At 40.3% G+C, this 288,358-nt stretch overlaps 6 protein-coding genes and 1 long non-coding RNA gene across 21 annotated transcripts; 4 read left to right on the forward strand and 3 right to left on the reverse strand.

The window, feature by feature from the left end:
- Nucleotides 1-9,336: 9,336 nt before the first annotated feature.
- Nucleotides 9,337-21,743, reverse strand: ENC1 (ectodermal-neural cortex 1). 2 transcript variants are annotated; one of them, XM_028512120.2, is made up of 3 exons: nucleotides 21,309-21,743; nucleotides 15,888-17,691; nucleotides 9,337-11,890 (listed from the first exon to the last, which is right to left on the reverse strand). In XM_028512120.2, the coding sequence occupies exon 2, from the start codon at nucleotides 17,676-17,678 to the stop codon at nucleotides 15,909-15,911; it is 1,770 nt and encodes a 589-aa protein (XP_028367921.1). In that variant the 5' UTR covers nucleotides 17,679-17,691; nucleotides 21,309-21,743; the 3' UTR covers nucleotides 9,337-11,890; nucleotides 15,888-15,908. The 2 variants fall into 2 exon arrangements, with proteins under 2 accessions (XP_028367921.1, XP_028367915.1); XM_028512114.2 differs by having other exon boundaries at nucleotides 15,877-17,691.
- Nucleotides 21,744-23,487: 1,744 nt separating this feature from the next.
- Nucleotides 23,488-27,753, forward strand: LOC118499465. Its single transcript, XR_004901949.1, has 2 exons — nucleotides 23,488-24,570; nucleotides 27,409-27,753. It is a non-coding gene; the product is annotated as an uncharacterized LOC118499465 (long non-coding RNA).
- Nucleotides 27,754-68,167: 40,414 nt separating this feature from the next.
- On the forward strand, nucleotides 68,168-91,840 carry HEXB (hexosaminidase subunit beta). The gene is made up of 14 exons (XM_028504125.2): nucleotides 68,168-68,484; nucleotides 72,287-72,432; nucleotides 75,539-75,604; nucleotides 80,329-80,375; nucleotides 80,634-80,744; nucleotides 83,686-83,787; nucleotides 85,153-85,282; nucleotides 86,672-86,849; nucleotides 87,401-87,487; nucleotides 88,942-89,014; nucleotides 89,810-89,984; nucleotides 90,955-91,045; nucleotides 91,206-91,310; nucleotides 91,672-91,840. The coding sequence occupies exons 1-14, from the start codon at nucleotides 68,261-68,263 to the stop codon at nucleotides 91,718-91,720; spliced, it is 1,584 nt and encodes a 527-aa protein (XP_028359926.1). The 5' UTR covers nucleotides 68,168-68,260; the 3' UTR covers nucleotides 91,721-91,840.
- On the reverse strand, nucleotides 91,621-146,782 carry GFM2 (GTP dependent ribosome recycling factor mitochondrial 2). 8 transcript variants are annotated; one of them, XM_028503945.2, is made up of 21 exons: nucleotides 146,558-146,782; nucleotides 143,385-143,471; nucleotides 141,603-141,687; nucleotides 139,875-139,932; nucleotides 139,305-139,402; nucleotides 128,682-128,807; nucleotides 127,915-128,003; nucleotides 121,540-121,628; nucleotides 119,983-120,043; nucleotides 119,577-119,756; nucleotides 115,364-115,444; nucleotides 113,070-113,218; nucleotides 111,501-111,641; nucleotides 111,319-111,418; nucleotides 109,009-109,198; nucleotides 105,639-105,715; nucleotides 103,033-103,171; nucleotides 98,916-99,095; nucleotides 96,804-96,919; nucleotides 92,936-93,118; nucleotides 91,621-92,320 (listed from the first exon to the last, which is right to left on the reverse strand). In XM_028503945.2, the coding sequence occupies exons 2-21, from the start codon at nucleotides 143,445-143,447 to the stop codon at nucleotides 92,192-92,194; spliced, it is 2,334 nt and encodes a 777-aa protein (XP_028359746.1). In that variant the 5' UTR covers nucleotides 143,448-143,471; nucleotides 146,558-146,782; the 3' UTR covers nucleotides 91,621-92,191. The 8 variants fall into 8 exon arrangements, with proteins under 8 accessions (XP_028359746.1, XP_035876304.1, XP_035876305.1 ...); XM_036020411.1 differs by having other exon boundaries at nucleotides 143,421-143,471; nucleotides 146,558-146,745; XM_036020412.1 differs by lacking the exon at nucleotides 143,385-143,471 and having other exon boundaries at nucleotides 146,558-146,745.
- A 32-nt stretch (nucleotides 146,783-146,814) lies between these two features.
- On the forward strand, nucleotides 146,815-156,120 carry NSA2 (NSA2 ribosome biogenesis factor). The gene is made up of 6 exons (XM_028504239.2): nucleotides 146,815-147,002; nucleotides 148,382-148,569; nucleotides 148,656-148,806; nucleotides 152,335-152,514; nucleotides 154,209-154,401; nucleotides 155,042-156,120. The coding sequence occupies exons 1-6, from the start codon at nucleotides 147,000-147,002 to the stop codon at nucleotides 155,107-155,109; spliced, it is 783 nt and encodes a 260-aa protein (XP_028360040.1). The 5' UTR covers nucleotides 146,815-146,999; the 3' UTR covers nucleotides 155,110-156,120.
- A 22-nt stretch (nucleotides 156,121-156,142) lies between these two features.
- FAM169A (family with sequence similarity 169 member A) lies at nucleotides 156,143-213,590 on the reverse strand. 5 transcript variants are annotated; one of them, XM_036020421.1, is made up of 13 exons: nucleotides 213,572-213,590; nucleotides 192,946-193,080; nucleotides 191,784-191,883; nucleotides 191,389-191,474; nucleotides 189,186-189,357; nucleotides 178,379-178,558; nucleotides 171,709-171,837; nucleotides 171,101-171,213; nucleotides 168,336-168,375; nucleotides 167,677-167,827; nucleotides 164,924-165,080; nucleotides 161,034-161,237; nucleotides 156,143-160,170 (listed from the first exon to the last, which is right to left on the reverse strand). In XM_036020421.1, exons 2-13 carry the CDS (start codon nucleotides 193,075-193,077, stop codon nucleotides 159,622-159,624), a joined length of 2,013 nt encoding a protein of 670 aa, XP_035876314.1. In that variant the 5' UTR covers nucleotides 193,078-193,080; nucleotides 213,572-213,590; the 3' UTR covers nucleotides 156,143-159,621. The 5 variants fall into 5 exon arrangements, with proteins under 5 accessions (XP_035876314.1, XP_035876312.1, XP_028367670.1 ...); XM_036020419.1 differs by lacking the exon at nucleotides 213,572-213,590 and adding an exon at nucleotides 212,948-213,086; XM_028511869.2 differs by lacking the exon at nucleotides 213,572-213,590 and adding an exon at nucleotides 212,554-212,770 and having other exon boundaries at nucleotides 192,946-193,078.
- LOC118499466 (formin-like protein 14) lies at nucleotides 212,942-215,060 on the forward strand. Of its 3 annotated transcripts, XR_004901950.1 has the most exons (3): nucleotides 212,942-213,411; nucleotides 213,803-214,633; nucleotides 214,761-215,060. XR_004901950.1 is itself a non-coding variant. In XM_036020424.1 (2 exons), the coding sequence occupies exons 1-2, from the start codon at nucleotides 212,998-213,000 to the stop codon at nucleotides 213,821-213,823; spliced, it is 435 nt and encodes a 144-aa protein (XP_035876317.1). In that variant the 5' UTR covers nucleotides 212,942-212,997; the 3' UTR covers nucleotides 213,824-215,060. The 3 variants fall into 3 exon arrangements, 1 of the variants encoding a protein (XP_035876317.1); XM_036020424.1 differs by having other exon boundaries at nucleotides 213,803-215,060; XR_004901951.1 differs by having other exon boundaries at nucleotides 213,126-213,576; nucleotides 213,803-215,060.
- The last annotated feature ends 73,298 nt before the right edge of the window (nucleotides 215,061-288,358 follow it).

The following is a 288,358-nucleotide window of genomic DNA, read 5'->3' on the forward strand; positions in this document are numbered from 1 at the left end:
GAGAAAGACACAGCTGGCAGGTCAGGACGTGAATACACGGACGGTGATCAGTGCCGGCTCCCTGCTGCTCCCAGAGCAGGCAGTTGCTCGCAGATACCTTGAATCAACACACTTTCCCTGAGTAACATTAGAGCAGATTGAAAAAAAAACTGGAGAAAAGTAACTGTGGAACTCAGGCACTAGGTATTTATTTCATAGCAATGCTCAAAGGTCTCCTTTGGAAAATCCTGAATAGGGGTAATAGCCGTGCTTGTTAAAACGATCAGAAATGGTGGGCCGTGGCGCTGTTATAGAACCTCGTTGTTCTAAAATGCACGTTAAATGGCTCCCAAATCCTTTTATTCAAAACCCCCAGATAAAAGGAGTCATTCCTTCTTAAAGAAACCAACACTACTTTCTCCTCAGAGGATAAGCTATTAGTGCTGGTAAAACATTAGCAAACAGCCCATTCGAGCTCCAAAGAAAAATAATGGTTTGGTTTTGTTAGCGTGGAGAAGTGCCATTACCTTTAAGGCCCTGTTACGGAAAGCTGCAGGATGAGTGCTATTGCTATTAACCAGAGCGTTCTAATTGCGTATTAGCTCATTTATGAGGCAGAGTGAGGAAGAGTTTTCGCCCAGGTGACTTGTAACAAAATGAAATAAGCAGATGTTATGTATCCTGAAATTACCACCAGGTTTTCATGAGTTGTTAGATGCTGAGATGCTCTGAAAATTCTGCCGAAAATTGCAGCTTGGTTGTGAACAGAGCAATCGTATCCCTGTGCTCTGGCAGACGGTTGCCAAATACAAAGAAGTTTTCAAAAACATTTAGTCATCTCCCCGAATATAGAAATGAAAGTGAAGAAAGTAGCCATCTGAAAAGGAGATGCTAAAAGCTGGGCCACTGGGATGATCTCATCCATCCTAAAAGCCCTTCGGTCACCTACACCGCAGTGGCCTTGCCCACATGAGATCACAGTGCCACAGCGTGAGGTGACAGGCAGGGCGTAATTACTATCTTGGTCTTCAGCTGCGACCCTCCTGCGTTAGTTTGGATTCTCCATGAACATACGTCAACAGGGGACTAGACCAGCAAGAGATGCACAAGGAGAAAGGCCTCTGCAGAGGAGTGGTTGGACCAGAGAAGGCCGGGAGAGCATTTGGGCCACAGTGCCGGTCTGAACCTTGTGCAGGAAGGGAGGATAGAAAATACTTTTCTAAACACTGACATCTCCCACTGGTAGTGGGGGCTCCTGTGTCGGGCATGAATCGCTCCATCTACTCATCTCTCTCGCCTTCCTGCCTTGCAGGTCCTACCCAGTGCCGTACATTCCAGACACCAAGGCTGTACCCGTCACAGACTCTCTCGTGCCTTTCCAGGCCCGCCGTGAACAAGGGTGACTGTGCGCAAGCCCAACCTGGAGAGGAGAGACATGGGCCCACCTTCTCCTTTCTCTGTCTCCGATTCCCCGCTTTCTGCTCCCCACTGAGGACTGATGCCTGGTGCCTGCTTTCCAGGTGCAATGGCAGAAGCCTCATGCCGGTTCCTTTCCTCTCTTGTTCCAAGAAAGCACCTCTAAGCCTTCTCAGAGATGCAGAGGAGGATCACTCCTGCCCTTGTTCTCGGAGAGGAAAGGTCCTTCTAATGACAGCTTACCCCCAGCCTGAGCTCCTTCCTGAATGTTCCATGTAGGAGCATAAGCAGAGTCAGTTCAGAGACCTCAGGGCTCCTTGGTCCTCTGCTCCTGGGCGTGGGTTTTGGAGGGCATTCGAAGGTTATACAGGTAGTCACTGCCCTAGACCCATCCTCCTAACAGCCTCCTCTCCAGTTCACTGGAAATACAGGGCAGCCAGCCACTTCTACCCCCACCCCCACTGTGCCTCTGCACCTGCACTTCTCCACCCTGGGGGACCCCGAAGCTGAAAGGTGCCTCACAAAAAGTTTGAGGAGCACAGACCACCAAGACCAACGTGCTGCCATCTGAGAGAAACGCTCTGCTCCCCACCAGCCATCTTTAGTTGGTTTTGGGAGAATGTTTTGAAAGACCCATTGTTCTTCCCAAATGGTGTGGTTTATCTCTTTCAATGTTACTACTTTCCATCTGGATTATTATTCCTTCTCTAATTTTTTTTATTTTTCTAGCAAATAAACCAATGAATGGAGAAATGAGTTTCTAGTCACATATGGACATTGATACACCCACACCGCCATTTATGAAGTAAGTTTTCTGCTCAGAGAAATACCTGAAAAGGAAAATAAAAATGCATTCAATTTCAAATGCTCACTATTGTGGAGGAAAACAAATTGCAGAAACTAAACTCTCCGAATCAGCACTCACGCCACAAGTGCAGATGTTCATGTGTGGGTATTTGCCGAGGTCCAGGCTGTCATTAAGCTAGGAGTGATTTGCTTCTGACAAAGGTGAAGTTGGTAGCTTGGAATGAGGGAAACACACCCTCCTAGCAGCGATGGTTTAATTGGTGGTTGGGTTCCCCAATTGACCATCACAACGCCATTTCCTGGGCTCACAACAGCGCTGGCCTGATTCCAGGTCCTAAGACAACGAATGCAGGTGTGGGAGGAAGAGCCTCTTCTCCTTACATAACACGGAGTCTACCCATGGTGACATTTTAAATAGATGTATACACATATGCTTCCTTAAAGAATTTATCTGGCCCTGACTGGTGTGGCTCAGTGGGCTGGGCATCGTCCTGCAAACTGAAAGGTCGCTGGTTTGATTCCCCAGGAGAGCACATGCCTGGGTTGCAGGCCAGGTCCCTGGTTGGGGGTGTGCAAGAGGCAACAGATTGATGTTTCTCTCCATCTCTTTCTCCCTCTGTTCCCCTCTTTCCAAACCTAAATAAATAAAATCTTTTTTAAAAAAGGATGTATTTGATACCCCCAAAAGACTTGTTTTTAATGTAATTGAGGGGGACATTTAATAGACAGTTTTATTTTTTTATTATTTTTAAAGGTTTTATTTATTTATTTTTAGAAGAGAGGGAAGGGAGGGAGAAAGAGAGGGAGAGAAACATCAATGTGTGGTTGCCTCTCACGTGCCCCCTACCAGGGACCTGGCCCACAATCCAGGCATGTGCCCCAACTGGGAACTGAACTGGCAACCCTTTGGTTCACAGACCAGCACTCAATCCACTGAGCCACACCAACCAGGGCTTAATAGACAGTTTTAAAGAGTAGTTTTAGGTCACAGCAAGAACAAGAACAAAGTGCAGAATTCCCATGTCCCTGCCCACACCCCCCACACCCTCCCATCTGCCTACACCCTGCACCACATCAGTGTGTTGGCCACACAGTCTGTGTCTGCTAGGATCCTGCCTGACACATCGGCATCACCTGAAGGCCCTACCTACCATGCACTGGAGCTCGCTGTCAGTGGTGTAGACTCTATGGGTCTGAAAGTGTGTGACATGCACCCTCTGCTGTCATTTCATACAGAGTTTCATGGTCCTAAACACCTTCTGTTCCTTATGTATTCATCCCTCCCTCCTCCCTAATCATAATATTTTGAAGTAAAATTTTGCCTTTCTCATTCTTCTCCCACCTGCTACTACCACACCCACAGGCTCCGCAACCCCTGGTGCTTCCCTGGGTGTGTCTTAGTGTCTGAGTCTCACTCAACAAGCACCCCCAGGGTTCTCTGACGAAGCTTTTCAGCACTCCCAACCCCACCCAGCCTCCAGCGTGGCCTTACAGCCATTCCTACACATATGAATGATTAACAGCCCCCTATATGGGGCTTAGGTATTTCAATTTTGAAAAAACAGTGCTGGCTGAACCCCCTGCATCTCTTGCACAGGTGCGTTCTCAAGAGCCCCAGAAAGGGATGTGAAGTGGGCCACCCAACACACCAGACATGTCTCCCTGAGGGCATCTTCAGCTAGTCTCCCTTCCCTTCTGATTATACAAATTTCAAAATTCCAAGATTTGGCGCACCTGGACTTCTGGTCAAGATGGCAGCATAGGTAAACACAACTTGCCTCCTCACACAACTACATCAAGATTACAACTAAACCACAGAACAACCATCACTCAGAACTGTCAGAAATCGAGTTGAATGGAAGTCTGACAACTAGAGAACTAAAGAAACCACATCCATCCAGACTGGTAGGAGGAGTGGAATATGGAACGGGCTGGTCCCCATCCCCTTGTGGTGGATAAAAATTCGGGAGAGATATCTTGGGAGTGCGAGTCCCAGCCCTACACCAGACACCCCAGACCAGGGTACCAGTACCAGGACAATAAGTCTCCACAACTCAGCCGGTAAAAACCAGCAGGGATTGAGCTGGTAAAAGAAACTTCTGGAGTCCCAAGCAGTTCCTCTTACAGCTGTTAACATTGTCTTTTCCACATGAATGGCTGGTCTTGGCTCATGCTTCACAACTTCCTAAATCCTTTCAAACAAGAAACAGCTGGCCTCAGTGGGCTCACTGAGTGGGCACCCAGTGCCCACACCTCTTGCTAAGTGGCCCCAGGCCCAACACTAGCAGCAGCCAGCCTAGGTTCACAGCTTGGCCTCGCCTGGGAATCTCCAAGCCCAGCACAAGTAGCAGCCATCTCAGACTAGGGTTCCCCTAGGTGGGCTCACTTCTCAGCCCCTTTGTCTTCTTTAGCAGGGAGAGGAAAGCTGCTCTTCTGGAAATAGATGGGGGGGTGTGGGGGATGGGTGAAGAGGTGGGAGGATCGAGAAGTACAAAGAGGTAGTTACAGAATAGGCAGGGCAATGTAAAGTATGGTACAGGAAATGGAGCAGCCAAAGAACTTACACGCAGGACCCATGGACATGAACAATGGTGGGGGAATTGCCTGAGGGAGTCGAGGGTGCTGGGTGGAGAGGGGCAAAGGGAGAAAAACTGGGACAGCTGTAATAGCATAACCAATAAAATACAATAATTTTAAAAATCCCAAGATTCACTCTCTCATAATGGCTCTCCTGCCGTTATGGAGCAGCGTCTTGGCCAGAATGTCTGTGGGCGGCTGAGTGGGGCGGGGGTCCTTGCCACTGTGTGTCTGTCAGAACCTCAGAGAGAGATGCCGTAGTCCCACTTTGCAGGTGCCCAGTGTGTGTCTACCGTGAGGCTGATTTCATCTCCACTGTGGTTACAGTTAGCATATCTTGTGCGGGGTGGGGCGGGGGGGCGCGGAATCTTCTCAGCCTTTCTAGGATTTCCAATACACACTTCCAGCACCATCTAAAAAGTGGGTGTAAAACAACTTTTCATAACAAAAGAAATCATCTGATAACACAAGAGAAGGATTAGTGAGAGACTTCACTGCAATTCCAACTGCCTTTCGTGGACACAGCCTCCCATCTTTGTGCGGATAGAGATTATGGTTGCCAAGGAAACAGGACCGGAGAGTGAAAGGCAGAAACTTTGTCTCGTCTGGTCTCCCCCAGACCCACAAAGCAAGACAGCCATAAGCAGAGCTGGATGAGATTATAGTAGATTTATAATTTACTTAGTCAAATTGCTTTTAATTCATAGTCAGGCCCCAATGTAGATGTTTTTTCCTCTGAAAGTTAGATCTTGCCCGTAGTCGTCCAATGCCTGACAAATAACAGAGCTTTAGCGTTCATTGTCTGTGATTAAACTCAGTGCAGGACAGATGGCTTGTCTGAGTACGTGTCAGACAGGCGAGGCACTTAAGATTTGCGACAGGCCAGAGCAGGAATTAGCTGCTCGGTTTTCGAATTTATTCGTACACTCATGTGCGCTGTGAACACGGCTGTGAAACTTAGTCAAGTGTTCTCGCGTTATTCAAAATGTTCCCAAACACAGCGACTGCTCTCCTTTTTGGCAAACCAGACGCCCTAATCTCAACCCCATTAACTCAAAATCCATTTTCCTCATACTATACTTACTGGGCACATTTCATTTACTCTGACATTCGAGATGAAAACAGTGTCCTTCTGAAAACCCAGCTCACCCAGAGCCCACAGTGTTGGTCTCCATTTAATTTTTAGGGAACTTTTTAGGGGAAATAATTACTTTATTCAACAAACATTTGTCTGTGGAACTAAACAAGACCAGACAAATGAGAACATGCAAAGGCCATTTGTTCGGAGGGAGCTATAGCCAGGGAGTCAGCCACCGCTGCTTGCATTTGGCTGAGGGATGGGAACGTTTTCTAGTGGAGAAGGGGGACGCCCGGATTGGAGGCTGGTGGCAGGGGAAGCGGGCTCCTACGTGATAGCTGGGGTGAATATCTGGCTTTCTCTGGTTGGCCCTCCGCTGGAAGCAGGTACAAACGTTAGGGGGGTATCAGTTATTAACCAAGTCCTGGCCGTTTTGTGCCAGCTGTCACCGGGAGCCTTGTTCCACTTGCGGGGCCAAGTGCGAGCGAGAGTGAGTGGTCTGACTTCCTGCCAGTCTGACAGACTTGCAGGTTGCAGGATGGCTTCCGGGGCTAGTTTCTGTAGGTAACAGGTTGTTTTCCTCGGCTGGTTTCCACACGTTGTGGATCAGATTTCTATTTTTATTATGGTCTGGCCATCGTCCGTTTGCATACTGAGTCTCTTAGTCAATAGCCATTACACGTACAAAAAAGCACACAAAGCCTAAGTGTACAGTTCAGTGGGTGACTCTGTGTGACAGCCACTCAGGGGCCCCCATTTGTTTTTAAATGCTGCACCATCTTTTCGTCAGAAGCCTGTGGCCAAGAAACGTTTTGAGTTACTACAGATTCTCTCCATGTGCTTCTTTAGTCCTCATGTCCAGGGGTGGGACTCACAGCTACAGGCCTCCTCGGACCTTCGCACGAAGCTGAGTCTGCCCAGACACTGGGGACAGTCGGGCAGGGCTTCCCACAGTCAGCTTCCGCCCCGGGAATCACCTTCCTCCACAAACCTGGACCAGGAGGAGCAAGTCAGGGCTCGCGGGCCTGGAAGTCCAGGTCCACCACCACTTTGGGCAATAATAATCTCTGAAAACCTGTTTCTTCATCTACAAAATGGGGCGGCAACCGTGACTGCTCCCCTACAGCCACTGTGAAGGAGAAGTGAAGCGATGGGCTCACAAACCCGAGCACAGACAGGCGGTCAGGTCTGCGTTTACCAGGTGTATTTCTCCCACTGGTGTTTAAAAATGACAGCTGAAAAGGACTGAAAACCTACCATGTGCCAGCACTGAGCTCGGCGCTTCCTCTTACATTTACGTTAAATCTTTCTATTAGAGAATATTGATCATCCTTGTTTCACAGATAAAGGAGCAGAGGCTCTGAGATGCTAAGAGACCTCTCTGTACTTGCCTGGATTTGTTGTGAGAATTGAACGAGATGGTGCGAAGCACATCCTGGGTGTGGTCCTGAGCGCTCAGGCTCCGGGGCTGCTGTTAAAAACGACCCCTTGCTCACCCACCGTGACAGACCCCGCGCAGCCGCTGCCCGTCCAACATCCGTTCTCCCTTTCGTGCTTACAGAACCAGTTTTGAGTGACGTGGCACCGCGCTCCACTTCCCTGCCTCCCTCGTTTCTCTGGGAGTTCATGTGACTTTGTCCTGGCCTTTGAGAGATAAGTCTCCAAAGTGGGCCTTTCCCTTTAGTCTGCCCACTGCTGCGCTGCATGGAAAGCGCAAGCGCCCCATAAAGTACGAGACCAAGGGCCCCCGTCCAGGATGGAAAAGCGGAAAGAAGAGCCCAGATCACCGGTGGCCTCGGAGGAGTCCCGTCTCAGCCCTGGACAGCCAGCCTGCCTGCCCACGGCTCCACCACCACGGGGGAGCCCCCAAGGCCAGTCTTCTATTCCGTGCAGCCACACGAAAGCCATCCAAACTGATGCGGCCCCCGAGTGGGTGCTGTCTTCTTTCCTTCAGCCTGTCTGCATGCTTCAGCTGAGACAGCAAAGAAAAAGAACTCCAGAAAGTGAAGTTGGTTCCTGATTGCCTCCACATGAATCACTCCCAGCCCTTCTGAGAGGTGACACCAAGGCTTTTCCCCAGCATTTAAGTGTCAGGTTCCCAGTCACACTCTCCCTTCTTCCCTGTCATGTGGTGTCATACACGGTGTCACCAGCAGGCTCTCCATGGGTCATAGCACCGTGCGCATGGGATCTGAGGACACTTGTTCCCCAGGCTTGGCTCTAGGCCAGCGTCGCCCAGCACGGACTGAGCGATCCTTCCGTAAAACCTGAGGCATCTGCTCTGGCATCTTGGTCAAAGTCCAAAGGCTGTAACTGCACTCTGCCTACTTGCGGGCTCTCTGAGTTCTAATTAGGTGGCATTTATTTTCTATCCAAAAGATTATGCCCAACATTACTCTGCACATTAAAACGGCAAGGGGTCTAACCCAAGATGACAAAGGGGCATCTCACTGGGACAGGAGGAGTCACAAGGTGGGGACAAGAGGCTTCATCGGGCTGCAGCCTGAGCCAGCTGGGCTGTTGGTGTTCAACCAGGAAGCAGTGAAGTGTTCACCAGAGGGGTTCAGCTTGTGGTTTCCTGTGCTGCCCCAGGGAAACGGGACGCCCAGGATTCCACTGACTCTAAAGGATTTCTAAGGCAGTGTCAGACGAAGAGGATTGAACTCTAGTCCCTTCTCATAGCTTCTGTCAAAACATAACCCACAAGGAAGACAAAAACTAGATTCCTGCTAACATAAAGTATGCTGTCTTTTTTTTTCTTAACTAAAGCTCATGTACTTTATTTGTAGGAAAAACATTCAGGCCCTCATGTTGAACAGATTGTTTTTTCTATTTAACTTATTGAAGTAACATTGGTCACCAGGGCCACGTAGTTTGCAGGTGTACATTTCCGTGACACGTAATCTGTATGTCACACTGTGTGCCCACCACCCAAACTCAAACCATCTTCTGTCATCATATGCTTGGCCCCTTCTACTCTCTACCACCCCCATCCCAAAATGCTGTCTTTTTTTTTTTTAAAGATTTTATTTATTTATTTATTTTTTAGAGAGGGAAGGGAGGGAGATAGAGAGAGAGAAACATCAATGTGAGGTTGCTGGGGGTTATGGCCTGCAACCCAGGAATGTACCCTGGCTGGGAATCGAACCTGGGACACTTTGGTTCCCAGCCCATGCTCAATCCACTGAGCTACGCCAGCCAGGCCAAAATGCTGTCTTAATATTGCATGGTACATTACTTTTTATATGCTAAACCATGGATAACCCATATTTTGCCTTGCTTAAAGAACTATCCTACAAGATAAAATTTAAAAATTACTTAATGTGCAAAACTGCTTCACTAAAAGTATGTAACTCAATAGTGAAATAAAGGACACTCAGAAAATACTTGAAATAATCCTCCTTTTGATTAAACTAGAAAAAGCACACATTTTCAATGGCTAAAATTATGTGTATTTAACTAAAGATTCACACACACAATGAAGAGAAAATCTCTAATAATTTATTTGACCTTCAGTTTCACATTGTGAAAAAAAAAGTAACAGTTTTACAAACCTCAAAAATGTAGTAGTAGGAAACAAGTACATAAGAACATGAACACTTTACTTCTTCAACTTACACGGAGTTCTGTACGTGAACCACATACTCAATAGCCAAGAGAAGGGTGCTATTCAGCCCCAGGCGCCCTCACGCAGACAGGTGTCAAGCCCGGAGAAAAGGGGGCTGCACAATTACGGCAGAAGTGGAAGGCTGCCCTTTGTTGTTTGTTTCCACAGCAACCCATCCACAGAAAAAGAAGAACCTTCTCCGTCTTACCCCGAGGTTTTTGTATGCGCTGTGCTGTGAATTGTATTCGCTTCAAAGTGTGGGACGTTTCACAGGGTGAGAATGGTCAAGCAGTGAGCCCAAATGCCCACATCAATTCAAAGAGCAGGAGTCCAGAAAGTTCCCTGCAGGCTGGGGGCCCACCCCGACCATGGCTCCCTTGGGCTCACACACAGTAAATAATAGAGGATTCAAGGACAGACCACGACTCTGAAACAGCTGTAGAAAATTCATCCCGCTTTCAGAAGCCATGCAGTGACACACACAGCTCAGCCTATTTGCATCATAAACTACGGAGCTGTAACTGCTACAATATCACGACACCAGGCCACGCCGCCATTGTGCACTTAGACATTTGCATTGCTTAGAACACATCTAGGAGTGAAAGGCTGACTGCTGGAAAGTACTGTGGTTCTTTTATTCCAATGGCACATTTATTTTGGTCCAGCTCTAGCCCACTTATTCATGGGACAGACAGACATGCACAGTCTCTAGTTCTCAGGTGGGAAGAAATGTTATGGGTTTATCTGTCAATGCAAACACACAATGTAAAAGGCGGGTTATCAGTCTCACACCTAATTTTCTAAGCGCAGTAACGAGAGCAACGTCAAGGAAAGCAGTGTGAGAGCAGAGACTCTGGCCTTCCCCAGACGTCTCTGAGGAAGCTCTGATGCGAGTCTAGTAATGAACACCTATCACAGCACATGTTGAGTACACAAGCCCGCAGACTAGCAAAGAATGTATTCACAACCAGTTCCCAACGATCCCCCAACAGCGGCCACTGCTTACGATTCTTTGGTGTGTTGTGGCCCTATGTGTCACTTTTGTGCACCCAAGAGTTCTTATGGAGACTTACCTCCAGGTGAGCACTGAGGTGGACACTGTTGCGATGTTAATGTTGTCATGGGGAACTTGCCACACTTGCTGAGCTGTACAGCAAGGGGATCAACAGGTCCAGGTCAAGCAAATCGGGTGAGTGAATGAACTCATGTCTGTGGTAATTCACTTTTCCCCCTGTTAACTGTGGTTATGGCCAAGCATTCTCACAGGGTAAATAAATAAATAAATAAACAACAAACTTTGGGCTCTGTCTTTACCTGTGCCCTATATACAGAACTATTCCATAGAATCTTCCAGGATTTCAGGATATTACACAAAGAAAAAAACTGCAACACAATTTGGTCCTTTCCACATTTCAGTAGCCGAGACCGAAGGAGGTGAATCAGACGTGAAAGGGCAGAAGGAAGCCCACCCCCACCCCTCGCAGCCCCATGAGCCATCAGCATGACTGCAGCCCCAGAAACCCCATTAAGTTGGTGAGTCTAACAAACGTGCTTTCTCCCCCTCTAGAGTATAATGTGAGTTTCTGTTTTGTAACCCTCCCCTGTCCTCACATTTACAAAACCCCTCCCCTTCCCAACCCACCCTCCAGTTATATTCCACACTGAAACTCCAAAGTTTTCAATTTGTGCAGCAAAGCACATCACAACAGCCACGAAATTGTGCAAAACATACAACCATTCACGCACGTCCATACACGTGAAGACAACTGTGAGCATTGTTTCAGCATGCAGGCATCAAATAATAAATAGCTAAATCTATCACAGATTTCTTAACAGCCAAGGAAAAGTTGGAAGTCACTTATAAATAGAAAAGATCATCTAGCAAACAGCTACCAACAATGTCCCCATTGTCCGGAAGCCTTCCTGGGGGCACAACCCCTCGGAGATTAGCGGAGTCCACTGTCCTCGCTCTGCAGCCAGCACGGCCAGCTTCCCTCCTGGCCCCACCGCCGGGATCTCAGTCTCCAGCAGCAGCTGGTGCGGAGGCTTCAGCTTGCTCCTCAGAGAGAGGTGACAACCATTTCAAATTTTACACATAAATGGTGGAGCCCATGGAAATCAAACGCTGAATGTGCTACAGCAAGGGAAAAGGCGCGGCTTCTCTCTCCCTTTGAGGGGCTGATTAACGCTGACATTAATCCACAATTACAAGACAAGGACTAGATCACGGGTTCATTCATTCATATTTAAACCATGTGCTACTTGCACTGAAAATCCCACCCCTCCCCCACCCCGTCCTTCATGTCCAGTCGGAGCATTTACAAGGTGCGGCCGATGGCACAACCGGAGTCTTGCAACAACTCTTTTTCTCTTCTTCTTTCTCATCATGAAATCTGGCCTCTCCAAGATAGAAATCGCTTCTTGAGCTAAAACAGAGGGACAACATTTTTGTTAATAGTCTCAAAATCTTTAAAAATGATAAAAATAAAACTCAGGACAGAGCGGTCAATATTGCTTCTGAAGATCTCAATCACACCTTCAGGAGGAAGTGTGCGGACCTGGGAAGGGCACGCCCACACACACTCACACGCACTCTCAGATGGCCGAGGCCAAATCCATGGGCTCCAAAGTGGGGTCACATCTCCTTTTCCAAACATCACGTTCTAACTCAAACCTGTGTGGCTAGGTGCTGTGGTCAGTTGCCATCTTCAGCTCCCAACATGCAAAATCCCTCTCCGGGGTGAAACAGAGCCACTTGAGGCAATCACCAGAGAGGGTCAAGAAAGGTTCCTGTGTAAACCTACCTGGGCCCAGGGACCATAAAGGATTCCAGCTTCAACTTATTCACCATATAGATGGCAGACATATTACTCCTCTTACTTAAATGCATCTCTGCTATTCACTACGTCTCGCTTCCCTCCCTAAGACAACGTTCCAGGCCTCAACAGCCCAAGGCTGGAGTTTATTCACCAAGTTCACCAGTCCACACTGGGGGGACAGCAGCTATGGAATGCAGTGTTATTACCTGTAGGACCTACCAACCTCAAGTGTGAATATAAATGCAGGTGCCGTAACCACGAAGCCTGCACTTTTCACGGGAGCTGGCATTTCCTCGCACTACCCACCCTTCCCGTCCGTTTAGGTCTAATCTGACATAGGGGAATTCTGCAGGGGGCCTGTCTTTCAAATGTTGGCCCTCAAGGAGCATATATCCAGCCCAGGTAGGAACCTGCATCCCCATTGCTGCAACTCTGCAAAAAGAACTCAGGAGGGGCCACTCATTATCTGTACTGAATTCTTCTCGCTTGTGTGTGTTTAGAAGTCTGATTCATTTCATTAGTTGCTTCTCTTGGCCTTTCCTAACAGGGATTCCAGCTTTCACGGCATTCCTTAGGCTACGGTGTCATCCCTGTACCCCACCTCCTTGTAACCTACATACCAACATCAGGCCAAAAGAATGTATCTTGTAATAATAAAAAATTTCAGAATGTTGCACACTGGGGAAAAAAAAAACACCAAAAGAAAATAAAAACTCCAAAAAGGAAAGAAACAAAGCAAATCCCAATCTGAGTTCAGTCAGGCTGGGGCCACACAGCTCTGTGAAAATGAAGACTAATCAAAAGTCATTTCCTTTTGGCCCCTCCCACCTGTTGACAAGCAGCAGGAGTCCTGTTAAAATCTCCTTGATGGATGAGCTTGCAGACCAGGGCAAAATTTTTGTTAACACTGTATTCATTCCTTGAGCCCCTCCATTTGGAGAGCAAAGAGGGGAGCAAAGAGATGTCCTAGAAGTTTTTGCAGGTTAGGACTGAGAGCTACACACGGCCTCTTTCCCGCCCCTCCCTCTGGCTTAAGTGTTTTACCACTATCTGTGTGCAGTAAACTTAGGGGATTTAAATCAACATCCTCCCTGTGGGAACTGCAGGAGTGGCTTTGATCAGGCCCACACTGCCTTTTAAGAAGGAGACCCTGGCCCTGTGCAATTTCATTGTTCTGTGCTTGACTCTGGCAGGTAGCACCAAGGGTGGAGAGGATGTTAATTCACACAGAACCTAACACCAATACATTAGCTCCGTTTCCACAGGACCGCACGTGTGTGAGGAGGTTCACATATTTGGGGTAGGACAAATTCAAGTGTTTGCCAATGTACTTTGGGCTGAGAAAGGAGGCACCAAAAATGAAGCATAGAGACAGCAAGAAGATAGTCCAAGAAACAGTCCAAGAAACATTCTCCCACCACACACCAAGCTAACTCCACTGCAAGCTACGGTCTAAAATGAGGAGAGGACACCTAAGGTGATTTAACAGAAAACATATGCCAGGCACTGGGCTAGGTCTTTCGCCTCGTTCTTTGATCCTCCCTCCTTTATCCATTTACCTGAGTCTAATGGGACAGACCTCAGGGAGACCATAATGCAGACCACTCATCTGGCAGGGGAACAGTGTCTAGACAGGGCCAGACTGCAGCCTAGAATCAGAACTGCAATGAACACACAGGGGTTCTCTCTCTGCCTCAACTTCCTTACCTTGTTCCAAGGATGCCCACCACCCTACCAGTGACCATTTGGAAGCACCGCCACCACAGGCAACTTTTATGGCTTTCCTATGCAAATAGAGTCAGTTCTGGAGGAACATCCAACCTAGTGTGCTGTTAATTGATGCTTTACCCTAGGAGGTTCTTTAAACCAGGTTTAGAGGTGAGTCATGCATTCATATCACAAATGAAATAACCACTTTCAGAGCATTTGTTTATTCAGGATTACTGAGTTGCCAGCAAGGCTGCAAAAACCAGTTTGGTGTGGCACGCTGTGAGCCAGTCGCTCCCCAGAGCAGGCTTCCGACTGCTCCCGCGCCTTTGGAGGAGTTTCATTCCGAGGAAACATTATAGTACTAAGAACTCTACTACCTAGAATAGGCTGGAGGAGATAACTGCAGAAATGAAATACACAGAAAGATTAAGTGTGAAAGTGAGGCCAATTTTCATGGTTGTTTTTTCTAAATGAGCTCTGAGAAATGAGGAAAGAAAAGAGAAACAAGTCAAAATCCCACTTTGCTTTGCTTGCGGTAACCCCTAATTTCTTCTGCTTTCCCTGTTGGAAGTTCCCTTCAAAGGTGTGAAACCTACTAGGAATTATACAGCCAAGACTTTCCAAATGAGGAGTTAGTTTTCATTGCAGTTCCTCCAAAGCGGAGTTTCGAGTTTATTATTAGCAATGTAATAAGCCCACGAGCCACGGAAACACAGCAGCACTCCCTGTGTGCCCTGGGCTGCGTTTAGCCATGCGCCCAAGTGAGCGGGGGGCAATCCCCGAAGGCTTCCCCGCAGCAAAGCGGCCATCAGCTTTGTGAACACTGAACTGCGTGGGCCTATTAATTATTTGAGCCAAGAGTATTATACACTCTTAAGTACACAAGACAGCCATTATGCACTCAGATATATGACACAGAAACAGAACTTTTGTTAGCCCTGACAATAGGGTCGGCCTGTCTGATTAACTCTGAAAAGCTGCTGTAAGCGCCGCTGACGTGGCTCAGTGTGTCCACACATCAGACAAACTTACACAACACAGGTGCAACCTTTTATAAGGACAGACCTAAATTTCCTTCTGAAGCTAAGAAATTTGAGAAAAAAAATAAGGTAATAAATAATTTTGGAGAGAATAAACTAGAAATAAATGTGAACATTCAATTTTTTAAAACCATGCTTCATTCCAGAAAGGGCTTGCGGAGGCTAAATTTGACTATCAACAACTATCTCCTGCAGTGACACCCACATGAAGTTCAAGTTTATTAAGTGGCAGTTCAGTATGATGCTCAAGTGCTTATGCTCTGGAGCCAGGCTGGCTGGGTGGCTTTCTTGACCAATTCTTAAGCCTACTAGCTCTGTGACCTTGGGCAACTTAACCTCTGTTTCCATCCATAAAATGCTCTAGTAATAATATCTCACACGGCTGCTGTGAGATATTATTACCTGAAACCACCCATGCAAACACACAGCCCAACTCCAGACACACAGTGAGGGCTCCCTAAATACTAGTTGGCATTATTAACATAGGCCAAGGGTTCTCAACCTGGTATACAGTAGAATCACTGGAAAACTTTCTCAAAATGCCAATTCCTGGGCCCCACCCAGGGGGAATGAAACCAAGTCTCTGGGCTGGGCAGTTATTGCAAAGCTTTTGGAGATTTGAGGCTCAGGTAAAGGCTGAGAACCACTGGCTCATGTACGTCATAGTTGGGGACAGGGTACAGTTGTGATCAGCACAAAAGTTCCAGGGTGCAAGTTCTTTCATCCTTGTAGTTTGTGTAGTATTTCTATAGGATAAGCTGTACGGGCCATGCCTCGCTCCACCCACAAATTTACACAGCTGGCTTAATTACACACACGCTTACAGCTAAACTGACTCCTTACCTCGTCCTCACCTTCTGTGGGATGCACTGCATTTAAGATGGCAGATGCTTCCAGGTGCTGACGAACGCAGTGGGTATCAGCGAGTACGGGACCGTGGTTATGCTGTTCCACGCATCCAGCGTCGGGTCGTAGCAGTCCAGAGTTTTGCACCGCTGAATGCCAAAGTAGCCTCCCACCACGTAGAGTTTGTTTCCGGAGGCCACAGCGTGACAGCTCATGCGCTTGGCTGTCACGTCTCCCACCTTGGTCCACTGGTAAGTCTCACTGTTGAACTTATAAGCGGAGCAGGCGGAGAACTCGGTGTCTCCCCCCATAATAAAAATCTGGTTACCCAGCACCGCGGCTGCCGTGTAACGCCAGGGCTGGGGACAGGTGGCCGGTACTGTCCACCTGTTTTCACATTGATCGTAACACTGAACCTTGGGGAGCTTGTCATGACTGACGCTGGTACCTCCGAAAGCAAACAGCTTAAGTTTGGCACTCACCACGGCGGCATTGCTCACGCCTTCTCGGAGTGGGGCCACCATTGTCCATTTGTTGGTTGTGGGGTCGTAATGTTCCACTTGCTTTAGAGAGACTGACGGGGAGGCTGGGAGGCAGCCGGTTGCGGCCGTGTGCCCCCCGACCACATACAGGCAGTGCTTCAGTTCAGCTGAGCCATGGCCAAACCTGGCCACCAGCATGGGGGCGGCTTTGGACCATTCCTCATGCAGGGTATCATAAACCCAGACATCTTTGGAGACTCCGTTTTCAGAGCCCCGGCCCCCGGTGATGTACACTTTGCAGCCAATGGCGCACGCACTGAACTCTTTTCTCGGACTGGGGATGTCGGCCTTGGGAATGATTTCTTTGGCCTTCTGGTCTACCAGATACAGTTTGTCACACATGAAAGTCTGCCCTCCCAAAAGGAAGAGGGCGTGGCCTGTTTTCCGAGGGCGGGCACAGAGACTGGTTACCACACCATCGTTCTGCAGGATTTTCAGCTTGCACCTGATGGCCTCTTCCACAATCTCCTTGCTCTTCCTCTGCTTGGTGATGAGTTCCTCCATGGCCACATTCTCCATGAGATAGATGGCTGGCAGGAGAGCCAGCCTCACCGTCTGCAACAGCTCTGGGAGGTAGCAGTAGCGCTTCTTCAGGTCATAGCTGATCCAGTTAATTGCAGACTCGTACACGAGCCTTTCATCTTCTGTCTCCAGCTCTTCGCTGGACAAGAGCTGCACTACCATGTCCTGGGGCAGCTGGAGGAAATCTTCATTCTTCCTGATGGTTTGGAAATTGCTGAGACACATCCTCCAGGAGAGTTCGTACAGCTTGGTGCACTGGTGTGCATCGGACAGCAGCAGCATGCCCAGGCAGTTGGTGGGGTGCAGGTTCTTCTCCAGGAATTCTGCACAGGCATCCCGGATGTCTTGAAACTCCAGCATGTCGCCGGCTTCCAGGAGCGATTCTGCGTTTTCTTCATTGATGATGACCCGGGAGGAGTACGCATAGTCAAGCAGCAGCTCCAAGACTTCGGGGTGGATGGAGTTGTCGAAGTTGACTTCGCTGTCCTGGCTCTCTTTCAGGCCGCCGCTGAACATGGCCTCAAAGTAGCGGCTGCAGGCAGCCAGCACTGCCCGGTGACAAGGGAAGGTCCTGTTTCCGGCATGGAGAAGGACGTCAGTGAAGAGGCGCTGCTGGCGTAGAAGGTTCAGGTGAGTGAGGACACTGTCAGCATAGGAAGACTTGTGGAATAGGTAGATGTTAATGGAGCCACTGCTGGCTCTGGACTTGCGGTTCTCGTGCACACTGACTGACATTTTGTTTCCACTCCTGAAACAAAAACAAAACACAAAACACAAAAACAAAAACAAAAACCATTGAGCAGGGTGCTACTGATGTGTGAGACAGCAGAACAAAGCAGCAATCCTTTAGGACAGAGAAAACAGAACATTTTTCTGTCGGCTCTGCTGCCTACTGTTCTGAATAATGGACGGCCGTTCCTGTACAAAGTCAGAGACAACTACCTACCTATAAGGAGAGGCATTCGTGGTCACACTGTTTGAGCTATTTGAACTATATACACTGTTAAAAAAAAAGAAGTCGCTGCTTGAAAAAGCAGGTTCGTCTTGGAAAACCTGACTGCCAACTTTCAGGATATTGAAGTCCTGGAGAATGTGTGTCAGCACAAGCCAGGAGGAGCGAGGCATCCCTCTCCCAGCTCCCTGTGCTTGTCCAGCTGATTCGCTGCGGGCCGCTGAGAATGCCAGGCCTCCAGCTCTCATAACGCCAGGACAGGCACCAGCTTTAATGCCCTATGCAACATAAAGCCGTGTGTAAAACAAATACCTACTAATTAATTCCATTAAGAATTCCTTTGGTAAGATCTGGCCTCCCCACAATATACAACAAATGGGAAATGTTAACATTAAAATCACAGGCTTAGGCAACTTCTCCAATGACAGGACCCTTATTTAAATGGTACAGCTCGTTTTTAACCAGACAGCCCTACCACGACAGAGTGCTAGAAGAGGCCCAACAGCAACATGACTCCGTGGACCCGCAGGTCCAGGTGGAAACACGGAGCAGATCCCGACCACCATCGCCACCCAGCTTTCCTGCTGGACGGATTCCACAGCGAGGACCTGGCCACACAAAAGGGAGACTATCTGGAGTGGCACGCTCACGACTGCTGTTTTTCTGCTCTTCCTACTTTTACCAATTCTTGGAAAAACAGGTGCAAGAACAAAGAATCTACCCGCCCCTCTCTTCTGATTAGATGCTACATCACAAGGACCATTCTTGTGTCCCTGCTAATGCTGGTCTGCACAGAGGGAGTTCAAGGTGCAAACGTTACTGTATCTAAATCAAAAAATATACACACGTGTGTGTGTGTGTGTGTGTGTGTGTTTTGCCAGTCATCATTAATTGAGGGCCATCCTAGAATCCATTTGCTGACCAAAGTGGTTTTTTCCTCAGTATATAAATTGACATTGAATCTAATGCTATCTTTGGCTTTCCTCAGTAAGTAAATTGTAGCCTAAAGACATAGGAAATCCCTACCATATATCTTCAAAAATTGAAAAACATGCAAAAAAAAAGAGAAAAAAATACCTCTCTTTTACTTCAAAGGAATAAAGGCTTCAAGCACCTGCCTGTCAGAGGATTCCTAAGCTGTTTATCCCAGAGAAAACTGGGTGGTTACAGTATCCATTCCGAACTCAGAACAGTCGTCCTTGTAGCACAGCTGAAACAGATGGCCTGCTTGTTTCCTTCCACCATTCAGATATTTATTTTTAATTTATATCTCAGGAATGGTTGATAAATGCAAATGAGTAACTTACCACAGGTTCACAGGCTAGATACTAGATGGCACTTCCCGAACCAGCTGTGGCATAGAAAACAAAAGCAGGCACCTAACTTGCTTTTACCACACAGGCTACATCCCACTAGGTGATGCAACTTGTTTTCCTTTAGTTTGGAATGTAGCTTTTCCTTATGAGTAAACACCAGTTAGTGGAAGAAAACAAGCAACAAAGTCACAGGCTCTGGTGTTACAAAGACTTTACAAACATCCATTAGTCTCTTAGCTATAACAAATGGTGAGGAGCCAAGCCTCACCCCCACCTCAAGCTAAGCCTCTACAAGTCTAGTCCTTTCCTTTTTTCTTTTTTTTTTTTTTTGTAACGGGTGCTCAATGCTATGAAGAACAACAGGTATGATCTTATGTGAATACACTAGGTTTCCAATGTGTTAAAACCTATATTAGCATCACTGATACTTTAGTTGTCCTTTGAATTAGTAGATTTTATCTGAAGCACTTGGAGGAAGATTTTACTCGGAACCTCAAAAGATAGTTAAAATACTTACAAAAATTCCAAATAAGTAGCTACACCTTTTTTTTAAAGCTGATGTTTCCAAAACAACCTCAAAAGCCGCCTCTTTTCAGGCTAAAAGCAAAGGCAGCTCTTGCTTTAGAATGAGGGACGCGCACAAGGTGCACACACAGCACTGTAAGCACACTGAGCAGGAATCCCAGGATCCCAGAACACAGTTTCCCTGAGCACTAGATACCGGGTGGTGTCAAATGCCACTTTCAACCAGACCTATACTTACGAAAACTTGAAGACCTTAGGTTCTAGGACCCGCATCTCTGTGCATCCTGCACTGATGTGCCTGCATTTTCCAGGTTGGCCCACAAAGCCAACAGGAAGAACCTAGCCTGCCCTCTTGGATGACATCCAGATGGAGAAGCATGTCACAGTCAAAAGTCAACATTCTTGCAGCAATATTTGATGAAAATAAAAGATGTACTGGACGACCCATGGGAAAAGTTGCTTTCTGGTTTAGAATTATGCAAACATCAAACTATCAGCAGAAATCATTTCTATAGTCACTAAGCACACCTTCAACATAAAATGAATCATCCTTCTGGCATTTTTAAGCCCCCAGAGGAGTATCTGCATGCCAAGTAAGTGTCCAAAAAATGCACACATATACTTAACCTGCATCTACAAAGAAGATGAGAAAAGGGCTGCTATTACCCTGAACATCAAAAGGGCTTCTACTCACAGTAACTTCAGTTCCCTTAAAGCTCCCTTACCCAGGCTCTCTCCCTCCAACTCTGTGTGTCCCAGTCACATCTCTTTAGGTTTTTCACCTGATCTCCACGAAATCAAAGGAGAAGCTATGCAGATTTTCTGGGGCATTTTGCGTTATTGGTAACAATGGAACAACACTATAAAGATCTTGTTAACAAGAAAGGCAATTCACCATGCAGTCCCCTAAAACACTTGCAACGCTCTGTAACATGCTGGCCGAGCCTTTCAGGGTGACACCAAATTACAAATCGAAAAAATTCAATGGCTCATTTGCACCCCGCCCAGCAATTTTTGTCCTTCAAAACTAATAATGTTACACGAAAGGCCAAATACTGTACTTGCATGAGAAGAAACTAATTTTTCAGGAAAAAAAAAATCCGGTTTTCATTCATTTCCTACAGACGTTCCGCAAGGGCGAACGCGCCCTCACGAGGGATGTCCGCGCGTGTTCGCTGTGCCTAGTAGGGCGCAACGAAGGCCAACCCCCCACCCCTGCGTCGGCCCTCCCTGGAGACTGCTAAGTATGAGGCAGCGGGAAATCCAGCCCCCAGGGAAGCAGTCCTTTCTGCGGAAGGAGCAGAGTCATCGCACCCGGGACCTGTTCCTCGATCCCCCAGCAGCTCGCCGAGAGGAGGCCCCTCCCGCGATGCCCGGCTCCTAGCTTTCCGTGGAGGGCAGCGAACACTGAGGTCCCCGCCTCAACAACTGTTCCCCACCTCCGCCTAAATCGGACCTCCGGAGCCCGGGGCACAGGCATACTCTCTGGCGAACACACCCCTGCAGGCCAAGCGTGCCCTGAAACCTGCGGCGCCCGCCCGCAACAGGTCCGGGACAGTGGGGGAAACTTACAGTAGTGGCGACTGGCCTCAGTGCACAGCTAGCTGAGTTCTTGCCTGGGTTACCCCGCGGGGAGGCGACGGCGGATGTCTCAGTCCTTGCAACCGGTAGCGACTGCCGGGGCGAAAAGGGTGCTCATGAGGCGCAGGCCGTGCAAAGGACCGTGCCCGGGGCGCTGGCTCGGCCGGCTACAGCTGGCGGTTCGCCTCAGCCTCACGAGCCCCACACGGCAGACTCCGTCCGCGACCGGACCGGCGGAGAGTCTCCCGGAGCGAGTCTCGGGAGGCGATAGCGAGCCTGCGGCTACAGGCGCCGCGGAAGGAGGCGGGCTGTGTGTACACTCGGGGGAGGGAGCTAGAAAGCACTCTGCCCGCCGGCGGCCGCCTGGCGTCTGGACTGGGTCTCCGCACCGCCACCGCCGCGCCGCCTCTCTGGCTGCCGGAGCAGTCTGCGCCCGGCCGCGGTGCGCCGGGCTATAAGTGGGGCGGTGCGTCGGGGAGGGGAGGAGGGGAGGAGAAAGGGTGCTTACGCCGAGAGTGACACCAGGAGAGGGAGGGAGGAAGAGAAGGAGAGAGCTGGAGAATGAGCGTTTGTTGGGGGAGTTAACAGAAAGAGGAAGCAGGGGAGGGGGCTGTGGAGACAAAGCGGACGCGCTATCTCTGCCATTAGCGAGCAGCTGCAACCCTTGGGGACTGAGAGTGAAACAAGTTTTCCCAGGTCGGAGTGTCTGAGCCGCTCTGACCCAGCCAGTTTAATGGATAGCCCCGGAGTCGAGGGACTTTAGGCAGGGGAGTGCAGCCCTGAGCTGTGCACCCCGCACTGCTTGAACCCACGTGCCCTGAGCGCGCACAGCCCTCGGGCTGGGTGGGACACCTGGAGGGGAGGACAGAGCCGAGAGAAGGGGCCCAAGTTTGGACACTCCGGGGACACTGCAGGTTGGGCAAAGCCGGGCCGTAGACCTTCAGGTTGGCAGGAAGGACACACAGACACACAGACCCAAGCCCCAGGCGTTTTCCGATGCCCAGCCTCCCTTGCCCTGGTGGGTGCGGCGGCCACCGCCGGACTCTGCACCACGCCGCGGGGAGCCCCGGGCGGGCGCTGTCCGCCGGGCGCGCCCACGTGCTTCGCAGCCAATCGCTGAGGCTGCTTGATTCAAAGCGAACTGCTCTCAAAGGAGCCGCTACGCCGCCCCTTCTTGCCAGCGATCAAGCCTTAATCACCCTCTCAGAAGGGACCCTTCCTGTCTTTTATCGCCCAGTTGTGCTAGTTTGGAGTTCAGCAAAGAAACGGCCCGGCACGCACAGGTCTGCAGCGCAGCGTGCCAACAGGAAAAAAGGCGATTCGAAAAATAAGCAGGCGTGTCGATCGCTATTTACGAAACCCGTTCTCGAGCTTTGTACTTGTCTTTCCACTGGGAGCAAAAACATCTGTTGTTTTTGTTTTGTTTGTTTGTTTTGTTAGGATTTGGAATTAAATCCATGAATGAACTGTAGAGAGTACGGTCTAGCCCACTAGTTTTACAAGTCAGGCAACTGAGGCCCGGGCGACTGAATTGCCCAACTCGAGATAACACGGCCAGGTAGCCGCGGCCCCGCCCTGCGGCTCTGGGATCCCCGCGCCCTGTCTCCCAGCTTTCTTTCAAAGACGAGTCGCAGAAACGATTTGTACAGGCCGCGGAGGCGCCGCCTGGCGCTCCCAGAGTCCGGAGACCGCTGAAACCAAAGCTGCCGGTTCTTGATTGCAATCCCGCTTTTCTTCACCCGCGGCTTCTCCGCGCTGAGAAATCTCGCTCCTCGCAAACAAAGAAAGATAGTGCCCTCTGAAGTCCTTTGTTAGCATTAAGTCGTCAGCCTCACCACGAGCCTTTACCAATCTGTTTCGTATTTTAAATTCCTATGTAGAGTCTCAGCTTGAGACGGCTTCGGCTTCGCAAAGCCAGAGGCGGCTGGATCAGTTCGCCGTAAGAATCATGGGTGGCGGCTGTGGAGCGCTGGGAGCAGACCCTGCTCCTGACGGACCGTGGGCAGAATCTGGGGAGACCAAAGGGACGCGCTGCGGGCACCAGAGATAGGTGCTGAAAAAATGGGAGGTGGGCGTGTGCTGCTGTCGCACGTGTCTTTTAAAAGTGCGCCTCTGCGGTCTGTCACAAGGTTTGGGGGAGACTGAAGGGGGGGGGTGGCTTCTGGCCGCCCAGTAAAAGTGCTTTGCCTCTCTGTCTAGGTGGTAGGTCAAAAGCAAGCAGGCGGGGTTTGAAGGCCAAAAGTTAATGTCTTCCTTTGGGAGGAAATATTCTGTTTAATTTAAGAGATTAACACGTTCTCTCAGAAAGCAGTGTTTCCTTCTACTACTGTCACTTAATCAAATTTACCCAGAACTCCACCTAGATGAGCCTGCCCAGCATAAAACCTGAACCCAGCTCAGTTGGCCGGGTGTGGGTTTTGTCAGAGGAGGCCACTGAGCTAGTCCGTGCTGCATCTTCACCACCTGGAAACTGCAGTGCCCTCAACCCAGGGGCAGCAATGTCTACGCCTCTTCGAAAACAGCTATGCCGAGAGGGAGGGATGCACCGAGGCCGTTTTCCTGTGTCTGCTCTATCTACTGGCTGCTCCCTTTCCGTGCTTCCAGAGAGGAGAAGGGAAGAATGTCGTAGCCTGGAAAATCTTGAAATGTATTCAGTGGCCATACACATTTGCTTCATCTGCCTCCGGGAGATAATCGACATGAGGCAGGGAAAAGAAATGAGCTGTATCGATAGGTTACAAAACTGAAAAACATTTTCCTGCTGAAAGACACGGGAACTAAACTTGCTTTCGGGGGAAACTGTGCTGCCAGTGACCTCCCCCAACCCGTGCACCAGTCCCTTCGAACCCAGGAGTGGGAAGTTCTCAGCCTGTGTGCAGGTTCTAATGTTTATTTCACAGCTGAAAGTGATGTGCAATTTAGCATCATTTAGCAATGTGCATTTATGATCACAGCAACACAAACTGTGTTACTTCTCCAACATTTCGAGGCTGGTTCTAAAGGTAATTCTTGTCGCTTCACTCAAAGGAAGAAAAAACTGAGCAAGTCTTCTATCTGTGCAGGAAAAACCCTCTGGACAGGCCTGTGGTCAAACTGGACGGCCGTCGACATAGCAAGTATCTGAGTCACCGGCAACTCAGGAAACGCTGCAGACGTCCGTGTTCGGTGGCCACCACCTCACGCAAGATGTCAGGCCGGTCCTGCGTGCTCCTGGGAGCTGGTCTTCGGCTCTGCTTTGTGACACCAAACCAAGGTCTCATTTTTAATGCTATTAAGGAGCTGTGCCCATGGCTTTGGCCTTGTTATCTCCCTTAACAACGTTACTTTGTTAGGCTGCAAAATAAGCAGCATGGGGTTAAATGTATTAGCTGGCTTCAAACCTAATTTATCTTCATTCCTTCCTAATTTACACTCGGGCTGAATTAATGAGAATGATTTAATTAACACGGTGCGACCACGGTACCAGGACAGACAGTGGGCTAAGCAGCTGCCATCCTGCCTCCCCAGGTCCCCTGAAGCCCCACTCGAATTTCAGACATGCCCCCCGCCAGTCTTCCAGAAGGGTCCTCTTTGTTCTTCGATCCATGTCCTGGGTCTGCGCGAAGAAGATGCACGGCCTCCCCTCCTTGTGTTATTTGTGAGATGAGCTTCAAGGCTGTGGCCTTGGAGTCAGTGCAGCAGAGGGGCCAGCGGCCACCAGAGATCCGTGTTCTCCCTCCCTGGTGGTCAGATTCCCGCTGGGAAGTGACACCCGGCCAGAGGTGACGACCCCCTGGCTGCACTTGCGTCCTGGGGGCAACAGCCGTGGAAGGAAAGGGAGAAAAGCAGGACGGGCAGAGGGAGGCACTAGGCTGGAACCAGTCTCATCCAAGCGGGGTGCACTGCAGATCGTCCCCAGGGAAGGCGAGGCCAGGTTTCTGGGTGGCATTCCCTGGTTCCGAACGCAGACTGCCCAGGACAGGGAAGAGGCCTTGGTCAAGGCGACAGGCTTCCAGGGGCAGTTCTAAAGAAGGCGGGCAGCTGTCGTCTCCTGCCAGGACCCCAAAGCTGGGGGAAGAAGCCCTTCATTCCACAGGAACACAGAACTGGGGGGCTCAGTGAGGCACCCACTTCAACACCCCACCCCCACCCCAGCTGGGAAACTGAGACCCCAGCTCCTATCGGCATCCCCCTTTCAAAAAGAGGGACGTGTATATACACATACATTTAAAGACAAGGATAAGGAAAAAGGTAATCGATACAAAAAGCTCCCAGCGTTGGATATGTTACTTATTTTTGTTTCCAAGATGAACAAGAGCTTAACTGATAGTCAGTTTTCTAAATTTTAGTTTGCCACCTTCTGCATTTATGCCTTTTCAACTGAACTTGTATTAAATATCTGTTATGATAAACTTTGAGAGTATTTTTTAAAAAAAGATTTTATTTATTTTTAGAGAGAGGGGAAGGGAAGGAGAAATGGAGGTAGAAAAACATCAATGTGTGGTTGCCTCTAATGTGCCCCCAGATGGGAACCTGGCCTGCAACCCAGGCATGTGCCCTGACTGGGAATCAAACCAGTGACCCTTTGGTTCACAGGCCCCTGCTCAATCCACTGAGCTATACCAGCCCAGGTGAGAGCATTCTTAAAATTGTATCCAAATTGGCTTGGTCAGATTTAAATTTTTCAATTACTTCCTACATTCATTATATGTATGTTATTAATTAAATTGATGATATGACCTAAATTTTAATTTTTCACTGCTGAAATAGTATACAGTGGACTTTTCCATTATGACTTTTAATAGCATGTGTAGTGTGAAAGTGTATTTGTGTCCTTCCATTGCTAAGCTCCTCCATTCAGGGCTGTTAGAACTGGTAAATCCATTCTTCCTGTGAGACTCTGACACCTCATACAGCCCCAAGCCACAGTGCAAGGGGCGGACAGTTCCTTGGCTGCCTGCGGAACTGCAGAGGGACACGCTGTGTCACTTTTCCTTGGTGACTACTTACCCTATCAAGTCTGGCCATCAGTAAATCAAACAGTCTAGGCTGCTCACGTCACTTCCCACTTCCGCCTCAGAGTCCCTGGAGGCAAGGACCTTCCCAGACTGCTGAAAGTTACAGATTGCAGAGTCAGGACTTTAAAGCGGCACTGACCACGTTTTCTCTGATTACAGAAGCGATGCATGGTGCAGATCTGGGGTACACAAAAATGTAAAAGAAAAAATTAACCATAAGCCCACCACTTGGAGAAAAGGACATTAGCATTTAAATTCTAGTCTTTCTGTGGCTACACAGTATTTTTATTTTTGGCATATAAGTGCTTAAGGGCAGAGTCTCTAGAACCAAGCCAGAATTCCTGCTTTCACCTTTACTAGCAGGGTGTTTGGGAGCAGGTATTGCAATATCTTGGTGCCTTAGTTTCCTGGTTTTTAATAGGAGACCATGGCAGTACAAGGCTCAGAGGGCCGCCTGGCGTGTTATGTGAACTAGTGTAAGTACAGCACACAGAGGAGTGCCTGGCTCATGGGAAGTTCTGTATAATGTTTGCTTTTGTGATTCCTTAGTAAGCTCTTTAAGGAGAATGGTCCTATAAACCCCCATAACTATTTCCTAGTAACTCTCCTAAATAAAAGTGACTTGAATCCTTTTCAAAAATCCTATTCCCAGGCCTGAGGGGTGTGGCTCAGTGGGTTGGATGTCATCCCACAAACTGCGAGGTTGCTGGTTCGATTCCCCGTCAGGGCACATGCCTGGGTTGTAGGCCCAGTCCCTGGTTGGGGGTGTGTGAGAGGCAACTGATTGATATTTTGCTTACACATTCACATCTATGTTTCTCTCCCTCTTTTCTCCTTCCCTTCCCCTCACTCTAAAAATAAAAATTAAAATAATTTAAAAAATGAAACAATAATTAAAAAGTTCCCATTCCCATACCTGCCCAGGAGCACTTCCTGCCTTGAGTGACTTTACACTCTTGGAGTGTGCACTCGAGACTCCATTCCTCCTGCACACCCAGGAACCCGAGAGCTCGTGCAGTCGCAGCTCAGATCCACGGGATTTGCCTTTGTCTCCCTCCATCTCTCATTGACACTGTCTTCACGTGTTGTCTTAGGGCCTTCGGTCTTCAGCTGATGGTGGAGAAAGGACTCTACTCTCCAATGAAGAAGTTGCACTTGAGACAGAAGGCCGCCGGCCCAGACAGAGCACACATGGAACTCAGGCCCGACCGGCCCTGCCCTGCTGTCTTGTGGGGCGCACTTGGTGGGAGCTCACGTCTCTCAGGGTCACACCAGGCCTCGTGGGGTTTGGCCTTCTGCAGCCCAGGGGCATCTTAAAGCATCCCTCCCCTATTTTCCATACTCTTTTGAGTGCCTGGAGGCTCCTGGATCTAAACTCTTAATTTGTTCTAAGTAATTACATTAGAGAATTGACCGTTGTTCAGAGCAGTGAAAATGAAGGTTTTGTTTGGCCTGTATGCTTTGCTTCCAGGGCGTGATGCCAAGTCCTGGAGCACGTCTGGGCATGAAGAAGGGACCAGAAGAAGGGACCTTTGTGGTCCAGGAGCTTGTACCTTTCAATGAATATTAAAAGGATTTTATGGCACTCTGCAAGCACAGACTTTACTCGCTGCATGCACTTCAGCTCTGACGGGGGTCTGCAAGCTGCAAATTAATGTTACCAGAAGGAAGGAAGAGTGAAAAAGGAGAGAGGGATGCTGATGTGTGTGTGTTTTTTTCAAGTTTCCAGGACCGTGCCTCCTCATCGTGGTGAAAATGCAGCGTGAGCAGGGATAACTCCCATACAAAGCATTCACCAATTTCCCTTACTTTTCATGAGTAACTCTAGAAAATACTCACTGTAAGATCCCAAATAAAGTCAGAAGACTCGCTATTCCTTTATCTGAGGATATGTGGGGAGCTTAAGAGGAAAGAGTAACATTTAAAAAATTATGTTTATTTAAATAGGCATAAATCAGTTTTTATATCCATAAGTGTCTGATAAGTTGTGGTTTAGATTCACTATGCCGATCACTTGATCATTTATGCAGCAAATGGTTCTTTATCAGTGTCGTATTAATACTCGGTGCTGGGTTATTCCCCAGCTCCACTGGGGTTTTTCCAGCCTTTCATGGAGACTTTACAATGTGCAGGCTTGGCTCGCCATCAGCATACATGTATTTGCATTTTGAATGTGTCTCCTTCCAACTCTGAAACCATGGAAAGAAGTCATATATAAGGAAACTTGAGAGGAATGAGGAGAAAAAGAACATAAACACAGGCAGAAAAAAAAGCTCCATGTCTGTCACCCTTACCAGACTGTTGGTCTAGGAGACAGCCAGGAGAAGGCAGGCCGCTGGCAGTGTGAAACGGGCTTCGTCAATTGCGGCTTTTCACCCAAGGACCACAAATGTAGCCATTGTTGCCTTATTAAAAACCGGCCTGCTGAAAGGCCAAGTGGCTAACAACACACTGGCCAAGAAGGGGAAAGGCAAACCCCACAGGCAGAAGTAGGGGGCGAGCATCGACATTGGGCCCTCCCTCCTCTTCGCAAACACTTCAGTTGTGCGGCCCTGCGAGGGCACATCCCAGGGTTCTCCAACACTCCTGATGCCCGAAACCCACGGGAGCACCCAGTTACACTCTAGTTTTTCAGACAGTGGTTTTCCGGGCAGATCCTTGATCAATTTCATCAGGATGTATTTTTCTGTGTCTCACTTATTTCAAAATTTCATGCACTACTTTGCGTAACTTAAAAAATATAAAACATTTGTCATCTCAATATCGTTTGTATATGTCCTGCTACAGACAAAAGGTTTTCTTGTTAGTTTCGTTCTGTTTTTTTTTTTTTCCTTGCTGGTCACTAAAGAATGGAACTGCCATCCTCAACAAAGCCAGAAATGGGACACAGGAGCACAGGACAGAGATGCAAGGGTTACACCCACCACAGTGCAGAATGTGGGTGGAGCAACAGTGCCCTCCTGTGGCTACAACAAGAACCAGTTACTGAAGAATCGGACAAAAAGCAAGATGATTTAAGTCCTAGAGATCTACCGTACAGCCTAGCCCCAGTTAACAGTACTATAGTGTGTGCTTAAAAATTTGCCATGACAGCGCTGGCTGGTGTGGCTCAGTGGATTGAGTGCTGGCCTGCGAACCAAAAAGTCACCAGTCAGGGCACATGCCTGGGTTGTGGGCCAGGTCCCCACTTGGGGATGTGCGAGAGGCAACAGATCAATGTATCTCTTGCACATAGTAGATGTTTCTCTCCCTTTCTTTCTCCCTCTTTTTCCCCCTCTCTAAAAATAAATAAAATCTTCTTAAAAATTTGCCATGACAGTAGATCACATGCTGTGTTCATATCACAATAATAATAATAATAATAAATAAAGATGGTAGGAAAAAACTTAGAGGTGATGGATATGTCCATGGCATAGATTGTGCTGATGGCCTCACAGAGACACACTTACCCCAAACTCATAAACTGCATGCATGGAATCTTTACAGTTCCTTGTATGTCAATCATACCTCAATAAAGCAGTTTCTTTAAGTAAAGGGTAAAAAATAAATCCAACATATTAAAAAAGTGAACATGGCATGTAAACCCCTGTAAAGTCTTTAGAGCAGTTATAGACCCCTAAAGGTTGTGTCTCAAATGAGCAATGTCAAGTGTAAAATGTCACATTGTTCCCAGACTGCAACAATGTGATTCGATTCCTGTGTTCCACAGACCAGCCAGCAGAGGGCCCAGCGGGACCACCTGCCTGCACGGCACAGATGGGGCGATCCCGACCGGCCAGTTTAGTCAGTACCTCTGCCTGTTCCGCATACAGTGCTCACATACGTTGTCCTCAAGGGCTGCGGGACAGACGCCCATTTGTCCACCAGGATGGTCCAAGAGCAAAGAAAAACGACTGGAGCCCCTAACATTATTTAGTCTTATCACGTGCTGAGCTCCCCATTTGCCCGTTTCATTTAACCCCCATGGCGACCCTGAAAGACCAAAGGCGTCCTCGCGGGAAGGCAGAACCAAAGTGGTGTTCACCTCACTAGAGTTGGGTGCTAACCACTGACACACACGGCCTCCTCTCTCTCCCTGACTGGGGGGGCCCTGTCTCTCCATCCCCTGGAACACCAGCAGGGGGCACCTGGCACACGTGCAGCGAATTTGCAAGAGGAGGAGGAGAAATGAACTGCCTGGTTTGCTTTGCTTCGTGTGGAGAGGTCTGAGAAAAGTGTGACAAATGAGAAGCCAAGGTTAACTGACTAAAATCAAAATGTTCTTTTAAAATCCATTTTTACTCCTTAACCATAGTTGATTAAAGAAATGTTTTACCAGGTCATTCATTCTGGCACATTATACCCACTAGAGGTTGTTACATCAATTCATAAGCAAAATAATATCTTAATCAAATTGCTCTTTTAAAATTCATCAAGACATAGTTTCTTCACTATGTAATGAAGCACTGTTTCCCCAGCTATGATTAAATTCCAAATACTGAGAGCCGCGCCTCTGCCTACGAAAACGCCTGCAGTCCAAGTGTCTGGGGGGCTCTCTGCGTCCTCCGGGAAGGATTTGGAGAGAAAATACAATGGAAAGTCAAGGATGCATTTAACTTTTGACTATTCAGCAACTGTGACATTGTAGTTTAAAACCCAAGACATGAAGACTACGCTAAAGTTTGAAATCTTTGTACCAGTTGTCCCTCAGTATGCGCAGGGGGTTGGTTCCAGGACCCACTGTGCACACCAGATGGAGGCTCAAGTCCCTTCTATACAACGGCACAGTATTTGCATAGAACCTACACACACCTTCCCAATACTTTAAGTCGTCTCTTACAATGTATCTGCTACATAAACAGTTGTTATACTGTATTGTTTAGGGAATAATGACAAGGAAAAAAGTCTGTGCATGTTCCATTGTTCAGATGTTCATGCACATCGTAGGCCTAACCATAGAGTACATGTTAGCATCAATGTAACATTTCTGATCCACAGTTGGTTGAATGTGCAGATTCAATCAGGGGCTATGGAGGGCAGGCCGTACTGTACGATGGTTTCCAGGTGGGAAAGATGTTGTCAGTGAGTAGGCAGGGCACCTCCTTGAGCATGTTACAGTGTCTTCACCAAAACGGTAAAACCTCAGTCGTCTAGAAGCCATCTTACTAGAATGATGAATAGAACATTTTTCCTGCCCTGAACTGGAGGGAAGATGCTAAAGATAAGGAGCAGGGCACCACTGTCTTTCTTCCTGTCCTCTGTGCTATCTGTGCATTCACTCATGTGCATTAACTACTTTGATTAGTGGTAGAGATTTTAAAAAGTCAACAACAAAAATAATTTTTAAAAAACCCACCACCCACTTAGTATCTATCTCACATGGGTCCGAAGTGCCAGCACAGAGTGGCTCAGCTGAGTACTCTGCTCAGGCCCCGAAAGACCAAAGTCAGCATTTAGCTAGCCCCTCTCTTGTCTAGAGGCTCTGAGGAAGATTCCACAGCCCACCTCATTTCAGGTTGTTGACAGAAGGCAGTTCCTTGAGGTTGTACAACTGTGGTCCCATTTCTTAGACACATGACCCCCTTTGTCTTCAAGCCAACAATGGTGCATCCAATCCTACTCAAGCTTAGAGTGTCCAACTTCCCTTCTGTTGCATCTACCTGATTCCTTCTCCTTCTCCTTCCTTTCTGCTTTTAAGAGCTGGTGCAATGATAGGGAACCAGCTGGACAATACAGGGTAATCTCCCTATGAAAGCCAGCAGATCAACAACCTGGATTATATGTGCAATGTCCACTTTTGCCACATCATATAATATGACCATGGGCATGACATCATAGGGCAGAGAACACGGGGGACACAATTCTGTCTACCACACAAGCTCCCTCCTTACTTATGGAGATAAAATCAACAGTCCTTGGAAATGGGCTGAAGGGACAGTAACGATATTCTTCTACTTTGAAGACAGATGCAAGTGGAGAGAAGTTGTAACCCAGTATCAGGTGACCAGCAATTGTCATTTGTCAGCTAGTGTCATCCTCTGTTTTGTGGGTCTGGTACATAGTTGTGAATTATGAGAACTGGGTCAGAGAAAGAGTGGCCTGAGCTCTAGTCCCAGCTCTGTGGGTTGTCAAAAACAAAACAGGCCGAAAATGGAGTCACTTATGCTAAGTCTCAAATCACCAAACCAACACTTAACTGAATCACAGTTTTGGCTCTTCTAGAGATGGAATCTTAAGCCAGTCCATTAGGAATCGCCTCATCAACACTCGTTAGGACATCTGCCTGACAGGCCCCTGCCGTGTCCCAGAAGAAAGTAAGCTTGCCACCACCAATCCGCTTTTCGCCTTTTGTAATTTCCTTACCCCCCTGCTGCCCCCTCTGTCTTTGACAGTCTTTCATTTTTGTGAAGCTCCTAAGAGCTCTGTGTTATTTGCTGGATTGGATGCTGACCCATTTCAATTCATTTTCACTGAAATAAACTCTTAAAATGTTTACTATGTCTCAGTTTACCTTTTAGCAGGGTCCTTGAGCAGGTCAGTCCACCTCTCGAAGCCTTGGATCCCAAGTTTGTAAAAGGGAGAAACTGAACAAAATACAATATAGAACCAGCATAGAAATGGCTTCATGGACTTCCAGCCAAGATGGAGGCGTAGGTAGACACACTGTGCCTCCTCACACAACCAAAAGAAGGAGAACAATAATTTAGAAACAAAAACAACCAGTACCAACAGAAAATTGAACTGTATGGAAGTCCAACAACCAAGGAGTTAAAGTAGACACATTCATCCAGACCTGTAGAAGGAGAGGAGTCCAGCGGCGGGATGGAGAGGGGTCGCAGCAAAGCTGTGGCTGGCGGACCGGGCGGTCCCACATTCGCACACAGATAAACTGGGAGGGACACCTGGGGAGCGAGACAGACCACGCAACCCAGGGCTCCGGCACGGGAGAAATACGGCCTCTAAACACCAATTGAAAACACCTGTGGGGGTTGAGGATCAACTCCAAGACTCACAGGAGAGTTCGCTGGAGAGATCCAAAGGGTTCTAGAACGTACACAAGCCCACCCACATGGGAATCAGCACCAGAAGGGCCAAGTTTGCTTGTGGGAAGCGGGGGAAGTGACTGAAATTCGGCAGAGAGCGGAGCAAGCAGCACTGCTCCCTCTCAGACCCCTCCCCCACAGACAGTGTCACAACACAGAGTGGGTTGCCCCACCCTGGTGAACACCTAAGACTCCGCCCCTCACTACATAACAGGCACACCAAGCCAAAAAAAAAATGGCTCAGACAAAAGAACAGATGAAAGCTTCAGAGCAAATATAACTAAGCGAGGAAGAGACAGCCAACCTATCAGATGCACAGTTCAAAACACTGGTAATCAGGATGCTCACAGAATTGGTTGAATTTGGTCGCAAATTAGATGAAAAAATGAAGGCTATGCTAAGTGAAATAAAGGAAAATGTACAGGGAACCAATAGTGATGGGAAGGAAACTGGTACTCAAATCAATGGAGTGGACCAGAAGGAAGAAAGAAACATCGAATCAGAAAAGAATGAAGAAACAAGAATTCAAAAACAATGAAGAGAAGCTTGGGAACCTCCAGGACATCTTTAAATGTTCCAACATCCGAATTATAGGGGTGCCAGAAGGGGAAGAGGAAGAGCAACAAGTGGAAAACTTATTTGAACAAATAATAAAGGGGAACTTCCCCAATCTGGCAAAGGAACTAGACTTCCAGGAGTTTAGGAAGCTCAGAGAGTCCCAAAGAAGTTGGACCCAAGGAGGAACACACCAAGGCACATCATAATTACATTAGCCAAAATGAAAGATAAGGAGAGAATCTTAAAAGCAGCAAGACAAAAGGAAACACTTACCTACAAAGGAGTTCCCATCAGACTGTCAACTGATTTCTCAAAAGAGACCTTACAGGCAAGAAGGGGCTGGAAAGACATATTCTGAGTCATGAAAGGCAAGGACCTACATCCAAGATTGCTCTATCCACCAAAGCTTTCATTTAGAATGGAAGGGCAGATCAAGTGCTTCTCAGATAAGGTCAAGTTAAAGGAGTTCATCATCACCAAGCCCTTATTATATGAAATGTTAAAGGGACATATCTAAGAAAAAGAAGATAAAAAACATGTACAGTAAAATGACAGCAAACTCACCATTATTAACAACCACACTAAAACAAACACAAACTAAGCAAACAACTAGAACAGGAAGAGAACCACAGAAATGGAGATCACATGGAGGGTTAGCAACAGGGGAGTGGGAGGGGGAGAGAGGGGGAAAAGGTACAGGAATAAGTAGCATAGATGGTAGGTAGAAAATAGACAGGGGAGAGTAAGAATAGTATGGGAAATGTAGAAGCTAAAGAACTTACATGTATGACCCATGGACATGAACTAAAGGGGGGTAATGTGGGTGGGAAGGGGTGTACGGGGTGGAGGGGAGTGAAGGGAGGGAAATGGGACAACTGTAATAGCATAATCAATAAAATATATTTTAAAAAATTATAAAAAGATATAGCTTCATCTCTTAAAACGATCTAATGTTTGGACCATTTAGAATGATTTTTTCATAAAGTGATACGAGATCCTTAAGCACCACAACAATATGACCATTCACAGAGAACTGTGATTGTTAAGAGTGTTTTATGCTTTGTGATCCCCTAATATCTTGGGCAAGCCAGACGTAACTAGTGGGCCCTGTTTTCCCGATGAGGAACTGAGTCAGAGAGAACGGGAACCTTGCTCAGGGCCACACTGTCGCTAAGTGGTGGTGATGCGGCCTGACCACAGGTCCCATCAGCCTCCAGCAGAGTGTGAAGCTACCTTTGTTTTTTTCCCACTGTATGTCCGGTCCCCAGCCCAGCACGCAGAAGTCATGCAAAAAAGTATTTGTAGAGGGACTACATAAATGGTTTAACCAAGGAATGAACCACTCTTGCAACTATCTCACAAAGACATGTCCCAAGAATGCTCACTACTCTGTACTTGCTAAGACAACAAAGTCTACCAAAGCGTTTTGAATAGATTTTCAACTTGAGTGAAACCCAGATGACTTGCTTTACATTCTCTGGAAAACCCCATCTCCAGAATATTTTGCTTAATCAGAATTTCACTGGATGCCTCATGAAGTAGAACCACGTTCAGAGCCTTGAATTAGAAGACAGTTCCTCGAACCTCCAAACAAGGACCGTCATCAGCACATGATGAATGAAGTTTGCACATGGCTTGGGTCTCCCTGGAAGCGTGGACCATTCCAGTTGTGAGCACACCAGCATGTCTGTGCTTTTCCTCTCAGGAGAAGTGTTAAATTACCCAAAGACCAAGTCACCCAAAGGCGACAATTTATTTCTGCTCCTCGGTGATTAACAGGTCTAAAAATAGTCAGATTTAGGTCATGGGAAAGCAGAGAGTGTCCCCACAGTGGGAAAGTTACCGTCCGAAGTGGGCTGTGAATTCTAAGGGTCAGCACAGCCCTCCTGGCCTGCGTCGGGTAGGTGAGTCTATTCCCCAGCTCTGTGTAAAACTACCCTCATAGCAGAATAACTAGGACTTTTCTAAAAAAGGCTAAGCTTACCTTTTTTTACTTGATCCAATACCTATGTCTGGAAGGAGGAGTCTACCTGGAAATTAAATTAAAGCCCACTTTTATGTCCATAGTTACTACATGTACATGGGTCATCCATAAATAGTAATTAATGCCCGTGTATAGTCACACCAGGAGTGTGTCGAAGCCTCCCAGTCCTGCTGTGAGGCGGATACTGCCACGGCCTCGTCTGTGAGTGAGGAACAGGGGCACCCGTCGCCCCAGTGCCCACGGTCAGTAAGTTACAAACTGCACGCCCAGGCTTCTTGTTCAGAGCCGGTGTTCCTCCTCACTTGCAGGCCTGCTGACCGGGAAGTCCACGGTGCAGCACGCAAGCAGCTCCTGAACGCGGAAGAGCTGTTGCCTTCAGGTGTGTTCTCAGCCAAAGGACAGTGAAACTACAGCAGCTCTCAAGTTGGGAGAGATGCTGCAAAATGTTTTATGTGGAAGGAAGGTTCTTATACTTGGTGGTAATTAAGAAGCTTTGGACACAAACTTAGAAATGCAAGAAATGCAATTTTATTTTTCTAGAATAGAACTCAATTTTTATGAGAAGCCCCTAATCCACCGGTTGGTGGAAAGTTTGCACCCTTTAGCAGGGGTGCCCAACCTTTTGGTGTCTCTGCGCCACACTGGAAGGAGAAGAGTTGTCGCAGGCCACACATTAAATACATTGTGACATGTAATCACACACACAAAAATCTCATAATGAATATGATTGGGTTTTTTAAAGATTTTATTTATTTAGCCCTCACTGGTGTGGCTCAGCAGATTGAGTGCCAGCTTGCGAACCAAGGGTCACCAGTTTGATTGCCAGTCAGGGCACATGCCTGGGTTGTGGGCCAGGTCCCTAGTAGAGGGCGTGCGAGAGGCCACTGATTGACGCGTCTCTCACACATTGGATGTTTCTCTCCCTCTCTTTCTCCCTCCCTTCCTCTTTCTCTAAAAATACAGAAATGAAATCTGTATTAAAAAAATAAGAGATTCCAGTAATTTGATCAAGTTTACTGAACTCTGATATGTACATTTTGTCTCTTCTGGCCAAATGAATCTTCTACTGACACTTGTGCACAGCTAAGTTAATGTTCTATGAAAGTTTTCTTTTCTTTCTTCTACAAAACAAGCCTTTTAGTTGTTTTTACTACACAAAAAGCTTAATTTTTTAATTTTCGCCTTCTGACTGCGCTTTTACCTTCAATACTTTCACAACAGTTTTCTGCTCCGCAATAAGGGAAGCATGTGTGGCCCTGTCACGGACACACTTAGCTCACACGGACCCACCAGCACCCCTGCTGGCAGGTTTCTTTAGTGTAGACAACCTCATTAGACCGTAGGGTGTCACAGCACAAACTCCACAAAGCCAGCCTGGGCACACGCCATGTGCAGATTCTGGCGCTTTCTCACCCTTCTCCGCGTGGAGGTGGACAGATCTATCACCAGGAGTTCAGGACAGCCTCGTTCTGTTAGAGGCCGTGTGGTTGGACAGCCTCTGATGGTCTGTCAAACTCGACCACCATGAATGCCTGAGGACTCCATCCCCTGGAAGTTTTTGTTTTAATTATTCCTTAAATTTATTCCACATACATTGAGTACGTTAGTATTCAAACTGGTAATTTAAAGAAAAGTGATCAGTTAAAATGACTGTCATTTGCATTCTTTTTACATGCACAGTGTCATTTAATTCTCAAAATTCTGTGTAGAAATTGTCTAAAAATTACCTCCATTTACAGAGAAGACTGCTGGAGCTTAGAAGGATCAGGTGGCTTACCTGAGACAACATGGCTGTAGACGGGAAACCTGAGACTCCAGCTGAGGTTACCTGGTGGATGATGACAATGCATAAATATTCTATAGGAAAACAGAGGGCTTTTTTGTAACTGTTCAAAGAGAAAAAATATTTAGAGTTGACTAGAAAAAGCTATTAAATAGCTGGTTCATTGATCACTTCACGGACACTGCCAATAGAATTGAAACCTGCGTCCTGGCTGGTGTGGCCCAGTGGATTGAGCTCCAGCCTGCAAACCAAACGGTCAAGGGTTTGATTCTCAGTCAGGGCACATGCTTGGGTTGCGGGCCACGTCAGGTCCCCAGTAGGGGGAGTGGGAGGCAACCACACATTGATGTTTCTCCTCCTCTCTCCCCTCTCTTCCCCTCTTGGTCTAAAATAAATAAATAAAATCTTTTCCAAAAAAATAAATGAAACCTGAATAAAGCTGGGCCCCAAGGGGGCTGGTCTGGACAGAGTATTGTATCCCAGAGAATCGTGAATCCGCCTCCAAAAAAGCCTGGCAGCTCAACATAGGAAGTCTCTTAGAGAAGCAGCAAAGGGGGAGCCACGCTGCATGACACACGGAGGAACACCATCACGTCTTTTTTTCCCAGGGTTCCCTTAGCTCAGCAGCTACTCCCCCTAATATTGCTCTTCCCCGAAAGATTTCCCTCAGTACCCCTCTCTCAATCCCCACCTGCCCCTTTCCCGGCCACCCCACCTCTAGGGCTTCTAGAGGTCACATCCTTCCACATCCTCCCTCGCACGAGCCAGTTTAGCCACCTAGCTCCCTCCGAGACTCTCCCACAGTTACCCCCAGTCAGGACAACGATGGGACCACGAGGCAGCACAGAACTCCAGCTGAGGATGTGGGGAGGGGCTGCATGAACTTTTGTTGTCCTTGTCACATAAACTTAACAGTTTACATCCCCCAGTGGCTTCTTCTCCTTTCCACATCTGGCCTCACCTCCACTCCAGCCACACTGGCTGCCTCGTTCATCACCAACCGCTCTCCAACCTCAGGTCCTGTGCACTTACACTCCTTCTGCCTAGAATACTTTCCCACAGATGCCCACACAACCAGGTCCCTCCTTTTGTTCAGATCTCAGGGTTAGTGAGGTGGCCATCTCTGAGCTCCTAGTCTAAGGTAACAGCTTCTCTCTCCATCCCTCTCCTGCTCTGTTTTCTTCAGCACACATATTGTTACAGAACAGCAACTGAGGTGGGGGGGTAGCCCATATACTACTATTACTGAAAGGACACCCCACTAGGTTTAATTATCTGCTGCCATAGGAAAGACTTCTCTCAATGCCAGAGATTTTTGAAAAGGAATGGAAATATTTATTTAAAGCTATGCAGACTTAAAGTAGTGACCTAGTGTCTTCATTAAAATATCAAAGCCCTTTTGGATACCCACAGAGGCCCACAGTGCTTCCTTCTCCCCCTGCCCTAATTCGGGGCACTGTATCTCAGGAAAAGAAGTAGACGTCCATGATTCAGGCCACCGGCTCCATCAGCTGAGGTGCCGTCCAGGCAGGATCTCTAATTGGTCCAAAGCCATGTGGCACCTCCTCATGGCCTTTCGGCAAGAGTCCTTTCACCCTTCTTCCAGGCAAAGTCTCTCCTGCTTCCCAGGCCAAGTGGCCAAAGGGAGCACCCCAAAGCCTCTTGGCCCTCTTCTACCAAAGCTGCAGGGGTCCCCACTCCGGCCCAAACCGCATGGTTCTCAGCAAAGCTGCGGGGAGGGGGGAGTCACCACTCTGCTAGAGCCGAGTGGCGGTTCTCTGCTAAAGCTGCATGGTGATTCTCTCCACCCAAGCCACAGGGTCCCCACTCTGCCAGAAATGTGTGGCTCTCTCCTCAATGGCTACGGAGTCTGGGTTTAAATCCCCACACCAATCCTCCTCTGCAGCCCCATTTCCAACTCCTCCCACAATCAGCTACACTTGCCAGCACTCCTGTATCCTTCCAGCTTTACTGGGCTGTCACAGTGAGTCTGAGCAGGCATGGCCCCATGGCCTTGTAACCTGGGAGACCTTCCCCCAGTTACATCTTGGGGGAAGTCCCTTTCCATCCCCCTGGCTCAGAGCATGGCTACAACTATTTAACATATCTATGCAGCCAGTTAAAGGTTATAGATATATTAAATGACCATGCCAGAGGTTAGCTACAAAGCTGTTGCTGTACAAAACAGCTCTCAATGGGCCTGCTCCATGTGTCCCTTCCCCCAGCTCACACCTGTGGGGGGAAGGCGTGAGGACATCCTATATATCTTTCTAATATTTCCTGGACACCTTGAGTTCTGGACCCCATTCCAAATCCCTATTGGGGCTCCCCTCTTGACTGCACCCTGTTACAGTATCGCCACCTCACACTGGTTTTGATTATTTACTAGGTTATATCTCCCATTGGGAAGCAAATTGCATGAGGAGAGGGAAGAGAGGGACTTTGTTTTGCTCTCTGCTGAATTCTCAGCACCTAGAATGTTGCATGGTATATGGTAAATATTCGATTAATATTTGTTACATAGATGGGTAACAATTATTCATCAAAATCAAAGTAGAGGGCTAATAAATCTTTCAAGTAATGAAGAATGTATTTTACTTGTGAAATGACACTAATTATTTGTGTAGTCACATGTTTTCTTTAAAGAGAGGAAAACAGAGGGAGAAAGAGAGGAAGAGAAACATCAAAGTGAGAGAGAAACATCAATTGACTGCCTTCTATACACACCTAGACAAGGGATTGAACTCTCACCAGGAATCGAACCTGTAACCTTTTAGTTTACAGGATGACACCCGACCCACTGAGCCACATCTGCCAGGGCAGTCACATGTTTTCTAACAAATCTCAGTGCCAATAAGCTCCTGTGGCTGCTCTTGTTACTGACTACACCTGACGTGCTGTGCGGTGTCTTCCACCCCACCCCCGCCTATGTCTCTCTGTCTGTTGCATGTAAATCCAGGTTTTCCTGTCCAGTCTCCTGTTCACGCTGCCTGGTCTCTGAATCCCCTAGAGCTTTTCTCCCCAAAATCTCCCATTCAGATATTTACAGATTCTGTCCACTTGCTTGCTGGGAGGTCATTCCAGAAATGTCCACTGTCTACAAGCCCCAAGGGCACAGGTGTCCGGAGACACTGCAGGCTCAGGGCGCTGGCCTTGCCAGCAGCCCTGACGCCCGTGAGCTGCAGGCAGGGGCAGCACTGGGATTTTGGCATACGTGCCTCCCAGTATTGTTGGGGCATTTCTAGTGTGCCAGAAAACAGGCCCAAAGCCACTGTGTTTCCATGCCAGCACCCACACACAAACTGCTGCTGCCAGGGTGTCCCCGATGCCCCTCTCATTTCATGTTGTTCTCCTGGAGGTGGCACCACCAACCCGATGACAAGCAAGAAGCAAAGCATCCTGTGAGGCAGAGAATCTGGCCTCACCCAAAGAGAGGTCCAGCCCTTGCCCTTGCTTATAGGAGGTAACCTGTGTCATTTGGATAGAAGCGTCCTTATTTAAGGGCAGACTGGATACCGCAGATCTTAGGGTAAAGCTAGCCACAGCCCAGTTTCAGGGTGGGAGCCCACTGTGCCCTGAAGACCAACCATGTGGCCTAGGTCGGGGGCTTTGACTGGAGGCTGGGATCAACTGGTGGGAAATCAATCAATCAATCAGCCATGCCTACTCCATAGGGCCCCCATAAAACCTCCAGACACCGAGGCTCAGGTGAGCTTCACTGGTTGCATTCCATGGGTTTGTTACACGTCCTCATCAGGGTGGCAATGCGTCCCAGGGAAGACAGAAGCTTTGGTTTTGGAAGCCTCCCAGGCTCTGCTCTCTGCGTCTCTTCCTTCAGCTGATTCTAACCTGTGTCTTTGTCCTTCATCTACCATAACTACGAGTATGTCATAGCTCCCAGCGGGTTCTGTCCGTCCTTCCTTCTAGGGAATTATCAGAACTAAAAGTGGTTTGGGGAGCCCCTCCCACACACTTGCTGTTGGTGTCAGGAGTGAGGAAGGTCTCGGGGCCCGTGCCATCCAGTCTGGCTGTCTGGCTAACTCCAGGTGCGCCCACATAATGCCATGTGCGCCCACATAATGCTGGGCACGTCCACATCCCAGAAAACGGGGGCTTCTCCTCCCAGGTGTTTCAAGTCAATGCAACATGCATTCTTCTTTTCCACTGGACTCTAACTTTTAAAAAAATACTTATTTTTTTATTCTTTTAATTTTTAATTATAATGAACATATATTAATTTCAGGCGTACAACACGGTAATTTTCCCTTTATATACCTTATGAAGTAATCACCCTGATGAGTCTAGTAGCCCTCTGACACGGCACACGGTTATCACAACACAATTGACCGTACCCCCATGCTGTATTTACTGTTTTTATTGTTGTAACCCTAATCCTGTCGCCTTTTCTTGCACATGTCCCCCAACCGTACAACTGTTCATTTGTTCTCTGAATCTTGTTTCTTTGTTGTTTGTTCCTTTATTTTGTTTTTCAGATTCCACATACAAGTGAAATCATGCGGCATGTGTCTTTTTCTGTTTGACTTATTTCACTTAGCATAATACCTTCTGGGTCATTTGTTGCTGCAAATGCCAAGACGTTGCCCTTTTTTAGGCCAGGTAACATTCCACTGCGCATGTGCACCACAGCTTCTTCACCTGCTCGTCTGTCAGTGGACACCCGGGCTGCGTCCATGTCCGGGCTGCTGTAGATAATGTAGTAATGAACATGGGGGTGCACGTGTCTTTTCAAATCAGCATTTTGTATTTCTTCAAGTAAATACCCAGAAGGGGAATTGGTAGATCATATGGTAGCTCTATTTTTAATTTTTTGAAGAACCTCCGTACTGTTTTCCACTGTGGCTGCACCAGGTTGCAATCCCACAAACAGTGTATGTGGGCTCCCTTTTCTCCACAGCCTCGCCAACACTTGCTTTTTTGTTGATTTGCTGATGATGGCCTTTCGGACAGGGGTAAAGTGATACCTCATTGTGGTTTTAATTTGTATTTCTCTGATGATTGGTGTCATTAAGCTTCTTTTTATATGTCTGTTGGCCATCTGTGCGTCCTTTTTGGCGAAAATGTCCATTCCAGTCCTCTGCCCATTTTTAATCACTTTTTAGTGGTAAGTTGTATGTTAATATTTCTTTATATCATATATAAAAGCTTTCATGGAAGAAAGGCACTTTTAGAACAGGAGGAAAACATGTCTTTGGTACTTATGTAATACTCGTGCAAATCCCAAGATACTTTAAGATATTGAATGTCAAAATGATTTTCCAACACAGTCTTGATTTTTTTCAGTGTAATTAAGCCACCTGCCTAAGACCTCACAAAGTTCATATCAAAACTTGGAAGAGAACATGCAATGCCCACTTTCTGAGCCAACCCAACCAACCGTAGCCAGGGCCAGGGGCACATTAATCCCGGAACACACGGGAAAGCACTTGATCCCCAGAAGGGAGCAGGCGGAGAGGCTGGGCCAGGAGGGGGCAGAGGAACTTGCCTGCCTCGGGAAAGTCACAGAGATGATAAAGGGGGGCCCAGGCAATTCTGAACTCAAAGGCATCACAAGGTGAAATACGAGGTCTTAGCTAGCAGGAGCTGAGAAAGCACAGAAGGGAAGGCAGGGATGAGGAAAGACACAGAGGCGCTTAGCACACCGAACACAGGAAAGTGGGGTCAGGGATTCTGGAGAGGAGGTGTGAGCCCCCAGAGGAAAACCAAGGGCTGTGCTAAATTCTTTCTCTCTAATCTTTTCAATCGGCCAACACTTAACACTAGAGGCCTTTAGCCAAAAAAAAACCAGTATTGCCCTATTGTCATCTAAGCATGAAGTTCTTCCTCAACCCAGGAAATTGCATTTTAATGAGAAATAATGAAATCTAAACCTAAGAGCCTGATAAATATCTAGAATTTAGTATCATACCTCTGAAGTCAAAGAAGGCTCTGATCTTAGAAATAATGTCTTTTTCGCCCTCAAGTAAAGGGGGCCAGGCAGAATGACCAGTAATTTTCTGTGCAAATTGGTGGAATGGAGAAGGAGGTGAGGAGCCCAAAGGCAGGGAGGAGGTGCCACAACGAGCCAGAAGCAAAGGGAGAGGAGAGACTCTGACCTTGGACAAGGAAACCAGGGTCATTTGGGAAGGAAGCAAGAGGGAAGGGCACTTGGGTACAGAGGCCTCTACCCAGCAGGGCCCCCCACACCTTATGCCCAACAGCCACTGAGGCCCGGACTTTACTCCAAACAGTGTGCACAGCCCCAGGGCATGAACGGTGATCAGCCTAAGGTGATTGTGGCGACCCTGCTCCTTCTACCAAACCGTCACTTCCCAGGCCCCCTCTTGGCTAGGGTAGCTGTGTGACTCAGCTGGCACCAATGAAATGTGGAAGGAAGCCTGCTGAGAGATTTCTGGGAAACATTTTGCTCTTCTGTTAAAAGAGACCAAGATGGCTGATGCCATGCCTTTCCCTCTCCTACCTGCCTCCAATGCAGACCTTGACACTGAGCTGTAGCAGCCAACTTGTAGCTATGAGGAACAGATCCGAGAGTCGCCCAGACACCAGCTCTGATGTCATTAAGCCACTGAACTGAGCGAACAGCTGCCACCTCCAGGCTCCTTGGTCGGTGAGAAAAATTAGAACTTGTCTGCTTAAGTTATGTAAGTTGTGTCTGCTCTTCCGAGCAGCCAGTGAATGCAGCCTTAATACAAAAGTGGTTTTCCAAGAAAATGTCTTTCAATCTTGGACTATTGCTCTCATACCCGGTAAAACTATATTTTAGATTATCACTGAAAAACATCTCACAAAAAGCCTTTTTAATTGTCTTAGAGCTCATGGATTCCATCAGAGAGGTGTCCGATCCTCCAGGCTCCGGGAACTCCAGTATGGGAACAAAACAATGCCAGAGACGCGAACACAGCACGGGGAGGAAAGGCAAGACAGTGACCGGAAGAAAAGGGTCACTTCAAGAATGCAAGGCCGTGGGAAACCGAAAGGCAGCTGGGCACACCCAGCGTCCCTCTGGCAGAGGGGAAGCAGTGGTGAGAAACCCGCTTCCGCTCGGCCTCCACACTTCAAGCCAGGCAGCGGCAGACGGAGCCACGGGCAGTCACCGGCAGCCACACTTATTGGTGTTGCAGTAACTGGTTCCCCTTCTGGTTCTCAACATGACAAGCCCAGAGCTTTAGTAGAGGCCAATTGCACTTGTAATAAGCACTCACTAGATTCCCACACGTTCTAGAAGCTGAAATTGAAGTCCAGTCCTTGACCCCAAAAGTTCTCCTCTGAAAGGGAAGGCAAACGGGGGGAAATCAATGGGGACTGCGGAGAGGTGGAAGAGTACAACCAGAAAAGGAGCAGATGCTACACAACGCAGCTGAGGACCCAGGTCTTCCTCTGCCTTGAGAAGTCTCTTCTCTTTGAGTTCTGAACAACATATGGATATCAATATGATATATTTTGAAACTGACTTCTGGTTAAAGGAAACTCAACACATAGAAATTCAAACCTACAAAACAAATTGAAAGATCATTCTCATTATAGACAGCAAGTTCATTTTACGTACTGCAGGTTTCTTCATAAAATGAGCTTTCTCCGTACCTTTACTCCAAGCCTTGATACCGGTGGCGCTCTTGAGCAGCACGTCTGTGTGCAGCCGTGACGCCTGGCGCGCGGGGCGGTGCCTCCCACCCTACACAATGCGTCCGCGCGCGTTTGCCCCGTGAGAGCTCTACTTAGTCCTCATGACGGCCCCCTGACCACTAGAGGAGCAGGTGTTTCTTTCATAATCATGTATTTTTGTTCAAAGAAGAAATACTCTTTTTAAAAAGTTTTCCTTTAACTAAGTATAAAATTTATATATATTTATTGCAGAAAACTGGAAAATATAGAAAAGCAGAAATAAAGGGAAAAAAACCTCTATACCCCCCCAAAACACCATGATCTTAAGCTTTAAAAAAAATAATTTTAATTGAAATATAATTGACATATAGCATTATTTTAGTCTCAGGTGTACAACATAATGATACTTGTATATACTACAAAATTATCATCACAATAAGTCTAGTTAATGTCCATCACTACACATAGCTACAATTTTTTTCTTGTGCCGAAAACTTTAAGATCTATTCTCTTAGCAACTTTCAAATATACAGTGCAGTTTATTAACTATAGTCACCGTGCTGCACGTTGCATCCCTGTACACTTTTTTTTTAGTCTTTGTGCTGTGTGGGCTATTTTTACATAGGTATGATAATACTCATTAGACCATTTTATTTCCTGTTTTTTTTCACTTAACATGTATTATCTTCTCAGGAGGTCGTTACTCTTGCTAAATGTCATTTTTTATGATTGCACACTACATTTTATTTCATTACTTCTGATCATGAAATACTTCACTCATTTTATTTTGCATTACTCTGTCACTGTCATTTAAGCAAAAATCTAATTATGTCATTATTAAATCTACCAAGTGAATCACCCTCCCTAGCATTGAGATATCTCTCTTGTCAATCACTCTACATTGAACATCTTTATGTATGTCTTTTTGTGTATTAAAGGTGAATTTTTTTAGGCTAAATTACTAGAGATGAAGCTACTGGTCCCAAAGGAATGAATGTTTTAAGGTGCTTAATTGTAAAATTGCTTCCCAAAAGGATTGTACCAATCTGCACTCCCAAAGTGTCCACCAGCACTGAGTGGACATTTTTAAAAATATTTTTTTATTTATCAGTAAAAAATTGTATCTCACTATTATATAAACTTACATATTTTTGATTACCACTGAGACTGGTACATCTTTCCAGAAATGTATTAACCAGTTGTAGTTCATCTTTTGTGCAAGAGTTGGTCCCATGCCAGAAAGAAACCTGATTTTACTACCAACAGGGAAAAACTAGCAAAAGTGAAACCATTTCCCCAAGGCTACAGTTATTGAAATGGCGAAGTGAGAACTCTGACTTAGGCTTTTTGAGACCCTCTTAAGTACAATAATTTCCCCTATCTACCACTAGTAGTCTTTATTTTAACTCCTCAGTTTGCAATATTTAATACAATAAGTACTTTATTTAATTTAAAGATTTTATTTATTTACTTCTAAAGACACGGGGAGGGAGAAAGAGGCAGGAAGAAACATCGATGTGAGAGAGAAATATTGATTGGTTTCCTCTTGTACGCACCCTGACGGAGGACTGAACCTACAACCCAGGCATGTGTCTGATGGGGAATCAAATGGGCGACCTTTCTCTTTGTGGAATGACACCCAACCCACTGAGCCACAACGGGCAGGGCACAACATAGTACTTCTTAGGGCACACACTTCAAGCTCATAAGCTCCTCCGCCAGTTTACAGTTGAGTAAACTGAGGCCCACAGATTCACATGGGCATCTGCTGCAGACCTAGACTCAACTATCCATCTAGCAAGATGAACTGTTTCTAATTGTGTGCTGACTTCTCCTAGGCTCGTGCTTTAATGCTTACACCACAGAAATACATATTGTGTTGAAATACAATGGGCAAACCAGAAGCAAAAGTGAGAACTCATTGCCAAACAGAGCTGTTGGGAGTGCAGAGTTTCGGAGTCAGGCAGAGCTGTGCTTTGCAATCAATGAAAAGAGATAAATTCTATTTCAGGCTGGAGAGATTGACTGTGGAAAAACAAGTATCAGTGGATTATCCATGAGTATGACCTAGACAGAGAAGTAACACAACCTTTGCTTTTAATTTTTAAAAGTTGGATTATTTTAAAACGGAATATTGAATTAATGGCACCTACTCAATCCATTAGCCATTTGGTAAAAAATAAGTGTGATTCCCCACAGCAAGCAACATGCCAGAATCAGTTCTGGATAGACTTGTGTTAAATATAAAAATGACCCCATTAAAGAACTAGAAAAACACAAATATAAGAGAAACCAATTCTAGAATCTGATTTCAAGTTGGGAAATTTTACAAGCCAAAGAAGACCCCATAGACAAAAAATTGAGAGAAAAAGAGGTTAAAACTTTTAAACAAAGGGTGCAGTGCAGTGGGGGTGGGGGGGGCGTAGAAAACTTGGCAGAACAACTGAAATTTTCCAGCTCATCACCCAAGTTAAAATAAACATCAGACGAGGGAAGCAGTGGCCACGTGGGCAGCAGGCGGAGGAGCACAGGTTCGCTGAGGTACTGTCACTAATGAGAGAACCTGGCGTGCGCGGAGGCCGGGACACACGTTGGGCGCGGACCACCGGCAGCGCTACGCCCTGTCTGAAGAATGCTGGGGACTGAATGTATTAAGGTCTTAAAAATGAAAGCTCATGTGCTTTGATCTAGCCATTCAACTTCCAACAAAGGATCAGGGCCTACAAGATGATTTTTACATAAGATATTTATCATATTTTCACTAGTAAACATTTCTGAAAGTTTAAATGTCCTCCAGTAAACTAGTTCAGTAAAAATGGCCTACCCAACATAACACATTTTAAAAGAATAGTCATAAAAGGGAAAATGTTTGTGATATTTGAAGTGACCAAACAGTAGATACAGCAGGATTGTAATTTTTATAAAATGAAAAGTACATATCTAAACAGGAGTGATAACTGAATATAGTTACAGATGTTTTTAGGGTTTTTAAAAATTTTTCTGTGCTTTCAAACTTTTTAAAAATAAGTGTGTGTGTGTTTGGTGTGGTGTTCAGAGAAATGTGTAGAACAGTGAGGGGCCCAGGACACCGTATTCTAGATATGTTCATCCTCCCCCGCCCCGACACACACACACACACACACACACACACACGTTAAAAGCATCCTGTGGGAACCCCACAAAGCACCATCAAATGGAGACTGCACAGGTGGGTTACCAGCTAAGCTTTCTTAATGAGAAATTGGGAAGAAGTGCACAGCAAGTTCGATGAAATCATTTCTTCATAAAGCCATAAATATTACAGAAGGCAGATAAGCACATAAATGACTACGAGATCAGAGACTGTAAAGCAAACCCACTAGGAAAGAAGGGAAAATTTATAGACTGAATTCCTTTTCCTAAGCCAGTTCCCTGTGAGTGTCCAGTGTAATGGCCGTTTAAATTATATCTGCAATTTTCCGAGCGGCTCACTTGCTTTTCAAGTTTGTAAACCAACACATCAAAAATTCCCAATCGATGGGACAGCATTCTCCAGGGAGCCATGAAAATATACCTTGCATTTTAAATGCAATAAAAACTATGACAAAACATGCCTCTGTTCTTCATAACAGAGCAGTACCACATCTGGCCATAAAAAGAAACAAACAAAAAAAAGCACTATACAGAGTTGTAAGGATGCCAGATACTTATTGCAGAGGGCTGTTTTATCCATTTAGCCCAATTTTCCAGATGTTTTATTACTTGGAGACAGGAGAATTGTTGAAACTGGTGACTGAAGCCCATTTATTTCAAGGGGCCTGTCTGCAAGCTGTAGGAAGCATTGGAGGGACAAGTAATTTATGACGGGCCGTGAGGCCATTCCTGAAGAGGGCTGTCTTCTCACCGGGTCACAAATAATCCCAACAAAGCACAAAATACCCAATTTTAGTAACACCCAGCTTCATTTACAAAAATTGCCTCTTAGGCAAGCACTCAGCTTTCCTTTCACATGCAAATGATATGCTCCTGATTGGGGCAATTTCCATAATAGCAAGTCAAGTTGGCAGTGAGGAAGAGGGCCCGGGCTGGCTGTGATTGGAGGTCAGTTCTCATCGTGTACCTGAGGCAAAACTCTCACTTGGGCCAGCTGGAAGTCTAACATGGTCAGGTTCAGCAAGAGCAGGTGTCGCCTCCCCCACCCCTTCCCCCGCAAGTCCCCTCTTCTCTAACACACATGCACACACAATCAGCCTACAGAGCACTACTAGCCTGGGGCACTAGGGTAGCTGGCCCTGACTGCCTCAGCCATTGCAGCTAATTGGAGGGCACCTCCCTGTGGTCCCGTCTCCCCTCCTCTCAATCAAAGTAGGGATTGGGAGGAGGGGGAGTGGGATTTTTAGCTTCCCTTCTCTGAGATCAGCCTCTCTGTCTTTGCTTCACCCTCATAGGTAGGAAAAAGCTCTCAGGGCATCATGGAGATGTTGCCCCTCAGGCTGAAAGGGCCACGTGGCAAACTGACCTAAGCCACATGTGTCCAGACGCCAGTGTTGTGTAAGCAATGTGTTGTCATCGTTGTTATTCTTGTAAGTGATGGTAGCTCAGACAGTGGGGTCTGTATGCCCCCTCCCTGACAACCTTGCTACCACGTGGTTCATTACAATAAAAGGGAGTCTGAGACCAAATTCTTCTAAATGTGCCAGTGTTTATTAAGTAGCAGATATAAAAATGATCAGACAGTTCATTCTTGTGAGTTGGGGAAAGGTCACATCTCTTTACGCATTCCAGGTAGCGCTTTGCTTGAGAGCCTCACTCCAAGGAGGAACAATATTTTCACAGCAGGGTTAGCCACCTTTTTAGCTCAGTCAGGAAACAGAGGTCTTAGGGACAAGGAAGAACACAGGTCAAGTGAAGGTGTGAGATCAAGTGCTACTCCAAAGCCTTGGGCTGGGCCTCTGGGACTCACGCTTGTTTGGGTGAGGGCAGCAGGGCCCGTAAGGTCTTTCTAGTCGGCCACAGATTTCAATTCTGCGTTTCAGCGGTGGGAAATCATTCCGGTCAGTCCTCATGCTAGTTAACCACCCCTCCGTTGTTAGATTTCAAAAACAGGATTGAAATCTAAATACTTCCTCATGGGGGAGGGACACCATGGCTTCGGAGTGTATCTCCTTGATGAGCATGCTTCAGATGCTCACAAGTCACCCCCGAAGTGTATAGTAGGGGTTCTGCAAACACCAACTGCCCCCACACACAACATGCCATTTATTGTCACAGGTGACATGACGCCCACCCCACGGGGGCGGACTGGAAAGGGCACAGGCCCTCCCAGGACAGACAGCCTGCCCTGCTGCTCCAGAGGGATGGCTCTTTGGCTCTTGGGTATTCAGCCAGCCTGGCTCTTTGATGTTTAGCTGTAAGATGCCTTGCTGTTCTGAGGCTGGACCTGGCCCCAGCAGGGTTACCTGTGGCCACAGGGAACAACGACCTGGAGGTGGTGTGTGTGGGGCGGGGGAGGGGCAGGGACACCAAGTGCTGCAGTGAGGTGCCTCGCCCCACAGCTGCCTGTGTTCTGTTTTCCTCTGCACTCTGTCCTTTGATTTTGAATTCTGCTTTTTTCTTCTCAGTCCTTATTCTGTTTTCCTAAAACTTCTCATTCATCTTTCTTGCAAACTGGAGAGGAGTGGAAGAGGGGGGAGTAGCTCCTCTAGATCCAGGCCTAGAGCAGAAGCCGCCTTCTTCTTCGCAGGGTAAGAGACCGTCAGAGAGGCAGCCTGCCCTGGCGGCGCAAGGACGGAATGAGTAGTGAGGCAACTGGCGCTGGATCCCAGCTCTCAGACTCCTTGCAGGGCTCTTCTGAGCCCCCCTCTTCTCATCTGTAAAATAAGACCAACTCTGTGTACCTTGCAAGGTGGTCATAGTGGTTTTAGATACTGTGTGTAAAGCATCTGGTATATAGCAGGGCTGTTAAAGTGATAGCCTCTCTTAGCCCCCAGAAGCTTCCTGCTGTGAGCAATCACCTACAGAGACGCACGGGTAACTACAGTGTAGTTCATTCAGTGTCCCCATTGGTTTTAGTCCTAGGCAATTTAACCTACAGAGGATCATACCTCATTCCTTTTTATTCGTACACATTAGCGTGCAGCAAATGAGGTTGAACTTTTGTCCATATGTTTGTTAACCAACTGCATTTCCTTATTTGGACACATGCTCTGGCAGTTTTTCTATAAAATGTTTATTGGCCTGTGAGTGCTTTAGATAATAAATATATTGTGCCATTACTAGCTGTATTTGCCACAATATGTTCTTAAAGTTTAAAGAGTACATTTTAATTTGAGTTACTCTTTTGATGTGCAGAAGTGTGATAGATTTTTTTAAAACTACTGATTTTTTTGAAAGATCACCCATATCTAAGCTGAGATTTAATAAGGATTCACTCTCGATTTCTTCTTGGTTTTTTGAACCCCAGAATACCCCATCAATAAACCTGGAATTCATTTTGGAAGGGCAGAGATAGATATCTAAATTGATTTTTCCTCTAAGGAGCTCATCGATTGTTCCTGTGCCATTTATTGACTATCCTTCTCTGCCACTCTAACCCGGGGCGCCTCCCCCAGCATACATTAAAGTTTCATATCTAATCTACTAGGGTTTGTGTCAGGGGCATCAATTCTATGTCATCGACCAGTTTGCCTCCTCCCGGCCCGACACCACACTGCCTGCAGAATGTTGATAAGCAGAGCTGGGGGGTGGGGGCCCCAGGAGGCTGGCAGAGCAGAGAGGGAAGGGCTTGCAGGACAGGCAGTGTGGTCTGATTATAATCAGGGCAGACGGGAAGTTCAGAGCCTCATAAGAAGATGAAAACTAACTATCCCCCGTAGGGAGCCTGTGGAAATGAGTAGGGGACCTACCACTGTGGAGACGATTATTGCTGTCCTCATGGGCTAGGGCAATACACAGAAACAATGATGACAAAATACCAACCAGCTGTAATAAGGGATAACGGTACCATGAGAACATCACCAACCAAGTGCTCAGGGGCCAGGAGAAATAATAAGTGTCCCTCATTCATCCGACCCCGATGGGACTTCACCTCTGCTGACCCCCTGCTGGACTGGCAATACCCCAAATGCCCATCAAATGGTAAATGGATAACAAATTGTGGTAGGTCCGTACAATGGAGCACCAGTGAGCAATAAAAGGAATGAACTCTCAATACATGCTACAGCATGCAGGAATCTCAAAATAATTATGCTAAGTAAAGAAACAAGACCAAAGAAGAGAACATATGATTTCATTTCTATAAAATTCTAGAAAGTGCAAACTAGCCTATGGTGATAGAAAGAAGGTCAGCAGTTGTCTGGACAGGAGATAGGCAGGAGACAGGGAGGCCAGGGGCAGGAGGAAGGAGCCAGAAGAAACATCTCCGGATAATGGGAATGTCCATTGTCTTGCTTGTAGTGATGGTTCCACTGTTACATACCTAAAACTTAACCAAACTGTGCACTTTAAATATATGTAGTTTGTGGTGTGTCAATCATACTCAACAAAGTTGTATTTTAAAAAATCGCCCTTGTCTTACACTTGATGATTCTTATGTAATAGACCTGGGCAGCATGTAGGCACTGGTCTATTAAATAGGACCCCAGGTGGGCCTGATGTGCAATGAGGTTGAGAACCCCTGGACTGGTCATATCCAAGATGCTTCTTGGTTCTCAGATTCCGGCTGCAACTGGAGGATTCCTTGATGGATATTAGGAAAGCAGTTTCTTGCTCATGTGGAGTCCGGCACCTTGGTAAGACCAGGAGATGGCCACTGCTCTGCTGTTGGCTACTCCTGCCTCTCTCGTCACACGGGGACTTGGGGATGGTGAAGGTGGCATGGGTTGTTCCCACAGAGGTCCCTGTCTGATCTCCTCCCAATGCATGTGATGTTTGTTCTCAGGGCACACCCCCGCCCCAACCTGCTCTGGCCTCGAGACATCATGAACAACTAAAAGGGTCACCACGTCTCCCCTCATCTCCCTGCCTGCGATACACCTGCAGGCTATTTATGCTACTGTCCCCCTGCTCAGGTGACGCAGCTCTCCAGAACAGCCCACAGCTCCCTCACCTAATCGCCTCATCTTCAGCAAAAGGGAGGAGTGCTTGTTAGCACCCTCTCGAAGGCCTTCGCTGAGCTTTCTGGTCCTTCCCACACGACACCACACCACACAGCTCTTCATGCCGACACCACCCGGAACCCTTCCTGCAAGTGCCAACTGCCTGTGGGGCCCCGTGAGGAGTGAACCTCATTCCATGCCCCAGAGTCAACCTTAAGTTTTGTGGATGATTCTTGTGGGGCCTCCTAACCTCTGAAGCAACGGGCCAGACTGAATGCCTCTGGCAGGCAACCAAACCCAGTGCCAATCTCTCACCCCCAGGAACTTTGCGGTCCCCAAGAAGATAAAGTCCCCCATCTCTCTCTCTAGACCTCGTCACTCAGGAGTGCAGGGCAGGCTGACCTGCAGGCCCCTCCCGGTAAACCCTGGCCTGTGCAGCTGGTGCCATTTCTTTTCACCTGCGACACGTCCTCTCACACTCCCTGGGTCACTTATATAAGATCAAATTAAGTCCCTTTCCCATTATATTTGTCAGTCCCCTCCCATTTTAGACTGTTCCATAATTACAATATCTCACATTCCATGACCAGTGGTGGAGGGTGGGCGGAGGACAAGAGGAGGGGTAGGAGACAGGAAGTCATCAACATGACCTTTGCCCCCCATCTAGAGATTAGGGTTTTATTTATTTTTTTTTTATTTCAATCATTGTTCAAGTACAGTTTTCTCCCCCCTACTCCCGTTCCAGCCCCTCCACCCAACCCTCCCCCCTTCCCCCCATTACCCCCCACCTCTAGTTTTTGTCCATGTGTCCTCCAAATTTGTTCCTGTAATCCCTACCCATTCCCCCCTGAAATTCCCTCTTCTCTCCCCTCTGGCCACTGTCAGACTATCCCCTATTTCAGTGTCTTTGGTTATATTTTGCTAGTTTTTTGTTTTGTTTTGTTTTGTTGTTTAGATTCCTGTTAAAGGTGATACCATGTGGTATTTGTCTTTCACTGCCTGGCTTGTTTCACTTAGCATAATGCTTTCCAGCTCCATCCATGCTGTTGCAAAGGGTATGAGCTCCTTCTTTCTTTCTGCTGCATAGAATTCCATTGTGTAAATGTACCATAGTTTTTTGATCCATTCATTTACTGATGGGCATCTAGGTTGCTTCCAGCACCTAGCTATTGTAAATTGTGCTGCTATGAACATCGGGGTGCAAAGGTTCTTTTGTATTGGTGTTTTAGTGTTCGTAGGATAGAGTCCCAGCAATGGAATTGCTGGGTCAAAAGGCAGATCCATTTTTAGTTTTCTGAAGAAGTTCCAAACTGCTTTCCATAATGGTTGTACCAGTCTGCAGTCCCACCAACACTGCACTAGGGACCCCCTTTCTCCACATCCTCTCCAACACTTGTTGTTTGTTGCTTTGTTTATGATGGCCATTCTGACTGGTGTGAAGTGGTATCTCATTGTGGTTTTAATCTGCATCTCTCTGATGGCTAGCAATGTTGAGCATCGCTTCATGTGTCTTTGGATTTTCTGTATGTCCTCCTTGGAGAAGTATCTGTTCAAGTCCTTTGCCCATTTTTTAATTGGGTTACTTGTCTTCTTAGAGTGGAGTCGTGTAAGTTCTTTATATATTTTGGAGATTAAACCATTGTCTGAGGTATCATTAGCAAATATGTTTTCCCATACAGTTGGTTCTCTTTTTATTTTGATACTGTTTTCCTTAGCTGTGCAAAAGCTTTTAATTTTGATGAGGTCCCATTTGTTTATTCTTTCCTTTATGTCCCTTGCTCTAGGAGACAAGTCAGTAAAAAAGTTTCTGCGTGAAATATCTGAGATTTTCCTACCTACGTTCTCTTCTAGGACTTTAATGGTGTCACGCTTTATATTTAAGTCTTTTATCCACCTTGAATCTATTTTTGTATAAGGTGTAAGTTGGTGCTCGAGTTTCATTTTTTTGCACGTAGCTGTCCAGTTCTCCCAACACCATTTGTTGAAGAGGCTATTTTTATTCCATTTTATGTTGCTGCTTCCTTTGTCAAATATTAATTGACCGTAGAGGCTTGGGTTTATTTCTGGGCTCTCTGTTCTGTTCCATTGGTCTATGTGCCTGTTTTTATGCCAGTACCAGGCTGTTTTGATTACAGTGGCCTTGTAGTATAGTTTAGTGTCAGGTATTGTGATTCCTCCTACTTTACTCTTTTTTCTCAAAATTGCAGCAGCTATTCGGGGTTGTTTATGGTTCCATATAAATTGTTGAAGTGTTTGTTCTATGTCTGTGAAATATGCCATTGGTACTTTAATAGGTATTGCATTGAATGTGTAAATTGCTTTTGGTAGTATGGACATTTTAATGATATTAATTCTTCCAATCCATGAACACGGTATATGTTTCCATTTGTTTGTGTCTTCCTTGATTTCTCTCCTCAGTGTTATGTAGTTTTCTGAATACAGGTCTTTTACCTCTTTGGTTAGGTTTATTCCTAGGTATTTTATTTTCCTTTTTGCTATTTCAAATGGGATTTTTTTCTTGATTTCTGCTTCTGCTGTTTCATTGTTGGTGTACAGAAATGCCTTTGATTTCTGGATATTGACTTTGTATCCTGCTGTTTTACCAAATTCATTTATTAGGTCAAGCAGTTTTTTGGTGGAGTCTATAGGATTTTCTATGTACACTATCATGTCATCTGCAAACAGTGACAGTTTTGTTTCCTCCTTTCCGATTTGGATTCCTTTTGTTTCTTTTTCTTGTCTGATTGCTGTGGCTAGAACTTCCAGTACTATATTGAATAGAAGTGGTGAAAGTGGACATCCTTGTCTTGTTTCTGTTCTTAGTGGAAAAGATTTTAATTTTTGCCCATTGAGTATAATGTTGGCTGTAGGTTTCTCATATATGGCCTTTATTATGTTGAGGAATGCTCCCTCTATTCCCACTTTACTGAGTGTTTTTATCATAAATGGGTGCTGTACCTTATCAAATGCTTTTTCTGCATCTATTGATATGATCATGTGGTTTTTGTCTTTGCTTTTGTTTATGTGATGTATTACATTTACTGATTTGCGTATATTGTACCATCCTTGCATACCTGGAACGAATCCAACTTGGTCATGGTGTATGATCTTCTTAATGTACTGTTGGATGCGGTTTGCCAGTATCTTGTTGAGGATTTTAGCGTCAATGTTCATCAGTGATATTGGCCTGTAGTTTTCTTTCTTTGTTGTGTCTTTATCTGGTTTTGGAATTAAGATGATGTTGGCCTCATAAAAAGAGTTTGGTAGTCTTCCATCTTTTTGGATTTTTTGAAATAGTCTGTGAAGGATAGGTGTTAGTTCTTCCTTAAATGCTTTGTAGAATTCTCCTGTGAAACCATCTGGTCCAGGGCTTTTGTGTGTTGGGAGTTTTTGGATTACTGCTTCAATTTCTTTTGCTGTTATTGGTTTGTTCAGGCTTTCTGCTTCCATTTTATTGAGTTTTGGAAGGTTATATTTTTCTAGAAATTTGTCCATTTCATCTAGGTTTTCAAATTTCTTGGCATACAGCTCTTTGTAGTAATTTGTTACAATCCTTTGTATTTCTGTGGTATCTGTTGTAATCTCTCCTCTTTCATTTCTGATTGTGTTTATTTGGGTTTTCTCTCTTTTTTTCTTGATGAGTCTGCTTAAAGGCTTGTCGATTTTGTTTATCTTTTCAAAGAACCAACTCTTGGATTCATTGATCTTTAGAATTGTGCTTTTAGTCTCTATGTCATTTAATTCTGCTCTGATCTTGGTTATTTCCTTCCTTCTGCTTGCTCTGGGCTGTCTTTGTTGTTGTTCCTCGAGTTCTTGTAGACGTAGGGTTAGGTTGTTTGTTTGAAATGTTTCTAACTTTTTTAGGTGGGCCTGTATCGCTATGATCTTCCCTCTCAGGACTGCCTTGGCTGTGTCCCATAAGTTTTGGGTTGTTGTGAGTTCGTTTTCATTTGTTTCCAAAAACCGTTTGATTTCTTCCCTAATATCATTCTTGACCCATTCATTGTTTAATAGCATGCTGTTTAATCTCCATGAATTTGAGTGTTTTGGGTTTTTTTCCTTGGGGTTGGTTTCTAGTTTCAGTCCCTTGTGATCCGAGAAATTGCTTGGTATGATTTCAATTTTTTTGAAATTGTTGAGGCTTGTTTTGTGTCCTGTCATGTGGTCAATCTTTGAAAATGTTCCATGTACATTTGAAAAAAATGTGTATTTAGCTTCTTTGGGATGGAGGGTTCTGTAAATATCAGTAAAGCCCAGTTCGTCTAGGGTATTGTTCAATGCCACAATATCTTTGTTGATGTTTTGTTTGGAAGATCTGCCCATTTTTGATAGAGGGGTGTTAAAATCCCTCACAATAATTGTGTTGCTGTCCATATCTTTCTTGAAGTCCTCTAAGATTTTCTTTATGTATTTAGGTGCTCCTATGTTGGGTGCATATATATTTACTATGTTTATGTCTTGTTGGTGAATTCTTCCCTTGAGTATTATGAAATGACCTTCTGGGTCTCTCTTTATGGATCTTCTTTGGAAGTCTATTTTGTCAGATATGAGTATTGCTACCCCGGCTTTTTTCTGCTGTCCATTTGCTTGGAAAATCTGTTTCCAGCCCTTCACTTTCAACCTGTGCAGATCTTTTATCCTGAGGTGGGTCTCTTGTAGACAGCATATGTGTGGGTCATGTTTTCTTATCCAATCAGCTATTCTATGTCTTTTGATTGGAGCATTTAGTCCATTTACGTTTAAGGTTATTATTGATAGGTACTTATTCATTGCCTTTTATGTACGTGTGATCCTCTCTCACTCTCTCTTTTCCTTTCTTTCCTTAAAGCAGTCCCTTCAGCATCTCTTGCAGAGCTGGTTTAGTGGAGGTGTGTTCTTTTAGACTTCTTTTGTCTGAGAAGCTTCTTATTTGGCCTTCTATCTTAATTGAGAGCCTTGCTGGGTAAAGTAGTCGTGGTTGCAGGCCTCTGGTTCTCATTACTTGGATTATTTCTTGCCATTCTCTTCTGGCTTGGAGTGTTTCCATTGAGAAGTCAGCTGTTAGCCTTATTGGGGCCCCCTTGTATGTTACTTCCTTCTTCTCCCTTGCTGCCTTTAAGATTCTCTCTTTGTCTTGAAATTTTGCCATTTTAATTATGATGTGTCTTGAGGTGGGCCTCCTTGGGTTCCTCTTGATTGGGACTCTCTGTGTTTCCTGTATTTGTGTGACTTTTTGTTTCATCAAATTAGGGAAGTTTTCCATCATTACTTGTTCAACTAGGTTTTCTATCCCTTGTTCTTCTTCTTCTCCTTCTGGTATCCCTATTATACGGATATTATTACGTTTCATATTGTCTTGCATTTCTCTTAATCCCTCTTCATTCTTTCTGAGCCTCTTTTCCCTTTCTTGCTCTTTCTGGGTGTTTTCTTCTATTTTGTCCTCTAGCTCGCTGATCTTATCTTCTGCTTCATCGATCCTGCTTTTCATCCCTTCTACTGTGTTCTTCATTTCAGAGATTGTATTCTTCATTTCCTCTTGGCCCTTGTTGAGAGTTTCTATTTCCTTTTTTATGCTGATGTAGTTTTCATTGAGTTCATTGTAGCTTCCCTGTAGTTTCTCGTAGCTCATTGTGAGCTCATTGAGCTTCCTGACAATCACTGCTTTGAATTCAATATCTGACAGTTGAATTGCCTCTGTTTCATTTAGCATTCTTTTTGAGGCTTCCTCCTTTCCTTTCATTTGGGGAGTATTTCTTTGTCTTCCCATTGTTTGTGAGACTCTTCTTGTTCACCTCAGCTTCTTATATTGATCTGTTCTGGCTCCCTCGGTTTATGATGTGAACTTCTTTAGTAGAGTAGCAGTGAGTTTCAGTGGTGCTGTTTCCTTGACCCCCCAAGCTCGCTGGTCGTGGGCTGTTGTTTAAGTTGGCTTTGTGTTTGCCTTTGGGTTTTGATTGTTGTTGAGTCTTTCTTTGGTGGTTCCTTCCCGCCAGCTGGTTAAATGTGGGTCACTCTGTCCACCACCTTCTGTATTTTGTTGTGCTGGTGAGGGCAGGTTGTGTTGAGGCTGGTTCTTCTGTGTGTACAAGGTTTAAAGAAATCTTGTTCAGTTGTTTGTATTGGGTACTTTCTCTACTGTTTAGTTGTATTTCCAGATAAGCCCTGGATTGAGGTTTGTGTGGTTACTACTCCCTCCTTCACCTTCTTCTGCTGTTATCTGTTAGTGGTTCCTTAGTTGTTGGGTTTCCTCTTCCAGTGGGTATCCTGGTGTTCACCTCCTCCACCTATTCTTTTTTGTCATCAGATGGAGGGGAAGGCAAAATGGTTTAAGACAGCAACCGAGAATTCTATGCTATTTACAGTAGTAGCAAGTAGGGGAGATATAGGAGATCCTTTCACTATGTATAGTGTTAACCGTGGTCTTCCACCCAGCTAGCTGATTTTTAGAAAGGATGAAAAGAAGATAATACTCTTGTTGGGGGAGGAAGGATTGTGAGTTGGATCTATAAAGCAGAGAGGTTGTGGGCGGTCAGATTCTGGGGTAAGGTGAGAGTAAAGGATAGTAAATAAGTGTAGTGTGTGAGAGAATAGAGTTAACCACTACAGTAATAGAGTTCAGGAAACTTTGAAATGGGCTAAGATCTGGGGCGGGGGGGGGGTGTTGTGAAGTAATACAATTGCATGGAACAGCAGTTATTTACGATAATATTATGGCAACATTCATATGGCAGAGTCTATGAAATCTAGGTAATAAGGATATGGAGTACAGAACATTGAGTAGTATGCTGATGGGACACAGGTGAGTTAATGGACAGTAGATTAGTAATACGGTATAGAAAGAGATATCAGGGGAAAGCTGTCAGGTCATACAATAAAACCAGCCTAGCAAAGCAGGCTATACAAAAATAAGAGGGATATAAAAATATTGTTAAAAAAAAAAAAGATGTAGGAACACTGGAAAAATAATAATAATACAAATATGCAATAACTTGCAGGTTCTCTGTAATAGCAGAGTGACATTTATCTCACTGTCCCAGCTGTTGTGATGCCCCTTCTTTGGGTTCAACTTTGGTCTTTTCACCGATCCAGGACTTTGTCTCACTTGTAGGTATTTAGGAAAAAATTTTAAAAAGAAAAAAATAGAAAAGGCAGACGAAGGCAGGAAGAAGAGATAAAATTGGAGGACAGGAAGGAGGAAGGAATAAAACAAGAAATCAGGTAAGAGAGGAAAAAGAAATCAAAAGAGAATAAAAACGATAAAACTTAAAAAATTAAAATTTGTTAAAAAAAATAGAATCAAATTTAAAAGTCTCTTGATTTCAAAGTGGCCAAACTGGTTTTTCTGCTCTTGCTGGCTGAGGCAGGCTGAAGGATGACTTGTTTGGCTTTTCTTCCTAGGCCCGTGGGGTTCGCACTGGCTCCGCGGCCTGTCCGCCTCCCGGCGCGACCTGCGCTCCCGTGAGCGGGCGTGGCCCGTCTGCTGCTCGCACAGCCAAAAGGCCGCGCGCTGGTGCCCCCGCGGGCGGGCGTGGCCTGGCCACAGCCTGCGCGCTCACAGCTGGGGAGCAGACAGGCCAGAGCCACTGATCACTTCAGGAGAATTCCCCAAACAGTGTCTGTGTCCATTCACTCCTTCCTCTTTGGAAATTCCTCCCGATCGAGCCCGCCACGCTCCACAGTGGCCCAGCTTCTCTCACCACCAAAGCTCCAGCCAGAACGGTGACCCTGGGAGTCCAGGTCCGCAGCGCGACTCGGCTCTGGCGTTCACCGCCTCCAAAGCTGCTCGCCACCGGTGTGCCCGCCAGCACCTGGACTCCTCCCAGAGCCGCCCAGACCTTGCTCAGCTGGGGAGGGAGCAGCCGACCTGGCTCTCTCCCACTAACCCTACGGCAAACCCAGCCGCGGCCCCCGGGCCTGGGGCTGCAGCCCCGGGACCACACGCCTGTCCCGGGAGCCTGCCTTCATGCAGCACTCCTCCTAGGATCTGTTCCCTGTTCTTTCAGTTCTGCCACAATCCTTGGTCCTCCGTTCTCAAAAATGCTGAAATATGTTGGTTGCTTGCCTTTCTACTCCAAAGATCGGTCAGGACTCTCTCCCCTGAGCAGAGGAAAGCCAAATCTGCTCCTTCCTACTCCGACGCCATCTTAGATCCCCCGAGATTAGGGTTTTAGAAGTCTTAGAACACAGGTGGCAAACCCAAGGCCCGCAGGCCGAATTCGGCCCTCTGCCTTGTTTTATCCAGCCCAGCACCATGTTTCTACTAGGGGTTGGCACCGAACTCCTTGCCCCTAGTTAAGGAGTAGTTACATGTATACAGTCCTAAAGTTACATTCGGCCCTTTGAAGGCAACTGTGAGGCTGATGTGGCCCCCCGTATAAATGAGTTTGACGCCCTGTCTTAGAAATTTAGCTTCTTGTGATCTTTACATTTTGTGGCATCACAGCAGCCTTTGGTCACCAAAAGATTTCCAGATGGATTTGGAATTTTCTTTAGCACTTGGTCTGCACTAACAGATTAAATGAATAGCCAATTTATATAAATATTTTTCATCAGTAGAAACAGGTGAAACAGGGACAGGTGGAGAGTTGAAGGAGAGAGAGGTGCCCCCCGATAGCACTGTTTACAAGGTAAGGGAGTCCGAGAGTTGTTTCTATGGCTAATCTTAGCAAAGGACAAACACTTGCCAAGTTGCCAGAGCAGACTGACTTAACTCCAAACCCTCTCTGGAAAAGGACAGTGTAGTGCTCCTGTGCCAACTGGAGCTCACTCTCAGTTTTCATGAATGCAGGGGCAGAATTCATAAAAATGTCAGGATTGCTTCTGGATATGTCGTGAGAGGACAGAAATGTAGTCAGAGGGAGGAGCCACATCCAGCGTCCGGTGCTCCCTCCCTGCCACAGACTGCTCACGCTTCAGGAGTTAGGCTGCTTTGCCCACCTGTCTGCCGGGACCCTAGGCTGTCCGCTCATCTGAATTGACTGCATCTGATTTGACTGCAGCTCTGTCTCTGAGGACGCTCAGTTCACTCGCTCAGCTCCAGCCATTTCAACCTCCTACCTAGTGTGTTGCCCCCTAGTAACGGAGGCGGAAAGGTACATTTCCCAGAATCCCTTGCTGCTGGGATTCCAAGGTTTTTTGGTTTCTTAAATAGAGGTGGTTACTTAACACTTGAATTCAGAAGTGAGTTAAGTGCTGACAGAGACAGGGTACGAGGTATCCCTTTTACTGGTGCGGACCGGCGCTGAATTGGTGTGACTCCAGAGTCAGCAGCTATAGTGCAGGCTTCTCTGGTCAGCATACAGCTTCCTGGTCACGAAAGGGGCACTTGCTCCAGGAATTTCACCCAGGAGTCAAGTTCTTCGGCCCTTACCCTGCAGTTAATTCATTTCTGCCAAAAACAGCTGGAGTAGATTTTATTCCCTGTAACTAACACTTGAATGACTGATCGACTATCTATCTATAAGCCTGAGCTATAAATAAGATAAATTTCCTACTCGGTCCCCTCTCACAGATACTGTCTAAATAAGTGTGTTAAAGAAAAACTTATCCTGACACTTGCTAAAATGAATCGGTCTGGGACAGTTATCCATCAGGTGTCAGCAGTCTGGATGATGGATGCCAGGTGGTCCAGAGCACTAGCACCAGGGGGTCTGGTTGTGGCTAGGGGTCTGGGTAATGCGTGTCAGGTGGATGTTAGGTGGTTTGGATACATGAGTCTTTCATGGGGTTAATCAGAGGGCTATCTGGAGATCTGGTGTTTGTCCAGATGCATATCCAGGCAATGACACAGGACTGGGAAGTTCAGAAAGTTTACGTCCCCAGGCTAGTTGGAGCAAGAACAGAGTCTTTCCCCAAGCCCCAACCTTTGTAATGTTGCCTAAAGTGACTCCGTTTCACATGTTCCCTGACTCCACTCTGTCCCCACAGCCTTCCCTTAACTACACACAAAAGTGAACATCAGCTGCAGCAAAGCGTGCAACTCAGAAACAAAACTATACGAGGACTAGGTAAAAAGGAGAGTTTTTACTATATTTCAATCCTAATCAAGATAATCCTAAAGCCATAAGAGGAAGATGGACAAATTAGGTCTCAAAAGAAGTTAAAACCACTGTGAGACAAAATACCATGTAAATAAAGATAAAATAAAGTCAATGGCCTAAGAAAAAATATTCACAATATACAGGACAGGTTACTGCCTATAATTTAAAAATCACCCATACAAATCATGAGAGAAAGAAAACAAGCCAAAAGATATAAAGAGGCTCTCACCAGAAGATATAAAATGGTCATTTTATTTGACCTCAGAAGTAATTAAGTACAAGTTAAAAGACCCTACCAAATTGAGAAAGATTAGTAATTAATATTGAGATGAGTTATGAGGAGTGGACACTCATACAGGTGTACCCACTTTGGAGGGAAGTTTGGCGCTATCTATCAAAACTTGAACTGCACGCCTCCTTTAAGTGTTTGTCAACTGCTACACAGCAACAGATATAAATGCCAATTTTGATACCCGGCAGTGGGGTGCTGCTGTGCCAAACCCCTGTAAAGTGTCCGTGACTGTGGCATCAGGCAGTAGGCAGAGGCTGCGACGACTCTGAAGGCAGGGTTAGTGAAAGCATCGAGTACCTCGAAAGCTGCAGAAGCACAGACTCGAGGAAGCTCGGTTAAAGGACAGTGAGGACAATTTCGCTGGAAACCAGGAGACACGACATCCCTGTCATGTCCCGGCAGAAATATTAGCCACACAACGGCCAGCAGTGACGCAGACGGTAGAAGCTGGGCCCACCCAATAAATGGGCAGTCTAACTAGGATTTCCAGTGAGGATGTCGGGGTGCCTTCCAGCTTCATCTTTCTGCTCTATTAAAATGTGAAAGGAGCAAGATCAGCAAAAGGAAAGGCTGTTAAACATAAAGGAGCCATGGCTTGATTGTTTTTAAAAATTCCCAGACTCTCTAGGCAGCGAATGACACTGAAATGAAGACTTGGCTTTCGGGCAGAGATCAAGCCCAGGCATTCTCAGGAAAACATCATCTAAACATGAAACCAAGGTTGAGTGTAAAATCCCGTAAGGCCCTAGGAAGATCTACTGCGGTGCCTCAGAGTATCTGGCAGTGAGACAGGTCTACTCAGTATTTTAAGGGTGTTCCTGACAGACCCTTTCACTTAAACTGAAGGGTTTCTAAGGGCGTCCTCCCTTAACAGAAGCCCAAGATACCCTGAAGAGACTGGTGAGTGTGGTTTTTGTCTAGTGGCATGAACCTCAGTGAGATGCACATGGGGTCAACAGTTTTATCAGAATTATATTAGCAGAAACACTGCTAGTTTGAACTGAAAGGGACAGGAATAGCACCAAATTTAAAAAGGTCTTTGCACCCCCAAATCCTACAAGTAGAAAGCAGACTGAAAAATCTACTCATCTGCAAACACATATTACTTTTCATAAAAAAAAGAAAGATGAATCAGAAAGTAGGACCAAAAGCCCAGACAGCCATCAAGATTATTTTCAGGCTTTGTAACCTAATCAAGGAACTTCCATCACTTGCCTGGCTACATTCTGCACTTGCTACAGACCCTTTCACACCCCTTTTGAATGTAATGGTTATCCTATGTCCCACATCATATGAGGACCATATATCCAAGGAGCCTCATGCATATCAAGAGCTAATTCAGATGCCAACATTCTGGATCTCAAGCCAATGTTCTAAAGATATGAGACTTTGGGGTTCTTGAGAGGAAGGGAATGTATTCTGCACATGGGAGTAATAAAAATAATTTGAGGTCAGAGAGTGGACTCTTCCCTTCACAAGGTGAAGCTTAATTTTCCTCCCCTTGAATGTGGCTGTATTTAGTAACTTTTTAATGGATAAAAGGCAGAGTGTCACTAACAAGATTAAGTGAAAAAGACATTCTGGCCTCTTCCTCTTTGTGTGGGCTCGACCCTGTCTCTCAGGGAAGCCAGCTGCCATGTTGTGAGTCTCCACAAGTAGCTGCGTAGAGAGGCCCATGTGGCAAGTAACGGAGGGATTCAGCCAACAGCCAGCAAAACACTCAGGTCTCTTGCCAACAGGGCTAGAAGTTACCTTAGAATCAGATCCTCCAGCATTAGCCAAGCTTCCAAAAAAATCCTTCAGATGACTGACACTGTAACCAAGCAAACTGGGGCTCGGCCACGTGGCACCTTGATACATGCCCCAACAATTAGTGTTGAAGGAAATGGGTTTTTACTTACAGGGTTCCGACCTCAGGAGGCTGACAGCACTCCTGCTCAGAGCCCTCCTCTCCCACAAGACCTGGCACTTCCCCTGCTCCCCAAAAGACTACAAGCCAAAACCATGCCCAGAAGTTCCCCGTGTCCTTATCTGTCCTTAAGCCAGCTGCACAAACAGATCTCCATCCTCTCTGGAATGTGCCCTTGTGGGTTTCAGAGTCACCATCCTCTCACAGCCGCTCTCTCCTTCAGGATCTGGGGTGTGTTGTTCTCAGCCTCCGTGCAATGGTTCAGGGAAACATGTGCCATGTTGCACTGTGTCACAGTGGAGTCCAGGGAGGCACACGTCCCAAGAGAATGGCTTCCCTGTACGTCCTTCAGAGAAGCAGGAGTCTGCAGCCCAGTGTTCCCAGTCACAGTTCAGCTCTAAGCATCTCCCAGGAATCCGTGCTCAGTTAGGCAGGTCGCCACACCACTCCATCAGCTCTTTCCTTACACCCTTTCCTCCTGCAGAGATTCTCCCTCCTCTCTTTCAGACCTCAGGGTGGAATCCCCTTCTCTTTCAGTTCGCCCTTATTTTAAATGCTTGGTGGCCCAGAACTTCCTATGTGACCTCATATCTGGCCCTTTGTATGATGTGCTACTTTTGCCAGTTCCCCAGTATCTTTTACCTTCTTTTGGCTGCCATCTTTAGTCAGGGCAAGAGCTCTCCGTGACTCAGGGGCATCTGCTTCCCCTGGCTCTGTCACAGGTCACTAGACACTCTTAAAGTCACATACACTGTTGCCTGGCACAGCAGCACAGCTATTAACTTGCCATTGTTATGGAGGTATCTTAAACAACATATCATCCACTCCTCCCTCCCTCCCAATTAAGGTTTGTGGGGAATATGCTCTGCTATTTTCTGGGACCCCCACACTGTACCCCATTATACAACCTCTTGAGAGACTGAGTCAGAATTACCCAGCTAAAACTCCTGAGTCCCTGATCCACAGAAACTGTGAGGTTGATTATCTTGTAATTTATTATTTGTTGTTGTTTTAAGTTCCTAAGTTTTGGAGTAATCTTTTCCATGGCAGTAGGTAACTAACACACAAGGTGAAGTCGTCATTTAACGTGGCAATTTCAACAACATGAACTGGAGATTGAATCTTGGAAACACTGTGCTGTGTTAGCCTTCAGTTAATAGTAAAAAACTGGCAGTAAAGGATTCTGCAAATAAAATGTGTATTAATTCCATGAAGAGGGAAGAATAGTGGGACACTGAGGCTTGCTTTGCTAGAACTTGAAGCATGCTCCATGAAGCTTCTCTGAAGTCTTTTCTTGCAGATTTTCATCAACATTTTCGGAATAACAACTGTAGTAGATCTGTGGTTTTGGCCTAACCCCTTTCTCTTTCTTGGGAAACAGAATGCCTCTTCTTTTGGGAAAGTTGGGATCTCTGGTTCACATTGGTCATCTGACTTCTCTAGCTCCGCCCTAAGGGTAGGTGTGAAACCCAGTCTGTGCGTGGGCGTCCTTGACTAGGACCAGCATACCCAGGGCATCATAATGAAGAAAGAGCCTGTCTGAGAATGAAGTCAATACAAAACCAAAACCAAAATCAACCAACCAACCAGACAAACAAACAAAAAACCCTGAGTTGAAAGATAGAGATATACATGGAGAGGAGAGGAACCGAAAGGGAGGGAGGGAGGGGAAGGGGGGAAGAGGAAAGAGGGGGAGAGAACTTTTGAATCCCTGCTCCATTGGATTCAATGACATTGTTTCTGCTTGCTTGTAATCTGCTACTTATCTCCAAGTGTTATATACAGAAAGGCCTACCACAAATAAATATTTAAGTTACTCTTGGGAATTCATTATAAATGGAACTTTTTTCTGGAGTGGGGATGGGAGCACACAGGCTCAGATACACAGGGCTGAGTCACTCTGCAAAACTACCGAATTTTGAACTATTTAGCCATTTTTCTAACTGTGCTTTATTAAATTGCCTTTAAACCACACTTATCATTATAATAATTGCCTAATTAATGAGTTGAACAAAATCGTTGGCAGGTTTTCATTCTATTTTGTAATGGCATCATGTTCTTAACTTTTTTGAAAATCATACTGATAATATTAACCCCTCATTACAAATGTATTCCTTTTTTCGTATCATTTGCCTATTAATTTGATCCACACTATACTTTCAAAGTTCTAAAAAGTCCTCTACCCGTCGCCCCCACCCTCTGCCTGCCCCCAAGATCTTGCTCACGGAATATCTTCTGCATAATTTTACAATCTCCCACCTGTTCAAAACTCTGCCCTGGGGAGTTCTATTAATTAAAGCTGAACTGCCATTATAGCAAAGCCTACATTTACAGACAAATAAAAGAAATCAACACCTCGGCGATCTGGCGTTTGCGGGGGTTGGGAGTGGGTAAACGGGGTGTTTGTGGCTTGAGTTCTGCAGTTTCCCTGAGGCAGTGCGAACAGGGGCTAGGACCTGAACTTTGATTGCTCCGGGTTTGAGCTGGGTGGAAAGGGGGAGGTGGCGGTAGCCGGAGGCCCGCAGGCTCCGGAGTCCCACCCGCCTGGGGGCGGAGTCCGGGCGGGGCTCACGGTCAGCTGACTCGGTGACTCAGATCCTGTGTTTCCTCCTCTGGGGCTGAGCAGGGCAGTCAAATACAGCCCGGCACCCAGTGGGCCCGGGGTTGAGAGCACCTTAAGGGCCATGGAGCTGCGCGGGCTGCTGGCAGCGCTGGCGTTGCTGGCGCTGCAGTCCGAGCAGGTCCCCAACGCCTTCGCCGCGCAGGGTCCGGCTCTGTGGCCCATGCCACTCTCGGTGCAGATGACCTCGCGCCTGCTGTACCTCTCCCCAGAAAACTTCCACATCGCCCACCATCCCTCTTCCAAGGCCGGCCCTTCCTGCGCCCTCCTTCAGGAAGCGTTCAGGCGGTGAGTGGTCCTGCCCGGCGACTGAGTGGGAAGGGGCCCTGGGACCCCCAGGACCCCCGGGCGCACCGCCCAGGGACTCTGCAGGCGCAGATGCGAGGGGGAGGAGGGCACCTCTTAGCACCTGCACAGCCACCCAGCCACGCCAGCGCATTATCCCCCATTTGACAGACGAGGAGACAGTGTCTGAGCCGGTTAGTGACTTGACTAAAGTCAAAGGTCTAGAAGATGGCTGAGCTGGCTCGAAATACCGAACTGACACCCAAGCACTTCCCCTTCCCCTCCTGCATCCTCAGGGACATCCTGGGCGCCCAGGAACCCTGGTTTGCATCTGGGATACACAGTGGGAATAGGTTGCTCAGAATCCTTGGCCACCTTCGCCTGGGAAGGGAGTCTAGGGTGGATGGAAGCGGGGAAGGGAGGGAAAGGCAGCTTCTTATTTGGAGCTCTAGGAAGAAGAGTGCTTAATGCTTGGGGACCAGGAATTCTCCAAAGTTGGCTGTCATTTGTAGGCCCTCTCACCAGCCACCCCCAAGTCTGGTAACGATTTAGATGGCAGAAGGTCCACAGGTTGGAGCACACTACATAAAACTCCCCTTCCCTTCCAAAATCTCCGCCCCATATGAAATGTTGGATGTTTTCATCTAATCACTTTAATATGGTCAGTGCAACGCAGTATCTGATTTTTTGTCTTCCCACACCAGCTACATGCTGGCTCTCCCAACTTCTCCTTAGTTGTTTAGCAGCCCGCAGGCAGGGGGAATTGTAGAAAGGGGAAGCAGCCCACAGCCTGGCTTTGCTAGCCGCACACCACGCAGATCGCACTTGGGGAGACAGTTCAGCACGCCACACGCTGTTCCCTCACGGTGAGACATGTGTAGGTGGGCCAGGCCTGAAGGTGAGTTAGTGCCCTGAAGGACTGTAACTTGGTCCTGTTTGTACTGCAACCCCCGCCCCCTACCCCACCCCCAGTTCTATTTCTGTTCCCAGTGGGCATTATAGCTTAATCGTACCTGCAGGACACCAAACAGCTGGTGAAACATGCAAAATGAGCTTAATACCCGCTGGCCCCAGACAGGCCTGGGGCTAAGGCCCTGGCTGAAGAAGTCCGACCAGAGATGCTGATAGCAGAGATGGCTCATTCTCCTCTTCAGTTTTGTACAACTAAGTGGATATTGTTACCTTCATTTTAGACACATACCCTAATGAGCCTTTGGTATTGAACCTAGTAATAGGTCAAAATGGCTAGAGTCCAGGTGAAGAAGTACAAACAAGGCGGTTGGTTGCCTTGGGATACTGAGAAGGAAAAAGTACCTGAAGGTCATCTAAAGCAGCGGTCCCCAACCTTTTTGACACCAGGGACCAGTTTCATGAAAACCAAATTTTCTGCATACCTGGGGTGGGATGGTTTTGGGATGACTGAGTGCACAGATTCTCCTATGAGAATCTAATGCCACTGCTGATCTGACAGGAGGCAGAGCTCAGGCAGTACTGTGAGTAATGGAGAGCAGCTATAAATACAGATGAAGCTTCGCTAGCTAGCCCACCGCTCACCTCCTGCTGTGTGGTCTGGTTCCTAAGAGGCCACGGACGGGTAACGGGTTGGGGACCCTTGATCTAAAGGAAGATCACAGGTGGACAGTCTTCTAAAAACAAACACTTGCCCTGGCTGGGTGGCTAAGTTGGTAGGAGCATCACCCCATACACCAAAAGGTTTCTGGTTGGATCCCGGGTCAGGGCACATGCCTAAGTTGTGGGTTCTATCCCTAGTCGGGTCACATAAAGCAGATCAATGTTTCTCTCTCCCCTCATGGCACCATAAAAGCCATATCCTTGAGTGAGGATTAAAACAAAACAAAACAAAAAAACACTTATCCTTCCCTTATATTTGCTTTGGGACTTAGTTTTTCAGATTGGATTTTCCCTCTTGCCATACCACCAGTAAAACAAGAACTTGGTAATATGCTGAAGTGCTATGAGTATGGCAAGAAAACATGGACGACAAGTTAATGGTTAGACAACCAGGACTTGAATCAGCTGTGAGACAGTTTAAAAACAAGGCTTGGCATTCCAAAGCAGCGCAGGTAATCTGGAGTTTGCTGAACTAATTTGTGCCCTGGGTGTGAAGCAACTATTAATTATAGACTGCACTGTTAGGAAGCAGGTCGTAAAAACAGCCCTTGTGGCTAAGACTTGAAAGCATTCAGGGGAGCGTTCTAGGAAGTCAGGAGGGGCAGAATCTATTTCAAAGTAAAAGCGTGAGGGGGTTGGAAAGATTTAGAGATGATGGAGCTGGTCCAAAGCTTCAGGCAGTCAGGAACACACACACTTGGGGCTTGGGACACAGATCGTTCAGGATCTCGTGCGTGGCTCCTCTCGCTGAGGAGCCCCACTTCTGTCACAAACTCTGCTTTGCAACAGTGTGCATTTTGCAGGCAGAGAGGTGTTTGGTATGAGGCTGCTCCCTCAGCTTCTAGAACAAGGTCCATCCCATGCTAGTCCTTTGTTTAATGAACAAGTAGCTTCACTCTTTCCGTTCCTGAAAGGCTGAATTAACCCAGGTATAGGCACACCTCAGACATACTGTGGGTTCAGTTCCAGCTATAGAAATAAAGCAAGACTTTCAATACAGTGAGTTCTCATCCTCATGCTGGTGAAAGGTCTTGCCTTCCATTTGTAAAAAACACAACATCTGTGAAGCACAATGAAACGGGGTGTGCCTATACCTGGGCCAGGACTGCCTCAGAACCCTCTGGGTTTGCTTTGGGGCTTTAATACCCAGGGCCAAGATTTTCTTTACCTGGGATAAGCCAGGAACTAAGGTGGTAAAAGACACATAAGATTAACCATCTTAATCATTTTTAAGTATAGATCCAGTTCCACGATCTCAGTTTCCTTTTGAATCTGTGGAGGGTTTTGTGTGAAAAGGGCCCTCAGCACCTTCCTCCAGCCCGCCCCCACTGGTTGCCTCCCCTGCACTTCCACACTCATCCATCGGAATGTGCCTGTCTCTCCTCACTCCTCTGGAAAAACACAAGACGTTCTTACACGTGGGTAGCGTACACAACCTCTGGCTAATCCACATCTATAAAATATTATTTAAACAATTGTTTTCATGGCCCTAGTGAGAAATCTGGTCTGGCCACATTACTTGGAGGTTTATGTATTAGCTAGGATGCTTTTGTTGCAAGAATACAGGAATCGTGGCTCAATCTGCCTTAACAATAAGAAAATCTATTAGCTCACATAACAGGAAGTCCCAAAGCAGGGAGGATTTCAGGACTGGTTGACTAAGTGGCCCCACGGCATGAGTAAGAAATCAGTATTCCTTCCATCTCTGCTCAGCCATCTTTGGTGTGGGTGCAGCTGGCCCAGGTGTCACAGCAGAGAGAGTTTTCTCCTTGTGGCTCATTCTGGAGACTTCCTCCTACATTCCCACCCCCACCCCATCACTGGTCAGAATCAGCCTCTACACTCAAGAGTGATCGGGTTACCTTCCTTGGTTTGATTGGTGGTTCTTATTGGGGACTTCATGTGAGTCACCTGGGAGCGTGGGGGTAACTTTAAAAACTCCCATGCCTGGATCCTACTCTCCAAGATTCTGGTTCTGAAGGTCCAAACATCAGTAGTTTCAAAAAGCTCCCTAGGTGATTCTAACGTGCAGTTCGGGGTGAGAGCCTCTAGTTGGACTGATAATTTGGGGTAGCATGGATTTGAGGGGTCAACCACAATGTCTACTACCACATATGTATTTAAAACTTGGCCGCAGTGGTTTAAAATTTGTTTGAATTTATTTCTCACACAGATATTATGACTATATCTTTGGTCACCACAAGTGGCAACATCGCCCTGCCAAATCTCATGTTAAAACAGACTTACAACAACTTCTCGTCTTGGTGGTCCTTGACTCAGAGTGCAACATGTTCCCCAATATCTCTTCAGATGAGTCCTGTGAGTACCTACGTGATGTGCACGTATCGTATCAAAAGCTGTTGCAGACTGAAGTGCCCAAAGCAGTCTCCGTGCCATAAACTATTGTGAGTTCTTGGCTAGTGAGTTTTTAATTCCTGTTTTTTCAATTACCATTAAAGTCTGATGGTAAAAGTACAGTAAGTGGAGAGGAAGAAATAAATTACTCACAATTCCAGCACTCAGTTAACCCTGGCTATTTCAGATTTTTAAAAAGAGCAGTAAGTTTAAATATTTTACATATATATAAATATAAGCATGATAATAACATGAAAATGGAGTTAATTCTATATGCATGGTTTTGTATTTTGCTTTTTTAAAGTAATAATATTGTACATTATAAACATGTATCTCACTAAACACTTTTGCCTGGGTGTGCCATAACTAACTTGGCTAACCTCTTATTTTTGGACATCTAGGTAATTTCTTAGCTTTTATTTTGATGACATATCTGTGCTTATATGTGTGATCTCTACTTATAATCTAATCTCACACAAGGTAATGCAAAACTTGAGGTGGGGCAGCTATTTCACTTGCTCAATAATATAATCAAGATTTAGCTACATGATTTTTTTGTTGCCTCGAACATTTTCTAAGGTTCTCCCCTAGTTTGCTGGAAGGAATGAACAAGTGGGCAGGCCTTTTCCATGGGGTGCACTGGCCCAGAACAGTGACGAACTGAACCAGGGGATGAAAGAGGAGCACTGTGAGGACACGGGCGATACGGAGTAGCACAGTGAGCTGACTGGTGGGCCGGGCGTAACAACAGGGAGGACGATGTGCATGAGAACAGAGTGCGACCTTCGTCCTTACACAGCCCCGCAGACAGTGAAGGGCATCTCCTCATCCTTTTGGCATAGATGAGATTTCTCAGTAGTACAGCTCTTTGAAAAAATAACTTCATTTTCCTTCAGTGCTACACCTGGAAGAGAAGCAGGATACTTTGCCAACACTAGCCGTGTGACTTCATGGCAGTCGGCACTCAGACGCCGTATGGTTAGGTTTCATGATCTGAATGAAGATAAAATGGCCATTCAGTGGTCAAGGAATCTTTGCTGACTGTTGGCAATGCAGTGACATACTATACATTCCAGAAAATAGAGAGTTATAGTTTATCTTTGATTCAGCTTTGCTAACACTTTTTATTCTGAAAAGAAGTTTCTTAAGACAAGTTGTGAAATTTTCTCACAGAAGGATAAACTAGCTTTAAGTTTCAAACAAGATGATGATGATGATGATGATGATAAAAGTAACACGAACAAATGGAAATGACAATATATCAACGGTTGTTCCTGAGTGTGAGGAAATGTCAAGGGAAGCAACAAGTGCTACAACATTATCTCCTGATAAAAACTGTAAAAATTGCATGCCGTCAGAACCAGAAGTGCTCTAGTTTCTACTGTAGAGAAATAATGGTGTATAGAAAGGATGTTCAATGAAATACGTATGTTTATATATCAACAGGGACACAGTGTAAAACAACAGCTGTATTTCCCTGTTATACATATGCGTATGAAAGTGCCTAGGAAAGGCCTGATAAATGTTTTTTCTGAAGACAGGAAAGGGAGTTGGGTGGGCATCTATCTCAAAGGAGATCTGTAATATTTCATAGTTTTTAAAGGAGAATATATTGATGTTATTTGTATGTACACCCTTTAAAACAAAGTATGGTGCAGAAGTACAGAAAGCAATAGCTGAAAAGTCAAAGACGCCACTCCCATTTCAAGTCGGGGAGGTAATCACTGTTAACACTAATAATTTGGTTTTGAAGTAAAAATTGAAATCCCCTAGCTTGTGTGTTCATTTATTTAGAAAACAAAATCTCCTTCCAGCTGCTTTTATTTGTGTTTTTTTTTGCGTTGAGTTGAATCAAAGTCCTTTTTGGTATCAGCCAGTCCTCAGTTTGCTGGAAAATAACTGACATCACGCACATGCGACACGTTAATGTTTTTAGTTGACTATGCTGTTACGTGGCAAAAATATGATTCTCAGCAGTGACTAACGGGCCTGGGGGCTCCAGGCAGCGAAGATGTGACACAGATGGAGAGGCATCACGATCAGATTGCAGTCATCAGAGCAGCGCTGTTCTCAGCCCGGACTCCTGCTAACTCATCACTCCATCTTCTGATGGAAAGGCTTCTTGTCAGAAGACTGTCAGCCGAGAGGGTCACATGATTACTGGCTGTTGATAGAACTCTTTCCCAACCTGCAGCCAACTATCCTGTGACTGTCTGGGTGGTGGTGGAGGTGGAGGGCGGTGGTGCGGCCCAGATACAGGATTAAATCATTAACCTGCAGCCCTTGAGTGTCTGTAGCGTAGCACAGTGTGCATCAGTCTCCCTTGCGTTTTCAGTCTCTGTGCTGAATGGTGCTTTACTTGGTCTGTGGTCAACTCCACCCCAAATGTAAAAGACTAAAATGACTATTGGGACCACTTTAGGCAGAGTATGATTCAAGGACTGAAAGATTTAGCACCCCCTTTGCCTGGTAGCCAACTGCAGCCCCTAGATGAGTGTGAATTTTTTATTGAGTGGAACAAAGTTGAATTAAGCTAAAGTGAGTTAAGAAGTGAGCCTTAAGGAAGATTGAGGGTGGTATTTGGGAAAGGTAGGTGTAGGGAAAGTGGAGAAGCACGGAAGGAGAAGGGAAAGAACAGAGGTAACTCCCCGGCCACAAGGACTGGAAGAGTAGAGTGATCCCAGAGCCTTCACAAAGGAAACCTCAGCTTCACTATGACCCTACTCTCCTGAGGGGCAGCTGGAGACAATAACTCTCCCGGGGTGGGGAAGGAATCTCGGAGACAAAGCCCAAGTTCCTGACGTGAACAGCTCAGCTGGCCAGAGGGTGGTGCAGACACGTACAGCAGAGGAGACGGGCAGGTGAAGGGTGTGGAGCAGGCAAGGGGGAAGAGTTCAGTTTTGGCACCTGGAGTAAAAGGAACCTCCGGGACAGCTAAGTGATGTGTGGGAGGCAGTTGGGGAAAACAGATCTGGAGCTCAGAAAAGAACGGTCCAAAAAATACCTACTGCATGTTTGGGAAATTATTGTGTGTCATTGAGGGATTAACAAACTTTTTTTTCTGATACAGATACTTTACTTGTGAAGGGACCAATGGCTTTCCTCAAGGCCAATAGAGTCTGGGGAGTATTACGAGGTAAGATGTATATAGTTCTATTGTTATTTTTTAGTAAGGAGATATTTTCAGTTGCTGCTCTGGGAAATCAAGCACAGCAAAGCTTTGCTTCCATAAACACTTTACAGGATGGTTTACTGGGCATTTCCAAAATGATTTCCGTTTGACCTTTTAGAAATGTTTGAGGGCTATTACATTCAGCGCTATAATCAAACTGATGCTCTTGGAACTATAATGTTCCCGTTATAAATGGCCCCGAGCCACTTTGTTTAGGGGATTTTGTTTCTCTGTCACTTCTTGCTGCCTTCAGTACCAAGCACTGTCCCCCCCATTTTATTTATTTATTTATTTATTTATTTATGGTTGTTTATTAAAATAAAAAGTTCTCCCAACTTATTACTGAACCAACCTACCAGTTCTCTGACGCCTCCTCCTGGAATTGTACCTGGTCTTATCACCAGTTCCCATCGGAACGCACTGAGGAACAGGGTGATTCTGCCCTTCCCTCTCGGTGGGAAAACTCGGTTAAGGAAGAGTGAACAGTCACACCATGACGGAGAAGGGAGAGACGCCTTGCCCCATTTTAAATTCCCACGGAGTTGGAAACATGACCGAGTGTAAAGGAACAATGGGAGAGGGTAAAGAGTGGCTGGAACACTCTGTGAGCAGTGGGCAGGAAGAAGCCTTAATTGCTTTTCCTGTGAATTTTGCAGTCTGTACTTCAGAGTGTGGGCTTAGGGTCATTAACTTTTGCTGTACAAAAGCTTCTTGTACCTCTTTTAATAAGTAAAATATTGTACTGACTTCCAGATAGTAAGGTTTTAAAAAAGGATAATTTTCTTTAATGGGAGCTAGCCAACCAAAATTATGGCACTGCAGTTAAAAACGAAGGCGGCTTTGGGTTTGACTCAGGTTGAGCATTCTCTCAAATACAGTCACCGTCACGTTGCATAGTCATAACAACAATGGCATAATTATAATCCCATTTCAAAATAGAATGTGAACATATCAACGGGTATTTACTACAAACCTACCTGCAATCACGACCATCTAGATCATTTATATATAATGTGATGTGGTTTTAAGCTTTTATTAGTCTGACCGGCCTGTTTCGAGTGGGGTCCGTTAGGGAAAAGGGAGCTTTACTGATGTTTGTACTGATCCACATCAAAGGAAAGGACTTTTGAGAACATACAGTGACTAGATTCTAGCCCAAGTCCTAATCTTCTGTTTGCCATTAGACCTTCAAAATAACATGCTTTAAATGGCCATTGAGTGTATCGCCACTTAACCAGAAAATTCCAAAGATTTTCTTCCCTGTATGAGTCTATATTTGAAAAGGAAGGCATAACAAAAATGACTGAATTTCTTTTTCTTCCCATTTCCTGTCTAATTTTTTGGAGGTGTAATTTGACATTTAACATTATATTAATTTTAGGTGTAAAACATAATTTATCTGTCTGACTTCACTTTGTATAATGCCCCAAAGGTCTGTCCATGTTGCAAATGCCAAGATTTTCTTTATTTTATGGCTGAATAATATTCCTGTGTGTGTCACGTTTTATCCATTTATCCATGGATGGAGAAGTTGTTTGTATATCTGGGCTGTTATAAATGATGCTGCTATGAACATGGGGGTGGGGAGGATATACGTTTTTGAATAAGTGTTTTCATTTTCTTCAGATAAATACCCAGACATAGAATTGCTGGATCATATGGTAGCTCTGTTTTTAATTTTTTGAGAAACATCCATCCAGTTTTCCATAGTGGCTGCACCAAGTTATATTCCCACCAAGACTGCACAAGGGTTCCCTTTACTCCACATCCTTGCCAACACTAGCTTTTTTCTTTTTGGCAATAGCCATTCTAACAGTTATGAGGTGCTGTCTCACTATGGTTTTGGTTCATATTTCCCTAGTGATTAATGCTGAGTACCTTTTAATGTACCTGTTGCCCATATGTATGTCCCTTTTAAAAAAAAAGTCTATTCAGATCATCTGCCTGTTTTTTAATCACACTTCTGTTTTGCCATTGAGTTGTGTTCATAATAGACTTTGCATATTAACCCCTTATCAGAGATATGATTTGTAAATATTTTCTTCCATTTGGTAAGTCGCCTTTTCATTTTGTTGATGGTTTATGTGGAAAGGAAGAAAAGTTCTACTCCTAGTTTCTTTCAGCTCGTGTAAAATTAAATAACCATGAGACAGATTAACAAGAGAAAATAACCAAACTTAATCACATGTGTATTCATGGGAAGCCAGCACACGTGAGAGTCAGAGCCCGCATGCACGAGAGGTTCGGAGATGGGTAAAAGAGGTGCATGGGGCATTCTGAGCTACAGTGTCTTGGGGCTTCAGAGGGGAGGAAGGTCGTTGCAGAGGTAAGAATAGCTGTTCAGTAATTATGTTTCCCTGACATACAGATAGGTCAAAACACGTTAGTTTTTGGTAAAAAATTCTTATGGGCAAGGCCCCTAATTTAAATTCTTTAATAGAGAGGTTAAAATTTCTCGTGAGCCTGCAGGTCTTTATTGTCTTCAGCTCAAAATGATTCACATGCCAAAGTGGCACATTTTTGGGGAGGTCTGCTGTGAAGTTTTATAAATTGGATTTAGTTCCATTTGTTTATTTTTGCTTTCATTGCCTTCGCTTTTAGTTTCAATCCGAAAACATCATTGTCAAGGCCCATGGCAAGGAGCGTACTCCCGTTTTTTCTAGGAGTTTCATGGTTGCAGGTCTTCCATTCAGGGCTTCAGTCCACTTTGAATTAACTTTATGTGTGGTATTAGATAGTGGTCCGGTGTCATTGTTTTGCATGTGACTGTCCAGTTTTCCCAGCACCACTTACTGAAGAGACTGTCCCTTTTCCCATCGTGTATTCTTAGCTCTGTTGTAAATTAACTGACCATACATGTGTGCATGTATTTCTGGGCTCTCTATTCTGTTCTGTTGATCTGTGCCTCTGTTTTTATGCTAATGCCATACTGTCTTGATGACTATAGCTTTGTAATACAGTATAAAATTAGAGAGTGTGATGCCTTGTTTGTCTTTCTCAAGATTGCTTTGGCTATTTGAGGTGTTTTGTGGTTACATACAAATTTTAGGATTCTTTGTTCTATTTCTGTGAAAAATGCCATTGGAACTTTGATAAGGGATTGCATTGAATATGTAGATGGCTTTGGGAAGATTTAACATTTTAACGATATTAATTCTTCCAATCCATGAGCGTGGAATAACCTTCCATTTATTTGTGTTTTCTTCAGTTTCTTTCATCAACATCATTTTCAGTGTAGAGGTCTTTTAGTTCCTTGGTTAAGCTTATTGTTTGGTTATTTTATTCTTCTTGATGGGACTGTTTTCTTAATTTCTCTGATAATTGGTCGTTTATGTATAGAAATTAAATTTTTATACATTGATTTTATATCCCCTAATTTTACTGAATTTGTCACAGATGGCCATTATTATGTTGAGGTATGTTTACTCCATACCCACTTTGTTCAGAGTTTTTGTCATAAATGGATGTTGAATTTTTTCAACTGCTCTTTGGGCATCTACTGAGGCGATCATGCACCTTGTTACTGGATGTGTCACATGGAGTGATTTGCGGATGTTGAACCATCTGCGTACTTGTGGAATAACTTCCACTTGATCATGCTGTGTAGCCCTTTTAATGTCTTATTGAATTTGGTTTGCTAATCTTTGAGAATTTGGTTGAGGATTTTTGCACCTGTGTTCATCAGGGACATTGGGCTGTAATGTTCTTTTCCCGTGTCCTCGTCTGATTTTGGTATCAGGGTAATGCTGGCCTTGTAAAATGGGTTTGGAAGTGTTTCGTCCTCTCATATTTTGTGGGGTATTTGAGAATGATTAGCATTAATTCTTCTTTAAATGTTTGGTAGAATTCATCAATGAAGCCTTCTAGTCCTGGACTTTTATTTGTTGAGAGGTTTTTTATTATTGATACAAACTCCTCCCTAGTAATCAGTTTGTTCAGATTGTCCATTTCTTCATCATTTTAGTCCTGGTAGGTTGTATGTTTCTAAGAATTTATCCATTTCTTTTAGTTGTCAAATTTGTTGGCATATAATTGTTCATAGTAGTCTCTCATGGTATCAGTTTTAACAGCTCCCCTCTCATTTCTAACTTTGAACTATTCTTAGGTTAAACTTTTCCCTGGCTATATAGTTGTTAGCCAGAATGATAAATTTTAGTAAACTCAGGGCCAGTTAGAGGAACTGTCCTGTAACATATTGTACTAAAGGAATAATTGCTTGAGTAAAAAAATGTTCAGGAGATAGTTTTTGTGGCTATGAGTAAAATATTACAAGTGGGGCCTCTGTTTGTAGTTTCATGGTGGCTCTTTGAGCCTTTCTGCCTTCTTTAAGTTTAGGTACCTCCTAAAGTTTCTGTAATATTTTATCATAAAAAAGTCTTACTCATAATGTTATAAATGTATATAAACTGGTATTTTGTTTTCTTAAATAACTATTCTTTTTTATGTTTATGATTCAAACAAAACACAGACCATGGGAACAATGAAGTAAAGCCTTTTTATTAGTAGCAACAGGGATTTTTTCAGAACTGAGCTTTAGTTTTAAAAAATATGTTAGAGGGTAAGGGTGTAACACTATGTTTAATTTTATTTGCCTTACATGGTTATGGTTCTGTTTGGATAGTATAACTTTTATTGTTTCAGTTTATTTCATGAAGTATGCAATAAATTGTATGTTTTACTTTCCCTAGGTCTAGAGACCTTCAGCCAGTTAATTTATAAAGATCCTTATGGGGCTGTAAGTATGATTATCACACGTTACTAACATTTTTGGATAGACATATTTGTTACAAGAAAAATGCAAGCTTTTTAGCTATTTATTGCTTCCTGAAGGTTTCTTCTCCCCAAATATTTATCTTAGATGGTAAATGTAAATTTCACCTTTTTTTGTTCTAAATTAATCTTTTTTAATCCAATACTTGCATAGGCAGATATAGTCGTTATTAAGCTTAAGAGAAACTTTTAAAAATAAATCAAAATTTATTTTGTCTTACAGTTCACCATCAATGAATCTACCATTAATGATTCTCCAAGGTTTCCTCATAGAGGAATTTTAATTGATACAGCCAGACACTATCTGCCAGTTAATAGTATTCTTAAAACTCTGGTAGGTAATTATTTTATTTTAATCCATTGTATATTTTGAAGATGTGTCCTATTATGTTGTTGCTTTACATTGGTTACTTATGCTATTATACAGGTTGGAATGGGGGATTCATTTTTCATGTACTAAGCATAAGCACTGGGCTGTCTTCCCTCTCTCCTTTGTGAAGTGTATTTCCTCAGCTAGAAGTAGAGACTCCCCTAGGGAATCACCCTGTTGTTTTCATGGGGGAAGGGGAGAAGGGGGACTCAACAAGTTTAGCCAGGATTAAGAGAAAGACTGTTTTAATACTTCCTATTGGCCCTCTTTGTATACTTCCATTTGTCAAATCATGGGTCTAGACTTTTGGTTAGAAATATGTGGTCACTCTACCTCTAGCTAGCGTCCTTTAGTTTTGTGACCTTCACTTACTTTCTTTATAGTGGCATTGAGTCTGGGGGCTGCTTTATACCTAGGGAAATGTTTCAAAGAAATTTGGAACCTCAGGTATCCAACTAAGAGCTAGGTATCCCATAATTCACCAAAGATGAACCTAAGTTTTTATGTCCCATTATCTCATTTGACTTAAAACATGGAAATATTAACAAATGTGACTTTTAAAAAAACTTAAATGGGATTATACTTTTGTTACTTTTAAAATAGACTGTTACAGACATTTTTCTATGACAGTATATAAGTTCTACATCATCTTTTTAAACAGCTGAATATTCTTTTTTATGTACTGTGATATGTATTTAACCAGTCTCCTGCTGATGGACATCGAGATTCATGTATCATTATCACAAACAACACTTCAGAGTAAACACTTTTATATTTGCACACTTGTCAGGGTTATTTCCTGAGGACAAATTCTTAGAAGAGAATCTCTGGGCTTAAAGCTGGGCACTTCTAATCTTTTGGTGCGGACCGTCAGACAGCCTTCTAGTGAGGCCGCACCATTGCACGCCGGGCCAACAGTGCCGCACGCCTTTGCCATATTCTTTGCTAACCTGGTGATAAAGTAGTTCGTTGTTTTAATTTGTATTGCTTTCATTTTTAGTGAATATAAGTCTCTTTCACTTATTAGCTATTTGTATTTTTTGCACTGCAAACTGAAAGTTTATTTTTGATGTCCACTTTGTCCTCTAGAACATTAATTGTTGATTTAAGAGCTCTTTACTGTTATATTTGTTTATAGATGTGTCAGTAATACTTTTATATTTGCTTATATTTATATGATGTTCTTATCTATCACATATTGTTGTGAAGTTTTCTAAATTTGATTTTTAAACCATGTTTACAATATAGTGTCTTTTGCCTGTAGAAGTTTTAATTTTTTATAAAGTTAAAAAGCTTTAATTTTATAAATTGATTATCTTTCAGTCTTGTCTGTTATTGTTTTTGACCTTGGGAGATATGTTAAGAAAGGCCTCTAAAACAAGGGTATAAATACAAAAATAGCCTCTCAGAATTTTCTTTTAATATTATATTTCTCTTATTAAATTCTTGATTCAGTTAGAATTTAGTGTATTGTAGGTGATTATTTTAATATTATTTTTTTCCCAAAGGTTAGCCTGTAGCAATCATTTTTGAGCAATCTACAATTTCCCCACTGCTTTCAATATCATGACTAGCAAATATACTAAATTCCTTAAATACACAAATCAGCTTCTGGACTCTCAATCTGTCCTATTTACCAGTTTATCTTCTTGGGCCACTACAGATTATTTTAATTCCTATAACTTTAGAAGATTTTTTCTCTTTGTATTTTTGAAGTAATTCAAACTTACAGAAATTGTAAGGAAAGTGCAAAGGATTCCCAAGTACTGTTTACCTAGACAACTCAATTTAGAAATTTTGTCATATTTGCCTTATTCTTCTTATTTAAACATATTTTTCTTAAACCATATGCAAGTTCCAAATAACATGCCCCAATACCATTAATATTTCCTTTTGGATTTCCTAAAAAAACAGCACTTATCTCAGTAACTACAGTACAAAGGTTGACATACTACAACCCAAGGACAAAACCCAGCTTGTCACCTACTTTTGCAAATGGCGTTTTACTGGAATACAGCCATGCCCACCTGTTTACATACTGTCTTGCTTTACAACTGCAAGATCAGTTGTGATAACCCTATGGCTCCAACATTAAAAATATTTATCTGTCCCTTTGCCATCTCCTGGTAAAAAGCCACGAGGAATATGCTTCTCTGATAATGCAGATCCTGCCATTATCCTCCACATACTTATTTCTTTGTACAGTTGCCCCATATGTAAGCCATTTCTGAAACGCATCAGCCAATCCCTTTGGCCCTGATGAAGGAAAAGGGAGGCTTTAAATTCTGATTATCTTGTAGGGCAAATATTCCCCTTTATTATTTTTTCTTTTTTGAATAATCTATTTGTATTTTATATAAACATTGTATTGTTAATTCTTCCAGAGTAAACATGTCTATTTCCCAAAAACTTCTGAGAATTTTGATTGGAATTGTACTGCATTTCTTTTATGTGTACCATATTTCTTAAATTGTACTGTATTTCTTTTATTTGTAAGGAAGGGTTAGCAATCAAATCTCAGAGCTGTGGGAATTATAAGCCGTGGTAGTTATACGAATGCCTTATTTTTCCTCTGCTCCATTTCCAAACATAGTAGTAGCAGCCAAGAACTACTTTCCATTTTTGGTTGACCCCTAAGTACTCACTGGGACTTTATAAGCTTGCTCCTTCCCTGTTGAGCAAAGTTATAGCTTACTGTTTAAAATGAATTCAAATTCTGTAGAGAATTTTTGAAAGGTGATATGCCATGTAAACTATATAAGGTATAGAATAAAACTTCTTCCACATCCTTCACTGAAAAATTTAAAAGGAAGCACACACATTGGAAACAATCCCGAGTGGAGATACATAAATTGGATTGTGTGTTATCTGTGGTATATAATTTTTTAACATGTTTTTTTTGCAGGATGCCATGGCTTTTAATAAGTTTAATGTTCTCCACTGGCACATAGTTGATGACCAGTCTTTCCCTTATCAGAGCATCACTTTCCCAGAGTTAAGCAATAAAGTGAGTAATTCATGTGTGTCTACTAAAATTTTTGGTAGTTTCACTAGAAGTTTGTAGCTTCAATGTTGTTTCTTATGGATAGAAGTGTAAAAGTTAGATACTTATGGTTTTAAATGTTTGGGTTTTTTTTTTAATAGGCTGTGGCTTGGCATTTTAGATCCATAAAACTGTTATGTTTTTACAATTGTTGTTATAAATGTAAACAATATGTAGGGGCTATAGACATAAAATTTTAAAACCTTAAGAATGTAGGAGAGCTGACACATTCATGATTCAAATAAGGTTAATTATATTTCTCAAGTAGTCCAACTGTGTATTTGCTTTAAACAATTATTTTGAACTCTCTAAATTACTATTTCTTTTCCTCTTTGAAAAACTACATGAAGTAGGGAATTTTAGAAATGAGAGCTTCTTAGAAAACAATGGTGGTCTCAGAAGTGTTCAAATTGTTGTGTTATGGACCAGGGGAGTTGAAAGTGAGCTTCAGTGTCGTCACTTGAATCCCCCGGTGATAGAAGATGGTAACTGAGCAGCTGTGTGCTTCGTCCACAGTTGCAATTAGAAAGGAGTAGAGCCAGGACTCAAAATTTTACTCTCTGGCCATACTTCCAAAGCTTTCTGCAGTGTTATAAAGTAGCATAGGCTGAAATGCTAGTAGCACTGCTGTTTTCATTTGCTTTTGATTTACTTTTTATTATGGAAAATTTTAAACATATACAGAAGTAGAATAATTTAATGTATTTCCATGTCCTCATCACCTGGCTTTAATAGTCAGTACAGGGTCAATCTTATATCATCTATTCTTCTTCCCACCTTTATTTTGAAGCAAATTCAAGATGTCATATATCATTTGTGAAAAGGCCTATTTAAAAAACAAAACAAAACATTACTACAGCTAAAAAAATTAATAAACAACCCAGATGGCCAGTCGTTATTTACATTTCTCCAAGGCCTTTTTCTTTAAAAATAAATACAAAAACTTTTTTTTTTGCATTGGGGTGCAAGTAAGGTCCATACTTGTGGTCAGTTCGTATGTCTACTAATTCTCTTTTGACTTTTAGGTGCCCACCTGTGCACATCTCTTTTTTTTTCTTATAATTTGTTCTTTTTTGATGAAGTTAAGTCATTTGTCATTTAGATAGATAGTTCTATCAGTAAATGTGGAATTAAAGTGTGCTGAGAGCTTATGAATAAGATCTGGCAAACAATTTAAATGAGTTATCCAACATCACACAGAACTACTTAATACATTGTGATCCTGGAAAAGTCAGCTATGAAATATCAAACTGCAGACAGAACTGTTAACAGTTTTCAGGACCAAATCCATTTCAAACATTTTAATTTTAATCAATGGGGCTTTTACAGGGAAGCTATTCTTTTTCTCATGTTTATACACCAAATGAAGTCCGTATGGTGATTGAATATGCCCGATTACGGGGGATTCGAGTCATACCAGAATTTGATACCCCTGGACACACACAGTCTTGGGGGAAAGGTAAGTGTTTTATGAGTTCCCAAAAGGGAAAAATGGAAGTTCTGCACCTCTTACTTTATGACTTGGCGTTTGCTCATTTTATTCTTAGTTGTGATTTACACAAAAGGTAGCACTATTGACAGACATAATTCAATACCTGTTATGTGTCTGTTGTGAACAAGTCACTGTGTCTGGGCGCTGCCTAAAGTGTAAAAACAAGGGACAATGGAAACAAAAAATGACTACGACAAGTACAACACAGTAAGCGAATTCAAGAAATGGTTTCATGAGGTAACATTCAAAACGCTTTCCAGAAGTCCAAGAATAGAGTCATGTTTCCAGCAGAGGGAACGACACGGGAAAGGCATTCAGCCGGAGTTCAGTGCAGCAGGGTAGGAGGGGTTTTCACTGCAGGGAGGCTGCGAACTGGCTCTGGAGCCAGACTGCCTGGGTCCAGACTGCCTGGGTTTGAGTCCTGCTTCTGCCATTTATAAACTGAGTGACCTTGGGCAAGTTATAGAATACCTCATCCTCAGTTTCCGCATCTCTAGAATGGGTTGTATTAGCAGTAGCTATAATATATATACATATATATTTTTTTTTTGAGGATTAAATAATGAATGTAGAGCACACAGCACATCATCTAACATAATTGTTCAGTAAATATTATTACGGTAGACATGGAGAATAATGGGAAATAAGTCTGGAAAGTACAATGTAGAGGGCCTTGAGGGAGGAATGTGGGCTCATCAGGACACGGAAACCAGTGAACAGTACAGAGCTGAAGAGCCACACGAGGGAGCCACACGAGGGAAAACCTACAGTGGCACGATGGAAGGAAAAAGAAACTGAAATCCTAGATCAGGCTGGTGATGGCAGAAGTGTGAAATAATGTAGAGAACTGAGAGACATGTTGGAATATAACATCAAGTCACAGAACTTGGTAACGGACTCCAGGAGGAAAGGAAAGAGCTATGGACTACACAAAACCCAGGGGACGCTACAGAAGGAGCTCAGGGAACAGAAAATGTGTTTTGTTAGATTGTGTTTGAAGTGCACATAAAATATCTAATTGTGTTCATCAGGGAATCTGAAATATGGATTGAAGTTCAAGAAAAAAGGGTTGGGGCAAGCTGAAGATTTGGGAGTCATTAATATTCAAGATAATATTTGAAGTGAATAAAATCTCAGAGTAGCTGATGGAAAGGGAAACAGGTACAGGGGTAGGGTTCAGGAGACAATTTTCCCTCATCTTATTTGGAAGAAATAACCATAGCAACATGCTTATCTTTCTTTGTATAAAATCTCTCGTCGCTTCAACAAAATAAAACAGTATAATTATGTGCTAAGACATGTCTTTGTGGTTAAAATGCTTTTTAAGAAAAGCATTTTCCTTGTGTTTTCCTCCAGGTCAGAAGGATCTCCTAACTCCGTGCTACAGTCAATATCAGCCTGGGGCTTTTGGACCTATAAACCCTATTTTGAATACAACTTACAGCTTCCTGTCTAAATTTTTCAAAGAAATTAGTTTGGTATTTCCAGACTCGTTCATTCACTTGGGAGGAGATGAAGTGGAATTTGCCTGTTGGTATGACAGTTGTTTAAAACCTGCATTTTCCTAACTACTGCATGTGAAGTAGGTGTAAAGGTCTTCACGTAAAGAGGGAAGATGTGGGGCAATACCTCTACTTGCACGGCTTTACCCTGACAACGTAGCTCCTGAGGTGGTGGGTGTGGGGTGGTGTAAGAAAGTAAAAAAGCTTTTAGGAAGGTGAATCAAGATGCAGAAGAAAATGGAGATTTAAAAAAAAGACAATATTGAATGAGAACAGCTTTAGTGAAAGAAGGCAGTGAGTAAGTGGGGGAGGTTTCTCAAGGAAAATTCTCTTTGCAAATAATCTTAGGTGGAGAAGGGAGGCAGGAGGTAGGGAAAGCCATTTTTGCAAAAAATCAGCTTCTGGAAAAAATTATTTGTAATGGAACACAAAGATAACTCATAACTAAGTTTTTAAGCTTATTTTAACTGCTGCAACTTTGAAAGTTTTAAGCACAAATGATGGTAAGGAGGTATGCTGCTTTAAATAGGTTAGGCATATGAAACTTTTAATGAAATACTAATCATTGTTCAATGTTTTTAAGGGAGTCCAATCCAAGTATCCAGGATTTCATGAAGCAGACGGGCTTTGGCAAAGATTTTAGAAAACTAGAATCTTTCTATATTCAAAAGTAAGTTACTTGAAAGCCTACTTGTGTTTTTATTTCATCAATGCCTTTTGTAATAGTTTTAGCTATTAACTAGTACTATTTTATTTTTTCATTTTCTCTGCCCCCTTGCTAACGCTTCGATGTTGTATACTTTGTATAAAAAAATCATATAACAAGCCCTGGCTGGTGTAGCTCAGTGGATTGTGGATAGAGCACGGGCTGCAAACCAAAGTGTCACAGGTTCAGTGTCAGGGTACGTGCCTGGGTTGCAGGCCATGACCCCCAGCAACCACACATTGATGTTTCTCTCTCTCTTTCTCCCTCCCTTCCCTCTCTAAAAATAAATAAATAAAATCTTTAAAAAAAAGAAAAAAATCATATAACAGATAGCAATATCCACTGCTTTCTTCAAATCAGTAATATGGTAACTCTAAGCCTTTTGCAATGAGTAATTGTTAAAATACAGGACAGCAGTCACATGCTCTAAGAACTCAGCCAAAAGCCTGGCTACCCTTGGAAGTCTTCCTCACCATCTGCCCCTGTAATCATTCCCTTGTGTCAACTCCAGGTACTTTGTAAAAATATTTTATACCTATGCCACCCAGTATGGTAGCCATAGCCACATGCAGCTGTTTGCATTTAAATTAAAGGGAATTAAAAATTCAGTTCCTCAGTCACATCAGCCACATTTCAAGTGTTCAGTAGCTGGAGAACATTAGTTAGAGGCTCCCATACTGGAAAGTACAGGTATAAAACATTTGCATCCCTGCGTAAAGTTCCACTGAGCAGTGCTGCTGTATACTAAGGACCAGTAAACTTTTATCTGTAAAGGCCAGATAGTGAACATTTAAGGCTTTGTGGACCACATCTGGTTATACATTTTTATTTTTTAAACAATAGTTTACAAAACATGAAAATCATTCTCAGCTCACGAACCATACAGAAAACAGGCTTCAGGCTGTTGTTTGCCCACCCCTGCCCTGGGCAAGCCCAGACTCCAGCCTTTTCTTATTTAGCTTGTCATGTGGCACATTCTAATTTTTTTTATGCTGCAGAGTACCTGGCATTGTCTAAACATCGGGACATACTTGTGGACCAACAGTCAGCAACTGTTGAATGTTATTTAGGTGGCATTATAAAATAGATTATAGTTTCTTTTATTCTAAGATACCCATGAAATTACTAGAGATTGCTGTTTCTACACTGCCCTGTGACTTACATGTCCTCCTATGCTGGGGGCATGCTTAAAGACTCATTCATTCAGCAAATGACTATTAAACCCTTCTGCTGTGGCAGCGTCTGAGCCACGTCCTGGAAAGAAGGAGCCGCATGGTTTCCCACCCACATTTAGCTGGTTCTGTGATAAAGCTGTGCTGTACTGAAACGTACTTATGAATACTGCAGTCCATGGTAGAAAATATGCAGATTATTAACCTTGTGATCCGAAATAACTTAAATTTTTTTATCAATGGTAGGCTTTTGGATATTATTTCAACCATAAAGAAAGGAGCCATCGTCTGGCAAGAGGTTTTTGATGACAATGTGAAGGTGAGAAATATGAAGACTGCATTTGATTCTGATAATCTAAGAGGCTTGATATTCTAACATCCTGGATGTAACAAACCCTTAGGAAGCACTCCCTAATGCTGGGGAAATTAACTTCCTTTTCCTTTTAAACTTTCATTAGGCAATAGCTGTGGACTGAGCCCAGTGTGAATGGTGCTTGTTTCTTTTCTCCCATTTACCTTACTCTTTAATGCCTCCTTCTCATCACTCCCCCCCATCTCATTAATCACAAATTGAAGTACTTTGAAGTAAGTTCCTTTTTTTTTTTTCAAAAAAGGGAGAAATAAACAGATAAGAACAAATGAGTCTTTACTGCTAGTAAGGTAGTTTTAAGTAAAATTATCAACATATACTTTTTTACTTTAAATGGCATCTCTCTAACATAGAATTCTTTATTTTCCTTTGGGGCACCTGAGAATTTGCAAGTCCAGCTATTAGTATTCCCTTTCCAGAAGGGCTGGTGACATCCTCACAGTTTCAGAGTACGTACACCAACAGTGTGGTAGAGATGGGACTAAAGCCTTGGTTCATTACACCTACATGGTGTCATAAACACACAAATGTTAAATATCCAGCCTGAAGGTTGATGCAACTTCTAATTTTAAGTTGCTTATAAGGAATAGCATTTGGCACTAACTCTGAGGGGAAAGGGGAAAGGAGATGATGCATGTGGTTTTTGAAGGAGTGATTTTTCTAGTTATAAATCTTGGACTTTAAATTTCACGTACTGTATTTGGTAGACCTAACAATATATATTGCAATTTTTAATTTTAATAGCTTCAGCAAGGCACTATCATTCAAGTATGGAAACAGAGCCAGTATACTAATGAACTAAAGGTAGTCACAGAAGCTGGCTTCCCTGTGCTCCTTTCTGCTCCGTGGTACTTAGACTATATCAGTTATGGACAAGATTGGATAAAATACTATAAAGTGGAACCTCTTGATTTTGGAGGTAAGTGAAGCAACCAGCATTATCCTGATTTTCTTCCCTACCCTCCCACAAGGAAATCCTTACCTAGATATTACCTACTAACCAGCCTCCCTTTTATGTTTAATCCTTGATTTTATTTGTGTTTACTTAAAAAGAAGGGCCTCAGTATCATTTGAAACTTTGTGAAAGAAACCAAATCCTTACCTAAATAAAAGAACTTGAAAAGTAGATCCCCTTAGATTTTATCTCCATTTTTACAGGTGAGTCTGGTTACTCTCTGCATCTTAAAGATGTTTGACTGTGTTAACCTTGCATCTCCTCTTCTGAACTGCCTCTCCAATGTAAGACACCTCAGCAGGGCTGCAGTCTAGTTCAGTGCATTTCCAGCTGTGAAGTCTTAAGGTTCTGGGGAGCAGGCACAGAGGGAGCTTCAGGCTCCCAGACCCTCTTTGTTAAGATCAGTTCTACTCTGTCCTGTTTTGTATACTAGACTTAATATAAAATTTTGAGAAAAAGGATTTTGCTGTTTAAAAAAATTTCAAGACTATAGGTCTGTTAGGAATTGACCTGACTTTCTCTGGAAAGTTTTTTCTGAGGATCAAAGTCATAATTACTATAAAACAAAATATTAGATACTTAGTCTCTTTTTTTACTACCAAGAGATAGATATTAAAGGCAGGAGTGGTAGTCCCTAGTATTCCAGCTTCTATTCCCTGGCACACTATTCACAGGGGGGAAAAAGTTTCTGGTGACCGAATCAGTTTGTAAACCAGTGTCTTCACACCGGCACCTGCTGAAAAGCACCGTGTGCACCACAGGGCTGGGGTGAGAATACAACGCCCCTGCCGAGAACATCTGCCAGGGCCCCGCTGACTGTGGGAGGAAAGTGTCACCTTGGGACGGCGACAGAAGGAGAGACCAGTGCTGTCTCTGTATATAAGCCCTAAGTCACAATCACTTAACTTACACCGATGCACTGATTTTAATGTAGGTTCTCAGCAGCAGAAACAACTTGTCCTTGGTGGAGAAGCTTGTCTATGGGGAGAATTTGTGGATGCAACTAACCTCACTCCGAGACTATGGTATGGAATTTCAGTGATGACATTTGAATTAAGGTGCCTTAATTTTCCTTTTCTATCCAAGTTGGAAAGCATTAGGAATTTCCCCAAATGTATAATTCAGATACTTCTTTAAGAAAACATGAATTAAAACTGTGTTGCGAAACATGTGGTTTAAATTTAGGCCTCGGGCAAGTGCTGTTGGTGAGAGACTCTGGAGTCAGAAAGAGGTCAGAAACGTAGATGACGCCTACAACAGACTAACAGCTCACCGCTGCAGAATGGTCAGGTAAGACTCTTTTTCAAGCTAGGATACTACTGAGTCCAGGGTGATTTTTAGCCTTAGTGTTAGCTAGCTTCTTGGGTATTTCTGCTATAAATACAAATGTATGTCACCTAAGAAGTAGTGATTTAATTAGAAAAAAATTGGGAATACCTATAAAGAGAAAGTATATTTGAACTTACAACCGTTTTATAGCTATACTAAATTTAGGTGTGACTTGGACCTCCATCTTGATTTACTTTGACAATCTTTTTTCAGTAATTAGTGCTATAGTTGGTGATTCTGACTTAAGCTACTAAGTTCTTTAGGATGGAGATGAGTTGGGGCAATCTAAAGCAATCTTTCATTTGTCCTTTGTCCTCTACAGACGTGGAATAGCTGCAGAGCCTCTCTTTACTGGGTATTGCGACATCTGAGCTGAAACTAGAAGGGGAACCAGCCCACAGCAACATGCCACCATCGACTTGGTTTTGAAATCATGTAAATTAAGATTTGGTATATTGTTTTTGAATAAAATATATTTGTATTGCTTGAAATTCTATCTTCTACATTATATATAGAAGACTGGCAACTTTCTGTGAGAAAATCTTAAAAAAGTAACAACAAAATATATCATTCAATATATTCCAAAGGGCCGCGTGTTTACTGACATTAACGACCTCGTATATACACGTGTAGTTCGGGTATATTTCAACATCAGAGCACACTTCTCATGACATAAAGTAGAATGGGCAGCCACAGTGCCACTGTCAGCTTTAAGTTACCTCTTTCAGTTCTTTGAATGTAGTCAAACAGTAATTTGTCCAATAAATAAAGCAATAAAATTGTCCTTACTGATAACGAATAGGTAGGTGCTCCTCCATTTCTGTCCAAGGACCTAGAAGCACTTAGGTCAATCCACTTCTACGGCTGAGCAGTGTACTTTGGTCTTGAGGGTTCATGGCTTGATAATTAGACAGTTCTAGGGCAAAAGTAGCTGAGCCCGATGTTAGCGTCCGAAGCACAGTTGAATAACCCTAATCAAAATAATTTAAATCAGTTATCTCATCCAGTTGAAGCCTCAAGTTTCTCTTCCTGCTGCTTATCCTTGGACCATTACCAGGAAGTGATTATGTAACTTAACCATATCACTTCTTCAAATGGGTCACTCAATTATGTTTCTCAGGAAAAGTCTGGTGTAGAAATATTGTGAGGACAGAAGACAGTAGTGTGGGAACGCTTCAGATGTGTTCCCTGGTCCCAGCAGCTGGTAAGAGGACTCTCCCAACACCTAGGTGCCTCTTCTAGAGCAGAGGCTGGTGGAGAGAATGACACTTGCCTGAAAACTGGCCATTACAGAAACAGGGTAAAGGCTTGAAAGAGAAACAATGGTGGGCTGGTGCCACACTTTGGTACAGCACACTCTGCTGCTATGGAGGACTGAAAAGGTCCCCAAGCTGCTGAGATGCCCTGGGTTCCCCTACAATTAAATCCAGAGTCCTCGCAGTTCCCAGAGGCTGAAACCTAACATGCATCTGCCAGAAGCCCTGATGCTTCTTTCAGGTGTCACTGATTGTTTATGCTTAGCGTAAATATCCCCCATACTAATAGAAAAAAAAAGAATATGTACTTTTCAATCACAAAGTACCTACCATAATTTCTGCTAAGGGAACAAATCCAATAACAACTCTGTTGTCCTGACGAGTCTGGATTTCCTGAATGTTCCCTCGTCTTTGTGCCAGATCTGCCAGGACGGGGCTCAGGTAATCTCTAGTCACTGTAACCTCGAGATTCATCAAGGGTTCTAAGACTTGATTATCAGCTTTCTTCAGAGCCTAAGAAAAATCAAAGAACGTTATTTCCTCTTCCCTAAATTGGAAATCAAATTTCTGTTAAAAAACTCATTAAAAATGAATACTTCCCATACCCTGGGAAAAAGAAATATACCTACTTTAACTCTATAAAGATAACATTTTATAAGAAGTGAAAAATGTCAATATTTACTTGTACGTGGGTGACAGTACGTCCGAGTTCTCGTGTGGGGTGGGCAAGGGGGTGCTAAGGGAGCCGCATCACACAGAGTACCTGGACGTATGTGGTCAGAGGTGCAGCGAAAGAAAACAAGCCTTCAATCAAAGACTCACTCTTCACACTTAAACGTCCTGTTTTGTTCCTGATGCCTATAGTTACAATCCATGACACGTGTCAGGGCAATCAAAGAGGGAAACAAATGGGATAGCTTAAAATAAAGAGAGAAAATTAACACAATAGTGTGGTAGAAACACGTCATTTATAATACGGGGTTGGCTAAGGTAGGTTTACAGTTGTGAATACGTGAAACACAGTGTGTTCTTGTATTATTATTAATTTCCATACAACTATAAACCAACTTTTGCCCATTCCTGTAGATTATCTGTTCAGAATTTTAGATTTCAAAGACCAAGAAGAGCAAGCACATAAAGAAAAGAATATGGAAACTGAAAAAATCAAAAACAGTGTAGGGCAAGTAGGAAGTACACAAAAACTGGGGAAGTAGAGTAACATAAAGAAGACTTATTGGGGCCACCAGGCAGACACCATCTTTAACAGGATCGTTTTGCCAAACAACCTGGTAAGTGGGCTTTGGATGGAGTCTGCAAATACCATTAAGTACTGGTGAGTTTGATTTAAAAAGCCACCCTACTTCTCCAACCTGCCAGACTTCAAAAAGTAACAGAACAATGACCTATAAATGCTGAGCCTCTGTTTGGTCATCGGGTGGGATGTAATAAATTTAGGGTTAGCAATGGGAGCCACGTAAACAAGAGAGTTTGGCTCTGGAATGTGCCCTCACCTTTATCTGGGTTTGGCTGATCATCCTTCTTTCTGCTCCCACCGCACCACTCACTTCTCACTATCTCTAAGGCCTTCGATGGGGCCATTCGGGTCACCTATGCTGTCAAAGATCGCTTCTGGGTCTCTAACCCTTCTGTCCCCGATACCTCAATGCCTCCTTTCTGCCTTCCCTATTTACTCTCACGGTCATGAAAAATGGACAGTTTAGTAAAACTAAGAGTATATTCTGTTTATCACAGAAATTTTAAGACAGTACCACATAGTAAAACAATCTTTCAGTTCTTCATAGCTAATTAAGCCTTTAAAGTCGTTACCAGCTGAAATGACAGCTATAGAAAAGGTATCTAATAGTCTTTGAATGAAAAATGTTACTAACAATGACAGTCAACACCAAACACCTAACCTTTATACACTCTGTATTTTGTCAGTTCTTACTGACAGTTTTGTGCCACTTCGCATGTCTTTTAGAACAAAATAATGGAGTAGGGAAAGGTAAAAATTAAGAGGAAAAAATGCTACAACTAAGGGAAGCATGGAGTTCTGTGTAACTTTAATAGGATATGCTGTGCTCATGGATTTGTCCTCAGTCCTCTTTTCTCCTCACAATCTTTTCCTTGGTGACACTGCCTCACGGCAGAACTTCAAATGTCTTTGCATAGCTTCCTCAAAAGCTTTAAACTTCACCAGCTCCCAGTCTCCGAGTGTTCTGGCCTTGTACTACACTGACCTACTTTAGGACAGTGTCTCAATAGCCTACCTACAGCAACACAAACTAAGCTCATCGTTCCCTTTTCCAACCCTCTTGTCTATTCTTTCCTATTTCTACTGATGGCATCACCAGTCTTCATTCACCTGGATGTGCATCTTTGACTGCCTCTTCCCCAAGCCCACATTTTGCTGTGTATTATAATGTGCCCTTTTTGGCCCATTATAATTTTTGAGGGAAAAATAAGGATGAACATTATACATGGGTAGCATTAATTCTCTATCTATATAAATGCTTTTAATTTTTATTTATGCTTATGTATTAAAAGTGTAACTCTAGAAAGTAATATCTGTATGCAAAATAATACCCCAGATATGATCAACAGTTTTGCATCTAAATATAAATAAACATTAAATTAAAAAATTAAAAGATTTTTTTCCTGAAAGTTTGGGCCAAAAACATGGGTCCACATTACACATGGCAAAATAATGGTAACCTGCAAGACTTGCATTCCCGTTGCACTCCCATGTCTGTGCCTGTGGTCCTAGTTCAGACCTGGCTCAGTCCACTCCTGGTCCTAAACTAGCGCTTCTCTACTCCAGTCCCTCCTGGATGCTAATGATTATACTGCCCTCTTCAAAACCTATTCATCACTGTTCTCAAAACAAACCTCAAACTCCTATACTTTTAAAAGGTTTCTCTACAGTTTAACTTTATTTTACTTTTCTAACATTATTTTTCACTACTTTCCTGCCTTCATCTGATAGCTACAGCTAAAGGGACTCTTTAATTTCTCCATCTGGAATACTCCCCATGGAGCCTAAATTCACCAAATCATCACAGCTCAAATATTAATTTCTTTCCAATAATCCTACCCAAATTGTACTTCTCAGCTTTTATGGTTTATTCTATGTAATATTTTGGCTACTGGTTATATTTAATTCCCTTTTAAATCTAAAGCTCCTAATGGTCAAGAAAAACATGGATCTTATATGTCCATTTCAGGGCACTGTAAGCACAGCATGGATGGCTCAATAAATACATGAAGCATCACTAACTTCTCATAAGCAGGGGAAGGAGCTTCCCCACTAGCTAAAGCTTAACAAGGGTTGGAGTACTTCCATTAGGAGTATTTCATTTGAAGTAATGAATTAAAACTAAAGATTAAGTGTAAGGCCCTATGAAGTTAATTGTTTTCTAGTATGATTTTAATAGAAAGGCTAAACAACTCCCAAATACTTACAATTTTATTTTCAGAAGGCATATTAGATTTTGAAGGCTTGGCCAATATATTGGGGCTTGGGGTTAATTTAGAAACTTACTCATCTTTCAGGTTTCCACTACTTCAACATTAAAGCCAATTTCAGGAGAACTTTAAAAATTACTGGAAGGTAAATGTTTTTTAACGATTTAATCATGACTATAGGTGATATTTCTAACTATATGCTTAGGCAAACAATATCAATAATTTTATTTTTATAAGTATAGTTTTTAATCAAAAAACTTTTAAAAAATGTATGAACTTCAACATATGAGGTCTGTCCAGAAGGTATTGGCCATGTAACATGAAAAATGGAGACATTTATTGAAGAAGAGACAAGATACAAGAACATTGTACACAGGACAATGACGCCTCAGTCCCCTTCAAAGTAGGCACCTTGGAGCCGATCTCACAGTGCGGTGGCTTTGTGTCTGGGATGGGGAAAGCAAAGTTGCCATTTAAGGAAATCTGCCTATATGCCAAATTCAGAGGGTATCTCATAGCTAGCTATGTTAAACAGTAAGTTCTTAGATCATCTCGCAAATAAAACCCTGGTGATTAAAGAAATTGAAGATTCTCCATGGTAAAAAAAACTCTCACCGACTGCAAGGCTCAGGACACAAAGACACAAGGTCGGCACTATGGCTGTCTGCGGGTCAGTGAGCACCACTGCCAGGAGAGTCACCTTAAAGCAAAAAGCACCAGGGTGGGTATATACCTTTTGTATACATCGTGAGACACAGGCAGAAATCATAGTTGAGGAGGTACCAGGATGAATTATCAGTGAATGTAAAGTAATTGCCACATCTTGAACTGGAGATCCAAGCAATGGTCCTAGGCAAGGAAGAACATTTGTGTTAGGACTCAAGATGCAGTGAGGAGTAGCTGAGAAATGTAAAGAAAGAGGGAGAGGATTTCATTCCCAGTCCGGCATGTGAGGAACTTGGAAGTCATCACTCAGTCCTAACAAGTAAAGGAAAAACAAACTGACAAAACAACTCTTCTTGGTTCTGTAAGAGAGGGGAAAACACAGGGCAAACCACCACCCCCAAGAATGGAGAGCAGGCCAACACAGGGAGTCAAAGCTTCCTGGAGCAGAGACTCACTGGCAGAGTATGTCCCAGGAACCAGCACTGAGGTAGGAAAACCTGAACTGTAATTGATAAATTGCTGGAGGCTCAGTGTGGACAAGTTTGAGAGTTAAAAACTCCGGGGGTACCTGGTCTTTTGAAGGGGTGGGCAAAGGCAGGGGACATAGTTTTATGAGATTTACCTCTAGCAGCTCAAACAGATTCTTACAGTAAATATCAGAGAAAAGGCTCCTTGTGCTTCTGGTGGAAGAAGGGGAAAAGAAACCATTCTGAAATAGAATTGACCCTTGAACAACATGGGGACTTAAAAGAACTGACCCCTAAGCAGATGAAAATCTGCGTATAAATAACTCTTGACACCTCCAAAACTTAAGAGTCGACTCTTCTCTTTTTTTGTATCCACTGGTTTCACATCTGTGGATTCAACCAACTTCAAATAAAAAACAGTACTTCAGAGCACTCTGGTTTTATTATTATTATTACTGATTTTTAGAGAGAGAAAAAAAACATCGATTTACTGTGCCACTTACTGATGCATTACTTAGCTGCCTCTAGTATGTGCCCTGTCCAGGGATCAAACCTGCAACCTTAGTGTATCAGGATGATGCTCTAACCAATTGACGAGGGCCAGAGCACTCTGTCCTTAACAAGGCCTGCCCTCAGGGGAACCTAGTTAACCAGAACCTAACCTGCAAGGGGATCATCGGCAGAGCCTGACGCAGGAAGTACCCTATTCCAGTTCACTCTGGCCATTGTGTCCCACCTAAGGAGGATGGAAACAAAACAAAACTAAGAAACACTTGTGCAGTTCACAGTCCAGAGGCACAGGCTTACTAAAAGATGGAGACCTAATCCCAGGGCTACAGGATGCTTCCCATCTCCCACACCAAACCACCACATTACCAAATACCTGTTTATAGTAGTTCTCTTTACCCAGCACCTCATGTCCAGCTATCAAGAAAAAATTACAAGGCATACTAAAAGGCAAAATACACAATTTGAATAGACAGAACAAGCATCAGAATCAGACATAGCAAGGACGTTGGAATGATCAGACCAGGAACACAGAACATCTATAATTAACATGCTAAGGGCTCTAACCAATCAAGTAGACAAGATGCAAGAATGAATGGGCATTAAAAGCAGAGGGATGGAAGTCCTGAGAAAGAAGCAAACAGAGCTCTGGCTGGGTGGCTCAGTTGGTTGGAGTACTGTTCTGTACAACAAAAGTTTGCAGGTTCAATTCCTAGTCAGGGCGCATGCCTAGGTTTCCGGTTCAATCTCCAGACCAGCCTCGTACAGGACACATCTTGATCAATGTTTCTCTCTCAATCAATGTCTCTCTCTATTTCTCCCTTCCATGTCCTTGGATGAGAATATAAAAAAAAAACAACAAAAACCCAAACAGAAATGCTGGAGTACAAAAACACTGTAACAGAAATAAGAATACTTCTGATGGGCTTATAAGTAGACTGGACTGGGCTGAGGAAGGACTCTCAGTTATATAATTAGCAGAAAACTCCAAAACCAAAAAGCAAAGTGAACAGAAGACTGAAAAAATAGAGCAGAATATCCAAGAACTATGGAATACTTACAAAAGGTGTAACACACACATAATAGGAAGAGAAAAGGAGAAAATTCTACCAAAGTTAGGAAAAAGACTGAAATAATGCGTAGTATTGGGAGTGACTGAATGGTTGAGTGTGATACTCATGCTTACTCTCACCTGCGTACCTTACCTTGGAGGCATGCACTGTGAATTCCATTCTCAATGGCCTCACGGGAGCCCTTCAAAATGTCTTCACTAACACTTTCAGCATACTCAATAACTGGCGTAACAGATGATGTTTCCATTGGTTTTACTTCCAGTTCCACAGTCACAAGATGCCGTTTGTCTCCTAAAGTTCTATCTAAGGTATCTGTAAACGAATTGAATGTAGTACCTCAGAGATCTGTTCTGAAAAGGTGTCAAGGTGCCACTACTTGGAAAACTGCAATTAACAGGTTCAAGCTCTCATGAAATACAAAGTGGGAGAAAATGTCTACAAGGACACTAAGTACAGTATAAAAATGTCAAAGTACTTCTACCAAGAAAGTATCTGCTTCCATACTCATCAATGTTAAAAACCTGCTCTGAATCACCTATTAATATTGCTTTCGTTAAGTTGCTTTGAGTCAGCCCTGACCAGTGTGGCTCAGTTGGTTGGGTATCATCCCACAAAGTGAAAGGCTGCTGGTTTGATTTCAGGTCAGGGCCTGGATCCAACCCAGGCCTGGGTTGTGGGTTCAGTCCCTGTTTGGAGTACATAAAATAGGCAATTGATTGATGTTTTTCTCCCCCTCTTGTTCATTCCCTTTCCCCCCTCTCTAAAAATTAAATAATATCTTTTAAAAACAAGATGCTTTGAGGCAGATGATCATACAAATTTTGATAAGCAGATTACACTCAAGCTTTTTGAAACATCTATGTAAAATTCTTTTAATAACAAAAGTTGTATTTAAAAGTAAAACATTTAGAGTGAAAAATGTCATATAATGAAAATTAAAAGGACATTAACCCTGCTATCCTAAAAACTTAAATTTCATATATTTTTCTAGTAATATTACATGCATTTAAGTTTATGCTTTCCCAAAAAACTAGTGAAATGTCTTTTTGTAAAACTGAAAACAGTGTCTCTCATTAACTGACAACCAATACCTGGAATTAACTTTTTCTGTATGGTATGAAGTAGGAATCTAATCAATCTGCAGTATTTTACTCAAACGAACTATGCCGTATTTATGTGAATGACCATGTAATGCAATGATTCACGGCCCAAATTCAAAACTAAGAATTAATAACAGTCTACAACTCTTCTTTTGTAAGTGCAACCCTATCCTAGTTAGTAAGGCAATTCTCCTACATTTTCTTCCAAAATTTTAAGATTTGTCTATCATAAAGTTTATGGCTTTTTTTGCATATATTAGCAATTACTTTCATTTTTAAAAAAATACATATTTATTTTGATGGATTGATTTGAGAGAGAGAAAGAGGAACATCAATTTGTTGTTGCACTTATTGAAGCACTCATTGACTGCTTCTTATATGTGCCCTGACCAGGAATCAAACCCACAACCTTGGTGTATCAGGATGATGTTCTAACCAAATGAGCTATCCGGCCAGGGCTAGCACTTATTTTCCTTATAATTTGTGCTCCAAGGGGAATTTTGCTACTCTTCTTTCATGTTTAGGTTTTTAAGCTCATTTGGAATTAACTTTTGTGTATGGTATGAAGTAGGAATCTAATTAAATCTTTTTCCATATGGATAATTATTCCACAGCATTATCAAATAGTCAGTCTATCCTTTCCCACTGAGCTGCAATATCACTCTGACATAAACCAAATTTCCACATTATGTATGAGTCTGTTTCTAGGCTTTCTGATTTGTTGCACTGGTTTATTTGTCTATTTATAGGGTGATTAGTATCATAAAGACTATGGCTTCACAATAAGTATTAATATCTCGTACACTTCTTTGGGTGGAATTGGTAGCTTTATGATATTTAGGTTTCTCATCTATGAATAGCACAATTTTCCATCTCAGGTCATTTTTAATGTCTGTAGTTTTCTGTATGCACACAATGTCAATCTGCCCATCAGTATCACTAGTGATTCGATCATCTAGTCAAGGGGTGATCTGATTGCTAAAGCATCTAGGTACTATGTTTTTTACCTTGTAACTAATAAGCAATCAGTGGGCAGATACTTTAAAACCGTGCAATGTGGCCAATCAATATTAAGTATTCACAACAGTTGCAAAATGACTATTTTCCTGCCTTCTCAACAACTAACAGCACTTGGCATTCCACTGTAAAAAAGAACCCTCTCTTCTTCCTCATGTATTTGTTTATTATCATTAGAGACTCATGAATTCCTGCTTTTTCTCAATGGTTTATAATTACTGTGTTTATGTAATTATTCTGGTGTTCAAATTGACCAGATTTGGCCAGGGGAGCCTCTTCAAGTTAATTCCTATGTCCTTATGACATGCCCTCATCATTTTTTTTGTTGTTGAACATTTCTTCTTAAAAACATAATGTTCCATTGCCTGCATATTTTTGACAGTCTTTTGTTTCTTACCAATACCTTCTATTCTCCTTTATTTCTTTTTTTTTTAAGATTTTATTTACTTATTTTTAGAGAAGGAAGAGAGGGAGGGGGAGAGAGGGGGAGAGAGAGAGAGAGGGAGAGAGAGAGAGAGAGGGAGGCAGAGAGAGAGAGAGAAACATCAATGTGCGGTTGCTGGGGGTTATGGCCTGCAACCCAGCAATGTACCCTGGCTGGGAATCGAACCTGGGACACTTTGGTTCCCAGCCCGCACTCAATCCACTGAACTATGCCAGCCAGGGCTATCTTTATTTCTTTTTTTAAAATTATTTTATTATGGTTCAATTACAGTTGTCTGCATTTTCCCCCCACCACTCCCCCTACCCCAGCCAAACCTCCCTCCCTCCCTTGCTTCCACCCTCCCCCTTGGTTTTTTCCATGTGTCCTTTATGGTTAGTCCTGAAAACCCTTCTCCACTTCCCCCCATTATCCCCTCCCACCTCCCCTCTGGTTACTATCAGATTGTTCTTAATTTCAATGTCTCTGGTTATATTTTGCTTGCCTTTTTCTTTTGTTGACTAGGCTCCTGTTAAAGGTGAGATCATATGGTATTTGTCCCTCACTGCCTGGCTTATTTCACTTAGCATAATGCTCTCCAGTTCCATCCATGCTGTCGAAAAGGGTAGGAGTTCCTTCTTTCTTTCTGCTGTGCGCGTAGTATTTCATTGTGTAATTCCTAGTTAGGACTTTCCTAGTTAATTATTTCCTAGTTTAGAAGTGACCACAGATCCCCCCAGAACAGCTAGTGGCATTGGTGCAGACTTATTTTACAAGATTCCTGCCCCAGCTTCCTTTTTGACCCCTGGAAATTTCCATTATTACTAACCAGCTGAGACATCAATTTTAAAGATGTCACTTAACATGTTCCCAGTATTTTTACTTTTTATGGATATAAAGCTCAGAAACAGAAATCCTCATGTCATTTGCTCCTATACTCTATTTGTTTAGTTTTTCAAGTTTTAGTGAAAAGTAACCACCTGCCCTTTTTGGAAATCACTGAGTGGCTTAAGAGCACCTGGTTACATTTAAAATCTTTTCTCTACCTGTCTGTTTTCTCCTTGGGAATACCAGTAATAATGTCATGTTCCTTTGCTAACGGGAATTGAGTTAAAATAATGAATCATGAATTCTTATATTTTGTGACAGAAATATAAAAACTGCACTTCATTAGCATAGGATTACCATATTTATTAAACAGTGGAAATTACTTTCCACTCACTATTTATAGAGCAAAAATAACACATCAACTTCATTTCTCTGTTTCCTTTTTTAAAAGCTATCTATATGTCTCAGTTCAGGGTTTTTTGTGTGTGGGTACCTTTAGGTTTATGAAAAAGAAAGTTACATATATATAGTAGTCCTTTTTCTTTTGAATGCATCTGATTCAACTTCAAATTTATATACTCATTCGGGTAGTAAGGATGGGGATGAGCCCTCTGCTTCAATGGCTCATTCTAGTCCATGACTACCAAAAAGCACATATGCTTGGTGAGTGGCTCGTCCAGTAAGTGCAATGAGTGGCAATGGAATAGGGCTGTGTTTAAAATTTGAAAATCCTAAAAAACAAGAAAACACACATATAAAACCTATCCCCATTAATGGAAAACACTAGTGGCTGTGAATCCTGCTTACAACTAAATTAAGAGATTCAGAAAAGAGATCCTGGAGAGAAAGAGAGAAAAAAAACAGTGAAAGTTTTTATTTCTACCTGTGGCACGAACTGGATTTAGGATAGTCTCTCGGTATGCCACCTGAAGAGGCCCCAGGTAGGTTTCCAGGCCGTATTCCCTCTTGATGCGGTCATGAATAATCTCAATATGTAACTCCCCCATTCCACACAGGACAGTCTGGTTAACAAAATGAAAGAAAATAAAACAAAGATCAATGAAAATTTATGTTTATCACAAAATACTATATAAAGGTATATCAGTCTAGGTTATTTTTCATTAATTACAAGCTGAGTTTCTTTTATAATTTCTTTTGGCTCCTATATCAAAATAGTTTTTAACTTTTCTGATTGGAGTAATCAATTAAAAGTGGATTACTAGGTCATTCTCTTCTATATTATTATTCCAAATAGTTGACTTATCAGCTGAGCAAGTGGCATCTAGCAAGGACTACACTTCCCAACCACATAGCTAAGTTCTGGCCAATGAAACATGAGTGTAGCTGATAATAGCAACTTCTGCGCTGTGCCTTTAAGGAAAAGTAAAATTCCTTCTCTGAAGGAAGAAGTAGGCAACTGTCTTGAAACAGGCAGATAAGGGCAACATCTTATGAATGGGAGAAATAACCTTTCTCCCAAACATTCCCAACCACATGGGTATTTCCCAGCTGTCCTGGGCACCTCACAGCTTTGCAGGCAATTCAGACTTCCAGACTCATGACAGAGAAACTGACTTTTATTTTCTAAGAACCACTGTTATTTTGGGACCTTGTTAGAAAAGCCAAATTTGTATTAAAACCAGTCAAAACATGCATTATTTTTTAGCAACAATGGCTATTCCTAAATAAGGTCTTTGTATATGAGAAACAATATAGTGCAAAAATCCATAGTTGCTCCATTTATTCATACGCCATCTGTGTGGTGAAGAATTTACCTGAAGAGAGATCTGGCTGTTGCCCTCAGCTACTGAGAAATTATATCTAGGCCAGGATACTGCAAGATAGAAGTGTCTACGCTTGTCTGGGGGCTCTATCCCCAAGCTGGTCAAACAATGTGATTTATGATACAGGCTTTGGAATAGCTACCTCAGCTCCAACCTGGAGAGTGAAGGTATCAGTGCAAGCCTGTAGGAGATATTAAAGGCTACAGATCAACGACACAGGCAGCATGTGCTTAAGCCCCAATAAAAACTGGGCACCAAAGGCTCAGGTGGGGCTCCGTGGTTGGCCACACTCTTTGCCAGGGGAGTGACACATCCCTGAGGATGAAGAAAGCTCCCAATTTAGAACTGTCCCAGACTTTGCCCTATGAGTATCTTCCTATGTTTGGTTCTAATTTCTATCCTTTGCTGTAATAAAAATATAATTATAAGGAACAACAATACAACACTTTGGTGTTTGGTTGTTATAATTTAATGTAAAGTTAAAGAAGTGAATTATTTGGAAAAAAAGCAAGTTGTGGAATAATATAATTAGAATGACTTGTTATATATCTGTGTGTGTATATATATATATATTTGGAAAAAATATACTGTACCTTATAACATAGCACAGAAGAACAAATGTTTAAAAAAGTGTGAAAAGCTATAATCATATAGTTTTCGCAGTGGTTACCTGTATAGAATGGGATTGAGAGACAGGGAAACTTGAATTCTTTAAATCTGTATACTTGTGTGTTATTTCTTATTTTTAAAAAAATATGTATGGGTGTTTTTTAAATAAAAAGCTTTCTGTTTTAAATGCTATTGTAGCATTCAAGATAAATTAAATTACTGCTCACTTACCTGGTATTTGGGAAAATAAAGTACCCCCTATTTTTCAGATTAACTAAATCAGTTCATCCTCTTTAAGACAAATTTATAATTATTTTAAGGAACTCTTTATAAAATCTTATGTAAAAAATTCACCCTATTTAATTATTTTCATTAAATACACCATCAAAAGTGATACTTTAATACAATCAATGAACTGATATGTATACTCTACCTCTTTATAAAAGATGTTAGAAGTTCCACAAAGTATATCTGAAAAGCCGAGCAATGGATTAATGAACTAACCTTATCAGTCACACATTTAAACTGTTCTTAGTTATATAAACTGTTCTTAGTTATACAAACCAGGCCTTCCAGACCTGCCTTCCTAAAATGAAGATAAAGAATGAACATCTGTCTCCTCTTGTGCTGTAACAGACAGCCCAGTTCTGTACCGGCTCTAGAACTCTATTTCCTCCCACATCGGCAGGTTGTGACCTACCGCTTCTCACCCACCTTATGTGTGCCATTAGCATTAACAGCACCTTTGCACCTTCCCTTTTGTGTGCCGCTCCTATAAGCCTTGGCATAAGAGGCTCAGGGCTTTGTCTTGGGATTGAACCATGGTCTAAATGTTGCAGAGCAGTTTATATAAGTCAGGTGTAATTATTTTAAAGAATTAGGGAGAACTTGTCTGTTTAGCTTGACAGTCAACATAACATAATAATTAGAAGTTTGTATTATGAGAACCAAAAAAGACAGTTTCTTTTTCAGGGCCATAGACTAAATTAATATTTCAGATCTAGTCACTTACACTCATGCACACAGACACACACACACACACACACACACACTAAATTATTGGCAGATTTCTGGAGTTGAGTAACAATATGCTTACCTGTCCAGAGTCAGGATCAAGCTTCACTTTCAAACTGGGATCTTCACGCTGAAGGCACTTCAATGCATGATCCAAATCTGGGGGATAAACAAAAACAGTTATCTTTACATTTCATTTTTTTAAATAATGTACCATACATTCTAGTGAACAGATGGTACATTATTATGTACCTGGGGAAAACAGATGAGCAAGCAAACAAATTTTGAAAAAGAAAATTTCAAACAGCCATAAATGTTTTGTAGAGAATAAAATAAGGTGAAAATGTAGGATAGAAGGTTACTTGAGACTGGGTGATCTGGGAAGGCTTCTCCACAATGATTTGGGTAAAGACATTTTTAAAATGACCCTGTAAGCAAAATGCTGAAGAAAAAGAATTCCACACAGAGGAAATGGGTGTGCAACGAATAAGCTGCTATTGGAAGAACAATGAGAACGCCAGCACAGCTTGACACTGGTGGGCAGAAGGGTAGCATCAGGTAAGAAGGCAGATGTGGTGCAGGTCTTGCAGGCCATGTGAGGAGTTTGCATTTGCAATGGGAAGCCACCACAGGGTTTCAGTGGGGCAGCAACATCACCTGACTATGCTCTGCAAAGGTCAATCTAAGAGCTGACAGAAAAGCAAAATGCCTTCAGAAACACAGACAATAATGGGAAACTGGTAAAAGGAAGCTAAAGTACATCATGAATAAAGAGGTAGTGATGTAGTCACTCTGTGACAAATAATCACAACCAAAGAGGAAATAAGAACGTATTATTTTCATTAAATATACCATCAAAAGTGATACTTTAATACAATCAATTAGCTGATATGTATACCCTACCTCTTTATAAAAGATGTTAGGAGTTCCACAAAGTGTAGCTGAAATAAAGAACTGAGCAATGGATGAATGAACCAACCTTATCAGTCACTCATTTAAGCTGTTCTTACGTATATAAACCAGGCCTTCTAGACCGCCACGCAGGTGGTGGCCACTAGCCATCGGTAGGTATTACCAATCTAAACTGACATGCGCTGTGAGTGTGAAATACACACCAGCTTTCCAAGACTTATGAAAAAAAAGAGTAAAATATCTCAATTTTTATATTGATTATTCAACTAATATTTTGATTTACTGGGTTAAAGAAAACATTGCTAAAGTTAATTTTGCCAATTTTTTTACGGTGGCTGTAAGAAAATTTTAAGTTACGTAAGCGGATCATGTTACATTTCCACGGAACAATGCTGTTCTAGACTCAATATCCCAAAGTTGGGTCCGAGGACCAGCTATATCGTTAGAATCTTAGGTTCTAGGCTGAATCGGCTTGCATTTAATGAGAACCCCAAGAGATGTATACACACATCCAAGGTTGAGAGGCATTATTTTAGGTAATAATTTATTTTTAAGCACCTACAGATAAAGAAAGTAACAATGCTTATGACACTTTGCGGCTTTTAGAACGACAAGGTAGTAATGTTATTATAAAAGATATGAATTAATTCAAAACTATTTATAAGGAATACATCCCTCAGGAGTTTATTGGGGTGAAAACACTGAGCACTGTAACACGGGTTGTCAGGTCCTATAACAGGACCAAAGGGTAAATACAGTGGAAGCGCAGAGAAAAGTGTGTGTAGATCTGCTTGTAAGAAGTCTGAGTAAGGGCGGCTCTGGGAAGTCCTCTGCTCTCTGGAGCCTGGGACCTCTGAGCTAATGCCCATTTAATTAGACTTTCTTTGGACACATAAAGTAGGTTTTCTGCTAAAGCAGTTATGGATTGAGGCCTTGGATTTTAAAACTGGCTGGTGCAATTTAACTACAATCCTGCAATTTGAATACAAGTGGACACACTACATTTCACATATGAAATGACTTTCAAATATATTCAAAAGAACTCATAGGTTATTTTGTTTGGGGAGCTCCTGTCCTTAAGTGTGTGGTCACACTTGATAAAACTAGTTTGGTCAACCTTGATGTAACTGGGAGCCACACTCATGTCACCTGATCCCCAGAGTCAAGCCTTCTTTAGCCAGACTCAGGGCATTTTAAGGTAACGAGGACACTGCTCCTTCACCTGTATGAATTTAAATCACAAATAAATAAATAAATGCCATTCCTTTACCAACTGCACAAGAAGACACCCAGTTTCCTTCAGTACTTGGGGGCTTATACCTGTACTTGGATTTCTTTCAGGTAAACTTTAGCTGGAGAGGTGAGGAACTGGAACTGCTACTTGGGTAGGAATCCTTTCTTTCCCACTAGGTACTCAAAAAGACATGGGAGGCCATAAAGGTTGCCTTTGCTTTTCCATAATCTGTGGGTCTAACTCATTTTCCAGTGGAAAATGGCTTCTAAAGCCACTGGTAGAACTAGAAAGCTTGTCCTTTAACAGTCTAATAGAGGAATTCAGCGAGGGCTTCAAAAACAGGTGATGCTTCAGCTGAGACCTAAAGAAAGAGTGAATATTTTCCAAGCGGACAATTCAGGGGTGCCATCATAATGCAAGAGAGAACACAGGAAAAAAACCAGCAGTGTGGAAAAAAACATGGCATCTTCAGGACATCAGAACTACTTTATTACGGCACTCTGAGGTGTGAGCAGTTAGTCTGTTTTATTTTTGTTTGGGTGAAAGAAGAGAGTTCAGAACAAAGGAGGAAGTTTCAAGAAGTGAGGCCAGTCAAGAAAGCTGGTGTCAAAGATGCCTAGTAGCCCCCTAGTCTATTTCGCTGCTGTCTAACTACAAGACTGCACTTACCAGACTCCTTTGCAACTGGTGGCCATATAGATTCTAAGTGATGGCCAATGACATGTAAGAAATCTTAAAAGCCATTGCTCCCTTCTGCTGCCAGGAGCCCCCATGTGATGCCCAAGGCCTCAGCAGCAGTCATGCGATGACTAAGGATAGGAGCTGTCCACTCAGACAGGCAAGACGAAAGACTGGAGCGTGGTGCCTGCTGAGACTGTGGGGCCACCCTCTAGTCCCTGCGCTGCCAACTCAAGGTATATTTTACAACAGAGAGAAATAAACTTTTATCATTAAAGCAACTGCTACTTGAGGATTTTCTGCTATACCTAATCAAGTTTAATTGAAAATGACATAGCTGGAACAATGAGCTGTATATGCCTTACTAAAGAGTTTGGGTTTGTGCTTGAATAAAACTAAGGAAGAATGTGATATGAGAAAAAATGGTATAACAAAAGAAAAAAATAATAGGAGTTTGTAAAAATCAAAACATCTTAAATAAAAAGCTAGACTACATAAGAAATATTTACCAATAAATTCTGGTAAGATTAAACTCAATCACATATGAAATCTTTTGAGGGTATAATGTAACTATTTCATCTGAATTATCAGAGCACTAATTAACTGATCCACCAAGACTATTCCATACCTGGCTGCTTAGCCACCGAAGGAGGTTCTATGGTACAGAAGAACACAGGTTCTGGAATCTCCACCCCAGCCAGTAAGAGTCTCTCTGCCTCACTGTTTTGTTCATGCTTCTTTTCCCCTTCCCTTCCGGCTCGACGAGCTGCAGCCAATGCGCTGGACTTGGATGAGACGATGGTGTCTCCAGTGGCTGTCTGCAAGCAAAGAAGATGCCTCAGGATGAAATGGGCTGTTGGTAAGCACTCAGCTTCCACCAAGAACCACAGAATGAGAAAAAATTCAATGTAGCACTTTCTTTTCATCAGTACTTAAAAGAGAGACAATTTGTAAAGCTCATTATAACATTGCACAAGTAAATCTAATTTAATGTGTGTAAGAATTCTAACCAAAATACTATTGTAATAAGTCTAATAATAAAACACACACACAGTACATATCCAAAATTCATTTGGCAAAACAAATGTACCTTCCCAAATTTTCAATCATGCAAAGATAAGTTAGATAGAAATCTAATAGGGTTTTATCACCTGTAAAAATTTATTACTATTTTACAAAAAAGCCTCTATTAACTAAAATATGCAATTAATCAGAATACCCTTGACCATGCAAAACTATAATTTAAATTAAATTTAATTTATTTTTAAAAAGATTCTATTTATTTACTTTTAGAGAGAAGGGAAGGGAGGGAGAAAGAGATGGAGGGAAACATTAATTTGTGAGAGATACAATAACTGGTTGCCTCTCACACATCCCCAACTGGGGACCTGGCCTGAAACTCAACCATGTGCTCTGACTGGGAATTGAACTGGCAACCTTTCAGTTTGCAAGCCAGCACTCAACCCACTGACCCACACCAGCCAGGGCTATAATTTTAATTTGAAACATATATGTTATGAAGCTCTGTGCCAGTTTCCATCTCTGTAAAGATATTCCTACTGAAGCACGAGCCCAGACAGATTTCTGTAACTCCTTCAAACACATAAAAGGAACTCCTGCCTCCAGGTAGACAGAGGACACCGCAATGCTAGAAGTCCAATTTCTGGACCATGGGAATTTTCTGTAAAGGATTTTAAATCCTGCAATTTCATAAAGAGTTAAAAATGTTAAAAGTTCATTTTTTATTGTATTTTTTTCCATTACCATTTATCTCCCTGTACCCTCTTCTACCTCCAACCCCCATCCCCCACGATCACCACACTGTTGTCCATTTCCATGAGTTCTTCTTCTTTTTTACTCTATCCCTCCACCTCCCAAGAACCCTCCCACTCTCTGCCCAGAGCTGTCAGTCTGCTCTCTCTCTGTCAATGACTCTGTCTCTATTCTGCTTGTTAGTTCGGGCTGTTCATTAGATTCCACATATGAGTGAACTCATATGGTATTTGTCTTTCTCTGACTGGCTTATTTACTTAGCATAATGTTCTCCAGGTCCATCCATGTTGCTGCAAAGGGTAAAATTTTCTTTTTATATTACAATAAACTATTAAAACAAAAATAAGTTAAAAGTAACAGTGTTTACCCTAATGTCAAATGTACCAAAGTTTAATGAGAAACTGTACTTGACCTAAGATGCCTTAAGATGCTAAGAGCTTAGTCCACCAAAAATGTACACATATGGCGTCAAGTATTTTCCTCCTACAGTCACGAAGCACCTAGCGCACTGGCCTGAGGACTGAGAACAGAGACCAAGAGAGACAGAAAGGCACGCCCTCATGGAGCCTTCACTGCAAAACCTCTTCAGTTAGTACCTGATTGGTCATAAGGCTGGATGAAATTGTGTGCAAGGATCGGAACAGGAAAATAAATCCAATGGGAGTAACAACGTTTTATGTCATCTTAAAACATGTATGTATCCATGAATAGTATATTATCTTACTTGACTTTGATTAAATACAATCCATACTGTTAATAGCCTTCTGTGCTTTTTTCAAAAAAGATTTTATTTACTTATTTTTTAGAGAGAGAGGAAGGGAGGGAGAAAGAAAGAGGAGAGAAACATCAATGTGTGAGAGAAGCATCAATCGGTTGCCTCTCGCACACCCCAACCGGGGACCTGGCCCACAACCCAGGCATATGCCCTGACCAGGAGTCCAACTGGGAACGTCTGGTTTGCAACCTGGCGCTCAATCCACTGAGCCATAATGTACTTTCCTTTCTTTCTGTGAGATTCAACCACACTGATGAATATGCTACAATATTCATTATTCCATTATTGATGGACATTTGGATTATCTACAGGTTTTTGCTATTATAAAATACCAACTTTTAATTAAATACATAAGCTGTTATTACCTAGAGAAACCATTTGGTCACTCACATGTTTAAGCCCAACAGTCAAAGCAATGTTGCCAGCAGTCAGTGAAGGGATTTCTACATGTTGGTCAGCAAATGGCAAAAGTAGACGACTTATTCTCTCCCTGTAAAACTATGATATATATCAGTAAAAGTATTTTTAAGAAGCAAGCACAATTTTAGAAAATAACCGAAGGTTCCACTTACGTGCAGTTTCCATTAATATTATGGATGGCCGACTGGGGTTTTATCATGCCTGAGTAAATGCGCATAAAAACCAGTGGTCCCCGCTGCTTGTCATGGAGAACTTTGAATGCCAGTGCACATAAGTCATCCTTGTACCACTGCCTATAAAAATAAGGAGACATTCCAGAAAAGCCTTTAAAATACACTTCCTATATATTTATATAGATCAGATGATAATCACTTCACAAACTTAATCTTGAAGTCCTCCAAAGAGTCTTCATATCTTCTGGTTTAGCTACCCAGACTGATTAAATAATGCCAGTGCCTCTCTCTCTACATTGGAATAAATTATTTTATGGCAATCTTACCATTAAGTCCTCAAAACTAAAAACAATGGGGCCTCTTCCAAATATTACTTCTACGTGCAAGTAATTCCAGAGCCAAGAGTTCCCTCCTCAAAAAAATATACCTAGGAACATCACACCACTTTCTCAAAAAAACCTGTACAGGGTAAATAAACAGGTACTTTCCAATTATTGCCTTTACACTCTCCTCTCACTTTTTCTCCAGTTACATAAGTATATAAATTTATATTACAAATCTGAACTTGTTTACATGCCAACATTCTTACAGAACGATGTCCTTAAATTGGTGTTCATCAATAGGTTACAGAAACTCTGAAACCCTCTGAAACTGCCAAATTTTGTGCACAAGTGTTTTTCTTAGGAAAAGCTCCATATTTTCACTAGTTTCAAAGGAGTCCATAATTTGAAATAGGTTAGACATTTCTATTTTATAACATCTCCAATATTATTCCTCCAGTTTTTAACTTTATTTAATACTTATAAAGCTTACAATATTCTAGGCACTGTTCCATGTTCTTTATAAGTATTAATTCATTGCTTCTTGCAACAATCCTATGAAATAGGTCCTATTCTCTATATTTCATAGATAAGAGGTTAAACACCTTGGAAGAGCTGGGTTTTAAATCCAGGTAGTACACAGTCCATGCTTATAATCACTTTACTGTATGCCTCTGCAGCTGAGAGATAGGAAAAGTGAGTAATGTCCTCATTAAAAGGACTGAAGTACAGTATTGGCTGCAACTTTGGACAATACTTACTCAGATTTTAGAGGATTTATTAGTAAGTACAAAGTTGTTAGTGACAATAGGAGTGAAACAATGACCTTTCTTTACAACCACAAAATATTTTGAGCTTTTGAAAAATCTTGAAATCTAGAATAGATATAAATATATCTATAGAATATTTATCAAATGTCCCTAGTATACTACTTTTTAAATAAAATGAAAAACAAAAAAAGCAAGATGGCAGGTCAACATACTTTTTACACATCAGGTAAATCCACGTTCTTAGCTCCATGTGTAAAGGTAGCAGGTTACAAGAGGTAACGAGTGTCCCTTTCAAGTAAAAACTAGTATGGCACTGTATTATAGTATGTACAATGATATTTCTCACCAATCTTATTTAAAAATGGTGATTCAACTACTCATTGCAGGATAAAAAGATCTATTTGCCTACTTGTTTTTTCAAAGCTATAAGATTTTAATCTATGGACTTGCATACTCACAGAAATTCATAGTTGCGCTCTTCAGGTGAAGGCAAATACATAGTAACAGCATCTAACAAGGGCTGGACCCCTTTGTTTTTCAGGGCACTCCCACAAAGCACAGGCACTGCCATCCGCGCCAGGGTTACTCTGTGGATTGCAGTCTGTAGCTACAAAGCAGAGGTAGAGATAAGCATTTTCTGTGCCATAAGGCGGTCACATATACAGTGTATTGGTCTCCAACCAAAATGGCTCAGAATTAGATGTCTTTCCTAACCAACCATGTAAAACAGCACTCCTCACACACTTCCATCATTCTTTATGGCCTTATTCTTTGTTTTTCTTTATAACATTAATCACTAACTGGTACATTAAATACACATTTATTAGTTTATTGTCTGCCTCCTCTTCCATTAAAATGTAAAATTTACATAGGAGCATTATAGTAAAGTCTGATAAAACACTGCTAAGTCCCCAGAAACCAGAAAAGTGGTTAAAATAAAGTAGGTATTTGAAAATATTTCTTGAAAAAGAATTAATATACTTATTGTTTCACCTTGTTAATCTAACAGAGAAACTGGTAAGAAATTAAAGATGGGAATTACAATTTTTTTCAAATGAATTTGATCCATATTAAATAAAATCTAAAAGAAAATGAGACATCAAAGTAGAACATTTTTTTTGAAAGACCTCAAAAAACAAGAAAAGCTCGTGTGTACTTGCCAGCTCCTGATAAGAGAAATGGTGGGTCATTTCTACTTTAGAGTATAAGCTCTTTGAAAATGGAAAGCATGCTATGTGACTGCTGGGCATAGTGAACATCACACTTCAGCATTCAAATACTAAACAATAAACAATGTCAAAATTATGGCATTTCATTCAAAAGAAAAATATTTTTTCCCACCTCAAATAACTTTAAATGGCTTAAAATTAATCTACAATTAGACCTCATGTTTTTCTTTGATTTCTTTTAGGAAAAATAACTAGGTAAAATTTGTTGGGCTCATCTTGGACCTTATTGGGTTGGCCAAAATGTTCACTTGGTTTTTTCCAAAAGATGGCTCTAGTAGCACTTGCTTGTTGTTAACTTCATTTGAAACAATTTTGTTAGATTGTATTGTGACAGCTTTCATATCAGTATGTGCATTTAAAAAACTTATTGAAATTGGTAAATTTTTTATGTAGCCATTTTAATACTGAAGATTGAAGAAAACACATTTTCAACATATTATACTTTATTATTTTCTGAAAGGTAGAAACACAACTGAAACACAAAAGAAAGGTTTGTGCAGTGTATGGAAAAGGCCTGATTGAACGTGTCAAAAGTGGTTTGTAAAGTTTCACGCTGGAAATTTCTTGCTGGACGATGTTCCACGGTCAGGTAGACAAGTTGAGTTGATAGCAATCAAATCAAGACATTAATTGAGAGCAATCAGTGTTTTATCACACGGGAGATAGCCAACATACTCAAAATATCCAAATCTACAAAGTTATTGGTGAAATTGAAAAATGTGTCTTCTATTTTATGGAAAAAACTAAATGTACTTTTTGACCAATCCAGTATTATATACATTATCACTTAAAAACTTTCTTTGGTAACTCTTACGTTTCACAAAGGAAAATAAAGAGTAAGTTTGCCAAATTCATGGGGAAAGGTCCCTGGCAGGAAAAAAACAAAACAAAACAAAACAAAACAGGAATGCCTTGAAGAAATCTGTCATGATTCAATTATCATCAGTATTCTACTTGCCTAGCCTATGGTTTAACATTTTTCAAAAGAAAACACACACACACACACACACACACCACACACACACACACAGACCTGCAATGAGTTCCCACTAAAAATTGAAACAGATTCAGAAAAAAAAAGTTCTGATTAAAATGATCATTGTAGTAGTCTGAAAAGCCAGTAAATTTTAAATCCAAATTTCTACCTATGGGTTCCCTAAAATACTCAGAAAAATGATCACAATGAAGAGAATAGGCTGAGAATGAACACTTAACTTCTCTCGACTTAATACAAGTAAAAAAGACTCAATTTCTAATTTTGTTAAGTATATCCAAAAATAGTAAATCACTGCCATTATTAAGTACCCGTATATTAGTAGTGGCTTTATTATCCTTACATTCTCCTAATTTTTATTTAAGGCAACATTTTGTGTTAGTAGTAACTTTACCTTAATATTTTACTAATGTTTGTTTAAGTCAACAGTTTCCAATGCTATGCAAAGTTGAAGGGGGGAAATAAAAACAGAGAAAGCAAAGTAAATCCAATTAGTAAAACTTGGTTACAGTAAATGAATAAAATTTACCTTTTCAGCTGGTACCAAATCAAAATTTTCACTAAATTCTCCTAAAACCAAGTCAGCAAATTCATCATCCAAATCTGCAACCTATAAAGAAAGGTTTTTAGTTCTATGACTGGCATTTGTTGTCCAACAATTAGCTTAAGTCTAAATACCATAAACATATTTTCCAAGTATTTCAAGACAGCTACAAGAATGTAACTTATCCAGGCCGAGGACCACTTCCTATCTTCTAAAGAGAGGGGTTTTTCCTTTTCAAAGAAAATAAAGTGCTATCTATTCAGTGCTCAAAAGACATAAAAGAAAATGCACAATCTACAGCCAGTGATAACTTATACAATGGATTGCTGGTTTGGGATAAATTTGGGGGTCTTAGTTCATCAGAAAGTTCTACCTGGTGCTCCTCTAATATTCTGAATGTTCACAAGATATCTATCCTAAGACCATCAAACTAAAACAACTAATCCTGCACTGAGGAAATACCTTTAAGCTTGGGGGGTGGGGCATAGACATAATTTCAATAATAAAAATGCAATTATCTAATTTACATTCTTTTCATAATTGTTTGCCATTATGAAGTAGAAGAATTTAGCTGACAATACAATAAATAAATGTTTCAAAAGTTTATAATAGTACACTGGAACAAAACTTGCAAACTTGGTGAGAAAAACACACTTTTCACAGCTAACTATAGTAAAAATGTACCAAACCATCCTGAAAAGCAGCCTATGTAATGCTTAAGCACAGCTTCTGCAGTCAAACTGCCTGGAAATGACTCCACTACTTAAAAAATTATGTGAAAACTTTGGCCAAGGTATGTCACCACCTCTCTTCCTTGGCTACTCATGGAGATAACACTAGTACCTCTTCACGGGGCTACTGTGAGGATTATATAACCAATTCTAATTATGCTGCAAAAAATACAGTAATTATAGAAAAAATATTATTTATTATTTTCACTGTTCGCCTGAAGGACACAGGACATTGGTTCCTATCCATGCTAATCCTATTCTTTAATTTTTAAGAAATGTGTAATTGTGATATAGTACAACATAACATAAAATTTACTATCTTAATCATTTCTAAGTGAACAGTTCAGTAAAGTATATTGACAGTGATGTAAAACTAATCTCCAGAACTTTTTCACCTCAAAAAAGCAAAATTACAGACCCATAAAATAGCTCTTTTTCATTCTCCCCTTGCCCAGAGGCTGGCAACTATCATTCTATTTCCTGTCTCTATAAACCAGACTTGTATAGAGATATCTCACATAAGTGGAATCATGCAGTATTTGTCTTTTTGTGATTGGCTTATTTTAATTAGCAATTTAATGTCCCCAAGCTTCATTTTATTTGTCCATTCACCTGTTGATAAACACCTTCCCCCTCTTCCCTATTATAAATAATGCTGCTGTAAAGCAGGATGTGCAAATACCTCTTTGATCTGCTTTCAATTCATTTGGATATATACCCAGAAGTGGAATTGCTAGATCATATGTTAAATCTATTTTCAATTTTATAAGGGATACCATACAGTTTTTCACAGTGGCTGCACCATTTTCATTCTCACAAACAATGCAAAAGGGTTACAACTTCTCCACATCCTTACAATACTTATTTTACTTTTTTAATAGTAGCCATCCTAACAGGTGTGATGCGGTGTTACTAATTCTATACATACATATGCATTCCTTGTAATTAGAACTTTATTATTTACTGATAATATATAATGAAAATAAAATTTGAGCCTTTCATGTCCTAGAACAATATGAGACATATACTCAAGTTTACACTGGCTCCTCAACTACATCATAAAATCCTTCTTAGGTTTATTCTGATAGCCCCTTTGTTAAGATAAACAAAACCTCAAAAGAGAACCAATATATACCCAATTATTGATTAATAAGTGTGAATTTCACTTTTATTCTTTCCATGTTCCCCCCCACCCAATTTGAGCAGCCATAATGGCAAACTAAGAGCTGTAGCTCTTAACTGAGACAGATCTGGGTTCCCATTCCAGCTCTGCTATTTATTAGCTATGGGAGAACTTACTCAAGCACTGGAGGCCTCTGTTCCCTCACTTGTAAAATGGGGATAATAGAGGCTGTTGTGAGTATTAAATACTATATGTAAAGCATTTAAGATAGATTATAAGTCTTCAATAACTATTATCCAATAATAAAAATAACAATGATAGTTATGTTAATCATAGTTGATAATTGCTATATATTACAACGGAAAATAATTACTTCAATAATAACTTCATACAAAAGATGAATGAAAAAGTTAATTATGAGATCTATTTTGATCAGTTTAATTTAGAAGTAAGAGAATCAAAGAGTTGAGCCCTGGCAAGTGTGGCTCAGCTGGCTGGAGCATCATCTCATACAGGGAAAGGTCATGGGCTCAATTCCTGGTCAGGGCACATGCCTAGGTTGAGGGTTCGGTCCCTGGTTGGGGGTGTGTGTGAGAGGTGACCAATTGATATTTCTCTCTCACATCAATGTTTCTCTCTCTCTCAAATCAATAAAAATAATTAGTAAAGTAAAAAAAAAAGAAAATCAAAGAGTTCAGACTCAAATGTTCTTTTCTACCATAAAATTCCAGGAGTTTATTTAAGGTATGTTTTACTTATTGTTCTATATATTAACAATATCCTATAAATATTATATATATTGGGTTGGCCAAAAGTCCATTTAATTTTTTCCATAAAATAAAACATATTTTTCAATTTCACCAATAACTTTATTGATTTGGATTTTTTTAGTATGTCAGTTATCGCCTGCATGATAGAATGTTGACTGTTCTTAGTTAATGTCTCAGTTTGATCACTATCAACTTCAACTGGTCTCCCCAACCACGGAACATCATCCAGCAAGAAATCTCCAGCATGGAACTTCACAAACCACTTTTGACACACTCAGTCAGTCACAGCACCTTCTCCATACACTACACAAATCTTTTTTTTGCATCAGTTGTGCTTTTCTTACCTTTCTTGAAATAATAAAGCATAACATGCCAAAAATGTTTCATATTTTCTTCCATATTCAATATGAAAATGGCTACACAAAAATTCACTAATTTTGATAGGATTTTTAAAAAATGCATGCTGATTATGACAGCTGACACAATACAATCTAACAGAATTGTTTCAAATGAAGTTAAAGACAACTAAGCACTACTAGAGCCATCTTATGGGAAAAAAAATTTTTTTGGCCAATCCAATATTAACACTATTACTATTTTCTATTAAAATTTTGAAGGTAGGCCTGGCTGGTGTGGCTCAGTGGACTGAGTGCCAGCCTGCGAATCAAAGGGTCACTAGTTCGATTCCCAGTCAGGGCATGTGCCTGGGTTGCAGGTCAGGTCTCCAGTAGGTGGCACTTGGAAGGCAATCACACACTGATGTTTCTCTCCCTCTCTTTCTCCCCTCTTTCCCCTCTAAAAATAAATAAATAAAATATTTTTAAAATTTTTGAAGGTGGATGAGGTCTAAAATTATATATTAAACTATAAAATCAATGGTTTTAAAATTTTCTAAATAATCTGATATCCAGGCAAGTAAAAGATGGGCATACCCTTTAACCTAGCAATTTCACTCCTAGGTTTAACTCTAAACAAATTTTTGCTTATGTGCACAAGGAGACACATACAAAGATGTTCACAGCCACACTGTTTGTAATAGCAAAAAAAGCAATAACAACCTCAGAGTTCATCCACAGGAAAAGAGATAATAAATTGTGGTACAATCATATATTGCCACACTATAAGACTAAAAATGAGTGAAGTATAACCACATGTAACAACATGGACAAATCTCCAACATAATGTTAAACAATGTAATAAAATATGAAAAAGTATCATTCCATTTACATAAAGTTCAAAACCATAAAAATCTTAGTTTTTTAATAATACACACATTTGTAATAAACTATAAAGGAAAGCAAATGTAAGATAAACTATAATCAATAAACTATAATCATACAGTGGTTGGGGAGTAGATAATTAGTGGAAGGGAGAGAGATGAACAGGAGGTGACACATGGAAATTCAAGAGTATTGCTAATACTCTTAAGTCGCTGGTACATACATACATAGGAGCTCACTTTAATATTCTTATACTTTCCATGTTCTATATATAATTTTATATTAAATTTCACAAAAAACTTTTTTAAGTTTCTAAATACTTATGCAATTTTAAACTGAAAGTATTTATTTTACTTGTTCAATTAAGGCATTCCTTGCTTCAGTTGTCTCCTTCAGCAATTCAGGATCACTCATTTCCAAGAGGGGTTTTCTCTCAAAGTCTTTTCCATCATCTGAATTGGAATTCCAAAGGAGCTTTTCTTTCCTTACTACATCCACCACTCCTTTGAAATTTTTGGCTTCACCAATTGGTAACTATAAATTGAAGTAAAAGTAACATCATTAAATGATCACTCAATTAGAACAGCACAGCACTGGTGATGAATCTTATCTTTCCACCAAATGTCCATTATTATTCCCATAACCTTACCTATTTTTATATTAGGTAAATATAAAAGGACCTGAGATAGCTTTGGAAGTGTATGTCACAATAAATAAACTCATGAGGAAACTGAGGAGCTGTTGTTATTAATCTACCAACCTGTAAAAGCAAAGGCTTTGCCTTCAACTTCTCTCTGATGCTTTCAACTGCATAGTTAAAACTGTAGAAAGCAAAATAATTACACTGTAGTTAAAAATGTTAAGATTTTAAAAACAGGTTTAAGAATGCTCTTTAAAATTATAACCCTTTTCATAGTTCCTAATATTCATCACTTCACAGTTTTCCATAGGACATCTTGAATAAAATTTTAATGCCAATTTCAGGTAACAGTAATTGACTACAAACCAGAATCTGTCACACAGGTTATGTAGGGTATTATCATTGTTAGCCACACTTTAACTAAGTTTGAGGTTAAGGTTACCTGAATTGATCAAGTTCACAGATAATAAATTAGAGTTAGGATTCAAATGCAAGATTTGTGATACAAGCCAAGGATTCTTCTAGTAACTGTACTTGCTATTGTACAGGGCTACCAGCTTTCTTCCAAGAGCCAGTCTAATTTTTCTATACTTTTATCTTAAGTACTCTTATATCATCTGCTAGACTGTTCACTTCTGTGCTAACACTGGGGTTGGCTGCCTATGGCACACATGTCATCTTTGGCACATGGGCTTCCTCTGGTCCCAGTGTCTTCGAGAACCAGCCTGGCATCTAGTCACTTCCCTCCCCATCATCACAGGTGCTGTAAGTCAGTAAAAGTAGTATTTTCATCTACCTCAAGGAACTCCAACAGAAAAGGATCAGAACTTGAGCCTCAACCACTTTGAAGGTTGTTGTTTTTATTAATCAAAACAAAAGCCCTTTAAACCAACAACCTTAGAATTACTGTCAAGACTTACCTAAAGACAAAGCGTACTGTGTGGTTTGAGGGAAGATATAGTTTGTTTGTTTCTGCCATTCTCACACCACAGACCAGCATTTCTCCCCATCACATTTCCCTAGAATCCTTTATATTCTAGCATCTCCCTTTCATATTTTCTCCAAATCCTTCATATATTCTTGATATTCTGAATTCTGTTCTCAGAATAATGTGTCATTTTTGGTTACATCTGAGAATTACCACAACACTTCAGCATTAACTCTTTTGCCCTACATGCAGGCCTTACAACATTTATCAACATTCTCCTCTCCCACTTCCCTTCTGTGGAGAGCATATTACCCAATAGCTAAAGAAAATCAGAGGACGAGAAAGAATATGGTTCTCTGACGCAACTACAGGAAACAATTCTCTACCCTCTACACTGACAGGGGGCACCGTAACCTCTAGCAACACATACACGGACTACAGCATACAGCTCTAAACAGAACCAATGGAAATCAGCAAGACACTACACTGCCATGGTCCTAGAAAACGGAACATAGTCTCTCTATATTAGAATTAGGATGGTTCATCATCTGTCCGCTCTCTATTAATCTCACCTTATTACTCAACCTATGAATTAGATGCTTTTTTAAAAAGTAGAACTAAACAGAGATTTCATGCATTATTTATACTCTACAGGGAATAACAATTTCTAAATTTAAGTTATACTCCATTGAAAGTTCAAATTGTATTCTTACTTTGATAAGCCAAAGAAACACACTTTAGATAAATACCTTGCTCCAGTTTTGTCCATCTTGTTTAAAAAACAGATTCGAGGTATCTGGTGTTTATCAGCTTGCCTCCATACAGTGAGAGTTTGTGCCTAAAGCAAAGAGCAAATATTGGACAAAAATAACTGTTACGACACATGGAACAGAGAGATCTAAGGCTCTATTATAACATGGAATTGGGCCTTATTCTAGCACAGAATTAGTGGCACTGCATTTACACTTCCAGAGTTGTTCTTTTGCTATCAGGTTAACACCTCTAAGAATGTAACAAAGTGTGATGAAACGTATGCCTCAAACTCAGAATAATACCTTGAGTGAACCAGGTGGCCACACAAAAAGAATTAACACCCAGGAAGTAATGAGAGTCATGGAAAGAGGACTTAACCGAGAATCAGATTTCCTTTTTGTTTGGCTTCACCTTATCTAGGTATTACCACACAACACTGAGCTTACGTGTTCTGATCTGTGAAATACGGACTTTTGTCTGAATTCTGACAGTTGTGATTTTAAAAGAATGAGGTATACTATAAAAATGCTACTGTGATAAAAATTATGTATTTTTACTGTGACTGTTTGAATGTTCATGTAAACTGAAGAAGACTTAAGGGGGAAAAACAAACCAATACCTGTATTTATAAGCTGCAATTCTCATATGCTTTTCTCTTTGACTTAATTCTACTTTGTGTACACATTAGATATTAGTTGGAGTCTATTACATACCTGTGCCTAGTGCAGTGCAATAGCCTTGGAACAGAGCATAAAAAGCCTCATGTGCTATCATTAATTAAAAGTAAAGCCAATTTATAATTTGATAGTTTTATTAGGTAAAATTTATACATGTACATAAATAATAAACAATAAAATATACAGCTCTTAAGTGTACAGATCACTGAGTTTTGAAAAATGAATACACTTGTATACTTACTGTCCCAATCAAGATATAGAACATACAACCTAAGAAATTTTCCTTATGTCCCATTCCCCCATAAGCAACCTATTCTGAATCATATCTTCCCCATTACCATTTATCCTCTTTATCCCCCTCCCCCTTGTAATCACCACACCGTTGTCCATGTCCATGAGTCCTTTTTCCTTTTTGCTCAATCCCTCCACCTCCTCATACTGTCATCTGCTCTCCATCTATGAGTCTGTCTCTATTTTCCTTGTTAGTTCAGTTTGTTCACTAGATTCCACATATGAGTAAAATCATATGGTGTTTGTCTTTCTCTGACTGGCTTCTTTCACTTAACATAATGTTCTCTAGGTCCACCCATGCTGTCACAGCAGGTAAAATTTTCTTCTTTTCTACAGCTGAGTAGTATTTCATTGTGTAAATGTCCCACAGTCATTTTATCCTCTCCTCCACTGATGGGCTCTTGGGCTGCCTCCATATCTTAGCAATTGTAAAAAACGCTGCAATGAACACAGGGGTGCTTATGTTCTAATGAGTGCTTTGGGTTTCTTCAGATACACTCCCAGAAGTAGGATCCCTGGGTCATAAAGCAGTTCCATTTTTAATTTTTTGATCTATCTCTATACTGCTTTCCATAATGGCTACAGCAGTCTGCATCCCCCTCAACAGTACAAAAGGGTTCCTTCCTTTCTCCACATCCTCGCCAGCACTTGTTTGTTGATTTATTGGTGACAGCCATTTGGACGGGTGTGAGACGGTATCTTATTGTGATTTTAATTTGCATTTCTCTTATGATTAGTGATGTTGAGCATCTTTTCATATGCCTTTTGGTCATCTGTATGTCCTCTTTGGAGAAGTGTCTAATCAGGTCTTTTGCCCATTTTTTAATTTTTGTTTTGGTGTTGAGTTTTATAAGTAGTTTATAAATTTTAGATATTAACCCCTTATCAGATATAGCAGTGAATATGTTCTTCCATTCTGTGGGGTTGTCTTTTTATCTCACTGATGATTTCTTTTGCTGTTCAAAAACTTTTTAGTATGATGTAGTCCCATTTATTTTTTTTCTTTTGTTTCCCTTGCCTGGGGAGATACATCCAATAAAAAATGTCAAAGATTTTGCTGCCTATGTTTTCTTCTAGGGTTTTTATGGTTTGGGGTGTAATATTTAAGTCTTTAGTCTATTTTGAATTTATTCTTGTGTGTGATATAAAAAGGTGGTCTAGTAACACTTTTCTGCAAATATCTGTCCATTCTTCCCAACACCATTTAATGAATAAACTATCTCTAGACCATTGTATGTGCTTGCTTCCTCTGTCAAATATTAATTGACTATGAAAGCGTGGGTTTATTTCTGGGCTCTCTATTCTATTCCATTGATGTATATGTCTGTTTTTATGCCAATACCATGCTCTTTTGATTACTGTGGCCTTACAGTATGGTTTGATATTATATAGTGTGATTCCTCCAACTCTGTTCTTCTTTTTCAGGGTCGCCACTGCTATACAGGGCCTTCTGTGGTTCCATAAAATTTTTTAAATATTTGTTCTACTTCTGTGAAACATGTCACTGGAATATCGATAGGAACTGTGTTGAATCTACACATTGCTTTGGGTAGCATGGACAATTTAATGATGTTAGTTCTTCCTATCCATGAACACAGTATGTACTTCCACCATTTGTATCCTCTTCCATTTCTTTTTCAGCATCTTACATTTTTTCTGAGTATAGGTCTTTTACACTCTTGATCAGATTTATTCCTAGGTATTTTACTCTTTTTTGAAGCAATTGTGAATGTTTTGTTAAATTCCCTGATAGTTTATTATTGGCATATAAAAATGCAACTGATTTCTGGATATTAATCTTGTGTCCTACTTTGCTGAATGCATTTATCAGTTCTAGTAGTTTCTTGGTGGAATCTTCAGGGTTCTCTATGTAATGTATCTGTCACCATAGATTTATTCTGACTATTCTTGAATCTCATATAAATGACATGGTCTTTCACTCAACATGTTTGTGACAATTATTCATGTTGTTTGGTATTTTGGCTCATTCATTTTTATTGCTAAATTCCTTTGTATAAAAGTACTGGTTCATTTTTTTCTATCCACCTGTGGAGGCACATGGGCTGTTTCAAGTTTGTTATTCTGAATTTAGCTGCCATAAGCATTCTTAACATGTCTTAGTGGACGTATGTTTTCATTCCCTTGGATGAAGGCACAGGAGTAAAACTACTGGGTTATAAAACAGGTGTATATTTAAGTATATTACAAATGGCCAAATGGTCTTCCAAAGCGACTGTAATATTTTATTGTCCCATCAACAATATATGAGTTCCATTTGCTCCACATCCTCAACCCACAGTGGCCATAATTCTTATTTAGCCATTCTTGTGGGTGTTAAACAGTCTCTTTTTGTAATTTTAATTTGTATTTCCCTTTTGACCAATGAGACTAAGTATCTTTTCATGTGCCTACTGGCCATTAACATATCTTCTTTACTGAAGTTATCCATTCAAGTCATTTGTTCATTTTTTAATTGTGTTGTTCATTTCTATTATTGATTGGTAGTTCTTCATATATTCTACAAATCCTTGGTCATACACATGCATTGTGAGAATTTTAGCACATACTTCCTAAGATAATGATATTCACCCACATAATCAAGTGTTACTGCACTCAGGAAATTCAGCATTTGTATACTTGTTTTTCCTCTAGAAGCTATACAGATTTAGCTTAATACTATGATCCACTCCTAACTAAATTCTGATTATGGTGATGAGGTTTTGGTGGTAGGAGGGAATATATTATAAGTTTCCCCTAAACAAATTTTAAAAAATTAAAAGAATAAAAACTCCCACCATTCCATCAGCTAGCTAAAAGCCTGTTTCACAAACAAAAGCCTCCTATATCACAAATTTAACTTCCTATTCCAGCATATTTGAAACTTAAATAATGCAATCTGTCTGAATGATTAAGTATCAAATTTATATAAGGAAGTTATAATGACAGAAAGGATGAACCCACTAGGAAATGAAGCGACTCAGAAAGAAATAGAAACAACAGTGTACAATCAGCTTTGGACCTCTGTGTTAGGCTTTGTGTCAAGCAAATGTCACTGTCTGTCAGAGGTCCTTAGGCAGGGTATTCAGGAACTGCTTATTTAACTCCCACCCAACTTTCCATGTTGAAAAATTTCAAATCTAGGGAACAGGTGAAAGAAGAGTACAATAAATGTATGTGCCCCCTTCATCCAGATTCACCAAATAACATTTTGCCACACCTGCTTTTTCTCTTTTTCTACAAACATATGCATATGCACACATTATATGTGCATGGTGATTATGAAAATGTGCCACCTAGATCTACTACGAGAGCATAATTAACCAATGGCCCTACTTGCTGCCCTTCTAGGTCTACCACTATGTTCTCTCAAGGCCCAGATTCTTGTGGGCTGTTCCTAGTTCATGAGTGAGCTCAGCAGAAGTACAAATGTAGGCCTATTCCTGTGAGATAAGGGACTCCTCTAACCAGTGCCTTTGGCTTGAGGACTCCCCACCAGTTTAGTCAAACCCTTTTTGGAACTGTGCTGCAGTCTGACACTCTTCCTACACAATCCTCCTTCCTTCCCCTTCCCTTTGTAAGTGTCAAACATGCCCTGTGATCTGAAAGCTCTCTCTCACTTTCCTCATTTCTCCCTTATTCTTTATAGGGATTCCCCCCCAATGAATCTCCTATACATGTAATCTCATATTGTCATCTGCTGCTCAAAAGTACCCAAAGTAATACCGTGTGTGTGGCGGGGGGGGAGCTGAACCATGAGAGCAAGGTATAGATATCATGACATTTCATTTCTCATACTTCAGTATATATTTCCTAAGATACAGGCATTCTCTAACATAACCAATTACAATGATCACATTTGGAAGAATTTGACACAGTACATATAGTCTATATTCAAATTTCTATAATTTTCCCAATGATGTCCTCTGTAACTTTCTGTTGGATCCAGGATCAAGCTAAAGATCATATATTACACCTAGTTTTCTTGTCTCTCTAGAATCCTTTAATCTAGAACAGTTCCCCTAGCCCTAGCTGGTGTGGCTCAGTTGGTTGGAGCATTGTCCCATAGACCAAAGGGGAGTGGGTTCAATTCCCAGCCAGGGCACATACCCAGGATGCAGGTTCAATACCCAGTTGCGGCATGTATGAAAAGGCAACTGATCAATGTTTCTCTCCCACATCAATGTCTTTTTCTCTGTCTCTATCTCTGTCTTTCTCTCTCTCTTTCCCCCTCCCTCCTTTCCTCCCTCCCTCTTCTCCTCCCTCTCCCCACTCTCTCTGAAAGCAACAAAAAAATGTCCTCAGGTGAAAATAAAAAAAAAATTTTTAAATGAACAATTTCCTAATTTTTAACTTTACCCTTAATCACTCAGTTTTCAGAAATTAAAAAAGTTTTTCAATTTCTGAAAAATCCTGGTCATTTGTTTTGCAGTCTTTCAATTTAGATTTGATTATTTTTTCATGATTAGATTTGTACCAAGCATTTTTGCCAGGAATACAAAATAGGTTAGGTTGTGTCCTCCGGAATCTTATCAGGAGGCCCATGGCATCAATTTGTCCCATATTGGGGGATGTTAATTTTGACCACTTCATTAAGATATTACTTTCAGTAATTTTAAGATTAGAAGAACTAACATGAATTCTTTTATATACAACCACTCTTGAGATAAGACAAATGAGGTAATAGCTAAAGACAGCATAACCGACCCCAGCAGCAATAATTTATTATAAATCCATTTTCATGATTTATTCAAGAGGCCTTATATTAACTGTTGGGAAGCAGTTTTTTATGGGCCTCTCACATTTCTGCCTGTTTTGTTAGGAGAGGCACTCACTGTTTTTGTTCTGGACTGTACTTTCAAGGATGTTTGTAGTGACCATCTTGGGTAGACAGAAACAGTGTCTCTCTCCCGAGCAAAGAGCAGGCATTTTCTAAGCATGGCATTTCCACTGTGTGTGCGGCTGTCACCTGATTCCCTTCAGGTCGCCCTTTGGGACCTACGGCAGGGGAACCAGCACAAGAAAATGCTGATACACTGGCTGTCACTATTTCTGTGACTAACAAAGTCTTTTATCTCTGACTCAGGAGTCTTGTTTCTTCTTCCAGAATCCACAAAACTATAGCATGCTAACTTGTTAGCATGAAAATAAGGTAGAATCTCAGGCCCTTCACAGTTCAATACTTTCATATTTTGTAAAGAAAAGCAAACATACTTTCCGTTAACAATGAAATATCTGAGATCATATAAAGAAACCATCTCAATATTAAATTCCAACTTCCCTTAATCATAATTTGATTTATATCAGCTTACCAAAAAAGTTATAGTAAACTAAATCTGATACATTCTACTTTTTTAAAAAATCATGCTGCTCTATCTTTATTTTTCTTTGGCATTTTTTTTTTACCTCTACACCAGCAGAGGCATCAAATACAGCCACCGCACCATCTAACACTCTTAGGCAGCGCTCAACCTCCAAAGTAAAGTCCACATGACCTAAGAAAAAGATAAAAAATATAACATTTAAAACCTTAAAATAAAATTTAAGAAAGTGTGACTCAGCAATCCCACTTTTGGGATATATATTAAAGAACTGAAAGGAGAGTATCAAAAAGGTATGTGCACAGTTGTGTTCATAGCAGCACTGCTCACAATGGCCAAGAGGTGGCAGCAACCCTCATATCTACTGCTGGCTGAATGGTATATATACAAAATGTGTTAAATATGTACAACGAAACACTAGGCAGCCTTAAAAACGAAGGATATACTGTCACCTTCTACAGCATGAATGAACTTCAAAGGATTTTATGCTAAGTGACATAAGGCAGTCACAAAACAATAAATATTGTATGACGCTACGTATGTGAGGTATCTAAAGTAGTCAATTCCACAGATAGAGAATGTAGAATGGAGGTTACTGGGAGTGGTAGGAGGGAACAAAAAGAATAGTTGTTTAATGGGAACTAGAGTTTCAGTTCTACAAAATGAAAAAGTTCTGGAGATCTATTTCACAACAATGTCAATATAATTAACACTGCTGAACTGTACACTTAAAAATGGTAAAAATAGTAAATGTTATAATATTGTGTTTTCTACCACAATTAAAAAAAACACAAACACAAACAAAAGCCTCAAATGATGCAGCATCTCTACACTACTGGAACATCGCCATACCTGGTGTGTCAATGAGGTTGACTCTGTACCCCTTCCAGTCAAACGTAACCGCAGCTGACTGAATAGTAATGCCTCTTTCTCGCTCTTGAGCCATGAAATCTGTCACTGTGTCTCCGTCATCAACATCTAACCAGGAAAAAAATGAAATACTTACGTTTAATTGCAAGTGTATTTTCTAGGTATTTGATGTCTATCTGATAATTTAATTGGCTTTAAACACATTAGTTGTAAAATATTTGGTTTACTATTTAGAGGCCTTAATCCTTCTCTAAATAAACCCTTGTTCTAGAAAAATCTTTTTCAGCAAGATTAGTAATTTTCCCATGAAAAATAATTTTTCTATAACAACTAAGATTAAAATCTGTTTAAGTATTTTAATTTTACTGAACCATATACTTCTTTCATTTTTTTCCTAGTTGAGCTTTCATTATCCCTTCTTTGTCTGATGTTCCTTACACCTGATTTCTTGGTCAAAGGCAGAGCAGCGCAATGAAAGAGCACAGAGGGGGCTAGATTCAAACCCCAACTTTACTGCTTACTACTCTGTGATCTTGAACAAGTTCTTTAACCTAGTTTGTAAAAGCAAGCTAATAAAGCCAAACTTGCTGGGCTGTTCTAAGAATGAAACAACGCCATATATAAAGTACCTAGCTCAGAAAATGTTAGCTATACGGAAAAATGTAGAGAAAACATTCCTCTCAAGTTATCCTTTACAAACTCTTCTCATTAAATTTAAAAAAAGGGGAGGGGGACTTAGTTGTACAAATGCAAGTAAAGTCTTAGTAGAACTTCTATAGCATAAAGTCACCAATAAAGTTCATCCTGATGACCAAAATGGTCACTGAAGTTAATCTGCAATAAAATTCTTTTTTAAAATCAATTTATTTTTTCAATTAGTTTACATTCCATATTATCTCTGTATTAATTTCCACATACAAGCATATGCTATGTACAGCACAGTGGCTAGACAATCATATATTTTACAAAGTGTTCCCTCCAATATTTCCATTACCATCTGACACCATACACAGTTATTAGAGTATTATCAACTATATTCCCTATGCTGTACTTCACATGCTGGTGACTATTTCATAACCACCAGTTTGTACTTCTTAATCCCTTCACCTTTTCCACCCAGTCCCCTCACCTACCTTCCCCTAAAATTCTTAACTTATGCATGTTATTCTAATTAAATTTATACAGTAAAAGAAATGAAAAAGAGGACTTCCAGTCAAGATGGCAGAGTAGATAAATGCTGTGCTTGCCTCCTTCCATAACATCAAAATTACAACTAAATTATAGAACCACCATCATTGAGAACCACCTGAAGACTAGCTGAACAGAAGTCTTATTCCTAAGGACATAAAGAAACCATGCTGAGACTGGCGGGTTGAGGGGTGAGACACAGAATGGGCAGGTCCCACACCCACGGTGGCCCCCCTGAGAAGCCAGGGGTCCCAGCCCCACATCAGGCTCCCAGAGCTCCAGGGCCAATAATAGGAGTGCCCATAACATATGGCTGTGAAGCCAGCAGGGATTGTGTCCAAGTAAGATGGAAGATGGCTGGAGAGCTAGGCATCCTCTTGAGGGGCCCACTTGAGGACTCACTTGCTCACAAACTCACTTGCTCTGGGCTCCAACACAGGGGCAGCAACTTTAAAAGCACAAGGACACATGGGGAAGAACTAAATTGACTAGCTTTAGGGTGAGGGCTGAAAGAACAGGGGTTGGGAGAGCTCTCTCTGGAGATGGAAGTGCTTGTACCCTGTTCCTTTGTTGAGCCCACCCCCAACCAGCAGATACAGCACAGGCAGAAACCAAATCTGCTCTCTATTAACCTGGCTAATACCTCTTGCCCTGCCCTAGAGATTGCCTGAGACTCCACCGCACCCAACTTGTACACCCAAACAAATCTCTTCCAGCAGCTTTTTAAAACAAGTGGGCTGCCTTGGCCCAAGCTGCAGACTTTCTCAAAATCTCTCAAAGTTCCAAAACTCCGGAGCAAGAAGCACTGGCCTTGGTGTGCTCTGAACCTCTAGCTAAGTGACTCCAACACTAGTACAAACAGTGACTGTCTCAACCTGCATTGTGACCTACATCAGGTGACCCCATACTTGGCATAAACAGTGACCAGTCTTGCTTTAGAACACAGCTTCAACTAAGTGGCCACAAGCCCAGCACAAGTGCCAGCTGGCCTGAGCTCACATCATGGTGTCCATGAAAGGGTCCCATGCTGAGACCTGTGGCAGACAGCCTAGGTTCACAGCACAGCCTCTCCAAAATGCCTCTAAGCCCAGCGCAAATGGCAACCAACCACCGACTACTTTGCAGCTCCTACCAGATGACCCACGCTGGGCACAAGCTGCAGCTGATCTTGTCCAGCATCCGAGACCCTTCCAAGAGCTTCAAGAACCAACACATCTGCTGGCCAGCTTCAAACCACACTGGAGCACCACCCAACCTGCTCCACAAAAGACACACAAGAAAGGTGAACTTGTCTGGCACCAGAGCCCCACTAAAGTGACCCCCCACTCCATGGGGTCAACATCAGCACAACAGCTCATCTGCTGTAGTCATGGCCACCCTTCACAGGCAGTCAGCCTGAGGGTCAGTCCCACCCACTGATGTGCCAACAGCAATCAAGGTTCAACTGCCACATGAGGGCACACACAACCTGTACAAGGGATACCCTGGAAGTACCTGGCTCAGGTAACCAGGGAGACTGCACCACTGGGGCACATAGGACACCTACTCTGTAAGCCACTCTGCCAAGACTGGGATACAGCCATAGCAGATCTCCCTACGTGGAAACAAAAACGTGAGGTCAGCCAAAATGAACAGAAACATGTCCCAAATGAAAGAACAGAACAAAACTCCAAAAAAATAAAATAAAATAAAATGCAGACAAGCAATCTATCAGATGCAGAGTTCAAAACACTGATAATAAGGATGCTCATTGAACTTAGGGGAAGAAGAGATGAACTCAGGAAGAACTTCAACAAAGAGGTAGAAAACATTTTTTAAAAAATCCAATCAGAAATGAAGAATATGATAACTGAAATAAAGAATACATTAGAGGGAATCAACAGCAGATTAGATGAAGACAAGGTAACAGAAAATACCTGACTTGGAACAGCAAAAAGAAAAAGGGTCTAAATAAATAAGGGTAGCGTAAGGGACCTCTGGGCCAACATCAAGTGTACCAACATTTGCATTACAGGAGTTCCATAAGAAGAGAGTGAGCACGGCATTGAGAACCTATTTGAGGAAATAATGATGGAAAACTTCCCTAACCTGATGCAAGAAATAGACATAGCTCCAGGGAGTGCAGAGAGTACACTCCCAAAGATGCCCACACCAAGACACATCATAATTAAAATGCCAAAGCTTAAAGACAAAGAGGGGATCTGAAAAGCACTAAGAGAAAAGCAGCAGTTAGTTCCCTATAAGGAAGCACCCATATCACTGTCAACTGATTTCTCAACAGAAACTTTGCAGGCCAGAAGGAACTGACATGAAATATTCAAAATGATGAAAAACAAGGACCTACAAGCAAGATTACTCTACCCAGCAAGGCTGTCATTTAGATTGAAGAACAGATAAACAGCTCCCCCTACAAGTAAAAGCTAAAGTAGTTCACCACCACTAAACAAGTATTATAGGAAACATTAACAGAACTTCTAAAAGAAGAAAGGAAAAAAAAAACTATCAGGAGAGTGAAGTCAGCAACGTGGCAGCATGAGAGAGGACCTCTAGGTCTCTCCCCTTTAAGATACAGCTATAACTCAACAAAGGATTCCTTTTTCAATACACAAACATGTCTGAGAGATCACGCATTGACACCTCTGAAGGTGGGCTCACTGGTTACCAGAGTGAACATGGAAGATGGGATGCAGAAAAAGGACAGAAATGGAAGCTGCACGCACAGACTAGTGCTTGCTGCCGCCCCAGCAAACGCTATAGCAGTGAAGGGTGGGGGTGCGGCCCCAACTGAGCAGACCGGACCAGAGAGGCAGAGGCAACATTGACCTGGGTGGTTGGTACACACCGAGGATGAGCCCAGGGCCGGGAGCAGGGAAGCTGTGTGAAAGGTGATGACATTCCACCAACCTCCATCACAAGGATCAGACAAAGAAACCCATCACACCCAACCTCTTGTGGCACACCGAGCTGAAAAATCCTTGCTTGACAGATCACAAGAGGCCAGAAAAAACTTTCCAGCATAACTGGTCTGTACTCATTGCTGCTAAAAGCACTGGAAAGATAAGAGCTGCAGATTCAGGAACCTGCCTCCCCCCGCCCCCCTCCCCACTGTGGTAGCACAGCTGGTAGCCTTTGGCTGCAGGAAGGCTATATCGAGTACACACAGGCCGATCACCTGCCACTTCCCAACGTGCGGATGGTGTCCTGAGATAGAAGCAACTGATATGTAAAGGGAATCCCCACCTGCTCAGGGAATATGGGGAGTTTTCCATGGCCCAGGCAATACTACCTGACCAAGATCCCAGAAGGCCCAAAGTGCAGATGAGAGAAAATAAGAACTTGTGCTTCAGCACCACCTACTGGAAAATAAAAGAAAGCCCTCTCCTACAAATCTGCTAAACAGTGAAGAGTCAAATTAAAAAAAAGAAGAAGAAGAAGAAGAAGATTTCCTTCTTACAAATGCCCAGGCAGAGAAATAATCAACAAGCCCAATATATAACCAAGGTAACAAGGGAGTTCAGAAAGGAAATGAGAAATCTCCAGAAAATAAACTTAAAGACATGGAAAACTGATTTAAATGACAGAATGTAAGACTGCAGTTCTGAGGAAACGCAACAATACTAGAATTTAGAAAAATAATTCAACAAACTCAGAAATTAAATCCATAAACAAAAGGACTACTTCACTAAAGAGACTGAAATTATAAAAAAGAAGCAAATAAATTCTGGAGCTGAAGAACTCAATAAATGAGATGAAGAATGAACTAGCAAGCTTAGGAGATAAAACAGACCACTTAGAGGAAATTAGTAATATAGAAGACAGAAATCTAGAAATGACTCAGGTGGAAAAAGAAACTTGAGAGTAAAAAAAAAGAAAACTCATGACTATGAGAACCACCTGACTCCATTAGAAAGAGGGATATCAAAATAATGGGTATACCAGAATGAAAAGAGTCACAGAAGGAAACAATCTATTCAAACAAATAATCAATAAGAGCTTTCCAAATCTATGGAAAGCACTGGATCTTTGAATCCAAGATACTAACAGAACACCTAATTATCACAACCTAAAAAGTACACTATACTAAAACTGTCAAAAAATTAATGCCAAAGAAAAAATTCTTAAGGCAGCCAGAGAAAAGAGGACAATAACCTATAAAGGAAATCCCAATAATCATCAGATTTTTCAGCAGAAACCTACATATTATGAGAAAATGGAATCAAACATTCAAATTATAAGAAAGAGAAATCACCAGCCAAGAATAATATAATATATCAGGCAAAGTTATCCTTTAGACATGAAGGAGAAATAAAGATTTTTCCAGACATACATAAGTTAAGGGAATTTACCACGAGACCTGCACTGTAGGAAATACTGAAGGTTGTTATATCTGAAACAAAAAGACAAAAGGACACAAAACTATGAGTAACATGACTGACTGACAGACAGAAGCAGGAAATTGCAGCCCTTGTTCAGCATAGAATATTAAACACTTAAATATTACATAATGACTTAAGGAGGTAAACACATTTAAAAAAGAAGATAATAGCTACTGCAATGTGGCAATGAACTCAGAACATAAGACAACAATAACAAAAGGGGAGGGGATAAAGGACTGACCTTGCACAGGCAAATGGAGATGAAATGCAATTAGAAGAAAAAGAACTGCCCCGGCCAGTGTGGCTGAGTTGGAGTGTCATCCTATAACCAAAATGTTGTGGGTTTGACCTCCAGCCCGGGAACAAACGACCCCTAGCCCAGGTGTGTATGAGAGGCAACCAACCAATGTTTCTCTCTTTCTTTCTCTCAAAAAGCAATAAAAATATGTCCTCGGTTGAGAATAAAAAAAAAATTTTAAGAAGGGTTACTGTATATATGAAACTTTATTTTGTATAAACCTAATGCTAACCACACAAAAAATCTAGAACTAGTATCTACAAAAATCTAGTATCAACAAGAAAAGAAATAGTAAGTGTTGGAGACGATGTAATGAAAAAGAAACCCTCACACACTGCTGGTGGGAAGATAAGCTAGTACAGCCACTGTACAAAACAGTATGGAGGTTCCTCAAAAAATTAAAAAAACAGCTACCATATGATCCAGGAATCCCCCTTCTGGGTACACAGACAAAAAAATCTGGAAACATTTATCTGTAAACATATATGCACCCTATGTTCTTTGCAGCATTGTTCATGGTGAGCAAGACATGGAAACAACCTAGTGTCCTTCAATGGAAAACTGGATGAAGAGAAGTAACACATATATACAATGGAATACTTCTTGGCCATAAGAAAAGATGAACTTTGGGACAACATGGGTAAAACTCGAGAGTTTCATATGAAGCAGAATAAGTGAGACAGAAAAGTACAAGAACCATGATTTCACTCATATATGGGATATAAAACAGGAAGCAAAAAAAAAACCTCAAAGACACAGGCAACAGTATGGTGGTTAGCAGAGGGGAAGGAGGTGGGGGAGGTGAAAGAGGGTAATGAAGGTCAAAAATGGTGATGAAAAAAGACTACACTTGAGGTGGTAAGCACATAATGCAATATACAGATGATGTATTATAGAATTGTACACTTGAACTCGTAATCTTATTAACTAATGTCATCCTAATAAATTTAATAAAAAGAGACTAGACTACTTTCTTACACCATATACAAAATATACTTAATATGGATTATAGACCTAAATGTTAGACCCAAAACCATAAAACTAGAAGAAAACACAGGCAATAAACTCTTCGACATCACTCTTTGTAATATTTTTTTGGATTTCTCCTCCAGCAAAGGAAACAAAAGAAAAAATAAACAAATGGGACAATATCAAACTAAAAAGTTTTCGCATAGAGAAGAAAACCATCAACAACAAAACAAGACAGTTTATTGAATGGGAGAAGATATTCAAAATGATACATCCAATAAGGAGTTAATATCCAAAATACATAGAAGACTCATACAATTTAATATGAAATAAAAACACACATTCTGATTAAAATAATAGGCAGAGGAATGAAATAGACATTTCTCCAAAGAGGACATGTAGATGGCCAATAGACATAAAAAATGCTCAACATTACCAATCACCAGGGAAATACAAATTAAAACCACAGTGAGATATCTCACACCTGTCAGAATGGCTAGCACCAATAAATCAACAAACAACAAGTGCTGGTGAGGATGTGGAGAAAGGGGAACCCTTTTGCACTGTTGGTGGGAATGCAAACTGGTGCAGCCACTGTGGAAAGCAGTATGGAGATACCTCAAAAAATTAAAAATGGAATTGTCTTATGACCTGCGATTCCACTTCCAGGAATTTATCCCAAGAAACTGGAAACATTGCTTCGAAAGAATATAAGCACCCCTGTGTTCACTGCAGTGTTCTTTACAATCGCCAAGATTTGGAAGCAGCCCAAGTGTCCATCAGCAGATGAGTGGATAAAATGACTGTGGGACATTTACACAACGGAATACTACACAGCTGTAGAAAAGAAGAAAATTTTACCCTTTGCGACAGCCTGGGTGGACCTGGAGAACATTATGATAAATGAAATAAGCCAGTCAGAGAAAGATAAATACCACATGATTTCACTCATATGTGGAATCTAATGAACAAACTGAACTAACAAGGAAAATAGAGACAGACTCATAGATGAAGAGCAGGATGACAGCTGGGGAGGGAGGAAGGTGGGGGGGAGGGGATTGAGCAAAAACGAAAAAGGACTCATGGACATGGACAACAGCATGGTGACTGCAGGAGAGAAGGGGGTGTAAGGGGACTAAAGAGTAAAGAAAAAATACAATTAAAAAAATAGCCACAAGGATGTAAAGTACAGCACAGGGAATATAGTCCATAATGATGTAATAACTATCGGGGTGATCACTTCCCAAGTCATATAAATGTCTAATCACTATGTTGTACACCTGACATTAATATAATATTGTATGTAAACTATAACTGAAAAATAAACTTTTTTAAAAAATAAAAAAAGCTGATTTTTATTATTGAAAATTCAAAACCACAAGTCATCATGGCCTTATACTACTGCTGCTTATAACACCGTTAAACCTCTAAAATGCAGCTGGATTCCCCACATTACGTTTGGGTGTGTGCACATGTGTACATACACATACATGTATGCACCAATGGAGAAGGAAATAAAAAAGAAAAATGTATTTGTTAGCAACTCGAAATAGCTATGTTAAAGCAATGTATTAGTATTGCTAGTTATTCATAACTAACCAAGAAAACAAACATCATTAAGGAGACAAAGTCGAAAACTAACCAAAAGTTCTAAATTAGGCAAAAAATTTTTTAAATCACTTACAATGATAATACGATTTTTTTAACCACAATAACAACCTTATTTTCTATCCTCTCTTTATGATTACAAATATGACTAACAAAACCAATGCTGAAACAAGTTCTGCCACACTTGGGATGGTTCCTAGGCCTCTGGCCTGAGCCTCAAAATCTATCTTGTATATACCTACAATGGATTTATTATCCGGACTTAAAAAAGAAGTAAATTCTGACACATGCCACAACATGGATGAACCTTGAGAACACTGTGTGAAATGAGCCAGTCACCTAGACAGAGCAGTCGCATTCACAGGGAGAGAACAGAGAGAGGTGGTTTCCAGGGGCTGGGTGCAGGGGACATGGGAAGCCGTTTAGTGGGGATGGAGTCTGGGTTTTGTAAGATGTGCTGGAAAGGTTGCAAACTCTGTTCATATACTTAACACTGTTGAGAGTAGTGTTAGGATGGCAAATTTTATATTATGTGCTTTTTACCACAATTTAAAAAAATTACTTGAAAGTTGCCTGGGCCCCCTCATTCTGGACTCTTGCTTTAGGAATCCAAACTGAGGATATGAGGGGAGGATTCTTAACCAGATTCGTGACACAATACAGGAAGCCTAGCAACGTTCCATGTTTTGCTGTCTGTTATATTCCAATTTACACAGTAGTAATTCTACAAGAAAGTCTTGTGCTTTACATTTAGAAATGTATCATCATGAAGATTATACTCCTGGGAGGAAATGAACATCCAGGATTAGAATCTCCATATGAAATGCACTCTACTGAGAACCAACTCCAAGGGTCCAGAGAAATGATTCTCAAGACAGCACGCATTTCAAAATTACCATGGAGCTTTAGAAAAATATATTTCCACTTCTGGCACTGTAGACCTAATGACTCCCATTTTAAATTTCAAAACAAATTGTTTTACCAGAGACTAAAACAAGCCACTTCGTAATGATAAAAGGGTTGATTCATCAAAAAAACATAAGAATGGAGCAAGGTTGCAGTTATTTAAAAATAAAACAACAACAAAAAAAGCTACATGGCATTTCAAATGTGAATGTCTGGTCAAGAACAAGAGTTTTTTGACATGTTGTAATTAAAAAACAAATTCAAAACTTAGATAAATCACACTACTATTATGGGGAAAAAATTTTTAAAACCTTTCTTTCTCTGCAAGAGAAACTTGACCTCTGGTTAACTTTCTGGTTCTTATCTTCTAGAAATCAGAAAACAGAAGCACGTCAACTATGTAGCTAGGCAACACATCTTTTTTTAAATGTATTTCTTTTTTAAAAAAATGTAACATGTTTATTGAGGTTAAAGAAAGCAGAAAGGAGAGAGAGAAACAGAAAAACACTGATGTGAGAGAGAAACATGGATGGTTGTCTCCCATATACTCCCCAACCAGGGATCGAATCCACAAGCTAGGTATGTGCCCTGACCGGGAATCAAACCGCCAACCTTCTGGTGTATTGGATGATGCTCCAACCAAGTCACACTAGCCAGGGCAAGGCAACACTTTTTATGGAAAAAAGTCTGGTAAGCTACATCTGAATTGGGAAGAACTATAAATGAATTATAAATACCTGATGGAGATACACAGCTTTAGGTTTCCCTGAGGGGCGCACGGCACATACCTTGTGGGAAGCCCTGACGATAGTCCATGGAGCTGTAACAAGAGATATTCATCTCTAGGGGGCATGAGTCTTCTAAGCCAGGGAGGCTCCTGAGAATCTTGACACCTTGCAGCTGAGCTATCACTTTTGGCTAGTCACAGAGGATAGTTCCTAGATAGCCATGTCGGCTACTGTAAGAACTCCTACAGAAAGACACACCTGTTGCTGGTCTGCTGGTAAGTTAGGGTTCCTGTGCTACAGGGTAAGTAGAGCAGTACCCAGTGTGGCCTAAGACAGTCTCATGAGTCTGAATGTTTAGTTGAAGCTAGAAAGACCCTTTGGTGGGTGTTGCAACTAATTTTTATGTTGTGGTTTAGACATTAGTGCCTCCATGCCATACTCAAGATCTCTAGGTTGACTTCTTACTCAAAATATTTTCCCATAACGTTTTTGCTAATGCGGGTACAGAAAGGAGGAATCCATCCATTCTAACCTCCCAATGATCTTGTGTATCCAGAATAGTACAGTATTCTTTCTGTGGTGGTAGTTTTGCCTGCATCGATATGAGCCATAATTCCAATATTACGGATCCTGTTTAAAATAGAGAAAAAAAGACATGTATCATAAGATGAACATGACTAAAATTGTAAAACCCAAATACCTATGCTGTGCAAATTGTAAAGCTGGTTAGTATTTCAATAATTTATATAATGGTGTAAAAACTAGAAAAATGGAAAACATATATCACTACAACAGTACTCCAACAAAATAAGTAACGAAAGAGCTAACTATAAGGTATTCACAAGATTTACAATCTTGTGAATACCTTATATTTATTTCTATGCAAAGTGTACTGCGGCTACACTGAAATTTTTATCATTCAATTATGAAAAGAAAATAGCTTTTAAGATACATACCAACATGTATTTATAATAAGGCAAGGCAAAAAGTTACAGAAATTAGGGCATTCGCTAACAATACTGAATAAAGCCCACTCAAGAAACCTAGAACTTTTTGCGGCAGCCAACAGAGAAGACAATGTCCGTGGAAAGATAATACTTACTTAGCTACAGGGGGGCTGATGATGGAATGAAGAGATTTGATATCATTTCCTATTAAACCTAACAGAAAGAGGATTAAAAATAAACTGTTTAAGAAATCTTCCTTTAACATACAGATGAAATAAAAATAATTTTAAGCAAATACTATAATTCTAAATTAAATAAACCCAAGCTAAGTAAGCCTCATTCACTGAAAATTTATTTTCCTATAATCTCTAAAAAACAGCTATGGATGACAATAAAACATTAAGGTAAAGTTTTTAAACATCAATTTCTAGATCACAGCCTTAGAAAAATATATTTAACCCTATCTCTGCCACCTTCCACAATTCCATAATGGAAGTATAGAATTAGAGTTAATGTTCATAAAAATAATCTCAAGACATTATATCTGGAGCCAAAGAAAAATATAAAATGCACAGTCCATATCCTGCATTATCAAGGCTTGAAGAGCTAAGAGGGATCCTGGGATCAGCTGGCAATGAATGTTTGCACAGTTTGGAACCCACCCTTTCTTCCGCACTCCCAGGGACACAGCACCTTTAAAGTCAGGCTGAAAAACACTAGTGAACAGAAGCTACAATAATCTAATACTTCTAAAAGGCCAAGTAGTATTTCTGGACTTAAAAAAGTCCACAGTATCTATCTTACTCCATGCTTAACATGTATTTTATTAAAACTATCACAGCAACAATGCTGTTATATTTATAAGTGTAATCTATAACTTCCTGCTATTTAAATCGGTTCTCCCAAATCTCTATAATAAACCAAGAGTTCTATTATATTTTGGAAACCTCATGGAGGTTTGAAGATGAAAAATAATCTGTACTGCTACAGATAAATTTTCATGAGCAAAATATAGAAACCTAGGTACACACCGATAATGCAGGCCAGGCCATTAAATTCACATTCCCTCACAAGTCACAAAGACAATCAGTATTTTTACACCATTTTTCTCACATAACAAAGATAGTAATGAGAACAGCAAAAGAATGAGACTAGTTTCATCGAGTCTCCCACATGCTTGCTCACTTCAAACAAAGCAAGAACGTTCAGAATTGGCAGGTTCTCTTGCTTCCAGCTTTTAATAGCTATAATATCTAACCTAAACTACCCCAGATAACTATTTAACTAAACTATGTTCTCAAGAGTCTTCAACATAAATTATCTGGTAAACTTCTATTGACAGAAAATACTTTTGCATAAAAACCAGAAATGGACTAGAAAATCAATGTATAGCAAGAGCAATCTACAAGTAGACTCACCTGCTAAACTTTTGAGCCAGCTACTAAAGCTGACTCAACCCTCTCCTTCATTCAGCTCCTCAAGATGGCCAGCAGATGAGGAGCGTAATAAGTCTATTGGTATTCCCTCCTGGCATCTATCAGAATACACCCAATTCCTAATCATCTCAAAGAAATAGCCAAGGAGTAAAAGGAGTCACTATTTCCAAAATGGCTGGAGCCCCCTAATAAGGGAGATGCTTGCGAATGAGAGAGAGATTTGGATGGAGGAGAGAAAGAAGGAGGAAGAGGAAAAAAGGGAGAGAGGAAGAAGGGAGAAGGGGAAGGAGAGGGGGAGAGAAGAGGGACAGGAGAGGAGGATAAGGCAGGGAGAGGAGGGAAAGGAGAAGAGGGGGAGTGGGGAGGAGAGAACAGGGAGGAGAGGAGAAGCAAAGAGAAGAAAGCAAGTACAGTTTAAGTAAAACGAGGAGAATCTAGCAGTAATACCTGGCAGGGAACTGTAATTTCTTCCAAGAGGCACATGTGTCTTTATTCTTTTTAAACTTGATGTAATTCTAGAGCAATACATATTCTAGTGAGGAGAAAAAGAAACAACATTAATTTTGTTAGTATGACTTACTACAGTAATTTTAACATTGTAACTATGCACTCTCAAAGGACAAAATACTGTGAATGTCTTTAAAGCAGTGTCAATCTATTAACTCCAATTCTTTTTAAAAGTGACAATCCAAATTACACCACAGGAAAGAAAAAGGATAAAATTAATGCTAGTTTGCTATTTTGAGCCGACTTTACATGCTGATTCTCCTAGACCTGCAGCATTAGTATCACGGGAACTTATTAGAGAGACATGTTCTCAGGACCCACTCCAAACAAGAATGTCAGAAACTCTGGGGATGGGGCAGAACATGTGTCTTAACAGGCTCTCAGGTGACTCTGATAGCTACAGTTTGGGAACCAAGATTCTGAAGTTTCCAGAGACTCATTAAGGTTAAAAAAGGATCTCACCTTGGATATTGCTAGGTTCTCCTCTACAGCTACTGAGAGCTGGTGGGAGTCATGAACTCTAAAACCATCAGCTGTTTTCAGGATTTACAATAGTAGCTACACGTTAGAAACACCTCCAAGGCTTTTAAAAAACATTTGGAGTAGGGGGGAGAAGAAATTGGCATTTTAAAAAGCTGCCCAGGTATCTTCTAATATTACCACATAGAGGATGAATATTCTCCAACCCAAGTTATCCCTAGATCACTAGATACACTTTTGTAAAAAAAAAAAAAATTATTTATTTTTATAGAAGGGAAGAAGAAAGAGAGGGAGAGAAACACTGATGTGTGAGAGATACACAGATCTGTTGCCTCTTGCACAGCCCCACCTGGGAACCTGGCCCACAACCAGCCATGTGCCCTGGCTGGGAATCGAACCTGTGACCTTTAAGTTCACAGGCTGGCACTCAGTCCATTGCCCCACACCAGCCAGGGCACTAAATACACATTTAATGGCTGACATTATATTTGGAATTGTTACAGTTAGTATATGTAATGATATAGGGTTGCCACAAATTGCTTTTTATATTATCTCGGAATGCATGCATGTGCCTTCTATATTATTTCTACATTAGTTACCAAGTTTCTAGCAACAAAAAACTATTATCCTAAGAAAATATGTTAAGAATAAAGAAGAGACTCAAAGCTATTAAAATTTCCACCAAGGTAAGACAGGGTGTAAGGTCTGAAAGCAGCAGCAATGAAAACACTGAAGAAAAACTGTAATTCCTTGGGCCACTAATGACTTCCAAATGGAATACAGAAATAGTTATTCTTCAAAATGCTTGCTGCACAGGTGATTTTATAAATTTTTTAAAAGATTTTATTTATTTATTTTTAGAGAGGGAAGGGAGGGAGAAAGGGAGAGAGAGAAACATCAATGTGCGGTTGCTGGGGGTCATGGCCTGCAACCCAGGCATGTACCCTGATTGGGAATCGAACCCGAGACACTTTGGTTCGCAGCCCGCGCTCAATCCACTGAGCTATGCCGGCCAGGGCTTTGCACAGGTGATTTTAAAGCAGCAAAATGAATTTATAAACTAATGATAAGGCATGACTCTTCTTGGTTACAGGTCCTCCCTTACCTATCAAGAACTGCTAAAGATAAAGATAGATTAATACACACACGTGTGTGTGTGTATATACACATACATAGTAGGCCTTTTGGGAAGTAAAATAACTGAAGTTGTTGAAGTATATTTAATTTTACAAAAGCACTTACATTAATGTGCAAGCTAGATATTTTCCTCGGATTCACTGCAAATATCCTCAAATTAGACAACATCTTGGCCTTCTAAACTGTTACTCTCTGAAAAAGAAAAATACGAAATTATAAAACTAAGTTTACATATTACATGTCAGTAACACATGTAAGTAAAGCATATGTAATATATATTGTAAAAATATATTACTTTAAAAAAGAACAATATTTTTAGCTATCAAAAACAATGCATTGTTCGGAAAGTAGAAATTCTGACTAAACATGAAAAATGATTCCAAGCTTAAAATGTCCCTTGTATTTGTTCAGCATGCTTTAATTCCTCAAGATATGATGTTTTGAAGAAACAGATGTTTTGAAATTATAAAAATATATCATGTCAACCAAAATTTTATGTAAATGTATAGAATTAAGTATAGGAAGGTAAGCAAGCATCTATATGTTGGTAATTTCTCATTGGTAATATAACTTTTTGGTTTATCTATATATTCTGACTTTTCTACCATAAATATGTAAAAATAAAATCATGTCCAAAATATACAAAAGTGGCACTCTCCCTCTCGGGAGCACGCCCGTGCCTCTCCCATCCCCTCTTCTTCCCACCAGGCATGTCACCTCTGCCCTTCTCTCTCCTGAGCTCCAAGGGCCTCTCTTTTGCTTCAGTAACTTGTCTCCTGAGCCTATACAGCCCGGCTGGCTTACTTCTACTACCTTTGTAACTTTCTAAATAAGCTTTCTTTATAATTTGAAATAAAACATATACACACTCACACAACAGCAAGTCCTCTTTTTCTATGATCACAGAAACTAAGCAACTTCAGTTTTAGAACATTTACTAAATATTCACTATGTTTCAAGTTCACTATCAAAGCTATGAGAAATAGATCTGAGCATCATTGACTCAAAGCATCTGAGTCAATGGGGAGAAAAGTAAATAAACATGGTTAAACCATTGTGCCCAATGTTATATAAGAAGTCATGTCAAAACTCATTATTATTTCTCTTAAATTTGCTTTTTTTCCCTGTGTCTTAAGACAAAAACAATCACTGTCCATATTCAGAAAGTCACCAAATCCTTTTTATTTTATTTCCTAAATACAGGGTCCAGCACAAATAATGCCCCCTTTTTATTACTAAACCTTTTATGACAAAATCAGCCCTGGCTGGTGTGGCTCAGTGAATTGAGCACCAGCCTGGGAACCAAAAGGTCACCGGTTCTATTCCCAGTCAGGGTACATGCCTAGGTTCTAGGCCAGTTGCCCAGTTGGGGGCATTGGAGAAGCAACCGATTAATGTTTCTCCTCCTCTCTTTCTCCCTTCCCCTCTCTCTCTGAAAGTAAATAAAATCTTTTTTAAAAAACATAAGCATGTAATTCTGTAACATAACAGTATCATACTCAAGCACACCATGTGACATTGTAGGTGAAACGTTCACATTAAAACTATAAATTATTACACCATATTATTATCCTACCAACCACACTTACGCAGGCCTTACTCCTGTCAGACCCTGTATATCTTGACTCCATTCCCTCTTCATTTCTAACGCCAAAGTTCAAGATGTTTACAAAATCATGCACATTAGATCTATTCTACAAAGAACAGTGGATTCTAACATAACGGAACAATAAAAGGTCAGTAATGTGTTTTGATTCCACATACAACTAACCTTTAAGAAACTACCACTTGTCAAAGCCAGGTACAGCATCTAAGATGTTCTACAATTTTCGGAAAAGGTTATTAAAATAATCTTTCCTTTTCTAACCACATATCCATGTGTGTATGAGGCTGAATTTTCTTCTTACACTTCAACCAAAAACTTTTAAAAAAAGACACACAATAACATATTCAATACAGAAGCAGGTATGAAATGCCAGCTGTTTTCTGCTAAGCCAGACATTAAGGAGATTTATTGTACAAAACTGTAATGCAATGTAAAACACTCTTCAAACTATATTTGTTTTGAAAAATAGGCAGTTTTCATAAAGCTATATTACTTACATTAACATTAAATAGATTTATTTACTTTTCAATGAATGACTAAAATATTTTAAAGTTTTAAGTTCTAATACTTGAATATCAATTACAACCTACATTAACAAACCTCTCTGCAGATCTGAATCATTTTTAAGAGTGTGAAGGGATCCTACAGACCAACAATTTTGAAAAACTTATTCCAACATCATATTTCCCAAAGAGAATGCCCCTGATTAGTTTAAGTTATATACAAAAAAATTGCTTACTAAATAAATATTAGGAAAAATAGCCAACAAAACCTGTGATTTTATAGGCAATGTTGTTTAAGATGAAGTTAAATTAATTTACACAAAACTGTGAATTAATTTATAGGAAACCATAAGTTAATAACAGCAAGTGACATTCAGCTATGACCAGTCTTAAAAAGAGGTACTCAAATCACTAAAGTGGGAAATACTGCTTTAATACTGCTTTAGTATGGATTACACATATCCTTCATAAACATCTTGTCACTTCCCTACTTAAGGTTTTCAACATGCCAAATCTGTCCCCAACTACCTTCAGTTTTTGTACTCTCCTATTCCCTCCTCTATAACTGGGGAGCTCTAGCCAAAATTCCCCAGAAACACCAGGCTCTGACACCATTACACCAATGCGTGTTGCCACTGCCTGCAAGCATCCCAGAACCCCCAAATCGCCCTACCTTGTAAATTTCTATTCATTCTCCAAGCCCCAGCTTGGAAGCCTTTCCTAATTTCCTAGAAAGTTTTAACACTACCTTCTCTGTGTTTTTAGAATACTTCGATATACTTCATATTTACTCATGACAAACATGGTATTTACAAGTTATCCCCATTACTGTGAGCTCCCGAAAAGGAGGGATCTCCTAGCAACAGTGCCCAGCACAATGCATCAAACTTTTTTTTTTTTTTTACCTATAGTCATTTACAGCCCTGCAGTGATTTTCTTCTTCCCTATATGTCAACGAACTTCAAGGAACGGTTTCCTACCGGTGCTATCAACTAAGTTATTGTATAAGGCCAAGACTTCCTTAGGCCTTGGAAAATATTTAAGTGCTCACTACAAGTTGCTTAACACCTGATGGTGTAAGATCTGTTGCATCCTTGAAGGTCAGCGGTATCCAAGGCAGGGCAAGGTCTTAGGCACGCAGGAGTCGCACCGGGTGGCTGGGTACCCACCTGGCACTGAATTGCATCCCGGAGGCCGGCTTTTTCTCTACAAGCTGAGGAGAGCGACAGGTCGTGGCAGCTCGACAATCTGCAGAGGTCTCAAGTTGCAACGTCCGCCTACCTCAGCGAACGTCCCGGTTATTCCAGAACCGAACCTATACCTTCTCACTTCTGCCCCCTCTGGCTGCCACGCCACGCCACGCCAAAACGCACCACTTCCGGCGGTACACCACTGAAATACCTCCTGCCAGCAACTTCCGCCCTTCACGCTAGAAGCAGAGAACGGAAACTCGGAACGAGTATGCCGCGCTTTCACTGGAGACGGTCCTCGTAGAAGTGTTCCTTTCCTGTCGCGGGGCGCGTGGAGTTGGATTGTGGGTCTCTGACACCCGAAAGTTGACCGCTTCTAAACGCGCGGAGGACTGCACCCGGCAGCCCAGCTGCCGTAACCATGGTGAGGAGGTTGCCTCGGGCGTTGGTTAAATAGGGCGTTCAGTGGGCCCTGGGGTCCCCACGCTCTGGAGTGGGGGGCGAGGCGTGGTAGGCGGAAGTGAGGTACTGCTGAAGGGAATGAGGATAGACTTCGAAAGGTCGGCTCCTTGGAATGAAAAAAAAAAAAAGAAAAAACTTCACATTGGGGACACAGAAGGGGGCGTTTGCCAGAACACAAGTTTGAGAGCGAGACAGGTTTCACTCTTAAAGTCCTGATTTCGCGACGTGTTGCGTGGCCATTGGTGCCAGCGCCTAACGATAACCCTATATCGTAGGCAGTAATCCCACTGACACCTCATTTTTTAAATGAGGAAATTGAGGGCACGGGCCAAGCATCTAATGAAATGCGTAGTCTGGCTCACAGCATAGTTCTGACTGCCAGATCCTTTCTTCTACATCTGTTTCTCTGCAACATGACGTTCCACATAACTTGCACATAGTTGCCGTAAAGTTTATGTGATAGCAGTTGAAAACTTGCTATACATACTATCTTGTTGATTGTTTTAGAATTATTCTCCGCGATGGAGTTGCTTTGTATCATAATTTTATTTTTGCAGTCTTAAAATACAAATGGACTGGGGCTGCGTGTTTAAAGTAAACCAAAATTGACATATACAACAGGCACTTTAAAAGCAAAAGGGATTTCGTTTATTGCTGGTGAAATGCAAAATAGTATAGCCACTTTGGAAAACAGCTGGCATACGTCCAAATGGACACATATGTGCCCTTTTATTCATTAAAAACGGGCCCAGGGGTGGAACCCCAAATATCCATCACTTCTTGGGTAAACAAATAGTGGTATATCCGTACAGTGTAATACTACTTGATAGTAAAAAAGGAATAATGTGCCAGTACATGCAACAACATGGGGAATCTCAAAAGCCTTACGCCAAGTGAAAAGCTAGATGCAAAAAGTTACATACTATAGATTCGACTTCAATTTCATTCTGGGAAAGGCAAAACTTAGAGCTAGAAATCAGATTGGCAAAAGAGGATTGACACAAGGCAGCTTCCTGGAGGGAAGAAAATATTTTCTATCTTGATTTTGGTGGTTAAACAGTTGTACAGTGTCAAAACCTACAACTGTATGAGATCCTGGATCAGATCATGCCTTTTGTGGTTCAGTGGATTTTGGACAGTTCCCTTCAGTAACTTTCACTGAGATTATTAGATGTAGATCCTGATGCCTCATATCATCAAGGATCAAAATTTATTTAACACACATGATGTGAGTAGGCCTAATACTAGAAGAGTTATTTAAGGGAGAGAACATGTCGGTGATACGTGGTATTCTGTGCTTCACACATTGCTCAAAAGAAATTGTTTCTTGCATCTTTATAGCCACAAAACGAGTATATTGAGTTACACCGTAAGCGCTATGGATATCGTTTGGATTACCATGAGAAAAAGAGAAAAAAGGAAGGTCGGGAGGCTCATGAACGTTCAAAGAAGGCAAAAAAGATGATTGGTCTGAAGGCTAAGCTCTACCATAAACAGCGCCATGCTGAGAAAATACAAATGAAGAAGACGTAAGTGATCATTTATTTGTTGTAGTAAGTTAACATCTTTTGAGTGATAGTTACTAAAAATTACAATCTTTTGTCCTTCTTGGTAGTATTAAGATGCATGAGAAGAGAAACACCAAACAAAAGAATGATGAAAAGACGCCTCAAGGAGCTGTACCTGCCTATCTACTGGACAGAGAGGGACAGTCCCGAGCTAAAGTACTTTCCAATATGATTAAACAAAAACGAAAAGAGAAAGCGGTAAGCAATAAAATAATAAAGTCTTTTTCTTTTTTGTTCAGGAGAATTACTTAAATTTAAACTTGGCATTCTTTGTTTCTCCAATTTAATTGGAAACATGAGGTCCAACTACCATATTCCCCACTAAGATATTGAAGTCAGTAAAATTGCTTTTTCATCAACTAGCACATTTTAATTTTTAATGGGAGGGGGGTTTTTTTATTTTTAATTTTATTAGAAAGCCACTTATCTCTAGATATTTTTAAATGTTATTTTAAAAAAGTTTTTAAAGATTTTATTTATTTTTATAGAGGGAGAAAGAGAGAGAGAAACATCAGTGTGGGGTTGCTGGGGGGCATGGCCTGCAACCCAGGCATGTGCCCTGACTGGGAATCGAACCTGCGACACTTTGATTCGCAGCCTGAGCTCAATCCACTGAGCTACGCCAGCCAGGGCTCTTATCTCTAGATTTTTAAAAAAGTACTTAAAAACAAAAAGCAAGCAGCAAATCTCAAATTTAGTACTTTAATAGCTTCCTGTACTTGATAGCTAATGCCGTGCTGTTGTGAAAGGTACAACTGCTTCTTGCTTATGCTGTCCTGCAGTATGTCAAAATTGGTCAAAAAGTTGGATGGTGGAAAACATCCTCAAGTGATTGAACTTAAATAAAAATTCAGTTTTAAAAAAATATTTCTGGATTGCACTGAAAACAACAAAAAGGGCCTAGATACTATTTTTTAAACACCTGTGGACAGATCGAGAGAAGTCCAGGTAGCAGCAAAATATGTGGTAACTATATTTAAAGACCTTACAGTCTCCAAATTTGATTTTTAAGATGGTACTGCTTGTTTATTGGTGTGTAATTATTCAAAATTAAGAGTGGTAGAACTTCACCACTAAAAGAAACATTCTAGTTAACCCCTCCTCATTTTAGATGAAGAGACCAAGTCCAGGAGATTGTAAATCATTCTACACAGTCATGAATCTATGAAGTGTGGGATATCCTCTAGAACCTATGTGTTAGTAATAAATATGGAATTCTTGCTACTGGCTTGCATTGCTTCAGTTTTTCCTTGTAGAATTTGCATTTTAAGGAAGTAGAAAATATCTGGTGATGATTTTGTCCTACTAGTAATATAATCTAAAAACCCACTTGAGGTAGAAATACAGATATGTTAAAAGATGGAGACACACTTCTAGTTTTACACTTTTAACTACTTAGTACTAAGCACATACACTGCCTTGAGAGTCACCACCTTATTACATGTAGTATTTTTCATCCATAATAAGGCGTTGAGATTTTTAGCTTAAGCAAACGATTTTATTTAGTGTACCTATGATGTATAGTAAATGTTTCAATTATTTGAGGGTTTGTGAGGAGACAGTGCAGACCTCTAGAAAACAACTGAAGCCAAAATCTTGTTGGTTAAGGAAAAAAGTGAATTACTTCTTTATACAACTAAAAAATACTTGACTTTTTCTCATTTTTTAAAAAATAAGTTGTACTGATTATGCTTTTACAGTTGTCCCAATTTTTCCCCCTTTGCCCCCTCTGCCTGGTACCACCATTCCCTCCCTCAACACATTCCCCCCCTTAAGTTCATGTCCATGGGTTGTGCATATTAAGTTCTTTGGCTTCTCCATTTCCTCTACTCTTCTCAACATGCCCCCGTCTGTCTTCTATCAATTATGCTTAATCCCTGCACCTTTTTCTCCATTCTCCTCCTCCTCCCTCCCCACTGATAACCCTCCAAATGATTTTCGTATATATGATTCTATTCCTGTTCTGGTTGTTTGCTTAGCTTGTCTTTTCAGATTCAGTTATTGACCGTTGTAAATTTGTTGACCTATTAATGTTCATAGTTTGATCTTTTTCTTAAATAAGTCCCTTTAACATTTCGTGTAATAATGGCTTGGTGATGATGAACTCCTTTAGCTTTACCTTGTCTGGGAAGCACTTCATCTGCCCTTCAATTCTAAATGATAGGTTTGCTGGATAGAATAATCTAGGTTATAGGTCCTTGCTTTTCATTACTTGAAACACTTTTTGCCCAGTCCTTCTTGCTTGCAAAGTTTGAGAAATCAGCTGACAGTCTTATGGGAACTCCTTTGTAGGTAACTCTGCCTTTTTTCTGTTTTTAAGATTCTTGATCTTTAACCTTTAGCATTTTAATTATTGATGTCTTGGTATGGTCCTCTTTAGGTCCAACTTTTTTTGGATTCTCTGCATTTCCTGGGCTTGAGTGTCTATTTCCTTAACCAAATTAGGGGAATTTTCTTTATTTTTTTCAAGTAAGTTTACAATTGTTTGCTTTTCCTCTTCTTCTGGCATTCCTATTTATCGGATGTTGGTGTGTTTGGGGATGTCCCTGAGGCTCCTTATAACTATACTCATTTTTTTTTGTCTTTTTTCTTCTTGATGTTCTGGTTGAATGCTTATTTCCTTATGTTCCAATTTGTTGATTTGAATCTCAGCTTCATCCCCTCCATTGTTGGTTCCCTGTAGATTTTTCTTTATTTCACTTAGTGTAGCCTTCATTTCTTTTGTTTATGTTGTTGCTGTACTCAGTGAGTTCTTTGAGCATTATGATAACCAGTGTTTTGAACTCTGCATCTGATAGGTTGGTTATCTCTGTTTTGTTTAGTTCTTTTTCTGGAGTTTTGTTCTTTCATTCGGGCTTTATTTCTTTTGTCTCCTCAATTTGGCAGCCTCCCTGTTTGCTTTGTGTATAAGATAGAGTTTGACTTCTTGTCTTAGTGGTGTGGCCTATTGTAGAACGGGCACCTGTAAACGTGTGGGGTGAGGCCTTAGGTAATTGCCAAGGCAGGGCTACCTGCTTGACTACTTTGTGGCACTTTGTTGGGGGAGGGCTTGGAAAGGGGGCAGTGCTGCTGCCTGGCTTCTGGAGGTTTGCCTGGCACTTACCGTTTCCAGCCATTTCATTTACTCCCCATAAGTGACTGGTGCCCTTCCTGCTGTTGCCTTGGTGAATTCGAGGGACTGGGTCTGCGTGTGTTCTAGGTCTATGTGGGCCTTTTAAGCAGGGTCTCCTGAAAATCTGGCATTTTCTTCCACCATACCAACCCCCACTGGTTTTTACAGCCAGAAGTTACAGGGATTTGTCTTCCTGGAGTGGGAAACCTGAGCTGCGCAGTCTGGCTTAGGGCTGGGGTAGCTCACTGCCAAGGTACCCCTCCTGATTTTTATCTACTCTGTGTGTGCGTGTGTGTGCGTGTGTGTGTGTGTGTGTGTGTAAGAGGCAGAGAGTGAGGGAGAGAGAGATAGACTGCCCATTCTCTGCTGCCACTCCAAACCACACCACATCTCCACCCCTCCTACCTGTCTGGATGAATGTGCCTTTAAATCCTTGGTTGTCTGACTTCTGTATTGCTCAGTTTTCTGATGGTTCTGGGTGTTGTTCTGAGGCCTCGTTGTAAATCTGTGGTTGTGTGGGGAGGCGAAGCGTGTCTGTCTCCGCCTCCATCTTGACCTGAAGTCCTCATTGTCTTTTACTAACAATATAAATTTTAACTGTGGTCTATTTTTAGGGAAAATGGGAAGTCCCTCTGCCCAAAGTTCGTGCCCAGGGAGAAACAGAGGTATTAAAAGTTATTCGAACAGGAAAGAGAAAGAAAAAAGCATGGAAGAGGATGGTTACTAAAGTGTGCTTTGTTGGAGATGGCTTTACTAGAAAACCACCTAAATATGAAAGATTCATTAGACCAATGGTAAGTCCCTTGCAAGAGTGCAGTGGCTTCAATATTAGTTCCTTTGTTAAACAAGATAAAGTACATTGCAATTTCCTGGAATTCCTACATTGATATGAAAAACAGGTTGAAAGACATTTTAAGGCTATTTTTGGTATTTTAAGTTAGTGGTAGGTATTACTTAGGACTTTCCTGTACCATGAAAAATCTTATCTTCACCTTCATAAGTGATTTGAGACAAAAAAAGAATTTTCATTGTCAGTAAATCTTGACTTTTAAAAATTATGTATTAGTATCTTTATGTTCCAAATGAAGTCATTTTACTCATTCAATAAATATTCTACCATACAGGTGTTCTACTATGCAAGTGCCTAATGACTTGTCTGAGAAGATTTAAAAACTTGAGTAGGTCTTTGTTCAAGTCAATTCTGGTTCAAGAAGGAAAGTAGTAATGCTTCTGAAAACATTCAGTATGTAATCATTGCAAAAAGAGAATTTAGTGTAAAAGTGGGGCTTTACTTTCTGTTGATATTGATAGCAACAATGGCCAAAACCAGTGTCCCCTACCCAATATAATTTAAGATACAGTTTTGCAAAATCCTTTAAACAGCCTGAATTATTCTCCCAACTGGATATCCAGCCTGCTTAGAGAAACAAAGAATAATCAGAGAGGAAGGTTGGTGGTGTTACGCAAGCTCTCATAAATAAATTTCTCATAAAAAAAGCTCTAAATAAATTTTTAATGGATTAAAATGTCAAACAGCTTATCTCTGTCAGTAAAGTTCTATGGAACACAGCCATGCGTGTTCATTTACATATTGTCTGTGGCAGTTTTTTTCCTGCACAGTTTGAGTAGTTTCAAGAGACCATATGGCCTGCAAAGCCTAAAATGTTCATTGTCTGGTTATTTACAGGAAATGTCCACCCAGCACTAGATTACATCATGGACTCCCTTGTTTTGATTTCATATTCATAATCATTTACAGTTTGGTAGCCTTATCAAGTTCTACAGGGACAGCATATACCAGACCAGCTCCTCTTGGCTTTCAGTAGCTGGGCAGATACAGATATAGATATATCTTAGTGTGAATATCTTAAATGTGAATTAATCAGATGGCATTCTGAATGGTACAATTTTTTTACCAGCTTGATTAATGACTGCATTACTAAGAACTTGATTTAGTATCTTTTGCCTGATATATATAAGTAATTATCATATTTAAGAGACTGCAAAGTGTTGTGGTTTTTTAATGTGCTACACTCTAAAGATCGTATCTGGGTTACTAGGTGACTATGGTCTCTTGTAACAGACTCCTCTGGAATCTTCCAGTCTGCGACCAGTGTTACCATCAGTGTAAAGAAAGCTGACCACCTGCTTGCTTTCTTATCATGGAAGAAATATGACCATGGACTTGGAATCATCATGTTTAAAGTTTGATTCCATCCATACACCATGTAACCTGGGAACGAGTCCTTTAACCTGCTAATCCTAGTTTTGTTGTTTTTAAATAGGGGGAATTATATTTATCCTGTAACTCAGATTTTTAGTAAGTATTTTTATTTGATGCCTTCAGAGTTTACATTAATACATGTTGTTTGGGGTTTTTTTGTTTGTTTGTTTTGAGGCTATTGGAAGAAGAGAAGCAAAACAAAAAAATTATTACTCGTAGTTAACATTTTGGACTCTCTTAACATTCTTGTGTTTGACTTACTAGGGTTTACGTTTCAAGAAGGCGCATGTAACACATCCTGAACTGAAAGCCACCTTTTGCCTGCCAATACTTGGTGTAAAGAAGAATCCCTCATCCCCACTTTATACAACTTTGGGTGTTATTACCAAAGGTACTGTCATCGAGGTGAACGTAAGCGAGTTGGGCCTGGTGACACAAGGAGGCAAGGTTATTTGGGGTAAGTAAATTTTTTAGTATGGGGGTGTTACTCTTCTAATCCTGAAAATAGAAATTTTCAAGTTGACAAAGTACCCAGCAAATCTTAATGCATAAGAGCTAGATAGGTTAAAACTTGGTATAAATCAGATTTAAACTTTTAGAAAGAATACTTTTTGTAGAAAAAGTAGTTTTGAATATAATGCTTTTTAATTTAGCTTATTGGTTTGAGCTATGCAGTGTACTGCGTTGCTAGATTTTGATGTACTGCGTTGCTAGATTTTGATGCTGTTTATTTAAAGAAGCATTAATTATGAGGGATGTCTATGCAAATGTAGAGATGTGCTTATAACTAAAAAATATTGGAAGAATATACAATAAATTAACCATGAGTGAGGGAGGGGAACATACATCAAACAGCCACACTATTTCAGCAATAATTAAAAACTGAAATGTGTCATGTAGCAATTATAAATTTTTTCCCCTCGTTTTCTTATTGTTTGCTTTTAGTGCCCAGATATGTCTAAACTTTATTATTCTTAGAAAGGGAAGAATATGTTTTATAACTCCTAAAAGTGATAAATTAGAAATATTGGGAACAATATATTCTTTAAAATTTTTATTAGCTAATATTTCTCTTTTTCTCCCTTTTGTTTCCTTAGGAAAATATGCCCAGGTTACCAATAATCCTGAGAACGATGGATGTATAAATGCAGTCTTACTGGTTTGACAGCAGTTTCATACAAATAACTCCCTGTAATTATTGGAAGACTATGCACCAATCAGGAAAATGTGACTGTGATGTTTCTGCATACTTCAATTACTACAATGGCTTACATGTTTGCAGTCATCAGGAGAACTGTTTTATTGTAAAGAACATTAAAATGGCCCAGTTTTACTAATTGGTATTTGTTTTTGGGTCTGTTTATCATTTAGCTATTCATGAAATTAAATGGTAAAAAAAAAAAAGGCAGTTTAAGCAATATCCTGCTTCATCAGTATCTGTCATTTCTGGAAAAGCCAGTGTAGTTGAAAATACCTTTTATCCTAAGAGTGCGCACTTAGTATGGGGTCTAGGCTGTAAAAGTCTATCTATAACCTCATTATTCATCATTAATCCTAAGAACTGTAGCATTAACACACTTGGTAATGTTTGTTACCTTTATAAAGTATTCACATTAAAGATACACAAGAAAAGGTACATTACACTAAATCGAATTCAGAAGAACTTACTTAAGTCTTTTCACCTATAATTCTTAACTTCAGACATTAAATCAGTAGTTAGTATTCTAAAAATTTTCTTCTTTCATCATTTATAATACCTACTCAGAACTGTTTTCTATTTAAAACATGAAAAAACACCAAAATGTTTATACTCGAGCATTTTCTATGTTCTAAACTTAAGGTAGTATATTTTCAGAACTGGAAATACTTGTTTAAATAAGTTCAGGGAAAATGATCCTTTAAGGGAAATATATTGATAGTCACATATAACATAAAAAAGATAATGTTAGCATTATAACTAGGTCAAAGCACTTTTGTGATATGAATTATATGTTTGTGGCTTTATTATAGGGTATCTATATTAATCTATAATCATTGTTTTAAATTTGGTTTATTTTTTTAAAGTCTGTCTTAAAGGTACAACAGTCTGATTGATTAACTGTGCCTTTAACAAAATCATTTTAATGTCTAAACAAATTAAGTATCTAAACATCAATGAAATTATGGAAAAGAAAAAGAATTTCAAAACACAGACCAGAAACAATCACAAAATATAGGTTTAATTACTATTTAAACTTAAAAGAAAAAAAAACTATCAAGAAAACAAACGAGTACTTCAGTAAGACTTGCTATTCTGAATAATGTAATATAACCTTTTCTAAGTTCTATAAACAGTGTAAGTTTTAGAATACAGACACTTAGGAAAAGAAAGGCTAGGCTAGTTCCTTGGAAATGACTATCCAGTATAACAATACAATTACTTCAGGGAAACAGAAGCTGAACCTTTCTCACAATTAGATTTTAACAAATGATTTTGCCAGTAATAGAAATGGGGAATGTGTAAGTAACTTAGGTTTTGGGAGGTGAAAACAAAACAACTAAAGGTAAGCACTTGATACTACAGAACTAAGGTCTGCTTATTTTTTAGAACCAAAAATAAGCAAGTTAACTATATTGTACAAAGAAAGTTTGATAGTAAATACGCAAACAGAAGCATTAACTAACCACACCCATAAAATACTGGATAACACCTTAAACACAATACTGAAGTTAGTGGACATACAAGGCAGAAATTGTAAAATACTGTTACACAGATGAGTAATGTTAGTATAAATTCTTTATTTACACATTAAGAATCTGTTTCAGTTTGCTGGTGTGACCAAATTTTAGAAGGTAATCCCTAAGGGTGAAGCAGAACATAAGAGCAAATATGAGTCACTTGGTAGCTGCTCAATTTACTGCAATCATAAACCTCCAATATGTTTCTAAAGTCACTGAAACCATTTTAGGTAGTGTAGTGTTCTGGTGGTCATCAAAAAGTGAACCATTAATTACTAGTTGTTATCCTTCCTGTGAAATTCTCTGTGCTTAATGGGAACACCATGAATATAGACACAATTTAAGCAGATGACTGATATTCTCTCATGCTATTTGATTTTATATAAAATCACAACAGACCCTCTCACCTTTAAAATTGTAGAGGAGCTTTATAATAAATTCTTAAATATACTTATTTCTGTGATGTCTAGCACTTTAATAAACAAAAGTACAACTAAAATTTTGATAACTGTCTGCTTTATATTACACAAGGAAATATATATGTATTTACACAAACTGAAGTGAACTCCTTTCTCCACGAATAAGACCTCTAAACAGAAAACAGCTCACAAAGGACTACAGGATGTGACTGGACACTTAGCAACTAGACTAGCTGGCTGAAACCAGATTTCCGTCCTCTAATCTGAAAGTTTTTCTAATGCCTTGCAAAAACTCTAAGTATTCTGATGAAATTTAGTTTCATTGTTGAGGATATATTTTGATATAAATTCTATACTCACTGACTATAGAATTCATTTACTAAAAATGAATTATGTTAATGTGAAAGTCAGGTTTTTCCATATGACCCAACTTTCCTTTACCAAGGAAAATGTCAAAATAACATTTTCTGTTAGAGATAACATGTAACAAGTTTTCTTGAGTACTGGAAAAAAGTTTTGAAATTGCTTAAAATGCACTTCTTTTTTAAGAATAAACCGAACATGTTTAACAAGTCTATACTGTTAAATCAAATATGAATAGCAATCAAATATGAATTACTAAACATTTCTTTTTGTAAACTCAGCAACTATATTCAGACATCAAGCATTGTCAGTGAGCTCAATCTTCCTAAATTACACCTTTTTAAAGAAAATGAATAATCCAAATAAGAAAGTAAAATGTTAGATTTTTATCTATTATAATAAAAATGAAAAGTTTAAGAACAAAAACTTACTAAATCTTAAATCTTCATTTTTCTACTTGTGATTTTAACAAATTTTTTAATAAAATGTATAAGCATGAACATTTGATAACTAGTATTACTAATACTTTTTCTTTTACTTATTTAGCACTTTTTTTTTGAGAAACCAAATAGCAAAAGTGCTATAATTTTCATTTAGCATGAACTCTGGCTTACCTCAAGCAATAATTAAAGAAAATTTGGGGATACAAGTACTCCAAATTTTACAACAAATAGAGGTGTTTGCTATTTTGCCTGTTTAAAAGATTTTAATGTAGAAATTCCTAAAATACCATCATCTCAAAATAAAATTTAATGACATTACCTGACTGTGGACTAAAAAACTCAACATCAATCCTTAGCACCTCAAATAATGACAAAAAGTCCTAACACATTTTTTTCATTAAGGACCAAGGCTGTTTTAAAAACAATCTAAATAGTTTCAAAGCATTCTTCACCTTAAATACACATCTGAGTATACATAATACTTCAAAGAATAGTATTGTTTTGAGATTCTCTTTGGATTCTAAGAACAACCATTTTGTTCATTTCTAAATAAACTATAAAAATTAACAATCGAGGGTTTTTTTTTAACCTTTTCCTAGGCAAAGTCCTTTGCTATGGCAACACGATTAGCAGGCTGGCTTGTAACCTGTCCTCAGAACAAATTAAGAGTAAGCAAGATCAAAGGGACAACCAAAGTGTCCAACCTGATTTAAGCTCTGGTAACTACAGGTCTTAGGGCAGCTATACTCCTGCCAGCTCTAAGATTGTGGGGTTAAGTTTCATACCTACCCAGAAACGGATGCCAAGGGCATGAGTTGGCAGGCAGGCAGGAAGATCTTTTGACAGGAATCACTCCACGTGTTAGGGAAATGGATGAAAGCTGAGGGGAATATAAATAAGATTCTAGAATAAAGGCAGTGGCAGGATTAAAGAGAAGTCTTAGGAAGGGTTCTCATATTTCTGAAGTATCCATGTTCACTAGGTGAGGACAAAAGTATAGTCCCCAACTTAGAAAAAAAAAAATTTAAGTAATGATATTAGTACCTACATGCCAGAGTTAAATCCCTAGCAGTACTGTTAATATTAGATGTTGTAAAGAGTGAGTTAGAAAGTTTGTACCTATTCAGACACTGAAGTCAAAGGAAGAAACTGCATCCTCAACAACAACGAACTGAGAGGCCAAAATACCACCCTCATAAACCTTTGACCATAAATTTCTATAATTTGTGCTCTCATTTAGCTGAAATTTTATTTATTCTAATTTACTGATATTTTTGTTTAGGCATGCCTACATTGTAAAAAATGTTGATTAGTTTGACATTTAAGCTAAAATTTCTAGAACCCTCACCAAGTTTACTATTTAAAACCCTTAGTGTAAAAGATTTCTGCGATCCCCAAAAGTAATGGAAAGTCTACTACTTTCAGTTTTCTAATTTATATTTCCTAAATATTAATGATCAGATGTCCCCAACTACTAAAGAAAATATAGTATGATCTGGTTTCCCAAAATTGAAACATGATTAATAAAAATAAAAAACTGTATTTACACAAAATAGCCTGAAAAATTAAAAACAATGGTGAATCCTAGGTCCTAAGGGGGAGAGAAAAACTGCATCATAAATAAGTTCAAATTGAGATTTTGGAATTTTTGTCCTGTGCCCCGTGCTATTTATTACCATATTTTAAAAACAATTACGTTACAAAGAAGAGGATTTATCATCCACATTTCTTCATTCAGGCGAGCTTGGCTTTCTTCTTACCAGGTCCTTTATGCCCTTTGGCCTTTCTTCTTAAATTCCGCCTGTCTACAACAGGGACTTCCACTTCTATCTCCTCTGAGCTGCTATCCACAGTTTTTTCTGCTGATTGTGTAAACTGATCCAGTTGCTCAGAAGAAGCTTCAGACTGCTCCTCTGACTGGTTCTTCTGTCCTGCATTCTGCGAAAATGGCACATCTTCAAGTTCAACCTCTATCAAAGAACTCTGAGGAAGAGCTGTAGATGTTTCCTGGGGTTCGGGTACCCCCTCTTCGCCCTGGTCTTCCAGTGAGGAAGTAGTGTTGGGTGATAAATTTTCAGAGATTGATTCTTCAGACAATTCAGCTATTACAGAGTTTGGAAAACCACTGTCAGATCGTTCTTCATTTGGGACAGTAGCAACATTGTCCGAACTTCCAAAATGTGCCTTCTTTCTTGAAACTAGCGGCAGCTTCTCTTCTGTGTGCCCCTTCTCATCCGATGAGCCTTCCTCTAGCAACATTTCTGAGTCAGTTACATGCGAGGTCTAAAAATAAAAGACCTGGTGAACAAACTTTTGCAATATAGTTCTTACACAAATTATTTTCAGAAACTAATATGTAACGACAATGAACTACATTTTAATCATTGCTTGTTACTTTAGTTAATGGTGTACACATTCTGAATACAGCTCAATTTCTTCAAAACTGTCTTTTTGATAATTTGGATACATTAAGTTCTTGTTTTAAAGATATAACAAAAGGAATAATTTTACCTCAGAAAGTACTTAAAATATTTTAATCTTCATATCAAGATTCTTCAAAGTCATGATTCAACTCAAAAGTGTTTACTTTCTTGGTGTTACTGGAGCCAGAACCAAGAGCCCCGTGGGACTTGACACTGTGCCGCCCTACTAAGTTCGACTGTGGTTTAGTTAGATGCCAGGTATGGGCAATGGAAATTTTATTCACTTATTTATGTAAGATGCTAATAAAACAATGCTATACAATAGGTTTTTAGCCTTAAATTGAACTATTCAAAATAAAAAATTAAATTTCTTTTAAAATATTCCATCAAGTTTTTCCGAATAATCTGTCTCCCTAATTAAAACAAATTAAAATGACTGTGTAAGCAGTAGGTATTCAGATAGTTGGTAAATACTTTTTATCCATTTTTCTAATCTTTTCCCTCTACAAAGTAAAACTCATTTAGTAAGAATGAATAAGGTTACAAAGATTTGATTTATGGAATATTACTGATTGTATCATTGTAAAATCTAGTCTAAAATTTCATTTTCCTAAAGGACTGTGCATGTTAAGGTGGAGGAAAACACACATATTACACTGCCTCTCCAATGTCACCAACACTGGAATATATTAACTATTAAAATTTAGGTTACTTCCCTCTTACCTTTTCCTGTGCAATAGCCTCAGAGGGTTTTGAAGATTCTACCATCAGTGGAACAAGATTTGCAGAGTCTTCACTGGAATTAAAAGACTGCAATTTTAATTCTTCATCTAAAACTTCGCTAGTGGAGTCTTCCTCTTCAGTTATAAGAGAGGTCTTAAGACTATCATCCATTATCTCACCATTCATAGGCTCTAATTCAGATTCCTACACCATTGGGAGAAAAAAAAATAAGTCAGGACACAATTACAGACTAACTTATTTTTCATGCCAGATGGAGCCATTCTCAGTGCCTATCCGTCATGCACCAGGACTCAAAATAAATTCTACTACATTAGAGGGCAGGGGTTAGAGAATAGTCTTACTGGAGGGAAAGGGGAAACTTATGAGGCAGGGTCAGTAAAAGAAAATCCTTAAGTGTCCTCAAGCTCCCCCTGTTCTCATGGAGAGAGAGGACAGGACCCAGATGCACAGTGGACACAGTGTGGGACTGAGATTTGGTAATGACACCCTGCCCCTTCTTGCTCTTCCTTATAGGGTAATCATGGGAGGAACCTTTTCAGTAATAAGGCATCAGAGAGAGAGTCTAGGTGTAGTGCTACCTCTTTACAGAACACTAGCTGTCCACCACCTACTATCTTTGGGGCCTGTGGGTAGTTAGTTACCCTGCCAGAGGGAAGAAACACTAGCAATCTTGTGTGAGCTGAGTTTGCCTACAGCTTTGTGTAGGGAGAAAGAGCCCCCAATCTCAGTTCATTGTAGAGTCAACCCAGGGTCATTTTTGACCAGTCCTGCTCCTTACATTACATTAAAATATAGAAAAGTAATCTCATAACACAAGTGCCAATTCCTGCAAACCTTCTTCCCAATGTTTATCAATTTACAACACTTCTGTTTAATGTTTAATACTTCTAATCCTAGTGACATTCTAATGGAGGGCATTTTATTACTATTTTAAAAATAAGAAAACAAATGTTCAGAAATAGATTTGGCTGGATTATACAGAACCCCTGAAATCATATAAATAACCTTTTCCATAGGGAAACTGAAATCAGGGACTTGGAAAAATTAATCTAGCCTGATAGTATAAATAGCTTGCACACAGAAGGTAATTACAATAAAACTCATAAAAGGACCAACTAGGGTAGGAGAAATGTTAAAAAAAAGAAGGTTAAGAAAGAAAGTAAATGAGAAAGAAAAAAGATTAAAAAAATAGAATTTTGGTGACTAAAGTAACAAACAACAGAAGAGAAAAACTCAGTCCAGTCAGTTTTTGTTTAGGGGAGGAGGAAAGATGAGAAGAAAAAAGTCTCAACATACAAGTGAAAAGGCCAGAGATTATGTTGAATTTAAGATGAAAAAAGACATTTGTGTGAACAGAAATACTTGCCTGAGAAGGCAAGTAGCATTATGAGACTATACTCTGCATAAATATTGAAAGTCTAGAGTTATTGGTCATTCCCTTATTAAGCCATTGGGCTGGATGCATTTTCAAAAGAGAGAGCACATAAACAAAGAGCAGAAAGAACTGTCTTTTAGAATATCCATAAATAAAGGGGGAAAAGCAGAAGTCAAAAAAATAAATAAATAAATCCTAAACAAAACTTCAAAGACAGGAAAACCAAGAAACCAAAATACAGTAGTGTTATAAAGCTAGGGCCCAGAGAATACTGTGGAAAAGGCCAGTCTAGGTGAGGAGATACACTGCAACTGAAGGAATGTGTCACTGGCGACCTACAACAGGATGCACTCGATGTACTTGCTGGGCAAACGAAACCAGTTACATGAAGCATGTACAGTATACTATTATGCTTTTAAAAGACAAATAAACAAATATATACACCTATAACCATCTACGTGCACATAAATCTTTTTTATTTTTACAATTTTTTAGTTTTAGTTTATATTCAGTATTATTCTGTAGCAAAATAGTTTTAAAAATTATGTACTATACAGAGTGGTCCCCCTGCTGCTTCAAATACCCACCTGGCCCTAGTCATGTTTTTCACAATATTACTGACTATATTTCCTATGCTATAATCTACATCTCTGTGACTATTTCGTAACTACCAATTTGTGCTGCTAAATTCCTTCACCTTTTTCACCCACTCCTCCTAACCCCCTTTCCTCTAATGACTGTCAGTCTGTTTTCTGTATCTATGAGTCTCTCTTTATTTTGTTTATTTTGTTCATAAGATTCCACATATAAGAGCAATCACATGGTATTTATCTTTGTCTGAATTATTTCATTTAGCACATTACCCTCTAGGCCCATCCATGCTATTGGAAAAGGTAAGATTTCCTTCCTTTTGACAGCCAAGTAGTATTCCATTATGTAAATGTATCACAGCTTTTTTTGTCCACTCACCTATTCATGGACACTTGGTTGCTAGACCATATTCTTATACCATATACAAGAATAAACTCAACATGGATTACAGATTTAAATGTAAGACCCAAAACCATAAAACTCATGGAAGTAAACATAGGCAGTAAAATCTCACGCATTTCTCTTAGCAATGTGTTTTTTGCTATTATCTCCCCAGGCAAGGAAAACAAAAGAAAAACAAATAGGAACATCAAACTAACTTAGTGTGTGAGGAAATATATTAGCCAATGACACATCTGATGAGGGGTTAATATTCAAAATTTATAAAGAACCCAGACAACACCAGAAAAACAACTCAATTTAAAAATGGGCAGAACACCTGAATAGATACTTCCCCAAAGAAGACATACTAATAGCTAACAGACATATGAAAAGTTGTTCACCGTCACTAATCAGAGAAATGCAAATCAAAACTACAGTAAGATACCATATGGCAGAATAGCTGAATAGCTATCATCAATAATCAACAAACAAGTGTTGGTGAGGATGTGGAGAAAAGGAACCCTAGTGCACTGTAGTGGGAATGCAGATTTGTGCAGCCACTGTGGAAAACAGTATGGAGTTCCCTCAAAAAATCAAAAATAGAACTGCTTTATGACCCCGCAATTCCAATTCTGGGTATATACCCAAAGAACCCCAAACACTAAGTCGAAAGAATATATGTACACATGTGTTCACCGCAGCATTATTTACAATTGCCAAGACATGGAAGCAACCCATAACTCTTTTTAAAAATGCACTTTATTTTTCCAATTTTCTACAAGAAAAGAAGAAATGCCATTTAAAAATATAGTTTCAAAAGTAGAGGAAGCTAAACTGGTTTTAGTTTAAAAAGTAAACTTGGTAATGTAGTTTCTCTAGTTTAGCTACTGGCTGGACTGGGCAAACAGGTAGAGTTTTTAAAGGACATATGAAAAAAAAAAGAAATCTGTAAAAAAGTAAAAGATTAAAGATATCAAAGAAAAGAAAAGAAGGACAGGAAATGAATAAAGAAGATAAAAGAAAATAGAGGCAAATACTTGAGGAGCTGAAAAATATCAAACCAGATTTTCTAGTGTTTAAAAAAAAAATGAATTTAGTGTTTTCCCCAGGAATTTGTTCATCAGCTAGGGTTGAAATTGAGTACCTGATGGAACTTAAGGCATTCTAACTGGTTCTGTAAGGCAGACATCATTTATATCACTTCTTAAATATGTGTAATTCCAAAAATTAATTTATGTTTTAAATGTACTGAGGTCCCTTACTACTTAAACAATGTCTATTTTATCTTTGTTGTGAGACAAACTTTTATAAACTCTTTGAAATAAAATTATACCTGTAACTTTAGCCTTTCCCCAATTCCAGTACCTGAATTTGTTTAATATAGATATATACTTTTTAACATTTACACACTATTTCTACTACAATTCTAAAATATTTAATTATATTTATCTAACAATCTATGATTAAGAAAGTTAAAATTTAGTTTATTTCCACTCATTTTATTTAGTATGTGATCTCCAACCTTTTCACCATCTTGCTTCTCCAAGTGTGGCTGGGTTTCTGGTGCTGAGCGAGCATCTTTGTCACCACTTCCATCCTCAAATTCAATCACACTCCGTTCCTGTTCTTCCTCCAGGAATTCTTCTGAGCTCTCTGATGTGTGTGCAGTAGACTCCAATCTAGAAAACAAAAGAAAACCATTTTTGCCTACTTGCTTTTTAAAAGATGAATGTGAATTTCAGAATCTGTTAATAAAAAAAATATTTGAGAGAATCGGCCGAGTGTTGTTCAGTCAACAACTTCAAATTTTACAGGTCCAAAACCAATCTCTTCATCCTACAAATCTGTCCTCTTTCCTACTTCGTTCTCCAGTTCAATCATAATATCCCCATCTTTTTAATCATGTAAACTAGACCTTTGTTTTACTCTAACTGTATTTATCACATCTTATTCTATTAGAATGAAAGTGCATCCTACTTTACCTGGGAAAGTCCAGTTTACAGCTTTTAGCCCAGCACTCACATAGTATAATGCCCCTTTCTTTCTCAAAAATATCAGTCTGGGCCATAAATGACATGGTTTAGTTCTACCTCCAAAATGTCCTTCAAACATACCCCTAACTTACTATTCCCATTTTCAGGCCTGTACCTTCTTCCCAAATTCATCCTAATACTTGTTCTTTAGTAAGGCTTTCAGAACTATGTTTCTACTAAACATCTGTACTTGTAACAGCACCACTCAGAAAATTCTGATGGTTTTCTATGGCTTAGAGAGTAAAGTGTATCTCCTTTCGAAGCCTAATATGAGCTGGCCCTTATAATTTTTATCTCCTATTGGATGCTGTCACTTACCTTACAAATCACAGTTACCCTATCAACATTCCTCTAGCTTTGTGCCTTTGCTCATGTTATCCCTGTAGTCTAGATCTGCACAATGCAACAGTAGCCACAAGACACAGTCACTATTTATATTAATTAAAATTAAATGAAGTTAAAAATTCAGTTCCTTAATTGCACCAGCCACACTTCAAGTGCTCAGTGGGCACGCTGAGTAGTGGCTACTATATTGGGTAGGGCAAACACAGAACACTTCCTTCACTGCAGAAAGTTGGACATCCCTGGTACAAATCCAGGTCAGCAAACTTTTCCTTTGTTTTGTGAGCCATACAATCTCAGAATAACGACTCAGCTCTGTCAATGTAATGCAAAAGCAACCAAAATAAACATGCAATCTGATGAGCATGGATGTGATACAATAAAATTTTGTTTACAACAGCAGGTGGTGAGCCAGATTTGGTCTATGGATCATCCATAGATGGATGGCTTGTGGACCCCTGGACTAGAAAGTCTTCTTTCCCAACTCAAATTGTTAAATTTCTACTTATTTTTGAAGCCCTAGCCCAAATACCAAACCTCTCTGCCCTCTCAATTAGAACCAATCACTGTCTCCTGCATCCACAGCATTTTGTACTTCATTATTGTACCATCACAATCTACCTCTCAGTGCTCTTAACCTGTGCCACAGACAGACACGCGTATTAGAAACCATTTAGGCACTCTTCGAGGGCAAAGATGAAATTATGTTCTTTGTAGTGTCTGACTAAGCATTCCAAGCATTTACCCTTACTAGTCTGTTTTATTTATGAAAAGCAAACAAAATTCCACATCATTCTGAAATATTCATTTTAAAATACAGCCCTGACCAGTGTGGCTCACTTGGTTGAGCATCAGACTACAAAGTGAAAGTCACTAGAGTTTGATTCCTGGTTCAGGCACATGACGGGTTGCAGGCCCAGTCCCCGGTGGGGGCGTGTGCAAGAGGCATCCAATCTGTGTTTCCTCTCTCACATCAGTGTATGTCTCCCAGCCTTTCTCCCTCCTTGTCCCCTTTCTCTAAAAATAAATAAGCAAAATCTTTTAAAAAATAAGTAAAATGCATTGTTACATTTCCTTCTAAAAAGGGTATTACATCAAAATGTTGCTCAGTGAGAAAACCATAATTATCTAAACTCTTATTATTCTTTTCACAAGTTATTAGATTTAAATATTTACTTATATTTGCCTTTATCATTAATTTTTCACAAAAATAAAACATTTATATACTTACTCAATTCCACAAATGCAAAATTATTTACATAACAAAATTAGAACAGCTACAGATTTCTCTACCTAAGTAAAATAATTTCACAGCTAAAATGGCAAAGCTATGAATGAATGGCTGACTCCAGAACAGCTGTAGGACCAGTAGGGCAAAAGTGTAATTTTACTATAAAATTAAAAATTTTGCTTTTTTTAAGATTCAAAGGGAAATAAAGGATAAAGTTTTGACTCAAGTGTTCTGTTGAATAAGAGGAGCTGACTGCACCATTTATAGTTATCACTAACTTATGCTACATGCAGTAACCAAGTGAAATGAATCAGTTATAATGTAAAATAGAACATTTTTAAAGTTGACCACAGCTCAGCATTTACTATAAGCTACAACTACTGTCACATTCAAAGTTAGTGATAACAACACATTTGGGATAATCAACTGAATATTCTGACTTTTCGTATCTATGAGATTATATCATAAGCAACTTCTCCCTGTAACATTGTCAAAGTGGCACCACTGATAAGTATAATCAATAATCTTGTAAAAGACTTCAAATACAAACTCCTATACCAAGGTCATTTGTTATACAAACAATATAATAATAGCCTCCACCTTAAATACTAAATACTAATAGTATGAAAATAAGAATAAACAAAATAACAGGAGTGAAATAAACAATACTTGTTTGCTGAAGACATAGGTGAAGTCTGAGGTGTCTTTTCGTCTTCGCCTTGAGAGCTACTAAATTCAGAATCCTGAAACCGCTTGCCAATCTTTGGCCGCTTCAGATGGCTACTTCGAGTACGAGTGGAAACCGGTGTCTTATCGTGACCTGAGAAAAAACAGCGAAGCTACAATTAATTGATTATGCATTCAAAGGGTTGCCTATTAAAATACACAGAAATGCAAGAACTATTCTAGTTCACATATCCCCACAATTACATACTTCCTTTCTCTCATATCAGATTAGAAACAATGCCAGTATCTTCTCTAAATTATGAAATAACTTTGTCAATATTCATTCCTCACATTTCCATGTTACCTTGAGCTCTGCAAAGTGTTTTTGCATTTTCACTTATATTCTCTCCCAATAATCTCGAGACGTAAACAAGGTAGATGTTACTGCCCCCAGTTTTACAGGTAAGAAAATGAGGAAAAGAGAGGTCCCATATCTCACTCTGTTCACACAGCAAAATCAGTGGAAGCAGAGGCATTAGAACTCACGTCTAGATTTTAGGACTACGCAAGTCTTCACTTACTGTAGGGAATACTCACACACACACACACTCCTATTTCTAAGTGTCTCAAACACTTTGTGATAGATCAGCTGGATTTCTTACCTTCCGAAGTACTTGCAAAGGCATCTTTCATAGAATCAATCTAAAATAGAGATACAAATTAAACCAAAAGATTTAGATCGACTTTTTATTCCTATGGATCTACTCATTCAGTGCCAAAGAAAATATTTTAAAACATTTTCTGAACAGCACTCTTAGCACTCACTACTCACCAATTAAGAAAACCTACTTAAGAAGTAAAAAAAAAAAAAGAAGCTATGTTATAGCTTCAGTTTATTCATGAGCCTCAGAACTTGTCAAGCCATCTTGTATGTTATCTAGTGGTAAACACTGGAGCTACAGGATTCTGTCCTCAGCTACCTTCTCTTCAGTCAACATGCTTCCCCTTTCATTTTATCTACTGCTTTCACATCAACGTTTATCTGCTGATGAATCCAAACATACAATGTAATCTCCCCAGCTTCTTTCCTGATTTTCAAAGCTCTAATCCAAATGAAATAACTCCCCAGTGGATACTCCATCCAATTTCACATCCAACCTGTCCCAAACTGAGCAGTATTATTTAACCTTTTCCCAATATTATTCCCTACCTTGGTTAAATGGCAGTAACAGTTCAGTCAGCCATTCTAACCAGAACCCTGTGAGGCAGTAATGAGTTCTTTCTATCCCTCAATCAACCAACCAACCATAAAAAATGCTATAGTTCAGGCCTTTACCATCTTTAACATAACTGTTCTCACCACCTCCTCAACTGGTATCCCTTGCTCTAATTACAATGCCCTATAATCCTCTCCACCCTGATGACAGTGATGCTTCCAAATTACAAACTGCACCACTCCTTTACTTAAAAAAAAATTAATGGCGTATTACTGCCTAGAATAAAACCTCTCAACTTCTCCAATACCAAATACTCTTCCATATCAAACATGCTGTTTTCTTTCACACCTGTGTGTTTCTGCACATGTGATCCCTTGGAATGCCCTGGCAACACTTGGACAGAACCTCCACCCACCCTTTAAAAGTCAGCTCAGCCTGGTTACTACTTCACCAGTTCCAGTCCTTGGGTGGAGTTACTCACACCCTTTTAGGTACCTGCAACCACTTGCTATGTGCTCTATTAAGGCAATTATTGTCCTTTAGTACAGTTATTTATTTATCTGTTTCCAATAATGAACCATCTACCTTTCCCACACTTAACAGAGCCCTAATTTGTATGTCCAGCGCTTGCCGCAGTACCTACTTTATCATGTAAACTGCTATTCAGTCATATGCTTATCGAAACCCTACAATGTGGCAGGCACTTACACATCAAGGTGGGTTCACAGGACACAAACAAGGGAACAACTGTGATGGATAAGAAAAAAATCCTATGTACAACAAGCCTGTAGTTCAATTAGGCAAGGTTAAGACATAAATGTGAATAAAAGGTACAAAAAACAAAGTACATGTAATGTTTTATGTCCAAAAATAGGAAAAAGCAAACAGAAATACCATCACCTTAAGAGTAAATCACATAGTGATAATCATTTCACAATGTATATGTATATCAAAACATAAACTTGTACACATTAAAGATATGATTATTTATCAATACCTCAATAAAGATAAAAAATATATCATGTGGTAAAACAAATAAATAAAACCACTTCCTCATGCCATTACTGATAAAAAGAGATATAATAACTTCATATCAAAACTATTTTCCTTGAATTATTAAAATATTAAAGTAACAAAAATATGAATTTCTAAAATGAAACAAAATGTAATTTATGCTGCCAACCTTATGACATGGTGCGATTTTAATATATTCTCACTAAAATGCCACATCGAAAATTATTTGGCTTAATATTAAAAAAAGCCATTGGTCTCACTGCATGTATGAGAAGAGTAGAATTTTCTACTTTCCCTGGTTTTATGATATCCCACCAAAACTAAAATAAATCTGAGTATACCTGAGGAATGTGGAATGCAATATAACAGAACTAGGGCTTATTTTAAAGTATGAAGTTCCAAATGTAGAAAAAAATTTTAAAACTGTAATTCCTTATAAGGAATATACCTATATACGAGGTATATAGTTATTATTTACATTATCCTTAAAAACGTTCTAAAATTTTTCATTCACATAGTCAACACTCCTGTTGATTAAAACAGGAAATAAGAGAAACAAATAATTCCCCAAGCACTCATCTCTGAAATGCACGTGCATTTACACAGACATACTCAATACTCACTAAAAATACTCACATAGACATACTCAATACTCAGAAACCCATATACAAAACAAATATGACTGTAATAAGTACCATCACAACAAAACACTGTATAAAAATAGACTTGTAGAATCCCATCAATGGGCCCATATTTTAAGTAATATCAAATAAATTCTAGGAAAGTATCTGGTAAGTCCAGTAATGGGACCTGCCCTTCTGATTTCAGGTTACCTAGTATTTGCAAAGTGCATTTCATTCTACAAAGGCCTAGCACACACTTATTTAAACTTAGCTTCAAACTTCCCACAATAACTTCATAACCTTCAGCCTATTATTAATTCCATGTCTAGAAACTTGTATCTGTGTAAGGAAATAATTGCATATGCACAAGGATGCATGTATAAATTTGTTCACTGCTGGGCCTTTACAAATGTGAAACTTAGCAACCACTTAAAAGATGCCAGAAAACTAATACAATAGAAATTATGTAAGTTTGTTGAATGAACAGTAACATTTGAAAAATTAAATATTGGCTAAATCTATTTTAAAGACACAGTAGAATTATCTCCTACAATACACATACAGTGTACCTACAGTTAGCTGCATCTCACTAGACTGACTGTCTTCAGTTCTTGCTTCATATTCTGGAGCAGATGCAAGACCATATTCTCCAGACACAGGTCTTTTAGCTTCACTTGGAGAAAATGCTGTGTGTAGAAGAATTTTAAAAATTGTAACCCAATCAGTATTTGGTTTTAATTATAACATTGTTCTGATTTTCACAGAATCCCTGCAGAGCACCCTGAATGGAAGGGTGTTGAAAATCTAGGTATGGGGTATCTCCTTCACCAGTACCTTATAATTAAACCTTGCAATTCAAAAGAATTTTAAATAGTTATCTGTATTTTGTGACTTTGAGGACAGGTGCATAACATTAGGGACTACCTCTGATCCCCTGGTGTCTATTCTACGGTGCTTCAAGAACTCTGTTTTTGTCTTAGCCACCAATTCCTACTGCACTGTTACTATTCTTAGTGACTCAACTATTAATACATAACAAAAAAATCATACTTTAGAAAAGAGGGTCTGTTACTAGACGGATCACATTACTATACACCACTACTCTAGACAGTAAGACACAACTGTCCTCAGGCACTGATATTTTTAAGCAGGACATGTGCTGAAACTAAAAACACCCTTACCTGTAATTTTAAGTGTTTCTCTCTGTAATGCTCTGGTGATGGGTATTCGCTGGCACCAGTGTCCAACACCCTCAACTTCCCACAGGAGTTCATGGTCTCCTGGATACTTTTCAAAGTATTGCTTGCAAGCTGAAAAACACATTTAGAATTTTCTAGAAATCCCAAATATCAATTGCTTTAAAAAACAGACAGAAAATGAAAAGCTGCCTACTTACTTAATGGGCTAGCATAAGCTTTGATACCAAAACACCAAGGCAACTCAAGGAAAGAAAATTATACAGTTGTCTCATTTAAATAAAAAATCTAAAAATCCATATTAAAGCTTTAACATTACCAAATAAAAATCTTAATAAAAGATGGGTTTAACTTTTAGAGAGAAAATTACTAAATTTTACTGATATAAAAAATTGAATAAAAGGACTGTTAGACTCAATAGTGTAAAAACACCAATCCTCTCCAAATTATTTTGTAAATTGATACAATCCTAAACAAAATCCCAAAAGAATTTCTGTTTTAATGGAACTTTACAAAACTTGATTCCAAATTCAAAATGAAAGAAGAAAGGCTTAAAAAAGAGTACTGTCTCCTTTGTCCATTTTTCAGTTGGGCTATTTGCCTTTTCAATGCCTATTTGTAGGCATTCTTCATACAGTAGAGCTATGAGCTATCAATAGCTATGATGTTACAAATGCTTTTCATAGTCTATTGCTTGGGTGTGACGTTATGCTATCTTTTGACACATAAATCTTTTTCTGTTTTTTTCAAATAAAGTTGAATCTCATTTCCTCTTGAAAAAAAAAAAAAGAATATCAAGGCCAATGTTGAAGGAAAAAATAAGGAGGGCTTTACCCTAGTAGATATCAAAAATCAAAAATCATAAAGATACAGTAACTCAAACAACCTGGTATTGATATATGAATATGGCAGTAAAGAGGAAGAATGAGAGGAAGAGAAAAAAGAGGAGGAAGTAAATGAGAAAGAAGAAAAATTAAAACACCAAGACACCAGGAAAGAACCACACATATACTACAAACTTGGCAAATGACAGAGGAGGTATTATATATCATCAGAGAATGAATAAGCTATTAAAATAATGATGCTAGAATAAAAATCCATACAGAAAACAAAGTCAGATCTTGACCTCACATCAATGTCATTCATAAAAGTAAATTCTGGATATATTCCAAGACCTATTATGAGAAGCAAAATGTTTAAAAGAAAACATAAGAGAATACTTCTGGAATATTACAGTACTAAAGAATTTCTTATAAAAGATACAAAAATCATAATTTATAGTAAAGTATTATAATGAACCTGACTGCTAAAGTTTAAAAGTTCCGGACTATGCAACAGAATTTTCTACAATGATGAAAAGGTCCTATATCAGTCCTTTATATTGGATAAAGGTCCTACATCCAATATAATAGTCACTAAACACATGTGGCTACTGAGGAACTGAATTTTTAATTTCATTTAATTTTAATTAAATTGATATCTATTTTATGCTAGTGGCTATTGCACTGGACTTCATAGTTTTATAATAAAAAGATACCAAAAAACACAGATTAGGAGACACTTAGAATAAGACAAAGGATTAGTATTCCATTCATATAAAAAACTCCTAAAATTGAATCAGAAAGACAATAATCCCCACTCCCCGCAAATGGCAGAGGCTGTGAACAAGAAATTCACACATAATGAAACCTGATGGTCACTAAACAAAAAATAAATGCTTCAAACCTCAACAGCTGCCAAAGAAATATAAGATGAAACAACAAGATACCATTTTCATACCCATAATGTTAACAAATAACAAGCATGAAGAGAGTAAGGGAAATGGACTCTGCTGGTCTCAGAACAATTCTGCAACAATTAGTAAAGCTGAGAAGACATTGATCCAATTGATCCAATTCTCCTTCTAGGTGTATAGCCTAATAACTCAGACACATACATAAGAACATATTTATAATGTTCATTATAGGACTGTTTCTAAACTAGGGTAGGGGTACAACCTAAGTGCCTATCATTAGGGTATATATGAATAAATCATAACATGTATACCATAAAATACTATACAGAAGCTAGATAAACTATAGCTATATATATATATTGACACTGGTAAATCTAAAAAATATAAAAAGGTCAGTAAAGAAGCAAGTCAGTGTATGTACAAAATGGCATCATTTATGTAAAGTTCAAAAACACATTAAACAAAATGCAGACCCTGTGGAAAGCAGCCAAACACAGAATTACCCTGTAGCCCAGCAATTCCACTCTCAGAAATATATCCAAAAGAAATGAAAGCAGGTGCTCACATAGCTATCTGCATACCAATGTCCATAGGAGGATTATTCATAATAGCCAAAAGGTAAAACAACCCACTCATCCATCAACAGATGAATGAATAATGAAATGTGATGTGCACACAATAAAAATCTACTCAGCCATAAAAAGGAATGAAATTTTGATATAATGCTACAACATAAATGGACTTTAAATGTTATGCTAAGTGAAATTAGACAGACACTGAAGGGCAAAAGTTGTATGATTCCACCTATATAAGGTACCTGGAAGATGCAGATGCAGTCAGAGACAGAGAGCACAAAAGTTACCAGAGAACGGGGGCAGGGGAAAACAGGGAGCTATTGTCTAAGGTTATGGACTTTATGTTGGGAGTGATAAAAAATTCTGGGGTACAGATAGCGGTGAAAGGTATATAAGTATTGTGAATATGACTAATGCCATTGAATTGTACACCTACAAATGATTAAAATAAATACTATATTATGTATATGTAATTACAAAAACATGCTTTAAAATTTTTAAATAAAAAAGCACACAAAATAATGTGTTATAGCATTTATGAACATAGACATAACTATAAGACCACTGGCAGGAAGGATATACACTAACTGCAGGAATGCAGTTATCATGGGAAAGTAAGAAGAAGGGGGAATAGGATTAGGGAGGGGCCCAAAAAGAATGTCAACTATATCTACAATGTTTTATTTAATTCTCCTTAAAAATAAGTGAAAACAAACATGGTAAAATCCCAGTGTTCATTCATCTGTATAATGGATACATGGACACGAAGATACTCTTCTCTCATTTTTCCCCTATATATTTTAAACTATTTCTCATGTTTTCTGATTTTAGTTTTCATACCTATTACGAAGGGAGAAGTTGGAGGAAAAACCAACACAATAAGCCAAAGTGAGTCCTCTGCCTGAACCAAAATGACTGAAACAGTAAAGACTACCTACAGAACAAGTCTGAGGTCCAAAGGGAATACTTAATTAACAAAAGGTGACTCAAGTTGAAAGTCCAAATTCAGATGTGTCTAGCCAGAGAGTCATAGTCAGAAAAAGAGAACTCCTACGCTTATACCACTCAGCTAAGTAATCCAGATCTATAGAAATATAAATATACACAATATGATATATTAATAGGTTAAGGGTTAGCAAACTTTTTCTTAAAGGGACAGATAATAAATACAAGCTTGCAGGCCATGCGGTCGCTGTCATAACTAACCAACTCTGACATTTTAGTGCAAAAGAAGCCACAAGCAAAATGTGAATGAGCAAGGCTCTGTTCCAATAAAACTTCATTTACTAAAATTGTTAACAGGCCAGTGGACCATGGTTTCCTGACTCCTGACATAGATACGAATGCAATTCAATGCAAAAATTAATTATTCAATAAATTATATCATGACAACCAGACACCTGTCAGGTAAAATAAACTTGGATCTGTACCTTACATGGTACACACCAGGATAAACTCCAAATGAATAGAACATTCACAAGATCTTATGTATTCCATGTCTTTTGGTATACAGCCTATAGTGCTGTATAAATCAACTTCCCATAGTTAGCTAAGCACCTACTCTAGGCTGAGACCAAACCCAATCAATCATACTTGGCACTCATTACCCATTTTTGAAATGAACAACTTATCTCTGTTTTTAAAAAAGGTTTACAATGTAAAACACTACGCTCTTTCCTAAAACGTTTAAAAATATTCATGGAAACAAATGAAGGTCATCAAGGAACTTTTGGGTATATAGCAATACCAAGAAGCCATTAAGTTGAAAGCAAAAATCAAATGGAAATCCAAGCCCTTCAAAGATAATAAGCATTGCACAGGAGAGAGAAGAGCAAAAAACAGAAAATGATGGAAAAGCCACATAGTCTAAAAATTTCTATTCTCAACATATTCCTTTATTTTCACATTTCAAAGAGTATTCACAAAATTATATAAATGACACCAATAAATCACTGTCAGGAAAGCTCCCGTCTAACTGAAAGAAAAGAGCTCAAGTCTTTATGCAAAGACAGATTAGCTGACATTCACCTGTAATTCATGTGCTTTTTAATTTATTTATCACTAGAATCCTGGAAAAGAGTAAGTCTTATGAGATTCTTCCTGCAGTGAGGATGTGTTTGCATTCTTCCACAAATTCAGTAAAGCAATAATTAGACTTTAAGAGAAAATCTATTTTCAGATTATCAAAAGGTATACAGGGTTCATTCTAGTCTCATGATTCAAAATGGGGATGTCACACTCGGTTCTTATTTTCTAGATTTTTAGTATTAAAAAGAGGGAGGAAGCTTAGAAAATATATTTTTAGTGGAAATAAGCACCTGATGTTAGAGTAAAATCAATGGTACATTGTATTTTATAAAACTTTTCAAATAAATTAATTTCCAGAATTAAACCTTACTGTATTAAAGAAACAGTAGCTGCATGGACTTTATACAAGTGCAAATATAAATCCACTAATAGTTTTTCAACATCTCTACATGGTATAGCTCTACAATGGAATACTAAACAGCATTCAAAATGAACAACATAAAGCTTTGTGAATCCACATTAATGAATCTCATAAAGACGAGTAAAGAAAGTGAACTACAGAAGAATTCATACAGTACCTTTCATTTATATACAGTTTTTAAATATTTAAAAATTACATTACTGAAGGATACATACATGTGTATTAAAAGTAAGAAATGCATGAATAAAAGCCAACCCTTCTACAGATAAGAATGACCTTCCAAACTTCTCTAAATGAGACCACTCATTATCTTGGCAATTATTAACTGAGTGCCTATAATGTTCCAAGTTTTATACTAAGCATTGGAGATACATTCAAAAAACATACATCATTATTTTAAAAATGGCATTTCCAGTTATGAAAAACCTTGCATATATTATAATCATAAAATTAAAACACAAAAGAAAAAAGAAAAGAAATGACAAATTGAGGACAGTGCTTATTTCAGTAAAGGGAGCAAGCTAACTGGGTAGGAGTACAAGTACGTTGGCAATGATCCACTTCTCATAGATGGTACACATGTTGGTGATACATAAGTATTTACCTTATTTTTTGTAACTTTTTGTATGTCTAAAATTTCTTTAATGTGAAAGCTACCAGAGACAACCCAAAGAAAAAATGGTCAAATAATCTAACTAGACACTTCTCCAATGAAGATATACAAATGGCCGATAGGCATATGAAAAGCTGTTCAACATCAACTGCAAATCAAGGCGCTGGCTGGTGTAGCTCAGTGGATTGAACATGGGCTGCAAATCAAAAGATTGCCAGTTCAATTCCCAGTGAGGGCACGTGCCTGGGTTGCAGGCCAGGTCCCCATTGGGGGCCATGTGAGAGGCAACCACACGATGATGTCTCTCTCCCCCTTTCTCTCCCTCCGTTCTCCTCTCTCTAAAAATAAATAAGTAAAATATTTTAAAAAATACAAATCAAACCTATGAAAGGCCATTTTGCACCCACTGAAAAAAAGCAGATAATTAACAACTGTTGGCAAGGACATAGAAAAATTGTAACCTTCATACATTACTTATGGGAATGTAAAATGGTGCAGATGCTTTGGAAAACAGTTTGGCAATTCCTCAAAATGTTAAACATAGAGTCACCATATCACCCAACAATTCCAAATCTAGATATACAAGTATACACAAGAGAAATGTCCACACAGAAACTACACAAAAATTCATAGCAGCATAATTCATAATAGCTAAAATGTAGAAACAATTTAAAAGTCCATCAGTTGATGATGGGTAAACAAAATATCGCATATCCATACAATGGAATGTTATTCAGCCATAAAAAGGAATGAAGCACTGATTAATGCTTGTAGCATAGATGAATTTTGAAAACATATATGCAAAATGAAAGAAGCTAGACACAAAGGGCTTATAATATAATTAAATCACATGGGTCCATTTATATGAAATGTGCAGAACAGTAAATCCAAAGAGACAGAAAACAGATCACTCGTTGCTAGGGAGTAAAGAAATGGAGGAATGGAGAGTGACTGCTAGTTGATGCAGTTTCTTTTGGGGATGAGAATGTTCTGGAATTAGATAGTGGTTATGGCTGTACAGCTATGACTATACTACCACTGAACTGTACATTTTAAAAGGGTGAGTTATATGGTATATAAATTATAGTTTAATTTTTTTAAAGCTACCACATCCCCCAAAAGTCATGTACATGAGATAAGGACATATTTGCAAAACTAAGCCTTACAGTGCCAAAAAATCAAAATTTACTTAATACTGACATATGCACATTTAAAATATTCTGCAGAAACAAGTCCAAAGTGACACTGAGACAAATTTAATATTTTTAACTTAATCAATTTACCTGTGTACATCAGTGAGGACAGTGGATACCGCAAACCAAGTGCATCTTCTGTAAAGGAATCAACAAAGTCCTCCAGCATATGAAGCCCAAAATCTTTGCTTCTATATTTCTTTCTTATAAACATTGTATCAAGAACTGGCAATTGGTAGTTTTGGGTAAGAAATGAGGTACATACACTTCCTGCAATCATAAGAACAGAAAGCCAACAATTTTTCACATTAGAAGACCATTTATGTATACACTTTAAGAAAACTCGAGTGAATAGTCTTTCTAAAAATGGCTGGGTTTTTTAGCAGGGGTGGTGGGGGGAAGGTGCTGTAATAAAACTAACCAAAAGTAACTTCGCGGGGCAATCTGATCATACATTCCAAACAAGGAAGTTCATGGTGGGTAGTCACACCCCAGGCACATAACTTCTTTAGTAAAAGGTCTATCTTTTCTTTACACAAGCCGTGTCCATTGTTTTTTGTGCATCTTCATTAACATAACTATTTTTTTTAGAAATGTTTATTGATTTTAGAGAGGAAGAGAGAAACGCTGATAAAAAAAAAAAACATGGAATGGTTGCCTCCCATATGAGCTCTAGCAAGGAATCAAACCCCAAACCTTTTGGTGAATGGGATGAAGCTCCAACCAACTGAGCCACACCCGCAAGGGTATTAATATTTGCATAATTTTTTTTTAGAGAGGGGAGGGTGAGAAACAACAATGTGTGGTTGCCTCTTGTGTGCTCCCTGCTGGGGACCTGGCCTGCAACCCAGGCATGTGCCCTGACTGGGAACTGAGCCAGCAACCCTTTGGTTCACAGGTCTGCACTCAATCCACTGAACCACACCAGCCAGGGCCATAAGACTATTTCTGAAATGCCTGATTTTGAGAATCCTTGGAAGCCTAACCAATATCAAGAGAGCACATAATCTTAACTATCCTATAATCCAATCCCCACCATGCTTATTCTCATCTTCTTTTAAGCCTCCTTATATTACCTCCTGAATCCCAAATGCATAAAAGAAGCTGAAAACTGTCATTCTGGGAAGCACTATTCTCTGTTGAGATCTTGCTTCCTGGCACTGTCATCAGTTTGGCTCAAATAACTCTTACAAAATTAATTCTCTACAGGTTGGGACGTTTCTTACAACAACATTCACTACATCAAGAAGAATGTTTAAGAAATGTATAAATTATAATGTACCATATTTTGCTGTGCATAATATGCTCCTGTGTATAATGCACACCCATGTTTTGTACACATTATACACAGGATTTTAATGCCCAGTATTATACCCATGGCATGTAATCATTATACCCATCTATAATGCACATCCTTATTTTTCCCTCAAAAATTTGGGCAAAAAAGTGCATTATACAGTAAAATGCTTTCCAGTGCTATTACACATCATAATGTATACATGTGATAATGAGAAGAGCTATGTATTTTATGTTTGCCAACAATATAATCTGTTACAGGACAAACAACTGTGACCATTTTATGAGCTATATATTTGAATATGCATCTCTGTCTATAGACTTGTACAACTCTAAAACTAATCAACCATTGCATTTTCAAATTGAGACAGTATTTGATGACTGTACATAGTTAATAATACATGAAGTAATTCCAACTTTAGTAGCTGACCATTCATCTTTTCCCTTTACTTTTTCCCTAGTGAATACAGTCTCATTTTTATTTACTTAGTGATGACAAAGAAGTGGATTAGTTTTCTTAATTTTTAAGGACTCTGAATTAGGACTAATTGGAAACATCTGTCTTAGAAACGGCTAAGTTAGCAATCTTTTTGTTGTGACTATACTTTTCAAAATATCCTATATGTTTAAGGTGAAACATAAATATAACAAAAACCACACAACCATTTCAATAGGTGGAGAAAAAGTATTTGATAAAATCCAACACCTTTCATGATAAAAATACTCAACGTCCTCAACCTTATAAAGAGAGCTATAAAAAACCCATAGCTAATAACACACTTAATTGTGAAAGACTAGATGTTTCCCTCGAGATTAGGAACAAGGCAAAGATGTTCACTCTTACCACTTCTATTCAACATGGTATTGGAGGTTCTACCCACGGTAATTTGCCAAGAAAAGAAAACAGAAGACACCAGGTTGGAAAGAAAGTAGTAAAATTATTTTTGCAGATGACATGACCTTATATACAGAAAATCTTAAGAAATCAACTAAAAATTATTAAAGCTGATACAGAAGTTTAGCAAGGTTGCAGGATCAATATACAAAAATCAATTGTATCTCTATACAGCAACAACCAATATTCTGAAAATGAAATCAAGGTAACAATTCCATTTACAATAACATAAACAAGTGATAAAGTTCTTAGAGGAGTAAATTTAACAAAAGAAGTACAAAACTGGTATACTGAAAACTACACTGTTAAAAGAAATTAAGGAACACCTTAATAAATGAAAACATCCCATGTTCATGGATTAGAATACTTAACATTGTTAAGATGTCAATACTCCCCAAATTCACCTATAGATTCAAAATCCCAAGCGGATTTTTTGCAGAAATTGAGAAGGTAATCCTGAAATTGATAGGGAAATACAAAAGACTACAACAGAACTCAAATTCCTTCCATCTTGTGGTGTCCCCATCCCCTAGGCCCTCAGAATCCTTTGCATTCAGCAGACAAATTAGGGAAACAAATGCATCTTAAACACTTTGACCTGATGTCACACATACCATTTATTTCATTACTCTGGGGAGAACTAATCACACAGCCACACCCAGTTGTGCAAGTGACTAGAAAAATATAATCTCTGACTGGGTAGCTGCTGGCCAACGACAAGAATATAGAAGAGGAAGCACAAACATGTGGTGGATAGCTAGCAGCCTCAACTAACTTTCCCCTTTCTTTCATCTCCCAATAGATTTTAACCTGGTGTATGTGCTGTGGAAGTGAGCACACTTCCTTTTTAACTTTCAGGAAGTTAATGATTGCATCTCAGCAAGGAGTACCTTCTGGTAGCAGACTCCCTCCACAGTTATGTTTGGTTACCTCAGGCTGTTTTCGGTAACTTACAGCCTCACACCAATATTCACAAACACACATACTCACTTTATACAATAGTTTTAACTGATCTCATCCACATTTTTAAAAATGTTTCCTCTGTCGTCTACATAAATACCCACACCTCCCCCATGTGGTCCAACTTACATTTCTACCTATGTACTATCTCTACTTATATGCCCCATGGGCAGATTGAACTTCACACACATCAAACTGAACTCACCTATTACCAAACCTACCCCGTCTGTATTCCCAGTCTTAGTTAACAGCTTCCCACCTAAGCATCCAAGCCAAAATTCTCAAGACTCATTCATTACTGGATCCTCCCTTTCCCCTCCAACACACAGACAGTGGAGATACCTACCACACAAAAATCTCCCTCAAATCTGTTTCCTTCTCTATCCCTACTACCTGGAGTCCTAAAATAGCTCTTTTATTTGACATCAAAGTACAGTTTCCCTACCCATCACCAAGTGCTACAAAAATTATCTCCTTAATATATTCAATCATGTTACCTCTACATAAAGTTGATAGTTCCTTGCCAGTGAGACAAAATCCTAAAATGTAGTATTACATTTAAGAACCTTCACAAGTAAACCTTCCATCTTCCCCTCTTCCCATTCCACAATCCCTACCCTTTAGTCCTGCCAGCTCATTTTGGGTGGTCTTCCAAATATACTTTCATGACTCTGTGATTTCTTTCCTATATTTACATTTCACTTATGTATTTAGTAAGAATGTTCCTTTCCCTTCCCTTCTTCTTTGCCTGACATCCTACTTATACTTCAACAGCACTTTTAAATATCACTTTCTCAGTGACATCTTCTACAAGGCAAAATTAACTATTCCATTCTTCAATGACTTCTATATTGAAACCTCAAATACAGTACTTATCAAATTGAATTATGATTAGTTGTTGACTGACGAGTTTTCTTTGTCACCCACAGGTTTTTGGTGCTTTGAGGCCTGAAGAAATGATGTGCATTTTTGTGTCTCCACTGAGTATGGAGTCAGCCCTACCACCCCAATAAACAGAACACTTATTTAGAAAGTATGTGTTTTTAGCTATACTAGCAATACTTATCATTTTATGTAAGTTACATTTTCCTTAAAATAATGTTAGAGCCAGAAATCTGATTTTTAGTGAACAGAAAGTGAGTGACCTGTCCAAAAAAGGAGGGTAAATCATAGATAAGCACTCAGTACAATAGCCTGAAAGTCATAAGAAAAGCTGAGTAGCAAATGAAGAGAGGGAAAAATGCTCCCGTTATAAACCATTTCAAACGGAGATTACAAAAATATCAATAAAAATGTCTCCCAGTATTGATCATAAATCCCTTTGGTAGTGAGTAAACAAAGTGATTTTTAGTAGGTGTTGATTAGATTGTGCTTTCCCCATAATGTTCTTTGATTGAGGTTTCCCAAAATATGGGTCCTCAAATTGGATCAAGGTAGTTTCAGTTAAAGCCAAATAATAATGGACATTTCCAAAATAGCAACTAAAAATAATATCCTTGATTTTGTCTTTATTTTCCTTTTATCAATTCTAGAGAGAGGGGAAGGGAGGGAGACAATCATCAATGTGGAAGAGAAACACTGGTTGCCTCCTGCACACACCCCGACCAGAACTGAATCTGCAACCCAGGCATGTGCCCTGACCAGAAATCGAACCAGCAGCTTTTCAGTTTGCTGGATGACATCCAACCAACTGAGTCACACTGGCCAGGTCCTCAATTTTGTCTTTTTCTCTCAGTTTGTCTACATTAAAATGTTATACCTGTTTTATACAAATTTTTACATTTATTGACATAAGGCAAATATTTACAAAACTTCCACTGAATTAAGTGGGTTTCTCATTTTGTTTTTCATACTGTATAAGCTTTTTTTCCATTAGCAGTTTTGTAGAACAGCTGTTTTGACAGGTTGATCAGATCACTATAGCTCCCATGAGAATTTATAAAGTTCAGTTAGTTTTGTGATAGACAATAATAATAAGATTCTAGAATTAGTTCCATATTTTAAAATGTTCAGTGCTTATTTTTATTAAAGTTTTATTTTTTTCCTCAAAGATTTTATTGATTTATTTTTAGAGATAGGGGAAGAGGGAGAAAGTGGGAGAGAAACATCAATGTGTGATTGCCTCCCAAGCGCCACCTACTGGAGACCTGGCCTGCAAAACTCAGGCATGTGCCCTGACTGGGAACTAAACCAGTGAGTGACCCCTTGGTTCACAGGCCAGCACTCAATCCACTGAGCCACACCAGCCAGGGTGTTTTTATCAAAGTTTTACATGTACACTGTTTACAGTACAACAGTTCTATGCGACCTGTTAGGAAAAAAGCAGTCCTCTGACTGCCTCCCTGATCCAAACACACAAACACACTCTCTGTTCCCCAGAAATTACCACTTTGAAATCATTTAACTGATATTTTTGGTTTTCACTTTCATATCTCTTAATAACTTACTAATCTTTTATTTTTCCACTTCAGGCATAATCAACTAACTTTCTGGTATGGAAAATTAGAATTTAGTTCTTACATACATTCACACACCCTAATCCCATCCCCACCATAAACGCATTTCCTAAACATGCTCCTTAGCATTACCCTGTTACAGTAATTTATAGTTTTGATTAGGTCAATTTTCAGCATTTACATGATGAGTGTATATATATTTACATACTTTTGACAACTAAGCCATGTAGTTGGATCATTTATCTTTTCCTGCATTACTTTTTGATTTGCCTTAATAATTGTTTGTCGCTATTTATTATTTACCTCTGATCCCCAAAAGTCTCCCATAACTGTAAATCTTAACAAGTTCAAGTACATCAGGTATTCCATATTCTTAAATCAGTATCCCAGAACTTTCTGACCCATTACAATCTAGATAGGTCAACCTCTATAAAAAGTGTTGTCTAGAACTTTCTCTAATGATGAAATTGTTCTGTGTATAGACTGTTCAATGTGGGAGCCACTAGCCACATTGTAAGTGGCTATTGTAGCTAGTATGAGAAATTGAATTTTTAATTTTATTTAATTTTCATTTTCATTTAAATAGCCAATTAGAGCTAGTGACTACAAATCTGAACAGAACAGCTCTGGAACTATTACATAACTACAATTTTGGGATCTATTTGCTGTAGTTCCCTGATCAGTCATCTTCCTTTCTGCATTTACTTCCTTATTTTAGGAGAGCATATAGTCTACTTACTACCTTCCTGAAAAATGGTGCATGAGAGATAAGTTTTTTTTAGTTAACCATCCAAAAATTTCCTTCTTTTACTCTCACACTTCATTGATCATTTAAGCACAGACTTATTACACTGGAAATCATGTTCAGTGTTACTGTTGAGAAATATCATTCTGATTCTTGATCCTTTGTATAAATTGTTCACTTACTGAGGCTTACAAAATTCATAATAATCTGAAAATTCGTAATAATCTATCTCAGTGTGGGTCTATTGTAACTCATCATGATGGATGATCATGGGCCCTTTTAAAATGGAAATAAATGCATTGTTCTATAGTTCCAAGAAATTCTCTTTAAATTATTTCACTGGTGATTTCTTCCCCTCCAGTTTCTCTGTTTTCTCCTTCTGAAATATCTGTTATTCAGGCCATTCCCCTAATTTTTATCCTTTCTTTCTTATTTTGCATGGGTTTACTGTTATTGTTGTTGTTGTTGTTCTCCTTTCTGATCAATTTCCTCAACTTTTAATACATCATTTCATAAATGTAATGACTACTCTCACCCTCCAAAAATTGAGTTGTTTTATTTTGTGTTTGCATTATCTGTCTCTTCCAAAATGTTTTTATGCTTTTTTGTTTTGATCTCCAACTTCCATATCAGTGGCTTTCCCTAAGATGTTTATAGTTAGGAATGAAATTAGAAAGCCAATTAGAATCTCTGTATACATGGTGGTAATTTTTTGCCACCAATGAGATTCACAGAGGAATGATGTAGCTAAAACCATTCCCAGAGATGCCACTTACACTGGCATTTTTAGATGTTTTTTTCCTTGGCCAAATTAAATACCTTAAAGGAAATTATTTTGCTCACATAGCTATTAAGTAATTTTGAAACATATGTATTCACATGGTAACATCTAAAATTTTCATTTTAAGTTTCCATAATTACAAAGGCTATAATCTCTAGCATATTAACTTTTTAAAAAATGTTTTATTTTTATAATTTTGGACTCACAGGGAGATTGCCAAAATATACAAAAAGTTCCCATATACCCTTCACCCAACTTCCCTAATGTTAAATTAACATCTCACAGAGCCAAAGTACCATTACCAAAATCAGGAAATCAATACTGATAAAATATCATTAACTAAACTACAGACCTTACACCAGCTTTATCAGTTTCTCCACTAATGTCCATTTTCTGTTCCAGGATCCGATCCAGGACTCCACAATGCATTTATTTTAATGTCTCTCTAATATCTGACCTTTCATAATTCCTCCATCTTTCCTTGTCTTTCATGAGCCTGATTCTTTTCAGGATTACTGATCAGTTATATTATAAAATAACCTTCAACTTGGCTTTGTCTAGTGTTTTCTCATGATAAAACTGAGGTAATGCATTTTGGGCAAAAATACCACAGATATCATGTTATGCCCTTCTCAGGACATCATAGATCTGGGGTCCATGATATTAATGTCTTATTCCTAGTGATGTTAACTATAATCAATTAGTTAACATGATTTCTGTGAGGATTCTTTATGTAAACTTACTATTTTTCCCTTTGCAATTAAACAACATTGACTTAAAGAAAAACAAAAACCAATAAATCAATCTCTTAAATGTATCAAAGGATCCTAAAAACTATTATCAATTTTATAACTGTCGTCATTCATTGAACAAACTATTTCTTTACTATTGAACCAATTATTCTTTAACACTTAAAAATTTTTCATTGTTCTGTTTTCTCCTTGAACTTCTATTTCCATTATATTTATTCTACAGAATGTTATCCTATGTAATATATCTCTATACTTGAAAGTTTATTGATGATCCATCCAATCATTATTCTCTGTAATAACATTCTCTGTAATAAAATTTTTTAATTTCGTGTGGATGTAAGGTCCTACATATCAATGTAGGACTCAAAAGAAATTCTGAATTATTATCGTAATTAATTATAGTACATGATGGATAAAAACACATGTATATTGCACATTTGAAAAACTAATTAAGCAAAAAATAAAATTTTACTGAAAATACGTATCTTAATGAAATAGGGGGCTTACTTTTTTTACTTATGTGTCCACAAATGAACATTACTTACTACCAGAATGAGACAAGGTTCAGCATTAATCCTATTCCTGTTTTTTTATTTTTATAGATAAATTTGCTTAGTAACTGTACACAAGATCAGAAAATCTTGATATAGTGATATTACTTGATCTATGAACTCTCTTATACCACACATCATACAATAACCTAGCATAAAAAAATTTTTAATAACCTGACATTTACCTAACCCAAAAAACAAACAAACAGTAAGTCCTTCACCATAATCTCTTTCTTCAAGCAAAAAAGAATTTATACAGTTTCCTGACTTTCACTGTACTGTAATAGGATTTAACTTCATAAACAAAGCCTCCTTTTATACATCAAGGCTATTTTTATAACCCAACTATTATCCCTATATACTGATTTGCCATTTAATTAAAAAATCATAAATAACTGATTGCATAAGGCTTTCATTGAACTAGAACTTTATTTTATAAAGATTTTATCTCTTTGCTGGTACAGTTTTTTTCCCTAAATACATAAGGAATACGTCTATCACAAAGTGTTTTAGTCCTGTTCTGGATAATTTTTCCAAAATATTTTATGTCTGCATTTCCTTTGTTTAAAAAAACCCCAAACTTCCAGACTAAATTTCATGGTTACTGATTCAAAGGCTAGTGTAAGCACACCTAATTCCATTGTTATCTGGTTGATGAGAGCCAGAGCGTAGAGCAGGAAAGAACAAAAATTAACATAGCAAGGATGTAAGACTAAATTAGCAAAGTTAAGGTGCTAAAAGTGGTAGAAAAGTAGCACTTGGAAGCACCTGGAAGCTCCAGGATATAAAATTGAGTTAACTATCAGAACAAGCAAAAAGGCCAGGTCTCAAAGAAGAGAGGAAGAGTTCCAAACACACATAAAACAAAGAGGAATACACTCCCGGAATCAAATACTGATCAGAAATACTAAAAGGGGAATGCTACGCCCTTTAACTGTATGTCTTTCAGCTGAAGCAAGATTTAAACAAAAAAAGTATAAACTAATATGTTCTCAAAATATCTATGCTAGTTTCAGATAGGAAACTCCCCTGAAACCAGTATGAAAAGTGAAAAGCCTCCAATTCCCATAGGAATTATCTTGTATAATAAAGTAATTGAACAACACCCCAGCCCTAAACTTACTAAAACATTCTAAAAACAACAAAGTGATGCTTTTTATGCAATGCAGCAGTGAGCTTCCATTTAACAAACAGTTATTATTCTGCCCCTGTATAATAATATCTTTCTGTAGGTACACAAATTATTGATTCTATCTCAAATTTATACAATAAAATAGACTATTAAAGGAGAACCAGAGCATTTACTAAACACCAAAATCATTTTATACTCTAGATTACAATTTTTTCCTTCAGAAAGTGGCCTTCCTTTTACTAACTATATATATAATCTCATCATAAATGTGTACTAATTATGTGATTAAGATACTGGTCACAACTGTTCTTCAAACAAGCAGTGAATTTGATGTGATCTTTACAATGGATCTGACCAGAAGAGCTAAGTTGGGAAAGTTTGAAATGCAAAAAAGACAGAAAAATAACGTGAGCATTTGATGTCAAAGGTCTTTTGGTCAAGGTACAGAACAGGACCAACTTTGTTGCTTGGTTTTTTATACACATGGAATAAGCATGTTAGATCTTTGTGGCTCTAGTATATCTAGAGACATACAGGATATCTAGAGATCAAATGAACAGGAAAACAGAAAACAAGATGAAGCTGCACCAGTCTCTTAGGAGTCCGGTCTTAGGACAGGAAATCAAAACTTCAGAAGAGTTACAATTTCAAAGTTGTTTGAGTTCTCTAAGTATATATTAAAGTACTTTGTTTTTCACAGTAATTAGCAAGGCTGCCTTTAATGTCAAGCTAAATCAGCAGCACTAAACAGGAAAGGGCTATGCATTTGGTCCACAGGTAAACAAGAGTTTAAAGGGAGCCAGTAATACTGACTGAAGAATCACAGTAAACAACTTTTCAGGGGTGTCCAGCCTTTTGGCATCTCTGGGCCACACTGGAAGAAGAGGAGTTGTCATGGGCCACACATTAAATACATTGTAATATGTAATCACCAAAAAATCTCATAATGTTTTAAGTAAATTTACAATTTTGTGTTGGGCTGGATTCACAGCCATCCTGGGCTGCATGTGGCCCATGGGCCACAGGTTGGACATCCCTGCTGGGTTTAAATAAAAGGAAGGACAACAGGAGAAAATGAATAAATTTGAGGCTCTCTTTCTCCACACATATGGAGACATCTTCCTTTCTGACAAATATTTATTTTTGTTTTCCCAAAAGGCCTTACTAATAATCCTCACTCTTATTGAATGATAGAATGAAAATATTCCCCAAATTACTAATTAAAATCACCTCAATTTGACTCAAGATTCACTTAAAAGCGATATTGATACAGTTGGGGTCTGAAAAGGTTTCCGTTATACACAGTTTAAATAACTTTTAAAGACTCACCTGTAGGCTTAACTGAATAAAACCCAATGGCCTCTCCTTTCTTCCACAGAATCTTAGCATAATCAGTACTGCTATGACACAGGAATGGGATCTCATTTCTCTCCATTTCCTGTTTTCTATAAATAATTCGATTCAGAACATACAGAACCACTCTCTCCCCAAGAGTTCTCACCTACAAAGAGAGTCAAACACCAAGCACAACGGTTATAACATGCATCAATTCAGAGATGCTATTTACCTTGCTCCCTGCTTCATACCTCATGCTGGCATTCAAACAACTTTGAATACGTTCAAACTATTTCGTAAACATTTTATTATGACAGAGATAAGGCTAATCATTCATGCTATTGACAATCCATTTCTATACAGCCATGTTATGCATGGACACCACCTCTCAGCAAAATTCTCAAACAGGCAAAACGAGTTTGCAGTGCACCAATCCCCAGCATCTCCTCTTTAGCACTCAAGTGTTTTCTTTCTGCTTCCAGCTGCCCAGATGAGGGGTCCCAACCACCCTGATTGCTGCCTCCATCACCCCTTCTGCTTCAACCCCTTTTCACTCCATTCAGCCTTCACATTTGGAAAAAAAAGAAAGAGAAAAGGCTTCATGCTATCTATCCCCTAAAGACTTTACGAACAATTACCTCATTTGGCAAGCAAAGCCATAATGCTCCTGGGGAAGGAATCTACCTCAACTTTTCTAGGTAAAGTGTTCTCTCAACAGTTGTGTTTTTGTTGTCTAACTACAAGGAATACATTCCTACCCGCACACACACACCCTCTGCCAGACTAGATGAGTGATGATGGTGGCACTGGGGAAGTCTAGTGAAAACATACCTGAGGCAGTTCCAAAATGGAAACTGAGCCTCACTTCTTACATGCAGGGCTACCTGGTCACAGGGGTGCCCCTCCCTTACCAACTTTCTGCTCTGACATCAAATGGTGGGGTTTCCCCAACAGGTCTTTTACTGCTAAAAACAAGAGTTCTATCCATAAAGACTCTTCTCCAAAGTTTCCTTTAAAAAAAAAGAGGAGTTTTTTTCCACATACCTCTAGTAAAGTATGTGGAAAGAATAAGCACTAACTATATACATACTACTCTCAAAATCATCCCTAGTAGGAAATCTCCAGTACCAAACAACACATGAAATGACAAAGCTTTTTAGCTTATAAGGCAACCCATTCCTACCTTGAACAGCTCTGATAAGCATAAAATTCTTCCTCATACTGAGCTAAAATCTATTTCCAAAGATATGCTTTGATATTCTGGAGCTACATAGCCTACAAATATCTGAAGACTGCCATAATAGTGCCCTAAATTTCATACCAATGCTAAACAACTGAAGGAAAGACTAATCTAATGCAATCTAGGGTACTTCTGCCATTCCAGTCCTCTTCCTTGAAAATTGCTCCAAATCCCTAATATCTGTATCATGATGGGTATACAGATATTACAGATATAAACAATGAAGATATTGCTAAGACAATAAGGCTTTTTGCACAAACTTAAGGCTTGTAAAGTAGCTTTTTCACATATTCATTTACTTCTAATTAACTAATGCCCACTCTTTCTTATGTGTATTGCTGTTTCAGTGTGGTCTTTCTGGTTCACATGGTATGATTAATTTTTTGAACCTACAGATACTACCTTACATTTATCCCCATTTATTTTCATTAGGTTAGATCCTTCCTTTTTTGTTTCTTAATTCTTCCTTTCACAGATTGGGTCTCCCATTTAGCAGTATGGCATGCAGAATTTATATTCATGCCATCTATGTCTTCCTCTAAGTATCTGATAGAACAGTGACCAGGACAGAAAAAAAAAGACCAAGTTTTGCAGTAGGCTGCTGAGAACCTCCCAGAATGGCCCCACTGATAAGTAAGTTTCCTGGTCAGTGTCTCCTAGAGACAGAGAACTTAAGCAACCACACACAAAGAAAACTAGCTTTTTCGCTACCCAGTAAGAAAACCAGAAGCTGAAGTTGGTATGGGTAACCACATTTCAACTAATACATAGGTATTCATTCTTCCTCACACAATTCTCATGTACATTTAGAAAAATGAAACTCTGAGGGTTTAATATAAACTTGTCATAGTAAAATGGAAAAAAGAGCCCAATAACTTCAATAGCTACCACTGTTTATGGGAAACAAACTTATGAAATGGCCTAAGAAAGACTTTTAAAATTACAGGATCTTATTACCTGCTTAAGTCCCTCTCTAGAAGGGACAGATGTTTTCACAATATCATCAATAGCCCACCACTGATCAGCAAGGTAAAATGCAACAGCTAAAATAGAATAAATGATTATTAACATTTAAGTCTTAAGTCTTAAAGGATATATTACTATTTGTTAAGGTTTATATAAATATTTTCAAGTACACCCATGCTTTAAAATATACAATGTAGCACCATTTACAGCATTTTATTTTACTCATTAAACCTTTAATTATAAGCAATTAAGAATTGTATTTTCCTACATTTACAGTTTGAAACAAGTTTTCTTTTTAAAAATTCCCTCATGTAGCTACCTTTTAATAAATTTCCAATTGTTTGGAGAAAAACTCCTTAATTTTAAAGATTAAGCAAAAAAGAGACCTGTGAGTGAGTCCTCAGGTGAAAAAAGAGCAAGAATTTTCTGCGTCTGATCTCCACCATAAAGAGGTACAAAGCCTACATTTGACAGGCTAATAGGAATCTGAAATGACAATTGATTAAAGATTAGTGAAGAGCCTGTTAGAAAATATGGGACAAAAACACCATAATTCTACCAAAATATTAACTTAGCCTACATTAATGCTAATTATATAACTTCATTTCATAAAACATATTTCTAGTCTCAAAAAAAAAGAAAATCAGAATTTCCTTTTGTGGAATTTTATTCTCTTGAGGAAAAAGCAATGTTTGCTTCAAATATTTACTTTAAATATTACTGTGCTCTAGCCTTAAGTCTAAGTAAAAACAAAAGAATGGTATGGTCTACAAAGCCATTAAAAAAACAGCTACAATTTATCATCTGTTATTTAGACTATTGGTAGGGGGATTCTATTTTGTAGAAAAAGACACCAGATAGGTAAATTTTTTCCCTAATTTTTGAGATACAAATCAATACTTTAAAATTTTTCTGCCTTCATTAATCCAACACCAATCCCCCATTTACAGACAATATTTCCATTTAGAGAATAAAAAAATACTGGTACTCAAAGAGACTTTTTTAAAGAATCGGTTAAATGAACATAATTTTCCAGAAGAAAAATCTCAGGGCTAGAAAGGTTAGAGTATTTACCTACCATCAAGTTCACAGTGGAACTCTCATGATTCCAAGTCTAATAATCCATCACAATATATCACAGCTTACTAATTTGAACTTTTTTATTTTAATATTTTAGAAAAGGAAAGATTTCTGACACAAAAATGTCTGATTTAGTGTTTTTTATTTAAAAATATATTAATATCACAAATTGCAAATCTAAAGAAAATTTGAGTTAGCTCAAATGATAACCAGTCCTAGCAAAATTGGTTAACTACTCAATCTTAAAGGCACAACACAAATATTAACCAATAACCTGTAGAGTTTCTTTTTAAAACTTGAACACACTACTGTACTAACCAATCAATATTTATCCATTTGACTGATGTCTGCTAATACACATTTCAAAAATGAATAGTTAACACTTTAAGGTGATAAAATAAAAGGATATTGTTTTCATGTATAAATTCAACTGAAAAGATTGATAAAAATCACTGCAGAACACCTTACCGTAATATTGAGAAGAGAAAAACACTCAGGATTCTCAGGGTCCCCACACCTTAGATCTGACATATAATCTTCAGCAGAATTTTCCAATTCCTCATGAGTGCAATTATCCAGCATATCCACAGGGAATGCCATCCTTTTTAACAAACAACATGGGACAAAATGTTTCAGAATACATAATTCTATCTTCCTTTTCTCATAGAAAAAATTTTCTATTGTAATATCTCAACATTTTATTCTAAGGAAAGGTCTTTCACTATGACAAGTCAGACTACAACTTGGTCTGCTGATTTAACAATGTATGTTAAAAAGAAAAATTTTAAACATTTATTTGAATTAAAAATTAAAAATAAAACAGGATAGGAATGAATGGTGATTCTTTAAATAATATAAATACATCTATACAGGTATACTATATATGTATTTGCATATAAACACACACACATAAATATACCCTCATACACCTGTCAACATTACAAGTCACTATACAAGGACAGAAGGGAACTTTCTGGAATGACAGAAATGTTCTATAATTGCATCATGGGGATAGTTGCTCCACCCTATAAATTTACTAGAACAAAAAATCATTAAATTGAACAGTTGCAATGTGTAAATGTTACAGTATATAAATTATCTCTCTCATACATACAGCTGTTTTAAAAAAAAGGCATCACCCATATGGGAAAAGGCTAAACACTTTCCCACTAAAGTCAAGAAAAATTACTCCACTACTGAATAACATTATACAGGTAATTGCCGATGCAATTAGACTAGAGGCATAACAATTGGGTATGGGCATATGAACTATCTCTAGATCAATTTGCAAATAATATATTTAATTGAAAAACCCCAAAAAATCAATGGAAAAACTATTCCAAATAAGAAAATGTAGTAAAACAGTAGGATATAGTTACACACAGGAATCAAGCCTCCATATACACAATAATAACCAGTAAAGAGAAATCATACATGGAAAAAATGAAGTAAAAATAGAAAAGATCCCATTTACAACAGCAAAAATAAAAAATGGGCTTAAATTTAACAACAATAAATAATACCAATCCTATATAAAGACTACGACATTCCTGAAAGAAGCAAAGTGAACAGGAAAGACAAACCATGTTCTTGGAAAGGAAAATTCAACATCTAAAGGTGGCAGCACTCCCTAAAATAATCTATTACTTTAATGCACTCCTAATGGAAATACCTTTAGGGTTTAATTTTTCCCTGAAGAAAGAAAAGTTGATTATAAAATTAACTTGAAAGAATAAATAAGCAAGAAAAGCTAGGAAAATCCTGAAAAAAACAAGGCAATGACTGGTAAAAGGTACAAGCCCTGTCAGACATTAAAATGTGTTTACTCAGCTTCTATAATTAAAACAATGTGATACAGGTACATGAATGGACAGACCAATGGAACAAGATCTAGAAATATACTCTAATGCCTATGGAAACTGAGTATATGATTAAGGAGCTATCTCACATACTGGATAAAGAACTTTTTAATAAGTAGTATTGTTTCATTGTCTGTATTACAATGTTTAAATGAGACATTAGTATTGCCCACTTTTGAACTTCTTGTGTCTGATATCAAACAGTATATATTGTGTCAGCTCTTTTCACGCAACATTATTTCTGTGAGAAACATAAGTACTGTTGCATTTGTCAGTTAATTTGTTTCTTTTTATTGCTGTGGTATCATTCCATCACATTCAAATAAAATTTAGCCATTCTGCTAGCTAATGGGCATTTTTGCTGTTACAAGCATTCCTATTTGAGTATTTTGGTGAATATGTCTATATACTAATTTGTGTTAGGTCTGTGCACCCACACTAACCTACCTATCTAAAAGTAAGTGAAACCGACATATGCATCTTGATGTGATCCATCAAGAAAATCACACCCAAATCTAGGCAGGCCATTAGACGAGCATGTCCAATTTAAAATAACTCAGTTTCTTCAATAAATATATAGCATGGAGTTTAAAGAAAAGAGTGTAAACTAGTGTCAATTAAAAGACACTTGGAGCATTTGAGATCCTGCTCCCCACCACTATCCTCAGTGCTCAAATAAACTCTTACAAAAATTCTCCACAAGTGTGGATGTTTCTTACATTGAAATTTACTTTGTGTGGTGTGGCAGAATTCTGAAAAAGCCCATCTAGGGCCCCCCAGCAGACTTGAAACTGATGCTAGGTACAAGCAAGGGCACATTGTGCCCCACCAGTTCCCACTATATACTGGGTGAACTTAGGTGAGTCTCTCTCAGAATTGTAGGCCTCCTTGCTCTAAGCAGCAGGGCCCTAACTTTGAGTTGTTCTTAGAAAATCCTTGATGTGGATAAGGTCTGAAATAACCCAGGAAAAAGAAAAAAAAATGGATGGCTGCTTTTCATCAATTGTCTACTCAGAGTCTGAACAAAATCTTTCCTAGTTAAATGAAAGACTGAATTCTTTAGCTCTGAAAGATAAAGGACATGTGCTTCCCCACCGTAAAAAGCCAATGAAATGACAATAGTTGTTCAGATCCCCAAATCCGAGGTGGCAAAGATGGCTGCTGTGAGGCAATCACTGCAGTAGGGCAGCTGATCCCAGAGAAGCCAGCAGGAGCCTTGGCGATAAGGGCAGGGTGCCCTATAATGGGTTCACCCTGAGAGAGGGGCCCAAGGGAGGGGCCATGCTTTGGAAAGCATTCTGGTTCTGGTGACTTCCCATGAGCTTTCACTAGGCACTGCTCAAGTATTCTTAGGTGACAAAGAAAAAAAAAAAAAAAAAAAGACACTTAAGAGACACAGCAACCAGATGTATTACTGAGAGGATTCTGATTTGTGTAGTTTTGAAAATTTCCATGATAAAAGGTTAAATAAAAAAAATAAACATATGATCACCCTGGCCCAGTGGCTCAGTTGGTTGGAGCCTCCTCCAGTACACCAAAAGGCTGCGAGTTTGATTCCTGGTGAGGGCACATGCCTAGGTTGTGGGCTGGATCTCCGGTCAGGGTACATAGGGGAGGCAACTAACTGATGTTTCTCACATCAGTATTTTTCTTTCTCTCTCTCCCTATCTTGTTCCCCACTCTCCTCTCTAAAAAAAAAATCAATAAAAAACATTTAAGAATATGTAAAAAATAAAGATATGGTCTTTATAAAAATCTGAGCTACTAGTTCTTAAAGATATAAATAAAGCTAGTATAGATTATCTTGTAAAAATTCCCTATTCATATTTACCCAAAATAAAAACTGCAGAGCCCAACTGCTGTACTTGTCAATTACCTCTTCGGTTTTGATTTTTAAAAAATTATAAAGGAAAAAGGCAGAAAAAAAACTGAGAAAATAAAAATGACTTTTTTCTGAAGTAACTCTTCAGAGAAGAATTTTATCACATCAAATCTATTTTATCACAACAAACGTATTAGCAGGCAAAAACTGAAAATCTAATGGAAATATGAGATCGACGCATAAAACACAGGACAGACATACAGGGTCCAGCACAAATAATGCCCCCTTTTTATTACAAAATCTTTTATTATAAAATCATAAGCATGTAATTCCATAACACAACAATATCACACTCAAGCACACCATATGACATTTTAGGTGAAATGTTCAAATTAAAACTATAAATTATTACACCCATATTACCCTACCAACCACACTCAAGCAGGAGTTACTTCTGCAGGACCCTATGTATAACATTTACATATAGTTAAATGTCTTTTTTTGAATTTTGAAGATATGATGATAATGAGAAATTTATTTTGTACCATAATCTGAAACCTTGGTCCTAAGGACTTTAAAATTTGGTGTTTATAGAGTTCCAGCCAAGATGGAGGCGTAGGTAGAAACCATTCGCTTCCTCACACAACCAAAAGGAAGATAACCAATCTGAAATCAATAAACAAGGAAAAGCACCAGAAAATCAAACCGCATGGAACTCTGACAAGAAAAGAATTAAAGAAAAAATCAACCAAAACAACCAGACCGGTAAGGCGGGGGAACACGTGGGCCGACTTGGAAAAACACGTAATAGAGCAGACCTTGGGGGTGGGGCGGGGCTGGCTGTCAAGCTCCACAGGCTGCTGGGGAGGGGCTGACTTACGGGGACTCAGAGCTCACTGTGGGCTACAGCTGTTGCGGAGATACAAGAAGCTCCCAGTCTCACACTAGAGTCCATTGAAAAGTGCGTAAGTGGGCAGCACTGTTCCCTCTCTGGCCCCTCCACAGCAAAGAGGGTCCCTGCCTGGGTGAACGCCTAAGGGCCAGCCCCCTTACAACCTATCAGCTGTGCCAAGACAAAGAAATATGGCCCAAATGAAAGATCAGAGTAAAGCCTCAGAAAGAGAGAGCTAAGTGTGAAGGAGACCATCGTCCTATCTGATGGAGAATTTAAAGCCCTGGTAATCAAAATGCTCACAGATTTGACTGAGCTGGGTCAAAAATGAAAAAACAAATGAAAGATACCCACAGTGAAATAAAGCAAAATATTCAGGGAACCAACAGTAATAGGAAGGAAACCAGGACTCAAAGCAATGATTTGAAACAAAAGAAACAAACAAACATCCATCTAGAAGAAAAGGAAGAAACATCAATCAAAAAAACGAAGAGAGACTTAGGAACCTCTGGGACAACTTGAAATGTTCCAATATCCGAATTATAGGGGCGCCAGAAGGAGAAGAGGAAGACTAAAAAATCAAAAACTTATTTGAACAAATAATGAAGGAAAACTTCCCCAATCTGGCAAAGGAAACAGGCTTCCACGAAGTCCAAGAAGCCCAGAGAGTCCCAAAGAAGTTGCACCCAAAGAGGAACACACCAAGACACATCATCATTAAGTTACCCAAGATTAAATATAAAGAGAGAATCCTAAAAGAAGCAAGGGGAAAGGAGACAGTTACCTAACAAAGGCGTTCCCATTAGACTATCAGCTGATTTCACAAAAGAAACCTCGCAGGCAAGAAGGGGCTAGAAAGAAGTATTTGAAGTTATGAAAAGCAAGGACCTATATCCAAGATTGCTCTATCCAGCAAAGCTTTCATTTAGAATGGAAGGGCAGATAAAGCGCTTCCCAGGTAAGCTCAAGTTAAAGGAGTTCATCATCACCAAGCCCTTATTATATGAAACGTTAAAGGGATTTATCTAAGGAAAAGAAGATAAAAAATATGAACAGCAAAATGACAACAAACTCACAACTATCAGCAAATGAACCTAAAAGAAAAGAAAAACAATGAAAACAAAAACTAAGTGAACAACCAGAACAGGAACAGAATCAGAGAAATGGACATCACATGGAGGAATTTCAGTGGGGAGGAGGAAGGGAGGAATAGGAGGGAAAAGGTACAGGGAAGAAGCATGGTTAGTAAACATAAGGTAGACAGGGAGAGAGAAAAAACGGTATGGGAAACAGAGGACTCAAAGAACTTATACGTACAACCCATGGACATGAACTAAAGCAGGTGGATGCTGGAGGGTTGGGGGGGCAGGGTGGAGGGGGGATAGAAGGGGAAAAATTGCAAAAACTGTAATATCATAATCAATAAAAATATTTTTAAAAACTTAAAAAATTTTTAAAGAAAGTATTTATGACTGGGAACCTAATTTTATACAAATATGTATATTTTCAACCAAATTTACTTTTTTAATTGTAAAAATCAAAGCCTAGAAATAGAACACATAAAAACAGCCCATCTGTTAGTAAATATAAATGTCTAAATAAAAGGAGAAAGCAAGAAAAAATTGTGAAACTATTTATGAATGAAAGCAATACCACAGATTTCCAGGTAACTTACAAAAGAATAAAACTATGAATTTCAAGAGAAATCAACCAGGAGCTTATGTAAATAAGATGTTACAGTTTAGAAAAGGACCATAAAATAAAACAGTAGCTCTACTGTGAAGAAAGCTTATTTGTTATTTTGGACAAATCTTTGTATCTCTAACAAAGTCAATATATAAAAGCGAACTAAAGAATAGAACATTATGTTCTTAAAGTCAGATTTAACAATCCTAATGAAATTTAAAACTTTAGATGAAACAAAAACACAAAATAAATAGTCAATAACAGGTTAAAAAAGCATAACTGGGGCACTAGTTAACAGTTTTGACTGTTTTCCTCTCTTATAGACAAGATTCCAACTTTGTGTCTAAATAAAATACTAAGAGTATTTAATATACAATACCATTGACTAGATGAAGCTCAAGAAGAATTAATATCATAGTATTCCCCTTAAATCAACTCAAAAGACTCTCTTGCATATCAGCTACCAAAACAAGATATGAATGGAACACATTTAAAAGTTTCATCTGCTAAGAGTAATCATAACCTAAAGGATGAAATGTAAATTAACATATAAAGACTGCTGACAGAAACTTGGTCTACAAAACCTCAGCTGATTACAATCACATAAAAAGAATATGACATTCTAGACAAAGAGTACAAAATGGACATATAAGGAAAAAGAGCCTGACAGAATAGCAAATTAATGAGTTATTTTCTTTCTTTTCCACCTACTGTCACTATGATACTATGATACTGTTACTATTGGTGCTCAAAAGATTTTAAAATACTGTCATGTTTAAATAACATTTTCTTTTCTTAGTCTTATTTATTACTAAGTTTTAGTTTTATTCATACTGAATAAAGAACTCAGTAGTCTAGCCTAGAATAAGAGAATTTTAGGGTGGTGAGGTCACAGGTCAGAGTTTCTTACCCAATATGCTTTCGATTAAGAGCTGCGTGTCTGGCCCGTTCCACTAGTTTGCGGCAGTGAGACAGACCACGAGCCGGGTCTCCCCAGCAGGGGTGTCCAACTCACAACCCAGGATGGCTATGAATGTGGCCCAACATAAAATTGTAAATTTACTTAAAACCTTTTTTTTTTGACTTATCAATTTTCATTAGTGTTTGCAAATTTAATATGTGGCTCAAGACAACTCTTCTTCTTCCGGTGTGGCCCAGAGACGCCATAAGGCTGGACACCCCTGAAAGTTATGCCATTCATCTTCCCTTTACCCTACTGCTGGCTGAACTTCAATTACCTGCATTCCACCATCGACATTTTTCCCAGTGTGCCAAGTGTCTATTAACACTATTTAATATTTTCTTCAATTTAGTTTTTTAAACACATACCTCTCATCCCATTCCCTCCCCCCTTTTAATTTGGTAAAATATACACATAAAATTTACCACTTTAACCACTTCTAAGTTTACAATTCAGTAGCAATATGCACATCCACACTATTGTACAGCCTTCACCACTCTCCCTTTGCAGAACTGTGTACCCACTGAGTGGGAGTTCCCCATTCGTCTTTCCCCTTGCCCCTGCTAAGCACCATTTTACTTTCTGTGTCCATACATTTGCCTATTCTAGGAACCTCATAAGTGGAATCTCAGTAATTTTCTTTTTGTGTCTGGCTTATTTCATGAACATAATGGTTTTTACCTTCATCCATGTTGTAGCATGTATCCAAATCTCAACTCACTTTTTTAGAACATGACATTCATCTGAAACTACAAAATCTACAAAACCACAAATTTGATATATTATGTTTCCCTTATCAGCATTATGATTTCTAAGTATCATAATTTAAATGCTCACATGAATACCAATTAAAAATCTCTCCTAGTCTTGGCCAGTATGCACCTCCTGGTTGCAGCATTGTCCTGTAAGCCAAAAGGTTGCAGGTTTAATACCTACCTGGTCAGGGCACATGCCTAGACTGTGGGTAAGGTGCCCGGTAGAGAGGCACATGTGAGAGGCAACTGATCAATGTTTTTCTATCACATCAATGTTTCTTTTCCTTTCTCTTTCCCTCCCTTCCTCTCTCTCTGAAATCCATAACTCTGGGGATTAAAAAAACAAAACAAAACTCTCCTAAATCACCAGTAGTACGTCAGCACACTTTAGAATACACTGTACTATCCATATGGGATTGCTTACCATAAGATGACACTACTACACATAAAAGGCAAATAGAATATGACTAAATTAACTAAAGAGTGAAAAAGAAATTCATTATCTTTCATTCTTACACCTTCTTAGATTGAGGTTTGTCATAGAAAAATAACCGCTTCTGGGCTTATTTTTATTAGTAGTAAAAATTATTAAGATATATATGTATATACACAAAGTGAAACCAAATCCTGTGGTCTTGAAGTCCAATAATTTAAATACTCCGAAATTTGTATAAAGGAGCATTACCAGGGGCAAAAATACTTCACTTAGAAGTTGTGATTTGTGAGTACAGTTTAAAGACAACTATAGCATCACAGTTTAACATGAAATTTAAAAATATTTCCCTAATTTCAAAGGCTTAGACGTACACACAATGCCCCTTCTAAAATATTTTTTACAAATCTGTTTTTAAATCCATTACTCTTATTACTAGTCACTTTCAATGTTGAATTTATTGGCAAAATAACCACCTATTAGTATTTAAAGGAAGATGAAAGAACTAGAAATTATTATAAATCAGTAACAGCAGCAGCAAACATTTACTAAGAAGTGACCGTATACCAGACTTTAAAGAGATTGTTGTACATAATATATATAATGAAGTACTTTTATCAGCCATTTCCTATAGATGAAGAAGTAGAGTTTTACAGATGAAAAGACTTGACCAAGGTCATACCACTAGTGGGGCTAGAAAGGTATGTATCTAAACAATCATACAGACCCTCCAATATAATTATTTTACTCAATTTGTAAAACCAAATATCACAGTATTTATCATGGTTCTATGAAATTTCCTTTCCTAAAATATTGTAAGAATCAACTTGTTAATAAGTATTCTACTCACATATTACAACAAAAAGAGAACTGAGATGACCTTGGTTCCTGGGTCAGCTCTGCCACTGAGTGTGTAAGCTCTCTGGCCCTAGGCAAGTTACTTATCCTTTTTAGGTTCCTGTGTTCTCATTGGTAATGTGATGCAACTGGATGGGATAATCCTAAGGACCTTTTCACCCCTAAATATTTGCAATTATTTATTTTTTAAAATATTGGTTAACCTAAGAGTGCATAAATTACTAGGCCTATGGTGGTTCTGTCACTGTTTAGAGAGGCCAGAGTAGGGTGGTTAGACTCTGGAGAAAATTTAAGTTGCTCTGATAAATCACTCACTTCTCCCTCTTTTTTTGTTTTTAAGCTTCTCTTCTATGTTACATAAGAGTAAAGCTGTCAGGTCAAATTTTGTCAAGTACTTTATGCTCTGCCATGAGATAAACCAAAGGCCTAACTAGATTCTACATGAATGAGAAAGCTTAATGTTGCCTTCAATGAACTAACTCATCAAAAAATGTACGCAGAATGGTCAATGAAGTGTAAAAAGTGTCCAAATTCATTTACAAATTAAACATGAGGTGGAGGAGAGTAGTGGGGGGAAAATGGAGACAACTATACTTGAACAATAAAAAAAAGAAAAAAGGGAAGAGAAAAAATTTGTAAGTTAAGCAAAGGGTATGCTCATTAATCCTGGTTAATGTGTATAAAAACATAATACTCTTATCTCTTACGTAAGAGCTCTGAGATGCCCATCAGCTATTTGACATCTATCTTTTAATAATTTCACTTTTCCTGAAAAATTATATAACTATTTGAAAGAATGACTACTCTTAATAAGAAAATGTAAGAGTTAGAAAAATAATTCCCGTTATTGTGATTTATTCTCTATTTAATGGTAATTACTAGATGTCAACCATACTCTTAAAATGGGATAACATGTTTTATAACTTTGGTTCCAAAAGTATTTCAAGATTCTTATACGTCATTGCGATTATTTAGGGGTTTTAGAGAAAAAGGGAAGATTAAAAAATATACCCATCAAGAGATGAGTGGATAAAACAACCAGGGGATATTTACACAATGGAATTTTCCTCGGTCATAAAAAAAAATTTTACCCTTTGCAACAGCATGGATGGAGCTGGAGAACATTATGCTAAGTGAAATAAGCCAGTCAGAGAAAGACAAATACTGTATGATTTCACTCAGATGTGGAATCTAATGAACAAACTAAACTAGCAACCAAAACAGAGACAGATTCATAGATGGGGAGCAGATGACAGCTATTGAGGCGCTGGAGGGACTGAGCAAAAAGGAAAAAGGACTCTGGGACAACGGGCTGGTGATTGCTAGGGGGAGGGTGGTATAAGGGGACCAAATAGTAATGGAAAAAATATATAATACAGATTATTTTAAAAATATGGGAACTTTAGAACTGAAAAAGTTCTTAGAGAAAAAATAATGACCTCACCCAATCCAAATCATGATCCTACCTCTCCTGATTGCTTCCCCACCACCGCAAATAAGTTAGGTATCCAAGCAACATAATTGTCAATGCCATCAACCTTGCACATAAAAATGCCTGTTTCTGAACCTCATTATGATTCTTCTCTTTTCTCCCTAACATCACTTCCTTCCCTAACTAACCTAGCCTCTGTACTACATCAGCTCAACTGATTTCTTTATCTTACCTTCTTACTCTTCAATCCCTCCTATCCTATACAAGGCCCTAAATCCTAAATTAATCTTCCTCCACACTTAACAGCTGAGTTTTTGAGTACAACAAAAATGAAACCACTGAACAGACTGCTACAATTATCAAATCTCAGGCGGCCTCAAAAATCAGTTTTTCAGTCCTCTGGGAAATGAAAAAGACTCGATTACATATGGTTAAGGACTGACTGCCTACAAGTTTAGGGGTAATGGAGCAGAAAGTTAAATGGGGTTCACACCTGCGGCCTGTTTTTGTTCCAACTGGAAGTCAAAATCATCTCTTTAAGTAACAATCACTGAGCCAACAGTGGTATACGTACTTTACGACCCAGATTTCTGAACACTGTTTGTAGTCTCACAGAAGCAGTTTACATATTCAGGAAAGCCAAAGAACTATTTAAATGAATACACCATACAATTTTGTCCTTCATTTCAACATTAGACAATTTTAAATTCTTATTTTTTTAACCTCACCCAAAGACATGCTTATTGATTTTAGACAGAGGGGAAGGGCGGGACAGAGAGAGGGAGGGAGAGAAAAACATCGATATGAGAGAGAAATATCAATCAGTTGCCTCTTGTAGGCACCCCCATCAAGGACCATTCGGTATATGCCCTGACCAGAAATCAAACCATGACATTTTGGTCTACTGGACGATGCTCCAACCAACTGAGCCACACTGGCCAGGGCTAAAATTCTTTATTTTTTACCTGGTTCCTTTGATTTGATTTTATAGTGCTTTATTAAAGTTAACATGTGTTTGGCATAGTAAACCTCAAGGACACAGGCAATTTTTTAAAACAGGAGTCAAATCAATATGCACATTGTTACAGATTTCTTTAACATAAAATATCACAGAGGTTTGTCTCTTTTAGAACCATGAAGAAAAACTGATGTTTCACTTTAAAGGAAATACATCTAAAGCAAAAATAAAACAAAACTTGCTGCTTCATTGTGGCATATGGTTTATGAAATATTCCCTAATATTTTCACTACACCACTAAGAAATGTAACCAAGGGTTGCCAGTATCTGCCAGTATCATACCAATTTGGAAAAACAGCAGCCTCTGAAGCACAGGTTAGCCATTGCTCTCTCCCTTCAGGGTGTCTCCAACTCTGCACTTCCAGCAGTGGCCCATACACTTGCCCTTGCAACCCTCTTGTAAACTCAGGCGGGTTTGCTTACCCAGATAATGTAAAATCCTTTTCTTACCTTTCACTGGCAGCAGGCCCAGGGGAACAAAAGATAAAGAGATAGTAGTTGCCTTCCTATCTGACTTCAATACATGTTTACTAAACAAATAAATAAATGAACACGTGAATAAAAGTCTGTAAAACCACCCACTGTTATTAGGAGGAAGAGCTGCCACAGACAAAAGACATGTAATGTTCTGCTGCTAGGTGAAAAGCAATTAATAGATTGTCTTTCGATAAGCAGAGATAGAGGAGAAGGCCCTCTAGAAAGACAGAATATGATTAACAAAAGCCAAAAAGCATACCAAGAATGACAAGTAGTTAGACTTACCAAGAGAACTGAGAGAAGTATATAAAGAGAAGTAGTGGAAGGGATGCTAGTAAAATAAAGGGCAAAACATAAAAGGCAAGAACAGTATGGTTTTGCAAACCAATGTCACCCCAATAAATTCATTTTTTTAAGTCAAGAATACAGACTAAAGAGTTGGGACTTTATTTGATTCTCAAGTAGGATTCAATTTAAGGATCCTGGGCAGGAAAGAGACTTTCAAAGATATGCTTTAAGACAATTTAACCAACTGTGTGTAGGATACATTAAATAGGAAGAAATGAAAAGAGACAAGTTGAGAAACTCTTGTATCTTGTACATACTTCTTTTACTACACTTATCACATGACAATGTGATGTATTTTTCTTCATTTTTCTATCATATCAGGCTCAGAATTCCAAGGAAACGTCAACCATTTTTTTCCAAACATACAAAAAGCAGGGGTGGATCAAAAGATCTCTGACGTACCTCCTAACTAATAACTTATGTGCCTACACTTGATTACTTGGAGAAAGAAGATAGGAAAAAAGGTCTTAATTTAGAAAGAGCTGATATCATCAATTCACTTATAATCTTTTTAAATTTTTTAAAATGTTCATTAATTTTAAAGAGAGAGGAAGGGGGAGAGAGAGAAAGGTTGACTAGTTGCCTCCCACATGCACCCTGACAAGGGATTGAACCCGCAATCTAGGCATGTGCCCTGACCAGGAATCAAACCAACCTTTCAGTGCACAGGATGATGCTCCAACCGACGGAGCCACACTGTCTGGGGCCATTTAAAATCATTTTTTAAAACTGAGAATGTTTTATGATGACAACAGATCTACCCTTTATTGCTGACTTAACTTGGACCAGGCGCAACACTCTACAATATTATCTCATTCATTCCTCAAAATGACCTATGAAGCAGGTTTCTTAAGCACATTCTCAGTGAAGAGCCTTCCTTGGTGTGGAGAGGTTAAGTAAGTTCACCCAGCTGGTAAATGGCAGTCAGGCTCTAACCCTGGCCAATCTGTCTTCAAAGGATTTAACCTGGTGGTCAGGTTCCCAAGTCAGGACAAAAGCCAATATAATCCACGATGCATCTGATTACACAACAGCCATATTTTTTCAGTCACTCCTTAGGAGTTAGATCTTTTAAATCTTACAATATTGTCTCTTAGACTTTAGATGATTGTTCTCATCCCTATGATCCATTTTCTTCAGAACTGTTAGTTACTCTACACAATAAATACAAAGTCAATTGTTTTAAAGTTAAAAATAAATAAAAGAAAAACATAAAAATTGACAAAGTAAATGCCTACTAAATATTTATTTGAGAAATTACTATAAAATACAGCTGAAGAAAAAAGTGAAATCCACTAAGTTGCATTATACTTTTTAAATTATCCATTGCTGAAGGACAGAAACAAATAAAGCCTTGAAATTTAGATACCAGACCCGGTATGAACCATGAGCAAGTTTATTTTAGGTTAAGTCAAAATAACCCCAAAATACGACTTTGTTATTAGGGTTCTGACTGTCAAAACCCAGAAATGAAGACGTGTCCCTGCACTGTCTGCCCGTGGTTCAGACAGCATCCGCAGTTTTTTATTCCATTCAGATGGTCACATTTTAAGAAAAATCACACTGAGAAACTGGAATGCCTTCTATGGAGAACAACCAGATGACAAAGAATCTGAAAACCATGGTATAGTAGATAAGGAACAGAAACTGAGAGAAATTAATGAGCGGAGGTCTTGTGGAGGGAGGGAGGCAGGAAAGTTACCCTTCAAATATCTGCAGAGTAAACATGCAGATGAAAACTTAGACTTATTCTGCATATCACTAAAGGTTAAAAGAAATGGGCCTTTCAAACAAAGAATTCCAACACAAATTAATTACACTGAATGAAAACAGACCAGCCAACTAGCTGGTCAAAGTACTGTCAGTTACAGCTGGCAAATCCCAACTCAGGACAAGAAAAACACACCTCTGCCCCACTGCAGGTGCAGGCACAACAATTTTCCTTGTCTCCACCCAAGCCTGTATCGGAGAGAGCCAATGAGTGCTCATCTGTATATGAAACTGTAAAACCATATGAATCGCTTTATAAAATAAAACTATGCTTTTTTTTGGCCATTTTGAGATACTGATCAGATACAAAAAGTTAGTATTCTCTGAACAAAATTTATTCAGAATAACTTCATCTTTCATGGTTTAGGAAATATTTAAATCTCCTCACCCTTGAAATTAAATTCAAGTAGTTTTAGATTATTTTATATTCAAAGCAAAATATTAAGACTTCTAATATGTGACTGCTTTTTTGCTAAATTTAGCTATATTTTCCTCTCATGAGCACAGATAATTAATAGAATACAGGACCAGAGCTAAAATTAAGACAGGTTCTTAGTCTGGGATCCCCACAGGCTATAAAGAGGCTATTTGAAATATATTCAATTTGCCCTGGCTGGCGTAGCTCAGTGGATTGAGCGCAGGCTGTGAACCAAAGTATCGCAGGTTCAATTCCCAGTCAGGGCACATGCCTGGGTTGTAGGCCACGGCCCCCAGCAACCGCACATTGATGTTTCTCTCTCTCTCTCCCTCCCTCCCTAAAAATAAATAAATAAAATAAAAATATATATTCAATTTTTAAAAAGCACATTTATTTCCCCTACATTAATACACTAACAAAACCCAAAGATTTAATTTTGAACTAGAATCCTACCAACTCAACTCACTGTGGTTATACCTCATATCCTGCAGAGCAAAAACTCTGCCTGACAAGTAGAAAGTAAATCACAATTCCTCTTAAAAATGGAAAGTTATTGCTTTGAAATGTACCTCAATGAAGTGTTAGACAAGGGTGGGTGTGGGGTGAAGATAATAAAATGAAGAAAAAGATGAGAAACACTGAACCAGATACTAAAAATTATTCTAATTTCATTGATGACAATATTAGTAACTTACCTTTAGAAACATTATCACATTTAATTCTGCCAAGAACATTTTCAGACAGACTGTATAAAACGATACAGTAGACCCTTGAACAACACAGGGTTGAACTAAGAGGATCCACTGTCTTTTTTAATTCTTTCTTTTTACCCTCACCTGAGGACATTTTTTCATTGCTTTTAGAGAAAGAGGAAAGGAGAAAGGAAGGGAAAGAGACAAACACTGATGCAAAAGAGAAACATCGATTGGTCTCCCCCCCTACAGCACCCCAGACCGGGGATCATATGTGCCCCTACCTGGACTCGAAACCACAACCCTTGGGCTACAGGATCATGCTCCAACCAACTGAGCCACAGGCACCAGGACAAAAGGATCTACTTTTTTTCAATAAATACTCGTACTATTTTTAATTGGCAGTTTGGAATCAAGGATGCATAGGGCTGACCATATACATTTTTCTACACCATTTTATATAGGGGACTTAGGCAACTGCAGATTTTTGTATCCTAGGTGGTGCTGGAACCCATTCCCCAGCAGATACCAAAGGGCAACTGAGTTTTGGAGGAGTCGAAAGTTATACTCAAGCCCTGGGTGATGTAGCTCAGTGGACTGAGTGTAGGCCGCGAACCAAAGTGTCGCAGGTTCAATTCCCAGTAAGGGTACATGCCTGGGTTGCAGGCCATGACCCCCAGCAACCGCACATTGATGTTTCTCTCTCTCTGTCTCTCTCTTTCTTCCTCCCTTCCCTCTCTAAAAACAAATAAATCTTTTAAAAAAAAGTTATACTCAGATTTTTAACTGCACAGGGGTTGGCACCCCTAACCCCTGCATTGTTCAAGGATCAACTATACTCTTTTACAAATGAGGAAGGAAACTGAGGCCCAGTCTTAAAAATCAGACAGCTAGAAACAGCAAAGCCAGGGTTCAAGCCTATGTTATGTCTATTTGGCAGGAACTGTGGAATTACACTGCCTCTGAATAACAAGTACTGTTAATTTAAGAATCAGGGTAAGTTCATCTGGAATATCAGGAGCTGATCCAAACTTGAAAGCACTGGCATATATTACATATGTGCAAATATGTGCAAAGACTTTAGACTATAAAATTTCTTATTAGTACCATTTATTTATCAATCATTGTGTAACAAAAAGTCAAATTTATTGCCTTTTTCTCTGCCCCTGTTCATTCCTAAATGGGATTCTTCCCCTAACACTATTCTGGCATTACTCCTTTTCAGGCCTCGAATACTCAATAACCTCTCAACTCCCAAATTCAATGGGTCATTTTCTTTTCTTTTTTTTTTTAAGATTTTATTTATTTTTAGATAGAGGGGGAGGGAGAAAGAGAGGGAAACATCAATGTGTGGTAGCCTCTCATGTGCCCCCTACTGGGGACCTGGATAACAACTCAATGGATTATTTTCATTCTCACCCCTCTTGATCTTATGACAGACCAGACCCAACTGACCACTTTCTACAGCTTAATAACAGTTCCTCTCCTTCCTTGGATAACAGTCTCTCCCAATTCCATTTCTCAGTTCCTCTCCCTCCTCAGTTTCTTTCAGGTACTTAACCCTCTCCTCTGCATAAACCATAAATGAACAGGTCCCCCTACATGCAACCTGGACTTCTTTAAAAAACACAATTTACTAAATAAAGTTGTTCCCAATTTATATTTACACAAGCCTCTGTGCATTTCATTTTTATGAAATTTTTAACATTTATCCACAATCCTTCACTAAACTACCAACTCCATGAAGGTGGGGTGTATTTGTTTGTGTGCCCCATACAACAGACACTCAGTGTTTGATGAATAAATAAAAGCTACCTTTAGTGTATCCTAAAACTAACAATTCATTGGAACAGGTAGTATAACTAAACTGATGTTCTTTTTTTCAAAAACAAAGTACCATGTTTTGCTGTGTATAATGCGCACCTTTTTGCCCAAATTTTTGAGGGAAAAATAAGGATGCACTTATGCATAGGTATAATAATCCCGTGTATAATGCACACAAAACCATGGCTGCTCATTATACACAGGAGCACATTATACATGGCAAAATACAGTATGTGGTAAGTCACAAAGTTTCTGGACCAAAGAATAGGTCAAGCTAGATGAGCAGATCCCTCCTACAGAGCTGATAAACCTGGTATAAGGTCTCATATGCCAACTGACTGTTGTGGCTCAGTTGGTTGGATGTCCTGCCACGAAGCAAAAAGTTACCAGTTTGATTACCAGTCAGGACACATGCCTGGGTTTCGAGCAGGGTCCCACTCAGGCATGTGCATGAAGCAACTAGTCAATGTTTCTCTCCCTCTCTTTTCCCTCCCTCCCTTCTCTCTAAAAGCAAATAAATAACAAAATAAAATTTAATGAGTCTAATAACTATTGCATGATGTCTTTAGCAAATTATCAGCTTTTCCCTCATTCTTTTTAAATCATCAAATCTTTTCCTTAATAAATTCAACATGACAGACTTCACTGTTGTTGGAAAGAACTGGGAAATACCTCCACTACCAAAGAAGCATACCCAATTTAGAGCTTTAATTTCAGAGTTAAATATACAAAGGGTCAGAAGCCTAATCGTGTGTGAAAAGAAAATTGCCTTAAATATATCATGCAACTCCTTTTTTCTATTTAGAATCATAAAATCTAAAAAATGGAAAGAAACATGAAGGCTTTGTTTATCTTCTTATCCAACCAACAGTCCTTTCTTCAGAATCCTTGATATTTTTAAACCTCTGCCCAATACTCAATCCTCTTATGTTCTTATTACCTTTAAAAAGTAAATGTTTGTATTTTTAGGCAGATGACTGAACATAACACACGTAAGGTTGAAGCTAATGCATAAATATATTAGAGATTTTTTTTCTTTTCAACTTCTCAATCACTGGTAAAATAATGTGCAAAATCTTAAGCTACATTAAAGATAAAAAGTACATCAAGGTCACCTCCAGACTCAATTAAATACAACAGTACCAATTCGATTAACCTCTAGCATGTGTATTAATAGAATCAATGTAATGATGTAGGAACTGTGTTTGACTCAGCAGTAAACTTGCTAGAAAAAACAATCCTATTCTCCATGGACCCTGGATAGGTCCAATCAGGGCACCTTCCATCCCTAGCAGACAATCTTTGCTTAAACTCCCTAAAACAAGACTCATCTCTCAGTGCCCAAGTCCCTTTCACCCCCATAACTCTCCCCACAGAACATGTCATTAACAAGAGGCATAACAGTTCTGCAAGGGATGGTACATGATATGGAATCACTTATTCACAGAATTAGTGGAAAAGTCTTCAACTAATCCGAAAGAAAAGTTTATAGTAATTTAATAAGAGTGACATTGAAATCCTATACTCAAAAGCATCTAATTATAAAATACTTTGTTTTCTCCAAATCAGCTCCAGCCTTTGTTTGATGTATATTGTACCTTCATTAGAGAAATGATGCCATTTGTAATGATTCAAATCCTACTTCAAATGTCAGACTAATCCAGAACTTTTTAGAACCTAAAATCTACAGGTAAAGCATTTTAGGTTTTAATCACTCATGCAGAAGGATAATGTTGCTCCTCCTATACGATATTTCTCAGTTCCCTAAACCGATTGCCTCATAAATTCAAAGGCAATACACTATGACAACTACAAGCTTTCTGTACGAGACTGATATTCTATCTTCGTTTGCACTGAAAGTCTTCACAAATAGACTTTTCCCAGGTTCCTCTCACCATCTCGTTTCCCTGTACTCTCTCCCCTCATGCCCTATGGGGGGGGGGGGGGGAGGAGACTTAGTCTGGTCCCTATTAGGTCACTAAAAATCCTTCCTCTTGTAGAAGGAAACCAAGATAGAGTTTGCAAAGATAACCTGTACATCTCACGTGCAGTAAATAAATCGCTGCAAGCAGATGACACACTCCACATCAAACCCAGACCCATTTTGGTGAATTCCCTCCAGGGCCCAAATATGTGTATTATGCAACAGCCACCATTCCAGATTTTAATCCCTGTCTGTGATGCAGTGATAAAATAAGAAGGGCATCAGTATAATCCACTAGATAGTGAAGAACATTTACAAGATAAATTAAAACGAAAATCACCAAATTCTCAGGAACCTTGAAAAATGGCAAACTGTGTTAACAGTGCAGAAGCATAATTACAACTTTTCAGTCCGGTAGCCTTTCTCGGTAACCTGTCCCGGCGGCCCCAACTCCCGCAAAAATGCTCACACGTAAGCATTTCAACTGAGGTTTTGAAAGGATCTCCAAAGGGGGGAAGGGACCGGCATCAGGTGGTTATCCTAAAATCTACTCCTGGTAAGATACCCATACCAATTCCCAGAAGCTGAAAAGCCAGTAGGATGCTTCATCATTTCTCCCAAAGGGCGATAAAGGGAGCAAATGCATGGCAGATCCCTGAGCCACACACAATCCAAGGCTTCACCTAGCCATCTGCTGGAGCACAGGCCTCGAAAAACTCTGTAACGGAAAGCTCAAAAACAGAACAAAATTGCAATGAACTGCCTTCTGGAAGTGAATCTCGGCGAGATCTACTCCAAAAGTGGCTGAAGGTCTGGGAGGTGGTCAGAGCATCTTTGGAGGCCACCTCCGTGGGTGAACCCGCACCTAAAAGCTTAAGTTTCACACCTGGCCAGGTCGGCTTCTCACCTCGCCAAGGAATCGCCGCCGGCGTAAAGGCTCCAGGTGGGGAGTGGTGGAGGGCAGAAGAGTCAGCAAGCCCAGCCGGGAAAAGGAACGCAACTGAGGCGAGCGAAGGAAGGAGAAGGAGGCATTCCCTCACACAAAATGGTGGCGCCTACGCGGAGGCGTGCGCACCTGGGGGCGCGCCACACGCCCCTCAGGGGACCCGGCTGGCCGCCGGGAGCTGGACGCGCGTCCCCGGCTCGGGCGGCCGGCGTGGGCCCGCGCCGTGGCCAGGGCCTCAGCGAAGGGCTGGCGTCGCCGCCCTGCGGGGCGCGGGGCTAGGGCTGGGGCCCGCGGGGCCTGCCTCCGCCTCCGCCTCAGCGTGCGGCCCCCCGCCGGGGACCGGCGGCCCACTCACCTCGGACGTGCCCGCGGAGCCCGGGAGAGGAGGCGGAGCCGCGGGAATGAATGGAGCCGGTGACTGCTCCCTGGCGACCCCCAGCCGGTCGGGCTGCGCTGCTCGCGGCTAGCTGGGCGGATGCGGCCGTCTCCCCTTCGCTCCCGACGCCGGGCTCCTGGTCGGCGGGTCGGCCGCAGCCCACCGAGCCCTCCGCTGGCGTGACGCACTCGCGCCGCAGCGCCTCGAGCCTTTGCAGCCGCGCTGCGCTGCGCCGCGCCCCCCGCGAATCCCCCCGCCCGCCCGCGCCGTGCGGCCCCTCCTCGGCGCCCGGGACGCCACCCTGTCTCCCTCCGGGTCTGGCCGCCGGGCAGGTGCGGGTTCCGCCAACGTGGGGCAGCTACAGGGCCCCCGCCTCGCCCCTGCCGCCCCCTCTGTCCGCCCCGGCAGCCGTCACAAGGTGCGGCGCGACGCCCCAGCCCAGGGTAATGGCTCAGTATTAAAGAGTGACCTTGGCTTACATACAGAAATAGGTGCGGGTAAGCTGCAGGGACTACAACGCTGAATTAGCTATCCCGGTAAAGCCAACATTCGCAGAATCCCGTTTGCACATCCCGGCCTGGCGCGGCCCCTCCGGAAATTTACCCAAGGTGGGCGAGACCATCCCGGCCTCGGGACAGGGATGCGGAGGGCCCAGCAGAGCACCGCGGGCCTCCGCCTTGCCACCTCCAACCTACACCAACGGCGACCTAGGAAGATGCAAGGGAAGGGAAGTCCAGCGCCTTATTCAAAATCCGGACAAGCCTGAGAGCCAGGACTTCCATCTTGAGATAACAAGAACCCACCAAATCCCTGTGTTCACCTTTTCTCTTTCAGAATCTAGTACAAGCGAACTAACCCTGACCCAAAAGGACGCCAGCTCCACCCTCCCTTTCCTCCCCTTTCTCTCTCAACTCTCTTCATCCGCCTTAGTGCCCATGGCCCTTTGCTAATTACACTCCTACGACCGAAGATAAGCTCTGAAGTATTTAAAGCATGGTAGATTTCTCGAAAGTAATGCATGTCATGGTTTAAATTATGTTTCATGAATGTATTGAGGAAGAGTATTGTATGCAAGAAATGTTAAGACTTCCTTTTATAGTGCATAAACTCTGGAAAATAAACGCAGCTCATCCAGTAAATTGAAATTGCTTCTTGGAAATATTTAGCAATCACAATAAGAGTCTTTAACGAATTTACTTCAAAGAATACTGGTTGATAGCATTTTATTAGACTCGGGTTTTTTAAAAAAATCAAATAGGCTTTTTTATCTCTAGTTGCTCATAAGCACAACTGTTACTGTTTAATTTGTAAAATTAACCGAAATCTTAATCTTATACATTAAACATTTGTCATTACCATTAACAATGAACTAACTAGACTTAATTAAGCAGGAATTTTTAATATAGTTGGGTTTTATTCAAGCAAACTTCGAAAGGCGGGAGGGAGTGATAGGGGAACTCAAGAGCTGAAGATTTTAGCTTCAATAATAGTTGACAGGCTTAAGTGATTATTGCCTGTAGAAAGCTGTTATTCCTGGAACTAGAATGCATGACCAGTGACTCCAGAGGTCACAAGGAAATTCAACCTTGTGCCACAGGGTGTCTGCAAGCCATGGAGATGGTATTTGAGCCATTGTGTTCCAGGGAGGGAACATCTGCCACTGAGGTGAAGAATTATTGATCAACAGATAAAGAAGTACAGTGGTACCTTTGTACTCATCATTAATTTATTCTGGAATTTGTACAGAGTGCCAAAACTGGAGTATGGACTAGTGATGCATTTTCTCTTGCAGGGCAGCGTTGGGACTCATATGGGTTCTAGCAAGTGCAACTGTCCCAAACTAGCACCGTCAAACTGCAAGGAGTACAGGGTTTGACCAGTTCTGAGGCAGAGAGTACTGAGGTATGACCTTACTAGGAAAATCCCAGCCTGACTACAACTCGTATCCAATTAACCTTTTTTCCAAACCCCTTTCCTTCTCCCTATAAGAACATTGGCTTGAGATGAGATGTTGAGATGGTTTTTGAAGGGACATAACCCTCAAAATCTTCTGGATTGCCAGCATCTGAATAAAGCACCCATAAAAATTCAATATTTGTCTCTACTGACTGATTCTGGTAGTAACAGGCGGCATGAACAGCAACTTTTCTGGTTTTGAATTGAAGGAAGGAAGGAAATTTAGTTATATTTCTAGAACTGTATGTAAGTAAGAGTCCCCAGGGTAATCCCAAATAATTTCTACTTTGGGAAGATGTGTGGGGCTTTTTTTGTTTGTTTACTTGTTTGTTTTGGCTGTGAGATACTACAGGGGTTGAACGCTTAGGCTTTAGTGTAAAGCTAATCAATGCAACTTGCTTGTAATGTCTGAGATGCATGAGTGTGATTGGCTTTTAGCTATTGTTTTAGTCCTTGGCTACTTGTGCCTGGGAAGCCTGTCTCCCATTTGTCTGGCCACTCTGCTAGAAATCAGAATTCCATCCACACAGCTAAGAGGGGCCAATGACCCCTGTCTATGTAGTTAAACCCAGGTCTCTTCCTGTGGCAAGGATCCTACTGAAGTGCTATCTTCTGCCTCTGTGAGGAGAGTTCCATGAGAACACACTGGCTTCATTCTCTTTTCTCTACTTGCAACATGATGTGGCTTTACATGTTTAAGGAAGGAAAGCCATTTATTTCCCTCTTTGAGATACATTAAATCTTGTATGTTCACCCATGCTCTAGGGATCCACGAGCTCTTCGTGGGCAAAGAACTAAAAAAAAAAATGTCTATCAGATTAATACATGCTATAAATCACTACCAAATATTTTGAGATATGCTTTGAGTCTTTTGTCTGAAAAGATTTGTCTTAAAAATAAAAAACCAAAATGAGAGGCAACAAGCTTTTACTTGAAAGCAAAGAATAGCTACTCCAGAAGCACTGATTCAAGAGAAATCCAAATAGTGTTTTGATTTATGGGATGAGAGCAAAGGCTTTTTTATGAGAAAAGGAAGGGAAATAATTACATGAGTAGAAGGAATTTCTATTGGTACTAATAAATTACTGATTCTAAAAAAAATGACTTTTAATTATCAGACCTCATAGTCTGAAGGTCTTCTTTCCTATTATCTGCAAACAGGGTGTTTGAGATACAGTGTTGCATTAGGTTCAGTCCAAAGGTTATTTTGCCCAGTTCAAATATTCCATAGGTTCAAGGAGTAGGAGGTGCGTTGCAGTTCCTCTGAAATGGCTGCCTCTGCTCTATTTTAAAATGGCTCCATTTCTGCCAATTTTGCACCAAGTAAAGGGGTAATGCTTTGTTTTTTGTTATTGTTTGTGCTTGTTTTATTTAACTTACAAGTAGAGAGAACCATGTTAAGAGTTCTCGTTTGCATTGTTAGCATTATGTGCTACAACATGGATTTTGGAGATTGCTGGTACAAATAATCCAGAAAAGAGCCCTTAAATTGCAGCAGAAAAGAGGAATTCCTAATGGCTAAATAATGGCTTTTTTGACTGCTAACAAATTGTAAGGCACTTTACTAACTTCTTTGTGGAAATTAACTCATTGAATCCTTATAACCATCCTTTGTGATACTTAACCAATGTTATCCCCAGTTTACCTAAGAAGAGATTAAGGCACACAGAGAAACTAATTAATTTGCCCATAGTCACACAAATCATAATTCTGGCAGTTGGACTCAAGACCACATTCCCATAACTGGTATTCTGTCCTGCATCTCATGGGTATGAAATTGAATGCCATATGATTGCATTTTGTTTTTGAAGTCCTACAATATACTAAATACTCAGTGACTTCATGTTGCAATGATTTCTTATACCTAGTATTATTTTCTTGAATTTAAAGAAAGAATTAACCCAAGAAAGAAAATTTGTAAGATTTCCTCTGATATATATTTAGCAAAATTATGTTAGTTTTTGAAAACCAAAAAGAAAACTTTTCACATCTTTTAGGGATCATTGCTCTCCAAGTGTTTTGTTATTGTTGTTGTTGTTTTGGTTCTGGAGCACAATTTTATGAGTATTTATTTAGTGAGTGGAAGAAATACATTTCCTTAGAAAAGATTCATCACCATCTTTAACCCTTCATTAGACTTAACTGGGTAGAGCTAGGATCCAATATATACAGGATATGTTTTAAATTCATAAAATCATAATGAGAAAGTTTTAATGACTGTGGCAACCCAGGTACGTCTAGATCTGAACTATTAACCAATAATATCAGCTGTAGCAATGGGGAAGTGAGAAAGCATTCTTTTTTACTTGCACTACAAGAAGAAAAGGGACTCCATATCCTAGAATCCTTTCTTTCTTCCTCTCGTATATAAAATGTGTCACAGGAATGCTTTTGGTATTAAAAGTAATATTGGTGGGGTTTTCTTCATTGAACATACTACCATCTGCAGATTTCAAATTCCTGAGTGATACTATGTGCTTTACAAACAAAGTACCTGAAGAACAAGAGAAATCACAGGTTTGAGAAGCCAGGTTACATTTGTTTCTCCTTGTTTGGTTTGGTTTTATATGAAATAGAAGTTTAAGGACATAGTGCTTGGTAAGTTTAGTTTGTGTTTAAGAAAAATAACATAGTAATTTTAAATATTACTAATGAAACATTGCATACATATTATAATGCGTCCACAGCAGATACTGCAATTTGCCTAGTCAATATCCATTCCATCCTTTTCTTTGGCAGACCCAGTTTGGTTCAGGGTAGCAACATGCCCAACTAAAACTATTTCCTCCAGGCTCCTCTTGCAGATGGGATAGCCATATGACCATTTTTGCCAATGAGATATAAGTAAAGATTATTCAATATGGTTTCCAAGAAGGTTTTTGTTTTTCTGATTAAAAAAAAAGTACAAACTTGGTTATCCCTTTGCCTTTTGCCATTTGTACTCTTTTCTTCTTTCTTCCTGGGAGAAAGACTTAAGCTTGGGATCAGCCATCTTGTAACTATGAGCTGATAACGAGAGTGAAATTGATGTATTAAGTATGCCAGAGCCAAGATTAGGAACCTGGGACAACGATGACTTTCTGGAGCTGCCTACCAAGTCCAGACTGCCTACACCCAGTCCTCTAGAGCTATTTTGCTAACAAATGCAATCCTAACTAAAATTCAAAGTTAAAAACTGTCTCCTTGAGATAGCTCAAAAATAGCACTTGTTTTCTTGTATATACACTTATACATATACTATACTATAAAAATAATATTCTTTGATTTTGCTGCTGTCTGAAGTAACTGCACTTTGCAGAAATCAGTGCTCTCTGTGACTTGTCTCCTAGTATTTGGTGAAGAAAACACAACAATTCCTGACTATGAAAAGAATATATTTATTCACATAGTGCATTTGGTTGCACACATTTGACATATCACCTCAGTAAGCCTCTCATATCACTGTGTAAAAGGATGGTAAGTAGCTATAGCAGCCTAGGAACAAGTGACTGGCCAAACTTATCATCATGCCTGGCACATAAAGGATACACAGGAAAGTATAATTCTGTTTTTCATTTTTAATGAAAATGTCTAAATAGGTATATTATTAATAATCAAAGAAATACAAAATTTTTGTCTATCTTATTGCAGGCAATCAGAGGTATTATTTTTAATTGCTAATAGTGACTGGCAAGGCATATTGAAACAGCTACCCAGTCTATAATAGGTTGGTCTGCAAAATGGGGCACCCAGCTAGAGGCAGTGTGTCAAGATCACTATGTCATTGTTGTTGGATTAGATTTACTAAACGCTTATGTGCCAGACATTGTACTAAATATTTTACTTAAGTTGCCTTGTTTAATTGTCACAGTATCCATCTGCGGTACATACTATGTCCTCATTCCAAATGTTATGGATGGAGAGAGAGACCCAAGTTAAGAGGCTCTCTCCCCTTCCCTGGAATTTGTCTTGCTCACAAGGCACAAATTCAAGCAAGAGACAAACACATATAGTGGAAATGAAATAGCAAGCTTACTATTTACAAAATACATACAAGCACAAAGCTGCAAGCAGGCACCCAGCTTGTCTAAATGCCCCATGTATAGAGGAAAGAAAGTTGTTGCTGAGTTTGTTAGTAAGTTAGTGAGTTTGTCTTATACACTCGAGCCGAGGCTACACATGAGTACTTAGCTAACCTGAGAACACCAACTATTGGGGTGCAGGGGTTATCTATCTCAGCTGGCTTCTAGGTTACCCCTTCAAAATCTTGGAAATAATGTACAGCTACAAAGGCTTTTTTTCTCAGTTAATAAAGGCTCTTTGTCTTTGTGAAATTGTTACAGAAGCCACCTTTCCAAGCACAGGCCCCCCTTTTCCTCCTGTGCCATTCCCACTTGTGATGTTCAGAACGCCCCACAGTCTGAGTAAGATTGTTACAGGAGCCTCTTTCCTCAGCACAGGCTCAAGGACTCTCCCCTCCTCCTACGCTATGTTGCTTGCAATGCTCAGGGCACCCGGCAATCTTATCAAACCATGCTCAAGACAGCTGAGTTAACTGGTGAGACATTTTTCTTTCACTTCTGGCCTTCTGTATTAAATTCTTTGCTAGATTGTAATGATGAGGGCCCTGCCTTTATTTCCCTCTGGCTGCTCATTCCAAGCTGCTACCTAAAACAAAGACGAGGAAACTGAGATTTAAAGAGGTGAAGAAATTGACCCAAGGAGGTAGAGCAAGAATTTGACCATTGTTTTTGAATTATTCTAACTTTAGACTACAGGCTTTACTGCTTCTCAATTAGTATATATACAGCTTCTAGAAAATATTTATATTAACACCCTCCCACCTAGTATTTATGTTTATGCATTAACTTAGCATATATCTTTTGAAAGGTGTGTTATGCTGCTCACGATGCCAGGTGGAGCCTGTGATGGGATAATGTGATGGATGGGACGGGCAGAGACTACAGGAAATGTGGATGTAGACTCTAGAACAATGACTTCCTGGCAAAACTGAGAAGACAACTAGGGCTTTTCAGCAGCATGTGGAGTGTCAAGAAATGAGGCTAGAGAACCTGGAGAAACAGGCAAGACCTGTTTCTAAAAGTTATTCTTTTAAAAGGTACTGGTGAGCCATGGTAAGGAGTATGGACTCACTCGCAGAGGCAATGGAGAACCATTTAAGGAGGTTATGTTTCAGAGTGACATGGCCACATTTGCAAATTTTCTCAGACTGCCATGTGGGAAATCAATTGAAGAAAATAAGACTGGAGACACCCAATCATGGAACTGGTTAATTAATCTAGGGGAGAGATGACAGTCTGGTCTAGAGGTCACAGTGAGGATGAAGAGAAGTAAATGAATTCTAAAGCTCAAAGGTGGGAAGCAGAGTCAACCAGATACAGCACAACGTGCAATGTCACGGAGAAGACAAGGCTACCGGGTTTCTGGCTTGAACCACTGGGTATGTGGTGGTGCTGCTGCATGCTGAAATAGGAATCACTACGGAATGAGGATTGGGGAGTTAAAATCAATTTGGAAGGGACAAATTCCAGCCCTGGCTGGTGTGGCTCAGTGGATTGAGTGCCAGCCTGAGAACCAAAAGGTAGCAGGCTTGATTCCGAGTCAGGGCACATGCCTGGGTTGTGGGCCAGGTCCCCAGTTGGGGGCAAGCTAGAGGCAACTGATGGATGCATCTCTCGCACTCCAATGTTTCGTTCCCTCTCTTTCTCCCTCCCTTCCCTCCCTATAAAAAATAAATAGAAATAAATAATAAATGTATTTATTATTTATATAATAAATAAATATATAAATAAAATCTTAAAAAGAAAAAGGAAAAAATCATAAATTCCATTTGGCTATGTTGAATTTTATGTGCTGTGAAACATCCAAATGGGGACATCTAAAACAGTGAAGTCTTTACGAACTGCAGTTCAAGGGAGCTATCCAGACTAAAGGTATAGATAGAGAGTCATCAGCACAAGGATGGAAATTGAGGTCATGGAATGAGTGAGCTTGTTTACAGAGAATGAGAAAAAAAAGCACAGCACAGCCAAAATGTAATAGGGACCATGAGAAAATCCTGCCTGGGAAGCAGAGACATGGCCAGAGAGGGGGAGGGCAGCGAGGGGTGTGGTGTCATAGAAGACAAGAAGAAGAGGAGCTGTCGTCAGTAAAGTAAACACTCCTTTCAGAATTTATCCAAAGGGACTAATAAGGGTGCACACAGAGATTTACCTGCAAGATTATTTCAATATTGTTTGCAGGGAAGCTCAACAATATAGTTAAATAAATATTGGTATATCCATACAAGAGACTGTTCTATAGTCTTTAAATCACATTTTTGAGTAATATTTAATGACATGGAGAAATGTTTACTAGAAAGATATTTGTTTAAAAACTATGATGCCACTTTTGCTTTACAAATTATGCTTAATAATATAATACATTCAGAGGATATATAGACTATAAGGATATACATGGAAATGTTACCACAAAAAGTTGGAAAATAGATTAGAAAGAGGCAAAACTGGCTAACAGGACAACTGGATAGTAATTTTGTGTTTTTTATATTTTTGTCATTTCCCATGATGAACATACAGTTTTCATAACATAAAATTAATGAGTTTTTGGTTAAGAAATTTATGGCATGTAACGCATAATATGCCATAATATAATAAGTATTATATTTATAGGAACTAGGTAACTAAAGGGAGAAATATGTGTGCTAGAACATGAAGTTATAACATTACAATATTTGTTAGAAAAAATCAGGTCAAGAACTGGTAGAAGAACTATCAAAGCTGAACAAAGCCATTCACTCATTAAAAGAGAGATATTAAGCAACCACCACAGTAGGAGAAAGTGCTGAGCTCAATGCTGATTTGCACAGCAGAGACTGAGTGTTTTAAAAGTAGATTGAGGGGAGTAGGGGTAAGGAACAGGAGGAGGAGATTTGAGCAGAGTTATAAAGGTGAAAAGTTACAAAGAGCAGGTAAGAAAGTGGGTTAATGTCTGCTAACTGCAGTTTATCTGAGTTAGGTTTCTACCTTCCCACAGAGACTGGGAGACAGGGTCCCTGTCCTTCAAAGGAATGGCTTTCAGGTCTTTGAGAAAGGCACTTCTGGATTGTAGGAGATACATACACATTTTGAAGGGACAGAGAAAAGGTTTACAACTGTAAGCTTGTTTTTCTTGTTTTGTTTTGTTTTTAATAAATGCTTTAAGAAAGGGAGGTCAAGAGCCGTTGGTCTGGTGATGGAGGGAACAAATGGCAGTTGTGTTGGCAGCCTGGAGCTTTCCCAGGTAGGAACATCAGGAGACTAGGTCACCTAGGGCCTCGGGTTTCTGGAAGCCATGCTAGAGTTTCGCAAGTCTCTTAGGGAAGGGGTTTGGATGGAGTTATTCATGCCTAGAGTTTCTGCAGTCCTCAGAACCAGCATGTCCAAGTTCAAAAAATAAAAATGGATCCAGGAGATGCTGAATAGTTCCTCTTGCTGCACAACAAGAGAGTAAAGACCTCTGCCTCTTCAGTCTCGTAACTAACGAGTCCCTGTACTTTAATCCTAGCAGAGTCAATTCATGAATGAAGGGAGGTCTTGTAACACAATGCCATGTCGTCGCATGGCCTCCTCACACAGCTGGGCCTTGCACAAGGCCACCCACCAGGCAGGACATGAGGAAAGGCTGAGACCCTGCCTGGGCTCTGTGTGCCAAGTCAAGCGCCATAACTCTAGGCTTCACCCGCCAGAGGGAGAGGCATCTTTTTCTAATTTGTCCATTTCAAGGAGTACCTTTTCAACCAAAGTGTCCTTCTATACTAAGGTGTCCTAACTATATTAGGTGAGGGATCTTTGACACAGAAAAGCACATCTAAGATCATTTGAGATCCACTCTTTATGAGGTCCTATAACAAGATATAGCTCATTTTAAACAAAAATTGTATATAGTGCTTACGTTTGTGTTTACTAAAGATAGAAAGGCATTATAATCACACACGCATACCCCCATTTGCCCTCCTACCCACCAGTCCAATACTCCCACTGCCAGCTTTAACTACTGATTTAGAAAAATATCACAAAGCAGAAGACAGCAACATTATCCATTGGCTTTCTTCATGTCAGCATAGTTAGCTGAACAAGGGATTTGACTAACAGTTAAATTCTGTCCTGCAGATAATGCTAGAACTAAAAATGTTTTCAAAATAAAAATATGCATATGGAAGCAACAGATGTTGTATTCAAGAAAACACAAAGCCCATCAGGAAATAAGTGGATAAAAAGCTGTGTTACATTTACACAATGGAATGCTACACAGCCATAAAAAAGAAGGAAATCTTACCTTTTGCAACAGCATAGTTGGACCTGGAGATTATTATGCTAAGTGAAATAAGCCAGTTAGAGAAAGACAAATACCATGTGATCTCACCTATATGTGGAATTTAATGAGCAAAATAAACTGATAAACAAAAATAGAAACTGAGGCATGGATGCATGGAACCGACTGACAGCTGTCAGAGGGGAGGGCGGAGGAGGACAGTTTGAAAGAAGAGTGAAGGGAGTAGCCAAAGAACACACATGCACAACCCATAGACCCAGACAATGGCGTGGTGAGGGTCAGAGAGAAGGGGCAGGGGCCAGGTGGAGGTGGGCAAATGGGGGGCAGGGATGAGGACATCTGTAATAGTATCAACAATAAAAGTTAAGTTAAAAAATAAAAATATATTTATACTTTATCCCCCTCAAATAAAATGGTGATGGAAAGAGATATGACTTGAGGTGAACACACAATACAATATACAGATGGTGTATTATAGACTTATACACCTTGAACCATATAATTTTATTCATCAGTGTAACCCCAATAAATTTCAATTTTTTAAAAAAGAGAAGGAACATAATGCAAAGACTCCTTTACTTCTCCTTCAAAACCAAAAATCAAGTGAACAAAATCCTGTGGAACTCTGAATATTCCAGCTCCACTAGGATAACTAGATTTAAAAAATATATCAAGCAAAACACTTGATTTCTTTTATATTGAAAAAGGGCAAAAAAGAGATGAACTTGCAATCCAAACAAAGGCACATCCGGCTTTGAAAGGCATGTCCTGCCAAGGCTTAGAAGAGGGACAGTCTTCTGCTTCCCCCACATCAAGGCTGAAACAATGCACAATGAATCTCAATTTTTCAGCCTGGCCTTGGCTTGAAAATGCTACAGTGGAATTGATTAGAGCGGGGTGGGGGATGGGTCGGAATGCAGCCTTCAGTGTGGTTCAGGCTCCCTGCGCTCACCCTACTGCAGTGCTCCTCCAGCCTCAGAGTTTAAAAAAAAGAAAACGCAGAATCTTGACTCTCTTCCCTCTAAAGATTCCAGTCCAGGAGATCTAGAATGGGACCAGAGAATCTGCATTTTAAAGCAGCACCAAAGGTACTATCTTTAGCAAAACTCTAGATAAACAATGAGATTATTAACAAACACAACAGAGAAACTGAGGTGAGACAAGGAGTGTCATACATCTATGGCAAAATAAAGGGATTTAAACTTTTGAATTTTAAATTTTGTATTAAGGTATAGCATTTGCAAGAAAGTTCATAAGGTTTCTAAAATTAATCATACAGTTCAATGAGTTTTTAATGATTGGACACCTAGGTGACTACCCCCCAAATCAAGATACAGAAGGAATATTTCATCCTGACAGGTGTGGCTCAGTGGGTTGGGTGTCGTCCTGCAACAAGAAAGGTCACCTGCTCGATTCCCAGGCAGGGCACATGCCTGGGTTGCTGGCCAGGTTCCTGGTTGGGGGGCGTGTGAAAGGCAATCAATCAACGTTTCTGTCCCTCTCTTTCTCCCTCCCTTCCCCTCTCACTAAAAATAAATAAATAAAATCTTTTAAAAAAAGATATGGAACTTTTGCAAAACACAAGTAGACTCCCTCCCTCATTCCTCCTCCCTGTCAATACCTCTCCCCAGAGACAACCGTTATTATGACATCTGACTCTGTAGATTTGCCTGTTTTTGAATTTCATGTAAGTGGAATCACATAGTATGAACTCTTTCATGCCTGTCCTCTTCTGCTTAACATTATGTGTGTGAAACTCACCATGTTTTTCAGTATAGAAGTAGCTTCTTTTATGTTTGTGTAGTATCCCATTATGTAAAAATGCCATGATTTATTTGTCCCTTCTCCTATAGACGGACACCAATCATTTCAAGATTCTTCAGCATTTCCATATGAATTTTAGGATCAACTTGTCCATTTCTGAAAGTAAAAAAAAAGGCAGTTAGTTGGATTCCTGACAGTGACTATATTGAGTCAGTATGTTGATTTGGAAGGTGTTGCCATCCATCTTAACAATATTAAATCTTCTAATACATAAATACTGGATGTCTTTTCATTTATTTAGATCTTTACTTTTTAAAAACAATGTGCTATAGTTTTCATTTAGCTTCCTTAGTTAAACTTATTCCTGTTTTATGCTACCTGGTGCTATTGTGTATGACGTTATTTTCTTAATTTAATTTTCATGTTGTTCATTGCTAGTATATAAAATACAATGATTTTTGTATATTATCTCATACCCTGCTACTTTGATTAACTTGTTTATCAGTTCTAATAATTTTAATGGATTCTTTAGTATGTTCTGTGTATAAGATCACATCATTTGCAAATAAATTTAGTTTCACTTCCTCCTTTCCAATTTTGATTCTTTTTCCTTGCCTAACTGCACTAGCCAGAACCTTCAGTACAATATTGAATAGAAATAATGAGATCAGACATTTTTGTCTTATTCCTGACCTTAGAAGAAAAGTTTTCAGTCTTTTACTATTAAGTATGATTATAGCTGCGGGTTTTTTATGAATGCCCTTTATCAGGCCGACGAAGCTCCCTAATATTCTGTTTGGTTGAGTGTCTTTTATCGTAAAAGAAAGTAAGATTTTGTCAAACTTTTTTCTTTGTCTGTTCAGATAATCCTGTGGTTTTCCTTTATTCTATTAATATGATATATTACACTGATTGACTTTCATATGTTAAACCAACCTTGCATTTATGGGATAAATCCCACTTGTATAATTCTTTATATATGGTGCTAGATTTGGTTTTCCAGTGTTTGTAGAAGATTTTTCACCTATGTTCACAAGATACATTGGTCTATAGTTTTCTTTTCTTGCAATGTCTTTGTCTGGCTCTGTTATCAGAGTAATGCTGAATCCACAGAATGAATTAGGAAGTTTTCTCACTTTTTTTTTTTTTGCCAGAGTTTGAAACAGGTTAGTGTTAATTCTTTAAATTTGGTAGGATTCCCAGTGAAACTATTTGTGCCTGGGCTTTTTTAGGGGAAGGGGAGGTGGGAAGTAGTTTTTGTTTACTAATTCGATCTCTTGTTAGCAATCTATTTATACTTTCTATTTTTTGTTTTGATAGTTTGTGTGTTCTTAGGAATTTGTGCATTTCATCTAGGTTATCTAACTTATAGGCCTATACTTGTTCCTAGTATTCCCTTATAATCTTTTTGATTTCTGTAAGGTAATGACCTCCTTTTACTCTTGACTTTAGTAATCTGAGGGTTCTCTCATTTTGTCATGGTCAGTCTGTCTAAAGGCTCAGCAGTTTTGTTGATCTTTTCAAAGAACCAATTTTTGGCTTTGTTATTATTTTCTATTATTTTTCTCTTCTCTATTCCATTTATTTTTCACTTTAATATTTATTATTTACTTCATTCTTTACACTTGTGTTTAGTGTGCTCTTATTTTTCTCATTTTTTGAAGTGCAAGACTAGGTTATTGATTACAGATCTTTCTCCTTTTTTGATGTGGATGTTAACTATTTCCCTCCTAGCATTATTTTTGTTATATCCCATACATTTTGGTATGTTGCATTTCTGCTTTTATTAACTCAAAAGTATTTTCAAAGTTATGTTGAGATTTCTTCTTCGACCAATTGGTTAGTTAGGAATATGTTGTTTAATTTTCATAAATTTGTGAATTTTAAAAATTTCTTTGGAGATTTAAAAATTTTATTCCATTGTCATCAAAGAACATACCTTGTATAATTTAAAACCTTTTAAATTTACTAACGCTTGTTCTATGGCCTAAAATGTAGTCCCTGGAGAATGTTCCATGTGCAATTAGGAGAATGTGCATTTGTGCATTCTGCTATTGTCAGGTGGACAGTTCTATGTATCTGTCAAAATTTATTTCCGTACTGGTTTTCTTTCTAGTTACTCTATTATTGGAAATTCAGTGTTTAAGCCCAACTATTATCATTGAATTGTCTATTTCTCCACTCATTCCTGTCAAGTTTTGCTTCATTGTACTTCAGGACTCAGTTTTAGGTAAATATATATGTATAGGTATTATATCTTCCTTACCCTTTTGTCATTATAAAATGTCCCTGTTTACCGTTAGTAACTTTCTTTATATCAAAGTCTACTTTGATTTAGTATAGCCACCAGTTTTCTTTGCTGTTTACATGGTATATCCTTTTCCATACTTTTATTTTCAACTCATTTGTGTCTTTGAAGAACAGCATTTTTTATATGTTTATTGGCCACTTGAATATCTTTTTTTTTTGTGCCTCTTCAAGTCTTTACCTATTTTTTAACTTTTTGTGTTTTTCCTTGTGATTTGTAGTTCTTTATGTTCTGGATACAAGTTTCTTTGTAGGATATATTATGGCAAGTGTCTTTTCCTAGTGTGTAGATTCTATTTTTACGCTTTTAATAGTGTTATGAATAGGAAATGGAGTTCAATTTATCAAAGTTTTCTTTCATTTCTTTTCATTTTTCTTTTGTGTACTGTGCAAGAAACCTTTGCTTGCTTGGAGTGTTCTGTTTTTTTGCACAGCATTATTATGGCAATGGCTAATACATTAGATCTACTAACTCGTTCTCCAAAGTAGTTGTACTAACACTGAAATCAGCAGTGTTTTAGTCTCCCCATTCCCCCCTTGTCACACTTTTAAACTTTTGACGGGCTAATAAATGTAAAATGTGTTATTAATGTGGTTTGAATGAGCATTTTTCTAGTTATAATGAGATTAAGAATATTTTCATATGTTTATTGGCCATTTGGATTTATGCTTCTGTTTGTTGACTGCTCATTTCTGATCAATATTTTCCTATATGTTTGAAAGATGCCAGAACAAATTTTTTAAAAAAGCAAGGTGCAAAACAATGGACATAGGGATAAACACACATGTGTGTGCCCATATATATATATATATATATATATGTAATACACCTGTATCTATATGTTTTTATATGCCTAAGTATATTTTTGGGAAAAAAACGTGAAGCAATAAAGTTGGCAGAATTAGTTAAAAGGCAGTTGTAAGTGAACTGTAAAAGCAAAGTGACAAAATTCATTATAATTTGTCAAACATATGAGGGAAATTTTTTTTAAGATTTTATTTATTTATTTTTAGAAAGGGAAGGGAGGGAGAGAGAGGGGGAGAAACATCAATGTGAGGTTGCTGGGGCTGTGGCCTGCAACCCAGGCATGTGCCCTGACTGGGAATCGAACCTGCGATGCTTTGGTTCGCAGCCCGTGCTCAATCCACTGAGCTATGCCAGCCAGGGCCTGAAGGAAATTTTTAAGTGGAAAAAAAGTGAAATAAGCACTGAGCTCTTGACCTGTGTGTGATGAGGGGAGTGGAGGAGTGGTGGACTGAGGCACTAAAACTCAGCTAGAATTCTGGTGGAAGTGAGGGGAACCCAGAGAGCCAATCACAAGGGTAAAGAAGATTAATCTCAAGTGAATTCTGTAAAGTCTTTGATCTCTCTCTGGTAAAGGGTTTCAGAGGAAATGCCCTTGGGGCATAAATCAATGGACTAGATCAGTAAAATTGATACCAGAGCCTTGGGCAAGTCAGCATCACCTGAGGAGCTTTTAAAACAAGGCATAGGCTCCATCTCAGACCAACTGAACCAAAATATCTGGAAGTGGCTCTGAGAACTGTACTTTTGCTTAAATGAAAATATAGTTAACAGATAATAGTAGATTTCAGGTATATAACATAATGGTTTAATATTTGTATAAATTGAGAAATGATCACCACAGTAACTCTAGTTAACATCCATCATCATTCATAGTTACAACTTTTTTCTTATGATAAAAATTTTTAATATCTACTCTCTTAGCTACTTTCAATATATGCTGCATGGAGAAAAAATTCCTCAGAGACTCTTACTGGCAGACAAGCATGAAATCCCATAAAGTAGACGTTGATATGGAGAACATTAAGTTACATGGTTTAGAACAATATCTTTTATTTTTTGGTGTGCAGTTACTGTGATCAGTTTTTTATGTAAATGTAATGCAATTAGGAAAAAGTTGTACATTTATGATAAGTGGCATCAACAGAGAAAAAGAAAAATATAGCTTTAAGTGGTTTGTGTCTCAAAATATCATTCTTTAGAATGATTTTCATTCAAAGAGCGTATCTTAGAATCTATGACATGCAAAGCCTTGTACTAGAATTGTGAGATTATTTTTAATAGCTGGAGAAATGGCTCTTACCCTCAAAGATGTTACAGCCCAGGTGGGAGACATAAATAATTAGTCACAGCACAAGGCAGAACGAAACGCCATGCTTGAAGACACACAGTACCATGGGAACCTGAGAAGGTAACTGGCAAGACTGGGAATGGGGAGGCTTTCAAAGAGAATCCAGATGTGAAGTCAGCCTTAGAGGATGAACAGAATTCCAGCAGGTGGAGAAGTTGGGGTGGAAGGCAGATTCAGGTTTGGAGAGAGAAGGAGCAAAGCTCCTTCACACTCCAAATTTCACACTTTGAAGTGAAAGTACGTGTAATTCATTTTCTCCTGGATCGCTGCAACACCCTCCTGACTGATCTGCAGCCTGTACCCACTCCCACCTCCAGCAGCCCAGGCCTCCCGCTGCCCACCTCTTGCCCCACATTTCTGCCATAGCTGTCTTATTTTCATAGAACACTGGGCATTTCATGAAGATTTTAATATTTATTAGCCTGTATCTGCAGAATCTTCCCTACAATTTTATGAGATTTTTTGGAGACTTTTATATTACAAAATCAATGTATTATAAAATCAATGTATGCTTTTACATCAAATTCAAACAATACTGGAGAGTATAAAATAGTAAGTGAAAGACCCACCCCTGCCTCTAATCCAGACCCCAATGGTGGGCATCATTAATAGTTGGGGTGGATATCCATTCAGTTTCTCCATCTCTCTGTCTCTCTGTCTTTGTTTCTCTCTGTTTATAGTAAATATGCATGTATATACATATATTTGTGTTTATAGGTACCATATGTGTGAATATAGTAAACTAAGCAATTGTTTATATATATTTATATATATATTTTATATATTTACAGAGAATCTATCTTATGTCTCCAAATAAAGTGTTTATCTACACAGGCACATATATGTTTGTATGCATGTGGGCATGTGTGTTTACTTTCAAATGTGTGTGGATTTTTAAATTCAGAGATCAAGTGCTCTTTTGCTGACTGCCCATCACGTACTAGGTTAAGCCCAAGCTCTTGGCATGTTGTCCCAAGTCTTATGTGGTCAGGCCACTGCCTACCTCCATCGCTTGTCTCCTCGTCAGTCACTGTGGCCACTTTCCAGAAGGATCTACGGTGGGGGAGTAAAGGGAAGAGTGCTACTCCTGAGCACATGCTTCAACCCTGGGAATCCTTTCAGCAATTATTTTCAAGATCGATATGTGGCCATGACTCGTATGGCGATAAAAAGACCTTAGGGGAAACAGTATGGAAACAAGACAATGAGCATGCAGAAGGGAAGTTTGTGCCTGTGATATGTTCTCCCTATCCCACTCCCAAGAGGCAAAGCCCTCCTCGTCCCAGACTGACACCCCAATGTTGGGACTTGGCCTTGACACTGCTGCAGTCACACTGAAGGCTTTATAAACTGCTCATAGTTCCTCCACTGAACCCAACCCAGCTGTTTCACATCTCTGTGCTTTTACATATAATACTTTCATTCCCCAAGCTGGCATGTTCTTTTTAAAAAAGATTTTATTTATTATTTTTAGAGAGGGGAAGGGAGGCAGAAAGAGAGGGAGAGAAACATCAGTGTGTGGTTGCCTGTCACGTGCCCCCATCTGGGGACCTGGCCCATAACCCAGGCAAGTGCCCTGACTGGGAATTGAACCGGTTACCCTTTGTTTCACAGGCCAGCATTCAATCCACTGAGCCACACCAGCCCAGACTCTCATGCTCTTAACCACCATGGTCTACTAGGCAAACCCGAGTCATCTTTCAAAACTCAGCACATGCAAGGTTGTTTTTCTACATGCAGAGATTTGGAATAGGCTGCCACAGGATAAAACAATCAAACCATGTACACAACGGATGTGATTAATAATCTGGAGGAGAAAAACAAGCAATTGTGTATGAATGGATAACCAAAGAATTTGGAAACTCTCCGATTTAAAAAAAAGAGAGAGAGAAAGTGGTGTTGGATAATTTTAAGGAGAAAACATGGGAATAACTGTGATTTAATAATACAAACACAATTAATTGTATTTGTCTTGTTCATAATAATATCATGTGAAGAGAACGGTCTGGTAAACCCAGGAAGCAGTAGGGAGGGGCAGGGGAGGTGTCCAGAGACACAGGCTGACAGGCATATGTCATTAATTTTCACTGATGACTATCAGTCCAGCACATGAATCAATTACAATTTACATTCTAGTGGTAGAAATTCACATGGTTTCCAATAGCTAGCCCTTGTAAACACTGCGCAGGGAACACTCTTGTCTGTGTCTCCTGTGTTCATAATTTTGGTTTATTTCCTAGGGTATATGTTCATGAGTGGAATTATTGAATCATAATGGGTGAGCCTCTTCAGTTTTACTACACAAGGTAAATTGTTCTTCAAAGGGTTGTGTCCATATATGCTGACACCACCAGTGCGACAATGTTCCAGTTTTGCATTCTCACCTATACTTGGTATTGTCGATTTTAAATGTTCCCCAGTTGGATGCAATGGACATGCTGTGTCATTACTGCTCTATGCATTTCTTTGATTACTAATGAAATTGCATATCTTTTTACATTTATGGAATACTTGGGGCTCCTGTTCATATCCTTTGCCCATTTTTCTATTGAGTTATTTTTATCCTATTTATTGTTCTTCAGTGTGTGTGTTTTGAATATATTCTCCTGGTTCACACCTTGTACTTTCACACAAAAAATATAACCCCTCTGTGTCTCAATTTCTTTATCTAGAAAATGAAGACAGTATCATTAAACAAGTTAATATATATAATATACTTACAACAGTGGTTAGCATATAGGTAGCACAATATAAATATTTATTATTATTTTGATGAAAGGAATTTTTAATTATTTTTATAGTGTCTTTAAATGAACAGAAATTTTTAGTTTTAATTTCTAAATTTTTAAATCCTTTCCTACTGGTGTGAGCTTTTTGTGCCTAACACTGGCTTTTTATACTTGAGCTATCCTTTGCTTATGCCATGAGTGTCCTTACAATTGAAAAGTTCCCCATGAAGCACTCTGCAACCGACTCTAGTTGGGGGAATAAGGAGAACACTTAACTCATTGCCTGTGTGTTCTCAAGGATGGTGGTTGCTTTCCTAGACATTAACATGGATACTAAAAATATGTTTAAGTTCACTTAATTAACTCTATAAAACAAGACTTCTTATCATGGCATCTTATGAAACATATATTAGTGGTTCCTGTAGGTATTTTAATTTTAAATTTTTAGTGATTTTTTTACCCATTTTCTTTCCTATGGCTACTTATTTTTCAAATTCTGGGGTGTTTTTTTTTTACATATATGCCAGGATCATTCTTCTTTTACTGTCATGAAATGTACCTGGTCCCAACAAATACGTGAATGTTTTACCAAAGACAACGTCTGTTCAGTGAACCGAGCCTCTCTGCTGTTCTGTGAAAGAAAACCTTACGCATCCCATTAGCGAACTATTGTAGTCATCTTGCAATGTCATTCACAGTGATTAAAATCACTTCCAGGCCCCTCTGGGATCAATTATTCCCTTCTGCTCTATTGAAGACATTCTAGTACTTGTTGGGAAAGTTTCGTGGCTACAAAAGCAGTAGCAGTCACTGGTTAGTGAAGACGCTGGCCAATACAGAGCCGCTCTGTCCGCTCTCTGGAGATCAAGATGGGCTACACGCCACAAAACTGAACTTCACAGGACAACTTAGATAGCTGAAGCAGACGCTGGAAAAGTTCCAAAGCCTCTTCCTGGAGAAGAGCCGGCTTTTGCCCAGATACCCCAGGACTCTTGGAGTCAGGAACTCCATTTTTAGAGTTCTTATGCAAATATGTAAGAAATTTTCCACCATATAATTTGTGTCAGAAATCTAGTATAAAGAAAAGATACTTGGGGAAAATCACCTATAGTTCTCCTTTTTTTTTTTTTGGTCATGAAATTTTTACTCTAAGACAATCATTTTTACTCTATTATTTGGAAACTAGTCAAAGGGGAAGGAGGACATTCAGAACTTCAGTTTCTTCAAGGAAATGATATACTTCTTTCTTTCCAATAGTGAGAGCCATATAAGAGAAAACATATCCCTTGTTTCCCTGCCAGGAATCTCAACACCCAACTTAAATTTCAATCATGTTAATGATCATCATTAGCACATACACATTCTGTTTTTCCCATGGCACGGATAGATTCCTGTTTTCCTAATTTACTCCTTATGTCTCAGATGTCTGTCTCCAGCCCAGATCACTCTCCAGAGATTCAGGATTAACTGTCTTCTCAACATCTCAATTTAAATTCCCACAAGAATCTCAAACTCAAAATGTCTAAAACCGCACTTAACTGCCCACCTAAGAAAACAGACAAATCCCAGCAGCGCCAAAGAATGTTAACCCCATCCATCCAACAGCCCAAGTCAGAAATCTTAGTCGTCCTCTATTCTCTTTTCTCACCCTCTGTATCTGTCAGGCTATGCCAGGCTGTACTGCAACAGAGCCAACAACCCCCCAGCTCACCGTGGCTTAATGTAACAGAAGTTTATTGTTCACCCTGACCACTGAGTCAGAGCAGGGGTTCTGCTCCACTTTGTCACACTGACACTAAGTCCCAGGCTGATAGAGCAGCCGCTGTCTGGAACATTTTTGGTCACCACAGCAGAGGGTAAAGAGCTCTGCAAGTATCATCCTAGTGATGTGATGCACCTCACTTCCGCTAGAGCTGATAACTTGGCCCCACCACCCAACCACCGGAGGCCAGGAAGCACGACCTTACCGTGTGCTCAGAAAACAGAGCAGAAAATCACTAAGTGGCATTAATAACTACCATGCTGTCGTAGAGCAGACTCCCCAGAAGCAGACACTGAGATGAGGAGTCATGTGAAACTGATTAACCAGGAATTGCCACAAGGAAAAAACAGTAAGGGGAGCTAGAGACATACAGGCAAGAGAAGGAAGCAAATCAAGTATTTAATATCAAACGAAGTCTCATGGAGAACAATTTAGGCTCCACTCCATTAGCTTCTGGAGACAGTCATACCTCAGAGCAAGGAGGCAGGAGTAGTTCCACTTCTGCACCAGGAGTCTTTTGCTAGGGCTCTCCCCAGGGCGATGTAAATCCCAGGTAATTCTGGTTCTCCTTGCAGGTGTTGGCTGTTCAAAGTGAAAACACACATGAAAATGGTAAAGGGATCCAGAAACGTACAGGTGGAGCATTGACATCTGCCCATCCACTGCCCCTCCACCTAGTAAATTGCAGCATCCCACTAGTTTTGTCTCCCAAGTATTTCCAAAACTGTCCCATTTCTTTCCACCACTCCCTCAGGTGCCCCTTGAGCCCATCAGCCTTGATCTTCTGAGGTATTGCAATCTGGATCCTGAACTGCATATCTAATCTTGACATATCTAATCTAGTCTTCACACGATAGCCAGATTGTCCTATCTGATTCAAGTGACCTTTGCCTAGTGACAGCTCAAGTTTGTCACACCTCCTTTCTAATCAATATACAATCTCCATTTTGCAGGTGAGAAAACCGAGCCTCAGAGAAGTTAATTAACCTGCCAATGGTTATTCAGTTAGTAGCTGGTAGAGCCAGAATATGAATCTAGTATATATTAACTCCAAAATGTTTCCCATTATAGCTCACTGTTTCTGGATCATGATTAATCTATTCATTTTACCCCGATTACTTCCCAATTCTGTAAGCTCCAAACTCAATTTGTTTAAAGACAGATTTATCATCTTTTTTACCATCCTTCCCAAATGCCCTGCTCTCGAGTTCCCAATGTCAGTAATAGTCTTGACATCTTTTGGTATCTGCCTGACTCTTCTTTCTCTTTCTTGTTTCTGGTAATTTCTGCAGTTAGGTACTCCTGACTTCTGATGCCCATCGCAGCAGGTGGGGCTGGCTCCATGTGCTGCACGCTGCAGGGTACAGAGTACCTGACAAGTACCCATATGTGGGAGGTCCTGGAGCTGGGCCCAACCAGGGCTCGTTAACAGTGGATGTCATTCCAACGATATTCCGTGCCAAGACATGAGATCAGGATCCAGGGAAGAAAGCCAAAGTTGGCCAGTCAGTTTGCCAAGCTGGAAGTTCTTGGACACGGTTACAAGCAAAGGGAAAGAAGCCAATGGAGAGGGAGAGACTGGCTGACAGTGTAAATGAAAGAAGCAGTAGTGGACGAGCAGGGTCCTGGGGAGGCATCTCCAAATGGTTCTTTGGGAAATGGCTGACTCTGATGAGTGGGTCTTGAGGAGAAGGGAGTATATGCCTGGCACATAGTAGGTGCTCAAACAGTATTGAAACTCTTACTGAAACATCTGTCCTCTATTCCCTGGAGGAAGCCACGCTGAACTAATTCAGCTTTAAAAAAAACAAACAAACTTGGCCTTTATCTTCACATTTTGAAGTCATTATTTATACTGCTATTTCTTGATTTATCAATTTGGAACTATTAACTTCCTATTAGGTAAATGATGACTTAGTCTGTTATTACCATTTCCTACTTTCCTTTTCCTTCTCTTGGATTAAAGAAAAACCTAGATAAATCAATAGTCAATGTGTTATTGTTGCTATGTAAATATTTAGTGAGGATCCTATTAATTATATATTGTATCACATACACATTTTTATTTTCCTGGAATTAATAATTTTTAAAATTCTGTTTTCTACATACCTATCTTCAGTGTCTTCCCAAGTGATCAATTCCCTCTGTCAAATACTCAGATTTTTTTTCTTTCCCATGATGCTCAAGCATATTAGAAAATCCATTTCCTTGTTTTTTTCCTCGGAGACTTCCCTCCCACAGCACTCCACCCTCCTGCAGTGTGGGGTGGTTACTCTAAAGCCCTAGGCACAGCTGTCATCCTGAGAATTTCCTTCTCTATCAAACTATTTCTCTTCTGTTGAGTTTTCTTTTCCTGGATCCAGTGATCACTTTTGAGTTTATATAGTATCTTTCTTTCTTTTTTTTTTTTTAAAGATTTTACCCATTTATCTTTAGAGAGGGAAGGGAGGGAGACAGAGAGAGAGAGAGAAACATCAATGTGCGGTTGCTGGGGGTCCTGGCCCGCAACCCAGGAATGTACCCTGGCTGGGAATTGAACCTGGGACACTTTGGTTCCCAGCCCGCACTCAATCCACTGAGCTACGCCAGCCAGGGCAGTATCTTTCTTTTTAAAATTAAATTTATTGAAGTGACATTGGTTAATAAGATTATGAAAGTTTCAAGGTTACAGTTCTACAATCCATCACCCGCGTATTGCATTGTGTGCGTGATACGGATGCTCTCTGTATTTGCTGAGCACAGCTTTTAGTAGGCTCTGAGAAAGAAGAATGTCTGAACCTATCCATTCACCCCCAACTTGATTTATGGTTTGGCTGGGTAATTTTTGAGGCATTACTCCATTATCTTCTGCTCTCTCGTGGTGTTGACAAGTCTTGTGGCACTCTGATTCTCATTGTAGTATATATAACTCATATTACTATAAAACATTATACTATATGTTTTATTTTTCTGAAAGCTTTTCAGATTGCTTCTCTATTCTGACGTTCTGAAATGTCAGGGGTGTAGCTTCTAGTGGATGTTTTTCTATGTGCGATGATAGGCATTTAGAGGGCTCTTTCAGTCTGGAGGCTCTATGTCCTTCAGTTCCGGGAAATTTTCTTGCATTTCTCCTTGGGAAATTTTCTATGTTTCATTGTCTTTTTTTTTTTATGATTCCTGATCTTCTGTATTGATGCTCTCCACCAACAATTTTCAACCTTTTTCATCTAATGGTACACATAAATGAATTGCTAAAATTCTATGGCACAACAAAAAAATATATTTTTTGCCAATCTGACAAAATAGGCATAATTTTCATTTATTCATATCAGGCAGCTATTGTGTTGGCTGTTGTTGTTTCTTTTCATTTGACAGTCTAGGGGAAAAGAGGTCAGTGCCCCAGCTAAATAATATGTTTATTAATAGGTTCGAAGTGAAAGCACAACATGCAAATGGTAAAGGGATCCAGAAGCATACAGGTGGAGCATTGACATCTGCCCGTCCACTGCCCCTCCACCTAGTAAACTGCAGCATCCCACTAGTTTTGTCTCCCGAGTATTTCCAAAACTGTCCCATTTCTCTCCACCACTCCCTCAGGTGCCCCTTGAGCCCCTTCCATTGATATGTTTAATTCCAGCTTTCGTATTTTACAATTTCCAAGCATTCTTTAGAGGTCTGTTTACTTTTTCACAGTACTCTGTCATTGTTTTAGGGATGCAAATCTATTGTTTTTCCAAGTTTGTTACTAATTGTTTGGATTTGTTTTCTTCTGTTCTTGTTTGCTTCCACCAGGTTCCTTTCTTTCTGTTTGTTTTGTTCTATCTTTTCATCATGGCAACTTCTTATCAAATGTTTGTTGTCTCTGTTGTGCAATATGTAGCCAAATGCCAATTAAATATCTGTATGACTTGTGACCTGAAAAACAAGAAAAAATGAAAAGATACTGAACAATGAAGTTCAAAGAGGATTAATACATGCGTGGGAAGAATCCTATGCAAAGTCATTAAAATAACTTTTGAGCTGTACAGAAAGATATTATGATGTGCCCCCCCCCCCCAAAAAAAACCCGAAATTATCTTCTGGAAGGTGGGCCAATTAGGTGAGTGTTCTAGGAACTCATCTGTATCAGTGTACCAGCTGGCATTATTGTGAGAGGTTATATTCCACTTCGGTGAATTTTTTAAAAAGATTGTTTCAACACATTAAACCATTCAATGATGGGTTGTTTATGAGTGTACCTGCCCACACCATGCTGAGTGTTCAGCAGTTTTTGACCAAAAATGGCATGACCCCAGTACCCCACCCTCCCTATTTACCCGATCTCACCCTGAGTGACTTTTTTTGTGTTCCTGGATAAAAAAGGTCCTCAAAGGGAAACATTTTGCTAATGTGGAAGAGGTGAAACAAACAAAAAAACACCACAAGCACTGAAAGGCATCAAAATCAACAAATTCAAAAACTGTTTTGAGCAGTGGAAAAACGTCTCAATAAGTGTATTGCATCAAATGCAGAATACTTTGAGGGTACCGAAGTTTAGACATGTAAGAATAAATACACTATGTTTTATAAATAAATTCTGGGTTTTTGTCCCCCATCCCGGTACAATGTCTTAAGAAAGGCAGAGAAACACAACATCTAAGCGAGGAACAGACAAGAGGCTGTAACTTAAATGGTGGTGAAGTGAGGTCACAGACTCAAACTAGACAGAAGGATAGCGGGCATATGTTAGCCCAAGACCGTCCCCTGTAAGGTACAGAACTGTGTGTAAAGGGCTCATGATGTCTCATAGTGACTTATGAAAAAAAATCCTAAATTCCAGCTTAAAAAAACACTTTATGGTTGATAAATACCCTTAATTGACTGAGATAAAATAAGAACCCCAGTTTGCTACGATGATATAATTGTTTTATGGATATCTTTTGACCCTAGAAAGATAAGAAGTAAGTCTTTTTTTTAAAAAAAAAGTAAATCTGATCCATAATATTAATATTCTTGTGTTAAGATTAAAAAGTTAGTTGTCTAATGTTGTGTAACAAATTACCACAAACATCGTGGCTTAAAACAATGCACATTTATTATCTCACAGTTCCTCAGGGTCAGGGGTCCAGGCTGGGTCTTCTGCCCTGGCTCTCAAAGGCGTTCATCAAGGTGCTGTCTGGCTGCATTTTCATCTGGACACTCCACTGAGAAAAAAAAAAATGCATTTTCAGGTTCAGGTGGGTTGTTTGCAGAAGCCATTTCCTTGCTGCTCTATGACTGAGGACCATGGCTTTTTGGTGGCTGTTAGCTGGAGGACCCCATCAGGTTCTAGAGGCATCCAAGGTTCCTTGCTACATATGTTTTGTCTTAGTCCATTTGGGCTGCTATAAAAAACTACCTTGGCTGTGTGGCTTATAAACAAAGAAATTTCTTTCTCCTAGTTCTGGAGGCTAGAAGTCGGTCTCAGGGTGCCAGCATGTTGGGGTTTGGTGAGGGCCCTCTTCCAGGTTTCAGACTGCTTTCTTGAGGTCAGTCGTGTCCTCAACTGTCAGAAGAAGGGCATGAGAGCTCTGTGGGGTCCCTTTTACAAGTGTACTAATTCCACTCATGAGGTCTCCACCCTTGTGACCTAATCACCTCCAAATTTCATTTATGAATTTGGAGTGAGGGATACAAATGCTCAGTCCACAGCAGGCTTCTCCAACATGGCTGCTTAGTCCATGGAGCCCACATGGAGAACCTCTCATGCCTTTTACACCAGAACAAAATCACGGGGGTAACACTGGGGCTCACCTTAGGTTCTGGCTACCACAAGGAACAACTTGTACATGTTTGGTGTTTAAAGTACTTGTAATGTTAAGAAATTTGGCATGTTAGAGCATCTAATAGGTCAGCTTTGTAATTCCAATTTAAAAGGAGTAATTGATTTAGATGTGTGTCCTTCCTCACCCCCTGAAATTCACACAGCCCCGATTCCTAGTGTGGTTGTATTTGGCATGGGAAACAACTAAGGTCAAATGAAGTCAGAAGGGCAGGTCACTGATCCGATAGGGTTGGTGTCCTCTGAAAACAGGCACCCTAACTGAGGAAAGTCCACGTGAGGACGTAGTGAGAAGGTGGCCACACGCAAGCCAAGAAGAGAGCCTTCACCAGACACCAAACACCAAGCTGACTGGACTTCCAGCCTCCAAAAGTGTGAGAAAATACTTTTCTGTTGTTTAAGCCACCCAGCCACCCAGTCTATGATATTTTGACATGGCAACCCATGGCAACTAAGACATGGTCCTTGGAATATGCTTTCTAAACAGTGAGTAGTCAATGAGTACTTGTCCAATGTATAGGTATATAATGATATGTCTGTAAAGGAGTTTAAAAATAGCTATCTGTGAAGATTATGATATAATTTTCATTTTTGTTACTCATATTTCTGTATAATATGAATATGATATAATATCATATTTCTTTATATTGTATACATATTACACTGTGAAGTTTTTTTAAAGCAATTAAAAAGTCATATATCATATCTAGGTAGATGGTTTGCTCCTCAGAACAGACCAGGATGTAATCATGGGTCTAGGGAGACAAGGCGGTAGACCTTAAAACAGAAGACACATCCTGTGTGGACTGCACTTGACATCTCCAGCTAATTAAGGCAAAAGCATCTGTTGGGTGAATTTTTTGAAAGTTCCATTAGAGGCGCTGGGATGACTGTCACAGGTGTGAGCTCTGCAAGACTAGGAATAGTGTCTGGTTTTGCTCATCACTATATTCCTGGTAACTAGGACAGTAGCACACAGTAGCTAATATTAATTTGTTGAGGGTTTTTTTCTTTTTAAAAAGCCCATAGTCCTTCTGGTTAAAAATTAAAAGAGTAATAAATATTTGTTGAACGATCTAATGGATGACAAAAAGGCATCTCAGATATAAGGTGATTATACATTTTTTGAAATTTGAGATTGAATATACCTAACATGAAGAATCAAGTTATGAGAGATTTTTGTCAGAAAAGTGAAGGCAGGTGGCAGGTGAAACGCAGAGGAGTTCAGCTATTCAATGCCTAGCTTCCTGGATTTCTGAGCTGCTGTCTCTTGCTCTTTTCTCCATGTCAGAAGGCCTGTTCTCGGGAGGCCAGCACCGGTTGGAAGCCCTTAAACCGGAACTGATGGAGATCTGATTTGTTGGGACTTGAAGCCGATAGTCTTCAGGTTTTGATATAATTTACGTGCTAGGGACCTCTTGTGGTAGCTCTGTGTACTTGATTCCTCAGCACCTAGGAAACACATCCGCGTGTGATTTGGGAATAAGTACAAATGTTAAACGTTAAACATGTAGAAATACAGATGGCCAATATACATCTAATTTTAATTTTTACTAATTTTAATTACTAGAGTGGTTTCATATTAAAAGACAATAAAGACATTTAAAGGATGTGTATGTTTAATACAGAATTTTAAAAAGATTTTGGTTTTTTTTTTTTAGAGAGGGGAAAGGGGGGAGGAAAGGAGAGAAACATCGATGTGTGAGAAAAACATGGATATGTTGCCTGTCACACACCCACAACTGGGGACCTGGCCTGCAACCCAGGCACATGCGCTGACCGGGAGTCGAGCCAGCAACCTCTCAGTTTGCTACACCAGTCAGGGCTGTTTAGCACAGAACTTTAAAGATGGTTATATCCAACTTCAGGATGAAAGCAACAGGCACTCCTATAGGCTTGATGAGGGTGACATTGACACAACTATTAGTACAACCACTTTTTGGAGAGAAATTACACCTTAAAGTTGCTTTAAAATGTCCACATTTTCTGACTCATTAATTCCACTTTTAGAAAATCTGACAGAAATGGTTGAAGATAAACATAAGTTTTGCATATTAGGATTTCATCAAGTTATATAGCAGAAAAAAGAAAATGTGCAAAAATAGGAACATAGCCAAATTAATGATGCTATTTTCATCTAAGGAAATATTATTTAACATTTAAAATTGCCCTGGCTGGTGTGGCTCAGTGGATTGAGTGCCAGCCTGCGATCTGAAAGCCTGGGTTGCAGGCCAGTTAAAGGAGCGGGAGAGGCAACTGACATCTTGCTCCCTCTTTTTGTCCCTCTCTTCCCCTCTCTCTAAAAAGAAATAAATAAAATCTTTAAAGTTGTGTTTTCACCCTGGCTGGCGTAGCTCAGTGGATTGAGCACGGGCTGCGAACCAAAAGTGTCGCAGGTTCAATTCCTAGTCAGGGCACATGCCTGGGTTGCAGGCCACAGCCCCCAGCAACCACACATTGATGTGTCTCTCTCTCTCTCTCTCTCCCTCCCTTCCCTCTCTAAAAATAAATAAATAAAATATTTTTAAAAATTGTGTTTTCAAGTAATATTTATTGACATGGAAGAATGCTTATAATACAATGGTAAGAGAGTAAAGCAATGTAGTACATATCTATATACCTATATTTATTTAGATACCCATGACAGTATGACAGATGAAAGAAAAAAGGAAGAAAAGAAAAGAATGGGTGGGGGGAGAGAGACTGGAAAGAAATCTAACAATATAGTAACAAGAATTATTTCTGTGGAGAATTACTGTGACTCACTATCAGTTTTCTTTCCTAAATTTTTCTGTATTTACCAAGAACTTAGACAATGAACATTACTTTAAAATATTAAACAAATAATATAGATATATACTTATTATGAAACACTAGTTTGGACTTTAAATTTGTTTAACCTAAAATCATATTATATATATTGTTCTAAAACTAGCTTTTCCATTGTATGATTTGGAGATATTCCTATGCTGGTACTTACAGTTTAAACTCACTCAAATGAATATCCATTTTCGTTTAGAAAAAAAGGTCACAATTTTAAGCTGAAAATGTATTTGTTGCTATCCGTTCAGATACATCCTTTCAGGGGAAATAACGAGTTCCACCAAAGAAGGTATGAGATGTTGGGTGAGTCAGTCATTTCTTCTCCAACGGGGATCTAAGATCGTATCTTAGAAAGGGCGGTCAGGAAGAATGAGCAGAGAACTGGAGAGGTCACTTATGCGCACAGCTGCAGCGGCTCTGGAAAACCCTCAGGCACCTCGTTTAGTCAGGTTCACCTTCCTGCAGCTTGAAGGCTGGAGTTCAGCAGTTCAACAAGTTCCTTGAAGGAGGAGGTTGTATAAACCTAAAGCAGTATGGTTGCAACTTGTAACATCTATATTATTTAATGCATTTTCAGTGAGAACTAGGAGCCCCTCAAAAATTTTAGGTAGAGTTTTGAAATTAAAACCACACACACAGTAGGATATTCAAGAAACACAAAAGTTTTGTCCTCCCACCTCAGAACCTGAGTCCCGCACTCTCTCTCACCAGAGGAAACCGTCAGCAGTCACTGATGTATGATTCCAGGAGCATGTTACTTGTATAAAAATAGCAAACACGAGCATGTACTGTCCCCCTTTACTAAAATACAGGTGGAAGCATACTATATACATACTCTTTGGCACCTTGTGGTTTTCTCCTAAATATCAAACAGTGTATCTAGTAGATGTTATAAAACAACACCACTTTTTTTATGTGCTGATAATCTATACCAAATCTTCTATTACAAAATCATAAGCATGTGATTCTGCAACATAACTACACTATCACACTCAAGCACACCATATGACAATTTAGGTGAAATGTTCAAATTCCTGTCCATCTTGTGTGAGACATTCACGTGCCCCACCAACCCCACGGTACTTCTGCCAGACCGTGCATGTGCGTGTGTGTGTGTAGTAGGTTTACAGTTGTTTCTGTGAAAATCATATAATAATTCATAAATAAAAGGGAATAAACTGCTTCACAGATTCACAGGTGTAAACCTACTTTTGCCCCACCCTGTATTTATATATGTATATATATAAATATATGTATGAATATACTATATACATGTGCATATGTTTTTTTTTAAAAATAATGGGACTTCAGTAGAATTCGAAAAGATGAGTTGGAAAAATTGACGCTTCTGGCAATATGATAGAACATATATGAATACTAAATAAAATGCAAAACACATGTTAATCCTGGCTGACAGGGAAGCAGTGAGGGAAGTGGATCAAGGGGAGGAACCCTGGGAAATAAGGGCGTGTGAAGGGGGGGGGCTGTCCTGGAGGCATCCGCTCACCTCTCTACCACAGCGCTCCCATTTTGTTTTGTTTTTTAATTGTGGTAAAACAGGCACAACACAATGTTCACCATTTTAACATTTTTAAATGTGTCACTTAGTGGTATTAAGTACATTTACAATGTTGCATAACTATCACCACTCTTTCTTGAATGTATAACTCAAAATATAAATTATAACCATTAAACAATAGATCCCATTCCTCTCTCCCCACAGCCCCTGTCTCTATGAGTTTGTCCCTTCTGGTCACCTCATGTAAGTGGAATCATACCGTCTTTGTCCTTCAGTGTCTGGCTTTTTTCACATATCATAATGTTTATTTTCATAGCCTCTATTACCCATGTATTCATCCATGATGAAGCAGGCTCATCCATGTTGTGGCATGTATCCGAACTTGAATCTTTTTTATGGCTGAGTTATATTCCATTGTTTGCTTGTACTACATTTTGTTAATCCACCATTTGTTGGTGGACACTTCAGCTGTGTCTATATTTTGGCTACTGTGAATAATGCTGCTATGAACATTGGCATACAAGCATCTGTTTGAATCCCTGCTTTCAGATCTTTTGGTTATGGACCTAAGAGTGGAACTGCTGAGTCACATGAAGGTTCTTTGTTTCACTTTTGAGAAACTGCCAAACTTTTTGAGCAACTGTACTGTTTTACACTCTACCAGGCAATGCACAGGGCTTTAATTTTTCACATCCGTCAATTGTCGTGATGTTTGATTTTGCCTTTTAGAGATAATAGCTATCACCTCTTAGCCTTTTGGTTAAGATCAAGATGAAAAATAATAGCCATCCTCATAGGTGTGAAGTGATGTCTCACTGTGATTTTGATTTGCATTTCCCCAATGATTAATGGTGTTAAGTATCTTATTAAGTGTTTGTATATTTTCTTCAGAGAAATTCAAGTTCTTTGCCCATTTTGAAATTTTTGTTGTTCCTGAGTTATAGGAGTCTTTTGTATGTTCTAGATATCAATCTCTTGTAAAATATATTTGCATATATTCTCTCCCATTCTGTAGGCTGTCTTTTCACTCTCTGAATAGCATCCTTTGATGCACACAAGTTTTTCATTTTGATGAAGTCCAAATTTTCTATTTTTTGTTGTTGCTGTACTTTTGGCGGCATACCCAAGAAATCATTGCCAAGTCCAGTATCTTAAAGATTTTCCTATTCTAAGATTTTTATAGTTTTATGTGTTACATTTATATCTTTGATTCATTTTGAGTTAATTTTTGTATATGGTATAAGTGTCCCACTTCATTCTTTTGCATGTGGATATCCAGTTTTCTAGCACCATTTGTTGAAAAGACTGTCCTTTTCTTGTTGAATGGTCTTGGCTCCCTTGCCAAAAATCAACTGACATAAGGGTTTATTTCTGAACTTTCAATTTTAGTCCACTGATCTATGTGACTGTCTTTATACCAGTACCATACTGGTTTGATTACTGTTGCTTTGCAGCAAGTTTAGGAATCAGGAAATATGAGCCGTCCACCTATGTTCTTTGACTCCAGTTTTAACAGCTGTTGTCTCGTCAGTAGATGACCAGTCACATAGCCTAGTACCCTCAGGGTATAAAGCAGGGAACCAGCAGCTGCTTTCCTAGTGAAAGGGTGAGCTAGAACAACACCTGGTCACAGAAAGGACAATTAGAAGCCTCATAGTTGTGACTGAGAAAAGTCCACCATGAAATGTCTCATAACCATTTTTAAAGAATCATTGCCATAAATAATGTTCCGTCCAACTTAAAGGTTGGAAGGTTCCAATCAAAAGTCTGCACCCTTCTGCACCACCTCAGCCTTCCCCGGTGACCATTACAACAAGTCCTGAGTGTGTGCCCTTTAGGGAGTCTGTCTTAGGTCCACGTAATGCTGTTTTAAATATTTCTAAGATACTTCAAGAAAATTCAGAAAATTTACTGACCAAGAAGAGGTCAGTAGGACCTCTTCTGCTCAAAAGTTTTGAAGATATCTCCTACCAGGTTCTGCTAGATGCCACCTGACTTGACGTAAATGAAACCGTGCCTCTTGCTGGCAGTGGTCCGAGAGAGCTCGGATGAGCGCCACACTGCGTGGCTCTGGGTGGGGGTGCTGGCGAGTCCAGCCTAATGATTCTAGGTTTGTATACATGTTATAACATGATTTAAAATATATATAAAGCTAAAATTGACAGCAATACAAAGATTAACTGACAAACTCACATAACAGTGGAGGATTTTAATATATACCTCTCAATTACTCTTAAATCAAGCAGACCCAAAAAGTAAATTAATGTAACAAAGACCTGAAGAACATAATTAAACAAGTTCATGTAAGTATAAACTCAATGGCCATGAGCTGGTTAATATGTTAGAATAGTTAATATGTAAATAAATGATTGGCTGTAAACTAATAAAATTATTTATAAAAACAAGCAGCAAGACACATTTGGACAAATGGGCTGTAGTTTGCCAACTCCCATTCTAGACCATAAAGCAAATCTCAACCTATAATGAAATTAAGTTGGAAATTATAAACATGTCTTAAACAGCAACAATCCTTTTTTTTAATTTAAAAGCAAACATACATATACAGAGCCAACAACAGAATAAACATTTTTCTCAACTGCACATGGGACATTTTCCAAGATAGAACATATATTAGGCCACAAATTAAGTCTCAATAGATTTTAAAAGACAGACATTGCACAAAATATCTTCTCTGACCACAATAGGATGAGGTTAGAAATTAATAACAAAAGGAAAACTGAAAATTCAGAAAATTATGGAAATTAAACAAGTAAAAAAGTAAAAAAAGAAATCACAAGGGCAATTAGAAAATACTTAAAAGAAAATGAAAAAAAAAAACAACAACACACAACATACCCAAACCTGTAGGACACAGGGAAAGCGGTGCAAAAGGAGGAATTTATAGCTATAAAAGCATACATTAAAAAATAAGAGGTGATATCAACCCGGGGAAGAGCACTGATTTCTCCCTGCCAACCTGTGGAGTGTCTGTCCCGCCAGGATGGCTCACGGAGAGAGGTCTTAGTGGACTCCAGCCTGGGCCTGGGGTGCAGGGCTTATTGAGGAGCTCTCCAGGAGGCTTGGGCAGGCTGGAATAGTGCCAGAATGATACAGGAAGAGACAGGGTATGGACTGGAGGTTCCTGTGCAGAGCCCTCCCTCTACTTGGCCAAATATTGGTCTTTTCAGCCTGATGGACTCTTTTGGCCTCATCCTGACCACTCCCTGTGCCCCTGCCCCACCACAAAGATCTGCAGATCCCAGGAGGTTGGCGGCTGGCTTGGGCTGAGCAATTGTACCCTGAGACAATTGCTCAGTGGCCTCAGATCCAGCATTTGCATCGAGTTTGAATCTGTTATCAGTCTGATGAACACCGTTTACTGTACCTGAAAATATCTCACACAACTCACTCACCGCCTGAGGCTCTTCTGGTGACTCAATCTCATAGGCAGCTGGCAGGTAGAGTGGGATCTCAGGGTGCCTTGGGCCTTTTGCTGACCTCCTCCGACCCAACCCCAGAGCTGGCGAAAGCCTGCCTTGGTATGCAACTGGCCTGTCCCACATGCACTGAGGCCCAGCAGAGGCAGCCACCTGGTTGATGACTTCACTGGTGAGTTTTATCAAACATTTAAAGATATCAGTTCTTCTCAACCTTTCCAAAAATTGAAGAGAGTGAACACTCAATCTATGTGGCCAGCCTTACCCCCGTACAAAGCCAAAAAAAAAGACACTACAAACAAAGAAAACGACAGAGCAATGTCTCTTATGAACATCGATACAAAAATTCTCAACAAACATCTAGGAAGCAGAATTCACAGCTTGTTAAAAGGATTACACACATCTCTAAGACCTTTTCTAACCTCAGGAGATAAAAAGAGAGCTGAGATTTATAGAGTACATGGGCAATTATTTTTTCCACCTCTAGATGGTGCAAGCTGAAAGGAATTTCTCATTTTCAAAGTGAGCTCTGAGAGATGACGTGTAATACCTTTGGATTTACTTTTTCTGTGTAAATGTATTTAAGGCATTTCTGAATTTATTATACTTTGCTTAGCTTATTTCTTAATGCATTCAAATATGGTCTATAGGTATCCTAATAATTATGAAACAGATATTTCATTACATATTCCCAATAATCATTTTCTATCAGATTCAATTGATAGAAACAATGCAAAATAATTCTATTAAATGATCTAATATATATTCTAGAAAAAACTGCTTAAAGCAATTTGACATTAAAATATGGTAGAACCCTCCATAATTTAGCAACAAATTCAGCTTTGCTAAAAGCAAAATATTATCATGGGTTGGTGAATTTTTTTTGCAAAGTGTCAGATAATAAATATGTTTGGCTCCATTGCAGCACAAACAATATGCAAAGAAATGGATGTGGCTGTATTCCTATAAAACCTTACACAGAAAGGTGGCAGGCTGGATTCCTCCCAGCTGTAGTTTGCTGATTCTTATTATTTACAGTAAAAGCCTGATTTAATACAGTAATTCACCATTATTTTTTTAACCCCCACAAAATGAAGTGCCTGAGTCCATTACAGGCTATAGATGTATTTGGTTTTGGCCCAAATGAAAAATACTTGAGCTCACATAAAATCTCAGATTTTTATGTTCTCTTAGGGAAAACAACAACAACAACGACAACAATCACAACAGAAGACCTGGAGACACTGAGCCCAGACAGTGAGAGGAGTTGGGTAGTCTGTCCCCCTTTCTGCAGAGGGGTCTGGAGCCCTTCCGGTGCTCCCCCCGGCTCGCTCACTCACTCACTCACTTTCGTTCCCACAACTCTGGGAATGTGACTAATTGTATCGTAATTGGTTTTCAAATTTAAACTTTTGCAAAAATTACCTCCAAATGAATGCAAACACCAAACCAATTCCTGAAAAAGATTTAGCTGGGGGAAAAAATACTATGGGCCCATAACCCCAGATTAAAATTAATAACAACTGGAGTAATGAAAAGTAAATGCTTGACAACATCCTTAAGTACATCTTGTGCTGACAGAATGCATGATTACTGGGTGTGAACTATGTACCAAGCACCTAGTAGGTACTCAGACTTTATCACTAAACAAAATGGTCAAATACTCTCCTTTTGCAAAATTTAGAATTCCCTTCTTTGGGATGTAATATATGGTTGGGGGAAAAGGGTAATAGAGAAAAATTATTCTGTTTTGACTATCTGAATTAGGATTATAGAGTTTTAAATTGGTATTTAGTATATGAACTTGATTTTCAACATAAAAAATATGTAATCCAAAGAGAAACACCAAGGAATATAGTGAAAAGAAAATGCTAAAAAACCCCTTAATAAACATATATAAAAACATTATTGCTCTTTGAAATGAAGGATACATGAATGCATGCAAGGAGAATATTCCTCACTATCCATTTGTTTGAGGCACATACTCTTGGAACCCAGACATTTAGGGTTTTCTGTGAAGGTTCTACCAAGTAGGCAAGATTAATTAAATCATTGGCCATTGGTGATTAATTCAATTCCCAGCCATTCTTCCCTCTCTGAAGGTCATGGAATCTGGCTACAAGTTCCAACCTTTTAATCTATCAATTGTTCCTCTGGCAACCAGCCCCCATCCTCCAAGACTCACATCATTAGCATAAACTCAGGTGTGGTGAAGAGGGTTTATTATGAATAGCGAAACAGGCCCCTCTCACCCTTGCCACTCAGGAACTTACAGGGCTTATTCATATATATATATATATATATATATATATATATATATATATATATATTTACATTATAATAGTTCTTATTATAACATCACATTGTGTGTGTGTATGTGTGTGTAGGAGGGAGATGAGAGAGGAGAGAGAGACAAAGCAATGGTGGGGGGAGTGTGAACAAAAAGGGGCACAGCAGGGCCAACAAGCTCCTGGGGCAATAAGGCAGGCCTAGCAAGTGACAGAATGTAACTGCACAGGATGGTCTGGTCATAAATTCCTAACTGGGCAGGTCATGCAGGTAGTGACGACCCAGGCCTATAAGTTCTTTAACAAAGGTCAGTCTTTACCTTAAGTGAACCCTGTCCATTGTTTTTATGCATCTAGGATAACATACTTTTGAATATCAGAGTAATTTTCTTTTCTTACCCCTCGGAGGGCACAGCCGTGGCCACCAGAGTCCAAGCCCACAGAACCTTTGCTGTTATCTTATTGACTGCATACTATCCCTGTGTTGTAAATGTCAAAAGTTATCTACCCTATACACCCCCAATCACCATTGTTATCACCAATGCACAAGAAGTGCGCATTTCTCCACTTAGCTTTTTATCCCATCCTAGACATTTATCCACTTCACTTTCTCCTGTCTCCCTAGTCTATCACCTATAGATTCCATGTAACACTCCTTGGTCTTCTCCTTTGATTCTAAATGTATAAAATAAGCAGCAAAACTCCACTCTCAGGAGCATTTTCTCATACATTTTCATAAAGCTTTCTCCAGGTTTGTGCATTTGTTTTGTCGACAGGAGGAAATTGTTCCCTTCTACTCCTTCTGAAGAAGTGGCACGGACTCTGTGTGAAAGGCAGGGCCCCGAGAGGCCAGAATCCTGCACTGCCTGAAGGGGTCCGAAGAACCTAGGAGTCCCTGCTCCTGAAGGGGTGTGCGTGTGCACGTGCACCGCCCGGGCGGGGCCAGGAGGAGGTTCCGGTCCTGGAGGGCATCCTCCCGCTTCAACAGTCCTCCTTTCCCTGCTAACACAGCAACAACTGAGCGAGGCACTGGAGCCCACCCTCACAACAAACGGAGGGGTTCCGGCGGTCTGGAAGGCCTGCCGTCTCTGTCTCCTAGGGCTGCTGAGCTCGAACAGAGCTGAGCGTTGCCTCTTGTTTTGGTGAAGCCCCACCTGCCATCACAGCTGCTCTGGGCAGCCCGCGAACTCCAGGCCTGAATACGAAAATACCTTCTCTTTGTGAACCAGGGACCATGAAGAAAAGCATCAAGGGTTTTGTTTTTCTCTTTTGTGGAGGGAGAAATTGGTCAAGTCCTTGATAAGCACTAGTTCTGGCTTGACGCAAAGGAAATACAGGAAGTCATCCAATTTACCCTTCTCAGACTTCATGAGAAAAGACAGACGCTTTGAGTTTCCTTCACTGATGTGGATTTGCACGTGGGAAACTCTTAACTCATGGAAATGACCACTCTATTTGTCACTCCTGCCAGTGAGTCCTGAAGGCTCTACAAACAAAATGTAATGGTATCTTCCTGAACCACGCTAACTCAGTTGCTTTACTGTGTGTACAAATTCATGAGGAAGTAGATGAAATCTATTATAGGTGCTGTTAGACTGTGCTTCATTTAAAGAAACAAAATTTTTCTGGGTTTCATAAAAGTGGACTACAATATCCAAGACTGATTGTTATTATTGGTTCTAAAGGGGGTCAGAGCAGGCCTCTCCAAGATATGCCACTTTGGCTTGTGGATTATTTTGAGTTGAAGGCAATTGAGACCTTGTGGGCTCATAAGAAACTGTCTCCTCTCCCTTTAAAAATTTGGTTTGGGGGGCTTGCTGTCAATGAGAGTTATTACCAGAGACTTGTTTGGTATATTTGTCAATATTTTATTGATTATGCTATTACAGTTGTCCCAATTTTTACTCCTTTCCTTTTCTCTTTTACACTTTCCTCCAGCAATCCACCCCTTAGTTCACGTCCATAGGTCATCCATATAAGTTCTTTGACTTCTCTATTTCCTATACTAGGCTTAAATCCTCCTGTCTATTTTGTACCTGCCAATGATTCTTCTTAATCCCTGTAGCTTTTCCTCCATTCTCCCCCTTCCCCCTCCCCACTGATAACCTCCATGTGATCTCCATTTCTATGATTCTGTTCCTGCTCTAGTTGTTTGCTTAGTTTGTTTTTGTATTTGTTTTTGCTTTTTTAGATCCAGTTGTTGATAGTTGTGAGTCTGTTGTCATTTTACTGTTCGTAGTTTTGATCTTTTTCTTAAATAAGTCCCTTTAACATTTCATGTAATAATAGCTTGGTGATGATGAACTCCTTTAGCTTTACCTTGTCTGGGAAGCACTTGATCTGCCCTTCCATTCTAAATGATAGCTTTGCTGGACGGAGCAATCTTGGCTGTAGATCCTTGCTTTTCATGACTTTCAATACTTCTTGCCAGTCCCTTCTTGCCAATAAGGATTCTTTTGAGAAATCAGCTGAGAGTCTTATGGGAACTCTTTCGTAGGTAACTCTTTTTTTTTTCTCTTGCTGCTTTTAGGATCCTCTCTTTATCTTTAACATTTGGCATTTTAATTATAATGAGTCTTGGTGAGGCTTTCTTTGGGTCCAATTTGTTTGGGACTCTGTGCTTCCTGGACTTTTATGCCTATTTCCTTCTCCAAATTAGGGAAGTTTTCTTTCATTATTTTTTCAAATAAGTTTTTAATTTCTTGCTCTTTCTCTTCTCCTTCTGGCATCCCTATGATTTGGATGTTGGCACATTTGGAGATGTCCCAGAATCTTCTTAATCTTCCCTCATTTTTTTTGAATTCTTGTTTCTTCATTCTGTACTGTTTGATTGTTTATTTCTTATTTATGTTCTGAATCATTGATACGAACCACAGTTTCCTTCCCTTCACTGTTGGTTCCCTGTGGATTTTTCTTTATTTCACTTAGCGTAACCTTCATTTCTTCTCTTACCCATTTGCCATATCAGTGAGTTCTCTGAGCATCCTTATCACCAGTGTTTTGAACTCTGCATCTGATAGGTTGGCTATCTCCATTTCTCTTAGTTCTTTTACTGGAATTTTGATCCGTTCTTTTATGTGGGTTGTATTTCTTTGTCTCCTCAACTTGGCAGCCTCCTTGTGTTTGTTTATGTGTATTAGGTAGAGCTGCTTTGATTCCTTGTCTTGGCATGCCTATTTACATTGTAAGGGGCAGAGCCTTAGGTATTTGCCAGGGTGGGGCAATCCTCTTCACTGCTTTGTGGTGCTGTAGGTGGGGGAGGGGCTGGAGAGGGAACAATGAGGGAACACCACTTGCTTGCCTCTGGCCCTGTTTCCAGTCACTTCCTGCACTTCCTATATTTGACTGGCACCCTCCTAGCTGCTGCCCTGGTGCTGAATCCCAGAGTGGGTGGTTCTGTGTACATTATAGGATTGTGACTCTCCTGAGAGACCAGCAGTTTCTTCTGCCATCCCAACCCCCACTAGTTTTTCCAGCCAGAAATTAGGAGGCTTTATGTTCCTGGTGTTGGAAACATGGGCTGTGTGGTCTGGCCTGGGGCTGGGATCACTCACTCTCAGCATATATCTGCCACACGTGAATGCAGGACTGACTATTTCGCCACCGCTGCTGCCTTGCTGCTGCCACACCAAGTCCTCTCCTTCCTGGCTCCCTGGCTCCACCCCTCTTACCCATCTGGATGAATATTTTTTCTTTAAATCCTTGGTTGTTGGACTCCCATACAGTTTAACTTTCTGGCAGTTCTGGTTGTATTTTGTTTTGAGGTTGGCTGTGATCCTTCTGTGTTTGAGGAGGTGAAGAGTGTCTACCTATGCCTCCATCTTGGCCAGAAGTCTTTCAGAAACAACTTTTTATGACATATCTATAGAGCAGGGCAAACATCTAATTACTGAACATCTGTTCTTTTTATCATTCTGCAAATGACCTTTCTCCTCTCTGAAGCCCCAAGACACCTTACCTCTTCCTTAGTTCGGAATGCCATGCACACCTCATTTTAAATTCTGTCTCTGAACCTCATATGTGTATATGTGGGGTCTCTGACTCTCTCCCGTTGATGCGATAATTAGACTAGCAGAAAAACAAGAATGATAGAGGAAAGTTTATTTCTCCCCACAGTTCCATAGTAATTATCTTCTTTCCTTGGAATAAAATTGTGGAAGATGAGAAAGTACACTTTAAGCCATTATTTGATGTTTTGTAGTCAAATCACTTTTTTTTGGTTTGAAAACATTATTGGTGATATATAAACTCTGTCTATAGGTACCAAAGATTTAGTATACCTTCCTCCCACCTAAGCTAACCAATGACATTCCTGCTCAATAACAATGGTGCTTTGTGGCTGGTTTTCATAATGAGATTCTTTTCCAAAAATGATGCCAGGAAAATTTACCTGGCATATATCATACAGTCAGGAAATATTTCCTCACCCATCTTCTTCTGTCATTGTTTGTTGTCTTTCTTTTCTGTATGTCCATGTTAGGGGACCTCCAGAGTACTGGAATTTTCTCCATGTTGAGTATTTTGTTGTTGTTTGCTTTTTTGTTTACTTCCTGGTCTAGACATTGAACACTACATAAATCTTGGCTATCAGTGTCTTGAGGATGATAGGTTCACTACCCAAGAAACTGGAATGCATAAACTCAAATCGGAAGAAATAGCATAGCTTATTATTACTATTTCTATTCTCTGAGTTTTTATCTTTGGGACTTAAGACACTGTAGTCCTGCAGGAGTCAGAACTTATCTTAAATCCCTCACTTTCTTTGGTAATAATGTAAATAGTTTAAAGATAAAGGTAAATTATCATGTCATTAATGGAGAAAGGGGCTATTCTACTAATTACATCTGTAAGTTAATGAACATGATACATGACATCAACAAAATGAAAGATAAAAATTATATTGTCATTTCCATAGATGCAGAAAAGCATTTGACAAAATTGAACATCTTTTATGATAAAAGCTCTAAAAAAAGTGGTTATATAAGGCACACACCTCAACATAATAAAGGCTACATATAATAAACCTACAGCTAATATCATACTCAATGGTAAAAAAACTGAAGCCTTTTTCTCTAAAATCAGGAACAAGACAAGAATGCCTACTATCACCACTTCTATTCAACATAATACTGGAAGTCCTAGTCATAGCAATCAGACAAGAAAAGGAAATAATAGGCATTCAAATCAGAGAGCCAGAAGTAAAACTCTCATTATTTGCAGATGACATAATGTCATATATGGAAAACCCTAAAGACTCCACCAAAAACTATTAGAACTAATCACTGAATTTAGTAAAGCTGCAGGATACAAAATCAATATACAGAAATCTGTTGCATTTTGTACACCAATTAAAAAGAAACACAGAAAGAGAAACTAATAACCCACTTATAATTGCATCAGAAGCATAAAATACATAGAAATAAATTTAACCAAAAATGTGAAAACTTGTACTCTGAAAATTATAAGACACTGAGGAAAGAAACTGAAGCAGACACAAATAGATGAAAGGAAATGCCCCACTAATGGACTGGGAGGATTAATATTGTTAAAATTTCCTTACTATGTAAGAAATATACAGATTTAATGGAATCCTTGTTAAAGTACCAATGGCATTCTTCTTAAAACTAGAAATAATCCTAAAGTTTATATGGAACCAGCCTTGGCTGGTATGGTTCAGTTGGTTGGAGCATTGTCCCAGAAACCAAAAGGTGCTAAGTTTGATTTCCAGCCAGCACACACACCTAGGTTGCTAGTTCAGTCCCTGATCAGGGCATGTGTGAGAGGCAAATGACTGATGTTTTGTTTTTTTTCACACCTCTCTCCCACTCTCCCTCCCATCCCCTCTCTCTAAAATCAATGAACATGTCCTCTCTCAGGTGAGGAATAAGAAAAATTATATGGAACCATAAAAGACCTAAATAGCCAAAACGATCTTTTTTTTATTTCTTGATTTTAGAGAGAGAAAAAGGGGGAGTGAAGGGAGAGAGAGATAGAGAGATAGGCAGACAGAAAGAGACAGAGGCATCAATTTGCTAATCCACTTATTTATGCATTCATTTGGTTGCTTCTTGTATGTGCCATGACCAGGGATCAAAACTGCAACCTGGTATACTGGGACAACTTTCCAACCAACTGAGCTACCCAGCCAGGGCTATGCAAAGCAATCTTGAGAAAGAACAAAGGGAAAGGTATCATGCTCCCTGATTTCAAACTAGACTACAAAGCTACAATAATCAAACCAATATGGTACTGGCATAAAAACAGATAAATAGATCAATAGAATAGAACAGAGAGCTCAGAAATAAATACTTGCTTATATGGTCTATTAATCTATGACAAAGGAGGCAAGAAGGTACAATGGGGTAAAGACAGTGTCTTGAATAAGTGATATTGGGAAAATTGGATAGATACATGCAAAACAATAAACTAGACCACCTTCTTACACCATATACAAGAATAAATTCAAAATGGATTAAAGATTTAAAGGTAGGACCTAAAACCGTAAAATTCTTAGGAGAAAACATAAGCAATGAACTTTTTGACATTAGTCTTAGCAATGTCTTTTTGGATATGTCTCCTTGGACAGGGGGGAAAAAAAGAAAATTAAACAAATGAGACTATACCAAACTAAGAATTTTTTGCCCAGTAAAGAAAACCATCAACAAAATGAAAAGACAATCTACTGAATGAGAGAAGATATTCTCAAGTGATATAGCTGATAAGGGGTTATTACCCCCAAAATAAGGAACTTAGAAAGCTCAACACCAAAAAAAAAAACAACCAAAAAACAAGCAATCCAATTAAAAAATGGGCAGAAGACTTGATGAGACACTTCAAAGAGGACATTCAGATGACGAACAGATGTGAAAAGATACCTAATATCATTAATAATTAGTAAAATGCAAATAAAAACCACAATGAGATACCACTTCACATTTGTCAGAATGTCTGTCACCCAGAAATCCATAAACAACAAGTGTTGATGAGGATGTAGAGAAAAGGGAACCCTCATGCACTGTTGATAGAACTGTAAATTGGTACAGCCACTGTGGAAATAGTATGAAGAGTCCTCAAAAAATAGACTGCCATAAATCCCAGCATCTCCACTTCTGGGTATTTATGTGAAAAACAAAAACAAAAACATAACTAAGATACGGAAGCAACCTAGCCACCCCTTGATATATAAATGCATAGAGAAGACCATGTATATATGTATGTACTGAGTAATATTCCACACACACACACGTACACATATATCTATATAATAGAATATTACTCAGCTCATACTTATATATATATGCACATATATATATTATTCAGTATATATATCTATATGTATATCTATATCCACACACACACACACACACACACACACACTGGAATATTACTTAGCCATAAAAAAGAACAAAATCTTGTCGTTTGCATGAATGGACCTAGAGGGCATCATTATAAGTGAAATAAATCAGAAAAAGACAAGTATCGTATGATTTTACTCATATGTGGAATCTATAAAAACAAAACAAATGAATAAACAAAACAGAAACACACCCATAGATACAGAAAACAAGCCAATGTTTTGACTTCTAAAGGACTGGGGGAGTAAGGGAGGGGTGAAAAGGAAGAAAAAAGCAAGCAAAGGAAATAGTGCACAGGGATTTTCCTATTTGAGATGGGCTGGTTGGGAAAGGCCTCTCTGAGATGGAGACATTCAGACAGAAGCTTGAATGAAGGGGGATAAAAGATAAAAGTTGAATTAGCATGCCATTAATGGAGAAAGGGGGATTTAAACAGAAAGAGCTTTCTCTTAACCCATCTCCATTTGATGCTGATCAGAATACATCACTGGCCACTTAGTGCAAAAAATTAAAAATAAATGCAATATACTTGTATACAGACACAGAAAAGAATGGGAAAGAGAAAATTAAAGAATATAGAAAACGGGCACTTCCGGCAAGATGGAGGAATAGGTGGACGCACCGTACCTCCTCGTACAACCAAGATTAGAAAAACAATAATTTACAACAATAATTTACTATCAGAATAACACCCAGATCCGGCAGAGGATTTATCTGAATGGAAGTCGGGCAGCCAAGAAGTTGAAGTAGACGCGTTCATCCGGACTGGTAGGAGAAGACGAGCCGGCGGGCGCGGGGCTGGCTTGGGTTGGCGGCTCGCGGAGATCGGGGGGAAGGTTTGGCGCGAAATCGGCGCAAAAGCCATCGGGCGCGTAAGAAGGCAGCGGTGATCCCTGAGTACGCAAGCTGCGGCTGGCAGACCCAGAGGGGCAGCGATTGTGGACCAGGGCAGAACTCGCGGCCCGGAAGCCCAGACAAGGGTCTGAGTCCAGGGGAACGGAACTACCGCCATTGTTTTCTCCCGCCCCGCTCCCACTCCCGCCCCGCCCCCACATAAACCGTCACAATCTAGCGACCGGGGTGCCCAGCCCTGGTGAGCACCTAAGGCTCCGCCCCCCACCGTAACAAGAGCAACCAGACCGGAAAAAAAAAAAGGAGAGACAGGGGGAAAAAAAAAACCCATGTTTTCAACAGAGCAGATCAGTCCCCCAGGACTCATCCTTTTGAACAACCAAGAATTAGCCAATCTATCAGATGCGCAGTTCAAAACACTGGTGATCAGAAAGCTCACGGAACTGGTGGATTTTGGACAAAATTTAGATGAAAGAATGCAGATTACCATAAAACAGATGCAGGAAGACACGCGGAGGAGAGCCAATAGTGAAAGGAAGGAATATGAGTCTCAAAACAATACAGTGGACCAGAAGGAAGATAGAATCAACCAAGCAGGAAAGCATGATGAAATAAGAATTCAAAAAATTGAGGAAAAGATTAAGAGCATCCAAGACACCTTTAAACGTTCCAATATCCGAATTATAGGGGTACCAGAATCGGAAGGGGAAAAGCAACAGATTGAGCACGTATTTGAACAAATAATAAAGGAGAACTTCCCCAGTCTGGCAAAGGGAACAGTCTTCCAAGAAATCCAAGAAGCTCAGAGAGCCCCAAAGAAGTTGGACCCAAGAAGAAACACACCAAGGCACATCATCATTACATTAGCCAAGGTAAAAACGAAGGAGAGAATCCTAGAAGCAGCAAGAGGTAAGGGGACAGTCACCTACAAAGGAGTTCCCATCAGACTGTCAGCTGATTTCTCCAAAGAGACCTTACAGGCAAGAAGGGGCTGGAAAGAAATATTCCAAGTCATGAAAGACAAGGACCTACATCCCAGATTGCTCTATCCAGCAAAGCTCTCATTTAGAATGGAAGAGAAGATAAAGTGCTTCTCAGATAAGGTCAAGTTAAAGGAGTTCATCATCACCAAGTCCTTATTTTATGAAATGCTAAAGGGACTTATCTAAGAAAAGAAGATAAAGAAAAGACATGTATAGTAAAAGGACAGCAAACTCACAAATATCAACAACCACACCTAAAGCAAAACCAAAAGAAACTAAGTAAACAATTAGAAGAGGAACAGAACCACAGAAATGGAGGGCACATGGAGGGTTAGCAGCAGGGGGGTGGGAGGAGGAGAGAGGGGGAAAGGTATAGAGAATAAGTAGCATAGAATGTAGGTTGAAAATAGATAGGGGGAGGGCAAGAATAGTACGGGAAATGTAGAAACTAAAGAACTCGTAAGTATGACACATGGACATGAACTAAAGGGGGAAATGTAGGTGGGAGGGGGGTACAGGGTGGAGGGGAGAGAAGGGGGGAAATGGGACAACTGTAATAGCATAATCAATAAAATATATTAAAAAAAAAGAATATAGAAAACAAAAACGAAAACTGTTTAGGATATAGTGGGAACAAATTATAGTTTTCTAATTGAGAATGTATCCTTGGCTGTAGGCCTGAGTTCTGGGGCCAAGAAGCAAGTATTTTCTTTAGTAGACACCTCGTTTTTGCTGCCTAACATGTCAGCTGTTTCTTCTTCCTCCATTTTTAATAGTGCAGACACTCATTTCATCGCTTGGCTGCTAAAGCAGGATCTAATTGAACTGATGAACCCTGTCATTCACAACAGGCTCCAGCATTTGAAGGCTTGATCGGGGGTAGGATCCACTTCCAAAGTGGCTCACACATAGTAAACCTGGCAGGCTAGTGCTAGCTGTTGGCAGGAGTCCTCCCTCCCTCACCCCAGTGAGAGTGTGACGTGGAGAAAGGGATTCCTGCTAGAGCAATTATTTTGGCCTATTTCCCGCTCATTCTTGCCCATGGGAGGAAAAGGAGTTTCCAGCTGGCGAATTTGGAAGAAGGAACTAAGCACAGGTCAGTCAGCTCTTTGGGGTCATTGATTTTGGACCAAGCATTTTCCCAGGATGCTGCATTCTCATTTGTTTTTGGCCAGAAGCAAAGGGCCCACTCTCCGGGGAGTCCTTGACTTGTCAGCCATGCCAGTAACTGGGTGGGTAAACCCATCTCATCAGATGAACTGACGGTAAGGCCACAATCGCTGTAGATCTAACATAATGCTCCCCCATCAGCGTTTCCAGTGACGTTCAGAGCTCCATCAACAGGACTCCCATATTACCCAGTTCTGAGCCTGGAGGGGAAGATGGGGCCTCTTCAAGCCTCAACATTGGCTGTAAGAGAATAAGTTAGAATAATTTAGACCCGAGGCACTAAATTGCTTCTGTGCTGGAGAAATGTTAACACCCTCAAGGCTTAGGGCATTACTGAGCTCAATTCTTTTCCTTAGAGCCTCAGACTTCTTCCAGAGGGCGTCTCAGTAGGGAGCATGCAGGGAGTGGGGAAGTCATTTCTCTTTATCATTCTTGCACTCAAGTTTTCTCACCCGGTTTGATTAAGTGTCTAGTGGTTGGAACAATGTGAGAAATACAAAAAAATTAAATTTTCCTGGCAGACTTGTTGACCTCAATCTTTATTTTCTGTATAATAATAGTATTAGCAGTAATAGCACTTAACTATTTTTGAAGCACCTACCACAAGGCAACCATTGTACCACAAGCTTTACACAGTGTTTCAGCCCTGTGGCATACATACATTTTACAGATGAGAATAATGAGGCTCAGAGGGATTAAGAAATGTGCTCCAAGTGTGCTCACACAGAACAGAGACTGGAGCCCCACCCGTCTGACTCCAAAGCTCATGCTCCTTCTATTGAGTTACATCTCTTTGAGGACCTGCCCCATCTCAGCTTGTCAGGGTGGGGAGGGCAGTGAAAGAATAGATGACTCTTGTGTTTTTTAAGGCTGACCGGCTTCTCCCTAGGGTGGTTCTCAAATAACCTAGAAACTCAGACACACTCAGGCTGAGAATTCTACAGGAAGCTTACCCAACATGCCCCACCTCCTCACCGCCCCAGGCCAGGAAACTCACTGCGCCTGCCTCAGAGTGGTGCTGAGTGGCCTTCTGTTCAACCAGGAGGTGCCATTATCTTTATGGCTCTTAAAAATGGCCATTGGCTGCATAATAGAAATTGAATTTGACAATGGAAAATGGGATTCTGGGTCTTTGAGGAACCATATCCACATGGCAAACGGAATCTGAAACAACTCTAATACTGAGAGGGAAAAGCAGCAATTCCCTTAATAGGATGGTAGGCAGAACAATGTTTCCCCAAAGATGTCCATGTTCTTCCCAGAACCTGTAAATATGTTACCTTGCACAGCAAAGGGACTTTTCAGATGTGATTAAATTAAGGACATTGCAGTGCTGGAGATTATCCTGGATTATCTGGTGGTCCAATGTAATCACAGGGGTCCTTGCAAGGGAAAGAGAAAGGCAGGAGACTCCGAGAATATTTGACAACAGAAGCAGAGGCTGTGGAGATGGGATGGCTTGCTGGAGGCCGTGAACCAAGGAACGTAAGGAGCCTTTAGAAGGTGGAAATACCAAGGAAACAAATGTTCCTTCAGGGATCCCAGGAGCAATGAAGCTCTGCCGACACCTTAATTTTAGCCCAGTGAGCTTCATTCAGACTTTTGACCTCCCAAACTGCAAGGTAACATATTTGTGTTCCATTTAGGCTTTAAGTTTTCGATCATTTGTTATAGTAGCAATAAGGGACTACCACAATTGGATACTCTCCACTTCTCTCTGCTTCATCACTTATGTAATTGGCCATTAAACATCCTGGTCAGAACCCATGGACATGAACAATGGTGTGGGGTTACCTGTGGGAGTGGAGCGGGGCAAATGTGGGAAAATTGGGACAACTGTAATGGCATAAACAATAAAATATTTAAAAAAAAACCCTGCTCAGAAACTCTGTGCCAGCTGCTGACCCAGCCATTGAGACTTCGCTCACACAGGAGGAGGCCTCATGGGGTGTTACATCTGGTGTACCGCTTTGTTATGGACTCTTGCATAATGTCTCTCAGAAAAAATGAGCTTAGCACAGTCCTGTTCCATATTTTTTCTTTATTTTTAATTATAGTGTACTTCAATATTACTTAGGACTGGTTTCAGGTACACAGCATAGTGATTAGACTGTACAAAGTGTCCCCCCTGACATTTTCAGTGCCCACCTGGCACCACACGTAGTTATTGCGCTGTTATTGACCATAGTCCCTGTGCTGTACTTGACATTCCTGTGCCTGTTTTGTAACAATTCTCTTTCATATTGATAAGACAAGTAATCTTTTTTTTAAAAAAAGATATTATTTATCCTTAGAGAGGGGGGAAGAGAGAGAGAAAGAAAAGGTAGAAACCAAATGTGTGAGAGAAACATTGATAAGTTGCCTCTCACATGCGTCCCAACGAAGGAAGGGGCTGAAACCCAGGAGTGTGCCCTGACCAGGAGTTGACCTGGCAACCTTCATTTTGCAGGACAATGCCCAACCGACTGAGCCACACTGGGCAGGGCAGATAAGACAAGAAATCTTTACAGATCAAAATCATCCCAGGGAGACCACTAGAGGCCCCTGCACATCCTCTTACTTACTCTGAGGTATAATAAATACAAATAGTGACAATGTAACTAATAGATGTCACGTGTCCATTTCCTGCTTGTGCTCCTGGAAGACAAGACATGCCCTATCAGCACTGGGAAACTCGCCCAGAGTGTCCTGAGTCAGCAATTACTGACGGAACTCTTTTTAAAAATATATATTTTATTGATTATGCTATTACAGTTGTCCCATTCCCCCCCTCATGCCCCTCCGCCCTGCACACCTCTCCCACCCACATTCCCCCCCTTTAGTTCATGTCCATATGTCATAAGTTCTTTAGCTTCTACATTTCCCATACTATTCTTACCCTCCCCCTGTCTATTTTCTACCTACCATCTATGCTACTTATTCTCTGTACCTTTTTCCCCTCTCTCCCCCTCCCATTCCCCTGTTGATAACCTTCCCTGTGATCTCCATTTCTATGGTTCTGTTATTACAACCATGCCTAAAACAAAAATAAAAACAAACTAAGCAAACAACTAAAACAGGAAGGGAACTCTTTTAATGCTACAGGAACTAAGCGCAAACGGTCAGTGACTTCTGATTAGGCTCCGAAGGAAACAGTGCGGCAAATGTAAGTGCTTCTGAAGCCTACCCAGTCTGTTGGTGTGCAAGGCTAGTGACCCTGGGCTGGGGCACCCTTAGAGAGTGGGGCAAGGAGCATCTTAACTCCACTTTCAATGGAACACTTTTGAAACTGCCCTGTTGATTAAAGGCATCCAATGTCTAAATGCCAGAGAGCAGGAGAGTGATTTAATTAACCTTCCAACCTGAAGTTGGTGGGAACCCAAAGCAGTCACTTCCCAGTAGAAACTTACACCACAAAACAAATGCAGTTGATTTCTGCCCGGTCTTCCCACCCTGTGTGGATCTCTGAGAGTGCAAACCAGTTCTAGCTGGTTAAACCCAAGATCCCTCCAGGAAGGCTGCACCTTGCCAACACTTCAGGGGGACAGGTCCCAATAAATCCTATGTGGCTATGGCACCAGTGCTCTGGGCTGTCTCCTCCATGAACACTAATTGGGGACGCTTCCATTCATTGGTTAAAGCATGTGTTTCTTTTCTCTTAACTGGTGTTTATGCAACAGCCACATTACTGCCAGGTCCCAAAGAAGGCATTCCTGCTTCAAGCACAGAAAGTGATTGCCAACGCTTGTCAGAATTTCAGAATTTAACATCAAATTAGTCCATCAGATTAGGAGAAGAAGATATTAGAGAGATTTTGGCATTTCCATGTTATTGGAAATAGAAATCTGGACTAGGACTAGAAATCTGTGTTCACTTCAACATATTCTCTGAGCCTCTCGCATGGGCTGGCTTACTTTGAGAAAGCTAACTAATTCTATGTTAATGTGTGCAATCTAGACCCCGGACCTCACACTTCTATTATTTCATCAGTAGAAAGACTGCAAAATAAACTTTAATGAAAATTGAATTCTGGGTAGGCATTCTGCCAGATGTCCTTTAGACTACAGGATAACTGTGTTTGGGTTGTCTGATAAGCAGAGGCTTTATTGGGGAGTAACACCTGTGAACGACTAAAAAAATGATAATAATGAGCTGGCAGGGACAAAGGCTCAGTCCACAGTGCAGAGCTGATAAATTCTAGGCCAACCCACCAAGGGTTGGGGGTGGGGCAGGCTCGGGAGACTTCTGTAGTGGACAGACGTGGCAGCCTCTAGTGCTCGGCTGTGTTTGGTCACTGGCTGGGCTCTACACAGGAAGAGTCTGGCTGTGTCTCAGATGGTGAGGCAGGTCCCAAAGGCACCAGAGCCAGAGGTCGTCATCTCTCTGTACTCCTCATAGCTGAAGATCAAGCCCTTTCTGGAAGGCGGATCTGAACGGCACACCTCTGAAGCAGCACAGCTTCTGAGGGAGGCACCGCTGCTCTGAGTAGGGAGGCACAACCTGACCTCTACCCTTAGAGTCCTGAGTGACCCGGAGCCCTCATGAGGAAATGAAGACCGAAGAGGCAGCGAAACCCGTGTGCTCTTATATTAGGATGCCCAAAGAGGGCGACTGTGATGGAGTGACTACATGGGGAGGCTAACAAAAGAGAAAAATTATTTTAATGAAGTCTACTTGTATAGAATTCTCTTGGTCTCAGTTTCTTGTCCTTGATGATAAGAATGCTACTTTCCTTCTGGTACAGAAAGGGCATTTTCACACTGGAGTTATTGCCTGTCTTCAGGAATAAAAGGGGAGACAGGAATGGCCTTCTTGCACCTGCTGTTTTTCAGGTGTTTTTGGCTCAAAGTAATCTTTATGCTAAAGTGGCCTGTTGTGGTTGGCATATTCTTCCATCCTTCACATGCCTGTTTCATAGAAAACTAAAGCACAGAGGCCTTAAGTAACTGGGCTAAGATCATATACCTAGTAAGCAGCTTGTCCCATAATGTCCCACCCTTTCTCTAACCAGGCGAATGGAGATTTTTCTGCCTAGGGCTTCTAACAGAGGAGACAAAATAGGTGATAATCAGTACTGGGCACAGAACAGGGGTTGGAAAAACAATAAATAAATGTGCTCAATGACATCAACTTAAACATGTAATATGTGTTTTAGTAACTAGGGCAATGAAGATACAGAAGCTCCAATGCTGTATTAATTATTCTAAAAAGAAAGTCTTCTACTGCACTTTCAATTTTATGACTCCCGCCCTTTAGAAATCACTCCATTATGTTGCAAAAACTTGAATGCAATTCATGTTGCAAAAAACATTAAGCTTTTCTTGGTCACTATTGTCTTAGCTTAGTTTTCAAAACATTTTCTATACATTTTGTTTGCACTTCCATTTCCCTTTTCTGTAAGATTCATTTGTTCATTTAATAGATAGTTATTGAGTGCCCTCAGGCGGTGTCCAAGACACTTGTGATAGTAGAGACTAAAATAAACAGGAATTCCTGCCTCGCAGCTCTTACATTCCAGTGTGGAAGACAAGCAGTGAATATAACAAAGAAGTAAATTAGAATGAGTTGTACCAAAGAGGAAAAAGAATAAAAAGGTAAAAGGGGATAACAAATGTTGTACAGCAGGGTCAGGGGAGGTAAACTATATAACATTTTAGGTAGGCTGGCCAAGAATGTCTCACCAACAAGGTGAATTTTGAGTAAAAACCTTAAGGAGGTGAGGAGTGAGCCATGTAACTATTTGGAGGAGAAGACTAGGCAGAGAGAACAGCATGTACCAAGGCCTCGAGGTAAGAGAATGACTTATGTGTTCAAGGAAATGAAATGTGCTTAGTATCGCTGGAGTGGAGAGGGGCTGGACAGGAAGAGGAGGGAGTAGTGTAGGAGATGAGTTCAGAGAGGTAACAGTCATGAGAAGTCACACAAAGAACTGTCCTATAGGTCATGGTCAGTGCTTTGGCCCCTATTTCCAGTGAGATGGGAACCATTGGAAGGTTCTGAGTGGAGGAGTGACATCATCTGACCTATGCTGGGTCTCTGGCTGCTGTGTGAAGAAGTGACTGTCTGTGAACAAGAACAGAAACAAACAGAAAACAATTTCAAAATGATTGCAGAAAGAAAGAAGGAGGTCCTACCCTTCACAGCAGCATGGAGGAAACTGGAGAGCATTATGCTAAGTGAAATGAGCCAGGTGGTGAAAGACAAATACCCTATGATCTCACCTATAAGTGGAACCTAATCAACAAAACAAACAAGCAAGGAAAATAGAACCAGAGACATTGAAATAAAGAACAAACTGACAGTAACTAGAGGGGAGGGGGAAATAGAATAATGAGGGAAAATAGGGGAAGGGTCATCAAGGAACATGTATAAAGGACACATGGACAAAGCCAAAGAGGGCAGGTTTGAGGGTGGGTGGCAGGAATGGGTGGGGTGGGGGGGCATGGTGAGGGAAAATAGAGACAACTGTACTTGAACAGCAATAGGACAAACAAAATATTAAAAATAAAAAATTACTGCAGCAATGTAGGCAGGAAATGGTGCCTTAAGGTGTGACAGTGGGGGTAATCAAGTTTGGGACACATATTTTGAATGTAGAATTGATGGGATTTGCTGGTAGATCCAATTTGAGGTGTGAGAGAAGGAAACCATCAGACTAAGTCCAAGGTCGTTGGCCTGAGCACTGGGAAGTGTGGTGTTGCCACTAGCCAAGAGAGGACCACAGGCGCAGCTGGTTCAGCAGGGATATCAGGGATTCATTCAGCAGCATCAGATTTGAGATATGTAGGCAACAGGTGCAAAGGTCTGGAGTTCAGAGCAGAGCTCTGGGCAGGAGATATAAATTCAGGAATCTTTTGCAGCATGCTGATATTTAAAGCAATGAGACCAGTTGAGATCACCTAGGGAGGGAATGAAGCTGGCAATAGAAGGCTAAGGCTGCAGCCCTGGAGTCTCCCAAATTGAGAGACTAGGGAGATAGGAAGAAGGCAACCAAGGAGATTGAGAAGGAGCACAGGAGGAAAACCCACTAAAAGAGGCAAGTATTTCAAGTGATCATCTGTGTTAAATGCTAGTGCTGGAGCATGTAAGGTGAAAAGTGAGGAATAACCATTGGATTTAGAAATGTATAGATCATTAGTGACTTTGAGAAAAGTAGCTTCTGTGAGGTGGTGGATATGAAACCTGATTGTAGTGGGTTCTAGAAAAATCAGAGACCATGAGGAGGAGAAAATTAGGGCAATGTTTGGAGGAAGAAGGGAGATTAAGAAAGGGCTTTAAAATATAAAGGATATGACAACCTGTTAATGAAAATTACTGAGAAGAAAACATTGCTGATACAGGACAGAGAAGGGAGGATTTCTGGTGTGATGTCTAAAATAAGGGAGAAGGGACGGGATCTAGTGTGTGCCCAGAAAGACTCAAAATATGGAATGATTTGGAAGATTGGGAAATGGACAGAAAGGACCCCTTCAGAATTTGCTAGTCACTATTATCTTTCTCTTGATGCTTTTGGGCACATATGTGTCGCAACCACCGACCGGCAGTGACCTCGGAACGCTGCAGATGGCTCGTGGAAACATGAGAAAAAACACACACACACGGACAAACGAGTCCTGTGGAGAAATAGGGACGAAACAGCCACTCTCTCTAGCGGGGAGTGCCCTGTTCTCCCACCTGAGCAGGCTTTTATTGGGTGCATTTGCATAACAATTCAGGTAAAGCTCATTACTCATTGCCAGGAAGTAAGGATCAAACAATAGGTAACAAGGAAGTCTGAGGGCCTATTTTGAGTCAGGGTCAAAGAGCTGTAAAAAACTTTAAGGAACAAACTTACTTCTTCCTTGGACCCTTATCATTCAATTGAGAGCATTCTAAACAAAGCAGGTTTCACAGGATTTTACATATTCTTTCTTAGACCTGATCACCCGGGAAACCCACCCTTTCCAGCACAGGGCTGCACCACCCTCCACCATTGTTTCAGGCTTAGGTGGAGGCAAGGGAAGTAAGGCAGCCAAGAGATTAAGAGATTTTCTCACAGACAATGAGGACTCAGGCTATGTCAAAGCCGAGGGGCAAGGGTCCATCACCCCCTTTTGCTGTAGCCCCCAAAGTCCTTCCTTGGGGGCCTCCCACGTGATCATGCCTGTCTTAGATCATTCCCCTCTTGGGGAGTCTTACCCATCATTGGCTAACTAACCAAGCATTGGGGGCCAGGCAGGGTGAAGTAAACGGAGCAGAAGCGCGCTCCTGCCAGGGAGATAAGCTTTTGTCTCCTTGCTGGCTTATGGTCCAAGGTCATTCCCTCAGCCTTAGCCTTGGTGGAGGTTACAACTTCTGATACCAGGCAGGGCGGTTCCCAACACATGTGCTTGCCTATTACAACCCTGCTTTGATTGCCAGGCCTCCTCTGAAGTCACAGTTCAATTGCGAGGAGGATCAGAGAGCATTAGGACTTGTACACGGGAAGACGGCCACGTAAGACCCAAGCATGGTGAACTTCTACTGCCACCACATCACACTTACAGCTGATGACTGTGTGGTCCACTCAGACCCGAAGATCTGCTTCACACAAGCTGAATACTGGAAATTGGACAGATAAACATACCTGAAAGAGGGAAGTAGCCCTAAAAGCTTGAGGACTAGAGGAGAGAGAAATATACCGAGATGAGGTGCTGGGAACAGCATTGCAGTGCTATGTGCCTAGATGCAGGGAGGGGCTGTGCCAAAAAGGGAGAGGTCCCAATAAAAAAGTGGGGGATTGCACCTATTTTAAAATTCTGCATGGGGAGATGTTCATTCACATTTTATTTCAATTACCAAATTTAGTTTAATTAATGTTTCAATTCATAAAATCTGATGTTGGCAAAGATGAGGTATAAGATGCTTTTGGCTGGCTGACTCTGCAGGCTCACTGAACTGCCTTGGCAAACAGGACTGGAGTGTAGAGAGCTTTAGAGCATTGAAAGAGTCAGCAAGAAAAGGGAATGAAGGAGAAAAGGCCTGGCACACCAGCTCTGAAAGCAAGGTATTACTTGCACTGCTGTATTCTTTTCTTTCCTGGGTCCATATTCTTGGCTTCCCAGAGAGGTCTCCAAGGCAGGGTCGGAAGTGGTATAAAGCAGGTATACTAGTAGGCTGGCAATTTAACTTGATCTAAATACACCAGAGGTTATAGGTCATGGCTTTATTATGACAGAGGCCCTGAGTGAATGTCCCTTTCTTAAACTATAAAGAAATACACATATAATAACCAACTATTATCTAAAATTGAAATGAGTAAAGGGTGGGATACAAAGTCCACATAGCTTAGATGCAATTAAAAAATATTGCTGCTGAGTTCCAGCCAAGATGGAGGTGTAGGTAGAAACCCTTCACTTCCTTGTACAACCTAAAGGAGGATAACAACCAATCTAAAATCAATAAATAACCAAAAGCATCAGAAAATCAAACTGCATGGAACTCTGACAACCAAGGAATCAATGAAAAAATCAACCAGAACAACCAGACCATTAAGGCAGTGGACTGCACTGGCCAACTCAGAAAAACCGGGCAACATGGCACCCTTGGGGGTGGGGGGGAGGGGCTGACTTAAGGGGGAAACTGAGACTCACAGCTGACAATGGGCTACAGCTGGGGCACAGTGGGAGATACTCCCAGCCTCACACGAGAGTTGAAAAGTGCACTAGAGACAGCAGTCCAGCTGCACTGTTCCCTCTCTGGCCCCTCTTCCACAGGCAGTGCTGCAGCGCAATAAGGGGGGTTGCCCTGCCCAGGTGAATACCTAAAGCCCCACTCCCTTACAACCTATCAGCTGTGCCAAGACAAAGAAATATGGCCCAAATGAAAGAACAGACCATAACCTCAGAACTAAGTGATGAGGAGATTGCCAATCTATCTGATAAAGAATTTAAAGCCCTGGTAATCAAAATGCTCACAGATTTGATTGAGCTGGGTCGAAAAATGATAAAACAAATGAAGGATACCCAAAGTGAAATAAAGCAAAATATTCAGGGAACCAACAGTGACAGGAAGCAAACCAGGACTCAAAGCAATGATTTGGAACAAAAGAAAGAAATAAACATCCATCCAGAAGAAAAGGAAGAAACAAGAATCCAAAAAACTGAAGAGAGACTTAGGAACCTCTGGGACAACTTGGAACGTTCCAATATCCTAATCAAAGGGGTGCCTGAAGGAGAAGAACAACAGCAAGAAATTGAAAACTTATTTGAACAGATAATGAAGGAAAACTTCCCCAATCTGGCAGAGGAAATAGACTTCCAGGAAGTCCAGGAAACCCAGAGAGTCCCAAAGAAGTTGGACCCAAAGAGGAACACACCAAGGCACATCACCATTAAGTTACCCAAGATTGAAGACAAAGAGAGAATCTTAAAAGCAGCAAGAAGAAAGGAGACAGTTACCTACAAAGGAGTGCCCATAAGACTGTCAGCTGACTCCTCCAAAGAAACCTTGCAGGCAAGAAGGGAGGGGTAAGAAGTATTCCAAGTCATGAAAGGCAAGGACCTACATCCAAGATTATTCTATCCAGCAAAGCTTTCATTTAGAATGGAAGGGCAGATAAAGTGCTTCTCAGATAAGGTCAAGTTAAAGGAGTTCATCATCACCCAGCCATTATTATGTGAAATGTTAAAGGGATTTATCTAAGAAAGAGAAGATCAAAACTATGAACAGCAAAATGACAACGAACTCACAACTACCAACAAATGAACCTAAAAGAAAAGAAAAACAATGAAAACAAAAACTAAAAACTAAGCAAACAACCAGAACAGGAACAGAATCCGAGAAATGGACATCACACAGAGGGATTTCAGTGGGGAGGGGGAAGGGAGGAATAGGGAGGAAAAGGTACAGGGAAGAAGAAGCATAATTGGTAGGCATAAAATAGTTGGGGAGAGATAAAAAAAAATGGTATAGGAAACAGAGGACTCAAAGAACTTATATGTGCAACCCATGGACATAAACTAAGGGGGGGGGGATGCTGGAGGGTTGCGGGGACAGGGTGGATGGGGGATAAAGGGGGAAAAATTAGAAAAACTGTAATAGCATAATCAATAAAAAAATACTTAAAAAATAAAAAAAAATATTACTGCTAATCTCCAAATAATAATCAGCAAATTACCATAGCCTAGATCATATAAAGAATAAATACAAACACAGTATGCTATTTTTGAAGCTGGACAACTTTGCTGAATTATGAATCCCCAGAGAAGACAGAAATGATGTTACCTAAATATAAAACGTATGAGCAATAGTTTCCGACCATTTGTCAGCCTGCTGAAGTATTCATTCTTCACTGACACTAGCAAACTGATACAAATATATTTACATAAATATTTTAAGAGAATTGATACACAAGAGAGTAAAAGAAAAAGATTGGAAAGAAAACAAATACTACAAAGGATATTATTCAAAGGCTGTTAATTGGGTTGTGTCTGCAAACTTCTTTTCGAAATTATAAAACTAAATAAAAAATGAACAAGACTGAGAATTTACTGGCATTTTTAAAAGCTCTAGCAGCTTATTTCTTTTTTTTTAAGATTTTATTTATTTATTTTTAGAGAGGGAAGGGAGCGAGGCGGGGGAGAGAGAGAGAGAGAGAGAGAAAGAGAGGGAGAAACATCAATGATCAATGTGCGGTTGCTGGGGGTTATGGCCTGCAACCCAGGAATGTACCCTGGCTGGGAATCGAACCTGGGACACTTTGGCTCCCAGCCCACACTCAATCCACTGAGCTATGCCAGCCAAGGTTAGCTTATTTCTTAATTAAAGATAGCAATGATTGTCTTAAATACTTGCCCTATTTTATACAAATAATATGTAGGTGTTAGAAAATACAGACTGTAAACTAATCAACAAAACAAACAAATGAGAAAAATAGAACCAGAGACTTGGAAATAAAGAACAAACTGGCAAAGACCATAGAGGAGAGGGGAGAAGGATAAGGGGGAAAGAAGGGGAAGGGCAAGCAAAGGAACACGAATAGAGGACTCATGGGCCCAGACAATGGAGGGATAGACTGTGGGTGGGGGGATGGGGCAGGGGTGAGCAATGGGGAAAAGTGGGGCAACTGTAGGTGAACAATAATAAATGAAAATTTAAAAATTTAAAAAGATAGTAAGTTACTTGCAGTAATAGTAAATTACATCCAGGGATTATCGTTAGCATTTGGGTGTATATCTTCTCAGAGCGTTTCTTATGTAGTCATGGCTTTTGGGCATAGAAAAGAAATAAGATGGCAGCAATGAATTAAAATATTGAGAAGTTTTGAGAATTGTCCAAGGATTATTTAAAGGCATATATAAATAATTGACAAATATAAAAAATTGCAGAAGAAATAGTAAACCCTCACAGAGAACGAGTGGGGTGGATTGTCCAAGAGTGCACCTGAATAGGGCTTTCCAAGGTGTGAGTGGTGGTCCACGTCCGAGTCACCAAAACAAGTAGGTGGTCTTGACCAGTATGAAAAAGGGGGAGGAGGAGAAATAGAATGGAATTGGAGGCATCTCAATGCAGTTTTGAAACTTTGGTCTCGTGTGTGCATGCGTGCGTGTGTATCTCCACATGCTGAGTTGCCATAAATAATGCACTTCCTACTCTGAGTTGAGGTAAAACACATTTAAATATCACAGTAGTAGACTTAAATCTTACAGAATAAAGAGCAAAGGGAGAAAGGATTCCACATTCAGATGATAATCTTCCCCAGTCCAAAGAGGAACAGGAGAGAAAATCATTGGATTCGATCAGAACCTTATGCTGACGCCAAACTGATAGGGCCCAGCTAATGGAGACGGACTGGCCTGTTGACCTGCTGGTGCACCATTAATACTCTAGAGGCTCCTCACGTGAAAGAGCTGCACTCCTGAAAGCTTCTGATGCTTTACTTCGAGCTCTTGCAGCAGCTGAAGGATCATGCGTCCGCTGGCTGCTGTGCCTAAGGCTTGCAGCTTTGACTAAAAACTCCCATAGGCGTAAGAGGTTGAATGGGCCATGCCTAGAGCCAGAGCTTCTCCGTTCAATGAAATCACAGCAAGATCAACAACACTGGTTAGGGAGAAGACTGTCACTGGTTTGGACGATTACCCAGTGTGCTATTAAAATGCTCAGGGTGACAGTGCAATGTGCTGTCTGGATGAGTGGTGGGAGTACTGCCATCGAAGACAAAGCAGGGCAGAGGTCAGGGTATGAGTCATTGAGTCTCGAAGACCTCCGGCTCTTAGCTGTAGTCAAATGTTAGCCCTGCTAGCTGTACTAACCGATGACCCAGGACTCTGCCGTGGGTCAGTGTCCTTCTGCCTTGAGTTAGCGTGTGGAGGGCTTGTTGAGAGGCCTGGGTGCCTGGGCCCAGGTGAGAAGAACAAAAGGCAGAGTTCACATACACATGTTATGAAATTCACCACTGCATTATAGGGGAGCTCAAGGGGAGTTTTTACTTTAAGTTACACATTAAAAAGGGAGAAATAAAAAGTTACTGTCTTTATAATTTCTCCTCTTCATGTGAGAGCACAGCGGGGGGAAATGAGCCTCAAATATATATTTCAGCAATAAAAAAATAATGAAATCTTGCCACTTGCAATGACATGGATGGACCTAGAGGGTATTATGCTAAGTGAAATAAGTCATACAAAGACAAATACTGTATGATTTCACTTATATCTCGGAATCTAAAAAAGCAAAACAAATGAACAAACAAAACAGAAACAGACTCATAGATACAGAGAAGAACCTGATGGTTGCTAGAGGGGATGGAGTTGTGGGGGTAGGTGAAAAAGGTGAAGGGATTAAGAGGTAAAAACACCCAGTTCCAAAATAAATAAATCGAGGGGATATAATACACAGCACAGAGAATACAGTTGATAGTATCATAATAACTTTGTGTGGTGACAGATGCTTTCTAGACAAATTACGGTGATCACATTGTATGATGTATATAGGTGTACAATTGTTATGTTGTACCCCTGAAACTACTATATTGTATGTCAATGATACTTTCATAAAATTTTTTTAAAGTCCTCCCATGTGCTATTAGCCCTACAGGGGACAGGAAAGACTAGAAAGTGCATCTGACTGGAGAGACCACACGAGGTGTCAAACTTCTGAAGGACAAAGCATGGCAACATAGCCCTTGCTGGCGTGGCTCTAGTCCACGCGCGTCTTCCTCCTGTTGGCAGATACGAGCACAGGGAGGCTCGACAGCTGCCGCTCACCCCCCACCGGCTGCTCTGTTTCTCCTCGGTCTGTGTGGGGACACAGGTCTCAGCCCTCCACCGCACCTTCAAATCTGGGAGTCATCTGCAATTGCAGATTACATCACAGGCACGCAAGAGAATCTGAGTATAAAGAGGTGAGGGAATCCTAAATGTAAGTGATTCCTTCAAACCCTTTACAGGTTGCCTCCTTCCCTTCCTGCCTTTCTCTGTCTCATACATTACATGGTCTAAACGCTTCCTCAGAAGCACTGGCTGTCAGAAACAGCCAGAGATCTGTGTTCTGATTCTGGTTAGATCCTACTTGGTACTTAATGGGTAGAGCATTCAAAAGATCAGGGAAAAATCCTAAACCAGACAGAATCTAGATGATTATAAGAGCCCTCTCTCAGTCTCAGAGTGACAATGACATTTACTTCACAAATATGAGTTGAGTCTTTATGGTGTTGCAAGACTTCATGTAGAAAACAAGGTTTTTCTGTTTCTTTTTTTAGTACTTTTATTTTATTTTTTATCCATTTTATAGGTTTTTTCACATTTTTTATTGTTGTTCAAGTAGAGTTGTCTCCATTTTCCCCAAACCATTCCCCTAACCCCAGCCATCCCTACTTCCCACCCTTGATCCTACCCCCCTTTGGTTTTGTCCATGTGTCCTTTATACATGATTTCAGGAACATGTATAAAGTTTTTCTGTTTCAATGATGATTTTTTGTTTTATGATAATCAACCCCCCACACCTTCTAAGACAATGTTTCTGCTCTCCCACTTCTTGATGAAATGATCTATGCTTGGTTTCACGTGAGCCTTTTATCCAGAGCTATGCTGATAGGCTTCCGGGACATGTAAATAACCACCTCATTGCTACATCTCCCACATATTGCACTGATATGAGAACACGGACCCAGGAACCCCGGGGCTCTCAGCCCCTATAATGGGCTATGAAGGTGATTGCTGGGTCCTAAGAGAGCAGTGCTGGCGGTCAAATTGCATACATAGCATGTTGCCTGCAAGAGCTTCTGAGTGCTCAGAAAATGCTCTTGTCTTATGATGCTTCTCTTCTGCAAAAGGATCCCTGCCAAGGTCAGATGACTTGCCCCACCAGCAACTCAGCAGCTACACCAGAAATAGAATTCTGCCCAGCACTCCGGACTGTCCTGCAGGAAAGTGACAACACTGCTAGCCCCTGGGCAGGAAAAAGAGGTCATCCATGGAGTCCTTGCCTCTTATACAATGTGAAAGCTCACCTGGCCCCTGAGGTCATTACTGTCCTTGCAGCTTGGGGTATGCCATCATCCTCTCAACTCTAAAAGTAACCCAAGAAGGCAGTGAGCAGGATGGAGCCTAAACTGAGCCTAAGTCTAAACTGAGGGTGGGTGCTGGGCACCCTGAGGCATTTGCTCAGGCTGCGGGAAGATGACAGCTGCCGGCCTCACAGTTTGCCCACTCGCTGGATGATCCACGGAGCAGCAGTGTTGGCCTCTGAAGGCGGCTGCCCAGTTGTTGGCTAGAGCAGAGTGTGGTAGAGGCTAAGTTGCTGCAGTGAGACTACCCGAGTTCAGGTCCCAGCTCTCGGGCTTGTTACCACTAATCACCTTTGGGGCACTGGGCAATTGACAGCACTACTTTCTGCCTCGGTTTCTTCATCCATAAAATGTGAATGATAATAGCACCTACCTCATAAGACCCATTGTTAGACCAAAATGGCTAAGATGGGTGAAGTACTTAGTACCTGGTATGTAATACTCATAAGTATCATCAAACTGTTTACTATCAGATATTTACTCACAAGGCTATTAGGTGATCATTAAAAATGATGGTTACAAACAGTGATATGCTGGTAAATGTTTAACAATCCACTCTATGGGGATAAGCCTGGGATTTGTAATGTTTCCTGATTTCCATGGTTTAAATAGTCCTGTCATGGCTGATTTTAAGAACACAGAGTTAGGAACACGTGTGATAGTCAGCTCTTGAGAGCTGGTGAGAGCCAGCACACCACTGGTTATGAAGCCCAGGGAATAACATGGCAGATGCCATGATACACATATTATGTGAAAAATAGAGTTAGAAATCCAAATGATTACTAACTATGTAAAAAGCAGTGGTGCAAGGAAAAAATGCAAGGAAATACACTAAGTGCTGACTGTGTTGAGTAGTGAGACTAGACAAAACACAAGTATGAATGACCCATGGACACGGACAACAATGTGGGGATTGAGTATGGGCGAGAGGGGTCAGCTGGGTGGAGGGGCAAAAGGCAAAAAAATTGGGACAACTGTAATAGAATAAACAATAAAAAAAAAAGAATGGTGGGAATGTAATTCATTCTTTTAAATATTTTTTCCTTAAAGTGTTTATGTTAATTTTATAGGGAATATTTTAAAGCAGAACTAACTAAACATACACATGAAACCTTTTTACTATGGAAAATACCAAACATACACAACAATCGTATGATTTACTCTAGGTACTCATTAACCAATGATTATCAATGTTTTGCCAATCTTCTTTCATTTTGATTGAATAAAGTTTCTTTCATTCCATTTATCTGAGAGGTCAGGCCATTTTACAGAAATATTCCAATATAATACATAGGACATTAAAACAAACAAACAAACAGGAACACCACACCATTATCACATCTAACACAACCAATAATTCCTCAGTAGCACCTCATACTCAGCCCATATTCAGATTTCCCCAAATGGGAAAGATGTCTTTTAGTTTCCTTGAATCAAGCTTCAGACATTGCATTGGGTTGTTATTCTTTTATTCCATAACAATTATCCTGTCTTTTTCATGTCAGCAATTCATGGAAGAGGCTGATAGTCTGTCCTGTAAAATACCCTGCATCCTAGATTTTGCTGAATGCTTCCTATGGTTACCTGTGGTCCCCATCCTTCCTGCAAACCACTGTTAGATCAGAGTGACTCAGATGAGAATCACCATGGGTGGTGCCATGGATTTCCGATGGCATCAAGTTATGACACACATAACATCTACTTGTGACACTTTTAGTGTTGCTAAGATTGATGTGTGGATTTAGAAGTGTAATATTTAAAGACAAAATTAAATAGGAGAAAATAATTGGAAGAATTCATGCAGGCAGAGGATCAGGAAGTGCAGGTCTCCATTAGTAAAGGGAAGGCGCCTGCTGTTTACGAGTCAAGTTTGCAAACAGGAGGGAGCCACAGACCCTTGACCCTGGGGTTCTCGCCTTCTACTCTCTTGTAGTGGCACAGCCCCCTGGCCGCAATTGATTTGGTGACTCCTGTATCATCAAAAGGAGGTATGTTCTTATAAAACTTGGGAAGTTATGACCATTTTAATCAGGCATGGTGAATATTTTGCAAAAATAATAACAAATTCTCTGGTTTGAGTCCATCACAGAAATGCCAGACACAGAATAAACTGATTTCAGCAAAACATCAGACAAGGTCCACCCTAAACTCCTTTCACTCTGTTGAGTGTTCCGTGCTCACAACAACAACAACCCAGAACGACCTCCCTACCCAGGGCCCCACCTCCAGTTCATTCTTCATGCTACGGCTACTAGAGTTTTAAAGTACAAATCAGACCAGATTGCTATCCTGGAAAGACTTTTCCAGTGCCTTTCTGTGGCCTGTTGGAAAAACTTAAAACTCATTTTCATTTAGGTTCCTTATGACCCAGCTCGTGCCCACCTCCCCACCTTCTTACTCCTACTTGCTTTTCTTCTCTGTGTCACCACTTCATGCAATGCTGTGATCACACTCAACCCCATGCTGTTCTTCGGATACTGTGGGTCTTCACAACTCTGGGGCTTGGATGTGACTACCCCCTTTCCTTTTGTCCACTTGGCAGTTTCCCACCCATCCTCGAGACTCCTGTGCCAAGCCACATTGACCTCCCCAGTCTGGTTTCAAAGCCCCACCTCTGTTTCCTCTGAGGCCCTCACGAGTGCCTCAGCTTATCGTTCTGTCCTGGCACATAGCAGATGCTCAGTCAACATTTATCGAATGAATGAATTTAAAATCAAGTGTTGTCGGAAGGATGAAAAAGGTGCTGGGTGAATTTGCCGCTGGCTGACCAGGCACACCCAAAAGATTGCTAAGTGCTAAGTGAGCACGGCTGCACTGGAACACCCCTGACTTTGTCCTTCTTTCCATCTGCTCAACATCTTTATCCCTTTTGGAGCTTGGGTTCAAATATGGACTTCAGTCCAAGCCGTGCGGACTTAGGCACATCAGTTTCTTTATTTATAAATAGGGATGACAATGTTATCTATCACAAAGCTTGTGCTGGGGATTGAGTTGATATGCATGAAGTGCTTAGAACAGTGCCCAGAACACAAACATTTCCATGTAGATGCTTGTTATTAATATGTCTGCTTAGGTCTTAATATCTGTACTTGCTGGTTTGCTGTCTGAAGGCATAATTTGTATCTGATTAAATCTTATTTCCTCCACAGCATTTGACATAAAGCTTTGGAGGATGAATGAATATCATAGAAGCTGCCTGGGTTCCCACCTCCGTTCCTCATGTGACCTTTAGCACGTAGATTTAAGCCCTTTGTGCCACTTTGTCTGCGAGACAATGATAACCATGGGTCTCTTGTAAAGATTATAATACGATCGTTCATGTAAAGCTCTTAGCACATGGCACAGGGAAACTGCTTGATAAATATAAGCTGTTATTACTAAATATTCTCCTTTCTTGAAATATTTGCATTTTTGCATAAACTAAATAGGAGACCTTCAAGTCAGCATTTTGGACCTCTATGGTTATTTTTTTTCTTCATTGTGGAGTTTCTGATATTATCCCAATCCTGCTTATATTTACACAAATACCATGGTTGGAATACTGTCTCTTCACCAGAACAAATGACCCCTGTCATTGGTTGTATTCTGTATACCCTCCTTCCAGTAACTCAGAATTTAAAAAACTGGCAACCAAATCATCCAGATCTGAGGATGGAACCCAGTCCTGGGGACTCGGGACGAATGCAGTTTTTCAGCTAGTAGCAGGTGAGAACGCCCAAAGAGCTATGACTTCACAGCCAGGGCACCTTGGGCTGAAACAGGCTCAAATGGAGGTTAAAGCAGCATTCAGGTGTTGCCCAGACAACTCAGCACCGGGCCTGAGCTGAACTGACCGTCTCTCTGGGAGGGCTCCTTACCGGGGAGCAAGCGGAGCAAATGGAATGAGGGAAGGGGGCCTGGTTCCGTCTTCCTCGCAGGCTACGAGCCTCAGAGAGATGGATGGCAGGAGGAGGGGTGTAGAGGCCGTCTTGCAGTGGCTTCTGGATCCTAGACCCACCATCTTTCTCTCCTGAGCTTATCTTGGAGATGTTGTGAACATGCCTTCTTTGCTTTTTAACCTAAGTTCAAATGTCCTTTAGTTCTACTTGTTAAATGTACTTTTCTTTCTTAAATGTTAATCCTCACCAGCTCCCATAGAATTACTGATGTCAGAAAACTCTTATGATAAGCTTTCAAACCATTCTAAATATGATATGGCTGCCAACTTAAGCTCTGTGTATCTACATGATTTATAGTGATCAAGGAGGAGGAGGGTTTTGAGGATTTGAGGTCTGTACTATAATAATAACACCAGCTAACATTTATTGAATACTTACTGTGCTAAACATGTTCTTGCATTACTATCTTATATCTTATAGAATGTGGAGTCAGGTGCCAGCACCAACCTCATTGTAGGTATGAGAAGACTGAGGAAGCAGAGTTGAAGTAACTTGTCCAAGGTCGTACAACTGGCAAGTGACAAAACTACATTTCAAACCTGGAGTGTCTGACCTGGCCATTGAGTTTCTAACCTGTAGTGTATACCGTTCCTCTCTTTCCCCTAACTCCATAGTACATGCTGTGGTCTGAATGTTTATGCTCCCACCAAAATGTACATGTGGCAATCCTAACTCCCAAGGTGCTAGCACTGGACGTTGAGCATTTGGGAGATAATTGGGTCATGAGGGCAGAGGTGCCCTTACAAAATAATCTGAGAGCACCCTAACCCCTTCCACCATGTGAGAATATGAGGAGAAATTGGCAGCCTGCAGCCCGAAGAGGGCTCTCACCAAGAACCTGACCATGTGGGCACCTGTCCTCAGACTTCCAGCCTCTAGAATTGTGAGTGATACTACTGTTCATAAGCCACCCAGGCGATGGTATTCCATTATAGCAGCCTCAGTGGATGATGACAGTATCACAAAGGGCTGGAACTCATAATGGTCGTGTCTGTCTGCAGTTTCCTGAGGTCACAACCTTCACCCTACTTGCTATCCTCTTTCATTCATTCATTGATGCAGCACATATTTGTTATGGAGCACCTGTAATGTGCCACACACCCTTAACAAGACCCTGGGGATACAGATGGGATCAAAACCTGACTTTAACCAACAATTACTACTCTTATGGAACTCACAGTTTATGGGGGACACAAGCAGAGAAGGAGCAGTTGTACACGTGTGTAAAACCGCAGGTGTGACAAGAGCTACAAGGCAGAGGAACAAGACACTGTGAGAATGTGTAAGGAGGAAACTGCCCAGGTAAGGGAGGTCAAGGAAGGCTTCCGTGAGTCACTGACAAAAGAGGTGATGTAAAGAAAAGAGGAGAGGGGAAAGTATACCGGTGGGAAGAACAGCATGGGAGACCCAGTGAAGTCCCCATTGCAACCCAGGGAGTGTGGCCCGTCCTGGGATCAAAGTTGACCAGTGGCTGGAGGGAGCCTGGCCATGCTAAGGGCTCAGTCTTGATTGTAAGCATAGGAGAAGGCCTGTGAACCACCAGCTTTGGACTCCATTCTTGAAAAGCTGCCCTGAGCCAGCAGGGCCCCTTCAGCCACCACCTGTGACTGGTGCCCATGGAGTATCAGGGGGCAGGTCTTTACAGCATCAGCATCCTTATGAGTCGACTAAAACCCTGGCGATGGCTGAGCTGGAGCAGAGAGAGCCAGGCCCCGGCAGCTTCTTGCCCTGCCTGTAAATTCACTTCCTGTGGCCTGGCAGGGAACGCCAGTTCCAGGAAAATGATGGCTCCCAAGGCAGAGATGGCAATTATAGAATTTGTTTGGAACAAAGATTACCTGTATGTCTTTCCAAACATATCAGCCCAGAATAAGAAGCATGTTTAGTGCACTCAGTTAACAGAATTCCGCAGACGGTACCCCTGTGTCTGCCTTTTCTGCTAGAACACACTATAAATTTTCCCCTTGGGAAGTGTACTTCCGCATAGTTTTCTGGTGCAAAGCTCCCATCGGCATTCCATAAGGATAAAGCATTAAGATTATGGTGACTCGTTTACTACTTGTGCTATTTAAATATCACTCACTAAACTTTGTTAACAATAAAGAGCTACTATAAAGTGACTTTGCTGCCTCACTAGATACAGTTTTCCTTCAGGGTTCAGATGCCATTTCCAATGCGGTCTAAGAAAACTCACTTCTCTGAAAGGCTTTGTGTGTGGGAGTGGAGGGGAGGGGTGGCATTTATTTAGTTAGTAAGTTAGTTATTGTTTATTCATGCTTTTATTTCGATGTGTCTTTCAAGTCCCCCTGAGTGAGTGGTTCTGATGGGAGCACTCAGAGTCCCTTGCCCCGGGCTCAAAGCTCCTTATGAGGATCAGAGTGGAGCCTCACTGAAATAATTTCTGAAAGACTGACATTTTATTCCAGAATCATAAATTCTTAGATTTCAAAGCTGCAAGTACCACCAATATGTCTTGTACATAATCCCTTAATTCTGAAGAAGCAAAACCAAAATCCTCCTTGATTGAGGGGTCTGTGTGGGAGGACTCAGGACGTGACCAGCCTTCGGGGGGCTACGCTGCAGCCCGCCCTGCATCCATTGTCCAGACCCCAATGTCTGCCGGACACCTGTCCTCCACCTACTGAGAGTGAAGAATTCAGGACAGATTTTTCTCCAGTATGTGACTTTTACTATTAGAACCCTTTTCTTTTTTCCTTAGGAACACTTCTGGGTTTGTACCTAGCTGACTTTCCAGTTTGCAAACAATTAGACCCTTGATAAATCTTTGAAACTTATTTCTAGCAAAGCCTCCAGACCCTTTGAGTTTATTCAGCAACCTGGAATCAGCATGCGATCCCGCAGAGTGAGGGCTCAGTCCCTCGACACTGTGCCCACCTTTGGAGGCCAGTCTCAAACCCAGGCTGCTGCCTGTGCTCCTGACCATCCAGCTGCCAATCAGAGGTTCCCACAGCCTCCTGCACAGGTCCACTCACTTCCCTAGAGCAGCTCTCAGAGCTTAGGAAAACAGCTTACTTAGGGGACTACCAGTTTTCCAAAGGATAGTGAAGCGTACAAATGAATAACCAGATGAAAGGGACATAAAGCAAGGTCCTGAAGGGTCCTGAGCTTCTGTCCCCTAGACGTTTGGGGCAGGCCACCCTCCCAGTGCAACGCAGAAATCAGGCCAAAGCTCGAGAGAAGGAGGGGATGGGCGGGGAGCCCCAGGGCAGAAGTGAAGCAGCAGCTTGTCCTCCCTGGGAGGGGAGGGGCCACTGGAGAAGGGAAATTGCCTCAGGCAGTCAGGAAGCTCCTGACTTGCCAGAAGGGAGCTTGTACAGAGCACGTGTGACTGGAGACGTGGTCCCCTTACAAAACATGGCCGCAGGTAGAGGGGCAAAGGCAAACAAGCCCGACTCGGGCCCTCATTTGGAGAAAAGCAGAATCCTATGCACTCCCACTGGCGTCCGGAGTGCATAGGATTCTGGGAGAGGACTTTTAAACAGGAGGCGGGTAGAAGCTAGCTCCCTTGGTCTTGATCTCTGGGCTGCTTGGCCTTTTGGCTCTGGGGCTCTTGCTTTGCCCTGCATGAGTGGGAGCAGCAGATGATGGGTCTGCTTGGAACTTAGGCCCTTGCACAGTTGGAAGTCAGCCCCTGGAGACAGGGACCCACTCTGGGATGTGTGCCTCACTGGCTCCAGCCCATGGGATGCTACGGCCCAGAGCAGGACAGCGCATGGGTCCTGGACTGCTTCCACTCTCTCGCCCTGAGAGCAGTGCATGGAGGCATGAGCTGGGAACTTCCTCGTGGAAGGAGCTTTCCCTGCATGGCTATCTGGAGTGATCTGGCAGTGCACCCCAGACCCTGAGAGAGAGACTGCTGCTGCGAGGCAGTAGTGACTCTGGCACCAGAGAGAGAGAAAGAGAGAATGAGCCTGAAGCTGTACAGATGGAGACTCATTTTAGTAACCACCTTGGGCTACAGATAAGCAATAATGGGGACTTTAGGGACTTGCATTTGGACTTTAATCTTCCTGGGTGGCTGTTTTATGCTTTGTAGGAGAGCTTGACCTGGAACAGAAATGCTCCTAGCCCTCAGAAAATGGGAACCCAGTTTATAAAAACCTATCTCCTTCCATACAAATCTTCATGTTATGCATACAGAGGTGGCACATGGCCAGACCCTGTGCTGCCTGGTTACACCAGCACACACAAGCACTCCTGTTTACCAACTCAGATGCTCTCCATACTTGTCCTTTGGACTTTTATGGATGCTTCATTAAGTAGGCATGGTTTAATCAAAACCAATGGCCATTAAATCATGGCCATTGGCGACTGTCAGTCTCCAACCCTTCCCCTCCCCAGAAGTTTGTGGGGGAGGTGCTGAAAGTTTCATCTTTGTTATCTTAAGGGTGGTTCACCTGGCAACCAGCTCCATCCTTAGGAGCCACCTCATTAACACAAACTCAGGGGTGGTTAAAAGGACTTGTTATGAGTAACAAAAGGCACCTTTATAGCTCTTATCACTTAGGAAATTCTGAGGGTTTTAGGAGCTCTGTGCCAGAAACTGATAACACCAAAGACATGAACATGAAATTCACAGACCAAAAACAAATGGCAACAAACATGTGATACCGGTTTCAGAAGGAAACAAAGACATTTAAATTAATAAGATGCTTTTCATGCACCTGATTATCTTAAATTTAAAAGATTGATAATATCAGTGAAAGGTAAGAGGATGGGGAAACAGAAACTTTTTAATACAACTGTTGGTAGAGCCTTAGGGAAATACCTTCAAAATTCCAAATCTAGGAATTTATGCTAAACACAAGCTTACAGTGAACACTAACAAACACACTGCAGTGGTGTTTATTGCAAAACTGGTTATAATAGTACAAATACTGGAAACAGCCTACACATCCATTTGATTACGGCACAGCCGTACAATGAAACACTAGGTGGTCATTATAAGAATGAGGTAGCTCTATATTTACTGACACAGTAAGATCTTTAAGACATATTATTGCCCTGGCTGGCGTAGCTCAGTGGATTGAGCGCAGGCTGCGAACCAAAGTGTCGCAGGTTCGATTCCCAGTCAGGGCACATGCCTGGGTTGCAGGCCATGGCCCCCAGCAACCACACATTGATATTTCTCTCTCTTTCTCCCTCCCTTCCCTCTCTAAAAATAAATAAGTAAAATCTTTTTTTTATATATTTTATTGATTATGCTATTACAGTTGTCCCATTTCCCCCTTCACTCCCCTCCACCCTGTACCCCCTCTCCCACCCACGTTTCCCCCCTTTAGTCCATGTCCATGTGTCATACTTATGAGTTCTTTGGCTTCTACATTTCCCGTACGATTCTTGCCCTCCCCCTCTCTATTTTCAACCTACATTCTATGCTACTTATTCTCTATACCTTTTCCCCCTCTCTCCTCCTCCTACCCCTAATGCTAGCCCCCCATGTGCCCTCCATTTCTGTGATTCTGTTCCTATTCTAGTTGTTTGCTTAGTTTCTTTTGGTTTTGCTTTAGGTGTGGTTGTTAATAATTGTGAGTTTGCTGTCCTTTTACCATACATGTCTTTTCTTTATCTTCTTTTCTTAGATAAGTCCCTTTAGCATTTCATAAAGTAAGGGCTTGGTGATGATGAACTCCTTTAATTTGACCTTATCTGAAAAGCACTTTATCTTCTCTTCCATTCTAAATGAGAGCTTTGCTGGATAGAGCAATCTGGGATGTAGGTCCTTGTCTTTCATGACTTGGAATATTTCTTTCCAGCCCCTTCTTGCCTGTAAGGTCTCTTTGGAGAAATCAGCTGACAGTCTGATGGGAACTCCTTTGTAGGTTACTGTCCCCTTACCTCTTGCTGCTTCTAGGATTCTCTCCTTCGTTTTTACCTTGGCTAGTATAATTATGATGTGCCTTGGTGTGTTTCTTCTTGGGTCCAACTTCTTTGGGGCTCTCTGCGCTCCTTGGATTTCTTGGAAGACTGTTCCCTTTGCCAGTTTGGGGAAGTTCTCCTTTATTATTTGTTCAAATAACTTTTCCACTTGTTGGTCCTCCCCTTCTGGTACCCCTATAATTCGGATGTTGGAACGTTTAAAGGTGTCCTCGATGGTCTTAAGCTTTTCTTCAATTTTTTGAATTCTTATTTCATCATGCTTTCCTGCTTGGTTGATTCTATCTTCCTTCTGGTCCACTGTGTTGTTTTGAGACTCAGATTCCTTCCTTTCACTATTGGCTCTCCTCCGTATATCTTGCTGCATCTCTTTTATGGTAATCTGCATTTTTTCATGTAATTTGCATCCAAAATCAACCAGTTCCGTGAGCTTCCTGATCACCAGTGTTTTGAACTGTGCATCTGATAGATTGGCTATTTCTTGGTCACTCAAAAGGATGAGTCCTGGGGGACTGTTCTGTTCTGCTGGAAACATGTCTTATGTCTTTCCCTGTCTCTCCTATTATTTTATTTATTTATTTATTTTTTCTCCGGTCTGGTCGCTCTTGTTACGGTGGGGGGCCGAGCCTTAGGTGTTCACCGGGGCTGGGCACCCCAGTCGCTAGATTGTGACGTTATATGTGGGGGCAGGTGCGGGAGCGGGGACAGGAGGGATCAATGGCGACCGCTCCGTTCTCCTGGAGTCAGACACTTTCCTGGGCTTCTGGGCCGTGAGCTCTGCCCTGGTCCACAATCGCTGCCCCACTGATTCCCCCAGCCGCTGCTTGCGTACTCAGGGATCACCGCTGCACCGCTGCGCTCCTGTGCCCCGGATTGCTGTCGTGCCGATTTTGCGCCAAATTTCCCCCGACCTCCGCGCGCCTGTGACCCGCGCCAGCCCCGTGCCCGCTTGGCTCATCGTCGTCCCCTACCAGTCTGGATGTACGGCTCTATTTCAACTTCTTGGCTGTCCGACTTCCATTCAGATAAATCCTCTGACAGTTCTGATATTATGACTGCAAGTCATTGTTGTAAATTATTGTTGTTCTGTTCTTGGTTGTGCGAGGAGGTACGGTGCATCCACCTATTCCTCCATCTTGCCGGAAGTCAATAAAATCTTTAAAAATTAAAAAAAAGACATTATCAAGTGTACAAAGAAAATTATGTAAATTATGGCAATATTTTATAAACCAAAGGACTCATGGTTTATTAGATACATATATGTTTGTTTTTATACACACATATATGACAAAATCTGGAATAACAGATACCAAACATTAATTATGGTTATTTCTGGGGTGTACAGCATATATTTCTGTAGCATTTGAATGTTTTCAACAAACCTGTATTCCTTTAAAACCATAAAAAGTTTTTAAAACTCTAGTTGGAGAGATTAGAGCTGACCTAATGGAAGAGCTGACATTTCATGTCATCAAAAGCTCTGAACTGAAGAAAACCTTAAAAATCATCTGATTTTGTGGTTCCCATATGCAAAAGTTTATATTATAATTGCATCAGAAACACCAGGAAAACTTTTTTTAAAAGTATAGATTTTTGGTCCTTATTTTCCAGCAATTCTGATTCAGAATTTCTGGTGTGAGACCAAGAAACCTATATTTTTAAAACAATCTCCAGACGACTCTGATACCAAAGCTGGCATAAGAGCCATTCAGTTCAAACTCCTACCTGATGCAGGAACCTTTGGGGCCTTGGTGCAGATCCCTTCGGAGACTGACATTCAATACACCTGTGAGAACCCTCTAGAGAGAAGATTCTGTGTGTCACTGATCACGTGGAGTCCCACCTGAGACTCCCTTGCCCCTGCAAGATTTAGGTAAAAGCTATCAATTTCATAACATGTTAAAATTTAAAGTTGTCCCTAAGACCTTTGCAAGTTTCAAAGAGGGAGCAGAGAGGGAGGGCAGGACGGGGTCAGGCACTTCACATTGTGATATGGGTGGGAGCACAGTCTCAGGCTCAGGGCTCACGTACCTTCATATACTTTCTCAGTCTTGTGCCACCTGTGCCTCTACAAGCACTACCTTTGAGGAACGGAGCACTGGGAACCATTCACAGGACAGCCCACAACTGAAAAACAACGGACTCTCACTGTCTCTTCCCCTTTCACCCTTGGCCCCAGTCAAATGGACTTCCCATTCTTTAACCCTCAGAGTTTCCCAAGGCTTAAATCCTCACTTCAATTCAGTTGCCTGCTTAACTGTCCTCTCAAAAACGACTTCCCTGACCACTCTATTCACTCAATTGCTTTCCTTGGTTTTGTTTTTCAAAGCCACGGCACCTCCCCAAAGCTGACATATGGTGCATTTATTTGCATGTTAGTCTGCTGTCCATGTCTCCACTAATGAGTGCCCCATGGGAGCAGGCACTTGGCCCCTCTGCTTTATTTACCGCCCTTTCTCCAGTGGCTACAACAGCACCACGCACAGAGGTCTGAATACTCAGAAATGCATATTGATTGATGGATGAAGGAGTAAGTGAATGAATAAAGGAAGATATGTTTGGTTCTCTCAATCCATTCTGTCCTCCCCAGATCTGTCTCTATGCAATTCCCCTAGTTTCCCATTTCTTGCTGGCTTCCCTCTCTCCCTTCTCCCTTTTCAACAAACTCTTCTCTCTCAGGAAAACAATACATTTCTCTTGCTGCTTCTCCCTTTTTAAAAAGTAGACTTTATTTTTTAGAGCAGTTTTAAGTTTAGAGCAAAACTGAACTGAAGATAGAGATTTCCCCACACCCGCCACCCCTACGCACACAGCCTCTCCTATTCTCAAAGCCCCTTTCTCCTTGCCTTCTGATGGGAG

The sequence above is a fragment of the Phyllostomus discolor genome, chromosome 3 (genome assembly GCF_004126475.2).
Source record: "Phyllostomus discolor isolate MPI-MPIP mPhyDis1 chromosome 3, mPhyDis1.pri.v3, whole genome shotgun sequence".
Classification (NCBI taxonomy): domain Eukaryota; kingdom Metazoa; phylum Chordata; class Mammalia; order Chiroptera; family Phyllostomidae; genus Phyllostomus; species Phyllostomus discolor.

Bases quoted from the DNA above. Each gene is read 5' to 3' on its own strand.
- NSA2 (XM_028504239.2), top strand. The intron at 152,515-154,208 runs GTAAGTCCCTTG...TTGACTTACTAG, and splicing joins AAAGATTCATTAGACCAATG to GGTTTACGTTTCAAGAAGGC. The intron at 154,402-155,041 runs GTAAGTAAATTT...TTGTTTCCTTAG, and splicing joins AGGAGGCAAGGTTATTTGGG to GAAAATATGCCCAGGTTACC.
- ENC1 (XM_028512120.2), bottom strand. From the start codon at position 17,678: ATGTCAGTCAGTGTGCACGAGAACCGCAAGTCCAGAGCCAGCAGTGGC.
- GFM2 (XM_028503945.2), bottom strand. From the start codon at position 143,447: ATGTTGTCTAATTTGAGGATATTTGCAGTGAATCCGAGGAAAATATCT. The intron at 139,403-139,874 runs GTAAGTATTATC...TATTTTAAACAG, and splicing joins ATCAGCCCCCCTGTAGCTAA to GATCCGTAATATTGGAATTA. The intron at 119,757-119,982 runs GTTGGTAGATTA...TTCAATTTATAG, and splicing joins CAAAGCCTTTGCTTTTACAG to TTACCAATTGGTGAAGCCAA.
- HEXB (XM_028504125.2), top strand. From the start codon at position 68,261: ATGGAGCTGCGCGGGCTGCTGGCAGCGCTGGCGTTGCTGGCGCTGCAG. The intron at 80,745-83,685 runs GTAGGTAATTAT...TTTTTTTTGCAG, and splicing joins ATAGTATTCTTAAAACTCTG to GATGCCATGGCTTTTAATAA. The intron at 91,046-91,205 runs GTATGGAATTTC...GTTTAAATTTAG, and splicing joins AACCTCACTCCGAGACTATG to GCCTCGGGCAAGTGCTGTTG.
- FAM169A (XM_036020421.1), bottom strand. From the start codon at position 193,077: ATGGCATTCCCTGTGGATATGCTGGATAATTGCACTCATGAGGAATTG. The intron at 171,214-171,708 runs GTAAGGGTGTTT...TTCTACACACAG, and splicing joins AGAAACACTTAAAATTACAG to CATTTTCTCCAAGTGAAGCT. The intron at 168,376-171,100 runs GTAGGTACACTG...TCTCTATTTTAG, and splicing joins CTAGTGAGATGCAGCTAACT to ATTGATTCTATGAAAGATGC.
- LOC118499466 (XM_036020424.1), top strand. From the start codon at position 212,998: ATGGAGCCGGTGACTGCTCCCTGGCGACCCCCAGCCGGTCGGGCTGCG. The intron at 213,412-213,802 runs GTAATGGCTCAG...TTTCTCTTTCAG, and splicing joins GCGCGACGCCCCAGCCCAGG to AATCTAGTACAAGCGAACTA.